The 241,043-nt window shown below is 44.7% G+C and overlaps 15 protein-coding genes, 1 non-coding gene and 1 pseudogene across 21 annotated transcripts; 9 read left to right on the forward strand and 8 right to left on the reverse strand.

Annotated features, from left to right (window-relative positions):
- The first annotated feature begins 3,944 nt into the window (after positions 1-3,944).
- On the forward strand, positions 3,945-17,058 carry csrnp1b (cysteine-serine-rich nuclear protein 1b). Its single transcript, XM_076138071.1, has 5 exons — positions 3,945-4,277; positions 10,815-11,016; positions 12,898-13,157; positions 13,269-13,565; positions 13,683-17,058. Exons 2-5 carry the CDS (start codon positions 10,833-10,835, stop codon positions 14,691-14,693), a joined length of 1,752 nt encoding a protein of 583 aa, XP_075994186.1. The 5' UTR covers positions 3,945-4,277; positions 10,815-10,832; the 3' UTR covers positions 14,694-17,058.
- Positions 17,059-17,931: 873 nt separating this feature from the next.
- Positions 17,932-19,712, reverse strand: LOC142988773 (chymotrypsin-like elastase family member 2A). Its single transcript, XM_076138028.1, has 8 exons — positions 19,679-19,712; positions 19,496-19,590; positions 19,255-19,364; positions 19,014-19,142; positions 18,522-18,658; positions 18,297-18,439; positions 18,037-18,183; positions 17,932-17,955 (listed from the first exon to the last, which is right to left on the reverse strand). The coding sequence occupies exons 1-8, from the start codon at positions 19,710-19,712 to the stop codon at positions 17,932-17,934; spliced, it is 819 nt and encodes a 272-aa protein (XP_075994143.1).
- Positions 19,713-20,612: 900 nt separating this feature from the next.
- Positions 20,613-22,380, reverse strand: LOC142988828 (elastase-1-like). The gene is made up of 8 exons (XM_076138115.1): positions 22,347-22,380; positions 22,169-22,263; positions 21,913-22,019; positions 21,661-21,789; positions 21,286-21,422; positions 21,028-21,173; positions 20,768-20,914; positions 20,613-20,686 (listed from the first exon to the last, which is right to left on the reverse strand). The coding sequence occupies exons 1-8, from the start codon at positions 22,378-22,380 to the stop codon at positions 20,666-20,668; spliced, it is 816 nt and encodes a 271-aa protein (XP_075994230.1). The 3' UTR covers positions 20,613-20,665.
- A 764-nt stretch (positions 22,381-23,144) lies between these two features.
- On the forward strand, positions 23,145-26,912 carry LOC142988754 (Golgi reassembly-stacking protein 1-like). Its single transcript, XM_076137991.1, has 9 exons — positions 23,145-23,358; positions 23,863-23,943; positions 24,109-24,312; positions 24,530-24,616; positions 24,713-24,843; positions 24,924-25,059; positions 25,157-25,274; positions 25,367-25,498; positions 25,849-26,912. Exons 1-9 carry the CDS (start codon positions 23,293-23,295, stop codon positions 26,136-26,138), a joined length of 1,245 nt encoding a protein of 414 aa, XP_075994106.1. The 5' UTR covers positions 23,145-23,292; the 3' UTR covers positions 26,139-26,912.
- Positions 26,913-43,894: 16,982 nt separating this feature from the next.
- Positions 43,895-48,867, forward strand: slc35g2b (solute carrier family 35 member G2b). Its single transcript, XM_076138121.1, has 2 exons — positions 43,895-44,186; positions 46,237-48,867. The coding sequence occupies exon 2, from the start codon at positions 46,264-46,266 to the stop codon at positions 47,512-47,514; it is 1,251 nt and encodes a 416-aa protein (XP_075994236.1). The 5' UTR covers positions 43,895-44,186; positions 46,237-46,263; the 3' UTR covers positions 47,515-48,867.
- On the reverse strand, positions 45,372-45,445 carry trnan-guu (transfer RNA asparagine (anticodon GUU)). Its single transcript has one exon. It is a non-coding gene; the product is annotated as a tRNA-Asn (tRNA).
- A 610-nt stretch (positions 48,868-49,477) lies between the features above and the next one.
- LOC142988792 (SH2/SH3 adapter protein Nck1-like) lies at positions 49,478-72,065 on the forward strand. Of its 3 annotated transcripts, XM_076138057.1 has the most exons (6): positions 49,478-49,581; positions 50,244-50,283; positions 58,470-58,522; positions 59,016-59,256; positions 67,837-68,594; positions 68,682-72,065. In XM_076138057.1, the coding sequence occupies exons 4-6, from the start codon at positions 59,031-59,033 to the stop codon at positions 68,880-68,882; spliced, it is 1,185 nt and encodes a 394-aa protein (XP_075994172.1). In that variant the 5' UTR covers positions 49,478-49,581; positions 50,244-50,283; positions 58,470-58,522; positions 59,016-59,030; the 3' UTR covers positions 68,883-72,065. The 3 variants fall into 3 exon arrangements, with proteins under 3 accessions (XP_075994172.1, XP_075994171.1, XP_075994173.1); XM_076138056.1 differs by lacking the exon at positions 49,478-49,581 and having other exon boundaries at positions 50,058-50,283; XM_076138058.1 differs by lacking the exons at positions 49,478-49,581; positions 50,244-50,283; positions 58,470-58,522; positions 59,016-59,256 and adding an exon at positions 61,748-61,929.
- Positions 72,066-73,409: 1,344 nt separating this feature from the next.
- Positions 73,410-75,929, reverse strand: bdh1 (3-hydroxybutyrate dehydrogenase, type 1). Its single transcript, XM_076138084.1, has 5 exons — positions 75,331-75,929; positions 74,802-74,912; positions 74,557-74,698; positions 74,327-74,479; positions 73,410-74,022 (listed from the first exon to the last, which is right to left on the reverse strand). Exons 1-5 carry the CDS (start codon positions 75,541-75,543, stop codon positions 73,556-73,558), a joined length of 1,086 nt encoding a protein of 361 aa, XP_075994199.1. The 5' UTR covers positions 75,544-75,929; the 3' UTR covers positions 73,410-73,555.
- arl8 (ADP-ribosylation factor-like 8) lies at positions 74,663-81,388 on the forward strand. Of its 2 annotated transcripts, none has more exons than XM_076138086.1 (6): positions 74,663-74,748; positions 77,837-77,897; positions 77,986-78,133; positions 78,961-79,044; positions 79,195-79,346; positions 79,753-81,388. In XM_076138086.1, exons 1-6 carry the CDS (start codon positions 74,718-74,720, stop codon positions 79,799-79,801), a joined length of 525 nt encoding a protein of 174 aa, XP_075994201.1. In that variant the 5' UTR covers positions 74,663-74,717; the 3' UTR covers positions 79,802-81,388. The 2 variants fall into 2 exon arrangements, with proteins under 2 accessions (XP_075994201.1, XP_075994200.1); XM_076138085.1 differs by lacking the exon at positions 74,663-74,748 and adding an exon at positions 76,230-76,753.
- Positions 81,389-82,070: 682 nt separating this feature from the next.
- On the reverse strand, positions 82,071-86,405 carry ncf2 (neutrophil cytosolic factor 2). Its single transcript, XM_076138082.1, has 15 exons — positions 85,512-86,405; positions 85,218-85,300; positions 84,992-85,100; positions 84,765-84,899; positions 84,490-84,597; positions 84,291-84,350; positions 84,037-84,080; positions 83,727-83,868; positions 83,501-83,566; positions 83,330-83,405; positions 83,030-83,073; positions 82,794-82,945; positions 82,594-82,705; positions 82,397-82,514; positions 82,071-82,310 (listed from the first exon to the last, which is right to left on the reverse strand). Exons 1-15 carry the CDS (start codon positions 85,785-85,787, stop codon positions 82,219-82,221), a joined length of 1,617 nt encoding a protein of 538 aa, XP_075994197.1. The 5' UTR covers positions 85,788-86,405; the 3' UTR covers positions 82,071-82,218.
- A 10-nt stretch (positions 86,406-86,415) lies between these two features.
- Positions 86,416-91,730, forward strand: garem (GRB2 associated, regulator of MAPK1). Its single transcript, XM_076138079.1, has 6 exons — positions 86,416-86,781; positions 88,132-88,272; positions 88,373-88,503; positions 88,870-90,072; positions 90,181-90,335; positions 90,425-91,730. The coding sequence occupies exons 1-6, from the start codon at positions 86,661-86,663 to the stop codon at positions 91,272-91,274; spliced, it is 2,601 nt and encodes an 866-aa protein (XP_075994194.1). The 5' UTR covers positions 86,416-86,660; the 3' UTR covers positions 91,275-91,730.
- A 2,203-nt stretch (positions 91,731-93,933) lies between these two features.
- LOC142988804 (uncharacterized) lies at positions 93,934-97,468 on the forward strand. Of its 2 annotated transcripts, none has more exons than XM_076138081.1 (2): positions 93,934-94,435; positions 94,867-97,468. In XM_076138081.1, the coding sequence occupies exon 2, from the start codon at positions 95,012-95,014 to the stop codon at positions 96,707-96,709; it is 1,698 nt and encodes a 565-aa protein (XP_075994196.1). In that variant the 5' UTR covers positions 93,934-94,435; positions 94,867-95,011; the 3' UTR covers positions 96,710-97,468. The 2 variants fall into 2 exon arrangements, with proteins under 2 accessions (XP_075994196.1, XP_075994195.1); XM_076138080.1 differs by having other exon boundaries at positions 93,935-94,435; positions 95,010-97,468.
- Positions 97,469-103,850: 6,382 nt separating this feature from the next.
- prkdc (protein kinase, DNA-activated, catalytic subunit) lies at positions 103,851-131,515 on the reverse strand. Of its 2 annotated transcripts, none has more exons than XM_076138054.1 (86): positions 131,288-131,515; positions 130,667-130,743; positions 130,478-130,582; positions 130,286-130,360; positions 130,014-130,122; positions 129,801-129,913; positions 129,547-129,646; positions 129,321-129,376; positions 129,179-129,209; positions 128,943-129,100; positions 128,659-128,805; positions 128,356-128,520; positions 128,075-128,243; positions 127,821-127,870; positions 127,566-127,685; positions 127,177-127,326; positions 126,909-127,021; positions 126,599-126,758; positions 126,361-126,447; positions 126,117-126,236; positions 125,763-125,916; positions 125,436-125,545; positions 125,191-125,278; positions 124,938-125,101; positions 124,632-124,784; positions 124,383-124,490; positions 123,918-124,144; positions 123,714-123,808; positions 123,255-123,357; positions 122,991-123,124; positions 122,524-122,754; positions 122,116-122,357; positions 121,820-122,028; positions 121,612-121,744; positions 121,253-121,411; positions 120,941-121,144; positions 120,637-120,825; positions 120,389-120,493; positions 120,121-120,288; positions 119,731-119,858; positions 119,421-119,628; positions 119,023-119,201; positions 118,754-118,922; positions 118,518-118,583; positions 118,368-118,431; positions 118,120-118,268; positions 117,873-118,013; positions 117,607-117,726; positions 117,336-117,479; positions 117,038-117,189; positions 116,613-116,744; positions 116,414-116,525; positions 116,073-116,194; positions 115,767-115,916; positions 115,291-115,464; positions 115,074-115,172; positions 114,672-114,882; positions 114,318-114,492; positions 114,029-114,232; positions 113,607-113,719; positions 113,309-113,440; positions 112,665-112,844; positions 112,138-112,346; positions 111,845-111,983; positions 111,524-111,712; positions 111,214-111,438; positions 110,987-111,095; positions 110,691-110,793; positions 110,441-110,603; positions 110,153-110,327; positions 109,671-109,864; positions 109,227-109,410; positions 108,812-108,963; positions 108,020-108,231; positions 107,697-107,784; positions 107,468-107,611; positions 107,129-107,333; positions 106,977-107,044; positions 106,655-106,875; positions 106,418-106,510; positions 106,039-106,122; positions 105,865-105,936; positions 105,586-105,787; positions 105,254-105,442; positions 104,946-105,085; positions 103,851-104,727 (listed from the first exon to the last, which is right to left on the reverse strand). In XM_076138054.1, the coding sequence occupies exons 1-86, from the start codon at positions 131,451-131,453 to the stop codon at positions 104,523-104,525; spliced, it is 12,336 nt and encodes a 4,111-aa protein (XP_075994169.1). In that variant the 5' UTR covers positions 131,454-131,515; the 3' UTR covers positions 103,851-104,522. The 2 variants fall into 2 exon arrangements, with proteins under 2 accessions (XP_075994169.1, XP_075994168.1); XM_076138053.1 differs by having other exon boundaries at positions 113,607-113,722.
- A 934-nt stretch (positions 131,516-132,449) lies between these two features.
- nrros (negative regulator of reactive oxygen species) lies at positions 132,450-140,420 on the forward strand. Its single transcript, XM_076138119.1, has 4 exons — positions 132,450-132,771; positions 133,334-133,484; positions 135,233-135,347; positions 136,003-140,420. The coding sequence occupies exons 3-4, from the start codon at positions 135,246-135,248 to the stop codon at positions 137,959-137,961; spliced, it is 2,061 nt and encodes a 686-aa protein (XP_075994234.1). The 5' UTR covers positions 132,450-132,771; positions 133,334-133,484; positions 135,233-135,245; the 3' UTR covers positions 137,962-140,420.
- A 1,353-nt stretch (positions 140,421-141,773) lies between these two features.
- Positions 141,774-150,155, reverse strand: sh3glb1a (SH3-domain GRB2-like endophilin B1a). Its single transcript, XM_076138118.1, has 9 exons — positions 149,971-150,155; positions 149,362-149,503; positions 147,319-147,447; positions 146,733-146,866; positions 145,719-145,811; positions 143,789-143,878; positions 143,588-143,688; positions 143,236-143,470; positions 141,774-143,019 (listed from the first exon to the last, which is right to left on the reverse strand). The coding sequence occupies exons 1-9, from the start codon at positions 150,031-150,033 to the stop codon at positions 142,912-142,914; spliced, it is 1,095 nt and encodes a 364-aa protein (XP_075994233.1). The 5' UTR covers positions 150,034-150,155; the 3' UTR covers positions 141,774-142,911.
- Positions 150,156-150,949: 794 nt separating this feature from the next.
- On the reverse strand, positions 150,950-157,312 carry LOC142988844 (crystallin J1B-like; annotated as a pseudogene).
- Positions 157,313-161,890: 4,578 nt separating this feature from the next.
- vav3a (vav 3 guanine nucleotide exchange factor a) lies at positions 161,891-226,390 on the forward strand. Its single transcript, XM_076138019.1, has 27 exons — positions 161,891-162,355; positions 173,895-174,011; positions 190,931-190,989; positions 191,099-191,164; positions 192,392-192,500; positions 193,000-193,101; positions 193,812-193,880; positions 194,091-194,194; positions 194,670-194,769; positions 195,026-195,121; positions 197,320-197,388; positions 197,724-197,810; positions 197,925-198,010; positions 198,555-198,687; positions 201,599-201,708; positions 204,382-204,483; positions 205,144-205,235; positions 207,641-207,663; positions 208,505-208,523; positions 210,573-210,703; positions 211,984-212,049; positions 212,764-212,798; positions 213,121-213,237; positions 215,466-215,553; positions 216,151-216,280; positions 221,742-221,893; positions 222,051-226,390. The coding sequence occupies exons 1-27, from the start codon at positions 162,149-162,151 to the stop codon at positions 222,093-222,095; spliced, it is 2,514 nt and encodes an 837-aa protein (XP_075994134.1). The 5' UTR covers positions 161,891-162,148; the 3' UTR covers positions 222,096-226,390.
- Positions 226,391-241,043: the final 14,653 nt, after the last annotated feature.

The raw sequence follows: 241,043 nt of genomic DNA on the forward strand, positions 1-241,043 counted from the left end.
CTTTGTGAGAAATGGTGCTAAACTGTCTTTGATACACAGGGTTTTTATTTGACAAGCAAAGTTTAAATTGAAGCGTAGTCCACAGATGGAAATCTCAGGCAAATGTCGTTCAAATGTAGTTCAGTGTGCCTACAACCAGTCACCAAGCAGTGTAGTAGAAGTGAGATGAGGCCTGTTATCGACTCCAGTCGCCATATTAAGAGAAGACTGAAGTGTACTTTGTTGATTTCCACCTCTAAATTAGCTACAGATAGGTGTTAAACTGTTACTTCAGCCCAAAATCTGCTTAATGAGCCCTAGCAACATCAGATGCTTCTACTCTGCTATGCATTCTTCTCCCTGGCTGCCTGTCTGGGTGTCATCCTGACTCTGTCCCCCTCCTCCTCCCCGCCGGGCTGTGATGAACAGCGGCCTGAACCCTGCGCTGCACTGGTTGCCCTCTGCAGTGAAACACAATGCCATAGGCCTCTATCACAGTCGTGTCTGGGGCTACAGGTGACCAGCTGTCTGCCTGCGCGCGTCTCCTCTGGGACAGCTGGAGCCATCAATCAGACCCCTCCTCCCAGGGCCCCCCCCCCCCTCCCCCACCCGCGCCAGTCTGCACCACGGCAACAACAACGCCGGACGTCCTCATCTGGTCCGTCCGATTTAAGATACTTTAGGAATCTTTGGCGACAGAGGAGGAGAGAAAAGCTCTTCAGGTTTCACAGAGATTCTACACAATTCTCTGATGATCCCTCTTTAATTCCCTTCCTCATTGTTTCCATTTACTTCCTTCTTCCATCCCTCCCTCTCAACTCTCTCTCTCCTTGATTGATTTCCTTCCTCCTTATCAAAAAGTATCAACAATTACTGGCCCTTTTACTACAGATTTTACAGCTAATGCACCTTTACTTTTGCACTTTGGACTATTTTTCCACTTTTACTGTGATGACTTTGTCCGCCTCTGATGTCCTCTGATGGCCATAGATTGAAACATTGTCGAGCCTCTCCACACAGCACGTGCAGTCACAGGCCTTTTTCCCTCTGCAGATGGAAAGCATTGAAGCCCATTATTGTGCTCTTGGAGGGGCGTCTTCCACCATGAACTCTTTGGCACACTTTTAAAGAGAGTAGCCTTAATGTATTCAGGCCTGATTCAGTGGCTTTGGCACCAGAGCTCCCATCCCCCTATCCTGCACACGGACACACACACACACATGCACACAGCTCTTTTTCTTAGAAGAGAGGGTAAACATGTGTGAGTCGCACTGTTCCCTGGAACTTTTCCTTGTTTATCAAAAAAAAAAGAGAATTGATGGGCCTGACGGAGAACTTCAAAGAGCAACATGAAAAGCACAAATTCCACCACCAAGACATTTCCTGTTTACCACCGACTGATTCATGAAGGACGGTTCATCAAAGACCTGAAAACAAAGCAGGACTCGCAAATACCAAAAGCCTCAAGTTTTCATGGTACCTGGATTGGCCTCTTACATAATGTGTGTCTGTCTGAGAGAACATTGTTTTATGTAAACCTGTGTCAGTGATCTGGTGTTTGCCAACGCAGCTGCTATAATTAGGCGTTCTACTGAAACCAACCGTGGCAGCGGCGGGGGCTGCATGTGTTGAGGCTCACAGGGACTTGTCAAACAGAGAGGTAATTGTTGATGTTGGTGGTTATTAGGTATTTATTGTGAATAGAGCAGAATTCCTCAGTAATGGCTAGTGGTGCTGTTGCTCATGTGACCGTCGGTTTGCTCCTCGGGGCCTGTGGATGGCTAATTGTTGTGTGTTAAGAGTAGCAGGGCGACAGGGAAGCTAATTGGGTGGAGTCTGTCTGGACGCACAGACTCCCAGGCTCTCGCTGGAGCATTACAGCGCTGTTCACATACTCACACACACACACGCCCTCACCTACTGTATTACACACCTTGCACATGAAAACAAAAACAATCACGCAGACGGTATCGCTGTTACAACACGTGCTGTGTGTAGAGACGAGCGAGAGATTCTCTACATGCGGCCGCCTTCCTGCTGAAAGTCATTTATTTATTTACGTATTTGTTCTGTGACTGCAATTGCTCCACTTGCAAAGGCTACATTGTTAAAGCTACACTTTAGATTACACTCTAAATTATGTATCTGCTCGCTGCTGTAATTGCAGTGCAAAGCGGCTCTGGCAGTGTGTCGTGATTTTCAAAAGTAAACTGATGAAAACATTAAAAATAGATCACTTTTATTGATTTTTCTTTGCTATGAACTAATTGACTTCTCTCTTTCATTTATCACAACTATGTTTCATAAGAAAGAAGGAAAGATTTAAAGTTTGTTATCTAAAGTACTTTGTAAATGATTCAGTCCACACCGACTTCAATAAGCATGTCGGCATCAATTTTAACTTTCATTTGATCTCAACTTTGACGATCCGGTTTTTCGCATTTTCTCTGTCGTTTAAATGAGATCCTTTCGGTTTCATTTCAGATTGTCTTGCATAATGAAACTGAAGTGTTGCTGTTGGTAAACGCCTGTTCCTCTATGCCACTACATCAAACCATTGTGTCAATCTGAACATTGCTGCACTCTGTGTGTTGTGAGCTATCAAACATGGTTGAATGTGAAAGGAGAGTAATGGCAGCAGTACCTCTGTACCGCTCCTGCTCTCATTTACTTGGATGTGCTTGTTTAGGGTTAACGCCCCAAATGAGGCCCCCGACACACTGGTGAGAATGGCCCTCTATTACCACCAGACAATTAGCATGGCTCTATGTACACAGCTTTGGCGGGGGACCTCTCCCCAAAATCTGTGCAACCGAGGGAGCACCTGTATTGACATTGGCGGAACACTTTGCTTCAGTGATCTGGTCCAGCTGAGAGGGAAAGCAAAGTATCTCGGTGCATTTCCCATGGCCGACCCCCTGACTGTAAATACCTGTGTGTGTGTGTGTGTGTGTGTGTGTGTGTGTGTGTGTGTGTGTACGTGTGTGTGCGTGTGTGTGTGTGTGTGTGTATGTGTGGGTGTAGGGGAGGGGGGGGGGGGGGGGTTGCTGCTACTGCTGCTACTTCTGAGGTCAGAACAGGGTTTGGATTGATTAGATCAATGATTACAAAAGAAGTGCTGACATGGCTGAATTGTATGCAACATGAGTATTTACATTAATCACATGTGAGTATTGTTGCTGTTTAATCTTTTACAGCCTCTAATCAGAGTATAAACATAGTGACTCTCTGCTATGAACCCCTGTAGGAATGAATATCGTACCAACACTACATGGATTGTTTGTTATGTTTAGAAGCTGTTGCCTGTGAGTTTGCCGTTTACTTTTCTGTTCCACCAAAAAGACACTGAGTCATATTGTTGCACAGCTTAGTCAGTGTTTTCCTTTAACTGGAAATTCGCCACAATACACACATACACACACACATACACACATCACAGCGCCTCCCACGTCATTACTGGGGATGATACACTATCATCCAGTGACGGTAATATGACAGCAGATTCAAAATGAGAACTGTGGAGAACCCCAGGGCGCCTTAGTGGGGCTCATTTGGGGTTCCCATGGACACAAGCAACCATTCATTTAAACAGGGAAAAATTTGTTTGGGGAATTTGTTATGCTGTAAGTGAAATTCCACTGGTTTCCACCAAACAAATTGTGTTTATTGCGTTTTGGTAGCACTCTATAAACTTGTAGTCTTCAGCAGTGTTCAGTGTCCAAACTTCAATATTTGTAGTTTCACTGTATATTGTTGTATTTGGTTGTTCTCTAATTTCGGCTCCCTTATGACCAATGTCATGCCTGAATGAAGTCACATCCCACAAACTAAAGGATGTGTCCCACCCATCATCACCCCTCACACACCCCGTGACATCACGAGGTGTTCTGGGCCGAATATTCATCCTCATTCCGCAAACAATAAGGGGCCGGGCGACGTGATGTGCGCAGACACACACACACACACACGGTGGAAGAGGAGGAAGGCAGGAAGCGGCGTGGGCAGCCTCCCTGTGTCACCGCCTGCGTCACTGCACAGACGCCAGGAGGGAGTTTTCCACTGACGGAAAAGGCTGCGCTTCTCGGCAGGCTGCTACAGACAAGGGGAGCGCTTGAGCCGGCACGGAGCTCCGCACGGCACGGCAGGGCAGCACAATAGCTGGAGGTCTCTACGCGGGGATACGGCGCCTTTATTCGGGACAATTTTCTGGATTACTCTTCCCCCCTTCACACACACATCGGCTCTTTTACCCCCGGCGTCCTTCTGTCACTAATGCTGATCGGATACTTGAATTGGTGGTGAGTAAACGGAGATGTAAATGGAGTTCGCTGCTGGGTTGAATTGGGGGATAATATGTGTTTAACCTCCGAGTCAGGTAGTTTAAATGCTCTTTTCCTCTGCGCTGCTCTGTGTTTGAACGGGATCGTCGCCGTCGCTGTATTGTTTCTGTGAGGATTTATTGTTGCGGGTGAATCTTTGCTGGTTCTCCTTCTTAGAGCACTTTACGGTTAAGCGTCTTTCTGTGCCATGTTCGCGTTTAACTTATCAATAACCGACGCCGGTTTTGAGGCTTTTTTGCTACTCGCTGACTTTTAAATTGGATTTAAACACACTCGGGTGATCGCTTTGTGTGAAATAGTTGATTTGTTTATTTGAAAACAACAAAAAGACAAGAGAAGCGAAGAGCAGCGGCAGCAAGCAGCGGCACAAGATCCGGTTCATTCACCTTCTATCGATTTTTGACGAGGTTGTCACGTTGATCGGTGAGAGGAACCGGAGCGATTCTTCCAAACTTCACCGGCCGGGGTCAGATGAGGAGTGTGCGGGATTAATGTGGATCCATCGGGATTGAACTGTTGATGAGGTCGGCTTTGTGTGTGTGTGTGTCTGTGTGTGCTCAGTCCTTGTTCACCTCAGCGGTGTTGGTGCGCCTCTTGTAACTAGAGCGACTCCTGAAGGCAACTACATCTGAGCACAGCTGATAGCGCCGCTGTCACCATAATTAGCATTAATCATGAGGAATGATCGACTCATCGGGGGCGAAAAAAACACGACTGCACTTTCCACTATTACGCTGATGTGCGTAATGGTTTAGTTTTTAATTATTTAATGCGTAAAGATGAGAATTAACGCGCCGGTGTATGTTCTTTTCTCTCTGTGGAATGTCCCAGCGTTCATTGTTGCCTTTACGATCTAAAACACACACATTAACGATCCCATAGCAACACATCATTCAATTAAAAGCGACATTTCTTTATTATCATAGCGTCTGTAGCCGAACAGTAAAGGTGAAACTCAATCCTCCTCATCGTTTCATTTAGGAAAAACCAGCGCTATCAAAGTGCTTGTTTATTTATTGATGAGATTATCATCTTTGTGATCGAGAAGACCACATTGTTGTGCAGGCAGTGAGGGATTCACGGGCTATAGATAGACCGAGACTGTATCTGTTTAATCGTCTCTAGTGCGACCTCACTCGGATCATTTTTGGAATCATGTTTTCTGGAATTAGGCTACACAGAGCTGAATGATCCTTTGTTTACAGGAATGGCACATATCACTCCTTGCTGTACTCCTCACGTGCACCAGCTTCCCCAGGAATGCACAGCAGGGACAAATGAGTCATTTACAACCAGACAATGTTCCATTTTAGCCCTAATTCTTAATAATCAATAACAAAGATACATGGGGGGAAATTCCACAGATTTTTTCAATTCCTTATGAAACAAACATCTTGGTCACTTTAGAGGAATTCCAACTATGACAGATGTTATTGATGCCTCCCGTGTCCCTCATCTTCCTCTATACTGTCCCTGGACTGAAGTAACCTTGTCGTCCCTGAGCCTGCAGATGTCAGACAGCAGAGATAATCCGGATGGCCACTTCCTGTTCACTGCAGTGTGCGTTTCACAACCTCAGGAAGCACTCTGTCTTACTCACGTTCCTATTTAAATTGCGGTTCGAGCAGGTCCTCTGTCTGTCCTCAGCTGGCTTCACACAAGGTTGTCTCCGGGTAATTTTGGTCATGCAGGATGTCCCCTGCTCCTTGTGCCTGCTGGAGACCTGAGAGGGGGGGTAGGCAGGCAGGGAGAGAGGGGGGGGGGAGGCAGGGGAGTGTGCTTACTCCACACAGCAGCAGAGAGCTCCCATCTGCTTTGTCCTTTCCCAGCATTCCATACAGCTTGCAAGTGTCCCAGACTGGAGCGTAACCTCTGAACCTTCACCCACCTCCCCCACCTCTTCCACTTCACCCCCTTCCTCCACACACACATACACACACAAACACATAACTGGCTGCATGTTTGACAAACACATTGAGCTGTACAGTTATGCAAAGGCATAGTTCCTAATCCCTGCAGGCTGATGATGATGAAAGAGGAAAGAAAATGCACAAATACACATTTTGGCTTCTGTCATTTGTTTTTGATGTAAATGCACAGCAGCTGTGTTTGCTATCAGACTCTCTTCAGAAGGAGTGTCAGATATCGTAATGGAAAGTGAAACAATTACCAGAATGTCACTGCTGTGGAGCTGTTTCTTTGTTTTGGGTGGAGTGAAAAGAGTGTACAGTATCCAAATGTGTATGTGCAAGTGTGCAGACCGACTCCTGCAGGCATCACCTTGCCATACAAGTTTGTCCAGCAGATTAATGACAGCTGAGAGCATGTGGGGTCCACATGCAAGCTAATACCCTGTCAGGTGTGTCTTGTAAGGTAGTCTTTGCTCACTCTGCTGCCCCATGGGAGTAGAAGTTTCCAGTGGTTAGCAGTAGAAAACACATCTGGGTTAGATAGAGCCTGTGTTCTTCTCCCACTATTACAGCGAGAGCAGTGCTGCCAGAATGGAATTCCTGTGGCTTGGAGACATGACATTATTTATTTGTTTTGAACGATCCTCCCTCCTCGCTTCCCACTACCTCTCCTTTTTGGAATCAGTGTGTGCACGGGTCGAGGCAGAGGAACAGAATGTTTCTGTGGCACAAGAGAACAACAGGCTCACAGAGACCAGGAGGGGACGCGCTCACCGCTATGTTCCAGCAGGTGGAGTGCTTCTCAGTCGTGAAACCCTCCCAGCTGTGTAGACGCAGGAGTTCAGGCCTGCCATCACCTTGATACCGCCGATCGGTTACCTTTGTGTTCGCTGTGACAGAGCTGGAAGTGAGAGGTGCAATACCTGCCGCCTGGAGGGACGGCTTGCCCAGACACGCTTCCACACACGCAGGAAGACTCCCAGGCTCATCATTATCACATTTTATGAGCAGGCGACTCAGTCAGTCATGCAGACACGGCGCAGGGTTGTCAGTGTGCCATGTAAATGCTCTCCGCTGGCCAAGATTAGTGCAACTAGACGCACCCGCCCAGAGTCTTATCAGCTGCAAAGGGCCCAGACAGGCAGAGCAAAGGGGGCAAAGTCAACTCTGACTCGTCCTGCTGTGTGTGCGTGTCTGTGTGTGTGTGTCTGTAGGGGCAGATGGGGGCAGTTTGAACAAGCTTGAAGTGTGTGTTTAAAACTTAAAGTGTCAGGATTCCAGATTGATCCGGCCTCCTTCGTAGATTGTGGTTTTCCCAGTTTTCGGGGACTCGTCACCACATCTCCCTGTACAAACTAAATGTGTTCAGTCAGCTCCTCTCAGCTGAAACAGAACTGGGAAAACTTGATATGGAGGCCCGGGATCAATCCGGTCATAAATCTCTCCGGCACAGTCGCCTGAAGGGAAGTGAGGGAGCAGGTGTGTTGCATTTTTAGTGTGTGTCTTAACATTTTATCGAGCATTTTTAGGAAGCTTGTTGATGGAGTAACACTCCATTTCACACATCATATACATCCTCTCTTCAAACAATTCCCACAAAAGGAGCTGATGGAGTTTTCTCTAGATAAAAGAGACATTAATTGAGATTGTGAGCTGAAGTTATTAACGGCCTGTAGGTGCTCGTATCCGGATAATCTTATTCGTCTGACGAGGTTATGGATCTTACAGGAGCTGTGTTGTGCTTCCGGTGACAAATCTCCCGCCTGGAGATTTATCTTAGCAACTCTGTGACAACTGGCTGGGGAGCACCTGTGCGGATGCATCCTTTATTTGCCTGCCTGTGTGTGTGTGTGTGTGTGTGTGTGTGTGTGTGTGTGTGTATGTGTAGTTGATGGAATGACAGTGATGCATAATTTAGCGCACGCTGAAAAACGCGACGTGCTGCCTCTCCGGCTCCGGCTCGGCTGTCCGATCGCATCCATTCTCCATTTAGTAGCGGGGCACAGACGTGGCTTTCTTCAGGAGCTGGCTCTGAATTCTTTCCTCTGTCTCTGTCTTCTTCTCTTTTCTTTCCCCTCCACCCTTTTTTCTCTCAAATGAGTCATTGCACGATTGTTGTCTTTTCCCCCTCGGCCCCTGGTTCCGTCCGCTCTCTCTCCTCGCACTCCTGGCCCTGTGCGTCCTGTAGCTGAGCAGGCCGAGAAGCTCCAGATTGACTACAAGCCGTCCCCTTGCCAGGATTAACCTCTCACCATTGTTTCTGCCCGTTGAACAGGATTAACAAATCAATGTGTCAGGTAGACTGCAGTCAAGAGACAATGACCCAGTTCTGACACCACTGCCTCTCCCCCCAATCTCGTTCCTTCTCCTCCCTCTTCTGCCTCACTGCAGCTTTTAATTAAAAAGACTTTGCTTAGCTGGCGCTCCGTGTTCCCTGGAGGATGCCTCACAGCTTTGTTTTCTTTTCTTTTTTTAAGGGAATCGCTTGTGGGAGTGATGGCGAAAATGTAAGGCGAACCCACAAACGTGCCCCTTTTATTTTGTGCATGGAATGGCGCCGTGTGATGTGGCTTTTGGGACACGGGCGTTGCTTGATACGCGCCATAGATAAGCAACAGATGCTGCACCCAGGTGTTCACGTCGCTCCTAGCCAAGTCGCACACTGTGAGGACATTATCAAAGCATTTGGAGATTAAATCTCAGTCAGATGACTTGATGGATGGGGATTAGGTGATTTCTTCCCTTTGGATTGGTAATGTCAAAACATGCTGAACCAGAAGGTTGTCGGCGTGGAAGCGGCGCTCTTGTTTGTTGCAGGGGGGGAGAGTAAGAGCGTATGAGCCAGCTTGACCTATGGCAAGGTGATTCATTCATCATATGTGCACTGGGGGCAACAATATCTGACTGCAGCAATAACAATAACCCCCTATACATCTCTGAAGCTGCCTATAGAAGAGGTGTCAGCCCTCTTGCCCTTGACTCTGACTTCTCCTTTATACGTGTCACAGGGCGAGACCCATTTTGCATAATTACCCCTGTTGCACTTTGTAAATGACCCCCTTCCTTGCACGTTTGTGTTTTTTCCCTTTGTGTGCTGACACTTGCATAACATCCTGATAAGCCGAGGCAGGCGCCCGGGCCGCACGCGGGCTCAGATTGGCGTAGAGTGAGGCGTCCCTCCTCCGCAGTGTAATCCATAATTCAAACAAGTGTAGTAGCAACAACGTCTAGGCTCCTTGTAAATGTTTACTTCCAAGTTATTAGCACTCACATATTCGCGCAAACACAAATAAGCAAACGTTAACGGCGATGTAACCTGTTCAAGCTGCGCCAGCTGCAAATGATTTGCCCGCGACCCTGAAGTCGGTAAACAGTTTTATTGTGAAATGATCTCTTTATGGGTAAAGTAAAAGCCCTTTCCTGCTTCCCCGCTGTACATCATCCTAGGGAGTGTCCATGTTGGAGCCGAGCCCAGCGGAGACCTCCTCCTCCTCCCTCCCTTGTTTTAGACTTAGCAGGAGTTGGGCCCGTGGGCTGTGATGGTGACCCGTCGCCATCGCCGTCGCCTCCAGCTTCCAAGAAGTTGTGAAACTGAGCGTCTGTTAGTGTCGTCTGTGAAAGTCAGAGCTCTGCCATACATTCATGCCCCATAACCATAAAATACACCAGCAGCAACTTCACTCATACAAGATACTGTTTGTTTATGGGATCTTCTCTCTTTTAGAGTTTGGTTCAGTCGATCGCTTAAGTTCACTGTCATGAATTGGTTAAAATAATGGGAAATGTAGTTAAAGAATTCTCTCTCTCTCTCTCCATCTCTCTATCCCTCTCTCTCTCTCTCTTCCTCTCTCTCTCTAAAAGGATTGATTGTTCATATTGCTGAACCAGCAGCCCCTCTCGCTGCTCTGAAAGAATGCATTCAGGACTTGCGTAACAAAAAATCTCGACATTGTCAAGCTGTACATATTTACTGTACTTCCAGGGCCGTGTGTGTGTGTGCATTAACAAAAATACATACAGTATATAAACAGATCTAGTAGCAAACTGCTTTGGCGTTGGCTCACACGTTTGCCTTGCTGAATTATCTGCGACCACATGACTCGGTCGCCCCTCCTCTCCCGTCTGCTCGGCCTTAATTCTCTGATCAATGCATCGGCCGATCTGATGGGATGTGGTCGAGGGTGAAGGGTCTAGTAATTGTTGACTTATGCGAATAGGGCTGATTGATTGCTTCCTGTGCCACGGCTACCTCCTCCCCTCCTCTCTCCGCTGAGTGCAGCGTGAGACGGGATGCATATGGTCTCACATGGCTAAACACCAGAGCGGCTCGCACCAATAACCCCGTCCATTACAGGCAGACGCGTCGCCGTGGGCTACAAAAGGCCTCTGTGTAGCCTCAGATCATAATTACATATCGGCTTTATTTGTGTTATATTACAAGACATGATTCATAACATGAAAACATTTGGATTTGCTCTCCTTTGTTAAACAGTTGTGGTCATTTGGGCGATAAAGGATGTTTAAAAATAAGCATTTGTGCCAGCGTTGCTCATGTTAACAACCTCTTCCCTCCTGTGTTTGGCAGATCACTCGCACTGACACCATGAGTGGGGTTCTCAAGAGGAAGTTCGAGGAGGTGGATGAGGACCCGTGCTACTCCTCGCCCTCGCCCTCCTCCCTCTCCTCCTCCGCCTGCTCCGGCTGGGACTCGGAAGGCGAGAGCTGCTACTCGGACACCCTGGATTCCACTCCCAGCAACCCGAGCTCCCCGGCAACAAATTTCAACAGTGAGTGTCCTGTTCTAGCTGCAATAATTCACAGCAGCACTCTGGGGTACATGCTTTTTAATGTTCTATTGCCTTGTCTTCTCCTGAGCTGCGGTGGCTCTGATAACAAACCTATAAAATGGGATAGAGGTTAAGGAATTTAGTCAGTTGGCAGCCCATGAAACACTTCACAGAAATGATTTCAGACCTCTGCAATGAATACCCCCTTTGATTTCATGCCCTGAAGCTGCAGAATGGCTAATCGCATTATGCGCCGGGTGCTCACCTTGGCTCCGTCTCCACCATCTTCCCAGAGACTCGGAGACGGAGCCTCGCCTCACCTCTCCTCCAGAGATGCGGGTCGAGCGGCTTCAGGGTGTTTCTGTCTGGACCTCGGTCCGTCCGCCGGCCTTTTAGGGGACGGCGATGGGGGGGTTTAAAGGGGGAGAAGGGGGCAAACAGTTGTGAGGTTTTCCAGGATGGAGGGGCGGGAAGCCAGGCGGAGAAAGGGTGGCATGTTGCCAAAGCCTGGGAACACACAGAGCCTTGTCTGAAGTCTGGGCAAGCACCCAGCACAGGTGCTGAAAGAGGCTGGGTGAGGGAGGTGGGGTTACAGTAAGTGTATCCAGAGAAGAAGGTATGTAGATGCAGCTAAGAGGGGAGATTGTGTGCAGCATTATAATCCATTGTTTGTGTTGGAAGAAGCCAGATTGTTTTCTATTGTGGAGTGAGTGGGGGGGGCAGAGATGCGGGAGGAGAGGAAGAAGAAGGTGTCATTTGTCTCCTGCAAGTGTCATAAGCCTGACTGGATTTGAAGGATGTGAGGCTCAAACTGTTTGTTTCATCTCAATCGCCCCTAGCAACCGATTTTTCAGGACATAGTAACGCTATTGTCTTCAGTGACCACATCCAAGCCCCCTCCAAGGCCTGAAACGTTTGCTTTCTTTATTTTGTTGTCGTCCCTCTTGACTTGTGTGACTCCGGAGAGAAGAGTTATACAGTATGTGTGTGTTAGTGTGTGTGTGTCTCTGCGGCGGAGAGATTCCCACTGGAGAGTGACGGTAATGCCCAACACATGTGGAATATTGTCTTGCCTTCCCTTTTCTGTTCTCGCACACTAATAAGACAAACATTGGATGTGACAGCTTAAGCAGAGGAAAAAGTTGCCTGTCTTCAAACGGGGTGAATATTCCCGAGTGGAGGAAGTGGAATTTATAATAAAACTAGAATAAATTGTTAGGGGGCTTTTGCTTGCACATGTGGCTCTACTTTCATTCCCACATGGTTTGATTGTGTTTGTCGATGTTAAGAGAGGACGGCTCGTCACTGTGGCCCTGAATGGTTTTAACAGAGTGACGACCTTTGACTCCTGACAGTTACTGGGCCATTAGTGAGGATTGTCAGCGAGCAGGGAGACAAGGGTGGGCAGCTTTTATCCTTGTCCTGAGAACTGTGACACCCCTCCCCTTGTTCCGGAAGCCTCCAGCATTTACTCGCCAGTTCGGGATCCTGGCAGATCTGCTTCCTGCGCTCTGTTGGCGACGGAGGGGAATTTCCTGGGCAGGGTGTTTTGTCACACAGGAGGACAAGAAACGAGACTGAATAGATTCTGGTAGTTTGAGTTTCACTGGACAGGATGTAACTGTGTTGGAGTCCTGTTTATGGTGTCTTTTAATTGGGTACATGATAAGGGTTGGTTGAGGACACGGGCCAGTGAATCAGAGAGGTGTCCTTTTTCAGTCCGTTCAGCAGCCTCCACACATCACAATTCACATCACATTCTGCAAAGTGTTAGCTGAGGCACTGTGCCATCTAGTGGCACAACATGGCAATTGTGTCTATTCAACAGAATTCATTGTTCTGCTTGTATTGGAACTTACGTTTCTTTGCTTCCATCCACAGCCACATCCATTCTTAAGAAGGCCAAGAGAGCACGGCGGGGGAATGTGACCTTTGACCAGGTGACGGTGTTCTTCTTCCCGCGGTGCCAGGGCTTCACCAGTGTTCCCAGTCGAGGAGGATGCACCCTGGGCATGATGCAGCGCCACAGCGCGCTCCGCACGTACACACTTGCCGAGTTTGCGGTGGAGCAGCGGCTCCTGCGCCGGGAAAAACTCTTCAACAGACTCAGGGAGGAGAAGTTGGAGGCCCTCAAATTTAAGGTGAGCAAATTTGCACAAGTGTGTGTTGGCGATGGATCTATATAAGCTTCAGTCACTTCAATGACCACAAACGCAACGCAACATCACATTTGACGCCTGTGTTCTCTCCAGCTAACTAAGAACGGAACCCAGGAGTGTGAAGAGGCGGAGCGGCTGACGGTGGATGACATCCCCGAGCAGGACATCGACATCAGTGGGGCCAACGTGGAGGAGGTCTCCTTCCTCCAGCCATACGCTTCTAAACGGCGTTACGCACTGCTCAAAGCCGCCGGCGTGAAGAAGATCGACAAAGAGGAGAAGAGGCAGCTGCACGAGCTGAGGATTTCCAGGGAGAACTGTGGCTGTGACTGTCAGGGCTTCTGTGAACCAGAAACCTGCAGCTGCAGCCTGGCTGGCATCAAATGTCAGGTTTGTGAAACAACCGCCTCAATCTGCATGCTCAGATGGATTTAGTGATTCAATAGACTGAGCACCCAATCACAATATTTGATTAGTGAACTCACTTGTTTGTTGTTTTCCTCACAGATGGACCATTCCTCTTTCCCATGTGGCTGTACCAAGGACGGCTGCGGGAACACTGAGGGTCGTATCGAGTTCAACTCCACAAGGGTACAAACGCATTACATCCACACGATCATGAAGCTGGAGCTGGAGAAGAGGCTGGAGGAGCAGTCCAGCACGGAGGAGGAGGAGGATACATCCCAGACGGCGCCGCCCGGCCACTCACACAAGCACCAACCCATGCCGGTGCCCTCCTTCCCCTTCAGCACAGGGCTGATGGCAGTTGCGGAAAACAGCTGCAGCAGCGACATGACGGACTTGTCCGACTCTTCGGGTCAGAGCGACTCGGAGGGGGGCGAGTGCCGGGGCGGGACGCGCACACCGCTGGATGTGGACGAGAAAGGCCTGAGCCGCATCCTCAGCTTCAGCGACGCAGAGGGCCCGAGAATCGGCAGGGATGGCGAGGAGAAGAACGATTTGCGCTTCCCGGATCACCGGCAGGAGCAGCAGCATCATCAATCCACGGTGACATTTGGTAGCTTTAGCATGTTGGACTTCTCCAGCGAAAATGACAACATTGGTGTGGCGCTCTTAGACTCTGCCTGCGATCACACAGACAATCGACCAACAGCCATCTCAGAACTTTTGGATGAGAACGCCAACCAGGGTAACGCCCTCTTCCACAGCAGTAGCGTGCCACGCACGCCCTCCCCGACTATCGACCGCTCGGCGAGCTATAACATGGATCTGAGCCTCTCGTCTGAGTCCGACCTGGAATTCTTTGACGGATTCCCCTGCCTGGGGCCCAGCTCGCTCTACAACTCCCTCAAGGAGTACGAACACATGGACAACTTTTTTCAGTTTCAGTTGCCTAGTTACCCGAGTTTCCCTGCAGCCAGCGACCCTGGTACCTGCCTCCTGGAGTCGCTGATGGGCCTGTCGGAATCGGTCCCTGAGCCCCCCGCCACTTTTACAGACAATCAGCTGCTGGAGGAAGCCATGAAGCTGTCAGTGATGGAGTCTGTGAAGGTTTGACGCGACGTCAACGTTTGCAGACCTGTGCGAGGGGTGGGGGGTGAGGGGGCGGGGCTTGAGGGGTGGACTATACATGCACATAAGATGTCAGTGTGAACACGTTTGATTTAGGAGGAAGCTGTGATTTCCCCTTTTTTTGCCTAATGTTGAAACTCCAGACATGCCTTCAAAATGTTAGCAGAGCAGTTTGGGGGTGGGGGGGAGAAACGCTGTGTGAGATGGCAGCTAGTGTTTTAAAGTGAAAGGAGACAAATATCGGATCAATTAGACCACGCAAACCAATGACGGCTCTCAATTCCTAAGAAAGCTCTCTAAACCAAACTACGTTCACCAACCGTATGCTAAACAGGAATCAAGCTGACCGGGGCCATGTTGGGACTCTCAACACAGCTGAATGTGCACCTCAGGGATCTTTTTCTAGCTTTCTAGCGTTTGGAGGCAATGTGTGGTGACCATTGCTGTGATGGGCACGCTTTCTTTTGTTATTTTGCCTTTTTATCTGAAGCCTGAGTCAAATTTCAACATAGTCCAATCCACAACCACAACCTTCCCTCCCGGGCTCTCACACACTACCCGGGTGGGGAGGGGGGGGCTGGGTTTGAATCTACAGTGGACACTTTCTCCTCGAAGGGTTTATCCCAAGGATGTTATGGTACAAAAATGAATATGGGGAAAAAAAACAAAAACGCCCTCGAAAAAGCTCCTCGATCAGCACTTTATCTGTGAAAATAGTGATGTATGAATAGGCAGTGCTGATGGTCGCGTGGGGGTCGATTCAGCAGTTTCAACGCTAAATTATGGAGTTTCTTTATTTATGAGCCAGGTAACCAGAAGATAATGCTCATACCATTAGAAGCTGTCGCTGTATTGTCTTTGTTACTTTGGTTTTAAATTATTTCCTTTATGATTTTTATCATTTATTTTTTATTTATTTCAGATTAAGCCTACTTTCACTCGAGAAGCACTGTGGTTTGATGTTTTTCACCTGAAAGTGCAATCTTTCCTTTTTTCCATACCACACTTTGCTATGGGAAACGGGACCATAAAGTCCATCAGAAAGTATTTAATTTCTATTCTCTCATACCTTTAACATTTTTTTGGTAACTTATTATGTCATTATTTCAATAGTTATTTAATTTAATTTTTTTAACTTTAATTTCTTTTTTTGGTAATACAATGGGCTGTCGTGAAGTTTACTGGATGTGCCTGCTTATCCGGGGAGCCGTGCATGCCGGAGGCGTGTGTGTGTGTGTGTGTGTGTGCACCGTGCTTCCATTTAAGCTTTGGGACTGAAAACTGTGGAATCTCCCTAATCACTGAAAACTAAAAATGTGGGTCTGTCGCTGCCTAATGTAACCATAGAAAATTACACTAATATTTTGTAACTAATTTATGTAGGTTGGGAAAAAAAGAATTCTAATTACTGACAAATTGATTATTTTATTAAGAAAGTGAAATGAGTAATTTTCAATCTGGGGAAACCTTTGTAATATATGGATCATAGAGAATTGTGTACTTATGAAGGTTATCGCTCTCTAGCATTCTGAAGTATTTTTCAAAGGCAGTGGTTAGATGTCTTAGCGAAATAAAAAAATGCCACTAAAAGTAAGTAAATCGCAATTTGATTGTACTCAGAATTTTTGGGAAGTCTATGACTTGGGTTACATTGTTATGAATTACACATGTGAAGGGTTTTTGCGGATAAAAACTGCATATATTATACATTTTTTATTCACAAAACCTGAAAGTTGAAAGAGTTGCCTGATTACAGAACAAGACCTTTGGAGGGCGATTCTGCTGTCAGCAGTGTGAACAGTTGAGGGACACTACAGATGTTAATGTACATATCTCACCTTTCTACAGCTGTTTGAGCAGCTTTTCTGGACCCTTTACAAATTATGCATGCAGGTCCCGTTTGTTAAAACTTGTTCTGATTCATTGTATACTTTTGAAAAGTGCAGCCTGCACAATGGAAATGTATTATTCGCTTTTTTGCCTTTTTGATTACTTTCAAATCCATCCAATGTATGTTCTGATGCCATGAAGAGGGCACTGATTTTTGCAAGTCGACATTTTGTTTCTCTTGTATAAAAACATCAATTCTCATGAAGCAATGGCAACAGTGAGTATTTATCAATGTAATGTATTACAGTACAGCTTTTTTTTTTAATTTTCAAAGAACGTGTCTTACATTTTGCCTTTTGTGTTGTACATACTTCTGCTTGAATGGTCCTGCAGAGCAAACAAAGCTGCTTTATTTTTTACATATTCACACTTTAACCTGCTGTTCAAAAACTGTTTCTTTCATCTAAGCCATTTTGACAGCCTGTCCCTCCAAATAATAATAAAAAAACACTTTCTTAAATACTTGATTTTGTTTGCATATCTTTGTTTTGTCATATTTGAACAAATGTCTGCTTCTTGCCATCCAGACACAGAGGCAGAGGATAAAAATCTGTTAACTTCCAATTATAGTTTCATCCATTTGTTTTATTGTGTATAGTTTTTGTGGTCCTAAAACCAAAGTTTAGCTATTAAACCTGTTCTTACACTGGATGCACTGAAGTGACATTCTTTCAGCTTTTTTGTGTAAACCACTGGAATTCATCTCTGGTTTCCTGTCTCCATGGCTAAGAGAAAAAACATTTACTTTACATGATGTCATCCTGTAGCCTCCTGAATCCCGCCATAAACATATGGCCCGAGATCCAAGGCGGGAATGAAACCTTCAGCCTGTAACTGCAGTTGCCACAGTTGGACACAATTTGGAAAATGTGGCGTGTGCTAAGAGAAACACATTAGGTGGATTTCTGAGAGAGTTTCGAGGCAAAGCTGTTTATTTACTTTTTTATTACATCAGTCTCAGATTCCCACTTTGGCTCAGTAAAACCTTTTTGCCTAACAGAGGCCTGGTCCCAGTGGCCTTTCATATAAAAGGCTCTGGAATTTTCCATCCTCAGGGGTTGTTGCTTGAGAGGTCAGAGGATCAATGATGGTCTTCCTGATTCCTTCTTGTTTGCAACTACAAAATATAGTCAGATGGAATTGTCATTAATCCACTGAACAATACATTTCTGAGATAGTGAGAAATTCCTGTAAATGCGTTAGTTTTGCAATTGATCCTACACATGATATACTTCTGCCACACTCTGACTCATTTAAAGAACTACCGCTAAATCTAGACTGCTGGATCCATTCAGCACAGAGTAGGACAAACAGTGTCCTCTGTATGCTTCTTTTAAGGACGGAACTCCAGTAAAACCTGAAAAAAACAGAAGTAAATAAATATTAGACATCTTTTATATGGTGAAATGTTCTGAGTCAATGAAATTCAAGGACTTACCGTGTATATCCAGTCCATGAAGGAAGAAACTTTGGTGAAGACTGTTGGTTTATTCTTCATGTTGCAGTTGTATGGGCCGTAACTGACGATGCCGTGGACCCTCCAGGCTCCGTCAGTGAAGCAGTTCAAGGGCCCACCGGAGTCACCCTGGGACAGGAGACACACACAGAAAGACAATGTCCAGTTTGAAGACAACAGATCTCAGGCGTCGCCATCTACAGCCCTACATGTGAGTATATGAACTGAAAGGTCACTGTCACCTGGCAGCCTGATATGATTCCGTCCCCTCCAGCACACACCATGGTGTCAGCAATGCTGCCCCACCAGTCAGGCTGGGAGCAGACTGAATGCTCCACCACGTTGATAGCAGCCACCTGCAGGATGGCAGGAACGCTTCCATCCACTGTGACACATTGACAGTTTACACAAGTGAGTGAAGTGGTTTGTTGAATATGCTGTATATGAGTAGAGCTGTACACACTCACTGTCCATAAGCCCCCATCCTGTGATGTGACACTGGAAGCCATGAGGCATCGTCTCGTCAAGTGCAGGTAGGTCGGCCAGAGACACAAATCCATTGTCATAGATAGGATCAGCCAGTCTCAAGATAGCAATATCATTTCTGACAGAAACAAAGAATCTTAATACATATCACATTTTCCTCCATGTATATGCTTTGTATCATTTATGTTTCAATTTTTACAAACTGTAGGACTGGAGGCTTAAGTCATTGTAGCACAGGAAATGTATAGATTAATGAAAAAAATGATTAAGCATAGAAAATTCTAAAGCTGAAGAAAAAAAAATTAATCCAGGAAAACATTTTAGCAATCAGACTAAAATATTCCAGAAATGAATTTTATTTTGGACAAAGCTTTGATGTGTGATTCTTATCTGACCCTTTTCTATTAAATCTATCAAACCAAAATGATGCTAGACTCCAGAAGGTTATAAGATCCAGCTCATTGTTACTTTACCCTCTGGCCACATTTCCAGTCCAGCTAGGATGGACAATAATCTTGTTCACTCTGAGGAACTCCTCACTGCCGTCGTTCTCAAACAGGTCGTACTCGCCCACCACCACACGGTACTGACTGGCATCCATGCTGAGGACACAGAGGAGCAATGATCAATCATCCAGATAGAGAGCAGGATTACTGTCCAAAACCTATTTGACATTTTATGCTTCTATGTAAATTAAGAAGCCATAGTATCAACCTGTTAACACAGTGAGCTGCAGTCATAATGTGGAAACCGTCAAGGATGGTGCCGCCACAGATGTGATAAAATGAGTTTTCGTCATGAGATGTCACTCTCTGGAAAGAGACCTGAGAAGAACCACAGACCAATCATGTTACAGGTCAGCCAGCACTGTGATGAATGTAAAATATATATTATATTATTATTTAGTATGTAGACATGACTTCTTACAATTGAGCAAAGTCACCACATAGTTTACCTGCCATTTCCAGGTGTTTGGCTCAGCATCGTGGCCTCCTATCACCCTCTGATTGTGCACGTTATGGTTGAAGGGTGCCTCAGCACAAATCAAGCCTTCAGCAAATAGATGGATAACATATATTCAAATGAACTTGTAATTTTCATAATATTAAAATCGATGTATTTATTTTGGCAAACTTACCGAAGCAGGATAGGAAAGCCACAAGTCGGATCATGTTGAGACACTGAGCCGTCAACAGATGGAATTCACGTTTTTATATCAGCTACAGACTGGCAGACCTTCACTAAGTGTTATACAAACATTACGTGGCCAGAAACAGCTGATACAGGAACCTAAATTACGATGTATTCAATGTGTACAAAGGAATAGACAGTATAGTTTTTTAGTAGATTGTCAGCTATTGTTTACTCCCCTCAAACTCCAAATCCAAAAACTATTAAGCTGAAATATAAAGTATTTATGTTATAATAGCTCACATTTCATTTCACTGGGAAAGGAGCAGGTGGGAAAGGAGCAGGTGGTGTCCCTATCAAGGCACAGAACAGTCTGACTTTATTCACACCATGGACACCAAATACAGTCTCCTATCAGTGGGGAATGAAGATAAAATGTTCAAATTAAAATTAATCCAAGTATGGCCAATCAATATATGTATGGAGGATATCATGGGTTTGATTTAAGTGAGTGCGAGTGAGAGAAGACCTCTGGAATTCATCTCTGGTTTCCTGTCTTCACTGGCTAAGAGAAAATACATCACATTCCCACTTTGGCTCAGTAAAACCTTTTTGCCCTAACAGAGGCCCGGTCCCAGAGGCCTTTCATCTAAAAGGCTTTGGAATGTTCCATCCTCGGGGGTTGTCGCTTAAGAGGTCAGAGGATCAAAGATGGTCTCCATGATCCTTCTTGCTTTCAACTCAAACATGTAGTCACATGGAATTGTCATGAATCCACTGAACAAGACATTTGTGAGATTGTGAGAAATTACAGAAATGTCTGTGAACGCATGAGAGCCTTAGGAATGATTCTAAACATGAAACACTTCTGCCACCCTTTGACTCATTTAAGAACTTCAACTGAATCCAGACCATTTTTATAATCACATCAGCTTTATTTCACTGGTTCTCGTCAGCACAGTGTAGGATAAACACTGCCATCTGTACGCTTCTTTTACTGATGGTAGTTCAAAACCTGAAGAAAACACAGTAATAAATAAATATTAGACATCTATTATGCTGAAATATTCTGAGTCAATGAAATTCTGAAACTTACCGTGTATATCCAGTCCACGAAGGAAGAGACTCTGGTGAAGACTGTTGGTTTGGTCGCCATGTTGCAGTTGTATGGGCCGTAACTGACGACACCGTGGACCCTCCAGGCTCCGTCAGTGAAGCAGCTCAAGGGCCCACCGGAGTCACCCTGCGACAGGAGACACACACAGAAAGACAATGTCCAGTTTGAAGACAACAGATCTCATGCGACGACATCAACAGCCCTACATGTGAGTATATGAACTGAAAGGTCACTGTTACCATGCAGCCTGATATGATTCCGTCCCCTCCAACACACACCATGGTGTCCAGAGCAACGCTGCCCCACCAGTCAGGCTGGGAGCAGACTGAATGCTCCACCACGTTGATAGCAGCCTCCTGGAGGATGGCAGGAACGGTTCCTACCACTGTCAATCGAGCGGCAGTGACATTATTCAGAAATGTGTGAACTGGTTTGGTTGAATGTACTGTGCAGAGCTGTACATTATGTGATCATATTGGGCAGGAGTGTTTACTTACAGTCCATAAGCCCCCATCCTGTGATGTGACACTCGAAGCCATGAGGCATCGTCTGGCCAAATGCGGGTAGTTCGGCCACAGCAACAGATCCATTGTCATAAACAGGATCAGCCAGTCTCAAGATAGCAATATCATTTCTAACAGAAACAAAGGATCGTTATATATTGTATAATTTACACTTCAATGTTTACATACTGCAGGTCAGGAGCCTTAAGTCTTTTTCGTGCAGTAATAGAAACAGTTAAAATTAAAAAAAGTTGATTAAAGAAAATTCTAACACTGAAGACAATTAAAATGAAACGTGACTGTTATTTGACCCATTTTTGCTGGGTCCATCAAACAAAAAGGATGCGAGCCAGCCCACTGTTACTTTACCCAATTGCAAGATCTCCAGTCCAGCCAGGATGGACAACAATCAAGTCCACGTTACGGAACTGCTCACTGCCGTCGTACTCAAACAGGTCGTACTCGCCCACCACCACACGGTACTGTCTGGCATCCATGCTGAGGATGTAGGGGGACAATGTTCAGTCATCCAGACAGAGAGCAGGATCATTGTCCAGAAGTTATTGGCATTATCAGTTTCAACATTTTATGCTTCAGTATAAAATCAACTGTACTATCAACCTGTCAATACAGTGAGCTGCAGTCATAACGTAGAAAGCGTCGATGATGGTGCCTCCACAGATGTGATAGAAGTAACCATCGTTGTATGCATTTTTCTGGAAAGAGACCTGAGAGGAACCACAGACCAAACAGAGACACAAAGCCAATCATGTTACAGGTCAGCCGGCATTGTGACGAATGTAAAATATACCTTCTGTTATTATTTAGTATGTAGACATGACTTTTCACAATTGAGCAAAGTCACCACATAGTTTACCTGCCATTTCCAGGTGTTTGGCTCAGCATCGTGGCCTCCTATCACCCTCTGATTGTGCACATTATGGTTGAAGGGTGCCTCAGCACAAATCACACCTTCAGCACACAGATGGACAAAGTTTATTAGAATGAACTTGTAACTTTCACAAAATCTAAATCGATGTATTTGGTAAACTTACCAACGCAGGATAGGAAAGCCACAAGCCAGATCATGTTGAGACACTGATATCAACGGATGGAATTGGCGTTTTTATATAGCCTGGAGGACCTTCAATACGTGTAATACAAACATTACGTTGCCAGAAACAGCTGATACTGGAAATAACAGCTTAAAAAAACAAAAAACTCTCTCTCTATGTTTCCTCCAGGCTCTGCCTCCTGGCACCAAAGTCCTGTGGTTCAACCAGAACTCAGGTTCTTGGCACTTTCTCTTGTTGTTCTAACCAGACTAGATGTTTGCTTGTGTCGTATTCAAATCTCATATAAACGTTTCTTTGGATGAAACGTGTCAAGTGACTGAATGTAAATGAATAAATGTGTAGTGAGGCGTCAACAGTAAAGAATCTACAAACTATAAAGCTGTCATTATATAATAATAGGTCACATTTCTTATCACTGATTGGAAAAGGAACAGGTGGGAAAGGAGCAGGTGGTGTCCCTATCAAGGCACAGAACAGTCTGACTTTAATCAGACTATGCACACCAAATACAGTCTCCTATCAGTGGAGGACGAAGATAAAATGTGAAAATCAGGAGGTTAATCTACACTTTAATAATGCAATACTGATATTCATCATTTATTTATTGAGACGCTCCAATCAATATATTTTCTGGATGAGAGAGAGAGAGAGAGAGAGAGAGAGAGAGAGAGAGAGAGAGAGAGAGAGAGAGAGAGAGAGAGAGAGAGAGAGAGAGAGAGAGAGAGAGAGAGAGCTCACATGATCGATTTATCTGGCATCTTTATTTACTAGCTTTGCCTTTGCTCACAAGTGCCTGGCTGTCACCCTACCTGCGCTGTTAGCGCTAGCTAGCTATAATTAGCGACGGAACACTTCCACCACTTAGTAATGACTTTAAATCTACCTCGGTGACATTGTTTCTTAGTGTTAGTCACGTCTGAAGCCAATGGGTTTGCCGCAGAGTTCATTTTTAGGCGACGGGGGAGAGAACAGTGGCTACCATGTCCACGGGGTACGTTCCGACAACCTTGTGCCGGTTTGCGGATCTCTGTTTCCGATTAATCCCGTTCTAAGTTACTCATGCATGTTGCCATTAGTTTGCCGACGAGCTGTGCTAAGTAACCCTGAGCAGAGATTGTTGTCGCCCGTGGAAACAACCCCTTGTCATTCAGGTTCTTCTCGCTGATGTCGCTCTTTAAATCGCGGTCATCTTCGCCGCGCGCTGTCCTGCGGTGATGAGGTGGCATGTTGACACGTATCCAAGCTAACTAGCTTAGCTTCTGACTGCCATTGCTTAACCCGCGTAGTCGCCATTGATAAGTTACAAAGATATCTGATAGACGTTCGTGTGTAAACTGTCCTCAGCCATGTGGTGAACGCCGGCTGTGCGCATTTGCTTGCGAGGAACCCCAAACTCTCATCACTGCAATACCCAGAGCTGACACACGGGGGCGACTGTCACACTGAGATCTTTGTGTTCCCAATCAAATTCTCACTTTTCCTCCTCACATTCCAGATCCAAGCAGACTCTCCTGCCCAGAAGGCCGGACTGGAGCCATTCTTCGACTTCATTCTCTCAGTGGGACACACCAGACTGGTAAGTAGAGTCATGACATCACCTAACTGTTCACACAACCTATTTTTCTTTCCAAAAAGCAATATACTAGTAACCAAACCTGCACTCATAATTCAGAATCTCATGGTATGTTCTTCTCAAAATGATCATTACTACAACAGTCCATATTCCCCCTTTTCCCTCCAGAATAAAGAGAGCGACTTGCTGAAAGACCTGCTAAAGGCCAATGTGGAGAAACCGATCAAACTCGAGGTGTTCAACACCAAAACACAGAGGGTGAAGGAGCTGGAGGTGACTCCCAGTAACATGTGGGGCGGTCAGGGTCTGCTGGGCGCCAGCGTCCGCTTCTGCAGCTTCGAGGGAGCTAACGAGAACGTCTGGCATGTGCTGGTAAGTCAAGCCGAGACCCTGATTGGGGTGCTGCTCCTTTTACACAGAATTATCTAGAGGATCCTCATGTTTTACAGAAGGCTGAGTCATGTAGGCAAGCTTCTAGACACTGAATGATATAACTTCTTACTTGCTGAGGCCGTTGTGTGATAATGTGTTGTCTATTTCCTTGTGTTTGAACATAGAAAGCTTCAGTAATCTTCTTTTCCCCTGTCAGGATGTAGAAACGAGCTCTCCCGCGGCGTTGGCAGGCCTCCGCGCCCACTATGACTTCATTGTGGGAGCTGACCAGGTCTTACAAGATGTAAGATTATACCTATTTGTCCCTTGTGTTCACTGCAAATGTGTGAATTAAAGAACCGTACGTCAGAGTAACACACTGCACTGTTTCTTGTCACAGTCGGAGGATTTCTTCTCCCTGATCGAAGCGAGCGAGGGGAAACCTCTGAGGCTGCTGGTGTACAACACGCTGAGCGAGCAATGCAGAGAGGTGGTGGTGACTCCCAACGGAGCCTGGGGAGGAGAAGGAAGGTGGGAAGGAAATGAATGTATCTTATCAAAATTACCCGATGCCTGTGACTTACCAATGCCTGTGTGTGTGTTTATCCTAGCTTAGGCTGTGGTATCGGCTACGGCTACTTGCACAGGATCCCAACTCGTCCAGCCGAGTCAGACACTCCGGAGACTAAAAGTGAGCTTCAATCCAGCAACAGCACTCAAGACCTGCTGGCAAACGGGCAAACGGAGGTACAGGGGATCGTATTGTACTGTATCATATTGTTTGTCAGGCTTTTGTGTGGTGATGATGTCGTCCCCCAATCTGAAACCTAAACTCTTTCCTCAGGTGGCGCCGGTTGCAGAGTTTAGCCCCTCTGATGTCAGCGAAACAGTTTTGAACCAAGCAGAACAAGCTGTGCACGACCTCTGCGACGCCTCGCCCACACAGACCGCCATCACCCCGGGTAACCACAACTCCTGTCAGCATGCAGTATGATTTCAGATTTGCATTTTCGGACGACTTGAAACTGACTTTGATCCTTTTTGCAAATGGCAGACGTGTCCGACACAGACGAAGTGGCGGAGGCGGCGGCTCCAGACGAGTCCGACGTGCTTTCCACCGACCAGACGGGCCACAGCTCCATGTTCGTTCATTACGGCGACGACTCTCGCGATCATTTCAGCCTCGGTAAGTACAAGAGATGGAACTGTGCAGCTGAACGGCTCGAGTTTACGTGATTAACGTCGTCCTGCTTGAAAAGAGAAATCGGCATAATTAAATCCAGCTGCTGGCGTTCCTTAGTTCAGACGACTGCAACTGAATCCACACACAGCAAATATGTGTGAATAGATTTAAACTAGAAATGATGTCCTTCAGTGGGTTAATGAAACAGTTTTAGACAAATAACATTACCAAGGATTTAATAAAGACTTAACACAGCTGATTGATGATTGTTAACTGATGAAAGTACATTAGACACTCAAACAAATGTATTTGATGGAGTAATTTTCCTTTTAACTGGTTTTGGTTTGGTACAGACGATTCCTCCGTCTGCCAGAGGCCTTCGTCTCCAGAGCAGGAGGAGGAATCTGACGGCCAGGAAGACGAGCGGGAACGAGTCGAAGACCCGATCGCAAACCCCTCCCCGCTGCCGGAGGAGCTGGAGGACATCGCCGGCCTTAAAGTCGACAATGCGGACGACCCGCTCGAAGACCCGCTCGAAGACCCGCTCGAAGACCCGCGTGACGACGGTACGCCACAGGTGCTAGATACGGAGGTTAGGCCCTCAGACTCTGTGGGAGAAGAGACGAGCGCGTTAGACGAATAAGCGAGAGTCGAGCTGACTGATAGTGTCCCACACTGGAATTGTTTTAATTTAGAGATTTATTTATGTAGAATCAACATTGCTGCATGCAAGATTGCACTTCTAGACAAGAGTTTGACCGGCAAACTGGTCCGAAGTTTTAACGCAATATGAATGTGAACACTGTAATCACCTTAATCCGCACTGTGTGTTTCCTCATCAGACAGGAAAGAGGCCTTAGTGGAGGCCGAGCCGCTGTTAAAAGCCACTTTTACCCTCGTTTGCATCAAAAGCAACATAAGACAAAGGTGCAAAGAAGTTAGAATATGAAACAGAATAAGAATGTTTCAGCTAAAGAACCTACAGGGTTTCTCTTTGTAGCTCTTGGAATGTAAGTAGTTTACGTTTGGATGCTGCTTCTCCTCTCTGATTGGCCCGATATCATCGCCGTAGCAACATCCTTCCATCTCCTCAGTAGGATTCTGCATACTATACGTACGCAACAGGCTACTATAAAGAACTCAGGCCTTTACTCTATCATTTAATCATGGAGTTGCCGTAGCGATGGGTGACTTCTCCTCTATCGCCCCCCCCCCCCCCTGATTTCCCCCTGTTTATACTTTGAATGAATGAAACTAATGGGCTGTGGTTTATGTGACAGAAGCTACTCAGGATAAAGTTGATTTCCTTTTTTGATTGTTTTTGGGTGTAATCGCAAACGGGAGGGTCCACTTTGGCAAACAATCTTTTGAGTTTTGAGTCTGAACGGCTCACACAATAATAAACGTCTGCTCATGTCAAAGCTCAGTGACTTATGGAGGAGTGAGTTCATGCTTTGGGACAGCAGGTGTCAGCAAACGCCTCGCTATAAATCTGCACCGCTTCATCTTTCTGCCACTGCAGCAACAATAACGCTCAAGCTTCCAGCCTGCTGGGTCGTATTTTTAAAAGATGAAGGGAGACGTGGAGCGCCGCCGTGGAGAACGCAGCCCAGACTGTGAGGGGGGGGAAACCATGGGATTCATTTCAAAGTGAGCTGTTCTGTCGGATCCAGCAGAACGGGAGAAGAGGTTTGGATTGAGGAGAAACTGAAGGGAAATTGAAGCCACATCATTTGTCATTGATACTACTTATACATGTGAATCCTGCATGTATTGCTCGTGTGTGTAACTCTTTTTTAAAGTAATCCTAGAAACTGAAATCTAAATAATTCAAGTGCTTAGAGGAAATTACAGCTCCTTCACCGAGAAGCTACAGGCCACAGCTCCTGTCTCAGGGGTTTTCCTCCTCCTCTTCTTCTTCTGGGATAATAGACGGGGCGGCAGATGTTGGCACGCTTTGATCCGGATTCTTAAATGAGAATAACCGAGCGTCCGTGAGGCGCAGATAGCAGGAAACCCAAAGCAGGGCGGCTGCAGCGCGAAGCCGTGGAGAAATATGCCTTAATTATTTACCAGGGTGCTCCTCTGTGGAAAGGGAGGGGGGGATGGGCAGCAGTAAAGAGAGAGAGAAAAGCCTGTGTGTGTGGGGGTGGCTTTGTCTTTAGCTGACAGTGTGTGTGTGTGTATGTGTGTGTGTGTGTGAGAGAGAGAGAGAGAGAGAGGCTTCCTTAAGCAGGCACCAGTTTTGACAGCTTTCCTCTGGCACATCTGTATCTGTAGAAAGGAGGATTACGCAAGATGTGCGAAGCAGCTCGGCACCTCAGGCTCTCCTCACAACACACACACATTTAAACCATAGCAACACACACACACACACACACACACACATACATTTAAACAGCAGTGTTGACAAAATTCACAAATACACAGTCGACGAAGATGTGATTTGAGGGTTTTTCACCTCTGCACCTGTTGGAGGCGTTTTGTATGGGGAAGGTAGCAGCTGGGATGAGCCGAGAGGTGAAGGTGTCAAGTGGAGAGACCGCCTGTGGAAGAACCCGGAAGTGACGAGGCCCAACCCGCATGTCAGCTCCGCTTTTCCTCAAGCTACAACCGGAGAGAGTCATGGCGTCAGAGAGAGAGAGAGAGAGAGAGAGAGAGAGAGAGAGAAACCTGGTACTTCTCCACAGAAACATGCAGCATCCATCTATGTTTTCCTTCTTTTCTGCAGGGCTGTCAGGAGGAACGGCTTAGATTCCGCTCACACACTTCTGTTTTCCCTGTCACCTTCCCTCCCCAGCAGGTTCCGTCGGCAGCGTGTTCCTATATTTGGACGTGCCGGGGGCCGTGTTTGCGTACGAGCTCTCACGCCGCTCTGGCACCAAAAGCCCAGGGAATAATGTCAGTAAGTGCCCCCCCCCACCTTCCCCCCCCTTCCCCTCCTCCTCCTCCTCCCCCCCGCCTGCGTCCAGACCCCCGGTGTACACGACATAATTACATTCATTCATGCAACAGAGGCTGTCGCTCTGAGGGGCTTGACTTCATCTGGAACATCCAGCCGGATACACGTCCAGTTCCATCCGTCCGTCCGCTGAATCAGCTTTTTCTTCAATGCAATTTGTGTTGACGTCCCTATCGTGAAAAACACAAATTAGGCTGCAAGGGGTTAAGTGAGGGTCTTCCTTTATTGCCTGCTTTATTTTCCAGCACTAATTGCTACTCAGCAGGGAGGGAGGGAGGAGGAGGAGGAGCCAACGCGTTCTTCCTCTGTCAGCCTGACCCCCTGTGCCCATCTGTCCGGAAGATTCCACTCCGACATCTTCCTCTCTCCCAAACCCTCAATGGAGGGCGACCACATTTGTCAAAATCTAATTGCTTCTTTAATCCAATATCTGCTAATTGCTTCCCTCCAATATCTGCAGCTTCCCTCAGGCGCGCTCGCTAATTTATTCTCAAGACCGACGTAGAGATTGAACGGATTTGGCCTTTGAAGTGGATCGACAATACGTTTGCCGTCCGTTCTCGTTCCTTGGAGCAATACGCTGAAAGAACACTCCAGTATCTTATCTTTTTTGTGAGAAGCCGTAGATGAGGCTCAGCTCTCAAGTCGGCGTGTCCAACTCCCCCCCCCGCCCCGCCCCCCCGCTGTTTCCCTGTGACTGTGACATACTTGATATGACATCCACATCACCACACCGGGCATAGTTCTGACCCGATGGGGAGCCGTCTCTCCGAGTTAACCTCATTTTCAGTTAACCGTCACCCCCACAGGGCAGCGCACGCATAGCCGCCGCCGCCGCCGCCGCGCTCCTCGCTCCACATTTACACTTACTTACAGTTAAACCTTCACAGGCGCACAGCATCGCATGCAAGGCCGCTAAAGCATGAAAAGGCTTCGGTCTTCACGTTGCAGGAACAGCCTGAGTGTCAGAGGTCTCGTTGTCATTTGTGTCCGAATGTGATGTACGCCGATCAATAAGGTCGAGAAACGGGTTTGAATGTAAGAAAAGCTTGAATAGGAGAGAACAGATTCTCCTCTGCTGATGAATGAATGCGTCCCGGGTCGCTTGATTTATTAGACTCAAACGGCGCCGGCACTTATTTCCAATTGTAGCTCCTTCAATCAGCTCTGGTTGTGCTTGTGTGTGTGTGTGTGGAGTGTGTTAGTGTGAAGAGGTGAAAAATGGGCCAGCCGATCTGTACCTGATGGCAGAGGAGGGTAATAAACGGGGTCGGGGGGTTCTCGGGAGCAAAATGGCGGCACCACCTCGGGGCGAGAGGGATTAGACTGAGAATACGTGGAATTACCCAGAGTGCAACTCTCAGGGAAGTGTGCAGACCGGCAGGGAAGAGAAGAGGGAAGATGTGTGATGTGTTTCCTGCAAATCTTAAATATTTGAAGCTGTCCCGCGTAATTCTGGTTAATTAATCAGAAAGATGAGCTCATTACAGGCCCAGAATCAAAGAAAACTTAAGTAACGATGTAAGAAGAGAGATTTAGAAGGTTTGGTTTCAATCCACGACTTGTTGTTCTTCTTGCTGCTGTTGTTGCTCGACCTCAAAAACCAGCCAGATGTAAAAAAGGATCAAAGAGCTGAATGTATCAAACAGCGTATTTCCAGGGCAGTAATGATCGTGTAAACACCTGGGGGCTGTCAGAAAGCTGTGTGAGTCGACTCGCCGCTGCATTATTTGGACCAAAGCGAGAGACGGTGAGGGCTCTAATATTCAGAGCACAGCCAGGCAGGTTAATGAAAGCGAGGGCAAAATGGCAGCCGCTCGATGAAAAGTAAGTGTGTGTGTGTGTGTGTGTGTGTGTGTGTGTGTGCGCGCGCTGCCTTTGCCTGTGTATTAAAGTGAAAAGGCGCTGTTATCAGGTCAGAGCAGAGCCACGTTCTCCAAACACTCGGCACCCCCGCCCCTCTTCCTTTTTGTGTGTTTGCAGAGAAGGAGGAGAGACGTTGCCGCTGACGTTAGCGCTCTCTCCTTTTCCACCCAGTTCTTTCCAATTCCGCTTTCCTCCACATGCTGCTATTGCCTCATCAAATCAGGGCCCATTTTTTTATGCAAGTCATTAATTGGCTATCAGAGTTTACATGAACAACCATCACTCTGTGGCATTAATCATAATTACGATGCGTTGAATGAATGGTGAATGATTTTGTGCCGCCGCTCTCCTGAGTCCGAGGGGACGAGCGGAGATGGAAATGTCAGGGTTTGTTTTCCTAAGCCAACACGGCCGCCGCATGAAAAGGAAGACTTTATTTACCTAGGTTGAGGTAAACAGAAGCGGGCAGGTGGACTCACGCCATCGCCGCCTCCACCTGACAGCGGTTAGAGACGTGAACACCCGCACGGGCCTCAGCTTATCTGCCTGTGAGTCATCGGCGGCTCCTACTGTCAACACAGGAGTGAGAAAGAGCCGGGATGTTGCGTATGTGCATGCATCTGGGCCTGTGTGTGTGTGTGTGTGTGGGGCGAGGGTCCGCCTGGTCATCTACCGACGCCTCCCGGCTCGGCCCCGAGACACGTGCGTCACACACACGCATTAGAGGAGGAGACGCTGCGTGGGAAGGAGCGGCTCACTGATTTAGAGCCTAATTTCCCCACAGTACATTATGTTCCCTGCATGCGCCGCCACAATGCTCCTTCACATGCGGGAGGCTTAGCGGCACAGAAGAGGTTAATCAGGCGTAGTAGAACTTTAAAGGGGATGAGACGTTTTGCAAGAATTTGTGGTTCAGCTTCGTTTGGTGTCTTTTATGCATCAAGGCTAAATAAACTGAATCTAATCCCAACTCAGCTTGTAAGACTCTTTCACCGCCGCTTGTGACCCGACTGCACCCCCTAGTGGCAGGGATCTTCATTAATACCCCAGCGATTAAACAAAATTTCCGGATTTGCAGGAAATTCATGGCTTTGTTGTTGTTGTTGTTTGTGTTGCGTTCACTTTCCATGTCTTCAGTCCGTGTTGCGAGTTCCTCTGCAGCGCAAAGATTGAATTTGAGTGAATGATTTGTTACGGTTGCGCTCATAAATGCCAGATTACTCTTGAAGCATTCCGGTTAGCAAGACGTCGCCTCAGCACTCCAATGGCTCGTGACAAGCAGCAATAATGGGACCGACCTTTAATTAACAAAATAATTAACAAATCATATCTGGCCCCTGCAGGCCACCGCATCCACTTTCATCGATTGCATTCTCTGCGTCACTATAGCAACTGCGTGTTACCGCCAAGGACTCAATTATAGGCTGCTGAAGTATTTGAGACATCTGATTTCTATGCATTTCTTGCCCTTTATAGTGGAGATAGAAATGATCGGGTCGTGTTGAATGTGATCCCTGGAACAGAACAGTGATGAATCTGTAGCTTCACCATCCAGGCTCTCTCTCTGTAAAACCATTATGGCAGGAGCTGTGTGTTATTATTAAGGCGTGACTGCAGTGTGTTGTGTGTGTTCTGTGTGTGTGCCCTGAAGTTAGCCAGCTGGCAGCTGCTGTATCTTCCCGTTCCCATCTCTGTTCCCCACCCAGCCTCTGCTTAGCCTCCTGACAATTCTGGCGTTCTTCTACTTTCCCTGCTGGAGGGGTGAAGACCGTGTAGGAAACTGTAGCCGAATCATTCTAAACCTCCTGCAAACTATGATACGATGCGAGGAAACTGTGTTCAGACGCCATCTGTTCAATTATTCATCGCTGTGGAGCAAATTCTGACACCTTAAAATGATGTCGCTGGCAGAATATCAGAGAATGTCTTAATGTCTCACATAGAACTACTTATCTTTCGTGCAAATCCAGCCCATCTCTATATATATCAGAGCTCAACCATTGAAAAACACCAAGAATGGATATTTGTGGCGTAGAAAACGTCCTTTTTTCCCCGTTTGCCTCAGCTTCCTCTTTTCTGTGCCGACCCTCTGATAACCTCTCCAGGGGGACGGACCGACTCTCTCGCTCTCGTCTGAAACAATCAATTGATCGAAGAGGCTCAGGAAGGATCCATTTGCATCTAAGTGGTGGCTTCAGGCGGATTCCGGTGGTCTCAGATCTGCGTGCTGCTTGGCGGTGAGACGCTTGAGGGACCTCCAGTGCTGCGACTGCATTAAGGTTAGAAAAATGGAGCAGCTGGGTCGAGCCCTCAAGAGCCCCACTTAAGTACACAAGCTAACACCACAGTGGAAATCTGCTCTAATACAAGATCAGATTTGCGAGTAACTAAAGGTAGAAATGAAGTTAAGAAGGCAGATTTAGAGTATCGATTGATCCATCATCATGTAGTAGTAAATGGAAATCCCCATGTTAAGCACATTTACTGCTGTCGTAACTTCATTCTAAAGTTTACAGACGTCTTTCAAAAGCCGTTATTGAACTATTGCACCCTTACATCACACACAAACACACGTACACACACACACTCTCATGTTGGCAATTTAATACACTCCTTTCGCCGCCTTCGTCTTTACACGGTAAACCATAAGGAGACATGAAACCGCGAGCGTACATTCTGGCACGTTGAGCAGAGCGACCTCCCGCTGATGTCAGAAGCTTTTATCTCCTTCCTCCACTCAGTGTGCACAGAGGGGCATTTTATCTTTCCTGCTGATTTAATAAGGAAAAGACTGACAGCCCACACACACACACACACACCCAAACACACATGCGTGCACATGTAAACACAGACATGGGGGAGTAAATAAGCTTTGTGATGTAAAATGATAAAGACAAAATGAAGAGACGATGCAATATCACATTTTATTGCTTTATTGCTTGAGGTTCATCTGTTATCGTTTCCCTCCTCCTCGCCATCTGAGGCGTAACAACATCAACAGCATTAACCTGCTCACTTTGCTAAAGCGTGAACACACACACACACACACACACACACACACTGCTGCATGTTGGCACGTGATAACATAGGCCTGTGCATTTTTTGTTTGTAGTCGTAGCGTTGGCGCTGAAACCACCTACACAATTCTGACCTAATCTTGTTTCTAACTTCCTGTATATTCTGTTGAGAGTTTGGAACATAGCTATAATTGCTCCCCTGAGGAATATGCAGCCATAAGCCTCTTATTTTTTAGGCTGTATACGTGTGTGTGTGTGTGTGTGTGTGTGTGTGAGTCAGCCGCTTTAAAATCTCCTTCTACCTCGCCACCTCTTGCTGCCTTAATCCGTAAAGAACTCGGCTAAGGAGAAACGAAAAACTCCATTAAAATTCATAAATTGATGGAAACTGAGCCGAGAATATATTATCCTCCTTACATTGTTTCATTTTGGTACCTTTACCCGCCTCGTCTACACGTTCTGCTGCAGTTCAGAGGGAAGGAGAGGGAATATTCTACTTCTTAAATATTATGTCTCAGCATATTTTAAAGGATTTCAGACTCTTTTGAATCCAAGTTGTGTCATTTGTTCCCAAATTATTCATAGTTTATTCTAAAGTAAACTAGAAGTGTTACTTTTTAATTCCCTTCTTGTCCACCATAAATACAGTATTTGCTTTCTTCTCAGTCAGTCCTCACTATCATTCTGAATGCATAACTCGTATTTATGTTGTTTCTCTTTGTTGTGTTCAGTGTTACTGCAACGCAAAACGACATCATGACTGCACATAAATTCTGGTTAAGGGGACTAATGTCACATCAAACCCCCGACAAATCGCACCGTAAAAGTCTTATCAAGGAGTTATCGATCGTGCAGTCTGGGCTCGTTTGGTCGGTCTGGTTGTGCGACTTGTTCCCATTGGTTCTCCGCGGCGGGTCAGCGCCCCCATGACCCGGGTGCTGCGGCGCTAAACCGTCCGTCTGTGGCAACGTGACTCATGTCTGCGTTTGTCGTGGCCATCAATCTCTCTCTCTCTCTCTCTCTCTCTCTCACCCACCCTTCATCTCCTCTCATGGCCTCCCTTCCTCTCTCTGGAACACACCGTCTTCTTCTTCTCTGCTTCGGCGCTTGTCAGAGGACGAGGTCACTGGATTCTGACGGGAGCAGCAAAAAGCCGGCGTGACCTGACATCCTTTCGCTGCTCGGTACAACATAACTTATTCAGCACAGAACCCCATCTCCCTGTTTTCTGTGAAAGTCCTGGAAACAGCAAGAAACGTTTCCGAGCTACTTTGCAGTCTGCCGGTGAGATCCAGCTGACAGATGCCCGGCCATATAAATAGGAGCCTTCAGGTCAGAGCCGCAGAGAGGTGTAGAGGAACATGAGAGATGAGTCGACAAAGGAACAGGATGAGAGCGGTGGCTGGGTTCAGATCTTGTCTTGTCTTGTCTTGTCTCACATGTGCTCAGGTCGCTGTGTGATACAAAGAGATGGCGTGACAGGCAGGCGACTCTTCAGACGCCTCTTTAGTAACGTCTGACACTTTATTGTGCTGGGAGTCGTTGCGGGGATAAAAAGTCTCCGCCGAGCAAGAATCCTCTCTAATGAGGCCATTTTAGTGTGAAGTGGGGGATAAATCAAACATCCCCCTTCTTCACAAGCTGCTGTTTCTTCCCCCTCGGAATAACAGCAGTAATGGTGTCTCTCTCTCTTCAGTGTAGGATCTCCTTCTTCAAGCTTCCTCCCTCCTTTAAAAGAGCTGGATTATGGAGGAATCGCGTCTTGTTGTGATAACGGCGTCGGCTCCGGTGCTCCAGTCGCGATTCCCCCCACCCCCCTGTCTCCCCCCCCCCCTGTGAGTAATGGTTCCCATCGCAGCCAGATTTGATGTTACTGAGTGGGAGGGGAGCTAATCCACACGTTTGGCAACACGGCGTCACAGCCTGTGGAAAGAAGAAGCTAGAAAGCGGTCGCAGTCAATCACACAGAGGGGAGGGAAGCTCATTTATTTGTTCCTTCCACCATATAAGCACGAGCGACAGGCCGGCCTACCTGCTCAGAGTGAGATCTGGGCTAATAAGAAGGTGGGGGGGGGCTGAATAGGTAATAGCCCCCTGACGTCTGCGCTCTCCTGCCGTCTTTGTCCCGCCTCGTCAGACATGGGCAGTGAACCTCTGCAATTTGCGCTTCCTCCCTCCATATGATATCGCTGATCTCATCACGGGTCCATCTGCACAAAAGGAGGCGTGTGAGGTTGTTAGGGGTTTTGTGATTTGTGTGTGTGTGTGTGTGTGTGTGTGCTGACTAGCCCCATCTGGTAACAAGGCAGTAAAGATAATGACCAACGAGTGAGCGAGCTGATCGATCAGGGCTGTATCGTATGGCGTTCTGTGGGGTCGATGAGGTTTTCCTTTCTCCCTCTGAGGCCCGAAGGCTCCGAAGGCTCGACAGGCACAGCAGGCACAACAGGCATGGGAACAATAAATAACAAAGTGGCTGCAGTGGTCAAGCAGCAGTAGATGAAGCTCTCTAATCCATCAATCACAATCAATCTCTTCCTGGATTCCTTGAGTCAGTGGGGCGGCGGTCCATACAGGCCACGCCCACTTGTGACCCAACAAGGGCAATTACAATTTTTGGGCAAATTTTCCAAAAAATCTATTGAAATCGAATTTAGTGGACGACGGCGGCGAAATAACAACATTTACAGTTAGTAAGTTCATCTTCATCCACTGTCAGCAGAATCTGATGTGACTCAGACCTGCTGCACTTTAGATTCATATTCCGGGCTTCCCATGCCTACCAGAGGTGAAAGCCTGATAGTTAAATTATAGATTTTCGACTGGAACGCTGCTTTGCTTTCCAGCAGCAGAGGCCTGACGGTGAAGGCACAGATTCCTATCCTGATCTTTGTCTCCCTGCACTCCACTCCATCTTGAAATTCACACAATTCTCAGCACATCCTGCAGTGAACTCATTAGACGCGGTGATGCCGCTGAAATGATCCAAATCCTCCCTATTTTTAGTTCTGTTAAAACGCTCTGGCACATATGCTCTCCCTGGAGCTTTATGTAACATGTTGACGCATTCTCTTCAATGGTCGGAGCTGGTTCTGTTGTGCTGTGTCTCCTGCTTTCTATGTCGTTCTTAGCCTACTAACCGCTAATGTGATGTATTGTGTCATGTACATCTGTTTCTCATAATCTTAAGCCATTTTAGCTCATTTCAGTTTGATGCTGATGACATTGGGCTGTGTTTCACAGCGTCCCTGACGACACGGACGTCACACGTCTACGCACGCTTGGTCAGCCGCGTCACCTTCCTGATGCTTATCCACCTTTTGGATCTGGTCGTGCGCAGCATTAGCTCAGCAACATGTTTTAGAGTCACAGAGATAAATCTTAATGGGCTGACCCGACCGCCTCAGATCAATACTGTCTGTCAGCAAGGAACCTTTTGAAGAAAACGTCCCCGAGCAGCAAGCCGCCTCGATTGAATTCACTTTGCGCAAACGTGGCAATGAGTATTTTAATGGAAGCAGCAGGGGCAGGAGGGCATGGTGGCAAAAGCAAGAATTTAAAAGCAGATTTTAAGAAACGCCTTCTCAAGGGAGATGATGAAAGTGCTGGCTTCAGCTCTCCCTGTGTACGCCGACCTGAATGACAAATAGCCTGGGAAATCCTTTTGATGGTGTCGACACATTAAAGGGAAAACTAAAGAGGAAGATGGATTTGTTGCGATTGCAGGAACACACATAGATTACTGACCGTCGCTAAAGTAAAAATGCAACATGGTCACATTTTTTACATTTTTAGTAGTGAACAATTTGCAGCAACAGCAGAACTTCCAACTTTCTCAATCGCTGCAGAAATGGTTATGCAACACACCACTAGGAGGCGCCTCAGTTACCACCGGTGTTCCTCAAGGCACAGTTTGAGAGCCACTGATTTATCTATCATCAGTTACAAATACTGTGTATCCAGTTTGTTGACTGTCTGTTTGTTTATGTGTGCTTCCATTAGGGCTTCCCTCACTCCCATAAAACATCTTGACTTTAAACGATGTCATTAATCAACATACATTATTATTTCATGGAAAGGTAACACTGGTAGGAGAACATCGCGGTGATGAATAGGAGCTGAATCCATAACCTCCTGTGATAAATCACTTGGCTCTCTGACCTTCTCTCTCTCTCTTCCCCGACTCTGTTCGCATGCAGATGACAGTTAATTCCATATCAAATAATGGATCGAGCCCCTCTGATAATCGGATAATGTAATTGCCGGCGTCCATCAGCGCTGCCACGTGTGATGAACATCCTCCTTCCCTCCTCCCGGCAGGCGGCGAACGCATCAGGTGTTGGATATGACGAACGCGTCAATCTGCAGTCAGCTTGTTTTGCGGCGCATCAGCGACTCTCCCGATGCCTCGGAGGGTTCGCGTTTGTCCTCCGTGCCGCAGTCGATCCCATCTCCATCTGTTGTAGTCGCAGATTGATTTTATTCCGACACGCTGTCATTGTGGTCACCTCCGCAGACGCACAGGGAGACGGCTAGTAAACCGTACTACAGAATAGTATTGATCGCAACCGCTTCACCGAACTCTTTCTGTGTCTTTTGTGCAGAACCCACCAGGTGAACGTTTGCCTCCTGATACCTTCTCCTCGCCGTAATTAGGCCAAACCTCCGCCTTTCTTCTTGCCCTGTCTTTGTTAACTTTTGTTGTGCCACATTTGCTGCTTCTTCAGTCTCATTCTGCTGGACCCTCCCAGCATGGAGTGGCACCAAAAGAGCTCAAGTGATGTCTAAGACGGCGTTATGTGCCGCTGTGGTCTTTCATTGCATCATCCTTCGTCCTTTCACGGGGCTTTCGCTCCCTCGCTCCCTCGCCTGCTCGCTCGCTCGCTGACCTCTCTGCTTCCACTGAACCGCAAAGAACGAGTCCACGTTCAGACATAAAAATGCAAACGAAGGCGATTAAAGTTAACATAAATTGAAAGAATAATAGAATGAATAGATGAAGCAGTAAAGGAGGAAGAGTTAAATTGCTGTGTGTGCCGGGTGTCTGCAGTGTGTGTGCAGTGTGAGACGGCTTCACCACATCTGTGTCACCGCTTTGTTTCGACGCCGAGCAGCAGAGTCAGTAAAGAGAACATGAAAGGGCTGAGATGTATTCGTTCCAATTAGAGGGAGCTAATGGCCGCTGTAGTTAGAGGAGCTGCAGCGAGTCACTTTGCCGCCGCCGCCGCCGCCGCCGCCGCATTAAGTACACGATCTGGTTTCGTAGGGTTTCTTACTCTCGCCGTTCTGAGCTGCAAAACCACAAAATCTGGAGTGTGTTCGGCCTAAAGAGACTTGATCTGTGTTTGGGGAATTTTTTTAGGGATTAGATCTAACAACCACTGCTGACTTTAGACACTTAGCATGCATCTACTAGTGCAGGACAGATTCCCACAGGTATGAAACTGCGTCAGGAAAATGCAATAAGAGAGTAGCAAGTAGCACAAAATAGAAACACGCAAATGTACAAGTACCTGGAAATTACACAGTGCTACAGTTAATGTCAGTGTTTGTGGAGACGGACGTCGGGATTTGAACAGCTGGTGTGTGTGTCGCTGACGGACAACATCACACTTCAGCCTTTGCAGCACCTGCCGGCGCAAACCACTTTCATCGCTGTTATTGTTCAGTGTTTCTACAGCAACTACAGGCTGCAGTGCTCGACCGGACACACACACACACACACACAGAGGGAGAGAGAGGGAGAGGGAGGTAGAGTGTGATTTATTATGCCGTCCACAGTTTTGCTCATTTTGCACCTCATAATTTGGCTGAAGAGTCCCTTTCTCTCAGTCCATCAAGATTGTGACGGGTAAGCGAGGATGACGAGGTTGTTGAATGTGGAAAATGACACACACACACACACACACACAGACACACACGAACACGCTGTACCTGACAAACACAACACCCTCTCCTTTCACGGTTTGCACGTTGGGTCTCTGCAGCATTGTCCTCCCTCCTCTTTTGAATGAGAGAGCACTCCCGGGCGCCATAACGACCCAGAGACACATTTGCATAATTGTAATGCTAATAAGTTGAGCGGAACATCTATTTGTGATTTGCGATGAGAGGTGATGTGATGGTTTAATGGGCGGACAGTCGCAAAGGAAAAAGAGCTTTTTCATCCAAAGGGGGCTTCTAGTCAAGAAGCATCACATGCATTATGGATCAGCACACACAGACACATACACATACACACACACACACACACACACACACACACACACACACACACACACACACACACACACACACACACAGAGAGAGAGAGAAAGGCTGCTGTATTAATCCTCCCTGGGCGGGTCTGTGGCAGTAGTCTGAGTGGGTTGAGGCTCAGGCTAATCAAAACCAGAAATGGCCGCATCTTAATCACAGCCTCTGACGTAAGGTTACAGCACCTAGGGCAAGACGAGACGGTCTCTCTCTAAATTAGACCATCTCCCTTAAGATGAGGAAGAGGAAGAGCCCTTGTGTTGTGCCCAGGATGATGAGCTAATTGAAATTTTATCCCTCTGAAAAACAAAGATGCAGATCTAAATAGGAAAGTTCAGTTGTGTAGTGTGTGTGTGTGTGTGTGTGTGTGTGTGTGTGTGTGTGTGTGTGTGTGTGTGTGTGTGTGTGTGTGTGTGTGTGTGTGTGTGTGTGTGTGTGTGTGTGTGTGTGTGTGTGTGTGTGTGTGTGTGTGTGTGTGTGTGTGTGTGTGTGTGTGTGTGTGTGTGTGTGTGTGTGTGCGCGCGCGTGTGTGTGCGCGTGTGTGTGCGCGTGTGTGTCCTGTGATGGTCTGCCAAGAGATTTGGTTCAGCACAGATTTTGCAGATATTGATCCAGATTTGGTGGATTGATGCTCAGGCAGAGGGATCACATTGATGTTGTTGCCATCCGCTGTAACCAAGACGATGCAGAAGCAGTGTGGAGCAGTGTGGAGCAGTTCAGGCGTATTTTCAACCTTGATTGCTTTGGATAAAGAAGAAAATGTCGTTCACTGTGCTGCTGTGCATTGAAGTACATTTCAAGGCTTGAAATCCAGCTCTTTGGCCTTGGTGGAGGTTTTCTATGTGAGGCTTTTGTACCTGAGAGTAAGCCTCCAGTATCTCCACATATCTGCCTCTCGGTCCCTTGCGTCCTCTCAGGCAACACTTCAATCTGCAGGGATCATTTGCGAAGGCGTAGCTCGCCGTATCTTCAGAGCTCAAGGTGCCGTCCAGCCCTCAGGCATCACCACTTCATCTGGAGTGTCAGTCAAACACGGCGCTAAAGGAAACGTGCCAGACGAGCTCGCACGCAGCCTCACCTCAGAGACTGACGTGTCCCCATATAAGGTTCCCATATACACACTGTTTGTATCCGTGTGTAAGTGTGTCTGCTGAAGGTAACGGCTCTTTACTGGAGCGTCAGGCTGATAAATGGAGGCCATAGTTTGGGTCACGGTGACCTGCTGGAATAATCTGAACAGTAATATCTCATTACGATTCTCTCTCTGGACCACTAATGAGTGATCAGTATTGGAACACATTCACACATGAGGATCTATGTCGGCACAAACTGTTTCTTCAGCTCAAACACTTCTGTAAAGGTAAATGATGGAGCGACCCGTAAGCTGAAGCCTCACAAACACAAGCAAAATAATACTAAAACACATTCACAGGCACAAAAAGATCACACGTGAAGCCGACAGCTGCTGAAGTCACGGGGTCCAATTACATTCAGGCTCTCTGCTGTGAAGAGCAGAAAATATCACTGGTAGTGAAAACGAAGTGTGAGATCTCATCACCAGTGGAGGCAAGTTTGAGCACCAGACTTTGCATATGTCAGTCACCTCCAAAGCTACTTCCTGCTTTATTAGCCCAGACTAGAGTTAAGAGAATCTCATAATCTATAGGGTCAAGAGATGTGTGAGCATCGATGCATGTAGTGATGCATCATATTGATTAAGACAATACAAGACAATACACAGAGCTTTTGCATTCTTTATTTGCTTGTGTGCGTCTTACTTAGCCTTGAAAGTGTAGATAGCACACACACACTCACACACACACACATTTACCCACACAAATTGTTTACCTCAGTCGCCGTCTTCCATTTATTGCCTATTTTGGATCCATGCCAGTGAAGAGACACCTCTCACGTTGTTTATCCTCCAAATCCTCCACACCGCCACTTCAGCCTGTCAGTCAGTCAACCTGGAGAGGCGACAGTGACTCGTGGTGTTCTCCTCTCCTGCCAATAAAAAACGGCGATATCTACTAAATCAAACCACAGACAGGAGATGAACGAGCCACACTTCAATCCTGAAAGACTATTCCAAGAGTCAGAACCAGGCCGTGAATACAGAAACACACCTCAAGGCTGTAATCTTTCCCTCCAATATGTTCAACAAATGGCCAACGGAGAGATGAACAGAATTCCATTTCCAAGTACAGCATAAGGCAACAAAAGAGAATAAATCACAGTCAGAGTCAACGAGTGTGCGGCCGTGACAACCAGGACACAGAAAATAAAACTAATTTGATCCAAAAATATGAAAAGAATGACCAAAAATGTTGTATATTGGCCTTTTTAAACTTGAGTTTTTCAGCCAATTTTCCTCATTTAGACAGTATGAAGAATCCAAACCAGTCACCGAATAATAACAACAACAACAACAAGAACAAGAGTCGTTATCTTTATTTATTTATTAGATTATTATTAGATTAGTCACATGTCAGAAGAAACCAGGGCAATACTCCCATAGCTGCTTTACATTTATTTACAAGTGAGGAGTTAATTTGCTTGTTGGAGGTATAATTAGTGTAGTGTGCTGTTAGTAAAAGCTGTAAAAGCTCCATTTTATTTTGTTGCAGCTCCTCAGTGGTTCTATAAATCATAGCTCTTCATGAATCCCTGATGGGGAGATGATTCGTCACCCTGCTTTATAAAATGAGACGATATTGCTCAGTTGCTTTATGGATTTAAAGTGGTTCACTGGTCTGAGGAGGCGCTTTAAAGTTTAACATGGCTTTTCATTCCTTTGACTCATTTCCAGTGGACACTCAGGCAGTCACAGCCTCCTGCACACGCTTTCAAAGCCCCCCTGTTTCTGAATATTGCTTTTCCGCTATTCTCTCTGAAATTAAAGCCTCAGAGCACAGTCAATATCACATCCAAAGCTTTTTAAATTCACATTGTTGGCCTTTTTCAGCCAGAAAGTTTACAGAATATTGCTCTTACATGGAGCTGTCATGATATAGAGACATCCTATGTGGATAAAGATTGCTTATATGAAGTAATGTTCCGTTGTGGCTGTGTTATATTTGTTCATGAGTGAATATTGGGTGTAATAGACCTAAACCTCGTTATTTGTCTGCCCTTAACAGGTCACAGTATGGGAGGAAATCATTATATGCCCTCAGGTTTCTTACTACACAGTGTGAGGTGATTCGAAGGAGCCAGATGTTAACATTAAGACAGGGTTGATTACCACGGCAGCCAAATAAATGTCGCTCATCTCTTTGCTCTGAATGTCCCCCTCTCATCTGACGAGCGTGCACAGGCAGCGGGGAGTGACGGCTGGTGTAGCAGAATGATCTACACCCGGTGAGGTTCCTGTTGTGTTGCCTTGGGGGTAAAATCAACAATCTAATTTCATTGCTTTCAACATCCTCGTCTTGGAGTGACTATAAATCTCCGCCCGCCCTTCCTCCTCCTGCTCCCAGCGTACGGGCCCCTTTGATTTTCATCGTTTAACATTAACACTGTCGTCAATACATTTGTCTCCCAACATGAGGTAGTGACGTGCGAATCGATTCAGCGCACGGCAGCGCAGTGGAAAGGTAGAAAGGAATTTGTTTTCTCCTGGAAAGAAGGTGAAAGTGCCCACAAGAGAGATTCACTGCTCCCTGGAGATTCATCCGGCACCACGGGAGGGACCTGGAAGACTTATTGGAATTTCATGTGATGCATGCTGTCTGACCAGATAAGGGGAAACATCCAGAAATGCATTCATCCAGTGTTATTTTGTAGGGTTAGCACAAACAAAGATGTTGTAAATAAGCGTGTAAGAGCCTCCCTGTGTTCCATGATGACATAACATGGGTCAGGTGTTGCGCAACCTTTTTTGATGCCTCTGAGCTAATCAAAATATCCAATAAAAAAATCAGCTGGGCTGAAACTGGAAACTTTGGACGTACACACACACACACACACACACACACACACACACACACACACACACACTGCAGATTGGAGTCAGAGGGCACGTCAAGTACCACTAGTGGTACCCATGCCACAGTTTGAGAACCACTGTTATTGCTTTTTATATTGCATGCTTTTTATTTACTTTCTAACACCCCAGATAAATAAATCAACCTCCCCTGAACAATTTATGGTGATGAGGATGATGATGATGATGATGATGATGGTTATGATGACTGACCGACGCACATCCCCCCCCCCCCTCCCCCCTCCCCTCCATTGAGAGATGACGAATGTAATGGGCTGCTTTAAGTGGGAAGCAGTCACAGGGAGGAGGGCAAACCGCTGGCTGTGACAGTGACAGTTGCTTCTCCCCTCGGCTTTCTTTTTACTCCCTTCAACATCATCCTCATCACCCTCATCATCCTCACCAGCAGCTTCAGTTTCGGCAGCAGGCGGCGTGGAGAGCGGACAAGCCCCACGCATCTTTGAAGAGGCGCCTCCACTCCGAGAGGAAGATGGGGAAATGGCATTTGCAGTTGACCAAATGTGAGGATCATGAAACCAAGCGACATCTTCATTTATGACACAGAATCGCCTTTATGCTCCCGCAGGAACTATTAAAGATTAAAAGGTAAGACGTATGATGCGTATTGTATTTTCCTTCATCTACTCAATTAATGCTGCCTGGTGAAGCCTAATTACACAGAGGATAGTTAAAGCCACTGATATCGATTTGACGGATTGGTTGGCTATAAATAAAATCGCGTCCTCAGTCAAATTTGTTAATTTACAATCAGAGAATCAACATATTACAGAAGTGAAGCATATTTGTAAGAAAATCCACGAGCACTTGCTACAAAAGAATTCTAATTGCCGCACATTTTCCTGAAAATTTGCGTTATTGTCTGCTAAAAATATCATTCATAAAGGCTGTGAATGCTCGGAGCGTCGATATAAGCTTGTGGTCTAATTCATACCATGTTGAGGCGTCACTCTTTAATATTTGTACCTCGATTTAGTGTTTCTGCCGTTTATGATGTCATTTTTCAGATAGTACTGATTTTAAGCATGCTGTTATATACTGTATATGTTCGGTTTTTTTAAATCGGAGCGAGAGAGCGAGAGAAACGAGAGTATTATTCCGCCCCCTTGTGGTTGTGAGTGGCGCTGCGCTTTCCTCGATCTACAGAGAGACTGTGACGGTATCATGCATGTTAATAATATGAAACGTAAAATAATAAGTACCTCAAATTACCTTCTAAACATTTCTGAGTTTTTACAATTCAAAGATACATCATTAGCAGGTGTATTTGTTATTAATAAGACACCAAGCATTGGTGTACATTCTGCTTAAGGAAATATATAGAGTATTTATTTACCACAATTTAACCCCTATGATCCTAAATGTATGGTTCGCCAAAGTGCCCGGGCCTCAGTCATCCATCTTCCCTCTGTGGTTTGCCATTATGTAATTTCATCCCCATCAGACTGCATCAGCCTCAGAATGTTCGCTGCTGGGCTTACACGGACTCACATGGGCAAAACTGTACACACAATTAGAACGTGCACGTGTGTAGGAGATGGCCGACTGAGAGGCTAATTAGTGATATAGTGGAGCACATACTGTGTATACTGTGTGTCCGAGTTGGGTGGGATGTGGAAGGACAGCGAGATCACATTAGAGGAAGCAAGAAAGAGCAACTTTTGGTTCAGATTTAGTTAAAAAAAAACAAAAAAACAGGACTATTTCTTCGATTATAGTCTTGTACTACTGACGGTAAAGTGTACGTTTCCTATTTTAGGAAAAAGTAGATGTCGTCCCTGGGTGGGCTTGAACCACCAACCTTTCGGTTAACAGCCGAACGCGCTAACCAATTGCGCCACAGAGACCTGAGAACCTCCCGTAAGTCCGTTCCGACTTGATTGTCCAATCGCTGTATACGCTGTCTGACGTCGGGTGTTGGCAAATCACGTTGCGGGATGGCGTCGGACGTCGCCAATCATGGCAATTGATGGCAAATAAGGCCAGGAAATATCCGGATTAGCCCGTGGAAGCTAGTTCGTTCAGAATCAAAACATTAAATCTACAGAAAAAATATTGTTAGTGGAAAAAGTGGGTTCAATAAAAGTAGAAACGCAAAAGTAGAAACTCATTTGTAAATTAAATGTCATTCCTTTCCATTTCTCGCCGGAAATGGTTGCACGTTATTACAAATTACGAATAATTATTAAGAATTACGATGCACGTATGAATGAGGTTAATATACCTGCAAGATACTGCAAGATACTAGTTTAATTATATGCAGTTCACTTCTCCCCAACGCTGCTGCTAAATACACAAACTTGAACACTTAAAGTTCTAGCAACGGTGGGAATCGAACCGCAACCCTTGGGATCAACAGCTCTCTTATAAAAATGTACTGTATGTAAAAAGAAGAAAGGATTTATTTATTTTTATTATGCTATACATCAACATTAGACACACTTATTCAAAATTCTAAACAAATTGGAAAACCAATCCTCCCACTAAATTATGCAATGTAAATGAAACGCACAGTACTCTGATGTTTTTGGGGACTTAAACCTGAGTGTATAAAATGACTGCTGTTGCAAATGTAGAATATTAAGTTATTCTATTCCTCCATTTTAACTATTTTGACATTTCCATTTCTTTTGATCAGATTTCCGTTTGTGAAGCCTAAAGAATCATGGATCCACCATCATCCTCAACACAGTATGGATCCAAAAAGAGGGTCAAGATCCACCCCAACACAGTGACGGTGAAATATGCCACTCACTTCCCACAGCCCGGTGATGAAGGCTATGACGACGCTCCCTCTTTCGAAGACTTCGGCTCCTTTGCGGAGGCCAGTGTGGGGAAGAGGCTGGTGTCTGAAGGCAAAGGTGGAAGGACTTTCTTTGGAACCATGGAAACGCAACCTAAGCCGCCAAGCGTACCGAGGGACAAGGGGGTCGGGGGTCAGCTGGCCAGTTTTGGTGAGGCGAACGTGTTGGCCTCTCGGGTGACCTGGATGGCCTTGTTCGGGGCGGCGGTGGCTCACGGTTGCGTGGCGCTGATCACTCGTTTAGCCGCTGACCGCTCTAAAGTGCCCTCGCTCGAGCTGCTCTTCATCCGCTCCGTGATCCAAGTGCTGTCCATCCTAGTGGTCTTCTACTACCAAGAGGCCCCATTTGGCCCCAAGGGCTACCGGTTGCGTCTCTTCTTCTACGGTGTGTGCAATGTAATCTCAATCACCTGCGCCTACACCTCTTTTGCCATAGTACCACCCAGTAACGGCACCATCATGTGGCGAGCCTCCACCACAGTCTTTAGTGCAGTGCTGGCATTCCTGCTGCTGGATGAGAGGCTGGGCTACACAGATGTGGTCACCGTGGTGGGAAGCGTGTTCGGTCTGTGCCTGGTCATGGTTCCAAATGTCGCAGACGAGGAAAAGTCCAGGCTGGGGTTTTGGAAGGAGGCCTTTGGCTACACGATGACTGTGATGGCCGGATTGACTGCCGCCCTCTCCATGATCGTCTACAGAGCCATTAAGGAGCGCGTCAGCATGTGGACGGCGCTCTTTACGTTCGGCTGGACGGGCACGGTGTGGGGGGCCTCCACCATGTTTGTCATGCAGGAGCCAATCATTCCACTGGACGGGGAGACGTGGGGGTATTTAATCGGGATCTGTATCTGCTCCACAGTGGCATTCCTGGGGGTCTACTATGCTCTAAACAAGTTCCATCCAGCGTTAGTCAGCACAGTGCAGCACCTAGAGATCGTAGTGGCAATGTTTCTCCAGCTCATTGTTCTGAGGATGATCCCATCCGTGTACGACGTCATCGGAGGCCTGGTGATCATGATCAGTGTATTCACCCTGACAGGAGTGAAGCTTTACAGGGTGAGCAGGGCCGTTCGGCAGGATTACCAAGAAATCCTCGACTCGCCCATCAAATGAGTTTAGATATGTACGGATCTATTTGTTTACAATGTTGCTCGGTTTATGTGCAATTTAATGAATGTCTGGATCTTTATTCGATGATTTGGTATTGTTGTGTTGTTGGAAGAGTGCCAGTTGTGTCACTAATGTCTTAATATTTGTGCGTGAAATAAAATGTTACATGGTGATTTTTTTCCCCCATATAATTATTGCTTTAATGTCAGATTGTGTAAAAGATTCAAAGTGTCAGCAAAACAATAACAATCAGTTAGATTTGTGTGAGACGTCTTGATGAAACCATGCAACCGGTCTTGTAAGTGGCAGTGTGGAACCATTTTAACGGCATTAAATCCTTCATATTCGTGACATGGGGGCGAGGTGTGGCGAACCATCTGTTGTCACATTACTACACATTGTTTCGCTGTGTGATTGTCAACCCAGAAATCATTCATCTTACAAGGAATGCAAGAGTTAAAGTAAACAGTTCACAGCTTTCATATGAGGGTAGCATCTATGGCTGTTATGTAAAGGAGATTATGTCCAATCATACATACGATGATGTATTTTATTCTCTTGGACTTGTGTGTTTTTCGTTTAGGATTAAGATCATTTGTCCATATTGTGCATAGGAATCACAGCATTTTTCCTTATGTCACATTTTCTGCACCTTTTAGTGCTTTATTTCTGCCTCTCTCTCTTGTTTGTTCTTTACCCAGCAGCTGGTTGATATTTAACATGACTTATGACATCCCTGGACATTGCTCCTGTTCACTATCAGACTCATATCATGCTAATGCCCAGAGGCGGGTACACTGTATTGAATTAAACTCCCCATTAACGACAAAAGGCCATCTGCTTTTTCTGTCAAAAACAAGATTCGGCAGCTCAACATCAAGGTTTCCGTTAGATGTGCTGAAAACCCAGCTGAGGCAATCAACCGCTGTGATTTCCCCTTCGGCAATGCAACTGTAATGGCATGAAGTAAAGATATAATTATGATGCAGAGTGGATGAAAGAGGACGAGAATGCTGCGGTCAGAAACTGATACATCATGGATCTTTCACAAAAAGCCCAGCAGGTGGCAATCACAAGCCACTTTCATAGACAATATCAGTAAAATAACTATTAATCCAGTGGCTATTTGAACACATAACAAACCACATCTATGTCCATTCCCTTCCATCTACGCAAACAAAAAAGCAAATGCACAATTATACTGTATGTCCAGTTGTACGTGTTTGTCACCAGATAAGCTGTTGATAATTATGGTTTCTCTTTTTAATATTTCCCCATTCCAACGTCAAGGATGATCAACCACCGATGGTTGCCAAACATGACAATAATAGATATATCAGCCACTTGAGGGATTATTCCTGGCATTCCACTTTGCTATGATGACCAAAGTTGAACAATAAACTGCAAGTGGGTTCACCCTTCATCATTCTGCTGTGTGTATTCTGTGTTGTTTTCAGATCTGTGGGTACACAGTGTAGAGTACATGTAGGGGAGACCCATCTGTTAGAGCAGGAAACAGATTGCATCCTGCAGTGAGCTGCTCAACCTTCCAAATTACCCTGCGACTCTCCACAGCGCAGACATGTTTATTAGAAGAAGCATCATTTCCCTGGAGGGACCTGAATGGAATTTCGGAGTTATTGTATCTTTAGTGTGTGTGTGTGTGTGTGTGTGTGTGTGTGTGTGTGTGTGTGCGTGTGTAGGAGATGCTGCAGCTGGAGGCAGAGAAAGGAAATTTGTTTTTCTGTGAAAAGCTCACAAACACTCGACTAACTAGATACACCCTTGGACTGATGAGATTCCACAACATGTCTGCGAGCCAACGTAAATGAAAAATGCAGAGAAAAGATTAGGAATGCCTCACAATGTGTTTGTGTTGGCGTAACATTGATATTTTATACTCTATTTTCTTTATTTTTTTTACTGGTACAAATAATGAAGCTGCCTAAATTGCAATAGCAGTTTGACTACATGACACGATCCCTATCGTCGAGCCCCCCCAGTACGCCAGAGGCCTGCAGAATATGCCTCCATCCATGCAACAGACCACTGGGACTGACAAGTAATAAGGTAATACAATTGACAACACAATTTAACTGCAATTGCAATAAAACAAATCACAAGAGACAATCACATTAAAAAGGTGCATAAACAGTAAGGTAAACATCAATTTTGCTTTAATGCTGAAATGTGATACAAATGATTACATAGATGCCAGATAGATGCACTGCAGTATTCTAATATGCATTCCATTGGGGGTATTTGTAAGGCAATAACTAAGCCGTTTTCCCTATTTAATGACCTACAATAAAACAAACGTACATCGTGAAATGTTATTCTTATTGTTATTCTTAAAATGTTACGATTGATCTCACTGTTACTGTCGAATGCTGCTGTGGGACGCAACATTTTGTCTCCTTCAAACTAAAACGCCAAGCAGCTGCAGTGCATTGATTGACACCGCCTTTGTCCAATCAAAACACAGATGCTTCTCGAGCAGCCAATTGAATGGGACTGGGAGGAGCTAAAGAGAGACGCTTGTGTTGCAGCAGTTAGCTTTAGCTTAGCGGAGCAATGACATGCTTTGATACAGAAATGCCATTCCAACGGGGCACTGTGTATCATTAGCTAGGCTAGCTCCCTAACTGGCTGCTGGTGAGGTTTTTTTTTTTTGGGATATAACCATTATCATTTTATCTTTCCATTTGTGTGACGCCACGGCACATTTACAGCTTCCGGAAGGAGATAAGACAACTGGCCGTCAATAACCAGGTAAGATAAGAGTGGGAGCGGTGTGTGCTGTGCTATCTGGTCCAGGCTAACACACCGCAGCTACGCTAGCGCCTCTCACCGCAGCTACAGGCTCGCGCTGGCTCTCGCTGAGTTTTCACTAACCGCAGCTAGCAGCTAACGCGAGCTAAATCACTGCCTCTCCCTGGCGACATGGCCAGCGTGTTGTCACAAAGCTGCCTTCTTCGCCCACGCTCGCATTTCAGACCGTCACCTTTTAATATTAACCAACAAGTTAACCAATTGTCAACGTTTAAACTTGAAACAGACGTTCAGGAAAGCCGTTCGTGTCGCCAGAACTGCTGCTAACACTAAACGGTTACTGCACCACTGTAGCCTTACTTTTACATCCAGTCATTTGCATCTTCAATCAGTGCATTTCTCTGCCTTTTAATATAAAGATGGGGTTTAAGTTGGGGTGTTGTGTGCACTCATTGGAACCCGGTTAGCGCATTTCCACTCAAATGGTCACGATGGATGCATTCCCTGACATTAGAGATTGGAGTTTGCAATCTTGGATTGTTTTCTCAGTGAATTACCTATTGTTTGCCTGTGGCTGTTTGTCGATGCATTTACAACCAATCTACGTATCGAGATCAGTAAGTAAAGGTGCGTTCGAGTAGTGAAACAGATTTATGTGCTGCTGGCAGGATTATATGCAAATGCTCCCCCCTCTCCCCCTCAGCACTGCTTTTACCATTACACGAACAGACTACATGTCATGCTTGATAAAGCTGTTTGACTGCTGTTAAGGTCTTAGGGATTGGATGTGTGTGTGTGTGGCCTTAAAGCAATACACCCTGGATGTCTTTATTTCACGTCTATCCATTTCAAGATATGCAGTCATCTGAATGTGAATGATTGTGGGGGAAGCAAATGTGTGTGTGTTTCCATATGGCAAAGGGAGAGGGGGGTCCTCTGCAGCTGGCGAATCGTATAGTTTCTGTAATTATTGTCACACTGACAGACCTTTTCACAGTCTCTCATTAAGGTTTAAGGGAGGTGAGAGGGGGAGAGAGAGACATTTGGTCTGCTGTAGGTCCTGTGTTCAGAGAAAGGGGGGGTTAACCACAGTTTAGTAGGGAGAAGGATGGTTGAGGCCTGCTCAGCGCTGCAATATGCTCCAAGACGAACGTTACATTTCCCTCCGTTTGCGAGACTGTGAAAAGGGACATTAGTAGTCCAATGTAGATATGATTGATCACTCTTTGGCCCTCTGCCATGTCTGTCAGCTGCAGAGCCTCCACTCTGAGCTCTTTAAGTGCAGAATTGCCAGTCATGATTGAAGCATCTCGCCACCCAACTGCATAGATAAACATGTTGACATTCTAGAGATTTGGCCTTTTTTGCTTCATCTGTGTCGCAGTCGCAAGTTCCTTTTACCTCAGATACACCAAAAGTGCACACGCAAATGTTATGACTGATAACTAGAGTGATATTCTTTGTCGAAGGAAATGAAATGAGCTTTTAAGTTAGATCTCGCCCTCGCCTCTGTCTTAATGCTTGGCTGTCTGTTTCCAGTGGCCTCCAGCAGCCAAGTCTCTCCGCACAGCCCAGAGGAAAATACCAACTGTGCATTTTCGTGATACCCAGAAAACTAATGTGGCTGAAAATTTCCCTCGTCTAATAACAACCTCGGGGATCTGGTCTGTTAAGTGGCTTTCAGCTCGTATTGAAGCTCTAGAAAAAGGGGAAAATCTGTTTTCCGCAATCGTGTCTCCTCTGTCTTGTTATCGCCCTAATCTGAGTTATTGCATAAGCTCTCTTCCATTTCCTCATTTTCTTTTACAAATTCTTTTTTTTCTGTCTGAAATGTTTCCCGTGACTACTCATGCATGTAGGAATGTTTGAACCGTCTGCAGCAAAGATACTTTCGCGACTCAATCTGAGGTCACCAGCTGCAAAGGAGCTTGTGCAAAAGTCAATAAAGTTGCAAAAATAGATGAAAGAATGATAAGTACACAGTATAATCGTGGTGTTTGGTGTGAAGACAATGTTGACAATCCTTTTATTAGCTATGTTTTAACTGAAGGCTGTATTTGGCCAAGGTATTTGCCATGGTTTCTCATTTGGATGAAGTCAACGAGCATCATCATATACTAAAGGGAAGATGTGGTCTGCAGTTTCACTATTATTTCTCTCAATCAGCTCATGATCGTTTTGGAGGCTCTTGCAATGTGTTTGGTGGGCAGGAAAAGAGGATGTGTGCACTTGACACTGCGGCTGTTATTGTGAAGACAATTGTCTCTCTGTGCCCATGAAAAGTACATTATTGCCCAAATGTGTTCATGGAAATTGACATTTCTTTCCTGCTGAACACAGCTGCGGTTCACTGTGATACACTGAAGCTGTATGCAGCCTAACTCGGAGTGTCAAATGCCGTTGTTGCTCACCAGTTAAGCTAAAGGAAATATTCAGTGAGTCAATACTGAAAAAATGCAATTGAAAAAAAAGCAATAAAAACTCCTAATGTGCACATTGTATACATTTAAGGCTTTATCTTAGAGGTCAGAAGTGGAAAATACTACCAGATGGTAAATTGAAAAATGTCCTAAAAAGTCAATATCAAGTTGTTTTTTACGACAAAGCCTTACAGGACACACTGCTATCTCTTGTAGTAATGATGGTATTCTAAACACAGTGACGATAGAGAAAATGTAGTTGAATCAAGCACAACATCCCCAATGTGTGTGTTTCAAATGTGAAAGTGTGAAGCATATGGGAGCCCCGGCAGCAAAGGTGCAGGGTTTTCTGCAGAGCGTTTCCGTCCTCGCCTGTGTCCTTTCAGACGTTGCCGTTGATCTCGTTGTTGTGTGTCGGTCAAGATTTCAGTGGCATCGCCGTGCAATCTGGAATGCCTTCTGCTCTGGAGATGCTCTTGCGCAAGTTCCAACACGTGCCTCGCCCCAGACTCCTGTCCCAAGTGGCTTGTTTAGCCCTATTGTGACAGCACCCTAGGGCTCATACCTGTCAGGATGTGCGAAGACTAAGAGGAAGCCAGTGTATCCATTTCAGCTCTCTCACACAGGCTGTCTGGGATTATTATCTTGTGGTTTACAAACAATCTGCTATTTTGACTTTAACAATGGCTTTTTACAGAGAGCTGCAATTGCAACGAAGTACACAGCTTCAATACATTGCATGTTTTAATTGTTTTTGTGGATCATCTCTTCTGGTAATTCTTGTAGTAGCTTTAAGTAGCCTGACATCACACACAACCAGACAGCAAGCAGGTTTAATGTTCTGTAACATTTGGGATTAGGAATCCTTTTGCTTTGTAAACTTGGATTAGTTGTTGGGGAAATCCCCTGCAGCCTTCAGGGTTGTAGAGATAACCGGCAGATTTATTTTATTGTTGCCTTGATCTGGGATTTTTTTTGGGACGCGGCCATTATTGAGCCTGGCAGTGAGCAAATAAGGGCACTTGGAACAACACCTGGCCACTCCAGCAGCTTGCGGGACGCAGACGGGAGATGTGTGTGTGCTTTGCTGATCCAGGGTGGAGTCTGGAGAGATGGATGCCCACATATTGCTCTATGCTATTATGTTCTGGTGGTCGTCTGCCTTGAGAGAGGAATAGGTGCGAGTATTTTCATGCAGTTGGGTAAGGATAAGACTACATGACTCTAATGTAGAAATGTAAATGTACTCAAACATCAGAATCTGGCCTGCGTGAGGAATCTTTTAGTATTTCTAGCATGTGTGTGAAAGTGGGAAGTGAAACCACAGATTCTTCTTTATGTACTTGCCTCACAATATTGTAGAGGGGAAACTTTGAAGCCGTAGATTTGAGGAAGTATAGTTGGCTTTTTGGTCATACGCGATTGAAAATTCTTGTGCACTTATTCCCCTCGTCCCTTTCTAAGGACTGTTTCACAGAATCGACACAGCTACAAACCCCTTGCACATCCTATCGCATCCGGTCGTTGGCTTTCTGTTTTGTAGCTCACAGCAAGGTATACCCATAGTTCATGTCTTGAAAATGTGTCTCAGTTCAAGAGACGGCACTTGGTGTACACAGATTTGTTTTGACCGCAGAAAGAGGCCTCAGATGTGACATTGACCTCAAGACATCTTAGAAGTATTGGTTTTTGTTGTCACAGTGAGAGTAAATCTCTGGCTATTCTCAAAGGACATAGGCCGCGGTCTATTTTAGGCCATTCCCAACTGCTGAGGGTGATCCCGAGGGGCGGATAACCAACTGCTTTCACACAGTCATGAGTGTAGCCTAAAGCTCGACTTAGCCCAAATATACAAGAGGCCCCCATGGCTTTAATTATGTTTTAATGTGCTGCAGGAGTAATGATATTTTCAAAGAGTCACCAACTGAAAGGATTGAATTGGTCCCGAACGTCATCTCTCATCTCTTACATTAAGATAGAATCAGGTTCATTACGTGCATCAATGGAAAGTAAAGACAGGGCCTTTGAAGTTATGAATGCACAGGGAAGTTCTGCGCCCCTGTCAAATTGCATCATTTTCCCACCATCCCTTCACTCTTGTGTCCCCATTTCCTGTCTCACAGCTGGCCTGCCAAGTCTCCCATGACCCTTTGCTGCTCACGATTTGTTTTTGAGATGATTTAAGACAGCTGGGGATGAGATTCAGCCTCCACGGGTTGTAGTTGTTGTCGCTCCATCCGAGCCCCAAGCCTGTTCCCCTGTGCCGTCCCCGCGCTGTCCGTTTGGGAAACGTACCGCCGCCATGGCTGAAATGTTAGTGCTGCTGTAAGTCGGAGGAAGTGCAGCAGTGGCAGCAGGGCCGAGCATACAGAGCACATTCCAGAAGGCAGCAGAGCCCTGTGATTTTAGCAGGCTGTCACAGGGATTAGGTTACTCTGTCTGCCTCTGACCTCGCGCTGTTGCCGTCCGGGCCCGGGCGTGCTCTATGCTTTTTCGCCATCACCTCCCCATAGCAAAGAAGCGAGACCAGGCTCCACGTGTTTTTATCTTACACACTATCCCCGTGTTGTGACTTCATTTCAACCTTTCACTCTGTTGTCAGGCTGCGGTTAATGAAGTCTGAAGCCCAGAAATCCACGCTGGTCACAAACCGAGCTCCAGTTCTTTTGAAGAGAACACTGCTGCTTTTCCATGCCCCCCCTCAGTAGATCCCTCCTTTTATGAGCTGCATTACCTCAGAGGCCACTGGGTGTGCTCTCTGACAACATCTCAACCCTCCTCTGCTTGAGCTTTTTCCAGTGGAGACACAAGGGTTTTCTGCAGCAGCTGTTGACTGGCAGGATGTGGTGCGCTCGCGTCACTGCTGCTTCATAGTAACTCAAAGATAACTCGCACAAGTTGCACCCTGCATCTCAGCAGTTGTTGTGGTTTGCGGCTCACACAGTAATATTTCAACCTTCTCACGTTTTAGCAGAAAGATAAAAATGTCTAAACTAGCACAGCTTTCCTTTCAATGCTTTTGTGTTTCGTGAAGATAACTTCACGGAGCAGGTCCTCTGCTGATGGGGCGCAGCTCAGACCTGCGTGAGCTCGAGTGGATTACTCATAATGACACTGTGTGAACTGTCACTGACCCACACCTGCTATCATGGCAGCAGATAGGGCAGGGAGACACACTCTGTCAGCTGGGTAATGAGTAGTACAAGTCATATTTGTTGACACACGCAGGCTTACCTCTATTTTGTTAATGTACTCGCCACATGTACGTTTAATTTGACGTTCTTGGCGTCTCTACTGTGGACATATACATCCAAAATGTCACTTTTAAAACAACATTCTTAAATGTCCCTGTGGCTCTTGTGATCCCACTGAGGTAAACAGCAAACAACATATTACATTTATTTGGACATGCACAGGAACCTAAATTACCATGAGCACCTGAGCTGAAAGAGCATCAAACCATGGAAACGCATCAATCATAAATGTCTCGCCCCCCCTCCAGTCTCTTTCTCCTCAACACAGGTGTGTCACAGAAACCGTAGATGTTTTGTAACCATATCACAATACTGCAGTGAAAACGGGTTTCACTGTACTGTTACTAATTTGTTTAAGCCTGTATTTTGGTTGCCAGTAAAGAAAGAAAGAAAAAAACAAAAGACTGAACGGAAGCAGAGAAACCGTTTTCCTGCCAACAGCAGAAGAAGCAACAATGTGAGCCAGGCGTGCTGAACTCTGCTCTTATTTCATGGGTGCTGGGGGGGAGGCGGGGTACCTGTTAGTTTCGCCAGGCTGCAGGGTAAATCGAGATCCCCCGTGGCTGTGAATGTGACACCATCTGAGCGGTTTGACCCGTCTGACCCGCTGTTTTAGTGCTCCGCAGTGTCAAAGTGGCCTCGGCTCAGTCCGCAGCTGCGCCATCAGCGGCGAGCATCTGTTGTCTTAACGTCTTGATCCTCCCTCACATCTGCACTGTCATAAGTCACTGTGGTGTTAATGTCCTCTCAGTGCTCCTACGTGTGTGTGTGTGTGTGTGTGTGTGTGTGTGTGTGTGTGTGTGTGTGTGTGTGTGTGTGTGTGTGTGTGTGTGTGTGTGTGTGTGTGTGTGTGTGTGTGTGTGTGTGTGTGTGTGTGTGTGTGTGTGTGTGTGTGTGTGTGTGTGTGTGTGTGTGTGTGTGTGTGTGTGTGTGTGTGTGTGTGTGTGTGATTGGATATACAGGGGATATGAGGGAATAGATGGGTATGATTGATGTTTCCGTGGTGTGTTTGGGAGAATAAAGAGTGTGGGGGGGGGGGGTTAAAAGAATAAAATGGAGGTCTGTTGTCAGTGGAGGAGGGTGCGCATATATATATATACACACACTCGTCAACCTCTCTGGCAGACGGCTGCAGCCCAGCCCAGGGAGTGGAGGGATTGTTGCCTTTGTCTCGGTGAAAGAGGCTGTGCAGGAGGAGAGTAAATCAGCTCTTTGTTTTTCTGTGCCGCTCCCTAAGTCGTCTCCCAGTGTTCATTAATTTAATTGAAAATGGAAAAGCGGGGGGTGCAGGCTGCCACATGCCATCACATGAAACCACAGCATACACCCTAATGTGTTTGGTAAAGGAAAGCAACCTGTGGTCTGGGTTAGATTTCCCCAGACCACAGGTGTTCCCCTTTAAAATTGAGTTTGGAGCACTTTGAGAGCTTGATCTTACACATGGCAGCCACAGTACACACTTGGGCTTCTCCTGGTCATATATATACAACCCTAACCCCCCTCCCCTATTATTTTAAACTGTAGGGGAATGAGATGTGGCGTGGTTTTACCCGATGGCTTTCCTTAGGAGAATGAGGCATCTCGACTTTTACCTTCTTCTTAGCTCTCAGCCTTTGCTTATTTATAATTCCTCTCAGCTAATCATACTAAAACCTAGCTTCGCTTTCTACGCCCCCCTTCCCCACCCTCCCGTGTTTGCCTAAGATCAAGTTCTGGGCCTGTCCAAAGACCAGCTGCAGCTGAAACTCAGACGCTCCTACTTCAAATCAGAAAAAAAACCCCAAGCGGTCTCAATCTGCAAGGTCAGTGTCTGGGTCCCTGAACAGGACCGAGAGGGGAAAGGTCAAACTGCATCGACTCCCATGACATCAGTGGAGGGAGGAGGAGGGGGAATCCAAGTGTCTGCTCACCTAAACATAGTCCAGTTGTGCCGATTGCTGACGCGGTCATGAGACCTGCCTGTGTGAATGGGATCATTGTTTCGACCTGGACACGTTTTCGTCACGGCTCCTGCGTGACCTGGGGCTGCTGTCATCCCCTCCTAGCTGCAGATTCACACCTCCTGATTTCCATACCGTGCGTTTGCTCAGACACGGTCGCGTTAATCTGTCCTTTCGCCCGTCCTTCCTGGCTCGGCCTCGTTTGATGCGCAGCACAATAGACAATCGCTGGACGGCTCCTGAGAGGAAATCATCCCCCTTTGTAAATGAGGAATTTGAATGCTGACAGATTAGCTGTAAATTCTCTGGCAGCTTTCCTCGCTAAGGGCTGAAAAGAACAGTCGCCTCTTGGATCTGAAGCTGAAGTGTGTAAATTACAGCTGGCATGTTCCACCTCGGGCGCAGTTTAAAATGCAGCTTGTATCGCGGCGGTGTCGAGCGACCCAGACACACGGCCTCGGTCTTGCTGGAATAACGATGAATCAGCAAAAGTTTTGGGGGGAAATTCACGACGCCTTTAAAGTTTCTTAACTCTCCCGTGTCGTTTCCGTTCTTTCTTTTTTTTTTTCTAGGTCAACAAAGAGGCGTCGGAGTCCTTGGAGTTGTCAGCTTTGATGCAGCACAGGTACATATCCATTTGCAAACACTGATTCTAAATTTACCTCCGCCGCAGCTCCTGCATATTCATTCTGTCTGGAGCAGGGATTTATTTTAGGATTAAAAGTCAATGGATGCTGGCAGACATGGAGGAAACCGACAATGCACATGTAGGTTAGAAGACTCAGTGGATGAAGTATTCACCCAAATACAACTTGAAACAAAATAATAGCACACTGATATTTTAATGATAGGTAACAAAGTAACAAATTTACATAGACAACAAAGGACTTTAGTTGAATTTTTAAGGCTTATTAAACCCTCACTTTTCTTAAACCCCTCAAAAGCATCAAAACAAGCCACAGCAACACAATTATAGAGTGTTGTCATGGCAGTCAGAGTTCTTTACCTAACAACAAACTGTGCCGTCATGCTTCTGTCATCATAATTAGTAGAAATTGAAGGCAAAATGTGTCATTATCTCTTTCTCTCTCTCTCTCTCGCTCGCTCTCTCTCATCAGTGTACCGGGTGCAAGATGACGGAAGAGGTGATTGTCGTCGCCAAGTTCGACTACATGGCCCAGCAGGACCAGGAGCTGGACATCAAGAAAAACGAGCGCCTCTGGCTCCTCGACGACTCCAAGTCCTGGTGGCGGGTCCGAAATGCCACCAACAAAACGGGCTTCGTGCCGTCCAACTACGTGGAGAGGAAGAACAGTGCCAGGAAAGCCTCGATCGTCAAGAACCTCAAAGACACACTCGGTAAAAAAAAACTAAAGACAAATTCTTTTCAGTTTACAAGTCAGAAACCACGTCTAAGTTGACGCTCGCTCAAGTTCTTGTTTGTTTTTATTTGAGCACCTCCTCCGTGAACGTGCGTAGCTATTTGCACCGTAAACATTTTTATTGCCTCATCCAATCGCAACATCTTTTTGTTCTGCCTTCAACCTGGTTTGATCTGATTGAACAAAGGAGAACTGAGCTGTACAAAGTAGCGGCGAACACGTCTTCTTTTATGTAGGTCAGCTCCGCCTCAGGTTGGTTGTTGCCCACAACTCTGCGGCGCATCTGCATGTCAGAAAGCACCACAGGAAGACGGCTCCACTCTCCCGTCTCATTAGTCAAAACGCAGGGCTGCTTCTCGCTCTTTCGCAGTGAAGCTTAAACCGTATGTGATTGTAGCATCTGTCCGTCGTGTCACGGCCGACCCAAAGGCCATAGTTGTCCAATTTGAAACGAGGCAGGTAAGTCGACAACGCACTTTCTATGTATGACATAGTTAACGACTGAAACCAAACGTGTCTGCACTTTGTATTGATAAATTAGCAATCGCAGCAGAGCACTTCCTGTTTGGCCCCTCTTTATGAACTCGCACAGGTGTTTTCCGCGCTGTCATCGTGGCTGCAATCACAGTCTGGGCAGCGCCGTTTGCCAAGGCCCCATAGACAAATATGCCTACAGGCCGGCGCCAAGGTTACCATTCGTCTTGGCTTAGTTCTTCTTGACGACAGACATTCTTGATAATTTGGGGGATACAGACAATATGACCGCTGGCATCCGGTGGAAACCCAGCACGCCTGGCAGCCGTTTGGCCTCTGATTGAACTATTTGATCGTTTCTCTTACAACATCTCTGACCTTACAACGGGTCACAGAGGCAGCATTTTATACGTGGTTGTCGTTGTATCGTGGAGTCGACGGTGTTGTGGTGTAGCATTATCATGATTGTGGAGGTAAAGAGGGTGCCCGACGCTCTGTGTTTGGCTTTGATGCGGGCACGATGCACCACTGTGTGGGGCGACCAGCGCCAGGAATCCCTGAGCCCTCAAACTGGTTGTTGTCTGCCCGGGGGGCTGAAGGCGCAATCGAGACGCGTCATCGTTTTATAAGCTTTCCACACGGTGCAACCGTTTGCACAGTACTTGTCTGTCGAGCACGCCGACGGGGACTTCCTGCTTGCTGCACAGTTTTATGTATATAACTGTTGTGGTTGGAAGGAAGTGGTGCCTTAGGGGCCAGGCTATGTACTGGAACGCTCCAGGCTACAGTGTTTTATCTTTGCATATGCAGTTAATTAATTTCTTTGCCCTCGTGCTAAAATCTGCGATGAAACTTAAGTTGTAGCCAAACCGTAACTCCTTATCTGTCAGTCTGTTAGGTGGCGTGTGTTAGGTGGCGTGTGAGTGAGTCAGTCAGTCAGTCATCTGGCCAGCTGCTCACCTGAGGTTATTTGATCAGTGGCTGCAGCGACAGGCGAGGATGTGTCTGGAGCCTCACACAGCTGTGGTCAATGACGTCACACTCCTTTCCCAAAGAAACACACACACACTTACACTTTGGGGCTGTCAAAGACCCGGCTCCTCAGTCAGTTCTCGGCATTCGCCCGCACACCCAATAAAAGGCGGCGTAATGTAAAACACAAGCTTAACACGGCGCCCGGCCCGGTCAGATCCTGCACTCTAATAAGTGTTAATATACCAAAACCTGCAGTGCTTGTAAATACTTCACCTTCGTGTGTTTGAGTTTGCCGTCTCTCTGGAATCATCTGGAACCGGAGAGGAGCAGCGGGATGAGCATGTTTACTGGAGCCCCCCCGCTCTGCCACAACATTTACCAGTTGCCGGGTGGGGAATGGTGTCATGGTTTCAAAAGGTGTGTGTGTGTGTGTGTGTGTGTGTGTGTGTGTGTGTGTGTGTGTGTGTGTGTGTGTGTGTGTGTGTGTGTGTGTGTGTGTGTGTGTGTGTGTGTGTGTGTGTGTGTGTGTGTGTGTGTGTGTGTGTGTGTGTGTGTGTGTGTGTGTGTGTGTGTGTGTGTGTGTGTGTGTGTGTGTGCACTCTGTTTTGAGACTTTTTGCGCTTCTTGGCTTTGTGGTAAAGTAGTCATGAGCCCCACACACACACACAGCTGCAATCATGTGACGTCGTTTACTCGCTGACTCACTCGGACGTTTGCCGCCCGCCACACACACTCCCCAGAGTCGAGTGTGTTTGTTTGGAAAATGGATCTCTCAACTCTCTCAGGGTTCCTTCTCCTCCTCCTCCTCCTCTCTTTCCCCCTCGTTCCTCTTTTCTCTCATCTCCTTCTCTGTTTCTGCCCTCCCTCTCTCTCTCAGTTTGTGCTTCACCCCCTCCTTCCTCCTCCCTCCCTCACTTCCTTCTCTGTGAGGCCTCTACTCCAACTGGAGGCCTCCCTCTCTCTCTCTCTCTCGCCCTCTCTTGCTCTATCTCTCTCTCTCCCCCCGTGCTCCCATTGGCTGAGCCAGGCCACATGGTCAGACGGTGGGCCGCCTATCCGCCCAGCTCTCTGGGTGTTCACATGGAATAACTCCACAGCTGCAGTGGGAAGAGAGCAGGGGCCGGGAAAGAGAGAGAGGGAGAGAGAGAGGGAGACGGCGAGCACAAAATGGACATGGCTAACCTATTCAAACATTTCTTCCGTGAGTTTTTCAGCTTTTCTCCTCTTCTCTAGCTCCTCTGTGTTAAGTCGGCGTCGCCTGTGTGTCGCTTCTCAAAGCGGTGTGGAGTTCTTTTGTTTGAAGTTTGAGCCCTACTTCTTCCTCTTTTTTTTTCTCTCTGGTTTTGCAGGACGGCTTGTCATTTGGTCTCCACCTTCCTTCTCTGATTTTTCACTGTCGCTCGCGTGGTCTCGGCTTGAGGTGTTTGCAAATGTGTGTCATATTCAGCTTAAGCGCAAACTGATTTTTGCACTAACATGTTGTGCTGGTAGGGCGAGAGAGAGACAGAGAGGGTGTCTGAACAGCTTTTGAGGCTCTGTCTGTCTGACTGACTGGGTGGATATGCTTTTGAAAAGCCTTCTGCTGGGCTGAAGCCTGTAATTGCCTCAGCAATCCCTCTCTGTCTCTTTCTTTTAAACACGCACACACACACACACACACACACACACACACACACACACACACACACACACAGTAATCCTACTCCATTTTTTGTACTAGTGAGTAGGCTGCAACTCGGTGGATTACATTATCATGCTTGAAGCCTCCTCTCCCTCCACCCTGTTTAGGCAAGGCTAGTTTATTTGTATAGCACATTATCACACACAGAGGTCAGTCAAAGTGCTTCACAGAAAATAAGAGAAGCATCTTAACCGACTAAAGAACTAAAAAGAAGAGAGCTAACAGTATTAAAGTGCAAGATTAAAGCTTTCAGCTTCTTTTTAAAGCTTCAGTTACAGTTTGGGGGTTTTAGGAATAACTCAAGATGCAGCCAGTCTGTTTTCTCTCTGCTACCCTCAGGGCGAGCTCGCCCACTCTAGGAGGCCCCCCACCCCCGCCCCCACCCGCCAGTCATGAGCTACAGTGGAAGGGACGCGGGGTGCTCATGTAGAACAGTGTAGTCATTGTGCTGAGAGGAGGAAAGGGGTCTTTCTGCTGACTGATGGGGGCTCGGGCTCCCATCTTCCTGCACCTCGGCCGCTTATCAGAGGAATGTCACTACCCAGGCGCTTCTGTGGGCCGCCGCGACTTCACAGCCACGCTCACACACTTTTTCAAAAGGCCCTGGCACACACCCGCGCTGTAATCTCACCGTGTAGCTGTTGAGTGGAGCCCTCTGTCTCTCTGTCCCTTCTCAAGTGTGTGTGTGTGTGTGTGTGTGTTTGTGTGTTTTTGTGTGTGTGTGTCAGAGACAATGATCGGCCTAAAGACTGTCCGTAGTTAAAGGATCTAGAGAGTCTTATGGGATGAGAAGCCACTTCTTCAAAAAAAGTAGTGATGAGCTAACAAACCTTTTGCTTGTGTAAACTGTGAGCCCGCTGTGCGTCTCCTGTTCTCTCTCTCTCTCTCTCTCTCTCTCTCGCTCTCTCCCCTCCCTCTGTTTTCCTGTTTCTCAGCCTCCCCGGCGAGCGGAAACTCTAATTTGAGCCACATTTCTCTCCGAGCTTCGGAGAAGCGAGAGGCTAAGAGGAAGTTGAATCATTGTGCAGCGTCTTGTCTGCCTGGACTCCCTGGCAGCCTGTGTCCGAGCACTCCCTCCCTCTCTCCCTCTCTCCCTCTCTCCCGACTCCCACTCGCAGCAGCCACTCCTCCGCCCAATTAGCAAACGCTCGTCTTAATCAAGAGGTCGACGGGACATTCGCCAATTTAATTTACGCCTAAAATGTTTATTGAGTTCCTCTTTGAAGCCATGGGCCCTGGTTGGCTCGGCTCGTCTGTAGGAGTTGCTCAAGAGGAAATGAGCAATGGCCGGCTTTGTTGAGGAGCTTCAGACATTTACTGAAACATGAAACATTTCTCAGAATTAAGTGGATTTGTTTTTTATCCTGACCGATTGTTTTCAAAGTCTGGCCGGTCCAAAGCGCTCACAGTTAAACAGAGATGTTTACCTGTCACCTGTTCTGCTGTCTACACATCTCAAGTCCTCCTTTCTGTGCCGTGTTTATGGTAAAATAAGTCGTTCAGCATGAAGTTGTGAAAACAGTCGTCCCGTTCTGTGGGCTTGTTTGATCAGTAAGCGTGATTTGTTTGCATTAATAACACGTGCTGCCACTTTAATATGCAGCCATCGTCTTCATTGGAGGTGTAAGTGTGTAGATATGCTGCAGCAGTTTGATGGTTGGTGTGTTACTGCAGTGTAGCACCAGTGTCGCCTGATTCGTCCCCAGCAGGATTTAACAAACAAAAGTTAATATATGTCGAAATGAATGCGGCCACATATTTGTTTTGCTATCGGGACAAGTTGATGTTTGTGGCCCCTGAGCACCGCGCTCTCTCTCTCTCCCCCTCGCTCTCTCTTTCTCTCTCTGCGTCACACACACTGATGGTTCACTGCTTTTCACGTCCCGGCCGGCTGGAGTTGAAAGAGCCCGCGTGCGTTTCCTGCGCATCTTATCAGTCGGCCATGTTGGCTTCATTGGTTTTGGATTAGAAACCTCTGGGTCTTTGACAGAAACCTCAACCAGCTTCGCCGCGTCCCCTTCGCCCTCTTCTTCCTCCAGCACTGGGGGTCACACTTCACATTGACTTTCTCAGCGTTGTAGTGGAGCGTTTGGCCGAGAGTCTCTGTGTTAAATCACATGTTGGGGTCTTGCGTGTGTGTGAGACGTGACTGTACTTACATTGATGACGCAACTGTTGCTATGTGCTCATTTGGCCGAGTCTGATAAAATGGCAGTCGGGTTGTGTGTGTGTGTGTGTGTGTGTGTGTGTGTGTGTGTGTGTGTGTGTGTGTGTGTGTGTGTGTGTGTGTGTGTGTGTGTGTGTGTGTGTGTGTGTGTGTGTGTGTGTGTGTGTGTGTGTGTGTGTGTGTGTGTGTGTGTGTGTGTGTGTGTGTGTGTGTGTGTGTGTGTGTGTGTGAGAGCGTGTGAGCGTGTGTGTGTGAGCTGACTAATATGGACCGCTTCTCTTTTGTCATGGAGCTGTTTTAATTCAGTGGAACTGGTTGGCGTTGTGCTCAAGCGCGGGGGGTGGGGGGGGGATGTCCAGCCGCTGTCAGACAGCCTGACGCGGGGTGTTGTCGTCCACAGAGGAAGAGCCCTGGAATGGAGGGAAGCGAAGGGGTCGAGAGGGTCCTGACAGACAATGGGACAGCCAGCCAGCGCTAAAAACAACAAAAGTACCTCCTGACTGTCACTGGCAGAGCCACAAAATGCCTCTCTGCACTTTCTTCTTCTCCTGCTGCCGCCGGCCCGTCTGTAAACAAACGGTGGAGTTACTCTGAGGGTTTCTTACCATAAACACGTTGAGGCCTTTTTTCTCTTTGTTTTTTTCGCTGATTTATTTCCATTTGACGCGCGGTCGCCATTTCCTTCCTCGCCATCCCTCTGTCAGGAAATGCACAGGAAAGCCCGTCTGACGTTAAGAAGGAGAAATTCTTTCCGAGCGCACAATGCCCTCGCTGCTTTCTCCCTCCATTTTGAAGCAGCGGGACGGCTTTGGAGGTTTCAGGGTCAAGTGTGTGGCGACCACCCGTGCTTTACACACACACACACACACACACACACACACAAGTCCCAAGCAGGTATTAGGTAGAGGTGGAGAAGATCAAACACAGACAATCGGGATGGAAAGCTAGTTTCGTAGTAAGTGATTCATTAATGTGTGTCGAGTGAGGCAGCAGGCCATGGTGTTTGAGCGTTAAGGAGTCCAGTCTGGCATTGGAGACTTGAGACTCGTAGCTGTCATGGCGGACACATCACTGGTTGTTAGGAGGGCTGAAGACGGTAACCCTTTAATTACGGGACCAGTCTGTCATTGCGGCCCTGCTTTCACACCGTGCGAGGCAGAGGAAGAGACGCAGCCCGGCGTGTCACGACAAAGAACCAGGAAGCAGGAACCTGGAATCAGTTAATATAAAACTCTAAATATAGCCCGGGCCCCTGTACGCACGCCGATCCTTACCTGGAATTCCCGTCCTAAGTAGTGTTTTTCAATCCTAATCAGTGTTAAGCCGGTCGTGGAAGTTTCTTTAACATACTTGACGTTTGTATTATGCTTTTATATAGTCTATATAGACTATATATATAGTCATCTCTCTTTGTGATCAAATGTGGCGCGGAGGAGCGTTTGGCACCGCGTCGGACAGAACAACGAGGAGGCTCAGGTCGGAGTCGCCCGATTAACAAGCCGCAATATCAGATGGCCATTTACAGGACGCAGACGCTCTGTAACGACTCCTTATCTGCTGCCCAGCCCCCCGCACGAGCTGCACTTTGATTGTTTAGGTAAATGCAGCGGTATTAGGTATTTTTTGAGGTATTGTTTTGTATTGATGCAAAGCGTCCGTGTGCCTGCAGCAGGAAGTGAAGCCGGCCTGATAGCGAGCGTGACAAAGAGCCCGTTAACCAGACCAGGAAGATCACATACAGGCTGGAGCTCTACAACATGCTGTGTTTGTCCAGAGCTGACCCTTGACCTTTGCTCAGAGCTGAACTGGGTCATATCCAACCGCGACTCCACACACACACACACACATATCCTGGGGTTTGCACCTGCACAGTCACGTTTGTTTTTACTCGATTCTGCCTTTGACTTTAGGACTTTGTTGGGTGTTTTGTGCACATGAGGGTTGAGTGGACGTTACCTGGTCAGGCAGGGAGCGTCTGCAGTCTGTAGTTATGTGCAGCGGTGCGTCTTAATGATAGAGTCTCCCCTGGAAGCAATTTGGCTCCGGACTCGCTAAACTAATTTCTCATTTGTTTTGCTTTCTTCCTGTTTCAGGAGAATCTGTCCGCTCAGAAGAATCTGTCGGCCAGCAACGACAGTCTGTCTGACAACAAAGTGAGCAGCAGCTTTGAGCAAACGCTTTTAATAATGTTAATAATATTTTAATATGTTTACCATAACGTCATGTTGGGCCATGAGGAAATACTCTGTGTGTGTGTGTGTGTGTGTGTGTGTGTGTGTGTGTGTGTGTGTGTGTGTGTGTGTGTGTGTGTGTGTGTGTGTGTGTGTGTGTGTGTGTGTGTGTGTGTGTGTGTGTGTGTGTGTGTGTGTGTGTGTGTGTGTGTGTGTGTGTGTGTGTGTGTGTGTGTGTGTGTGTGTGTGTGTGTGTGTGTGTGTGTGTGTGTGTGTGTGTGTGTGTGTGTGTGTGTGTGTGTGTGTGTGTGTGTGTGTGTGTGTGTGTGTGTGTGTGTGTGTGTGTGTGTGTGTGTGTGTGTGTGTGTGTGTGTGTGTGTGTGTGTGTGTGTGTGTGTGTGTGTGTGTGTGTGTGTGTGTGTGTGTGTGTGTGTGTGAAGAGTGGTGCGAGGAGTTTGGAGGACGAAGTGCAGAGTGACATGAAAGCCGAGGGAGTTGCCGAGGTGATGGCGGTGTAAACGTGTGTGAGGTCGTGGTCGTCCCGCGTGTGTGTGAAGCGGCTCTATGTTGGGTTCTGTCAGCCGCTCTGCAAGAACAGGTTTGCATCTCTTGTAGACGCATAACCAGAGCAGCGTTTGCTTTGTTTCCTCAGGACGTAGGCTTTAATCCCCAAGAATGTGTTTGGCTGAGGAGTGTGGGGGTGAAGGCAGTGTAATGTGGAATGATGCCCCCCCCCTCCCCTACACACACACACACACACACACCACAACCACTAATGCTTATTATGGCTGCCTGGTATTTGTCTGGGATTTTTTCCCCCCCTTTAACTTTTCAAAGGTGTATACATACTTGCTTATGTGTGTGTGTTCAGACTTGTCTTACATCAGTAAGCATGGCTGGATGGCTTCAGGATTTACAGTATATTCCTGTGGCTCGAGATTTCATAAAATGCTGTCTTGATGGGCCTCATTGTGAACCCTTCACACCATTGCATTGCTACGTGTTGTGTGTGTGTGTCTGTGTGTTGACCTAATTCCCTGGAGTTTGTTTCAGTGTTGATGTAAACCCTCACACCTTCCCTTTGTCCAGGAATTGGAAAGGTGAAGAGCAGGAAGGGGGGGATGAGAGACACAGCCTCCAACGCCGACACAGACATGCAGTATGCCGATAACGGCGAGCGGCTGTACGACCTGAACCTGCCCGCCCTGGTCAAGTTCAGCTATGCGGCGGAGCGGGAGGACGAGCTGTCGCTGGTCAAAGGCACGCGGGTGGTGGTGATGGAGAAGTGCAGCGACGGCTGGTGGCGCGGCAGCTACAACGGACGCTCCGGCTGGTTTCCGTCCAACTACGTGACGGAAGATGTGGACGGGACGGCGGGGGGAGGGGGCATGGGCGGGCTGGGGGACCCGGCCGGATCGCTAACAGAGAAGCTGGCGGCTGTGGTGAGCAGCACCACAAACGGCAACCGCGTGCTGCACACCGTGCAGGCGCTCTACCCTTTCAGCTCGCCCAATGACGAGGAGCTGAACTTTGAGAAAGGCGAGGTGATGGAGGTGGTGGAGAAGCCCGAGAACGACCCGGAGTGGTGGAAGTGCCGCAAAGCAGATGGACAGGTGGGCTTGGTACCCAAGAACTACGTCACTGTGCTGGACTCCATCTCGCACAAAGCCACAGCGGGGCCTGCGGGGCCGCCCACGCCCGACTGCGACTACATCTCGCCCTCGGTCACCGGGCGCTTCGCGGGGAAGGAGTGGTACTACGGCAAGGTGACGCGCCACCAGGCAGAGGTGGCGCTCAACCAGAGAGGCATGGAGGGCGACTTCCTCATCCGAGACAGCGAGTCATCGGTCAGTAGCCTCGTGTCCCCGCTGATCTGACGCCATGACGCTCTGTCGTGACAGACACTAACCCTGCGTTTGCTTTTGTCTTTGCAGCCAAACGACTTCTCCATCTCCCTGAAGGCGCAGAGCAAGAACAAGCATTTCAAAGTGCAGCTGAAGGAAAACCTTTACTGCATCGGACAGCGCAAGTTCAACTCCATGGAGGAGCTTGTGGAACACTACAAAAAGGCCCCAATCTTCACCAGCGAGCAGGGAGACAAACTGTACCTGATCAAGGCCCTGGCTGCCTCCTGATCTCCTTCACACACACATGCACACACATATATATATACACACACACACACGCTCATTCTTAACTGCGTCCATACGTTTCTACATTCGCTGACGATGCACACAAACGCACCAAAACACACACTAACATTTCAAACTCCAAGCCTGAGGACTCGACACATCGTCAGGACTTTAAAATGCCGCGTTTGTGAGCATTCCAAGAGGAGGACAGGAAGCAGCCTGGGAGACGCAGAGAGGGGAGAGAGACTATGGACTCCTGAGAGACCGTCCACCTCTTGGTCCACTATTTTAAATTATCCAGATGTTGTTAGGTCATAGGCGACGCCATGTATTTCCACCTTGACATCTATTAGATTTACATTTAGTTTTCTTATTTGTTGTTGATAATATATATATATATATATATACATATATATGTATATATAAAATCTTTTTAACAGTTTCTTTTAAAATGTGATCATTTAAAAAAACAAAACAAACCTTTTTGATGGATACACAGGAGAGAAACACCCACGAGAGGAATCTTCACAAATTCATCCTCGCCTACATTTCAAACTTGTCTGTCTTAACTCGTTCCCCGTGGGCCAGGATGTTGTCGACACGGCGATCCACGACTTTCGCTTACTGCTAATCATGAATAAAAATCTTAAGTGACCAAAATATATTTATTAATACACTTCTGTTAGGATTCAATGCGGTCAGAACTAGACCTTATCTTCTCTTGTTTGTACAGCAGAACTTGCTTGTCTGGACATATGGCTGTATCCTCATCATGTGAATGTTTCAAAGCTAAGCCCCGCACACCCCACGACCCCCCCACCCCCAATAACAATCCCATGACTGGCATGTGTGCGACCATCGTGTGAAACGTTCATTGCCTCTCCTCAAGAGATGACGTGGAGGGATTGGCTGATAGGAATTCATCCCAGTCTGTGCTGAATCCATGAGTCCCTGTCTCTTTAAGAGCCTGGAGACACTTCCACTGCCCATGCCCCTCCCCTCCCCTCTCACGCCGGAGTGTGACTGACAGCTGACACGTCCTCCCTGTCTTTGCTCGACGGCTGGTTTTCTGTTTGGAGATAAGGAAGGAGAGAGAGCGTGAAGAGGGGGAGCGGACGTGTGCGTGTGCGTGTGTGCGTGTGTGTGTGTGTGTGTGTGTGTGGGGGGGTGGGGGGGGGAGCTCGCCTGTCCGGGCAGAGCAATGATGTCACTGCTCCTGAATTAGAGATCGTGGAAGGGAGCGAAGGAGGGAAGGGGTTCACCCAAGGGCCGCGACGTACGTATAACGTCCAAACCTCGGAGACGCCCTCTTCCTCCCGCAGGCACAAAGGGTTCGCAGACAATGATGAAGGTGCTTTTCTGAGCTGAGCAACCTCTCCTGGTTTGACGTTTGGACCTGGAATGTTTGGGTGAAAATGGACCAAGTGGTGTTTGGAGTCTGAATGTGAGAAGCAGCCGGTGCCCTAGCGCCTGCAGTTGAGCTGCAGAGGTGTTGGCAGGAAAGCTGCTCCAGTGGGCTCAGGAAGAGGAGGAGGAGGAGGAGGATGATGATGATGATGCAGAGATGATGAGTTCTGCAGCTGTGGTGATTTGGGAAAGAGAGAGAGAGAGAGAGGATGAGGGATTTCAGAGAGGAATAATGGAAAATCGACCCCGGAGAAACAAAAGCAGTCGAGTTAAGATTTAGGGAGGAGACTTGGGAGGAAATCTCACTGGCTGCAGTATCTGGAATACAGATCCCAGTTATACGGGCGGGGGAGATGGAACAAAGGCCAACACAGATGCATCATGGGGGAATTAAAGGAGATGGGAGTATTTTAGGAGAGCCGTATGGTTTCTCTTTCTAACACAGATGCTGTGAAGAATGCAGAAAGTTTTAGCGACAGTAGTGTTGATACTTAGGACCGTGCGTCGACCTGGATGCGTCTTGTCCTACTTCCAAACAGCATTCCATAAAGAACGTCTCTGTCTGACACGTTTGCCGTACTGCAGCGGATTCCCGACCTCCCGCTGTGATGTCATTTCCAGTGTTGCTCCTCAATCAAAATATCAGTTTACAAACCACCTCTAGTCATTCTGAAGTCATCATCCAGTCACTTGCTGGTTCCTGGCTCTGTGTTACAACTCACTCTATTAGTAATTGGGTCACAGGAAGTCTGTTACGTGCCATTTTACTTCCCAGCATCCTTAGCTGTAGCGTGTCGCTGCCAGTCTCCAAATCCTTCTCCAGCGTCTGCAGTGTCGCACGCCAACGCATCGCGCCCCAGTTTGAGGGATTTATGGAGAGATTTCTAAATGTGCCTTCACAGCTTCATGTCAACCAAAGGTTTATGTCACTTACTGCACCCTCTTCCTCCTCTTCCTCCTCCTCGCCACTGCAGCGCGGTTCAAGCTTTGCATGTGCGTCAGTCGCATCTGATTAGCGAGTGATGTTTGGGGGGCGATGCAGCTTCTGCAAACATCCCCGTAGGGATTTCCTTATCGGTGACAGAGAGCTGAAAATGTCATTTGTGCCGCATAAAATGCCCGTTTGATGATATGGTGTCGTATCAAGTGACCTTAATGTAGCTGATTTGCAAAATGCCTAAATGTATAGAATGTGTGTTGGTGTTCCTTTGCATCATTATCCCGAAGTGTGATGTACAGCACCATCAGTAGCACTGTCACAGTTTCCAAGGAGATGGGTTTGTATGTCTGTATGTATTCCATATGAGACCCTCATGTAAGACATTCACATTGCAGTTTAGCCATTTAAATATGTAAAGGCTCCTCAGTACTTCAACGTTTTACTTGGATGTTCAAACGCCAAACTCGCGGCATCTTCCTCGCACGGACCCCCCGAGACAAACTGGGATCGCATGAGCAGAGCCTTACAGCTGTACAGAAACGGTTTGAAAATTCCGCTTGAGACAATATATCCAAGTCATTTGTGTGAAATATCATCAGGGAAATTGTTACAATCAACTACGTTTTCATTCACGACCCCGGGCAGCATCTTCAAACTACGTTCGATTTCCTGGATGATATTCCCTGAGCAAGTGACCCCGCGTTTGACCCCCGGTGCTTTTCGTGCTGCTTGCGTTTCCCGCCGCCTTCCCCTCGCTTCGCCGAGGAGAATGGCGGGATTCACGCCGTGGAATGATTCAAGGCGGTGCTGTGAAACTTGTGATGCTCTTTATTTACTGTTCTGTGGAGGGGAGATCATCTTACATGTGTAATACTTTTAGAAGAGTTTATTAGACTGTTCAAAGGAAGTAATAAACCACGTAAAAAACCTAAACAGTGTGTTCTTTTTATCTTCCAGAGAAGATTTAAAGGGTGAGTGTGAATGCTGACGGTGTGATTTGATTTTCTTACTTTCTTTGATGTAATTTGTGTGCTGCCAAGTTAGTTTATGCATCTGACGAACTGGGCCTTTGTATATTAATTTGTTTATGCGGTCCGTTTCCTGTTCCGGTAAGCGTACTGTCTCATTTTCGGTTACCGGCTGTTGTTGGCTGTTACTATATTCAAGTTAATTTTGCATAATTGCCGTGATTGCTTCGAGGGATGTTGCTTTTAGCGACTTAATCTCAGTTGTTCCCACCTCCAGCTCTGTAGTTAGCCTAACAGCTACCTTAGCAGTTAGCAATGGCTTCTTCTCTCCCTCCCTTTCCTGCCCTCTCCTCCTCCGTGTGTCATGTTCAGCCATTCCTCTGCTCTTAGTGATAACGGTACGAGTATTGAATTAAGTTTATCTGTAGTGCTGGAGGCGAGACTCCGCACCATGGAAACCCCAGCATTAGCTCGGTAGTTAGCCAGCCGGTGCGAGCTGACCCGGCGCAGCTCTGCACCTCCGGTAGCGCCCCGGTATTCGGTTCGGTTCTGCTTGAGGTGTCCTCCTGTTAGAGGGGAGTATTATTCCCTGCCGCTGTCACCGAGTTCTGTCCCATGGCGGAATGCTGGGGCTCTATAACTACAATTAAAGAGTTCGGTCTGGACCTGTTGTGTGAAAGGTGGCTTGAGATAACTTTTGTTGCGATTTGGCGCTTTATACATTTGTTTGTTTACATCGTCTATTGTCTTGAGGTGTGTTTACGCTCCTCTGGTCTTCTGAACGCGATTTCAATGCAGCTCAGATGAGGACAGTGTGTTTGTGTTGTGTGATGCTTGTGTACCACCTGGTGGCCATTCGTGTCATTGCATGTAATGGCACCACACCAGCCCCAGATTTCACCATTTTTGGTCACTTTATTTAAAATCACTCCCAATAGGGGGAAAATGCCGCTGTGGTTGTACTGCATCCAAAAAATAAATCAAATCTCTATTCATTCACATTCTTTGACGTCTGGAGACAAAAGTGAACTTGTGCTCGTTGCGCCAGATCTCGCCGTCCTCTCAGCAGCGGCTGACCTCGGCTTGGTCCGGCGTTGACCACAACAAAACAGCGGGAGGCTCCTCTTGGATGCCAGTTTGAGGCCCCTCAAGATTTCCCATAAGTGGAATTGTTAAAAGACTTTTCAAGACACAAGACGGGGAAAGGCAAAGTGCAATTATTCACAAAGTAAGGTTTATAAAGTGAACAAGTGTTGAGCAATGCTGTAGCAGAGTCTATTGATCAGAGTCAGTTGAGAAATGCTCTGCTTTCTGATTTTAGGGGTGAAACGGAGGGAGCTGGTGCAGAAATTGGTTCACGTTCAGAAGTAGAGGCGGTCCGATATGGCGGAGGGCAGGTGGGTGACCAGTTGCACCCTGACCCACCAGTTGGGGTCCGCCGGGCTGTACCGCGTGTACGGACGCTGGGACGTGATGGCATCAGTGATGTCATCCAGCACTGGGGTCACGTCCTTCTGCCCGCCACTGCAACTGGAGCGGAGCTGAGCCATGGCACGCTCAAAGTGGGTAATCCCGTAGTCCTCCTTCACGTCAGGAGGCGCCTCGTTCCACAGCTTGTTGGCCGTGCTGGCAATGAAGTCTCGGGTCATGATGTTGGTGGCGGCAACAAAGTTTCCTGGTTCCAATATGGACACTTTCACGCCCCAGGCCTTCATCTCATAGCGAAGACAATCGGAAAACGCTTCCACCCCGTACTTGGAAACACAGTAAGGCGACCAGGAGTTGTTGCCTGTCCTCCCGAACGTGCTGGCTATGTTCACAACGCGGCCTGCAATTAGAGACAAGACATCAAAGAGCATAAGTGAAAGCATTTTGTAACTTGAGCCAATTTTTTGCGACTAACTCAACCACATTAGTTCTTTCAGCGTTATTGGCATTCCTTGCAGGAATCACGAGACACGACTAATGCTTCGGCTGAGATCGTTTGTCTTACCACGAGGAATGCCAACAATGCTAATCCATGTTAGACGGGAGAAATAAAGCAGTAGAAGTAAAACAATCTGGCATCGGAGAGAATCATCATGTTTATATGCCACAATGCAATGATAATAGATGCTTTTCCAGGTGCTGACCTTTGGCCCTGCGGATTAATGGCAGAACAGCTTTGGTGACCCTGATGGTGCCCCACAGGTTGACCTCTGACACCTGCTTGTACGTTTCCATAGAGGTGAACTCCACTTCGCCAAATGCTCCCACGCCGGCGTTGTTCACCACAGCCCAAAGACCTGAAGGGTGGAACGGTGGCAGAGCTTAACAGAGGACAAAGACCTCTTATCTGAGTGTGTGACCGTCGGATTGTTACCTCTCTCTGAGTCTTCCAGGTTGTCTTTGATGAATTCCACAGCCTGGTTCACCTGCTTGTCGCTGCAGACATCCAGCTGGACCACCTTCATGCGATCCGAGTGAAACTCCTCCAGCTCCTTTGCACCTTCTCCATCGTTATCCTGCAAGTATTCATCATGCATGCTGAATGAGAGGAGCTATGCAGTAACAGGTATGAAACCATGAAAACGTGTTCTGACACAATGCCACTGCTGCCGTCCTTACTTTAAGAAAACATCCAGCAAAGACTGTGAAGCCGATCTTGTGCAGATGTTTGGCGAGTGCATGACCAAATCCACTGTCGCATCCCGTAATAAACACAGCTTTCCCCTCTACCTGCAAAACAAGGAAGCAATACAGTACATGCATGTGAACCCTTTCAGATCGCCACGGGAATTTCAAAACAAAGTTCTGTGTCTCGGATCAGGCTAGGAGCAGATAGTTAAAGGTTAAAGGTTCCACATGAGTTTTACGAGTTAATATTCTCAGCTGACGTGCAGTGACATGCTTGGTATTCATCTCCACAGATTGTGCAACGTCTATAGGAAGAGAAAGTTATTTAGAGAAGTATGACACTTGATGATGAGGCGCTTTCAGACATTTACGCAGTAGGAATGTGAAGTTTTCATGGATATTTACAGGCGAGCAAGTGCATGAAAACTGTCAATTCACTGCTGTTATGGTGGCTTCATATAATAGTTTTAGCATTGTAATTATTAGTTTTCGTGCGCGTTAATAGTATTAGTGACATTACCTCAACCAGTCCTCGGGGTATCCGCGGCGTCGCCATGTACAGAACAAAAGCTAAGTACAGCAGCACTATGCACTCGGTCACGCTCGTCTCTGGCAACCCCAGAATCCTCATGACCGCGTTCAGTAGCGCAGGGAGCCCGAAGCCCAACACGACCGTGAGAAAGACGGAGAAAGACACCAGCAGCGCCACTCTGAACACAGGCAGCGGGGCCATTTTGGAGGGATGGTGTGTTTACTTTCCTGAACCCAGGGGCTGCGTCACAGCGCGGACACGACACGGCACGACACGCCCCCTGAGCTGCGGTCTGTGGGTAACTGAAGCTGAGGCACGATGACTTATCCAAAACACATTTAATAACTTTAAGCAAACAACTAACTTGGTAGCAGTCTGTCCATTGACATACGGCCTGCACACATCTTCCAGTTTCGTTGATCCCCTGTCCTTTCTGTTGCTGTCACCTACTTCCTTTGTCAACCTCGTTGGTGGTTTTGATTATTCTTCACCACCTTGGTCCTCACCTCAATGTTATTATATTTACCATCATACATTTCACTCTGTCATGAGGTCTGAGTGTGGCGAGCTGCCTTCAACTTCCGTGGTTTCTTCTCTGTTCCTCTCTCTGAGTGACACTGTTGTTTTCTTGTGACTGTTGCTTTCTTGTGTTTCTAACAGTGCTGGTAGTTCGTAGCCACATCTGTCTTTTATGTATTTATTTATTTCTGTATGTATTTATTTATTTAGCACTCATGCAGGCCATCACTTTTGGTAATTTTATAGAATACATGATTACTTACTTAATCAAAAGGAAATTCCGAATATATTAACAATTGATTAAAATATATGATCATTGTCAATTGCAGTTGTAATACTAATCATTTCAACAGAATTGTAGTCAAAATTCGGAAAGTGTGAATAATTTAAAGGATTCTCAAAATGCAGGCCGGGAAAGTCCTTGGCGCTTCTCCCCATCTGCTCCATTTGAACGACGTCATCGCGTAACCGGAAGTGGAGTTAAAGAGTTGGAGCTGTTTTTCCAGTACCAGCAGCTAACGGGACGCATTGGTGGAAAAGGCAAAGAGCAACGGAGAACGCGTCGCATCCCCGCGTTAACAGCTTCTCATTCCTCAGCGAAAAGGAGCGCTTAGCGACCGTAGCCGCCCCGCAAAAAGAGGCCGCCACGTATGTTACCGTGACCAGCTCTTCTCCCCGCGGCGGCAGCGGTGCTTTGGATGCGGTCGGCGCGTATGGATTCAGCCTGGAAAAGGTCGGAGAGGCTCGAGGTGTCGTCCAGCTAATGTTAGCTAGCCGCAGACGGAGCGCGCGGTGCGGATTGTGAGCGACTTGAAGCTCGGTTGGACTCTGGTAGCTTTTGTAAACATGGGCCTCATATTCGCCAAACTGTGGAGCTTCTTCTGCAACCAAGGTGGGTGTTTGTTTTTGTTTTTACGTTGCGCTATGTCGACGAAAGAGACTCGCTTTCAGCTCATTACGCTTGATGTCATCGGCTCAACGGAGGATAAAGTGAACGATTAGCGCGTTAGCACGAAATGAGCAACAAAGCAGAGTTAACACACATTTAAGTCTCTTTGCGAGTCTTTGTAGTTGTCTTGCAAAGCAGGAGCAACTAACAGGTCAAAAATAGTCATCTTTTGTTGACCTGTTGGTCGCTCGATGGAATTTGAGACCAAACAAAAGACAGTGAGGACAGATAGAACATTAGGAAAAGTAAGTACACAAAGAGTACAGGTGGTATGGAAAGTACTCAAGCGTTAATAATACGTTTCTGCTCCGTAACGCGGCCGTGGTGTCAACTTTCACTCGCTCAAAGAGGTTCTCCAAGCCGCAGACGAGTAGACGTGTAATCGGATTTCAACAGTCGACGTCTTAAGTAATTACTTAAGACTAATTGTACGTTGCGTTTCGGCACAACAGTAACAAAGACGGCCCACTTCTGAAACAATGAGAAGGCTGCAGGGTTCGGTTTAGACATGTTGTTGTTTTTCGACTATTCTTCCAAGAGTTTTGTGCACATCCAACTTAATCCAGTGTAAATAAGAGTCAGATTAAGAGCCAATACGTCATCGGGTTCATACTATTCAGCTTCACCACAGGATAGCTGCTGTTTAAGATGAGCTGAAGATGTGCAGCATCCTCCAAATCACTGTCTGAACTCTGATCCCTCTGTCCACACTTCCTTCCCCAAAAATGAGAAGGTGCAGAAGTCAAAACACTCAACTCTGGAAGTCCTGACACGTACGGGTCAGCTCTGGTTCTGACTCTGGCCTCACATGTTTTCATGATTGACAGTTTGTGCTGCTTTTATGAATGGGTACAAGCTCCTGTAGTTTTGGCTTTGCTTTGGCTAGGAAGTGATTCCCAGTGCGCTGCAGTGAATGGCAGGAAGGGATTGCACAGAACTGGAGCCCAAATATGGAAGCAGAAATGCCTAAATATTGTGTGACTGCTGCTGATAGTCCTTGTTGTGTTGTTTTTGCTTGATTTCCAGAGCACAAGGTGATAATTGTAGGACTGGACAATGCAGGGAAAACCACTATACTCTACCAATTGTAAGTATTTATCTTTTTTGCTTGACTAACTTCAATCCTCCTGCTTCTAAACTTTCCAGTATTGACTTTGTTCTCTTGTTTTATGAAGTCTGATGAACGAGGTGGTCCACACGTCACCCACCATCGGCAGCAACGTGGAGGAAATAGTGGTGAAGAACACACACTTCCTGATGTGGGACATTGGAGGGCAGGAGTCCCTGAGGTCCTCCTGGAACACCTACTACTCCAACACAGAGGTGAGCCGCACAACATCCTCGCCCAGATGAGCAGATGTGTCGTCCGGCTGCTGTGCCCCCCCCCAACACACACACACACCAGAGCGTGGCAGCTGGTCTGTTTGTTGAGAGCACAAACGGCAGCCTGGGCCGCTCAGGTCAGAGGTCACCGCCCCCGCGCACACACACATACACCACAAAGGGGCCCGCCTGACAGGCCACCGACATTCAGACAAAACCTGTCTCCAAAACTGTTGCCTCTGTTTACTCAGGAAGTTGTGGGATTACGACAGCAGCCACATCCATGTTCCCACACATACGATACGTCCACACGACTGAAACGGTCTGCCCACTCTCACACACCCCACAGCATGATGGAGAGAGAGACGCGCTCTCAGACGTGTCGGTGTGTGGACGGGGGCCTTCTCCATAGTAACCACCGGGCGTTCACCCTTTCATGCCAGACGGTTGGTTTACGAGCGAGGGTCCTAAACCCGAGTTGTTCTCAGGTCGTTGCCTCGTCACACCTCTCCACACTTTGCTCTTTTATCATGTGTGTCGTCCTCCCATTAGCATAGCAGTCACTAGGGCCCATTGTTAGGCTTGGCCAGGAAGTCTCTCTCTCTCTCTCTCTCTCTCTCTCTCTCTCTCTCTCTCTCTCTCTCTCTCTCTCTCTCTCTCTCTCTCTCTCTCTCTCTCTCTCTCTCTCTCTCTCTCTCTCTCTCTCTCTCTCTCTCTCTCCCTCCCCCCCCCCCCTGCTTACTGTGAAGTGCTTTTGTAAAGGTTGCTTAGTGTGGTGTCTCTCTCTCTCTCTCTCTCTCTCTCTGCCTCTGCCTCCCCTGCTCCAGTTCATTATCCTGGTGGTGGACAGCACAGACAGGGAGCGGCTGGTCATCTCTAAGGAGGAGCTCTACAGGATGCTGGCTCATGAGGTAAAACACAAAAGACACTTATATCAAAGAGTGATGTGCCGTTGGGCCACAAATGGATTCTTAACTTGTGAAGTTTTCCCTCCTCGCGTCGTGCTCACGGCTTCATCAGTCTCCGTTCTCTCTCTCTCTCCCTCTGTCTCTCTCTCTAAGGACCTGCGGAAAGCAGCTGTGTTGATATTTGCCAATAAGCAGGATATGAAGGACTGCATGTCTGCCGCCGAGATCTCCAAATACCTCAGCCTGAGCTCCATCAAAGACCACCCCTGGCACATACAGTCCTGCTGCGCGCTCACAGGAGAGGGGTAAGGGGACCCAACAACCATCTGCTCCTCCATTCACTCATTCCCTACAGAGGGATCGGCATTAAATCTTAAACCGAGGAGCCTGGGAGCGTCAGACAGCCGGGTTTTAGTTGCTTCAAGTACCTGACCTTGGGACAGATCTCCAGTCACACAGAGTATTCAGACGTTTTCTCCAGAACTCCGTGTGCAGACACTTTAATATTGTGTTGTTGTTAAAGGGATCATGATGTTGATCCTCAGCTCCTAGGACAGAATGTTCGGGTAACGCGTTTTAGTTTTGTATTTTGTACTCCTGTGTATTTGCTCTAATCACATATTTAGAGTTTTGGAAGTAGATTGAACTTCTTTCCACGGTCCCTGGTTTGGCCCTGAAGTGTTTGTTTGACACGTCTTTGTCATCTCCCAGGTTGTGCCAAGGCCTTGAGTGGATGACCTCGCGGGCCGGACTGAGATAGCACCCTGAGCCTCCGGACGGACTGACTGACTCCCCCACACGCACACACACCGCTTAGAAGGTGCCACAAGCCTCGTGTTTCCAGGCTTGTTTTTTTTTTGCTTTTATCTTTTAATCCAGTGACGAAACGTAGACTTTGACCTGCCGAAGCTGCAGAGCACAGCCGCCGCTTCTCCCTCTTCAAAGGAGAGTGGACGGGAACTATTTCACCCGTCTGGCTACACGGGACGAGCAGCTGGAGGTGAAGTCCTCCGTTTTTTTTCCGGTGGGAATCTTGTCGCGACAGCGTGTCGCACCGGACACGGATCATCGACGCTACATACATATCATGTGACATATCGGAATCTTTAACATAAACATCACAGGGATCTGAGGACGATGCGGTGCAGCTCAAGGGCATTTTTTTTTTTAAAGTTATAATGAGTTTAGATTTAACAGGACACACAAAGGGATTGTTACTAGCCAGCAGTATTGTCACCTGGATGGGTCATGGTGTTACACTCACTACAGTCTCACACACACAGGTACATATGTCTGTTACACGCCTCTTCATCTCATAAGCTACACTGACTGACGGTGGTCGTTCTCACACTTGAACTTGCTGGTGCCGAATCCAAACGTGGGCTAAAACAAAAACAAAAGGACAAAGTTGAAGCCTAAAGCCTGGACATGTTTACTCTTCAGCCAAATGCTCCAGATTGTTGTCATTTTAACCGTGAGCTTTATTTTTACTTAAACTTAAATCTCCTGGAACAAACGCTCAAGTTAACTCGCCCTGTTTTTGTTTAGCTGTCACTCGTCACTCGCGTTTTTTATTTTTGCAACACTATTAAAAATGCAGCAAAGCCTGCTTATTTTGTTTTGTAACAGTATTTTAATTTACTGTGTTAAATCGATGGTGCATTATTGTTTTTTATTTAAATTTTGTTCATTTTATTTACAATTTTTTATGCTTTCAGTGTCGGGCGGCGCAGGGCGGAGTAGTTAGAACCTCGACCTGATTTGTATTAAACAAACGATCACTGATGCAGGTGAGTTGCATCTTAGTGTAAAATTGTTATTTTGCTATGCTGACATTTTTCTCTTAGACTGTAAGTATGCGTACGTTTTAAGTAAAGGGAGGAGAATAAGCTCCTGCAGAAGTGATGAAAGTTCAGGATCGGCTTGTTTCTCCTCACACTTCTGGCCGGCTCCGCGTTTTGTCTTCCTCATCTCGACCGGGTAGTTTGGACGTGATCTGAGTCGGCGTAAGAGTTGCTTGAACTTCAGAACAGATCTATGCACTCTGAAACCTTGTATGTCCTCTGCAAGATCATTAAGACACATACGGGTGCGAGACAGAGGAGGTGCACAAGTTTCATGGTTTAACTTGGTCTGGGATTCACTAGAATATAGTGTTTGCTGTTGTGTGAGAAGCTATTTTTTACACAGATGGAATGAGGGACCTCAGTGCAGCATTGTGGTTTACACAGATTGTTTTCACCTTGATCTCACAACACATCTAAACTGATCACACTTTCACTCAGCGTGATGTCCACTCTGGGTCATGTTTTTTTCCTCTTGTTTTCAATAAAAGTTTGGTTTTGAACCTGAATTGAGCCCCTTTGTTCACTGTGGCTTATTTTATACCACTTAAAGGTTCATTTCTGTTCTGTATGATGTAAATTTTACGTTATAGTTTTGGCCATAAGTCTTTCTCACAGTGGCCTTCACCTAAAATTGCGAACGTGTGCTAGAATTTCAAACAAAGCAATGTAGATGACCCTGGGAACATTTCCTGTAAATTTGTGGAAGGTTTAAAATTTTGGTCAAATTTTTGAAAAATTTCAATGTAAGCATGTTCCAAATTGGTCATTTTCCTCCAACCCCCATATCTTGGCTCAGGAAAGTGCTGAAGTGCTAGAATTCCAAATACAGCCTCTAGAGAGCATGGGGATTATTTGCTGCCAAGGACCAAATCGTTTGATTTAGAAATTTCCGAAATCTGAAATTCCTTCAATTCACCAAGATATGGGCTTTTAAAAAAAGCATTTTTTTAAGCTCTAGCTCTTAAATTCTCCAAGATATGGGCTTTTTAGAAAATCCAACAATTTGGTCCATGTATACACTGTCGTTTTGGGAAATTGGACCAAAACTATAATTTGCACCAAACTTACAGAATATGATCCTCTTGGCGTGTAGATGCTGTCTTTTTAAAATTTAGAGCTCTAGCTCTTAAATTCTCCAAGATATGGGCTTTTTAGAAATAAAGAGCTTCCTCTATAAACTCATTGATCAATTTTTATTTGCACAAAAGTTTGTATACATTTCATTGAAAAAGTATTTGTCTCAACAAAAGTTGCACATGACTGTAACATGTCCTGTGACACAACAGAGTAGCTGTATCATGTAACGCCCTGGTGTGAACTTTCACAGATGTCACTGGTCATTCACAGGAACTTCTTCCACAAAGGATGCAGGAAATATACCAGTATTCCCACTGCACTGCCCTTCCAGCCAGTCTTGGTTAACTACGGGGGGGATGATGTCATACATTAAAACCCCATGTGTTGAATGAAAGATTGATAAATATTGCTTAGTTTTGTCAGCGTCTCACCTCTGGAGAGGAATATGATTGTGTCTCCTTGATGGAAACTGAGATCCTCTGGATTTGCTGAATCGTAAGAATGAAGAGCCACCAAGTGAACCTGCTCCTGTGGCTTTCCGTCTGCTTGCTTAAAATGACAAAAGATGCAACAAATAAATCCCAGATATATTAAACATTCAAATGTTTTTGTGAAGATGACAACTTACATCTTTGATTTGACACCACAGGGTGAGGCGGCCACCATTGGCTCTACTCCACACACTGTCCATCTCTGTGTTGGCGCCGATTGTCGTTTCCTCCGTTGCCTGGGGTGCAGAGCTGGAACCAGGAAATGAAGGAGTGGGTTTGGGATCTTTAACATCTAAGACTATGGTATGGCTATGGCTTAGTAAACAATGTAACATACCTCAGCATGATGGAGGGAGCTGGGACGCTGAGTTTCTTACTGATACTCTCAGCCAGTGTTGTGTAGGGGGTCCCCAGTGTCACACAGAGTGCAAAGTTGTAGGCGAAACGCACTTTGACAACACACAATGAACTGTCTGTCGTCTCTGAAGCCTGCGATTAACAAAAGGACAAGGCAGACAAATTAAATTAACATAGGAAATAAATAGAACTGATTTGCGATTTGACTCGGCATACCTTAGATTTGGTGTTGTCACTGCTGTTACCTTTGGGAATGAGATCTATGATGCAGCCACCCCAAAAATAGAGAAAAGAAGTGTTTCAAATATTAGTTGAGGTTTTGTAGTGTTTGTATTGTATTAAAGGGCCAGATAAGTAGAGATGATCATGTAATCTATCTTTTAAAACAAAGATTGTTACATGAGGTTTACAATGTTTTGTTGTTGCCATGATGGAGTTGAGTTTGGAGAAAACCCCCATAAATGTTAAAAAGGTGAATCATTCAGCTGTAGTCAATGTATCGATAAACAAGTGTACCTCTTTTCCTCTTTGGTCTGATTGGTGGCGTCTGATTTGGAGGTTCAGATTCTACCAATTCCTGGTTATTGCCGTCCTTATTACAAAGTGCCACACAAAAAACACAGCATGTTATAGGCTGTTACATCTTTACTCTGAAGCCCAGAAAGAAAGGTAAAGAAAGTTCCTCACCTTGTTCTGTTTGGAAGCCAGTGATATTTCCAAACGCTCCAGGTAGTTATAAGGAACAAGTCCCCTCTGCAAGTGACAATGATAAATCTGTGAGCTCACTTCACGTCATTAAGACAGGCAGCTACAAACTGATCACATACTGATACAAATGATCACGGGAGGCCCAAAGCCAGGTGATGAGCTCGGAGCTGTTTTTCAGATTCCCAGCAGCTGAGAGGACTCTTACTCTCTCGTTGAAGATCACAGACGCCCAGTTGTCGGCACCTTTCTGCAGCACAAACACAATATTGCCAGGGACCACAGCCAACTCATCGCTGGTCTCAGGAACAAACTCAAACAGGACGGTGTGAGGTTCACCTTCCAAAGCCCTGCAGAGACAGCAGTTAGACCCTTCAACTGATTTTTCTACGCCTCATTGGCCGATGGGTTTGACCTCAACAGACATAAAACTCAAATTTTGCTTATGTAAAATTATAAGAAAATGCAGGGGAGCTAATTTAAATCACTACATGTCTGTTCATAGTGGAGAGTTCTACCTGAGAACCTCGGGTGCTTTTGGAGTAGCAGGACCCTCATCGACCTATCAGAGTGCAGCAAAAACACAAAGCATCAAATCAGCACTTGAGATGATTCAACTGAATGAAAATGAGCACAGCAACAATTCTTACAGGGAAATACAGTATATTACAGGACATCAAACTATAGATCCTGACATGGTCAACTCAGATTCCTAACATAGAGCAATGTTATATATTATTATGTAATGCGTGCGTCCGAGCTCATCTATTACCTGTGGCTGTAAGGGGCTAAACCCAGAGAATTCATCCTGAGGAACAACAGAGGCAACAACCTGCAGACAGGAACAACGATTATGCAAAAAAAGTACAAACTATTTAACTTAAACATGACATAACATAGACTGACATGAAATTAAAGTTAAATCATGCATGACTTGATTGGCTGATTGGTTCCTCCTGTCCCTGTGTTACCTTGGCCTTTCCCAGGTAATCCTTCTTCTCCAGCTCAGCAACATAGTTCTTATTTGGTTTAAACAGCACGTTTGCTGGGAACTGTACTGGCTTAAAAAGTTTCTGTTTCTGTTGGCGAGATCACATAATTATCATCTCATATATATGTGATAAGCTTTTGTACTCAAAGTTACAAATAAAAGCTTCTGCTGAAAAATTGCAAACTTTTGATGTCCAGAAAACAGGAAAACTTCACAGATGAGAACAAGTAGCTTTTGGCCCATCGGGTGACTGACCAGGGTGGACTGCAGGGCTCTGTCAATAAGACTGAGCTTAGCCTCCGTCTTGTAGTCAAGAGCCTTCACAAGGTGTTCTTGGGCCTTTTCCCAGTTACCCAGCTGAGCCTGAGCCAGGGCCATGTTGTGGAGAACCTGGGGCAACATGTGGAAAGCCATGTGAGGAACTTGTATTGGTGTCAGTAATACTTCAAACATGTCAGACAGGGATGGTTTTAAAAACATACCTCACATGCGTATAATATGTATCTGAGACCAAGAGCTTTGTAATCTATCAGCTGGTTGCCTCTTAGTGCTTTGAAGGCATGTTGGAAATCAGCCAAACTCTCCTCGTACCTTTGAACAGGAAGGATCAAAAGTGATACAATTGTTCCCGTAATAAGCAGTAATGACGGTACAGTTTGAGGTCAAATTGACTTTGGCGTGATGAGTCTGAGGTGATAGATGCCTTGCCTCTCCTTTTTGTAAAAAGTGATCCCTCTTTGAAAGAAGGCAATAGCCAAGTGTTCATCTTTGCCAATGCTGCGATCGAACGCCTGAGAGAAAGCATTAGAAAAGACATCAACTTCCTCCAGAAAACATGAGAAACTTGCTACTTCTCCTTTCTTAGTGACTTGCACTTTTAGACAGAAAAAGACTTCTGAGTTTAACAGCTACAAACAAACCATGTGTGATATTTAAAGAAAACATTTCAGGTTCATGTGTGTAGCGTTTCTAGAGTACATCTTGTCCACAAAGGTCACATACCTTCTCAGCAGCATCCAGATCTTGGTTAAAGAGATGAAGACAACCAATGTCAAAGTAAATTTTGGAGTTTGGCTCTTGGATCGCCAGAAGAATCTGCAGTGCTTCTGACAAGTTCTGTTTGTCAGCACAAGTAATGGCCTCATCCCACTGACGCAGAGTGTTTACAAAGGACATGGTGCCTACCTGGAGCTGTGCTGAGCTACTAAACAAATAGAGGAAACTGCTCTGATTTGTACCAACGAGAGAGGAAGTGTGATAACACCCACAGTGTTGCATGTAAATCAAACCCACCTCCACAAATTCTCTGGCATGTGTGGAGCATTTTTAAATCGACTGTGTTAAAATCATCCTCCCAACTCACTTTCCCCCTTTGAGTATCTCAAGTAAAATATTCTGATCATTAATCACTTTTGAGACGAAGCAATTAGAAGCCTAATACTGCAGTTTTGTGCTACAATACAATATTCTAAGCTTTGTCATGAATGCAATATGGATAGGATTTAAGTGTAATAGTGCCTTTAGACACGCCTTTCTGTGAGAAGTCCATGGAAATGAATTTAGCAACGCAACTGTGTTTTCTTAATTATAAACGGCTTACAAATCATTTACTCTCTCGCTCTAACTTGACTTAACTTTGTGTTGTAAAGTGACCAAAGAGAGGGATACACGCTTCCGGCAAATACTTTCAAAATAAACAACACAACTTTATTTTTATTCTGTAGCATTCAGTGGATCATTGGTGTACCACGTCAAAATTCACTATTAGCTCTATTTTATTGGTCGGGGCAATCGAATAATTTCATCGAAAGAGTGTCACACAAGCAGTTTTTCTCAACGGACTTTGCTGCTCTTATTTCAAAAGATTCACTCAATTCCGGTATTCATCTGTCCGACGCGGTACATGCACTCTAACTTGACGCAGATGTCGCTTGCTAAACAAACATGGCTCTGCAACATTTTGACACTACAGACTTCAATGATACGTAGGCAGAGGATAAGGAAACTATGCTACGATCAACAAGAAACGCACCGAATATGAGGCTGTAGATGGAGAGGAGACGTATTCCCCTGTCGGTTAGGTTTTTGTAGTCTTTTGTGACCGTGTTTACACCTAGCTAGCTTTTTAGTTAGCTCATATAAGCTAGCAACATGGACCTTGGAACAATGTTGTACAACAATTTAAAAGATGTTACATGGAGCACGACGTCTTTGCCATTGGATCAACTCGTCAGCGCGTACAGGTTGCCACAAATCGTCAAGCTGGATAACGGTGAGTAACCTTTGGGGCCGCTGCCCAGAGTTCGGTAGCTGCTAAATGTGCTAGCTCGGGATTTAACGCAAACACACAGCCGCAGTTAATAAAACAACGCAGCTTTGTTGTTGTTGTCGTGAAAGAAGAATTTCCCCCCTAAAATGGACTTTAACTCCTGGTGACGCTGCCGTGAGCTGTTGTTGTTCTCCTGCGTCTCTCCTCTCTCTTATCTTCTCCTATATGAACATTAAACAAACTCCTCCTTTACTTAACTTAAACTCTTTCAGCCATTTACGTAATTTAATGTCATTTACAACAGCTACCTTTAGAACATAATGTAGTTTGTATGCAATTTCACAATACACAGTAGTCTGGATTGTTAAAGTACAACAACCTATGTCACACACGCACACTCACTCTCTCTCACACACACTCACTACCTCTCTCACACACACACACCTGCTATGTTGCGGAGGTGGCGTCATCATAGGAGCCCCATGATGAATGGCTCCTCTCCTGATAGATCCAGAGGTCACAGGGGTCACAGATCTCGACCCAGCTGACAAACATCTGTGGGAGAATTTGCACCCTGGTGTTAAAACAGCAGCTCCTTCCATTCCCACCATCACAACCCTTCAGCAGAGCACCACAGACTCAGACCAGCTCCACTTAAACACCTAAAACACTTTATAGTTCTGTTTCCTTGTCTGTTTACGTTGTAGTCATCTTTTAAACTTAATCACAAATGTCTAAACTGGAGATTGTAACTGGACCTAAGTTGTTTTGAGCAGCACTGTTGCCTCAGTGTCTTACTGGCATGTCAGACGTTACGCAACATCTGCCTGTTGAGTGCATTTAGAGCTCCAAACCCCCAACTAACTGGAGGACAATGAGGAAGTCTTCTCTTAGCCTTGACTTTTTGTTTTCGCCTCTCGCAAAATCAGAAATGAAATGAAATCCATGGGCCAAATGAAGAGAATGTTCAGATTGGTTTTCACTCAGTGAGCTCTATTCCGTCCAAGGTACAAGACGGGATTAAATCCCGTCCTGAACTCGACGCCAGTAACAACAGAGAGAGAGAGAGACACCAGTAACAACAGAGAGAGAGAGAGAGACACCAGTAACAACAGAGAGAGAGAGAGACACCAGTAACAACAGAGAGAGAGAGACACCAGTAACAACAGAGAGAGAGAGACACCAGTAACAACAGAGAGAGAGAGACACCAGTAACAACAGAGAGAGAGAGACACCAGTAACAACAGAGAGAGAGAGAGACACCAGTAACAACAGAGATAAGGGGAAGCAGCCCAGAGAATAACGTTCATGTTTAGAGTTTCTAAGTGGTTTCTGTTGTCTTTGCCCTCGCAGGTCAGTTGGTCGAAGGCCTCCGAGACAACGACTACCTCTTGATTCATTCCTGCCGTCAGTGGACAACTATAACTGCTCACAGTCTGGAGGAGGGCCACTACGTCATCGGGCCCAAAATCGAGATCCCAGTGCACTATGAAGGTGAGCAACCGCCACCGCCACCTGGGAGCTGTGTGTGTGTGTGTGTGTGTGTGAACCTGACTCTTTGGTTGACTGGTATTTCTGTCTTCTACTCCTCCAGGTCAGTTTAAGTTACTGGAGCAGGACAGGGACGTGAAGGAGTCTGTGCAGTACTTCAACAGCGTGGAGGAGGTGGCCAAAGCCTTTCCTGAGAGGGTTTACGTCATGGAGGAAATCACCTTCAATGTGAAGGTATGTGGTTTACGCTGGGCTGAAGGATCGGTGGCTGTGGTCAGAGCCGTGTGAGCAGGCGTTCATCCAGGGACACTGCTGAAACAGTTTGAGTGTGTGGGCCGGAGAGGTAAACTCCACACGGGAGTAACATCCTGGAAACCGCTTTGTTTGTCTGCGAGGGAATTCAAACAAGTTAAATGTCACTTGAAGGGTTTTGTTCCGGCCTGATGTGTAAACAGAACTTAAACTGTGGCGTATGACCAAAGCAAAGGAAATGTTAATTGTAAAATAAAGATTATAACCAAGAAATGAAATTTGTCTGGCTTTTACTATTTCATAATAATTCAGGTGGAGAACATTTTAAAGCGTGTCATCTTTCCACAGATGGCTTCGGGGGACTGCAATGAAGACACTGAAGTATACAACATTACACTGAGCACGGGCGACGAGCTGACGCTGATGGGACAGGCGGAGATCCTCTACGCCAAGACGTCCAAGGAGAAATCCAGATTCAACACCATCTTCAAGAAGATCGGCAAGCTGAACTCCATCAGCAAGATCGGCCGCGGGAAGATGCCGTGTCTGATCTGCATGAACCACCGCACCAACGAGAGCATCAGCCTGCCGTTCCAGTGCAAAGGCCGCTTCAGCACCTGCAGTCCGCTGGAGCTGCAGATGCAGGACGGCGAGCACACCATCAGGAACATCGTGGAGAAAACCAGGCTGCCGGTCAACGTCACGGTGCCCGGCAGCCCGCCGCGCAACCAGCACGACGTCCATCTCATCCGCGAGGGCCACCGCTACAAACTGGTCAACGTTCAGACCAAGACGGTGGTCGTCTGCTGTGTTCTGCGAAGCAACAAAATCATCCCCACCCATTTCCCCTTTCATATGGCCATGCCCAGGTTCATCATCCCTGAAGAGCTGCTGCAGGGCGAACTGTGGCTCGACACCATGGTGCACCGCTGGTTCTCCTTCTGCCAGGAGCAGTTTGACATCGACGACTACTCCCGCGCCGTCCGGGACGTGAGGACCGACTGGAACGAGGACGGCAAGAGTCCTAAGAAAAGCAGCGGGAACGGCAGTTGCGGCAGCGGCGGGAGCAGCAGCGGCAGCGGCTCCAACGGGTGTTCGGCCCACATGCAGATCCCCAGCTCCTTGACGTACGCCAGGGAGGAGCTCACCCAGTCCTTCCACCGACTCTCCGTGTGCGTGTACGGCAGCAACCTGCACGGGAACAGCGAGGTCAACTTGCAGGGCTGCATGACTCTGTGCGGCGACTGGGCCCTCCTGCCCTCTGACAGCGTGAGCTCCGACGCCGGAGAGAGCGAACACTTTTTCCCCGAGCTGTTGGACAATTCGAGCCCACAACCGTCTCTTAAGTCGGACGTTCCGTACGAGGAGCTGTGGTTGGATCACCTGAGGCGCCAGATCCCCAAACCGTCTTCAAGCGAGGGAATCCGAGGCGTCAACAACGGAGTGGCTACACCGGCGGCTCTGTCCTACCCCGTCTCTTGTCCTCTCGGGGCAGGAAGTAGCTCCAACGCGTCTCCCACTCCGCCGCCGGTCCCGCCCAAATCCGAAGCTGTGAGTATTTAAACGTTTCCGCTCGCACACCGTTTGTTTTCAGTTGTCAAAACTGGACGAGTCTGACCGGAGTCAAACTGTCCTGCTGGTGGTTCTTGTCTTCTCCAGGTGAAGGAAGAGTGTCGTCTTTTGAACGCCCCGCCGATTCCACCTCGAAGTCTGAAGCAGATGCCGTCCGTGCCCATCCTGTCCAAGCCGCGGCAGCAAGAGACTCGTTCTCCGAGTCCGACCCTCTCTTACTACTCCTCGGGTCTCCACAACATGTGAGAATCAGGGGGGAGAAGCGTGACTCATAAGAGCATTTCTATGTAATACAGATGAATAATAATAAGCTTTTATTTCTCCATTGTAGCGGAGGATGTGAGAGTGAGACGGCAGACCCACAAGAGCAAAGCCATGTGTGCTACCCCTGCAGCTGGACTCAATCCAACAACACTGAACCAAATGCCAGTTTGCCCGGTGGGAGTCTGCCCTTGGACGGGATGTCCTTCAGGCTGTCTTGGCCGAATAACTTCAGCGGAGGCGAATCGCAAGGCGCAGAGGAATTCCTGCCTGCCAGCTGTCGGAGTTACTACAGTTACCCCCGAAAAAGATCCCCCAACACCCCCAAGACCTGCACGTCCAGCCTGGTGGACTTTGACGGGCGGGAGCACACGCACGCCGCCGATGACTTCAGACTGCAGAAAGCCTCCCTCAATCAGTTCTGCACCAAGTCCTCAAGTTACACTTCAGAAATGTACAGAGACAAGCCAATAGAAGAATGTAACACCAAACAGTCTGTGTCCTGCCCCATCCTCCCGCCCAGAACACCAAAAACCAGCGCGGGGAACAGGGCCGCAGATGTACTGTCTCTGCCGTCGGGCCGCGACAGTAAGCAGGAAACGGCCGCACGTCCCCTCAGTCAACACCAGCAGGGCCCGACAGAGATAGATCCCGACTGTAACACACTAACTCCTAACTCTCCGCCCGCACAGTGGCAGCCTCCGTCCAGCCTGGCCGGCCTCTCCATCGAAGAGGTGTCCAAATCTCTAAAGTTTATCGGACTGCCTGACGATCTAGTTTCTCTTTTCGTGTCGGAGAAGATCGACGGGAATCTGCTCCTGCAGCTCACGGAGGAGATTCTGTCGGAGGACTTCAAGCTAACGAAGCTGCAGGTGAAGAAGCTCGTGCAGTTCATGAACGGGTGGAGACCTAAAATCTAAAACTAACAGTATGTGACACTAAATGTTCTAAAGCAGAGTCATGCCTTCAGTACATATGCTATGCACACAAAGTGTTTTGTATCCACTTTGTTTTCTTGTTACTACATTGTGGGAGAAGGAGGTCGAGCAAAATTTCTCAGCCCACTGAATGGTTGGGCACTTTCACGTCAGCTCCTTAGTACTCATCATGCACAGCCTTTTCAATCCCAACTCAAACGTCTCCACCAAAGGTTATTATTCAACCACAATGACCGACGACTGAGGCGCTACAATCTCAAAGGCCAAATCCTTCAGATATGGAAGTAATGGAGTTAGTGAACCGTGACTTTCTGCAGAGAGAAAAAACTATTTACGCATCAAGCACTTTGGCAATTTTCAGTCTCTTAGTTAATCTCAGTTACGGTTGTTAAAAGTATAAACCTATAAAAGACGAGTGAATGCACTACATGGGGGGGGGGGGGGGAACAAAACGGTACGTCTCCTTTGTCCATGTTTTATATATGAAGTGTCCTATAATGCAAGAAACAACTGAAGTGTTTCTACGCCTTCACCCAGAGACCTTAAAATAATATTAGACTTCAGTCCAGGAGAAGAATCTGCTTTTCTTTAGGGCCATCCAGCTGAAAATGTTAAATACTGGTACCAAACACCTGTGTCTTAAGTCTTGATTCAGAGTTAACCGACTTGTGCAAATTGTAGGCACTTGTTGAGATTAATGTAAAAGATACAGATGAATTCTCAGACATTGATTGTGTCTGACAATCCCCCCCCCCCCCCCTCTCTACCGTGTGTTGTTACATGTTTTACTTGATATTTACTTTTTTTAATGTAAGTGCAAATACTAATTTGTTTTTAAAGGAAACGATTAATGTTGAAGTTTGTTTTGTTTAGAAGGAAAAGGACTTTGTTCAATGATCTGTTTTTGAATGATTTAACAATTCATGCAGCCTCAGTCACACTACAGAGGCCAGTGACCCAGAGTAAGATTCATAATAATAATAAGTGTTATGTCCCCCGTATTAAATGGAGATCAGTGTCCTATGCAAGCGCCATGGCACCACAGAGACACCATGGAGCGAGAGAAACGACAAAGCTACGTTATATTAGAAGGAGCATTAGAGGTAATTGGAGCATTACGCATCAATTCTGTTTGGTCTACACTTAAATCCTGCATGCCAAAGTCAACCAGCAACTGTACTTGAATCATTTTGAGTTGTAAACTGTGAACAAATCCCACCCCCATTTATACATCAGTACTTAAATCGAGGCCTACATGAATCGCTGTGGGACTAAAAATGAGGTCACTGGGTTGATGAAGTGTTTGCAGTCGTATTTGTCAACGTGAAAGCATTGGCGATGTATGGATAACTGGCATCTTACTGTAACTCTTCCTTTCTTTGGTTGTAATATCTATTAAAATGGATTAACTGATGCCTGTGGTTTCTAGAACTGCTCATATGAAATGTCAAACTCGTGTTGAGCTTTACAAATATCTTAAGCATAACTTCACCTTGCAAATAGGGACAGTATTTGTTGCGAGGCACACAATTCTTTCATCTAATCGCACAAAACCTGGCGTGTCACTGCACCGTCACTTCTGCCTGGCTGTGGCTAATTGCAGCTACTGCTTCCTGTGTTACAGTTTGATACAGAGATAAACAGGATGAAATTATAATCAATCTTTAATTTGAGAAAAATATGCATTTGGGAATAATCGTCAAAAATAGTTCCATAGTAAATGGAAAAGTAGCTGTCCAGGCATCATCTGAATCCTGTGTGTGATCTTCACCTTTAAGGACAAAACCGATGATCTGCTGAATCCAACTCCACTACAAACATGGATCATCTCAAATGCTCCAGGAAATCATATTTACCAAGCAATGTCTTATTTCTGTTGGACGCCTTTTCCATCACAAGGAGGATCCAACTCAAATGTCTCCACCAAAGCTTATTATTGATTGACAATGACTGAGGCCCTTAATTTCAAACGTCAAATACTCCAAATATGGAAGTAATGGAGTTAGTGAACCATGACTTGCTGCAGAAAAAAACTATTTATGCATCATGCACTGTTCTCTGGAACCACTTACTGCACCCTCACTTCTGCCTTGTGGCTGATTGCAGCAACTGCTTCCTGTGTTACAGCAAGCAGGTGAACATTTCAACAACAACAACAACTCACTTCTGCTTTTGTGGTTCCCCCGCTCGAAACACACCCAGGGTAGATCATTGGGCAAATAGATCAGGCTGAGAATGTTGTTGTGTACGCGTGTACTACACCTCTTGCACAATACATACCCTGGCATGAGTTCCTGCTTCAGCAATGGCATCGGATGAATGGGCATAGAAGATGGATGGATCTGATAATACTAAATAAACAAAGAATTTCTGTTTAGTTGATATCAATTGAAATACATTTTCAAAAATCTGAACAATCAAACCGTTTCTTATTTCCAATCACACACTTTCCTCAACCACTTTATTGTACACTACATACATGCATTCCTATAAAGGTTGCATGAAGTTATAGAGTGGCCCCTAAACTAAATATAGTTTTATATATGAAGGATTGTAGATCTATGAAAATATGATGACATACAAACAAGTTAGTGACAATACAAGAGCAATGTCGGACACTGCGACTTGTCAAGGTTCAATTACCATCTCACCACATCAAACTCTGTACTGGGAGGAAAACGTTCAACAAAGGGTGAGGCCAAAACATCAACATAACCTTAATATTGGTGAAAAATCTGCTATTGGTGAATTATTGTCATAGACAGACATTGAGAGAAAGGGAGCAAACAAGAGAGGTCAGGCCTTGAGAAACCTTCAGATCCTTCTAATTCTGACTTTAGATGATCCCAAAGGATGCCTTTACGTCAGGATCCACCTCCTTTTGTCTAACTGTAGAAGGCTTCACTCCCCCTCTCTGACTCTACAAGGCCAAATTTGGATGCAAATGGTTTGATCTTGAAGTATAGGAGGGGCTGAGAGCTTCCTTTAAAATCAGGCGGCTGTGGGTGATGAGCTTACAGAGGAGATAATCTCTCCAGGGCCCCAGCCAGCTCCTGATCAGCATCCCAACCCAACACATCTGCTGACCGCCAAGCCAACCTGCCAAGCTTCTGACCCTCTATATGAAAACGCCTCTGCCTCAGGTAAGCTGCCTCCACATGCTTTATTGTCTAAGTGTGATTGTTCTGATATGACAGAAAACTCTCACTGACCCGCAAAGCAGAAGCAGATTCTAGATGCATCATCTGTGTGATCTTGCCCAACTGTCCGTGCTGCAAAGTAACCAAACAAGTTTTTTTTTCACGGCAACATTGATGAATCATACCAGGGATTTGGCATCGATGGTGGGAAATTCTGACATCCAAAATTTGATGAGCACATGCCGAATAGTCATGCAAGTAGCACCGAAACCTCCCAGCATCCTTTCTGACCTAATGAAAGAAACGCAGAAGTTTAAAGGGAAGAGTGCATCAAAACAAAAGCGTTGATGCTCAATCCTGTTCCCTGTGGGCTATAGCTATGCTTATTTTCCATGTCTTCCTGTTCTAACCCTAACCCACACCCTCTTTTACAGTAAATACAGGTGCCTCCAAGATATCAATTGTCCCAAGACAGGGATAGAAGGGAGAGATGGAAAGAGGCAGTGTGACCGCAACATTCAGTAATTGACAATGACTGGACTGAAGTGATTGTGATGATCATGTGCTGTTTTGTTAGACATGGCATCTCTGCGCCTGCTGATCCTGCTGTTGGCGTCCTGCTGCCTCCCCGTCTTCAGCGTTAACGACAACAATCCCACGTCTGAAGAACAGGAGAAGCAAAAAAAGGCAGCTGATACATGCAAAGCATTCGGTCAAGCATGTGGACGCTGCTTGAGCACCGGTTTAACAAGTGTGCCATTTGCAGGGGGAGCCCTTTCTGGAGGCATCAATGCTATACAGGAAGCGTATCCCGTAAAAGACAAGGTGGATGGAGTGAGCAGCGATGTTCAACTCGCCAATGTTAAGCTTGACACCCTTAAAATTGGTACAAGATGGGAAACCTGGGCTGCTGGTGCCTACCAAAAACCAGTGAGCAACATTGAAATATCCTGGTTGAAATACATTGAGCTAGAGCGCGGCCTCAAAACAAGCAGCACAGAAAAGGAGAGCCTGAAAAACAAATTCTTCACCTATTACAGCCAGTGTGAAGATAGCACCTTGCTTCTGCACCGATTCCTGACAGCTAAACCAACATCTATCACTGAAAACCTAGGAGACCTTCTGGCTAATAAATTAGGATGTGATGAAAAGGAAATTACAGAACATTTTTTGTATTTGAATCAACTGATGTTCAAGGGAAATTACCTCAATGAAATGTACGACAAACTCAAGGGTGCAAACACTGATGCCAGAGTTGTCAGTGGACGTAATATTGCATCCCAGTCTGCCTTGGCTTTGGCCAAATCACACCAGCGCTGCGTATCTCACAATGCTGCTCACATAGAAAGAGACATTATTGAGTTAATTGATGACGACAACGTACGCTCTGAAATAGAAAAAAAAGTTTTGGCATTTTTGACAGAAAAATATAACCGCTATGATTGGCTGGTTGCTGCATTTACAACTTTCTTCTCAAAGCAGAGACCAAAATCTCTAAAAAAGCATGTGGTGAGAGGGTTTATCAAGGTGGAGAGAGGAATAGTTACAGTGGCTGTAGCCAAACAGCCCAAAGGGACTCACACTATGGCTGCAGCTGTTAAAAAAGCCATTGAAAGTTGTTCACTGAGAGAGAAATCATTTTGTTCTGATGTAGAACCAAAACTTATGGAATGTCAGGAAAGCGTTCATGGCAAAAGACTATCTGAGACATACACAGCAGTGCATACCTTTGTGAAGAAAAATAGGCAAGGTGCCACCAACGCTAAGGAAGCACCAAAAGAGGAGCCTGACAATGTGGAACCACCTCAAACCCCAAATGTTTATGTAGGGAAATGTGGAAAGGTGGAGGGCATTGGGCGCAGATATTTTATTGTCTTAATCAAAAGTGATGAGGAGATTATGGGAGTGAATCCCTGCACCAAAACAAACTGTGGGAGTGGCAAGTGCGTTGAGCCGACTAAATTCATAGCGATGTGTGAGTGCAAGTACCCACAATATGGAGAGCGCTGCGAGAAGACCTTAGAGACTTATGGGACGGAGCTGAAGAGGGAAGTTGGGAGTAGCCAAGAGTTACCCCCTAACCCTGATGTGTCCCGGTCAAACAACCAAAACAAGCAGCCTCAACCTAGTACATCTAGATCAAACCATCCTCAACCCAGAGAGACAAATTTAAACAACCCAAATCCTCATGGAACTCTTAAAATCGCGGACAACCGTCGAAAACATGGACGTAGGTTCAGCAGCCAAAGAGATTGGTTCGATCTCAGAGCTGAGTAATTGAATGTCAGTGATCGGCACTCTTTGCATTCGTTTAAGCTCTCATACAGCTTTGTCTCATTATATTCACGAAATCAACCTGAAATTGCAAAATATTGAATGTGCAAGAAGTCTGTGGTTAGGATGAGGAGGTTTGGTCAGATTGTGAGGTTTTCTACTGTAAAGAACCAAACGTAATGCAGGATTATGACATGAGTAAATGTAACGTAATGTCCCTTTAAGAGATGAAATGCTTTACAAATATGTACACTATTTGGCAATTTGTGAACTATGCTATTGCATGAAGTGAGTTCTAATTCTACCATCAGTTGCTAAAGTGAGTTTGGAAGGAATTGGATCTGATTTAATTACATTCTTAAATGTTTATAATGTGTGGTAGCATTAAGTATAACTCTGTAAGCAAAATGCACTATTGGATATGAGAAATATAAACATGCTTTGGACCTAAGAAACATATATGCAACTATCACTATTCTAACCATGTGATCTAATCTGCAATGTGAGTACATGAGAATCTACTGACTCAAATGTATTGATACAGATTGACTTACTTATTGATGTAATGTAACCTCGGCTTTGTGTTTTCTGTCATCATTGCTTAACTGATACAGATTTAAAACATTTAGATGCTTTGCTGCTTTGAGCTTCTGTGCTATTTTGAGAGTGGCTTAAGTTAATAAAATTCCCATTTTAATGGCAGTGCTGTCCATGTCTCCTTACAAACAAAGGCAATAAAAAAGGACATTAATCTGATATATGAACTTACATACGTTCACTGGATCCACTTTGACATCAGGGTAGCGGTCAGTTCTTAATCTGATCAGCATCTTGAGGGAGGTCAGAGACACTGATGAATAAAAGAGGCAGGACGGAGTGGGTGATACAACATCATACAATATTCTTACCTACCTACACCAAATGCTCTAAGATCAAGGAAAGCATGGAATTATAATCACAACATAACAATTTACAAGTCAAAACAAAGCAGGAGAAGGCAGTATTCCTTATTTTTAATGGCAACATACTGTATAATCTCGTCACTTCACATTTCTAATGCATCTAAGGCCTAATATACAAGCTGACTCATATTGTGAGATTACGACCGGAACTTTGTCTGAGCTGTGAGCTCTGTGTAGCATGGAGCTGCTTCACTCACCCTCTACTTTGATGAACAGTAGGAAGTCTTGGATCTCAGTCAAGGCCTGGACTGACAGTTGCAACTCCACACAAACACACCCATGCACGTCCAATGTTAGTAAAAAGATAAGATAAAACATTTGCATCGTGCCGAAAAACAGAGGTAACTATCAGTGTGTGCAAGCTGCAATGCAAAGTGCTCGATTGACTCAATCAAATAGATGTACAGTCAGTAAATTACCTATAGTGTTATCCCCATTCCTTTACAAAGAGAAAACATTTGCATCATGTAAAAGACGAAGCAACTGTAACTGTCTGCAAGGCAATTCAATAGTTCACCCTAGTCCATGTACAACATACTGTATTGTTCAGTTAAGATAGCAGTTACATAGCTTATCTAACTTTATTACGGACAGGCTGTCGTGTGTTATATAATTGTAATAGTAATAAGGTAAGACAGCCTATTAGCTCCAAGTTAGCCTGTTTGTTGCCAGATTCATGGCCCTGTCTAGGTAGAGGCATGTCTTTAATTTTTGAACTATCTCCGTTTCGTTTTTGTCTGAGAATAGATGCATTGATATTTCAATGAACGACTCATGTATTCACCGTCCCCGAAAGGCTTTCAACACATCTCCCGAGTCCTGAGCATCAAGCAGCAGCAGTAGTGTGTAGTGTTTGGAGATCCAATTTGTTAAAGTACATTTTCTCTGCTCTCTTTCTCTCATCCCCAGAGGAAAAGGCACCGAGCAGTAGATGTAGGCTATGACGCACATTTTAGCTGCGGCAATTTTAAATTTTCTTTTTAAAATGTTGTGTATAAGCTATAAATTTCCAAACATTTCCATACAATTCTTTGTCAAAGCCCCAGGGAGCCACTGGAGATGAACAGAAGAGCTGCAAACGAAGGATTGTACAAAATATGATACAAACCATACGGGTTAGTGACAATGCAAGAGATACTGTATGTCAGACACCGATACTTAGTACTTAGTACTACTTGGTTCATTAGTCAAAGTTCTATTACCATTTCTTTTCATCACATCAAACTCTGTACTGGGAGCAAAATGTTAAACAAAGAGTGAGGCCAAAAGTTGAACATAACCTTAACATCGGGTGACAAACTTTGACTACAAAAGGTGAAATATCTGCTATTGGTGAATTATTCTCATTTACAGAAACACTGCAAATGAGAAGCCTCAAATAACCATAGAAGGCCATGTAGAAGGCCATGCTCCGCCTCTCTGACTTACCTGGCAAAAAACTAATGGAAAGGTTTTGACTATCAAGTACAGGAGGGGCTGAAACCTTCCTATAAAATCAGGTGCCTGTGAGTGATGAGCCTACAGATGAGATAGTCTCTCCTAGAAAACCAGCACGCTCCTGACCAACCTGCCAGGCTTCCGACCCACTAATACAAGAACATCTCTGTCTTCAGGTAAGCAGCCTCTACATGCTATATTTGGGGCTTTAGGAAATGGGACTAAAGCGTTGATGCTCAGTCCTGTTCCTTGTGGGCTATGACAAAGCATATTTTTCCTTTCTTCCTTAAGTGTCTCAACACATCAGATCGCAATAATTGGGTGTAGGGAGAGCAGGAAGAGATGGAAAGAGGCAGTGCTGTGGCCGCAATGTTCAGGATGGACAATGACTGGACTGAAGTGATTGCGATGATCATGTGTTGTTTTGTTAGACATGGCATCTCTGCGCCTGCTGATCCTGCTGTTGGCGTCCTGCTGCCTCCCCGTCTTCAGCGTTAACGACAACAATCCCACGTCTGAAGAACAGGAGAAGCAAAAAAAGGCAGCTGATACATGCAAAGCATTAGGTCACGGATGTGGCCACTTCTTGAGCACCGGTTTAACAAGTGTGCCATTTGCAGGGGGAGCCCTTTCTGGAGGCATCAATGCTATACTGGAAGCGTTTCCCGTAAAAGACAAGGTGGATGGAGTGATCAGCGATGTTCAACTCGCCAATGTTAAGCTTGACACCCTTAAAATTGGTACAAGATGGGAAACCTGGGCTGCTGGTGCCTACCAAAAACCAGTGAGCAACATTGAAATATCCTGGTTGAAATACATTGAGCTAGAGCGTGGCCTCAAAACAAGCAGCACAGAAAAGGAGAGCCTGAAAAACAAATTCTTCACCTATTACAGCCAGTGTGAAGATAGCACCTTGCTTCTGCACCGATTCCTGACAGCTAAACCAACATCTATCACTGAAAACCTAGGAGACCTTCTGGCTAATAAATTAGGATGTGATGAAAAGGAAATTACAGAACATTTTTTGTATTTGAATCAACTGATGTTCAAGGGAAATTACCTCAATGAAATGTACGACAAACTCAAGGGTGCAAACACTGATGCCAGAGTTGTCAGTGGACGTAATATTGCAAATCAGTCTGCCTTGGCTTTGGCCAAATCACACCAGCGCTGCGTATCTCACAATGCTGCTCACATAGAAAGAGACATTATTGAGTTAATTGATGATGACGACAACGTACGCTCTGAAATAGAAAAAAAAGTTTTGGAATTTTTGACAGAAAAATATAACCGCTATGATTGGCTGGTTGTTGCATATACAACTTTCTTCTCAGAGCAGAGACCAACATTTCAAAAGAGTCATGTGTTGAGAGGGTTTATCAAGGTGGAGAGAGGAATAGTTACAGTGGCTGTAGCCAAACAGCCCAAAGGGACTCACACTATGGCTGCAGCTGTTAAAAAAGCCATTGAAAGTTGTTCACTGAACCGCAAATGGGTTTGTTCTGATGTAGAACAGAAACTTATGGAATGTCAGGAAACTGTTAATGAGAAAAGACTATCTCAGACATACACAGCAGTGCATTCCTTTAAGCATGAAGGTAGGCAAGGTACCACTGAGGAGCCTGACAATGTGGAAGCAATTCAAACCTCAAGCGTTTATGTAGGGAAATGCGGAAGGAGGGGAAGCATTGGTCACAAATCCTTTATTGTCTTAATTAAAAGTGATGAGGAGATTATGGGAGTGGATCCCTGCATCAAAACAAACTGTGGGAATGGCAAGTGCATTGTGCCGACTGAATTCATAGCGATGTGTGAGTGCAATTACCCACAATATGGAGAGCGCTGCGAGAAGACCTTAGAGACTTATGGGACGGAGCTGAAGAGGGAAGTTGGGAGCCAAGAGAACAACCCAAATCCTAATGGACCTCCTAAAATCCTGGACCGCCGTCGACCTCATAGAAGTAGGTCCAGCACCCAAGAGATTGGTTCGATCTCAGAGCTGAGTAATTGAATGTCAGTGATCGGCACTCTTAGCATTCGTTTAAGCTCTCATACAGCTTTGTCTCATTATATTCAGGAAATCAACCTGAAATTGCAAAATATTGAATGTGCAAGAAGTCTGTGGTTAGGATGAGGAGGTTTGGTCAGATTGTGAGGTTTTCTACTGTAAAGAACCAAACGTAATACAGGATTATGACATGAGTAAATGTAACATAATGTCCCTTTAAGAGATGAAATGCTTCTTGCAAATATGTACACTATTTGGCAATTTGTGAACTATGCTATTGCATGAAGTGAGTTCTAATTCTACCATCAGTTGCTAAAGTGAGTTTGGAAGGAATTGGATCTGATTTAATTACATTCTTAAATGTTTATAATGTGTGGTAGCATTAAGTATAACTCTGTAAGCAAAATGCACTATTGGATATGAGAAATATAAACATGCTTTGGACCTAAGAAACATACAGTATATGCAACTATCACTATTCTAACCATGTGATCTAATCTGCAATGTGAGTACATGAGAATCTACTGACTCAAATGTATTGATAAAGATTGACTTACTTATTGATGTAATGTAACCTCGGCTTTGTGTTTTCTGTCATCATTGCTTAACTGATACAGATTTAAAACATTTAGATGCTTTGCTGCTTTGAGCTTCTGTGCTATTTTGAGAGTGGCTTAAGTTAATAAAAATTCCCATTTTAATGGCAGTGCTGTCCATGTCTCCTTACAAACAAAGGCAATAAAAAAGGACATTAATCTGATATATGAACTTACATACGTTCACTGGATCCACTTTGACATCAGGGTAGCGGTCAGTTCTTAATCTGATCAGCATCTTGAGGGAGGTCAGAGACACTGATGAATAAAAGAGGCAGGACGGAGTGGGTGATACAACATCATACAATATTCTTACCTACCTACACCAAATGCTCTAAGATCAAGGAAAGCATGGAATTATAATCACAACATAACAATTTACAAGTCAAAACAAAGCAGGAGAAGGCAGTATTCCTTATTTTTAATGGCAACATACTGTATAATCTCGTCACTTCACATTTCTAATGCATCCAATGCATCTAAGGCATCTAAGGCCTAATATACAAGCTGACTCATATTGTGAGAATACGACCGGAACTTTGTCTGAGCTGTGAGCTCTGTGTAGCATGGAGCTGCTTCACTCACCCTCTACTTTGATGAACAGTAGGAAGTCTTGGATCTCAGTCAAGGCCTGGACTGACTGTTGCAACTTCACACAAACACACCCACGCACGTCCAATGTTAGTAAAAAGATAAGATAAAACATTTGCATCGTGCCGAAAAACAGAGGTAACTATCAGTGTGTGCAAGCTGCAATGCAAAGTGCTCGATTGACTCAATCAAATAGATGTACAGTCAGTAAATTACCTATAGTGTTATCCCCATTCCTTTACAAAGAGAAAACATTTGCATCATGTAAAAGACGAAGCAACTGTAACTGTCTGCAAGTCAATTCAATAGTTCACGCTAGTTCATGTACAACATACTGTATTGTTCAGGTAAGATAGCAGTTACATAGCTTATCTAACTTTATGACGGACAGGCTGTCGTGTGTTATATAATTGTAATAGTAGGCAGTAGTCGAGTGGGCAGAGCTTCCGCTTAAGAACCGGAGGGTTGCCGGTTCGAGTCCCTGCCGAGGTGCCCCTGAGCAAGGCACCGAACCCTCAATTGCTCCCCCCTCTGCGAAGGGTGGTAATAAATGTAATGTAAGTCGCTTTGGATAAAAGCGTCTGCCAAATGATCGTAATGTAGTAATAAGGTAACACAGCCTATTGGCTCCAAGTTAGCCTGTTTGTTGCCAGATTCATGGCCCTGTCTAGGTAGAGGCATGTCTTTAATTTTTGAACTATCTCTGTTTTGTTTTTGTCTGAGAATAGATGCATTGATATTTCAATGAACGACTCTCATGTATTCACCGTCCCCGAAAGGCTTTCAACACATCTCCTGAGCATCAAGCAGCAGCAGTAGTGTGTAGTGTTTGGAGATCCAATTTGTTAAAGTACATTTTCTCTGCTCTCTTTCTCTCATCCCCAGAGGAAAGAGAGCAAAAGGCGGGAAGCATTGGTCACAAATCCTTTATTGTCTTAATTAAAAGTGATGAGGAGATTATGGGAGTGAATCCCTGCGCCAAAACAAACTGTAGGAGTGGCAGGTGCGTTGTGCCGACTGAATTCATAGCGATGTGTGAGTGCAAGTACCCACAATATGGAGAGCGCTGCGAGAAGACCTTAGAGACTTATGGGACGGAGCTGAAGAGGGAAATTCTAGGACGGTCCTAGGATTTAAAAGGCATCCTCAACCTAGTAGGCCTAGGTCAAACAGCTCAAAACCTCTGTTAAATCGCAGAGCTGCATTATTAGATGTCAGTGCTTGTCATGCTTTGTCTTATTATATTGTTGAAGTGAGCGTCAAATTGCCAAAAAATATTGAATGTGCAAGAATTCTGTAGTAGATAAGGATGTGGAGGTTTGGTCGTTATATCTGAGGCAAAGAGCAGCAAGTGATGTAATGCAGGATTATAACATGAGTAAATGTAAAGTCAATAGATGAGTCCCTTAAATAGATGAGATGCTTGAAAATATGACATGTACAATATTTCTTGCTAATATTACCACACTATGTGTCAATTTATGAACTATGTTATTGTATTAAGTGAGTTCTAACTCCACCATCAGTTGCTACAAAGAGTTTGGGAGAAATTGGATCTTATTACTAAATCTAAGGCTGTAATTGAATGTGTAGTAACATTAAGTTAAGTTAACTCTGTAAGCAAAAATGCACTATTGAATGAGAAATACATACATGCTTTGAATCTTACAAAATATCTCCCAAAATATGTATGCAAACTATTCTAACCATATTATCTAATCAGCAATGTGTGGGAATATATCGACTGACTAACGATTGACCTCCTTATTGATGTAATGTAACCACAGCTTTGTGTTTCCTGATACAGATTTCCTGCATTGAGCTTCTGTGCTATTTTGAGAGTGGCTAAAGTTAATAAAATTCCAATTTCAATGGCAATGCTGTCCCTGTCTTTTGTGCATCACCCACACACTTGTTGATACTTTAACCTTTTTTTAATGTCAAATTGAACTCACAACACATTGGTAAATGACTGTAAACAATCGTTTCAAATGCAGAGTAGCAGTGCAAGAATCATCCTAATTGAACATGGAGACGAGACATATAGTGGAACAAACATATCTCAACAGAAGATTATTCCTCAGGGTAACAGATGAACGTGCAAAACCCAATACGCTTTTTTTTGATCAAAGAATTCTTCCTGTCACTGATATAATTTCACATATTTTTAGAAGATGTCCAATTATATGGAATGACAATTTAGTGACGATTACTGAGTTTCCTTATACCCAGGGTTCCCAGCCAGCCCAAACTCTGCCCAGCACATTTGGGTCCATTGCTTGGTCGAGCAGACAGTCCACCTGCTTCTCCACTGACAAACCTGCAGCTGGAAGTTTGGCCCGGATGTTGTGCTCCTCGGACCCCAGCACCACCGTCTGCATCCCTGCGAAGGCCGGGACCTTCTCAAAGCCCAGCTTCAGCTCCTCGCTGATAACAGCCACAAAAGACAAATCAACAATAACGTTTGGTACTGATAACTGGAAAACCTTGAAATGAGAATGACAGATTACATTACCTGAAAAATAGCAATATATAATTAATCCACAATTTCTTTCACACTTGAGGATCACAACACAGTATTATAATGTCTTCTGTAAGTGGATTATTTATGTATTATTCTGCTATATTGCCCTCTGATGTCATACCTGGTTATAGCAGCAGGATTTGCTCCTTCTAACTTTCTTCTGGCAAGGTTCACCTTCTGTAAGGGATACCAGTTGATTTCTTTCGTGTTGACGCACTCCGTCCACGTTCCTCCCTTCTTCAGCTGTTTCAGCTCAAAGTTCTGCAGAATAATATTAAAAGCTTAATTTGGGTTATGCAGTTTTCAAACACATCAGGAGCTTTGAAGCATAGGAGAAGCGTATAGAAACAAAACCAAAGATAATATAAGACACACGCAGTTCGATGTATCTATAGAACCTGAAAGGCAAACTAGATGGGTGGTTGGTACCTTCCAGTCAAGCGAGGGTTCTTTAACGAACACATCCATGGTGTTGAGCAGAAGGTCTGGCTCTGCCCTGTAAGCTCGGAGGGAGTGAACCATGATGCTCTGGATCAAGCCCGACTCCTTCAGAGGCTGCATCAGGTTCACAAACTGTCGGGTCAGCCGAAAAGGCATTAGCTCTGGCACAGGCAGGAACTAAGGAGAAAGGCAAAGAGAAAAGCTATCAGAAATTGCAGATAAAACCGTCATACAGTTAGAATGCCAGTATAATTTGGTTGGTTGGTTTTGGGTACAAACAAACATTCCTTGTTGCACATACAATCAAGCACGTGACTAACCTGCGTGGCTGAACCGAAGGCGTGGCCAAAATCGATGCCAATCATTCCACCTGTTTCCATGTTGATCATGAAGTTGGAAAGGTGGCGATCTCCGATACCTAAAATCCAGTGACTCACACAAAGGAGAGCGTGCGAGCTGATGAAGTGGGAGCGTAAGGAAAGGAAGGCCTCTGGACTGTTGCACATCTTTAGAAAAGCTCTCCTAAAGAAAAAAGGGCTATGTTATTCATGAACAAAAATAGACAGTCTTGTTACTGTATATGTAGAGAGTTAACATACTTAAGCAGATCCCCAGGAACAAGATGTGACACTTTACTAAAGTTGCTGACTGTATCGGCACGGCTCGCGTTCCTGGAAAAGAAAATGTTAAAAAATGCTCCAGGCTGAGTGAAAATGCAAAACCGAGACTAGGAAACAGGTTATGAACATTAAACAAACGTTCAGCGGACTTACTTGTAAGCCTCAACATATGCTGCAATCCCTTGAACATTCCTTGATGCAAATTTTGAGACCCAGTTACCGTAGACTTCAGCAGGCCTTAAAGAGAGCAAAATATCATTTGATGTTGTAAAAGTAATGATTTAAAAGGATAACTGAAGTATTTACAAACTGCCTTTACAAATAATCAAAATCAATCAATAAAATCACAGATAATACTTGCACATGCAATTATTTAATCACTGCTCCAATATTTTAGGCTTCTCAGTCAAGTCAAGTTGCACATAAGAGTACCTGTACATCTATTAACATCAAAGTAAATTTCAGAGGGAATAAAGTTTTTCAAAGCTGGACATTGAGTTTCCATTCGAGTCTTTCAGTAAAATTCCTGTACCTTGCTGCCACTTTCCGTTCCTCCGCTGTCATGCTGCCAAACAGGAACTCTTTGAGAGTGCAGGTATTCTCCATCCATTCAATCAGACCAAGCCTGTGATAAGAGAGAGTGTTAAGAGTTTTACAGAGTGAAAGGTAAAACAAGTTGCAATAATATATATTTGCACATCATTATCATCATTTACTTCAACATGTAAACCATCATCCTCCCAAGCTTAAGTGGAAGCTCAGACCGTACCTGGTGTTTATGGGAATGACTTCATAGGTGCGGAGCTGCAGGCCTCTGCGGGTGCAGACCGTGTCGTGACCCAGCAAAATGTTCATGACGCCAAAGAGCTGCTCGATGCGTTGGTCCTGCCGAAGGTCCTCCCCACCCTTCACCAGGAAGGGGTGATCTCGCTCATCATCCCCGCGGATGATCAGGCATTTAGGACGGCGAATGGAGGACATAACCTTCACCTGTAGGGAGCAAGCACAGGTCACTGGCTGACTCATGGAGACGGAAGTAAAGCTGATCTGTTATTCAATCTGAGTTGATCTATTTCATATATGTAGCATACCCTCTCATCAAACCCTGTTATCTTTGCATGATACTCTGGCAAAGGTTTGGATCTACCGTCATACTGTCCTGAAAAAAGAAGGGGAAAACATCTGATGAACAGAATAGATTAAAAGGCTAGAACATTTCCAACAGGCATGTTTGTGGACTGACCTGGGATCTCCAGCTCACCGAAGACATCCGCTTTAAATCCACTCAGCCAGGGGGAATATTCCTTCAGGTTCCCAGGTGCCTTCTGAAAGTCACGCATGGATTTGACCAACTCCTCCACTTCCTGCAAAAAACGCTTTTGCTTCTTATTCCTAAACAGTTTGCTGCCTTTAGGTCCCAGCAGCTTTTCCACATCGTTAGCAAATTTCTGTTGAATAAAGAAAAATGGCATCTATATTAGAGAACAGCTGCATCTGGATAAGGCCATATGTGCGTCTTCAGAAACACAGAAATCTAAAATAGGTACATCATCACTTAGAATTAAGTAAGTAAACTACTAGCCTTGATAAATTTCTTGCGGAATGCTCCATGGCCCTGTTTGCTTTGATCTCCCAGCAAACTGCGCATCTCATCGTAAATGCAGCCCATCCTCTTCTCGTCAAAAGTGGGCTTTTCCAATTCATTTTTCACATCATCCCACCAATCCTGTGCGGGGAAAAAAAACAAATCAAAACTGTAATCAAAGACGTTCACAAAAAAAGGAGACCATGTCTGAAAATGTGAACACTACCTTAAACATCATGTCAGGGTTTGTAAGTTGCTGCAGTGCATCCACAAACTTCTTCACAACTCCGTCACTGTCCAGCATGCTGATGAGTCTGTTAACGCAAACAATATGTGTAAACCTTATGCCTGAAAATGTTACTTTGTTTTGAGATCGGTGTATTACTTTGGGAAGACATTGACAAAAGTATTGATAAGTGCCATCTGCTCCATGCTCAAGTTGGATTCTTCCCTCTGCCAAGCCTTAAACCTTTTGAGTGAAATACCGGAAGGTTCTGGTTTGAGCTCATTAAAGATCAAGCAACTGTGAAGACTGAAGAGGACATAGACCTGTTGACAAATTCCTCCTGCTCCTGTCCAGTAGTTGAGTCTTCAAACTGGTAACTCTCGCTGCTGATCATGACGGCATAAACCAGTGCTTGAGGGTAATACGTTGCGATGTTACGAATGCAGGGCTGCACTGCCACGGCTTCCGGTTTGTCCAAAAGGGCGGCCATTTGACTGATCCAGCCAATCAGCATCCAGCATGGGATTGTCGTCATCTACGCATAGACAGACACCAGTGTCAACATTTACAAGGAAAAGCAGAGATACGCATTCCAGTGCATTACATCAAAACGCATCTCTCCACCTTTTCAGTGAATTGATGACTTTATAAACTAAGGAGTGTGTCGCGGCTTCAAAGGGTAAATGTAATCTCATGATGTCAACAGGCTGGCAAATGTTGTCCAGCGGTTCACCAGAGCAAAGTAATATCAGTGACTGAAAAATGTGTTCCATGTTATCAAATTCCCTGTGGGGACTTTCCAAATTTCCTCCTCGACCAGAGTGAAGATATAAAGCTGAATACAACAAAAAGGCACTTATTGTAGGCAGAAATGTGGCACTGAACCAAAAATGACTAAATTTCCATGTATGCTGAATTCCATTAGTAATTCTGTCTATTCCATTGGCAATTGTCATAGGACAAAGAGACATTTCTATTTACTACCTTATAATCATGTATACTGTAAATTAACTACAGAAAGTACGGAAGCAAATTGACGACAAAACTTAACAGTTGTTTTATGGCCTTCTGGCACCCAGCACTATTGGACACACTGTGTGTTTTAGAACACTGACCTCTTTTGTCATGATGTCCAGTGTCTCAGACGGGTACAGCTCAATTATCTGCAGCAGACGAGGGAACCTCAGACGAGCTTCCTCAGAGTTCATCTTCAGTGCTTTGAACATGCTCTCCACTACATGAACAGGCAGATCCGCAGCTTCGCTTACTGGAAGAAAACACAAACCGGCATTGACTCACTGACAAAGTTGTTCAGTAATTTGTATCCTATGTATTTGTTGGTGTGAATAATTATTTCATCATCATTTCTTCATTTCTAATACATGGTGGAGTATGGTGGAGTATTAGTAATGTAATGTAGATGCACGAGATGGAAACGGTTTGAAGAGGTAGGATCGGAACAGCAGGGTCATAGGTCAAAAGCAGGCCCAAGAAAGCAAATTCATGTCATTCATTGCAAAGACTATTCACCTTTATCACATTGTTCCTCTTCCCGTAGTCGTTTATCACAGAAATTAGCCAAAGCCATGTACGTCTCTATGATGCTGCTGGCTTCCACACAGTCTGGAGTGTAAGACTGAAGCTCTTGGTCGGCCTTTCTGCCAGCTTCGCTCAGCAACTTGAGAGCTCGTAACTGCAACCCCATTTCCACTTCCTATGGGATAGATGGCTAATCGTGAGTGGCAAAATGCTTTAAGCTCTGTCTGTTGATCTTGCAAGTACAGCGCTTTCTGATTTAAAAATATCAATCCCAGAGGTCAGGTTAACTGCTGTGATGTGCAGCACTATCACCCACTTTAAATCCACTGCACAGCCATTAGGCAGTTAAACAAAACCCTTACCACCTGCTCAACTCAGACAGCAGGTTGAATAAACAAGCATATTAGCGTAAAGATTAAACGGCAAGTAGAGTACCTTTGGATTTGCAGCTGGCCAAGGAGCTCCTGAAAGATTTACAAGTCTTTCTGCTTTCTCAGCTCCAATGCTTCCCAGCAGTGAGGGGCTTCTGCTTACAGCTGCGGCCAGGATGTGGAATGATGTACCCTGGAGTATCTTCTGGGATCTGAATATTTTGGCCGAGGCAGTCTGACAATCAGCCTGAAAATCCTCTGCAGAGAGGAAAGGAAGAGCAGCTGCTGTCACATTTGCGCTCAGAACGTCTCACTATCAATTCTGGAGGTTCGAGGGGAAAATATCTTTTTGTTATTTGAGTAAAAATGCTCTCAGGGGTTTCATTTGTTAGAAATAAATACAAACATATAACACAACAATGAAAAAAATGGCATTATGCAGGCAACCACTGGGCTGATCAATGCTCCCCGAGGCCAATAAACTTAATTTGATGTTTGCAGTGTGTGGAGTCCTCCTCTTAATGTACTGCTGAAGTCCTCGCTTACCAAGAAGCGGGATTGTCTTCAGCATTGCACCGATCTGCTCCACAGGACCCTGGCTCTGGCATCGCTTATGGCTGAATCGGCTAAAACTGTGGACCCACTGCTGCAACAAGTGCCTCTGTGGTTTGACTTCTCTGTGTAATTCCTTCAGTAGCTTGGTGGCAACAGGAAAGTTATTCTGAAAGAAATCAAATCAAATCTTATTCACTGCATAAAGTCAACGTTGTGGTAAATGTGTGAGAAATCGCAAAAGCAGGATCAAAACAACGACAGCTTGTATTGTTATCTCACCTGCTTCCATGCGCTGTCAGCCATCTGAAGCTTCATGTTGAACTTGCATTCATTTACTAATGTATCCACTTCCTTCATCGGGTCATCTGAACCATCCACCTCCATACCGTCACTGGAAGCATGGCTCCTCAGCTTGTCCCTGATCTTGTCCAGGAAAAAACATCTGAAACGCAGTGGTCAAATCAGAGTCTGCGTCACAGTGGATGAATTTGACCTTTTTAAAGATGAGCGAGCAAAATGTCCCTCTTACCGGGATGTGACGATATCGTCCCATACATTCACCGGATCCACTTTCGCGTCAGGGTAGCTGTCAGTCCATAACCTGATTAGCCTCTTGAGGGAGGTCAGAGACACTAAAGAATAAAAGACAATAAAAAAAGAAGCAGGACTGAGAGTGAGACAACAGTAAGGGTGATACAGTGAGGACAGTGTGTGATCATAAACAACTAAATTCATTCATAAATCAAACAAAAGCAAGCAAAGGCAGTAAATATACAATATGATCTCTTCACTTCGCTCCATGTAGCGTGGAGCTGCTTCACCCACCCTCTCCTTTGATGAACAGCAGGAAGTCCTGGATCTCAGTCAAGGCCTGGACAGATTGTAGGATGGTAAGGCGACTTTGAGTCAATAGCGTATCCACACTGGAGTAATTCTGCATTAGGTGGAGAGATTAAGGAGTGATTATGACTGGCCCACTTAAATCAATCAAAAACTATACTTAGTCCTGATGTTCAGGTATTGCAAAAAACAATGAAAGCTTGATATTGCACCCGCATAAAGAGCTCCATGGCGTAGTTGGTGTAGTATTTTGCACGGTCGTAATCCTCCTGCAGGATGTAGAGCAAGCTGAGCTCCTGGCTGTATTGACTTTCTAGCAGTGTTTTACGCTCCTCCACCCTCATGGCTTTGTCGATGAAGCTGAGAAGAGTCTGGTCCCGCTCCCCCAGCTGTAGCTGCTTCAACATGCTGCGAATCATGTGCGGCAGGTACATTGTCTGGCATAAACAAACATGATTCGTGTTAGCAATGCCCCCGTACATTTTCCTGTTCCATGGTTTTGTCAAAGGTCATTTCTATTACCTGGTACAAGGGCTCTGACCACATCCTCTCTAGGTTGGGTGGGGCGTTCTCATCAATATTGAGAGTCGAACAGTACTGCAGAGACTTCCACTCGGTCAACTGATTGTAAGCATCCATAGAAGCAATTTCCCAGAAGTCCTTCTCAGCGTCAGTGGGCTCCCCATCATCCCAATCATCAGCATTCAGAGCCTGCCAGGTTAGAAAACATAAAGCATGTGTCTCATCCTCGTCAGTCCTACACACACAGCCTCACTAATCCATGTATAGCATGATTTCATCTTGTGCTAATAAATCATAGGAATGACCAGAGCCTGTTTATACCTCATCGTAAAGTTTCACAGCCTCTGCAAAGTCAGTGTTGGCTTCAGCTTGAAGTGCTGCACAGGTTATCAATTTGGTCCCAACTTTACCACCAAAGATGCCACGAACGACATCATAATCCTCCAAAGATCTGTAAAGGCTGAGGAAACATAACGTGCAGCACAATACTTAATAAAACAGTTACAGTAAAGTGACTTGATTGGACATTTGTAACATTTTGTTAATGTCTACATTATGACAGAAACCAGTAAACCAGTTGTATTCCATTTGGCAGATGAGTTACACTGAAATACCTTGCAAGTTGGATCCATTTATTAGTGTCTGGGGGGATTTCCTTACGCCCTCGCGATCGTTTGGCTGCCGGTTCATCGTGGCCACTTGCATGCAGCAAACTCTCCTCAAGCAGCAGGATGCCTGATGGCTGTTGCAGACTCATCTGGCAACTGGAGCTGACAAATGCTGGGTTGAGATGCAGCAGCTCCTTATGTTGGAAGCACATGTCCTAACAAAGAAACCAGCAAATTACTACTCAAATCTTCAGGTTTCTACCTTTTGTCATTACTTTTTACAATAATTATGGTATAAAACTAAGCAGGATTCTACAGACTAACGTTGATTATCACAGAAAGTTTGTATTTGATTGCTGGAGGGAAACTCTGACAGTCAAAGATGAAGCAGGTGTTGTCAGCTATAAATCAGACTGTGCTCTCAAACATGGACACATGAATACAGATGCATGCAGTTTAGTTTGTACAGACACTCCTTTTTACTGAATTTCTGCCAATGCAAGACCTTGCCAAATGTATTTTGTGGATCTTACCTGCACACATGCCACAAATGGAGGGAAAAAGAGTGTACTCTTGCTCATGAATGTATTCATATTGCCTCGGAGCTCTTCTTTAACCCTCTGGCTCTCTGTAGCTGATCTGTGACTTTCCATTTCTTGGAGGATTCCAGCAAACAGAGAGCTGAACAGCTGTTTGGCTAGAATTGGGTCTCTCTGAGGGATCACATACAGAAAAAAACCTGTTTACTAGATTAAATACAACACTCTGCTTTGTATATTTACAAGGTCAACATCGTTTTGGAAGTAAATAATGCCAGACTTTGAAATAAATCAGAATCTATTGTCAGCCAGACAAGCTGTACTATATTAGAGTCTGACGCACATATTTGAAGGCCAACAGCCAGGAAAATGACCAAACAGCAACAGTTGGCCACACAGTGTTTTTGCCAGAACTATAGGAGGCAAAGGGATGTTTTAACATTTTCAATCCCAGAGAAAAAGCTACAATACACAGCTATAAGTAAAACATAATGTCAGGACAGTTTATGGGCTTCACATACAGTATATAGCCAGTTTAATTGAACAATTCTATAATGTATATAACAAATATTATCAGCATAAAGATTGACTGGCCAAGTTGGTCAACATGTAGAGCATACGGAGGGTGGCACTCCAACCTGAGCCAGAGCCTGCAGAGGAGTGATGAGGCTGCTGTATGGAATCTGGATGTCTGGAAAGTCTCCAACTCGATAACTACGGTACAAAGTCACCTGAGCCTCCTTCCTCAACCTCTGATCTGCTTTTTCTTCCTGTGGGACACCAAAGAAAAAAGATACATATTTAACATCAAGAGACACTGCTGTTAAAATCAACCCATATGTCAAACACCTGAATGTACACTGATCAATACGAAACCTATATATATATATATATATATATAATAAACTGCAGCTGAGGTACTGAAGACTTGGATACCTTTTTGTGTCTCTGCTGTTGGATCTCCATTTTTGCAAAACCCAAGCTGACTTTCTCTTGATCCTTGAGGAATCTGCGCCTCAGTCTTAGGATGTTAGCACGTTGCTCATTTTCTGCTGTTGACATATGGACAAAGAAGATATCATCACATTACCACAAGCTTTCTAATTCTAAGTGGCTGTACAGAACATGTTACAAATATGAGGGACGGACAAGAACTTAGAAATTGTTGTGTCGGGGATTTTACAGACAGAATTTCAGATTGAAGAGAATTGGAATTGTAAATATGCAGCAACTGGGATAAATGGAGCACTGCAGCAGAACTGTCACCTTATCCTTTATCACCTGGAACATTTATTAACAATCAGATAACCATTAAATGACAGTAAACAAGCTTGGTGTGTGCGTCCTCTGAGACTGACCTCTACTGCGACTGTCCACCTCATCGTTACTGGCAGTGAGACGCCTCATACCAAAGCCCTCTCCCATCGGCCTCCTCGCTGTGACTTTCCTCTCGGCTTTCTTATCAAATACCAACAGGGAGGACATAGATTCAGAGCCAGGTGTGTATTCTGCTAGTGTGTCCACACTGCTGCCTGTCAGCCAGTTGTATGCTGTGCGTCGACCTGTAGAAAAACATGGTTAATATATCTGAACAAATTAGATTTCTATTATTTCCACTGGTACCAGGACATCGGATTTGAATGGTACCTGTTGTCTGGGTTTGGGTGAACTCGAGGGTAGTCTGAGTGGCCCGGAGCTTCCCCTTTATGGTTCCTGGCTGGGTTGCAGCCAGGCTTCCTGGGACTTGAGAGCTTTGGGTTTCCACAAACATAGGCGTCATCACTGTACTTCTAAAGCGCCAGTTAGAATCGATGACGTAGTCCTAGAAAATTAACCAGGCAAAAAGCATTGTTACATTTACATTACATAAAAGTTTTGTGAGCAAGTTGTTGTTTTGTTGTTGCCAGTCTGCTCGTTCTGTTAATACATTCTCAGATTGTTTAATTGACACGTGGAGAAGAGGGCGGCAAGAGAAAAGAGCTGCTTCAGACATGTACTGACCTGGAAGGTACACTCGGATAGTGGATACTCAAACACGTTCCTTTTGAAGTCTGGACTCTGGCTGGTCATTTCCAGCAGCAGATTGGTAGCCAAACTTAAGAAACACCTTTCTATTTGACACGAGTAAAGAGAGCCAAGAACCATCAACATTCGCTCCAGAGTTGCGGTGGGAAGACGTTTTTCCTGACTCCAGAAGTTGCGCACATAAAGCCTGAAAACAGGAACAGAATAGTGAATACAACTTCATACAGACTGATCATTCTGCATGGGAGAAAGGGTTTATCTAAAAAATAACATCTCAAACTTTCCTTACAATGGTACTTGTTTAGTTTTCAGATTAATAGTGAATGAAACAACAGAGGTTTGATTTAATTGGGAAGACGGACCTCCTTGTGTACTTACTGCAAGCCTTGGTTTTCGTCAGACAATCCCTGAAGTAGAGTTTCTTTAGCTGCATTCAAAACCTCTAGTGAGGTGTTGTCAGCCATGCTCTCTGCATCACTGGAAGAAAGACACACATCATGTAGCCCTGAACAATACTGACAACAAAATGTTTGAACAATACAGTCCAGTGACCCTAACCAGCAATGTAAATGTGAAACAGTCAGGATGGACTCACCTGTAGTTATCCTGGATCCACATGAGGATATCATACATCCTCTCTTTACACACTGGTGAAGGATGGGAGACGAATGCAGTCACAGCTCCCAGGAGCTCCTGGAGCTGAGGTGGCGTCAGGTGGGCGATAATCTTGTGGATGATATCTAAACACACTCTCTGTCTTGATTCGTCCCTGAGTGCAGAGAAATGATAGCGTCTTAAATAAATGTATTTAACTGTTATTTTACATTTACATATTTAGGCCACAACAATATTTGTAACCTAAATTGGAAATGCCCATCACATGAAATCTCTTTTAATTTATTATATTTGAAGTTCTACAATCAAATTAAGTCAAACATAGCAATCCAGCAGATTGGAATGCTATGTGAAATTAGTGAATTCAAGTACAAATCAATGAGGAGGCAGATCTACACAATCCAAACAGATTACACCATGACCCGAGTATCACAGGGAAGGCTAAGTAGAGGTTACCGATGGCTCATCGTCTGGATGAATCCTTTGGTTATCAGCTGCAAAAATATGTCCGGAATGACATCAGCTCGGCTCAGAACACACTCCAGACAGTGAGTCTTCAACATGCCATGCAACTTTGGCAGGAGATGGAACACATGGTTGACAAACCTAAGAAAACAGAAATATTTAAATAAAAATGCAGATGTGCGAATACTAGACAAGTTTAGGTTAAACCTTAAGCTTAGATGTATTTAGCTGATTATTATTTCTACTGCAGGAGAAAAACAAACACCAAATGTAAATGGGGAAAAACTATTAACTTACCGATCCATAAATGGAGGAAAGTGCTTAGACACTTTGCTCAAGCAAATAATGAATTTGTCATCCATGTCTTTTTTCTTCAAATTTGTTATCTTACTTGCAGCAAGATTGAAAAGTTCACTATGCTGAAACGACAATGAAAGACAGAAGAAGAAAATTACATGAGACCGAATTACTCCAATAACATGAAACACAATAATACTTCAGAATAAGCATTTGGAGAAAATGGAATTGAAACAAGTTTAAAATCATGTTCTTCTCTAAACTCCTTCCTTTGAGTTCGAGTCAAACACATGGATCTGAAGTGTAACTTTAAAGCAGGCAAACTGGGGAGAGGCTCATACATTGTCCACTTCAGTCATGTTCTTCAGGATGAGGCCAATGATCTCAGCAGCGGCAGCATAGATCTCTTTGTACCTTACGAAGGAGAGGTTGTTGGCAAGAGCCTGTATGTACCTAAACACACATACCAACACAAAGAAATGGTGAATCCTTTCGTAGCAAGAATGAGGTGCAGCATCACTCAAACAGAACAAAGTTTACCTCTCATATTCAATGTCGCATGAGCCATCGTATGCAGGGAGGCTGTTGGCAAGGATGATTCCTAACAGCTGAAGTCCCACAGAGTTGTCTTTACTGTTTGGGTCGCTGCTACGGAAGCGCTCGTATATCAGACTACAAGGACAAGAACACAGATGAAGTTTCAACCATAAAACTTAAGATTTCTTCATAAAGTCTGAATGGCCATGACAAATGTTTTACCACAAATTTAAATTCATTCTTTGGTTAAATTTGATCGTGGCTAAATAGATAAATATAATTGGAGAATATCCATAACATCCGCATCTACTGGAACTGTGAAAAGGAGATTTTCCCCAAGAAAATGGACAGCAGACATATAAACTTATGTCTTACACCGACATTCAAGTGAAATCCCTCCTGTGCTACATTTAGGGAGAAACACAAACCTGTAAGGCACATGCAGACAGTCTTTCCAACACTCCACCATAGTGCGAATGATTTCCAGGTTGTGGCGGAAAACAGCTCTCTTGGGGTGGAAGCTGTTCTTCATCAGGAACTCCAACAGCCGGTTGGCAAGCACTTCATCTCTGGGGTTACCCTGAGAGGAGAAATACAGCCGAGCGGTGACAGTCCACTCGTGCTCCATTTATGTTTTCATGTGCTTATATATTTCATTTGTAATTGGTCAAACCAAAAGCATGGATATAGGAGAGTAAAATACATGAAATACTTGATATTAGCAACCTTTGGATTGGCCAAATTTGTCCAGGAGAGAACAGTGACCACAATGTCCACCACCATAAAGTGGATGCCGTGTCCTCCGTTGTTCTCACAGACGACGAGCTGCAGCAGTGGTCCAAGCCAATGTTTGGCATAGGGCTGGAAAACCTGGAACGAAACAGCACATAGTCAAACGCCATCAAAAATATCACTGCATGTATTTAATCTTAAAGACAATAATAGCATGTCGTGGTATAAATAGTTGGACAGGAATGGATGAGAGGAAAGTATTCACCTCCTCTGTGTTGATAATCAGCTTTGAAATGAACAATCGAATATTCAAAGGTGTTGCTGGGTTCATTAGTTTTCCATGAAGAAACTTCATCCATGGAGGAAGTTCACTCGGCACATTTCCCTGTTTAGACGAGATGGGAGAAAGGATTTTGAGGGCCAATCAAGGGACTAAATCACTGACATATCAATCTATGCAGGTCTCACAGACAACATACAGTATGTCTGCATCCAGACACGATGGTGATGAATGACATCAGCACTACCTACCTTCTCTATGTTGGGCGTTATATTGTTCCTTTGCATGTGTCCGATGAGAGCAGTCATCGTTACCATGCATTCATGTTGATTCAGCTCATCCATTTCCAGATCCACCATTGCATCCTGGGAGAGAACCGTCTCCTCCGTCTCCTGCAAACACAACAAGAGGCTCTCTCTTAAAACAAAACACAACAAACCCCAGTGCGGATGATATTGTATCTAGTTTATAAATGTATTTGAAGATGACACGACTAACTCTTTTTGCCACAGTACGTCTGTGTCCCTCTGGGTTTTGGGAGCTGAAGGAGAAGCTCTGGACGCCAGTGGAGAAATCAAACTGACTCATCTCCTCACTCAGGCTGCTGTCGGCCATATAAGACTGGGAGGACAGGTAGACTGGCAGCTCTGCAGAACACATCACACAAATCTCATCAACAAAACATCATCAACACTAACAAATAGGGTCAAATCCCAAAACTAAAAGGATGACTGAGCAGCTAATACCTCCACTCTCCCCGCTCACTTCTTGTCGTATCATGATGTATTTCTTCTTTCTCTCAAGAGCAACCTCCATTAATAAAAATAACATAGATCAATGAGCGACGATTGTAAATAACAGTTAAACAACACACACTTAAACAATCAAAAACCTACCTCAATTTCAACTGGGAAGTTGTAAGTCCTTTCAGCATTGATGAGATTCTCCAAAATGAACTGATTCTGTACAAGAAAACACAATTTGTAATGTTTTGCTGTTAAGTTCTCCAGTTACCAAATACAGCCCCACCGCTCTTTTTATTGATTGGAAAACTTGAAACCCGTAAGAATAAACTCCTGATATCTGCAGTTCTGGAATAGATTATATGAATTCTTGGATGTCGCCAACGCACCTTCTCCGGTTTCTCACTGAAGAGGAAGCCCTGGTAGAATTTGGGCTCATTGAAGCTGCAGCTGATGACAGCAATGGCACAGTTGTATGCGGCGCAGTGGAACAGCCTCCTCAATTCAATGAGCTGATTCTCACCCGCCATGTTCTCTGTGAAGGCCTCATGACAAGACCTAAGGGAGGGCGGGGGGGGCGGGGACACTTGAATGAAGAAAAGTTCCCGCCACTGCAATGCTACTACCTCTCGACTTTTACAGGGTTGTGGAGTCGTACTTGATTAAGGTCTTAGACAACTCGTTCCCCTCTGTTTTCTCTGAACGACAGTAAGCCTGGTTAATGCAGGACTCCTTGGAATAAACCTCCTCTTTGGGAAGCCGGGAATAAAGGAGCTCCATCAGCTTGTAGCAACCGTTTTTCTTCATCAACTGGATCTCAAATGTGGCTTCACTGGACTGAAAATGGTAAGAACAAGATCTAATTTGTACCAATGCATTTATATTACATATCTCCATGACAGTTTCACAACTTTATCAATACCAAGCAACTCATTTATAAATCATTTATCTGATTTTAAGGGTAAACAGGAACAAGGATTTGATAGCTACATAAATGTGCATAACATAAACACAAGATAAACTGATTTATGTCAAAATAGAAGTTTCAAATTTCACCTTGGTGAAGCGAGAGAGCAGTAAAGTGACTATGTCTGAGATATTAGCAACAAAGAAGTCATTCAGGGCTTTGGGGCTGCAGTGAGAGGCAAGAGGCAGCAGAACTCTCTCCATCATGGCCTGCAGCATGGAGCTCACTGGTCTGTCGCCGTGCTGAATCGCCCCGTACACCGCACACAGTAGCTGCTGCTGTCGCTCATTGCTTGATCTAATCAGACATTGACAAACACAACAATAAGCAGCTCTTAAAGCAATCAATAGCTATAACTGACCCACTCCAGTGAAGGATGAGCATGAAGGCTTTACTAACCGTTTGGCAATTCTTTGGAAACAGGTTTGGAAGTGCTCCTCCATGATGTGCTTTTTATCTCGACACAGAATCCCTGCCAGTAGTTTGAGCAGCAGTGGACTCTGGGAAAGCTCAAGCGCATCAAGGAGCTGAAAGAAAGATGGGTAGCTTTGATTGTCATTGTAAGGTACAACTCACGCAACACCAAACCTGGTAACAATGTTTTTACATCAAATCCAAGCCTCTCATTGGCCGGTTACATTACCTGTACCTGGAAGACCAAAGCGGTACATCTACTTGTTCTATCAAATAATAATTTCCTTTTATTTGTGGGTTTCACTGGTTGCAGCTGTGGTTCAATCTACAAAGCATGTCTGATGTGATTTTGTCATCCTGAAATGCTGATATCACCTTTCGGATACAGTCCATGTAGTTGTTGCGTTGAAGCGAACCCTTAGCGAACTCATCAGACTGCATGGGGAAGTGGGAGGCGACCAGGGACTCAAGGGCCGACTGCAGCTCAGCCAGCGGTTCCTCTGGGAGAGTGGTGAAGAAGGGCAACACCAACAGAGCCTGACTCTGAACAGACAAGATCATTTGATTAGAGAACTCTCCACCGCTCAACAACAACAGGATTACAAAATATGTGTATACATCTTGCTGTAACTCTCAAACCTACCTTCAGATTCAATGGTAACTTCATGTCAACCAGCAGTGTAGTGAAAGTAGAAAACACATGTCTGAAAGCTTCGTGGCTGACATTGGAGCACACAGTGGAGTCAATCTGCAGAGAGAAGGCAAACATGGGATAAAGCGAAATTATAGAACTTGAAATTTGATCACCATTAAACGTAAACCACGCCAACCTGCAGTCAGAGCTTGTAGTTACTGAAATTAACAGAAGTTGCTGTGGTAACTTCAATATACCTGTAAGAGTTTGGAGAGCAGCAGAAGAATTGCAGTTTTGCTCTCTGGAGTGGAAGAGAGTCCTTCCCACCATGACTGCAGACACTTCCACCTTTTTAGCACCTCTTCCACCAGCTGACTTCCCTGAGTCTTTCTTATAGAGCGCTCTCTAAAGCTGTGGTCCAGCATGCCATTCAGCAACACACTGACCTGAGGGAAAATAAGAAGAAGAAAAAAAGACATTTACAACTTATACACCTGCAGATCTTAAACAATACTTTAATTTCTTTAAGGGAAAGAGAGAGAGAGAGATAGAAGCATCTACCATGCTGGGGTTGTGAGATGCAGCCGTCATGAGGCATGGCACTGTGATGTCCAGACTTTTGAGCAGCTCAGTGTTGACAGTTGCTTGGAAGAGGCTGTAGAAGTACTCTCCATGGGAGAAACTCAATAGGTTTTGGCTGTGACTCCCAGATATTGGTACAGAAAGCATGATGGTGTTCAACAGCAAATCCACTAGCTGCTCACTCTGTGACAAACAATGACATACAAGAGAAGAGGTCAATCAAAAATAACCACAGGGACAGTTCAAGTTTCATCTGATTTCATCCAATCTAAATTGAAAGGCAACACTGACTTGTTGACTGAGCGAAAAGGCGAGCTGAAGCAGGCCGTCTGCTAGCCTCTTTCTATTTATGTCCAAGGATGGAAGTGCCTTCCTGTCCTCTCCGGGTGCAATGCCTTTATACACTGTCATGAGAAGCCTGGACCCAAGGGCTTTGGCATAGATTGAATCCTTCATCATAAAGACATTAATGAAAAGAAAAAATCAAGATGAGTTTGACATGGAAATTGTATTATTGCATCCTTTATTGAAGGCCAGACATCTTGATAGAAATGTGTCTATATTTCCAGTTCATTACAAGCTGTCTTACAGTGCATATTTGGGCAAGTAGATGCAGAGTCAAGCTGTTAATGTGGACCTGTTACAAATACCTGGCTGTCCAGAATTGAGCTCAGGAAACCAGCTTTATGGATCTGCTTACAGGCAGACAGAACCATTTCCATCTGGTTATGACTGCTCAGGGTGCCAGAATGGTAGAGGTCCAGAGAACACAACTCCTCGACACTTAGGGTCAATAAATAAACAAATATAAGCACAGTAATGCCATTGAAAATAAACGTATCCAGATGATCAACATACCATCTGCGTGAAATCCGTGTCCGCAGGCTGCTTTCAAGACGAGTGCGGTAAGGTGAGGCCAGCAGGGCCTTTAGTAGAGGAACACACACCTCTGGTAGATTCTTCATCACCTCTAGATCTGCCATGTTGAAGCCCACAGCTGATGGTTCACACACCACCAGTGTTGTCAACTCAAAAAACACTGAGTCAAAAACATCTTCTTCCAGATACTATTAAAACAAAAAAGTTGGAAATGGTGAGGGGAGAACAACTTTGATTGAGAAGAGCCCTGATTTATTGTCAATACTCCAAATTACCTTGCAAAATTCTTGGTCTCCTTTGACAAGAATCATGGTCACAAACTCCAGCAGGCGAACAACGATGGTGCACTTGCTGTAGTTGTACTGCTCCACCTCTCTCGGGCTGAAGTGGGAGCTGTTCTCAGGCGAGTTGGCCTCACTGAGAAGGAAACTGCTTTCTGCTGCTTTCAGCCCGTGCATTGCCAGCTTTGTCAAAAAGAAACTTGTGGCCTTCAGAAACTTTGACTGCTCTTTGGTGCCTAGGAAACGGAAAGAAAAAACAATAAAGCAATCAATAGCAATATTACATTTTGAACTGCAGAATGGTATGATGTCAGCTGTTAAACCTGGGCCTGCTATGGGAAACAGTGAACAGTATATCTACAAATAAAATAATACAGTAGTAACTTTATACATAGGACTTACTAAGCATGTGATGGATCTTGATTATGTGTAAGCCAATGAAAGTGTTGTAGCTGTCCAAGGCTGCCAGCAGCAGGTCCATCCACTGCAGAGTGGCAGTGACACTGAAACGGCACCCCACATCCCTGAGAGTGGGCTGGGTATGGAGGCCTCCGCCCTCAATCCGTGACACCAAGAAGCATGAACCATGATCCTTCAGCATCCCATCCAACCACTGGGTCGGAGATTTCTTTCCTATGTTTAGTTTATGCACAGGAACAGGTCAACATTTTTATTTCACTTATTGATGATTTCATGGATTTGATTCTGTTGAGTTTCAAATGAACATAAATATTGGATACACAGACACAAACTCAAAATATAGTTTGAGTACTTTACATAGTTTTTAAGCACCCCCCTTAGTTTAACAGTGTAATAAGTATGAACAGTTTCACAAGGCTTTTATACTGTGTATAAATCTGACTGCTCACCTGGTAGGAGAGGAAGGAACTCATAGAAGAGTTCCAAGCATTTGTGGCGGCACTCAGTCTGTGGTCGGCCACATTGTTCCAGAAGCCATGAAGCCACATCTGACAGACACAGCTTTTCACCAGGAGGAAATCCCCTTTAAGAAAAGAAAATGTGAAACACTTAAAAATGATGACGTCTTACCAACTTCCAAACTATAAGAGTTGAGTAACAAAATGTGCAATCACAAACCTTTTCACATGCATGTACTAAGATCAGGTACCAACCTTGGGATGCGCGTCTTGGCATTGTGCTGATTGAGGCTCGGGGCTTTGTGCTTTATGATTCTCTTCAGGTGATCAATAGCACTGCCACTCTGCTGTACTGTGCCTGACGACGTAAACAAAATCAACAATATAAGAAGGTGACAAACTGTACGCACAAAGAAAAAATTGTAAAACCTTCATTTCCTTTGAAAAAGACATTATTTGGCTTTAATGTAAAGAGAAACATAAATGTATACATGTACATTCATATATTCCCTAGTGGTTATACCAATTAATGTCCCTGAAGAATCAATACAAAAAACACATGTAATAAATGATGCTCTTTAACTGTAATGACCCATCTACCTGTAGGGCTTATTGATCATATTAATTCTGTCCCCTTCCATTTGTGTGATATGAAGACACAGATAATATGAAGATCAGTCAATGCAATCCATCAAGTTAAAACAGAACAATTACCCAAAGATCTCTCATCCGAGTGTGCAAGAGCCAGACTTTCAACAAATACCACAAGCAACTCAAACACAAATTGTTCCACCAAGGAATTCTCCTCCCTGCAAAGACAACCACAACACAAACAGAACTGTCACACACACATATACTGTATATTGTGTCATGAAACTACTGTGGCACATGGATACAGTGGGAAATCAAGACTCATACCTGAATTGTCTGTAGATACTATTGAATGCCAGGGCAGCACCCAATCTTTTGAAGCCATTAGGGTGGAGAGCCAAGCTGTAAATGCGCTTAAACAATGACTTCATATTAGTGGGGCTCTTCTCTTGTTGTTTTGGGGTGGTTTGTTTGATCGACCATTTAACAAACTCTTCAATGCAACGGCCACAGAAGTCTCTGAGCGTGCAATCCGTGGGGTCAACCACACCATCCTGGGGAGAAACAACCCAACCGAATGACGGAAAGGGAATAAGGTCATTTCTGCATATCCGTAATGCAGAATAATGAGATCTGAATGCCAGGAACTGCATTATAAGAGGTTCTTCACTGAGGTCTGGTGTGTGGTTTTCAGTGTATGTGCATGATCTCAATAGCATAGTCTGTTCTTTCACTCATCTTCATGCAGAATTTGTGTTTATGAGAGAGCCCCTCATAAACAGGGAAACTTACCAGAATGGCCTCTAAAACAGCGACTGTATCCTGGCTCTCAAACCTCTTGTTGCTTGTGAACCAGTGGATCAGCTGCATCACCAGTGGTTCAAAGAGCTGTCTGGTCACCTGGACATTTCAAAACAATGCAGAGATGACATTTTCCTGCTGCTATAATTCTGTTCTTATGGCCCTGTGCAGCCTAATAAGCTTCTTTTCTAGAAATAAATAAGAAATAATAACAAATGATTCTTTTCAGTCTGCACTGACCTGATCAACATCACAGGCCAGACGCAGTAGGACAGGAAATAGCCTCTTGTGCAGCTTGTACATAGGCGGTAAGGTCTTCTCCCCCTCTACCATCTGAGCACTCTTCCCAACCATGTAGATCACTAAGCTGTGGAGCAGCTCACAGGCTGCTACCTGTATCAAGACAATTACAAGATTTAGATTTTCCTTGAAAGATTATTAAGGGGCATTTAGAACAAACCGATAATATGCACCATCATGTTATTAATTCTGTGTGAAAGGCAAGGAAGGAAACTTTGACTTGGTGGTAAACGTGTCATGGCGTACTTTGGTTTGTCTGTCACTTGTAGACAGAGCGAGTTCACTGATGCGAGGCAGAAACGGGTCCAGGTAGATGACTGGCTTCATATCGGTGAAAGGCACAGGAAAGCTGAGTCTTTTCTCAGAATCCCAGGCAACAAATTTCTTCATCATCTCCTCTGGTGAGACAACTAATCCAAAACACAATCAGGTGAGAGCAGCTATAGGTACAAATACCCCAAATGTCCAGATAAACAGAAAAAACACGGCAGGTCCTTACCAGTTACCAGGTTTCTGTTCAGCTTTCCTCCCAGATGACCTAGGAGCTTCACAACCCTGAGTCTCACCAGGACAACAGGAGAATCTTCCTGTAATCAGATTGAGATATTGCATGTAGAAGGCTTAACTATAGGAACTCATGATGTTAGTAGTATGAACACTACTCTCTACTCAGATCTCAGATGTCCAGACTGAATGCCACTGACTGAACTGGAGCCAATACATTAACCTCCTTTCATCCGTTACCATGGTAAGCTGTTTGGATTGCTTCAAGAGCCTCTTCATCACTCGGCCGTATCCTTTTGCATTTCCTGAAGATGTAGAAGCCATCACTTCCCAGCTGCTGTCATCCTTGTCTAAATCAAAACACAGTCATAATAATAAATAAGTGATGCCATCGTGGGAAAGTTCAGCACAATGACAAATTGCAACAAATTGAGAATTGTATACAGTAAACCATGGGGTACCATTTGTAACGTACTAGTCCATAACAGGTACTCACAAATGGGCCTGAAATCATTCACCAGTTTGCCAAATGATGTTTAGTGATAATTAAGTCATATTGAAGCTTACTGGAGGGAGCTTTAAGGAATCCATCCAGCAGAGGAAGGATGGACTTGTAGCAGGGCTGCATAGTCTCCGAAGCAATGTTGGAGGACCAGTCCTCCAGAGCATCCAGGGCTATGTTGGCCAGAGGAACATGGCTCAGACCCAACTTCAGAGCCGCCTAGATGCCCATTTGTACACAGACACATATTAGGAGAAAGGTCAAACGTTAAACAATCAAACACAAAAGCAATTCACTAAAGAAGCTATGTTTTTAAATTCAGTTTGAGCTTTAAAACGTTATCATCCATGAAAATCTGACAAACATTGATGTGTTTCTGAATCAAAAATACTGTGATGAAACAAATGAAAATGTCAAACCTCAAGAGCAGGACAGTAGGCTTTGATATCCAGAGCGACTATGTTATGGTGCAGAGAGAGGACAAATGCCAAGCACGATGCTAGCAGCTCATCTTTGTACTGCTTCATTCTCACACAGACCTAAACACAAACACCATTGAGATCCCCTTCATATTACATGCATCAATAATGCTCTGTATTTCAGCACATTATTATAGCACAAATAAGTGCAGCATTTCGAGCAAATACAGTAAAGAGCCGTTACCTCTTTTCCAAACTTGCAGAATAGCGCAAAACAGGCATTCTTCATCGTGTCACTCTCAGGGGATTTAGAGCTTCTGAGACCAACTCCCTGTCCAGAACAACAGATTGTATTTTATATTCATTCATTCAGTATGAATCTTGCACTCTATGCCAGTCAGTCAACTCATTCTGTGACTTCCCACACCCAAATTACAGGATTTTACAAACACAAGAGTGTGTGAATGGTGGTGGGATATTACCTGGAAGTACTTGATCTTCTTGCCAATTTTCATGGTGACAGAAAGCAGCTTGTAAAAGCCACTGACCAGTGGATTCCTTATGGAGTGGAGGATCAGCTCGTGACTTAAAGGATACATCCAAGGCTGAAGACACTCCACATGTTTATTCAGCAACAGCTCACTGCAGTGACAGGAAAGGATGAAAGAATAAAGATGACATTATAAAGCTGCCTGATGAGGTTGATGTGGGACTCGAACAAGTATGACAGATAGGAGGAATCTTAGAGTTTTGTTTAAGGCTAGGAGGGTGTGAGTGCTACGGCTCCATTACCTGCAAAAGTCAACCAGGTTGATAAAGGCGGTGAAATCTTTGATCTTATTGGGCACTAGATGAGCTGTGGGATCCGACGACGGCAGGACAACATCTGGCACATTATCTGGAGCCTGAAACAAGCGAGTGAGAGCAAAAAAGCAAGTGTGCTGGGTTACGGTTCAACGGAAAGAAAGAAATTTGAATTTGACCAGACTGAAACTGCCAATTACATCATTTCTATGCCCAAACCTGTTGTAGTCAGGCGAACAGACACCTGAGACCTTACCTCCTCTGCAGGTGTGACTTTCTCCACAGACAGGTCCAACTTTTCCACAATCTTGAGAATTGATTTCACCACCTCATCGTAAAGAAGACGACTCAAAGACACCAGAGCAGAGTTCTGACTTTTAAAAGCCCCATCCAAAAATCCTGAATCCTGGAAGAGTGTGGGAACGGTGGCACAAAAACAAAGGAAAGTAACTTAAAGTGCCCACTTAAATGTCTTACATCTGAAATTGCCTGTACGCTAAGGTAAATTGTTCTCTTGTTGAACTAAACTGAACACTGAAGCAATCTCAGCTCTACCCTACTCTTTTATGACGTCACACCGTCACACCCTTACTCAGAGATCAAGCATCCCTATGTGTGAGGGTTTAAACAACAACATACTTGTACCTTCAACATATCACAGTCAAGAAGGCTTTTGTACAGGGCCAGGTAGTCCTGACTAGACGGAACCTTCCACTTCCCAGTGCGAACTTGTGAGGAACCCTCACCATTCCCAGTTCTTTTGTCCTGGGGAAAGAAACACAGCAAACCTGAGATGCTATTCTGTCCATTGCCACAATAAAAAACAAACATTTCTGACTTAAAAAGGTGGGAGTCAGACTCAATAATAAGATTTTAAAAAAGAGAGCAAGAGAGTCTGACCTCAGGAAGCACGATGGGTTTTGAACAGACACGAATCAAGCCCTGGTGCACTGAAAGAGTAACATAACAAGAAACATAATCTCATTTTACTCAGAGCCAGTACTGGGATGTCACCCTTTCTCCATTTCTTTGACAATGCCACTGAACTTCAGGTTTAGTATTTTCACATATTCTGCCTGTATTGCAGAACAAACACAAGTTGGGAAAACACAGTAAGTCAAATTTTTAGACAACTGTTTCCATGCTGAACTTACCCACAGAGCTAATAAAGCTCCACAGCACAGGTCCCTTAGAGGCAACGGCCACCAGCACTTTAAGGATGGACCGACAACAAGTGCCCTGCACTTTCTCACTGTACTGAGGGAATCTGTCAATCTGCACAACCAGGAGACGCTCCAGGAGTGGCGTGTACACTTCTGGGATCTGAGGGCGGTCAATACAAAGCAGTTGTTAAAATTGCCTTTCAGATAACTATCAAACATGGCAATTCTACAGACACCTCACCACTACGTCCTCTCTCAGATCTCTCCTTTACCTTATCCAGGTGAATGATGACACTGGCTATAGCGTCCAAGAAGCTGGGCAGCTGGTAGAAACTGTCATCCTCCCCATCAGACTCGGTCAGGTACATCTGTTTACAGCGCTGCATCAGCTCTGTATACATTAAGTCCACATCTTGGGGGCGAACCTTCTTGCATGGCTTGAAAGAAACAACAAAAATTGCAACTTGACACATGAAACACATCATTAGTCCAGATATCATGTGGCTAAAGATGTAGTTCAATAAGCTTTTGACTTGGAAACTGCAATTAAAGCAGATAAATAAACACAAACATACAGCTGCAAAGAATCCATATCCTCGAATTGCAATGGATAGTTCCTTGTGTGTCGAGTCCATGGTCTTAATAATGGCATAGAACTTTTGCATGAAGAACTTCAGCTTGTCTTTGTGCTCCTCAATATTCTCTGCCACCAGCACTGCAACCTGTGAATGATCATCAATGGCATGATGGTTCAATCTCCATGAACACAAATGAATCACAAGCAGGTTCATTGGGTGATAAACACTCCTAACTGATCTGTATGGTTGCCTGCATGGTCGGAAAGCCTTGAAATGATTACCTGTTTGAGGAAGGCCTCAAGAGCGTAGTAGCTTGTCCTCTTCATCTCTGCATTGATGTGTCCACAGAGCCTGGACATGACGTCAAACAGACCTCTGTGGTGGTCCATGAGGCAGTTGCTGAACTGGCTTGCATGTTTGCCAATTAATCTGAGTCCAGCTGTTAAAGGAAAGAGAGAGAAAATTAATTTACTCGAAGCTTTCCTTTTCAGTTTTCGATGTAAATGTCAAAACGTACCATATGTGACAGCATAGCGGCTCATTTCCATCTACACCAAAAACAAAAAACAAGACATTACATGAGTAATATGGATAAGGTATAGATCATGGTGTTTGTAAGTGTTTGGGGTCTTTCACTGCAAGCTTGTAAGGATGTTTACCTGGGGACTAACTGCCTTCAGTGCATACTGGAATATTTCCTTACATGTTGCTGGATCTGCCCAAGTGGGAGACACAAGCCAGTCATGCAGTCATACATCAAAAATTAAGAATGTACGTAATACACAGAAGTACACGTTTGAAATATGAAGATACATCACATTCATCACAAAAGTACACACACACACACACACACACACACACACACACACACACACACACACACACCTTCTTCCATTGTTTTAGTGAAGTTGACCATAAGAGAAGTGATTCCTCTCAAACATCCAGCCACAACAAAGAGTTTTGGTTCCCTTGTTAAAGAGGTCATCTAAAGCAGCAATGGAGTACACACCACAAGTGAACACATTTTCATATCCAGTATCTATCCATGTCTAAACAATTAAAAAAACAACAAAAAAATCATCACATTCGTCTGAGTCAGATGTATCTATCTTCCATGTCTTATCATCTGTAGAACATACCTGCTCCTTCAGCTCTCCAAGATAGGCTCTGTACAGTTTGTCAGAGTTGTTGACCATCTCACTGGGATGGACCTCTGCAAGAACTCCCAGTAACTCGTAGATTTTACCAAGGACTATTATGAGAGTAACAAACAAAAAAAAAGAGATGTTAGATGCTTCAGTAGAGTTTGTATAATTCGAATGTGGAGCCAAACCTCGATTTGGAGAACTCACCGGAATCTGGTAACTTGCTCTTCTGACACAGCTCACTGTAAAATTTGTTGAACAGCTCACAGATTCTCAAGTCTGCCGTAACACTGGATGCTTTTGTGACTTGAAGAACCTAGAGAAATCATTTCATTAGAATGAGGTGCAAGCAACAGAAATAGCTGTAGGAATTTCTGAAATTGTGCAGTTGCTTTAGTTTAAGATTTATGATTTAAACAATTTCATGGGAATTCTCGAGTACAGCTAATTTGCCAATGGTGATGAAAGTAAAACCCAACCTTAATAAGGAGCTCCAGCACTGGGGTCCTGCATTTGGCTCCTTTTTCCTTTGTATACACCGCCATGCATGTGTTCTGCATAAAAAGAGAACTATCAAGTAAGTCAAGTAAGTCAAGCAAGGTTGAGGTTCAGGTTTAACTTGATCCAGGCTCAAGTGTTCAATGTGGCAGCAACACCCAGACTTAACTTACCCGTATATCAATGGCATAAGACTTCTCCCAACCTTTGACTTTCGGAGAAACCCTATCCAAGAATTTTTCCAAGAAACACAAGATCTCAGCTCGAGTGTCCCGGAGCTGGAACAAACACACATTTGGCACATTAACAGCTTTTCAGATTATTACATTATTGTTCTTTATTTTTTGTTCCTTTGTACAAACCTCTTCTGATGGCAGGGATTTCCTAAGGAAGCTGAGCAGTCCATATTCATTGGAGAACAAGAGTGATGTCTGTAAAGCTATAAGATGGAAGATGCAGAGATACAATTAGAAGGAAATGATCATACTACATAAACAGTATGCAGTATTTAACATTGTTATTTTTGTAGCCGTTGAAACAATGAAATGGAACAATTCCAACCATAAAACGCGAAGTTACAATATACGAACTTGTTGCTGTTTATTTACAACCCTCCACTCAAATGGAATTCACGCCTTTTCTCTCTATTATGACACCAATGACCGATATTGATTCATTCGGACTCACATGGTTAAAATGTCAGATTTTGTTGTTCTGACTGCGTCCCGCCCACTAAAACATTCAGGCGGAAGAGATAAGAAGTCAACAACAGTTGAAAATGCTATTATAATGAGTAATGTTTGTTATTTAACGCACGCCGAATTGATAAACAGCTCATTTAGATTGATAAGCTATTTTAAGTTAACTTTTAGGAGATTTAAAATACAATACTAAGACGTATTGAAGCATAAATGTCGAAGTCTTAATGGTCACTTTGGACCCATAGAGTGTGACGCTTGGCGGGCGTTCTTATAAAGTCTTACCAAGCTCATTCTCGGTTGGTGTCAGCAAGCATTCCTGTGCCAAATCACCGATAATGTCGTGACATCTCAGCGCTGCACCGCGGCTGTCTGCGTCTGAAAGCGACTCGTGCAGTTTCAGAAGAAGCCCGTGAATTCCTCCCACAGTGTTGCTGCTGGAGGAAGCCATAGCTGCAGACTTAGCTTCAGCTAAACTAGCATCACAGACACCGCCGTACTTTCCCTCCTCTGGTAAACTCACAACATTTAGCCACTTAGCATACTTCAGGATGTAGCGGTGACGGCTCTATCAAAATAAAAGCCCGGATGAAAGTCCCGGAATGACTTCAGCTGTTCCCTCTTGATGTTTCCGCTACATCAGAAGAAGAAACCAATCACACTAATCACACTCGTCTTCGTCTTCTTATTCGTATTATTATTATTGCATGCCTCCTTTTCCGCTCACCCAACTCAACAGTCGTACAGGTTATAATATATAATGAATATATTTCACATTAACCTTAGACATTCAATGTGTTGCGTTATACATATAATTCATAACACTAAAGAAGCTCATATGAACATCATGTTGTTATCCATAAAATACTACAAGAGCAGTCTCTATCTATCTAACCTGCTTTAAAGGTGCAATATGTCCCATCTCCACAAGAGGGTGGTATTCATCTTCTGCACGGTATGTAAATAGCGCAACAGTAGATCATAGAGACCCTCAAATGAGACCCTCAAAGGACTTACAGCACCACCCCAACTGCCCTCTCTCAAGCTCCTGCATAATTTGCCCAAACGCGTGATCACAACCCTATTCACAACAAGTTTCTCCAAAATATTCTCTGCAGTTTACAGCATTGAGTCTAGAGTAGGTATGGTCCCAATATTTTTTGTTGAATTGAATTGTTCAACAGATACGAGTCCATATGAGACCAAACTCCACCAACTAAGAACAAACGGACTTCAGCTGTATCACTATGCGTTGTCTTGGTGGATATATTGCCACTATGTGGTCATTGGTTGTTACTGACATAAGTGTGAGTGCGCCTACTCTAACAAATTGGATTAAGGTTACAGAAATCCATCCAATCAAACTAAACTTTCAAAAGGGGGTGTGGCTTAAACTTTGCTGCTGCTTTACTCTTGGCACTGACCTTCGATCACAGTCAAATAATATGTCCAAAGGTTTTGATCATTACACAAAGAAGTCATATTTAATGTAAGTAACATGTTAATAATAACCATAGTGGTGAGCTTGTTACACTGGGACGGCCTTATGGACTGTGAATGTCTCTTTGCCAACTCTGCCTACACCAGAATCAGAAGTGATAGCTATAGTCATGTGTGAAAACAGGAAGGATCCAAGATATAACTTCTCTAAGGACGACACCATCACTTCCTGAGAGCCAATTCCTTATTCTTGCACCCATGGATGACTGCTGTGAAGGAACAAATGAGACTCAAGACGAAGTTAAGACAAAGAAGAAAGAGAGCTCAGGGTGAGAAACACATGCACAGAGTTGGGAGAAGATGCTTGTTTAGTGGAAAAAGTAGTCAAATCACATTCTGAGGTTATTCTGTATTGAACGTTAATTAAAAACATGCTGAAGGAAATGTGGTTTATGATGTCATGTGTGCTTCAATTGCATCTTCTTCTAGTAATCTCCCCAATTCAGTATATTAATCCTAAAGCAGTTGGAGTAGCAGCCTTGACTATTGGATATGTGTGTGTTTTGTGTTGGTTATTGCAGTGACAGGCTGAGAAATAAGGCAGGAAGGGCGTGTGAGTGTTGAGTGGTTTCCTCTCTAGTGCGTTGACTGATCAAAACCAAGAGTAGAGCAAAGGGTGTCAAGGGTGTGTTTTCTCCCTGGGTTTTTGCGGTAGCTCTTGTACTACCTAAATTGTGTATGACAACAAGAACAAAAGAAGACGTCTATTGGTGAAGAGCTGCAGCGCCTGTACTCTCCTTCCTGTGGCCTTCCTGCAGCTTGAGAACCTCTTTCAGATTGCAGTTTGTACATGTGACTTGGTTTCCGTTGGTTGCCTGCTTCCGTGAATAGTAAAAGAAGAGGCATCAGACCTTCAGTCAGAGCAGACGGAGGCAGCTGAACTTCACACACGCCAAAAAGCTCTGCAACCAGCGAGTCAACCAGCGATATGGTCAGGGGATCAACCGTCAGTGGCTTGGGAAATCCACACCTAACCACCAGTGTAAGTAAATGCACAGTGCACTAATGTTGCACTGCAGCATATGATTAGTATGATATTATATTGCTTAATTTGTTGATGCAACTCTACATTATAGTAATTCTGCTTTTGAAAGGTGTACAAACAAATGTTGCATATTAAAACAGTGTTCATCCAATGCAAAATCTCCTCATTATTACAGCTTGGTGCAGTATTTGGATGTACAAATGCTCTAGATAGGATAGAGAGGGTAACAAATAAAAAAATAACAACTAAAAAAAACAACTTGTATCAGGTAAGTAAAAAAACATCAATGTGGATTATGTTTTATTTTAGAGTAATTTATTTTAATTAAAGTAACATAGCCCATGATTTTATTTATCTGGAGATAATGGTTATAATAGTGGTTTTGCAACTGAGTAACACTAAGACAAGAAAGTAAATAATTTGGAAAAATGTGTTGTCTTTGGAGACGCTATAGGAAGTGACTGAACATTTAGAATAGTAATAATTAATTAATTAATATAAATTAAGATGATAAATTATACCTGAAAATTTTGATCACAAAAAAGAAAGCCTGTTCAGAGGAATGATAACAAAATGAAAATATAGCTAACAGGGCGAGGGGATCATTTAAATAGACGCGTATGGAAACAAGGCATAAAAACAAGGCTTTGATCATTTCATTTGTATTTATGCCTCGACTATTTATAATTACGTGCTCATAATTGTTTTCTTTCAGCTTTTATTATATGTGGATGTATACTGGAATAGAATAGACTTTATCGTACCTGGGGGGAGATTTGTCTTCTTCTCCAGTGGGTCTGCCAATCCTACATGTAGACGGACAGACAGACTTACATTACATACAATACCTGCATAGCTACACACATACACATGCATTACTCTGATAACCTAACTTGTTAAACAGTTCAAAACAGTGTAGTTATTAGTATTAACAAGTAAAAAATAGAAATAAATAAATAATAATGGTAAAGAAGGTAATAATATTAATAATAATAAATGGGTGTGTCTTAATCCTATTTCACAACCCCAATTCCGAGCAGCCGTATTGCTCAAGGCTCATTCAAAAGCCTTATCGAGGTGGCACAAATGAATTTCTTCACCAGTTCAGCCTACAAGAGGGTCCCTCTGTACTGAAGGGTAGCAGCTCACATTCACAAAATAAAATATAGGTTTGATCAGCTACCATCAATTGTAATGTATTAAAGTATTTGTATAATTCCTTTCGGGGTTTTGAAGACCAATATCATTCATTTAACATTAGTGAATCTAATTGAGAGAGAAGACAAAGCAAAGGGTGTGTGAGTCGTAACGGACGGACGAACAGATGAAGTAAACCTGCGTACACACACAGTACATCAACTATCACAGCAGCTGATATTCATTGGCTTAGAGAAAATTCAGCATCCACGCTACTCACTTGATTTGCCCACCTATGACACATGAAATGGGCCTTAGCTGGAACCCATTTGATGACTTCTTATCCACTGTGGTGGCAAAACCATTTCTTTTTGGCTTAGAATAAATTACCTCTATCACTGATGACAGATTAGGTTAAAATGTAAGAAGATTAGAAAATAATAAATGCCCTTCCAGAGTCATGTTAACATATGATTCATCTGTCTTCAGTTAATTCCTATCTAGAGCCATCAGTAACATAAATGTTTGATAAGCATCAGTGTAAGAGTCAACAAACCCTCACACAGCCAGGCTTCATCTCTCTCTTTCTCACATCTTTGTCTCCACAGTGAGGATGTTAAGATGCCAGTCCACGGACTCACTCCCATCCTGCTTTGCTTCTTCTCCATGTGGAGAATCTCAATGCTGGTGTCAAGTCACCCACAACACATCCGATGCCAACTGGTAAGGGGATAGGAAATGATACTGCCATTCTAACAGATTTACAATAACAAATAAAAGAAGATCATTGAAGATATTTTGCCTGTGGGATTAGTTTTCCTAATTTCCCCCAAGAATAAGACGTTTTAGTACGCTGATGCCAAATTAAATGATTATAGATGTTTTTGTTACAAGGAAAATGCTGATCTTAACCTCCTATATATGTGTGTGTGTGAGTGTGTGTGTGTGTGTGTGTGTGTGTGTGTGTGTGTGTGTGTGTGTGTGTGTGTGTGTGTGTGTGTGAGAGAGAGAGAGAGTTTTTGTTTTGCTTCTACTGCTACAATCAACCCAATGTTCCACCTTTTCTGACCTGACAGTGATCTGAGATGATCACAGCTCTACGTTCAAACAGCATCAATTATTGTTCATTTTTTGTTTCAAACTAAAGGACAGAAAAGCTCAGACTTGGTTGGACTTAAAAGAGGAAGCAGTTCTCCTTAATCAAACAAAGAATATAAGATACTGTCGCCTGGCACTTCTTCCTTTTTGAATCTTGCAAAAAATAAAACAGCTGCTCCACAATACCAGGATGTGACTGATGAGCTTCTCATCCTGTTGCAAGATGTTATATATTTTTATTCCCACTAACACATTTGAAATATTCTGCTTTTCTCCACAGATACAAAGAACGGCTCTGTGCAACAATGGCAAGCTGTCCTCTGTGCCTTCAGGCCTGGTGGACGACCTGGAGGAGCTTCAGCTCAACCACAACCACATTCAAACACTACAGGATGATTCAATTCTCCATTATCCCTCATTAAGAACCTTGAGTTTAGTACGCAACAACCTGGAGCGTATTGAATCAAACACTTTCCAAGACTCCAAAATGTTAGAAAACCTGAATTTAGCAGAGAACAGCCTTCACGTCGACTACCAAGAAAGCAGCCATGCACTAAAGAAGCTGCCGTTGCTCAAAGCTTTAGATCTCTCAGAGAATAAGCTTGATGACGATATGGCTGCCGTTCTTCTGCAGAATATGACATCGTTGGAGTACCTCAATCTCTCTGGAAACCTCCTTTCCAGACTGGATGAGAGCTCATTTGAAAACCTCCACCAGCTGAAGGAACTGGACCTGCAGCGGAACACATTGTTTGAGATCGATTGCGCCTTCGACAGCAATCCCAAGCTCCAGCGACTCAACTTGGCCTTCAACTTTCTGCCCTGCCTAACTGACTTCCACATGACCCAGCTGGTGGTCCTTAACGCCAGCCACAACTCCATCGAGTGGTTTGTCACCAGACAAGACCTCAATGATACTTTCTGTCTGGAAACACTGGATCTAACAGACAACAAACTGTTCTTCTTCCCTTTTTTGCCCAACCGAAGCCACTTGCGGAACCTTCACCTTTCCCACAACAGTGTCAGTTTTTACGAACACTTGGGAGACAACGACACATTCCCAAACGCAACCACAACTGTTCAGTTCTACAATCTGAAGGACAAGGAGACTAACGTGTCGGCTCAGCTATGGGACGAAAGTCTTCACGGTGACATCTCCTTTCTTGAGACTTTAGATCTGAGAGGAAACCTGGTGGAGTATTTCCCGAAAGGATTTATCAGTCAGATGCCAAATCTTTCCAGACTTCAGATGTGCACCAACTGTTTGGAAGCCTTGAATCTCACTTCCGAACAATTCCCCAGTAGTCTGTATGAGCTGGATGTTAGCAACAACAGGCTGAACATGATTGTCGCAGATGCTGACACACTGACCGTCCTTAGCAATCTGACATATCTTAACTTAAGCACGAATGCTCTTCACTGGTTACCTTCTACATTGCTTTCCTCACTGCCAAGCCTTCGATCAGTGGATATCAGTTACAACAACATAGACATCTGCCTATCAGAAGACTCTGATGCCCGTATAGACACTAACTCCTCCTGTGTGGTTTGGAAAAATGTTGCATCCCTAAGACAACTCTACCTTAAGGGATGCGAACTTAAAACAATCCCACCATCTGCATTTTCCGGGATGTCTTTAACACACTTAGAACTGTCCGACAACCCAGGACTCATTGTCCAAAAATCAATACAAAGCGTAAGTGGAACATTACAGCATCTAGGTTTAGGAAACACTCAAATTCAATCCATTGACTTTTCCCAACTTCAAAGGTTGAAGTCTTTAAACATTTCACAAAACGCCCTTACACATCTTCCCGTCACACTTCTAAGTCTTGACCTGAAACTGCTCGACTTAAGGGATAACAGACTCCCCACTATTCCCTGGGGCCAAGCTAAAGCATTAGCCCCAAAACTTAACACAGTTTTCCTCACAGGAAACCCTTTCAACTGCTGCCAAACGGAATGGTACAGGGAATTCGAGACAACAAAGACAATCGATATGGTTGGTCGGTCAGATCTTGTATGTGAGGATCTGACCAAAAGAACCCACAGAATGGAGCTTTCCCACTCAGCGCTGTGTGGGAACGAGGATGGGGAGTCCATATTCTGGTACCTTCTACTTTTTGTACCTTTCTGTCTTTTTTTTGTGGGAGCTTCAATAATTGTCCTCCTCACCTTCAGACCCGAACTGCTAAAAAAATCAGTCAAAAAGAAATGCTTGAAGCCCACGTCCTACTGATACTTTATAAACCCTTAGACCTTGTCTTGTACAGTGTCATATTGAGTAATATAACTCTATGTACGAGGGGAATAAAAATGATTATAATGTAAAACTGTCTGTGATAACTAATAAGCAACTTTGTAACATTTTTCTTTCAATATTTGTGTGTATTGTTCACTGGAATGAGAAAAGTCTGGTTCAAATCCAGACCACAGTCCTGTTATCCTGATATAAAGATGTGGCTAAGCTTTTAAAGGAAACTATATTTGCGTGTGTGTAAGCATGTGCGTGTTTGTGCATGTGCGCGTGTGCGTGTGCGTGTGCGTGCACGCGTGCGTGCAGGTGTGTAGGGAGGCAGTAGCTCAGTGGGTAGAGCTTCCGCTTGGGAACCGGGGGGTCGCCGGTTCAAGTCCCTGCCGAGGTGCCCCTGAGCTAGGGATCGACCCTCAATTGCTCTGTGAAGGGTGGTAATGTAATGTAATGTAAGTCGCTTTGGATAAAGACCATAATGTAATGTGTGTGTGTGTGTGTGGAAGTAGTGTGATGCAAGCTGTTGCTATAAGTGGCAAAGGAAACGTGAAATTTCCTGTTTTGCAAAGATGTGCAGCAACTGCCCAGTTCTGTATCTCAGATTGGAGGGGGTTGAGATTTCCTTCCCATCAGAGACAAACAGATGCGTGTTTGGACGCATTGTTAACATCAGCATGAAATCCCAATGGTTTCATACTGATGCAGCCCAGGTATAGACCCATATATTAAGAAGAGCCGATTCCCTCAAGGGGCCCCTATGTTTAATCAATATTGTCAATATGTTTATCAAGCAACAGCGTTCCATTTGTTAAGGCTGAAAAGTGACCAAGTGGGGTAGAATACTGCATTTGGCTGCATTGCTGTGCAGAGAGCTGTAGGTGTAACCAAAAGGTAACCAAAATACCACTGTGGTGATAGTTTAGGTCACGGTGGTTGAGCAGAGAAAGAGAAACCAGAGGAGTGAAGACTTGAAAATGCAAACACTTTTTAACACTTTGACATTGAAAAGTAACAAGCCAGTTGAGACCATTGGGGTTGTTTGTTTTCAAAGACCTGTACAGTTAAAGTCTAAAGTCTAAATAGGCGGATCAAATTGATATTGGGACAAACCTGGATCCAACAAGGCATTTGTGAAAGAGTGGGACTTTTTCTTTACTTTAAAATTCTCAAAAAAGAGGAAATGCTTTTTGATTACTCAGTGAATCAGGTCAGAGGGTTTCTCAGCTGTAGGGTGTGGACAGTGACACATTCATCTTTCTTTGCTCTGCTCGCCATTTTTACCCCCATAAAAGGACAACTTCAACAGAAACTTAGAATGTTCATATTTGTTGTTCAGATCCTTTTAACTCAAAGACCTTCTCATTTGATGGGACCCATCATTTGAAGACTGCTAGTGTCATACTCGGATCTTAGGATCATTTAGGACCAAGAAGGAGGAGGTGGAGGACACAACCGATATATAAATGCTCCTCCATCACTAATTCCTATTTGTCTCTTCCATCCATAGCATTTCTTTCAGAACTCTACAGGTTTCTCACTGTAACATTTTGTAAATTGTAACCTGACGTTCCGGTTCTTGAGGCTTACCAGAGCAGAGTGTGGTGAAGCCTCTGAGGTTATGCTTGATTTGTTTTCTCTTTAAGTACCTGTCTTGTGTCGTCCATCAGTTAGTTCACAGTTTCACAGTGCACATTCTGACCTGCCATAAGGAGGAAACAACCTGGAAATAAAAGCTTTAATCAACATTATTAGTCACATATGTCTCTGTTATACGTCTCCTGATGGCCTGGTTTAATGCACCTACCATGTTTCTATTCAAGTTTCAATTCAATTTCAAGTGAACATTTAGAATAATATAAAAAGAAGATGCAAATTGAATAAAAGTGCCTAAAACTGTAGCAACATCACTTCTGAGAAAATGACACAAAACTCATTTATGTCAGTTCCCATCAAGGAAATAAGATAATACCTCTCACCACATGATATAGTTTGTTTCAGCGCCACCAAATCATCTTTAAACGAGATTTTAGACTACATATTAGTTTACAGCCCAGCCACAGCATGTCCTCAAACTTTCCTCAAGCAAGCTTAACATCCAACACAGTCATTTACTTGCAAATGCATAAGGGAATGTACTATCAGCCCCCAAATCTGCTTGATAGAAAGGTCAACGAGTGTTTTAAGTGAAACACTTTAAAGAGGAAGTGAGTTTTCTCAGGCATGCTATCGTTGGCTTTATCTCATCTGCTTAGTGCTCTTATTTATAAAGATAAAGGTGTGATGGAGAAGAAAATGTGCCTGTGGTGAAACGGCAGGCGGCTATATTTACCGTTGTGTATTCACACACACACACACACACACACACCCACACACACACACAGCAGTTCACCTCAGATATTACTGTCATTTAGCATGAAGCTTTAAGTTTGTGCCTAAAAAGAATATTTAAATTTTTTATGGGATATATTCTCAAAATTATAAGTTTTTGGAGCATCACAATTCAACTAGTAAGAAAGATGGCAAATATAATTTTAAAATAAATAAGTATGGCAATTTAAGCATGCTTATATATAGTATACAGTGTCCATTTCCTGTGGTTGAACATGTTAGTGGATGAAAAAATGGATCCTCATCTGGTGGTGAGAACATAGAGGCAGTAACAAAGTCATGTACTTCAGGCTTCTGGCTGCTTGTTTGGTACATAATGGCAGTCCGGGTGTTAAACAGATATTTTTAGACAGGAACTCACGTGGCCCCATAAGCCCGTGTACCAGGCAGCAGGCCATTCTCAAAAGTCAACTTCCTCATTAGCTTTCCTGTTTTTATGACTGGAGAGGACGCCATTTGTACTGGACCGAGTGTTTATTGTGCCAGGCTGTCCTTAATACTGAACAGGTTTACTAGTGACCAGTGTTACATTTCAGGCCAGAGAGAAGTCAAGGATGTAGTAGACAGTGAGAAGGATGGCCAATAATGACTGATAAATTCTAACTGGGAAAAACGAACTGGGTCAGTTTGCACTCCTGCTGCATGGAAATGTGGAAGCCACCTGGGAATGGTTCACGATAAACCCTAAAATAACACAGCGGGTAAAGGTGTTGGCTGTTTGCGCTTTTGTATTTCCTCAATCGTTGTGAATCAGATGGCATTCTATCAGCCAGAAAGAGCAAGAGTGAATCAAAATATGAAGGACAACACTTCATGCATAAGTTCATAAATGATACTCACCTGACAGGCAGAGCTGTGGCATCAGTTAGACCTTGGTTTACTGTAACTAGATGCAAATGGGAGTATGACAAATTAAGACATTACAAACATTAAAATCATACATTTAGATTAAAATTTGGCTCACATAGAAAATCAACAGCAAGTCTTTGCCATTTCCCATGTCTGCACCATTAGAGGTCCTTTAAAACACCACAGGGTTAAAAAAGAAAAAGAAAAAAGGCAAGTTGGTATGACACAACACAATATCGAGATGTGAAGTTAACAATTCTGAATCTGCCTCCGTTTGTGAAACTCAGCATCCATTTGTGCTGAGCGTGAACATATTTCACATTTAGGTCACATAGCAGACAAATTACTATATCATATGATCCATCATAGCAGCACTCACAGGGGAGGAAAACAAGAGCAAACACACACGCACACACACGCACAAAGCTTTGCTGCCCTCTAGTGGTTTCAAATATTTTCAACAAAAATAATAAACAAAAAAGGGCCAATCAATCAAAAAGACTAATTTTCCTCTAACCGACTAGAAAACTGCATCATTTAGAAATAAAAACATGACTACAGAGTGTTTTTGTCACTTTAATGCACTATATTGTATATTTATTTCACAATTGAATGCAATCATATCAGTTGCACAAAAACCAAAAGCAGAAGACATTTTTTTAAAAATTTGGATGTGTTTGGAGTTGCGCTTTGAGTGTGAGAGGAAATGAGACATGTTAGTAAAGTCTACTTATTTATTTTACTTTAAGCCTTTTTTTCTTTAAACATTAGTTCTACAAAAACCAAAAGCAATAAGCGCTATTTTATATGTATGAACAACAACCCTGGTGATACAAAAATCAGAAATATTCTGGTAGATACAATTTCAGAAAGGCTGTTCCTCACTTCTTAATAATTTAAATTGAAAAAAAAGAGAGCGTTCAATACTAAAAGAGGAGGCTGAAATGACTTCAATACTGTTGGGTGTCGCTACAAAAAAAAAACGTTTAGTTGTAGAAAAGATTGAGTAAGTGGGGTCGGCACTTTAAATGACTTAAATTCATAAATGCTTGTTATCTCTGCAGTTTCAAACTTGCTTCGCTCAGTCAGGCTCCAGTCAGGCTCAACTTGAACACAGCTGGCACGCATAGTTAAATATCACGCTGTTAAAACAGTTCAAGCTTTAACAGCCGATACACCGTAAACAGTATCAATCATAAAATAAAACTTGAAGTATTCAGCATTGTTGTTCACTTCCACATCGTTGCAATTATTTAAAAAATAAAAAGGAGCATCTAGTGTGACACTAGTTGCAAAAAGCTGGAATATTATTAGCAGTAAGGGAAGGAAGAAGATCACATTAAAGGCATCAGGGTCACTATCTGAGTTACAAACTTTTAACAGAGGATTGTTTTCAAAAGAACACAGAGTTTTGGATATGTTCTGGCATGTAATGTGGCCTGCAGGGCAAACAGAAAGGCACGGGAGCAGGTTTTAGAAATGTGCTGCGGTTGAATATGCATGAGGCGGTGGGTCCATTTCCTTTCCCTTCACTCAAATCAGTTCTTTCCAACATCAATAACCAGAGCGAAAAGGCTCGGCTAGACTTCACTAACCCACTAACACGCTGAAGTTAAAGTGAGGCCCTGCAACATAATATAAATATGAGATCCCAGCTGGGTCACTGAGGGGCTGGAGGCTGCTCTTCCATCTGCAGAGGGCTCAGTTAAGCAGCTCCAGGTAGGTGATTGGCACTTTACCCTTCTGGTTTCCTCGCTCACCCATCAGCCAGTCCGAGTCCATGCCTGGGACGCTGCTGACTGTGATCACCTGGAAACACACGAGGCGTGATTTTCAGGCTTGCAGAGTTAATCGACTTTTGAAGAGCTTCTGCTGCTTATCAGACATCTTTAACATCGTTATGAAAGAGATCCCCGACTGCTTGTTCCATCATTGTGACATGTGAGTGACACAATGGCCGCTCAGACTGCAGGGTTGCAGAGGAAAGTTTCACAAGAAAGGGAGTAAGAAGGGAGTAGGCCTCACCTCGTCAGCTAACAGCGAGAGTTCACTGCTGCTGGCGGCGTCGTAGTCGTAAAGGACTCGGGCTTTGCGGCTGCCGCTGGAGCTGCGCAGTTCACTGAAGCCGCCCGACGTAGCCGAGCTGCTGCGGCCCGCGGACGGGCTGGGCAGGGAGGCCGACACGGGGATGGTGGGCACCGAGATGCTGGCCGCGCCCGACAACGGCGACTGGTTGTTGTTGGAGAATGAAGAGGGGAAGCTGCAGTGAAGAGGGGAAGGTGGGGGGGCAGAGGAATTACTTTGACGTAAACTGCCACTGCTTGATAGTGAAGTTAGACACGACAGCTGCACACAACAAAGGCGGCTGATATCTTACCTTCCCAGCTGCTTCTGGAGATCCACCATGTACTGGTAACACTGTGCGTAGTATGTAGTCTGGGCCTCCACAAAGTCGTTCAAGCAGCGTAGGTGGTGTGCCTGTAAACATGCAGGTAGGACAGGTGAGACCTCTGTATGGATCACAGGGTTACAGGTCCCTACATCTCTCAGGGACCTGGAGCCACGTTGGTCTACGTACATGAGTGCTGCTGACGCCCTCCAGGAGCAGTCGGGTGATCTCTGCCTGCCGGTCAAACTCGCTCTGGGTCATCCTCAGCTCCTGCTCTGCCTGAGAATAAAGTTATGAAGTTAAAGCGCAACATAATATCCTGTGTGTCTTGGTTGAAGAAATGGTTTTCGATGCACAAATGTCAGCACATGTTCAATGGCAGCTTCATGCATTATAAGGCAGTAAACACACACACACACACACACACACCTGTTCAGGACTAAATAAAAGCCAGTTCAAGAAGGATCTGTGAGGTGGGAGGTCAAGGAAGGATGCGACAGGATTGAATATGCTGGAACAATGGCTGGTGGAGTATTGCTAAAAAGCCCCGTAAACATATGGTCTGGAGCGGAGACTGACGAGGACAATGGCTGCATTGTCCGGGGCTCGCCACAGTTTACATTAAAGCCAAGCAGGACAGGAGGACAGGAGGACAGGAGGGCAGGAGGACAGGAGGGCATTCACTGATTCTTGGGGTTTTCTTCTACAAGGACTCAAGGTTTTCCATGATGACATGAAATGGATGAGACACGGAGATAGACACCAGCTGTGGACATTCCTACCAGGGGGCTGCTTGTGCATGTGTGTGTGTGTGTGTGTGTGTGTGTGTGTGTGTGTGTGTGTGTGTGTGTGTGTGTGTGTGTGTGTGTGTGTGTTTCCAAAGATGGCCCCAACATTCCACTCACCTCTGTCACTTCCTTTGCTCACATCTGCTGCTTTTGCGTTGTGAAAACAGTGACACAGTAGTTAGAGCTACAGCTGCCGCACAGCCACAGCCAACACACCCCATCACAACACCCCCCCCCCGTGTGTGTGTGTGTGTGTGTGTGTTTGTGTGTGTGTGTGAGAGAGCAGGACAACAGCAGGCTTCCACAAAAACCACACTGACCCACACAGTGATAATGCAGCAGGTTCCATATTCCTCATCCTTTGCTTCCACACGGCCTCAGATGAAAGGAAGGAACGCTCACAATCTATCGTTCAAAACAAAGATCAGAGTGTAGGAAGGGTGTACTCAAGGGCCTGAATTTGAATCTCCTTGCTCTGAAACCTACAGCCAAATAGCTCTGCTGGGTTCCAGCCCAGTTTATGACACTCACACATCACTCAGTTTGGTTTAGTGATGCAGCTTCTGGGTGTTTTACAGAAATAACAGCAGCTTAGTAAAAGAATTCAAGGATCAATTTAGTGTCGTGGCACTCTCACTGCTTGTGTCACACTCTTGCTTGAACAAATTCTCCAAACCAGGACAAAAGTAAGACACTGCATAAGATCACATTCATGAATCCAAACGTCTACGCTGCTCTGCGCTCATGATTCCCTTCAAATGAGACGATTCTCCACGCTGATAACGATCATCATGCTCCGTTAGGCCCCTGGTTCGTCATGCAACACATGTAGAAACACTGTGCCAGGGGAAGAGGCGCTACATTTACCAAAAGGCTTTCAAACCCAAAGGAACACGATGTGGGATAAAGACAAACATAAATGAGGGGATGTTGCTGGAAGAGCCGGGGACAGCAGAGCAAGACAGAAGTGTGCAGAGAAGAGGAAGTCTGGACTTCCCAAAGCAGCTCATGTGACTCATGTCAGTCACATGAGATAAAATGGTTAGTGTCTCATTGTGTAACTCGACGACGGCTGATGTGACTACAGGCCAGCGGCGGCAGGAAACGCCCTGATGGCTCTGCTTCCTGTGACAGGAAATTGGCTAATGGTTATGTAGAAACTAGAACTGACCAACGTCATTATGCAGCATTAAAATGATCAACAAACATGGAGATGAAGCACCTACATATTGTGTGTGTGTGTGTGTGTGTGTGTGTGTGTGTGTGTGTGTGTGTGTGTGTGTGTGTGTGTGTGTGTGTGTGTGTGTGTGTGTGTGTGTGTGCGTACTCACCGCAGCTCTAGCGTCGGTCATCCGGGCTTTCTTTAGTCTGGTCTTGGCTGCATCCAGGTCCAGGCGTTTGACCTGCAGTAACTTCCGCTCTTTCTGGACCCAAAATGGGAGAAAAAACCCTAAAATGAGTCTAAATTCTTCAGCTTGGGCTCCATAAGTTCTCACTGATGCGTTTATTTGCTTTGTGTTATGTGCTGTTGTCATTTCAGAGGCTGGACTGTAAGGTTGGTGTTTTTTACAGGACACCGTTTCTCCTGAAGGGTTCACAGAAGCTAATGACAGCTTCAGGAGAAAGGTGTTATAAAGACTGACTGCTACAGAATCCCACTGAAACATGTTGACGTTAACATTTCTCTCATTGCAAGAAACTACCAGCAGGTGTTGCACAAGAATTTGCCATTTTCTGCTCTCACCCACAAACCGCCTGTGTGTGTCTGTGGTATTTGCTACCGTTCACACACACACATCACATTCACAGGCGACAGAACAGAAACACTGTTACCCTAACACACCTCTGACATAAACGGTTGAACCGGATCTCCGCAACTTAGTCGTATGTTCTCCGTATCCGGACCACACTTACTCAAACACAATTAGTGGGTCTGACAGCTTGCATCATCTTAAACCAACTAGATAACTCCCTCCTGTTCTTTACTTTCACGCCATCGCTAAACTGAGCCTCCTTTCCTTTCTGATCCTGTTAGACGGGTTTGAAGCCTTTGGCATCAACCTAAAGGTCAAAACACACATTTGAACTTCATTGACATTTCTTCTGGAGACACAAATGACCTTCATCTTTTCCTATCAAAACATTTTCTGGATGTTCTTCATGTTTTAGAAGCATTGTGGAAAGGTTTGGAGATAAGTGTGATGAGTATGATGTCATATAAAGATACGGACGGTCCAGAAGGCCATCCTGATCTACAACACTGATATGGTTATGTCACAGATAAATGGTCAAAGTCCAGTGAAAAGTGAAACTGTTCTGAGACCGATGTGTGGCATCCAACTCACCAGGATGGTTTTGAAGTCGCCCTCTAAAAAGTTCCTGAAAGGTGTCAGGAAGTTGATGGCTGCACTTTGGATGAGTTCCCGCTCTGCTCCGCCAATCTGCTTCTCTGTTTCTCCACACTTTATCAAAGCATTTCCTGCAAACATCCATGTTATACAGACAAAAAAAATCACATCATTTCCACACTCCAACACCAGTGAGCTCTACACAGGTGGGTGCATATCTATCTAGTTTATAGGCGGTCAGGGAACATGGTTGCTACGGGAGAAGGACACGGTCGTCTGAACACCAGAGGCCGTGGCAGAAGATGATTATTCACACTGACGGAGCAAATCTAGAACACAAGACCGGTCTGGTGATCGTGCAGAGACGAATGGTGTCAAAGTCACGGCAAAAAAGGTCAGAAGGCCCGGTTTATGTCTGAGGTAAAACACATTTATTTGTTCAATAAATGGAGAAATGTGTGGACGTTTAATATACTGTACATACTGTAGAGGCTGACCTGAGTGACAGCCAAACCTTTCCAGAAACTGAACAGTGACTTAATGTTAGTTCCACTTGGTTCCTGTGTGTCGGTGCGTGGCTCACCGTAGGCAGCTCCGGGACCAAACTCATTTCCTGATTCGATCATGGACTGGCCCAGCAGCTCGTGGTTGTTCAGTCGTGTGGGGACTTTCTTCTCCAGTTTCTCGTACAGAAATTCCTCCAGCCGGACATCTGCAAATTTCAAGGGGAGAACTCAATTACAAAGTCACAGGACTGCATTAAGAGAGGTGTAAGCAGCCAGATTGGGACTGAGGGTCAAAGTGAACTACAAGAGATCTGGCTTAAAGTAGGAAAACGAAAAGAGCAGCAACAAACTATGAAATGGAAAAATGAACAACCTCTGTGTCAAAACTAATTTGGTTAGTTTCATATCAATACATCACAAGATGAACATCACTACTGTGCCAAACGTCTATGGCGCATTTTACGTAAACACAGAGTAGAACAACAGTGGTTAACCAAGCACAACCTGCAATCTACGGCGTATGGGGAGATTGTCTGATTGTTTATCCAGCTTGTGCTGTGGTCAAACTACAGCCGGAGTGTGAGCAGCACTGTGGCATCAAGGTGTGAGCTGAGGAGGACGGACAGCTGAGCTTACAGACACCACAAACACTCTTACACTGTGGCTCTAAATCCTGCTGCTGGAGACCCATAATTAGGTTTTCCATCCCTCCCTGCTCTTCCCACACATAATCAGCTCCTGTATATCAGGACTGTGAGGCACCAACATCTGATCAAGTGACTCTAACAGGCAAACATGCACAGACCCTTCTCTGACTCACTGGGCCCCACTTTGAGTACAGCTTCAAGCACAAAACGTAAATTATTCTATATCTTATACTACTGTAATTGGAGAGCGTGTGTGTGTGTGTGTCCGACAATCCAATTTTCATTTCTCTAATCCTCCAAAATTGCCGAAAACCTTGTCCAGAGGTTTAACGTTTGCGTAGGGTGCTTTTCCTTTCATTTACATTTTTTATTGCATGACAAATTATAGAAGTGGTAGACATGAGTGGATCCACCCTGGCGTGCCACAGTTGTCAATGACATCATGACTTTTAGGGGGTGGGGAGGAGGGGCAGGGGGAGGCTGGGGAGAGAGAGGGGGTGAAATATCAGGAGGAAGACTTTACGAGAAGAGGAGCACTTGTGTGTGTGTTTGTGTGGAGTTGCCCTGAGTACTAATTCTCCAGCCTCCTCCACTTGCCTCAGCCTGTGTGTGCTCATGGTGGTTGTTGTTAGTGTAACGCCAGAATCTACACCAACACAATATCAGGGGAATGTAGTTACGATCGCTCCATTACGTTTATTTGGATTGGATTTTAATTGTCTCATAGTTTAAGTGTCTCATCGGAACATTCTGCAAATGATCCAGAGCAGCTGTTCCATTCAGCAAATCACTGATAGGGCCAATTAAAACATTTGATTGTGTGTTCTCTTTTACTGCAAAACAAACGCAGCTTTACATGAGGGAAGAAGAAACGGCAGTCCTACATTAACTCCAGTCAATCAGATACTGTACATCTCCTAATTACCTGCTGTTCCCTGTAGGTCGGACTTTGAGAATGAGCGATCCTCCTTTTACACTTTCAGATATAATATTGTTATTTTAAAGCTCTCTATAAAGTTCAACCACAGCATCCTGGTTGGTTTTATTGTCATTATTATTATTTTCCTGAAATAGGGCCACAAAACTTGACAACAAGGCTGTGTACGACTCTGATAACACACTTATATTAGACACTGGATGAAGCTACACTGTGTTTCCGAAGCTGAAAGATGGATCGTAGCCGTAAAACTCCTTTACTGTTTGAATAAACTGCTTGCTTTAATTGTGCTTCTTGCAGCAATTTCCATCCTGTATACGCTTTATGGTTTGATCCTGCTGCTCACTGTCCGGGGTTTAAAGAGACACACACAAAGAGAAAGAGAGAGAGGAGGCCTTGATGTCTCCTGTTGTCTCATATCAGTACAGTTAACATTTAAAGTGTCCGGTTTATGAATGACTTTTTCCCTGAAGGAAGGATCCAGCTATCTGATCTGGAGCCCAGTTCACCAGTGGGTCCACACAGTGTGATCTTACTCGGGTTGGGCTGTAGTAACACCTCTGTCTGCTTCATGATCCTCTCTGCCCACAGCTTGGTGCTCTCAGCTCGGATGAGTAGATTCTCCAGATGGGCGTCCAGCTCCGTCTTTTCCGCCTGGCCCAGCTTCTCCTCCGTGAACTGTGACACAAACGGTGGATTAAAGCGACACATTCCGCCCGGATAATGTGGCGACACGCTAAGTTAAAGCGAAAACTTCACGGAACTGACGGTGTCACGCAACACATCTATGTTGAAAAAGCGCCCAGGGAATGCTGTTGTGACAGGAAGTAGTTTGATTATAATTAGCCACCTGGGCAGCTAATGCTAACAGCGTAATTAATCAAATAAGTGTTTTGAGGCCTGCTTTGCTGGTTAAGTTTTATATCTTTAGGTGTTAACTCTAAAATACAAGTGAGATGTGAAGAATGTCATTATAAAAACACAAACAATTCTAACTCGTGAAAATAACGACAATTTCCTGAGTTGCAAACACAAACAACAACATAGTTTAGCATGCAAGCTAAGGCTAACAGACCAGCTAAGCTAGCGGCTAGTTTATCAGAATCCACCAACGCCTTCAAACGAACAAGTCGGGGGAAACTTACTTGTACCGCGCGGCTCAGGAAAGTACCGGCGTCCGCTGCTAATCTCTTGACATTGAAATCCATCTTTATTATCCTCTTATAGCCAAACTTAGGTCCTGTAACACTCAAGCTACCATCTCTGCAGAAAATGTCATTGAGGCAACTTTTTGTTGTTGCGGTTCCACCCAGCTGTTGAATCCGGACAAAGATAGTATGTCAACAAGAAAAGTCACTGCTCCGCCCTTCATGCAGCTGTGTAAAGCTCAGCCTGTGACGTGTAGAGAGCAATTGTCGACAGTCGAAAAGGAACCCAAATCATAAACTATATACTTATACTTTATATCAGTAGTTCCTAAACTTTTTCTGCACCCTTTTATACCTTTTATAGTTTTTTCACGACGTAAAACACGTGACACGATATAAAACAATACGGGTCGGCTGATCGGTCTGACGGGTGTTATTTCAATTCAATTTCATGTAATGTATCGCATTTGAAATAAAACCCTAATTGTATTAAAGTACAGAGATGCTTAACTCAATATACTAAATTAAATATAAAATATCCGCTCTGATAGCGATATTAGAGTGTCTACACTGTTAGGACATTTTGGGTGAATAGAAGAGGAAGAGGAAGACGCAGAAAGATATGTACCAAAGAGTGTCAAGTGGGGCAGACATACATAACTAAATACATATTATTAAACCTGAAACTGATTGTGATCTATATGGGTGGTGTGTGTGCACTTCTGTCCGTCTGCTCTGTGAAATAAAACGCCACAGAATATAGCAGAGGCCAAACCCCTTCATATTATTTATCACCCTCCTTGACCTCTTGACCTCACAGCTTCTCCCGTCATCACTCACTGACCTTGGTCCACCTCTCTTCCTGAGTTATTACCCAAACTCCCGGCTCTTGTAATCTCTTCACAACTTTCTTCTAAGTTGTGTTATTTTCTAATATAGAGACAAATGCGTGAACATGGCACAGGGCCAACAAGTGAACGTGGCAACAGTTCATTTATTCATAGTAGTAGTGCAGTGTGTGTGTGTTTTGATTAGGGGAGGAAAAGATGCAGGCTCATCTGTTCACCTCAGACTTGCATCAAGGCCAGACCTCAGAAGTTTGCAATTCTAATGAAGGTGACACACAAGTCAACGTGTACTGTAAGACCGATTATCTTGGGTAAAGGAGGTCAAATATTTAGTTTTTAATGGATCGGATTGGAATGGAATGAACTGTAGCTATAACTTCCATGCTGCGGTTGACTCAGTTTATTTACTTGTGATCTACCTTGTAGTGTATGCAGATTAAAGCGATAAAGATTCAACCCTGAACTAAAATATCCTGCAGAATAAAAAGGCAGATGAACTGAGTCAGCTCTGGGATGAATAACACATCAATATTATTGCAGAGCACAATACTTTACGGGAACTCTTTCTTTATTGAAAAAGTTGTGCTTGAAGACCTTGGCAGATTCGGAAAACAAAACTCCTCTCAGGTCTGGATGTAATTATGCCAGATAGAGGTCGCTACCTGCTGTGTGGGAGGAAGTCAGGCAGAGGGAGAAATCCAATGACTTCCCCTCTGCAAACCACAAACACACGCCAGGCACAATCTTTCTCCTCGGTTAAATAATAGTTTGTTCATCTTCACATTTTGATGCTGTGCTGTATTCTTAGCCTGGACAAAACAAACACAGGCTGTTGTGTGTGTCCTCTCCATCGCACAGACATGATATCAAGCAGCCCGTACTCATCATGTTACTTCAAAATGACATGTAATAAGAGGTTATGTAATACATGTTTACAACAAAGCATTAAAACATTTCAAATGAGCCTCATGTATCGATAATACAGAACCTTGGCTTCAACAAATATTCATTTATCATAAGCAAATCAAACACTAGCCTGCACACACGTTTTCACAATCACACTATGTCAAAGACATTAAGACTTTGGCTTTCCTTTACGCTTGGATACCTCTCAGAAGTGTAGGAGAAGGTGCTTAAGATGCACGAATAAGGCAGTCAGCAGTTTTCAGAAGGCAGTACAGCTCCTGGGAGGGATGAATAGGTTGGAGTTTCTAGTTGTTCCTGTAGTAAATCTGTGTCTATCTGTTCTTTCACTTCACAACAGTGTGCTCTTGGGAATAAGAGGACCCTAAACTCGGTGAAAACCTCTCTCTTCTCAATGCAGGTTTCCTAAGATTAAAAAATTTCTGTTGACAAATGGAATGGTTGGTGATCCTGAAGTAGTTTATTTGCGATGAATGCCACCGCTGAGGAGCTCTGGATTTTATGTCCTCTCCCATGAGCAGGACACAGCTGGAATACTTTGCACGAAGACAATTCACATTGGTGCATGATGCAGCTTTGACAGAGCAAAGAGATTCAAGTTTCATTCAGTGCAAGACTTTAGAATGTAACTGTCATGGACTGCCCTGCCAAAGTGCAAATACAAGTGAAGAGTTTTCTCCTAAAACCCGAATCAGAATTACTGAATTTTGACCACATTTGTGGCCAACTCCAACAGCATAGGATATCTGAATGTCCTGCTCCTCCAAGACTCTGGAATCCCCTGGAGACCGGTCTGAAAAACACACCGAGATGACAGCTGAAAGTATCTGAGAAGCACAAAGCTCTAACACCATTTGAGTACATGTTCATTCCCATCAGTATGTGAGCTTTCAATTTGATGACCTATGTTCAGTCTGACATGTAAATCTTGTTCCTATTCATGTTGGTTTCCAAGAGTAAATATACAAAACCATTAGTGAGTTATGTCTGTACTAGTTAAATACATCACAGAAAGCCACACTTCCTTCCATACCTGTGCCCCAAAGCAGGCTCCTATGAAGGAGGCTCGGCTGGAAGTGCATCCCCCACAGCGCATGGTGGCCCTGACGGCTTCGTCCAAATGATTCAGAGTCAGGACTCCATGAAGCGCTGCCTGGAATGCATCAGGCAAAGCTGGACACCAAAAATTAAAAAGGGTTAAAAAAAACAATGGGTAACAGATGCTGACAATCTGGAGCAACTGCAGTGTTTTGATCTATGGTGGATCCTGATATGAAAATAATACACATTAAAATATCTAGAAATATGTCACGTTTCTTTATGATTGATCTGGGTTTATACAGCGTTTTATTGTATTTTCCTCTTTAGTTCTGCAATATCCTTTTATAATCACCCCACTTAGACAGAAGGCAAAGGGTAATCTTCATATGTTCATTAAGAGCCCAAATCTGTCAGCCTAGTAAAACCTGAGACACTCAACTCAGTGGGGAAGGGGAAAATTAAAGAAGGAGGGGAGGAGGGGAACCATTAGAAGGGAGATCAAAGGCAGGAAAGCCTACTGTCAGGAGGGGTCAGATAGGAATGCCAAGTCAACAGACCTGGATCCCGCTGGCTTCGTACCTCATGTGTTTGTGAACACTGCAGGTGTGAGCTGTTCGGATGCCTTGGCCAGGTTTCCCTTCACCTGGTGGATTTGAGCTGCAGCAGAGACGCAGGAGGAGATTTAAAACATATTGTGTAAATATTGGAAGCCCTCTTTGGCTGATACTGGTAGATACTACATCACTTTTATGTAGCATGTGTTACATTGTCTTTCTGAAATACAGATGTGTGATGCACAGTAGATCAAGAACAGATTTACTGTGACACGTGGCACACATTTGATATTCCTTTTGAAGACGTAAACAGGGGAAAACCACATGGAATTGGAGCCACACTCGTATGTGGGTACATTTGATCTGCCTGACTCTTATCGCAACACACAGAGAAATACTTTGTCATTCCAGCTCCCAAATCGTGAAATTTGACACTTCTCTACTTTGTCCACATAAGAATACTTTACACCGATCACTGACCAAACTTTAAACCGTCTAGTGAGTCCTTGCTTGCGCCTCAGACAGGATAGCAGCAGTGATCATCGCTGCTCACGGCAAACCTCAGAATACAATTAAATCTTTGCAAAGCATGAAAGATGCTTCAGACAGCAACAGCCTGGATAATTGCTGCTCTCTCTTCCGTGTCCATCCCATTATTTTTGATTAACTGTGTCTCGGAAACTGCAGGTTTACACATTTTGGCTGTATACTTTAACAAATGAATATGCAGCTGATTGGGTCGTTCCTTTAACCTCTAACCTCACCTATGACAGCCTTGTCCAGTTCCTGAGGGTTCTGTCGCTTTGGGTCATTCAGCTGGGCCAGTACTACATCCAGGGCTTGGGGATTGGGACCATTCAGGATAAAATGCTCCAAAAACCTGACATTACATAGAGATTAACATTGAAAGATGGACTGATGCAAACATTATTCACTTCTTAAAAGCGTCTTTTTGCAATTTCTCCTCGCAGAATGTCAGCAGTTGTGTTATACTGCATATATGTGCTGCTCAGTGCTGATGTGCGTCATTTCTTGAGATATGAAATATGATTTTAACATACACAGCAATTTTATCTAACCTCATTATTCTTGACATTATTCCTCCAAAGCTATGTCACTAAATAATGTTCACTGTTCAATGTTTCCGTCATTTAGTGGCTTTACCTCGCTGCAGCCAGTGTCACAGCCACGCACATGTCATCATTCTGGGTGACCCGTATGGCTTCCTCCACTTTCTGCAGCATCTCTGCCCGTCCAGCAAACTTGGCCACAACTGGAGCCAGCTTAGTGACGCCATCTATCTGACAGTCCACAGCACAACCTACAACACACACACACACAGCGAGAGTGTGTGTGAGAGAGAGAGAGAGATTAACCAGGTAACCATGCATACACACACACACCAGTTTAAGCTTACATGTACACATGCTTTAATCATGGTTCAGTGTGTGTGTTTGTTTGTGAGCTCCACCAGTTTCTGCTTTGCCAGCGTCCACATTTCTGATGAAAGCTTTCAGGCTTGCATGTCTCCACGGTCCATCGATTGGGAGGATGGCTTTTGGTCCTATAAACACACAGAACACACGGTTCTCTTCTCAGAATCTTTTATTCTGTACAATGATACTTCTCATCTGCCATAAAGCTGCTAACCGCCCAACTCCAGTCTACATCTTTGACATTTTAATCTATTATGGATCAGGCTTCACCCTTAGATCTGTCAGAGAGTGACTGCTCCCATAAAAGACTTATTTCAAAGGGAGACAGTGAAACCCACAGATTATGGAACAATCTGGCCCGCTGAGTAAACTTTCCCCAAACTTTCCTTTCAAAAAGTGCCTTAACTCTCCTCATCCTTGCCCCATTTATTTAATTTTGAGTGCTTTTTCTCTTCAGTCATGATGGCACAGCTGACAGTATTTATCCAAAGAAAAAAGACTTAAAGAGGCGGGCAGCAGCAGTTTACGGTTTACAGGATCCCAGTGCACCTTTTGTTATTATGATGACTTATAGCACTGTAGATAAATGTTACCATGACAACAGTGGCAGCAAGTATCAAAAGTACTGGACAAAAACACAAACAGGAAAGTCTAAATGGAACAGTTGTATTATGGATAGTGAATCTCCTGGGAAACGATTATGCGTGGTGTTATCAGGCAGTAACAAGTGTGATCCTTTAAAGCTGTTAAGTAGAGGATTAATGTCGGATGTGTCACAGTGTTGACTTGTTATTCTGTGAGATGAACCGTTACAGAACCATACCTCCACTCTTCCGGTAAGGATCATTGAGGGGCAGGTCGTACACTGTTCCCGGGCCAAAGAACTTATAGGTGCGCTTGGTCAAGTCTTCCACATTGACATCTATGGGTACATCATACACATTTGCAGGAACTATGAGTTTCATGAGAGTTCATATGACAGATGCTGCCTGATTGGTTCATTTCTTTACCTCCACATTCACTCAGGGATTCCAGCAGGATGTAAGCTTGGTCTCCGTAGCAGGTCTGCTCACCCGTCGTCCTGCGGTAAAAAGGATTTGCTGATTGGGGCCGAAACTCCGGACAGGGCTCCAGATCAGACAGGACTTCTTTAAGCCTGTCTGGGTTGTAGATCCAGTGCATCGGCTGGGCTGCACGGGTGGAGAAAAACAGTGAGGAGAGAAAAACAGTGGAACATTTAATGAAAAATATTATTGTTAGGTTTTTTTAGGACCTATGTACAGTATATACATTCAGCCTGTCATAACAAATAGCCCAGTGACACAATGAGGAGCTTGTGTTGGGGTTTAACTGTAGAATGGTCACAAGCATCCATTGTTGGAGACTGTTTCCTGTTGGTATGCATCATTAAACTTTATCATCCACCCATTCTCCGCAATCTATGTTGGGTTGCATGGGACTGGAGCCTATTGTGTTTGTGTATCAATGTGTTCTTCAGTGGCAAAGAGTCTGTATTCGGACGCAAACATGACTGGATCCACCCATATCCTGTACACATGTCTCTTATGGATATTGATGCTAATGATGGGGAAATTTGAGAAACATATAAGGAATTACATAGTTTATCACAGCTACTCCGCCTCTAACATTTCTTAAAACATATAGGGAAATGATAAAAAGACTTCTATCCAATATGAAGTATGGAAAGTGAATGCAGTATGTAGATCTATGAATGACAGGAATAAGGGCAGTAAAGGAAACAGATAGTGTATAGTTTGGCATAGGAGCAGCTGCTATAATTAACAGTCCCAGCATCAGAGTCCCGTGGTGTTTATCTTACCTGCTGCATCTGCTACTGCCGCCCCAATAATGGCCCCAATGCCTCTGTCAGCCACAGTCAAGGCCATCTGCTTTCATTACAAACAGAGCTTCAGTATAAACAACTCAGCACCCATGTGTCAAAATGAGATTATATTATATCATAACTCAAACTAATTTACGTGAAGAGCTTATAATACAATTAAGGTTAGAGGCAGATATCATTTTCTTTTCTCAACAAGATTCCCATTTAGGACTCAAGCTGAGTGAATGTTCCAGTTATGCATTTAATTTCAGCTTAAAAACGATTACGATGTCAAGTTATACACTGCAACGTTCTGTCTGATGACATTACATCAAGAAAATAAAGAACAAAAATCTGTCTCCTCCATGTCTGCTCTTTATAAGCACACGCTGCAAATGAGCTCACAAAACACTCCATGCTTAGAATATTAAGGCTTTAAATTATGTATGAAGTCCTTGGAGTGATAGAGTGAATAATTATGAGGCGTTGAATTGTGTATCATAGCATTAACAAGAACAGAGAGGTTTATCCTTACCTTAGAGCGTCTTCTTCACAGTTAACATGACACTTGTTGTTGTAAGATGTCGTCTCAGTGTCAGCGTTCTGACAAGTGGAGGGTGCGTTCACTGTCTGCACCGTCTGATAAGCAACCGTGCACACCAGTGACACATGATACAAATGAAGGAGGCCCAGGAGATGGTGGTGAGCAGGTTATGGCTATATGGCTTATTTGGCTCCTCAGGAAGATCTCACACCTTCATGTATCTAACTTGGAAGACATCAGTCTGCATGTTGACCCCCATCCCACCAGTGTTCCTGCGCCGGTGCAGAGCCGGGCCGCTCTCTGCTCTCCGCTTATCCCTAAACTCTCCTGGGTATCCAAGGTTATTGATTTTTCTTCTGGACTCATAGACCAGCAAAATGGACTGTTAAATCCCAGGTCAGCCGATCAATACCAGATTTAGAAAATAATGCACAGAAGCTGCATTGTTTTGGATGTTGAGTGGTGTGTTGTTCCAAATGTAAACCTTTAGGAATTAAAATGACTGATGTTTAAATAGCTCAACTGAAAGAACAAACTAAAACAAATCAATATTTAAGACATTGTGATGAAACAATCATTTTCTTACTGCCACGGTGTGTTCAACTTCTATTACAGGTCATGGCAGCATCACACACACACACACTGCAGAAGCAAGTGTCACATTCTGAATCTGAGGTCTGTGCCAAACAAGATTTACAGCCTGTTGTGCTTATGAAGCTTAGAATTACTAACAACTGACTCATGAAGTACTTAAATATAGTAACAGCGTAATGCATTACTTCTGCCTGTGTAAGTAGGTGCATGATTGTACATACAGCTGGAACAGCAGAGAGGCAAATCTGCAGGAAATGGTACGCATTTTCCTTTTGCTCTGGCTGGGAGGTAACATGTCCTTCACAGAGGGGATAAGAGAGCTGCACAAATAGATCAGCCACCAGATCAAGTGACACAATGGGCAGGGTGAAGCTCAATAAATTACAGCCTGGCAGGATAGCAGGAAGATATCGATGGAGTGTGGACAATGTGGCAGTACCCGCATGTTCAGGAGCTGCTGGGCTTTGGAGGCCTTGATCATCTGGCATGTTCAGGAGCTGCTGGGCTTTGGAGGCCTGGATCATCTTGTGTGATGTATGTGGGGGTTGTGTGCCTCATGCCAAGTGTTGCAAATAAACACAACGTGCAAGGCAGTGGGGTTTGTTTATTGACCTGCACACAACACTTTACTGTATGTTTCTGTCTGTGCTGTAACTTCTCAACATGATTTGGAATTTCCAGCAATTTGGAATCCAGCAAAAGATTTCAAATATTGATTTATGTTTCGATTTTGGCCAGAAACATCACTTTTCCAATCCCTTCTTACAACTTTGAAACATAAAACTAAACTAATTCTAAACCTGACTGGCTGTTAAACTTCTAGAGTAGTTTGTTTTATCTTGTATTGATAGATTTACATTTATGTAATATATGATGTTGGTTGTTCAATTAAAAACAAAGGATTATTTTTTTTCCAAAGACAAAATCATAGCAAAACCTAAACTAGGAAACTTCCAAAGTCATCTAGGAACCACCAGGGGGCGTTTCAAGTTTTAAAGGTGGTCCACATACCACCATTTGAGAACCACTGTTAAATGTGATATCTTCTATGTGTACTGTTACATCATTAACCCTTTGACCTCTGGTATCTTATTGCTTTATTGTTATGTTTTTGCATAGTAAATGCTTTAATCAATATGTTTGCGTGATTGTTGGGGCATTGTGTACTTCACACACTGGGAACCCACATGAAAAAACACATCTTGGCTCATACTGCGTCTGCCATATGTGTCGGGGCATAATTACACCCACAGTCTTGGAAACCAACCCTGAGTCATTACCTTTGATTATTTTAGGAGCCAGAAATAAAAAGAAGCCATAAAATGCCACTTTGCTCACTTTTGCAACAATGGACAATCACAAACATAAACCACGCTGTGATGAAAACGCCAGAGCGATACTAAAAACATCATAAACTGTTCAGATCAAATGAAGGTAATTTTTGTCAGACTGCAATTTGAGATAGAATCCAGAACGTTGCAATTTGCCCAACGTCTGATTTCTATCAATACTGACTTATAACACAATGTTTTCAATCCTTTTAAAGTGCCATTTTTTATTGCACTTATTTATGCAATCATTTCCCTCGGCTATCTAAACATCAGCATAGTCATATTTTTTAAATATTCCATTACTATCCACTCCACTGATATACAATAAAATCTATTTGCTGGCCAAAGCAGAAACAAGCTGACAGTATACTGACTGATCAGCAGCATTTTCTGTGATAGCATCATTCCTGAAAACATCGTACACATCAAAGCTGAAGAATTCATGCACGTTTTGTAGAATAAAAACGGCAACATTGTTAATCAACTAATTAAAAGGGAGCAGACATTGTGTCACCTGTAAGTGTCTTTCCTCTTAGTGCAGCATTAATCAGAGGAATGCTGATAATTGTCAGGCTGCATCGCCGTCCTTTCAGCCTGGCAGAGGGAGCTGAAACAGGAGAAGGCTGCTGATGTCCGACTGTAAGCCAGGATCCGGCTGCCAGCCACCTCTCCTGTCATCTGTGCTATGCCAGCCCAGGCAGCCAGCGACCTCTCAGGGCAAGACAAAGCTGGATGCCAGCTGACCCACAAACACACACATACACACACACGCACATGCTCCGTCTTCTTCATCATTCTTAATCTGAATAGACAGTGTGAGTGTGTGAGTGCTGGAGAAACTAAAAAATAGACATTGTATTGTTTCTCTATATTGACATATACATTTTTCTTGTAAATATGAAGAAGCAAAGACGAGTGGAGGAAGGAGACATGGAGAGAGCGACGCATTAAGGTCACAGGAGTATTAACAACATTGCCAACTTCACTCTTGTGTGTTGAGTCTGTGTGTATAAATCAGCTGAAAGAGTGAGACAGGAATTGACACATTCTTCTCACAGTGTCGTTTTCTATCCTTCCAGTTTATGTTCACTCTGTACTGTGTCATAAATTACATTAAAGTATATCATAAACAAACCCAGCAGACAATATTAACATTGTTATCCATCTAAATGTCACTGCACTGCGTATGCCCACTGCAGTCTGTGCTTTGAATCTCCACTGAAACAGTTGGGGGTTCACTTTGCTCAAGGGCATATTGACATTAGTTACTGAGGGGAGAGTTGCCAGATTTTCCTCATTCAGTCTGGATATTTAGCCAGAGGCTTTGCTCACTAACTTTAAAGCTGCTGCCAAACCTCATGTTGCCTTGTCCGGAATATTTCTCTCCATACTGTGGGGGTTTGCACGTTTAATTAAGATGATGGGCAAATCATCCAGTGCTTTGATTCTATTTTTAAAAAACAGACAAAGGAGGTTCGGTTAGAGACTTGCTGTCATAAGGGTCAACACGTTTATGAATTTGCAGAGTGAACGGTCGAGGAATTAAATTAAATTAAATAAAGATTTGTATTTGGCTGTTTGAGGTTTACTCTAACAAATATAAAATTGAAAGGGAAACATTAATGCACATTAAACAAATTAAATTAAACACATTTCAACCCACACAGTGCATAATTTGGACTATGCACTATTCCTTTTAATAACAAATAACCATAATGGGAAATGGAGAGCTGAGATGATGATCCACTTTCTACATAAAGAGATGATAGAAAAAGGGAAATTAAGTCATTTGAGTAATTTGTCAACCTCAGTCGAATAGACCTCTGCTTATGTGGGATGTATTGTGGACAGAAATGTTATAGACACGTATTCTTCCAGCATTTATATGTGGGAAAGCCATGGAGGTCAAACAGAAGCGGTGGTTTCTACTCTCTCCAAACAGAATGTGAATTACAACTGAAAATTGCTTTTCTACGTGAGAAGGAAAACCTAATTTGCCCTTCATTTTTGAAAATGATAACAGGAGGAGAAGAATCTGTAAGTGCTGGACAGGGGGACGTGGGACAAAACTGCAGGGAACGACTCCCTGGTGATCTTATATATTCCTGCATTATCAACAGATGCATTTTGGAGGGGTGCAAGTGAAGCTGTACCGACATCGGAAATAAGACTTCACAGCTAAATATGTGTGTAGAGACTAATGTCAATAAAGCCTAACATCCTGTGAACTAAAAAGAGAAGCATTCCATTTCATTGTGACTAAATGCCACTTGTACATGATTGTGCTTTATGTGTGTAATTCAGTTTTCAGGCCTGACTCAGCATTCTGAATATTTCAGGAGACATTTCAGTTTAGTCTGAGTTGAACCATAGAAGCAGTCAATTGTGCAACATGTTTTCACAACCACAGCTGAAAGATTTGCCATTTAAAATAATGTACAAAGTGACTGAGGTTAGATGTGAGCACTTCAAATTCCAAATAAATGAGGTCTTTATTGAGGAAAAACAGACTGCCTCATCTAGTTTAGTTGGAAAAGCACCTTATTATTATACAGCTTGGATATTTCGTATCGATACTGCTCAGTTCAATCTATGCAAAGTGCACATTACTTCCCTAGAGGATAATTAATGAACATTTTCCTATGTTTAACTGCAATTGCATAGAGAGAACAGGGAGCCTATGGTGGCAGGCGGAAGAGCTGGGCGAGAGAGAGAGGGGGAGGGAAGAGAGAGAGAGAGAGAGAGAGAGAGAGAGAGAGAGAGAGAGAGAGAGAGAGAGAGAGAAAAAGAGAAAAAGAGAAAGAGAGAGAGAGAGAGAGCAGGGTGCGCTCCGCTCCATCCTCGGCCTCAGTCAGTCAGTAGACCGGACTGTCATCCTTGGTGCGGCTGCCTGCCTGCCTGCCTGCATCTCTCTCCCCCCTCAGTTTCGGCTTTTACTGTTGCGGATGTAGCATGGAGACGTTTCATTGACGCGCTTTAACATCAGTCAGCAGTTTCACTTTCCCAAAAAGCCCACATTAATTCTCTTTGAGTTTGTCCGGCTGAAGTAACAGAATAACAATGATGGAGTATTGGAGGCAATGCGCGCTGTGGTTGATCAACTGCAAGGTGCTTCCAGCTAACCACCGGGTGACATGGGAGTCGGCGCAGGTATTCGACTTGGCCCAAACCCTCCGGGATGGAGTTCTTCTCTGCCACCTTCTCAACAACATGAAACACCAATCGATCAATCTAAAGGAGATCAACCTCAGGCCGCAGATGTCACAGGTAAGAAGCCGGATCGGAGCCCGGAGTCACCGCTTACTGCACCGCCAAACTCAGGCGGAGCCCCGGCGGAGAGCGCGTAATGCCAGACTGCTTTAACGAAACCCCCGCTTGTTGTCATCTCCTTTCCCCCGAAGAACACACAGATGCTCGATCAATGCCGATGAATCGTTTCTGCCACACAACTTTATATTAAACATTCGGCATCATTTTATGCACAAATTGATGCTGAATTATAAGAAAATTTCAACTTTTTCAAATGTGGGTGACGCCGCTCGTAACCGCCCCCACGGTTAATTTAGACGGCGGAAAAGAAGCCAAGAAATGGGGAAAGTTGCATTGTTATTCGCTTGAGTGTGTGTTTGCTTATTTGCTCCATGCCGAAGGTGAAGCAGCAGCCTCCCCGATGTAGTAAAGTGTAAATTCTTGTCCTAGGACGCGAATACTTCGCCACGGAGCAAGGCAAATGTGAAGTATAACGGCATTGGGATAGGGATTGGTAGCTGTATTTCGCTGTGTAAAAGTTAAGCCGTGCGTGACGATGACACCGCTGCCTTCCCCTCAGTGATTGACATCATCAGGGACCATTTGTTGTTACTGCTGCTCATATTTTGGTGAAGCCCAGAACCGTTATGAACCCAGAGCTCCTAAACCGGCCTGATGTGGCAGCGGAACAGTTAATTAAGATCAGGTTTTAGATTGTTGTGTGCGTGTTTTGATCAGAAAAGTAAATTTTTTAGTTCAGCTTCTAGAATTGATTCACTGCTACTGCAATTACAACAGCTTCTATACTTCTTGAATCAGATAGATAGATAGATAGATAGATAGATAGATAGATAGATAGATAGATAGATAGATAATATTATTAGACAGACACACAGAGAGTCATGGCCACGTGCCTCTCCTGTTTATTAGATACCATCTGCTTCAATAACAGGACAGCCGGAGCCAAGGCCAGATTAAAACTCACTTTCATATCAGGGAATCTGGGTGTCTGGCTTGTTGTCAACACACAGTGATGTCGGCATCCACCTCCTGGCCCTGCAGCCCAGGACCAGTACCAATAACACACACACACACACACACACACACACACACACTATTAGTTTTGAATGAGCCACTCGGGTCATACAAAACATAGGAATCAGGTTTAAATATCAATACTGTGGTTGCAATGTACAGTTGATGGGCAGGGACATACGGCTTCTTTCCTGGAAAAAGCACTTCAAACACAATGTCACAGTGGCACAGTCAATATAATGTGCAGTCACAGTTATTTCACAATTGAATTTGGCCTCGGTTGTTCAATGCAGGCATATAGCTCAAGTGGACAGTTCAGATGAGAACATAGCATAATAATATAATCACTGAAATGTTCATTGTGTAGAATATCAAGGAAACCAACAATGGAAGGATCTATTTGCTCTGAGATTTCACTGGAAACTAGATTGGAACGTAACGGGAGAAGCTGATTGGACTGTTTGCTGTTGGGGGTTTGTGCTGGAAGCAAATTGTGGTCAATTACTACAATAAAGGGAACATTAGAATTCAGTGTTTGCTGTCATTCATGACATAATGACATACAGAGGGTCAGCCAAGCGTAGGAGGGTTGTGTACCATATTCATGCCCAGTGCCCAGCCTGGCCTGGCCGGGCTCAGACTGGGTTATTTTTAGGCAGAGCTTGTTATATGCATGGCCAGATGCCTTACACACATTCAGGCAGTGATGATGCTTCATTCAGAAGGTGAAGCTGAAGCATAGTTACACATATACGCCGTGTGCTTGCTGGAATGTTTTGCACTCGAGGTCATTTGTACTGTATCAGTTTTTCATGATACATTTTTAATTTCCTGGTGTGGCACTGAGGTCTGTCCCTCGCCACAGTTTGCCTTTGTATGTTAAACACATCACAGCTGTAAAGTCCACCGCTGTCTGTTCACTAAGGGATTTTTCCACTGAGACCTCCCCAGGCACTAGGTGTTTACAGCAGTAAATATAAATCCTTCATGACCTGGGTGGAGTAAAAGTAAAGTAATAGCATACAGAATCATTGTAATAGAGTATTTTGTATTATTACTTTGTCAGAGTGTTGTTCTGTTACCCACAGTTCAGTGTCAGTAGGCCAGGAGTACACCCATTTTCCCCTTTCACACACATTCACACCATGTGACGCTGAATACCAAGTCCCACTGTGTGTATATCACTGTCCAACAAAAATGGGTGTAGTAAAAAACACAACTTTCTTCCCTCTGTCTGCTCAAATTGGAATTTACATAGCTGAGGGTGGAGTCGCTTCCCCGTCCAGCTGCATAATTCATGAGTGCCATGGCAGCTACTTTATCATTGGCCAATAACAACACATGGGACGCCACTGTGGCCCCACCCGAGGGACCACTGAGAAGGAAAGACAAAGGCAGTGAGGGGACAGGCCTACAAAGAGCCTGTCTGGCGTCCATAGCCGCATCTCCAAGGACATAAAGGGGCCTGAAGGGCTAACCCACTGGGCTAGTGTGTTAGCTGCTTAATTAAAGCACAATGCAGTAGGAGCCATCCGTTGGCATCAGGATCGAAAAACTCATTCTGCAACATTAATTGCGACGGAGGGATTTGTTCGGGCTGCATACTGAGTTTGTTGTTTAAAAATGCATGGACTCCAGAAAATATGCAGTAAAAAAATAACAGGAAAATGATTAGATGAGATACTGAAGCTTGGACTCTACTGAGGAAACGAGTCGGCCCCTGCTGTAGCCTCATTCATGGTTTAAAGATGAAGACCGATGCAAGCAAGGACCATATGTTGTGTGTGTACTCTGCACTGGTTTATGGTTTGCAATATCTGTTTGAGATGAAGATCTTGCACTGTGATGAAGGTTTAAGGTCAACGTAAATCAAAGAAATCCAACCCGCTCTTTGATCTTTGTTTTACAGTGCAGTAATGACCCAATTACATTGTCTAGACAAAGCTCAACCACAACAACTGCTGGATTTTGCTTTATTGCTAGAGAAAACACCAAATAATCCCGTTTGTGTTTTGGTCTTATTCATGGGAATGGAGGATTTAGTGTTATGGGGAACTGCGAATTGCTCTCAGGATGCAATGAACAGACCGTAAACAGATAGAGCCCCGGTGTTGAATGGTGGACGGATGCTGCTGATTCTCACATTTTGCAATAGGCAATGGGAATATCCTCCATATGAAGCTCAGAGCAGCAGTCAGCAGGATTCAGAGTAGGGATTTGTGATTATGGAGAAGCACTATAGAGTCTGTGGTGTCAAGATGATGATAAATAATGGAAAATGTGATGCTTTTGGCTAGGTTAGGGTTCAAAATAAGTATGATTCAGCTCTCATTCATTTACTGACATTTGTTCTGATACTTTGAACACACAGGATTATTAATAAAATGAGTATTCAACTTATAAATAGTTCCAAACCCACCTGCAGCAGCTCTCAGACACACAGAGCGGGCCTGAGCGTCAACATGCAGAGAAAATCAGGAAATGGACTAGAGGAAGGAAGTGAAACTAAACATGCCCTCGACCAGGCACAAACCAAAGCCCAGACGTGTCAAATAAGAATGAAGAGAAAAGCTGCCCCTTCACACGGCCAATAACCCTCACCTTGGTCTTCACATGCTCACAAGCTTGCCTTTCCTCTGCAGAAAGAGAAAGTGAGAAATAGACGAGGGTGAAGCGAAAAGTTAAACAAGACGCTTTGTCACTGAAGGCAAATGCGAAATCAGATCAGAGAGCAATCACATAAATGTACAGATTTATGTATACAAAGACAGATTATTGATTAGGTACTCAAATTAATTGAGTTTCCCCCTAGAATGCAGTATTTGTCAGCCTACTTTACTAACAGTAGCTGAACATTAATAGAATTGCTGTTTAGACCAGCCATCAGTGTTGTGACATGTACTTTCACAACATGACATGTCAAAAGGTCATATTTCAAAGAATACTGTCACACATAATATGCCCTACATATTTCATGATTACATATCTGATCAAGCTGAGACAGAGGTACTGTGATTTAATACGAGAGAAAAAAAAGCCACTTCTTCTACATACAGCAAGCATCAAAGGCTCCGAGACTCGCTTGTCATGCTGACAAAGACAGAAAAAAGCGTGTGTGTGAGAGAGAGAGACAGAGTGTTCCTCCTCTAATTCCGATTGATCCCATGTGCATCGTGCTGAATTGTTAGATGGACTCAGGACAACTTTCAGTCAAAGTTGTGGTTTAAACTTTCATCCTCACATCAGCTCACACACACACACACACAAACCCAGCCACACCCACCCACCAGTCAACTGCGACGCCTCTTATGCATGAATTATGTCGGAGTCTTATGCATGAGTTACACCTTCAGTCGAACACACGAGGGAATCAAAGTCATTCTGAAGGCAACAGCCCTTACTAATGTTGGAGGAACAGAACCTTACATTACATTACACTACATTACAATCATTTGGCAGACGCTTTTATCCAAAGCGACTTACATTACATTATATTACCACCCTTCGCAGAGGGGGGAGCAATTGAGGGTTCGGTGCCTTGCTCAGGGGCACCTCGGCAGGGACTCGAACTGGCAACCCTCCGGTTCTTGAGCGGAAGCTCTACCCACTCGACTACTGCCACCTTTAAAAGGTGAAGTTCAGACTCTCATGTTTGTAGGTTTCACAGAGTAATGACACATTACCACAACCACTGCATCATGTGTGAGTCTACAGAACTCCAACAATAGACTGAAACATGGTTTAAAATGTGATTAAAGCGGTTATTAATACTATTTGTGTGTGTGTGTGAGTAGACACTTACTTTAAACTGACACATGTCCATCAACATTTCTCTTTCTCTCTCTCTCCATCTATTCCAAACCCCCTTCACCTCCTTGAATGGCGTGAATTAACATATTTCTCAGCAGATTCAATCAAACAATTTGCTAATCAGCCACCTAATTACATCCACCTGGTGTTTCAGGTGTAAATGACTCCATGATTAGAATTAGTTCCATTAGAATGAAACAAAGCGGGTCCCTCAGTCAAGAGATCCACACTAACACACTCATTACTGCAACCTGGAAATGTCTCCAAATTGCACAGTTATTGCAAATCTCTCAAATCACCGACATTGAGTCATGCTTTACTTTCCAAGATCAAACTAAAAGTAACTAACTGTTTCTTACAATTGACATCACACACAACATTTAAATATAATTCCATATCCAAGATCAGGGCACCTAAACCAGTGATTTAGGTCTTAAAATTGGTATAAATAGGGAAATTGCACTTGCTGGCGTGTCGCTGCTCCTCCCACATATTACATTCAAATTGCCGCGACTGGGCTGTTTCTATGGGAACGACAAGGTACAAAGAATTAAGTGGTTTGATCATCTCGTGACCATACTTCCTGCTTGACATTTCTGTTGTTTTTGGCTCCGTCTGCACATTAAACATGTAACAGTGAGAGCATGCACACGGTGAAAGAAAGCGCCGGTGCACAGCTTGCGGTTCCTGTGATGACTGACCTTGAGCTGCAGAAGCTTTCTATGTTGATTTACTTTGAAGAATGGATTGCACCTGTCAGTATCTTAACACCGCTTTATCGCAGCCATGCATGCTACAAAGGCACCGCAGCCTCACGCTTCCATTTCCAGTGCAGCGTAATGCAATCACACGGTTTTGTTCTGCAGTGTCATCGTGATTCCATGCATATTCATGCACTGCTTCATGTAAAGTGACACTGGCACAGATCTGTGCAACAACAACATTGTGTTGCTCCACACCAGAGCACGTACACACGCACACACACATGTACAGTAGACTGACCTTTTTATACCGTCACCAAGGTAACAAGCCTGCGCCGCAGCCTGCCGGTAATGTATAGGGCACATTAAAGTATAGATAACGTATATGCTGATTTTATTAGGAGATATTCACTGGTGGAGGATGTACCTGCAATCAATGATTATTATATTACGGAATTTTGCTCTATACATTTGAGTTAATCACTGCTGAGTGCTCTGAAAGCTCTGCCTGAGTCAATACTGTCTATTGTCTTTACTGGCAAACAATCTTCATTAGAGGTGACATCTTCATCGTACATCTCATTCACGTCAGAGGATCTCTCTCAGCATACAGTATTACAGCGCAAACGCAAAGGGTACCTTGATCTTTCCTTGGAAACCAGAATACCTGAGATGGTTTCACACCAATCTGGTTGATACGTGTTAGAGTGATGGGTCAGATGTTGTAGATCCAGATCGGGACCATACCAAACCGAAAACATGGTCACTACACATGAGCTGTGTGTGCAACCTCTACTGTCATATTCTTTCAAGTGGAAACTAGGAGCCACATATCAAAGCTCAGAACAGATGTAACAGCAGTATGGGCTGTGTGTGTGTGTGTGTGTGTGTGTGTGTGTGTGTGTGTGTGTGTGTGTGCATATTATGCAATAACCGTAGCTGCATGTGTCAGACAGAGAATTGTAAGACCTAGACTGCTGAAACCTTCATATGCCATCTAAAACAGATAACATGTATGGACTTGTGTGTACATGCATGTGAGCTGAGTATGGGTATGATTTTATTTTTATTTTTCTGGACACTGTTGACCCTGTTGTCTTTTGGAGCAGGAACAGATATGTATCATACAACCTGTGCTGGGTGACTCAGGGTGAGAGTGATGGATGCTGTTGTCTGTAGGAAACGGGAGCGTCCTGATTTGTATAATGAATACAGAGAGGGTTAGGGTGAAGAAAACCTGCTGGAACTAATATAGATACATGCATCCACACACGCCTGAGTGGGGACTGACCAAGGACCAGGCTCTCAGTGTTTACAATGTTTTCAACAGAATTAGAAATCAAATTCTTTATGTTTGGACACTGCTTGGTTATATGGATTTATATGTGGCACAGGATTTCTAAGTGATGAAGTCAGTGGATTTTAGCCCGGAACTCTGGCAGCAATTTACATCCAAATATATTGGTATTGAACCAGCTTTCAAAAACCCATGTCAGTCAAATTGCACACCACACACACACACACACACACACTGAGCAGTTCACTCAAGTCTGTCAAGTAGCACTGCAGAGCATTATTCACCCCCTTTTGGTTTTACTACAGCTTGAATATCAAGAGCAGTGTGAGGAGGAGGAGGAGGAGGCAAAGGGGGGGGGGGAGGGGGGTAGCTGTCTGTCCACCACTCACGCATCACTGTACTGAATGTGTGTGTTTTAGTTTGTTTGCCCTACAGTTTATAAAGGTTTACATGACATTCAACCTTCTAAACTCCAGGACTCTCCAGCACCTCATCCCCTCATAAACCTCATCCTGAGCCATTCCTATTGTATTTACGGCCAAAACGACTCAACCTGTGTTGCCACGGGCGAGGCGACGGTGGATTCATACCTCGAGCTGCAACACTAATTCAATTCCTTCATCTGGTGGGGGGTTGGCGCGAGCTTTGTGTAAAGGTCACAAGGTTAAAACCTGAATTTAATGGAAAATGGCTGAAGGAGACACTTACTCCTCTTTTGGGGGGGTGCAGAGAGGCGGGGGGTTGGGAGTTGCGGGTGTCCCAGTCCCACATCTCATTGCCTTATAGCCATACATTAAAGCAAAGGAGAATGGGAAGCTTTACGCCGTTATCTATCATTAATAATGTAAAGGGACTAGGATGCTCGTTTAGATGAATCTCTTGCGTGTAATTAAAGGATAATTGAGAGTAACTAGGTCTAATTTCATCTCGCTCTCATTCCTGTGACGTAACACAGAAAAATAGCAAAATACATTCACCCTGTGTGTCTTGGTGCCTGAGCCCAAACTCAGCCTGAGAGAGAGGGCGGCGGTTTGTTCTCTGTCAGCAGATCTTCGCCTACTTTCCACCTCCCATTTCCTGCCAGCACAGCTGACATAATCTCCTACACGTCCTGGATGTGACCTGCTACTCCGCTTGTCATCAGTGCGTCCCAAGCTGTTATCACCGACCCGTTACGTCTTCAAGTCTAGACCGCAGAGATCCAACACCAACAGACCTGCCCTGTGCTCACATGATGTCATTTGTGGCGGACACAAGATCTCAGCTGCGTGATCTGATAGGTGTTGGGAGCTTTATCCTCCTTGTCTTTCTCCCTTTGTCTTTGCCGTCGCTCCCAGCAAGCGCAGCGACGTGAGAAAGACAGAGATTGCTCTAACTCGCAAATTAGATTCATTCAAAGGCCTGCATTTCCTCCGCAAGAGCTATTTGATTGGTATTAGTTGATGCTCAGCACGCATTAAGCCAGGCGATAGCCAAACCCCGACTGTCTTTCGTTGTTGCGTATGTATGAGAGAACAAGACAGGATTTCATTAAGCTGAACAATGCGCATGGGGACCATAAAAGGCTCCAGCTTGTTGCTATGGAGCTTTGACTTGTGTCAAGGAATACATAAGCAGAAAGTGGATACTGATTGTGGATACAGAACGTGCCTGGCTCATAGGAGAAGTGCAACAGCGAGGTGGCTCGGGCTTTCCGGAATATTTTGCCATGTATTCCAGATGGTTGGTCTCCTGAAAGGGAACGGGGCTGATGGGATTTTCAGCCTCGCTTACGCCGTCCACAACTGTGCCGTTCTCTATCCACACAGAGTCAACACACACACATATCTGGAGCCTCCCGCTGAGATGTTACAACACAATCTGTGTCATGAACAGCTCCATGCACGCCTTTAGGCCATTTGTATGATTCATTCACTTAGATATGCAAAAGTTGTGTGTATTTGTCTTGGTGAATTTGGGGCCGTTTCAATTAGAACACACACTCACTCAGGCTCACACACACACACACACACGAGGTCATTCCCTGCTTCACGTGTCACTAACACAGAAGAAAAGCTGCCAGCTGAACAGTTAGCCTGTTACTCATGTTCCTACACCCTTGATAATAGAATTCCTCCTGTAGTGAGACAGTGGAGCTGCTTCCCTCAGATAATATGCTGAGGTCCTTCCGGACGCCGCAGAGGCAGAGGCTGACAAGATGCACTTGTCTGATAAAAGAAAGCGATGCGTACAAGTGTAAACATTCAGTGTGATTCACTCGCGGCTCGCTTTGCCTTGTTGCCGCGTCGCGTTGCTTCATACATCAAGCTCTCTGGCTGCGGGCTGTTCTTCCTCTCGCCAAGCCGCCTCCAAAGCCTAATTCAATTGGAGTTGGAGAGCATTTCATATTTGATGCATGGACATGCACCGTGCTCTCGCCACCACGGGGGTGAAGGTTGTCTGAATGTGTCATGAATAACAGAATACATTTGGTGTCTTCTCTTCGCCTCCCCAGCCCTTTTGTTTTCCAAGAACGCGGCGACAGAATCGTCTTATCGCCGCTCGTCCAAACACGGTTCCTGACTCCGGTCCGTGAATATTAACAGGACAGGCGTTCTAAGGAACAGGAAGTATCTAATGACAGTTGCTTCCTGTGCAATCCTGGGTCTTACCAAGAAGAAACAGAAGGCGATAATGATGAAAGTGTTATTAAATATCCTACATTATCACCGTCTGTCCAGCTAGTTGTTATGTTATTGCGCTTGTAGAGGCGATGAGCACGGCGCCATGCTACAGACATGCTGATTTGTGATTTTATAGTTAATTGTTTAAAGATGTTTAGCAATACTACTTAGTGGCTTTTGGTGAGGCTTCGACTTCCAACCGTTGTTCCTCTTGGCAGATATAGATTGAGTGCGATTGCAAAGACTGTGAGGATTTTCCCAGACTATTTCTCATGTCACGCTTGGGAATTTTGTAACTTAATGGCTCGGTTTTGGAATTGTGGGATAGCTCTGAAATGCTGGGAATGAGGAATTTAGTCTGGAAAGTCAGGACTCAGTCTTTAGTTGGATGTGAAAGGCAAGTTCGGTAAAAAGAAATGTGAACAGGCAGTGCAAGAACATAAACCTTTGTGTTGCTGCATGCATGTTATGGTGGCTGCAGCCTTCTGTGGACATTTTTAGGGTTTTTCTTGTGGTTATGTCTGCCTGAATCCAACTCAGCTTCCTCTCTCCCCCCTTTAGTACAGTTTGCGTTTGAGCACAGCAGTAGATCCTGGGACTGGACCAAAACTACTACACTCGCACCCCATTTGAGGAAGTGGTGCTGGTTTGCTTACCGACTCATTCTGGATCAGTTTGGTGGCGTGAATACGATCCAAATTCGCTTGGAACCAACTGGGAAGTAATCAAGCGACCTTAGCCAGAGGAGTGGATCTTAATTAAACTTTTACACATTGCAGATAAGATGGATTTGGGTTCCCTTAAATGTCTCTCTGCTCACATTGATTCAAGGACACAGATGGTGTTGTAATGGGCCTCTGTAATGGGTCGTCCTTGCACCATGCATGACAATATTCACAATTTCTTCTTCAGTTCGTCACACACAAGCGCGCCACTTTGCACACCATGTTAAATGTGATCCACTGACAATTTAACTTGTGTCTTCTAAGCACACATGCACAACTTTCCTCTCAATACCGGTGACTCCTGCAACAATGCAATCCATTTTCAGTTGAGCGTTTAAGTTGCGGGCAAACGCGCCTTTCCTACATGAGGTCATTTGCTTTAGCACTGCGGTGGGCCGTGATGCGACAGACGCATCACTTCCTGAAACCCTTTCTTTCAGCAGCATCCTCTTTTTCCATCCTGTGTCAGCTACAGGAAGGCCAACGGACGTCACTGTGTGATACTTTATATCGGTTAACCATGTTGACAGCGTCCCCCTGCATTCCCGACGCGGTTGCTCCTCGTTCATCGTAAAACAGAGTTAACAGGCTGTTAACACACATCAGAATCTCTTAGTAAATGCTGTGTCAGTGGTTTGTTTAAAGTTTTCTCAGCTTTATAGTGCCGGGGCTCTCTGGCAGCCTCCCACGCCGACTCTGTGTGACAGCCTAATTTGGATAAATAGTTTTTTGATGAAACCCCATTAGGATCATTAACTTAAGCACTGGGATTCAAATGAGAATAAATGAGGCCCTTATTTATTAGAGGAGCTACTTATTGATAGTTGCATTCAGTATTCTGGGGTCATATTGCACCCTGAGCTGCACTCAAGGTCATTCAAGTTTCTTGGCAAGTTTTCCCTCTGAGGTCTTTGCAGAAATTTGATTGTTTATTCGTTATCAGCAACATCCGTATTTCCCTTCCATCGGTTATTTTCCATGTCAAATACACAAACACACAACCTACAAACAAATGTAAGTGTGCTTTATCTCAATAACATCTTTAGAACTCCTCTCCAGCTGTACTTCTGAATGACCCCTTTTTAATTTTCCTCCACTCTACCGTCCAGTTTCAACAGGAAGTATATCATATTAATGAACCACGGTGCTCTCATGGCGGCTGTAAAGAGTCGCCCGTATACCTTTTAGTGCACTGGAAGGAAATGAAAATGCAGCTCTTTGCAAATGAAAATGAAGAACACAATGTTATTTCTGCATATCAAACTGTCGGTACGTTACATGGAGGATTGGGTCGCAACATGAAGCAATTCTGTTCTCTCCCTGCAGTTCCTGTGCCTGAAGAACATCAGGACTTTCTTGGCGGCATGCGGCGAGACGTTCGGCATGAGGAGGAGCGAACTGTTCGAGGCCTTCGACCTGTTTGACGTCAGGGACTTTGGAAAGGTAAGAGGCTTGTCAACATCCACCTTTGGATTTGTATACACCTTCATCTCTCTGGTCTTCACATTAAGCATGATATTGACCTTCAGTATGAGATCAATATCCAGTGAGGAGCTGAGGAATATCGCCAAGATCTGTGCGACTGCTCCGCATAACACGACTGATCTTTTGTGAGGTGTTACTTCACACTCAGACTCATCGCATGTGTCGCGCCAAAATTTTGCAGAAGACAGTTCCCGTTGAAGAGGAATGAGGACACACACGAGTCTCGTTTCATAATGCATGTGTGCTGCAAAGAGAAATGTCTTCTTATAATAACTTTTTATGACTTCAGAGTAAGATTCATATTTCCGTGAAAGTGAATAGGAAAGTGTGATAGGAAATTCCCTCTAATGTGGGAGGACTCGCAACCAAAACACTGCTGAGAATAGGACAAAGACTCCTACGAGATCTAGGAGTGAAACTGTAAGAAAGACACGTCGGTGATAGAGATTGAGAGACTGCAGAGATGCCAGCAAACACACAAGTCTCAAGTTCCTGCACACTCACACTCAAATCTGAAGCAAGCTGAAGTAAGCACCATGACCTGGCAGTTTAATCGCTTCCTCTCATTAGAGTGAAAATGCCTCTGCCTGCAGACTTTACAAGAGGTTAAAAGTCTGGCCTCGGGTTCATTACTTTGATGGGACGCATAGTCTTTGCTGGTTAATGCTGTGAAAGTGTCTGCTGCTCTTTGACAGCCCCTGCAGTGGTTCTCCTCAAGTCCCCGGGAGGTTTAATTAGACATCATAGCCTGGAGCAGAGACGGAGCGCTGCCACGAGAGGAGAGAGGAGAGCGGACAGCCGTATGGATGATATAAGGCGTTAATGAGACAGCAAGGTCACGTGACGCGTGTCATCTGTGTGTCTGTATGTGTGTGTGTGTGTGTGTGTGTGGGGGGGGGGTTAAGTGGGTGTGTGTACGTGTCAGAGCGGGGGGACAGTGACATATTGATTAGCTGTCATTCTCAATTGAGCATCATTCACATCAACATGGGGCAGGAAGATTATAAAGCATTATGACTTGATGTGATGATTGAAACACTATGATCACTTCATATTAAAGGCTGGACAGGGTCGGCTTAACCAGTTCTACAGTAAATGTTGTATTTAATTAACTTAATGGTATCAACAGAAGTGGAGCATACTGAAATGTATGAAATAAATGATGATGCAATGAGAGAGAGAGCGAGAGAGAGAGAGAGAGAGAGAGAGAGAGAGAGAGAGAGAGAGAGAGAAGAGAGAGCGAGCATTGCAAAACTGCCAAAAATATATCCCTAAATTAAAATCAGAAACCTGTATGTGTCTATGTTCAGTGTTCACTTCCAAACTTTGTTATCGTGTCAACAAATCCTAAAATTGCACTGTTGACATTTTAAAACAGTCTGCTGTGTTACACTTTCCCTCCAAACACATTCATCATAAACACACCAACCTTTGGGGGATTGAACATCAGTCAATCTCTTACCAAATAGCGCCTATTATCATTCATAACTGAGTCCGTCAGTCATGCAGTAATTACGGTGCAATGAGTTTCTCTGGTTCAGCTCCAGGTTTTAGCCCAGACCAGCATCAGACGGGGCCGTCCACGTTGGTTTCGACCTCTGAACACAGACTCATTTTCACGTATTGTGATGTCCAATTTCACCCTCATTTTCTCCCAGCGATTTCATTTGGCTCCCACTGAACTCTTTCACCGCTCTCTCTCTCTCTCTCTCTCTCTCTCTCTCTCTCTCTCTCTCTCTCTCTCTCTCTCTGTCCGGTGAATCTCACTTTGCCCAGGGAGAAATTAGACAGCGACTCAGCCTCGTAATCCTCGCTTGACTGGCTCTGCGGCGGCGGCGGCGGCTAATGGAGTGAGGAGAGCAGAGAGAGTGGGACAAACTGCCACTCACCTGCAATTACATTTCATTTTTCTGGCTTTTAAAAATAGCTGATGGACTCCCGACTGAATAATACATCAACTCCTGCCTGTTTACTTATGAGTGTGTGCGGTAGGAAACACATGTTGGCCGTGTCTCTTTCTGTGAAAACCCAGAACCTGAAAATTCACCTCCACTGCTCAGCGGGGAAGAAATCTGCTCTCGTAACTTGTAAATACAACGATAAAAAGGACAGCTGGAGTTCCTGATGAGATTAAAGCTTTCTGAAACACAGCGAGGCTCAGCTGGAGCAGTAAAAGTGAAAGCTGGCGTGTGAAAGAGTTTGCGATGAGCGTATATTGCCGCGGCTCTGCTCGGGCCTCTTGTATCGTCCGATCCAAGCGTCGGGCCGCACGGACACAGGGACAAATGCAAACAAACAGCGGGTCTGTGTGTTGCTCTTTCGCCTCGGTGCAGGAACATCTGTTGTGCACATCTGTGTTGCGGACGCACGGAGGGTCTGGGGCTCTGCAGGGAGAGGAGGAACTTGGCTGTGCGGGGCAGAGAACGTACACACCTGGGGGAGAGGGAGAGCGGGTGAGAGAGCGCAAGGGAGAACAGTGGGAGGCATAGGAGGGAGCTTTGATTTAAGTATGGATTGTTGGGCCGTTTGTTTTAGGGGAGGATTCACAGTATCATGTTAAGAATCACGATCTGCCTCTCTGGGTGAAATCATCATGGAGCCTTGGGCGTCGTGTGAAAGGACACAAAGCTGCTGTCATCAGCTTTTTGAATAATGACTCAAGTATCACACTTCTGTTTTACTGCTAATTACAAGTGGATAGATCAGCTCATTTTAAAAATAGAATCAAGGTTGTGACAGGAAATTTCCGTGCTCACATGATGGACTTTTGCTCAGCTCTCGGAAAAAATGGTGTCATGGACTGTAAACCAAGCAAACTCTACATTTAGATTGAGATGATAATCTTTGGCCACAGTTCCATTTGATCATAATTTCCATCACAATTCCATTGGAGACAATAAGTTAAAATTCAAAACCTTGCTGAATTTACAAGCAAAACTATGGAAATTTAATTACACACACATTATTAGTGAAGAAAAGAGAATAGAGGATCAATCTAGTAGTACTGGTTGTATAAAGGAGGAAGATACTTTAAGGAAACTGATTTCTATTAAAAGCCTAACACCCGTATTAGTTCCTCATCTGATTTTAAAGTACAACATCTTTGAACATAAAAGAATAATGGATTCAGTCAAATTGAGGATGGTTGTGTTGATGTAAAGTCCATAATGGCTGGGAAATTACCGTGGAAAGTCTGAAAAATAGCCGACTCAAATGTGGAGGAAGCCGGTTTGAAGAAGTGACGAAAAGCCGAGCAGTTGCAGAGCAGATTGGCCTCATGTGGGCCAATTATGCAGCCTTGTATGTTTCTGTTACCTTCTCAGCTGCACTTCTATGGAAATATGGAAATGTTCCTGTGATATCCTTTGACGAGGCCAGCAGTTGGCACATCTACAGTTTGGTGTCATGTAATATGTAAATATACGTTGCTAAGGGACTGATGCAGCAACGGAATCCCCTGTAGTTCAGCACCGCCGTGCAAAAGTTTCATAATTGAAAACAGAGTGTTTTGTACGGCCTTGAATGACAGGGACAGTGTGTGTTTATGTTTCAGTAAACTCCATCGCCACGTCTTTGATGGCTTTGTGCTGTAAACAAGTGGGGAGTGCTGAAAACACACACGCGCTCATTTACTGTTGGCTTAACTCCACTACGGCGCGATGACGGCTGAGTTTTAGAGGCTGAAATGGAGCGTGGCTCCGCTGGGATCTAATCTACCAGAACCGGCCGCTCCGTTATTCTGTTTTGGAGGCAGGACGGAGCCGCAGAGCGCGGTTGGGGTTTCGGAGGGTTGGGGGTGGGGCCAGACAGAGAAACACAGACAGGGGGATGGGAGAGCAACCAGGGAAAGGAAGACAGAGAGACAGAGTGACGGGTTATTGATTATTGTCTTCCTCCTCACTTGACTATGATAAATTTAACTCTGGAAATCCACTAAGGGCAGATGGAGCTCCCAACCCCCCTCACACGCCTCTCTCTCTCTCTCCCTCTCTCTCTCTCTCGCTCGCTCGCTCGCTCTCTCTTTCCACTGTCCTTCAGTTGTGCTCTCTCTAGCAGATCTGTGTGGTCAGATATCATATGACCGCTATGTGCTAATGGATCCTTGGTTTATCTTTGTCCTGCGTTGGCTTTGTAGGCATTTCCTCACGCCAGCTTTAGACCCACACACTGAGTTGGCGGTATGGCGCTGATATCGGCCTGAGGGAGGTTCCGACCTGATCACAGCTACGACACCAATATGGTTTCATATATATTTTTTGTCTTTCCTGTGCGGTGTGGGAGGATTTACACGACAACGTCATAGGTGTGAGGCTGTAAAACCTGTAATTAAACGTTCCCCACCAGCCAGATAGAGCTGATAAGCCACAGAGAACACTTTTAATACAGATCTTTACTCTCCCTTTTTGTTCTAAATGCTCGGTCAGAGGCCTTTCTACCCTAAAAAGACCGTAATTAGTAATTTCATATCGATTTATGCGAAATAATAAAACACGCCATATATAATGTATTTGTATAAATATCAATAGCAGCCTTCAAAGATGCAAATTGTGGAAAGCCATAATTCTGCATATTTATGTGTGTGCACCTGTGTGTGAGTCATGTTTATTAGTTTGGCTGAACAGATGCACAGTCAGAGCCATTTTGTTGGCAGAGAGCTGCACGTGTCATGTCATGTTTATTTATGTAGCTCAATATCATACAACACAGAGTCTCAAAGGCCTTACAGTCCCACAGCAATAAAGGCAGAAGTGACAGGATACGCCATCATGACCCATCAACTGCCTCCCTGTTGTAAGAACCTGAAATGGCAGAACAATTTAGTTTTGTGTGAATATGGCACCAAAGCGTAGTCGAGCCACAAAAGTCATATTTGGCTTTGGAGTCACAGCTGAAATCGTGTTTTTTTGGGGGGGAATACATCCAGTAGCTTCCACTTTGAAACAGCACACTCCTGGTGACGCACATCCTAGCCACAGGGAAAGAGTGGATTGATCAAACTTGGAGTATCTATTACACTAAGAAGCAACAAATATATGTCTGCAATATAGAACTAAACTTCCAAACAAGCTTTGCCTGATGAAACCACATGTGCATCATTTCTTTTTGTGAAATCCCAAATGTTTCGTGAGGGACTGAAATGTTTGCACTGATCATTTTCTTAGAGTCCCCGTGTTTGCACTCTGGCTTCAGTGCAGCAGAACCTCTCAGTTACGCATTTAGATGGAGCATCTCAAAAACAATTGGAGCTCTCTAGGTCATTCATAGACTTCCTCCCGGTGACTGACGCTGCAACGTCGGCTTCCACTTCCAATCCCTCATCTCACATCTACTTGCTTTCTCTGACCGCAAACCAACGCACGAGGGCCTGAAATACACACACGGATCAGTAAATCAATGATTCTGGGGCCAGTAAGTTCTCTGCCTCTTTGCTTGCCAGCTGGAGAGCTGCGTTTGTCCTTGATTGTTTCAAGGATTCTGAGAGAGAATTCTTTGACGGTGGCGGGACATCTGCCTGATGGATGTTGGATGTCTTCGGGATTGAAACCATCACCTGATTTAGACTGAGACGAGCACATGGATATTTCATCTGGAAACCAGGGGGCCTTCTGTTTCCCGTGTACACACACACACCCACACACACACTTATACCTACAAATGCAGAAAAACAAGCATGCTGTGGTGATTGTTTCAGATTTAAATGATTCATGGTAGCAAAGCAAAACATGGGATTCCAGTCCAAAACACTGATCTGCACAGCCAAAATTGTGTTTTAACACGAAAAGATTTAGATAATATAAATCCTGAGACGGTTGAACAATGAACCAAAGTTACACAGGCTCACACAGATACTGCAGCTGCTACACATCTTCATCCTGCATTTCACACTGCAAACTGCTGGATCCACATTGGGGGAAATCTGGTTGACCTATATACTGCAAGGTTTCCTGATCTCACACAAAAAGGGGACAACACGCACCAAAAATTATCTGGAATCATTCATTTACTGCCATCGAGCCAAGACACCAAATTGTACAAAGTAGTTGCTGATGACTTAAAAACGTCACATGTGCGTTTAAATTGAGTGCGGAGGAATGAAGCAGTTTGCATGAGTATACCGTATGTGTGTGTGGGTGAGTGCCTACGTGTTAGTGTTTGCATGTGTGTGTGTGTGTGTGTGTGTGTGAGTGTGTGTGTGCTGGGGGCGATTCCCCTGAGAACTGACTCATCTCAAGTCAGTATGCAGCAGGAAACAGGAAGAGGATATGGTCACCACAGAGCCCCTCTGGAGTCACACAAGCGTACTGAAGCGCTGGAAACCTTTCTTAACTTACGTGTAAGTGTGTGTGCGTGTGTGTGCATAGGTGGTTCTACTCAGATATAGCATCATGTGTAACGATGCATTCATGGCAGTTTGATCAGTGTAGATTTGCATGTGTGTGTATGAAGGTGTACTTTTTCTCCTTATGCTTTCAGAAACACGTGCATCCCCCCCTGGTATATTGTGTTTCTTACCATAACCTCATGGGGCCAAGCTTATCGACATCTGTAGTGTGTGTGTGTGTGTGTGTGTGTGTGCGTGTGTGTGTGTGTGTGTGTGTGTGTGTGTGTGTGTGTGTGTGTGTGTTTCCTGAGCTTGTCTCCATGTTGTCCTGTTGGGGGCTTGATCAAGTCCTAACACTTCCTGTGACCGGGCCGCATCCCTTGATATGGAACTGTGTGTGAGCGTCAGTGTGTGTATGCAGAGTGCATACAGAGAGAGAGAGAGAGAGAGAGAGAGAGAGAGAGAGAGAGAGAGAGAGAGAGAGAGAGAGAGAGAGAGAGAGAGAGAGAGAGAGAGAGAGAGAGAGAGAGAGAGAGAGAGGTGAGGTGAGAGGTGATATGTGTGTGTTTTGCCATGTTTGTTTTTGTGTGTGTGTGTGTGTGTGTGTGTGTGTGTGATACCTCCGTACCCTATCCCAGTTCAAAGGGAGCCTCCCATTGAGTATGGAACACATAAACACTGCAGGTCGTCCTACTGTAGTGAAACAAAACCTCATAAAGAAGATTATTTTCTATTGTTTGATAAAATTCGGGGTCTTTCTCATTTGCTGCTACACACACCTTTGTCCTTTTACCCCTGCTTCCTCTCACCACTGACTGTGTGTGTGTGTGTGCGTGTGCGTGTGTGTGTGCAAGCCTACCTGGCTGTGAAGACACGTCAGGTATTTATAGGCCACTGCTGGAGCCTGGCACGGTCACAGAGCACTGAGGGGAAGAAAGCAAGCGGTGGTCAGGATCAAAGATGACAAAGACCTTTACAAACAAACTCCCCCAACCCCCCCGCCGTGTTGCCCTACTTTCAGAGGTGCTTTCTCTCTCCGACGCTGCGGTGTTGCTGCCTGGAACTGTAGGTGTGGACTTTACCGTCAGTGTAACCAATTAGTCTGTACAGAATCGGGTTAGACTGATGTATCGGTTTGGGTTTGACATAGGAATTGTGTTTAAACAATGTGATTTCGCTCAGTGTTACCTCTCTGTGGAATAATAGATATAAGGTTTGTGCATCAAGAACTACATAAGAACTATAGCTGCTGTCTCTTGATGGATTAGATTCTGCCCAAGTATGTTAGTTACACAAGTTTCCAGCCATTTCCCAATGGTTAGCAGTCAAATATAGGTCTATATGCTGTATATCTATATATAAGCTGTAGTTGTGTGACATATTTAAGTCTCCAAAGCATCGCAGCCAAACTCTACTGCACAGTTTGGAAACACAGCATCTTAAAGTTTCCTCCTGCGTACAGATGAGCGCAGGATGGGACTTAAGATTCCGTCCATGGCTTGCCCACACACATCGTTTTCCTCCAGATGGGCAGCCATGGAGAGATGTTTACATGCTGCTTACATTCATTTCACCTCCTCAGTTCACTTTCCCTTTCAGCTCTGGGCCCGTTTCCCTCAGGCGGCAGTCCATTTTAGCTAAAAGGTGCAATGAAACTCCTTTTAAAAGTTTCCTCTAAATCTTTGATGAAGTTGCCGGAGGCAGATATACCATTTCTCCAACGTATCTGAGCGGCAAATGTGATTTCACGGGGACGTTAATGTCTGTCCGATGCTTTAGAGTCCGTTATTGTGCACCATAAAGAGCCACGCGGAGGGCCCGATGTATGTCAGAGATGCCTTTTCCAGATGCTTAAGGCTTTCTGCAACGAGGGGGAGTTGTGTTTTCTCTCTGTATTGCTTCCCAGAGGTGTAGGTGGAGTGGGCGGACACGCTGTCATTCAGCATGGCCGTGATTCCAAAAGCTAATCTCCAGCCACCGCACTACAAAAGCTCAGAACCTCTGATCGGTGATTTGATGTTGGCGAAATCACACGAGAAAACTGTTTGAATTCATGTAATATAGGGTTTAGTGATACACAGCGGAGGAGAGCCTTATGATTCATCTCTCATGTTGAGCTGCGGTTTGGTTTCAGCTTCTCTGAATGAATAGAACAGAGGATATTGGTAGCAGGGATTATTACTTTCTGGATTTATTATTGAGAGGTAATAACGGCCAGATCATCGACCAATACGAGCCAGGCGTTCATGACCTACCTTCAGGCTCAGAAACCTGTTGCAAAAGCATCAGAGGACGGAAAAGTTAGCAATATGGGTAAACAGGTTTTATAATGAACTCAGCAGCTTCACTATCTTCAATACTCAGGGTGGTATTAACCTTTGAATTGACTTCTAATGACTCTCCTCGGACAGCAGCTGTAATGGATGGCGATGATGTGTGTGTTATCTGTTACAGCTGTGGAGCAGAGTCTATAGGGACGCGTTCTTCAATGGGTAATCTCTGTGTACAGTTTATCAAGCAGCGTTTGAAGTCTGTGTTCATTTCATTTTCACATCATCTTAAACCTAAGATAAATATTCAGCAGAAGGAAGAGAAGGAATGCCTGTGCTGGAAGTCCAAACATGGAGTCTGTGATCAGATCAGACCCAAATACAGTCAAGTATCTTCAAAGTTGAGCCTAAAAGTCTATTCATCTTTTAGTCAGGGGGTTCGTTGCTGCGATGGTTCCAAACTGCCATCTTTGCCGTGGGTAAATCGGTCAAGCCAAAGTGAGTGAGGAATTGTAGTCAGTCAGGTGACTAATGTGCAGAATGTGCAGAGTGAGATTGAAACAGCACGAATAAAATGCTTCATGATTTTAATGGAAACTCCTCGGGGTGAAAGTGCTGCTAACCCATTTAAGCCGTACAGAAGTGACAAGCTATTTGTAGTTAGTGCTGCTGCAGCACAAAGTCAGATTTGCTATTGTTCGTCACAGAGGGACTGAATCAAAACACAAGAATTAATTACCCATGTGTATCATTTAAGATTTTAACTTTATCACATAGTAAGAATACTGCACTGATGATGTAATTTTAGGAACCGTTGATGCTACACTAGTGTCTGTGTGCAGCAAGTGGTCTTTGCTGCAATGCTTTGTTGAAAGAAAGTCATATTATCCATAAACCGTTTTAATTAGAATCATTTCTATCTGATTTTATTTAGCTGACAGTCAGATTTTAATGTGGAGTTGCATGTACAATACTTTAATGTACAAAAACAGATTGATCCCCTCTGGTGTTCCCTTAGTGCATACTTGATGTTTACATGTTATGGAAGTTAAGCAGTAATGAATGAAATGAAACCCTCAGTGTCGCTGAGGAGCCATGGGTTTGGACTTAAAGCTCAATAAATCCTCCTTTAAGGGATTTGGATGTTTTCAGACTATAATACAGATGTCACTGCGTTGCATTTCTCCTGTGGCGATGTGGATTTATGGCGCCTCAGTGAGGGTTTGTCTGTTACGGCTCCGGCCAACACTATAACCCAACATTGATAGAAGAAGACTGTAAAATGGTGGACATGTAAGCTACTGTGATAAAGTGTGGCAGGATGTGTGAGAAGACAGATGTGCCTGCTTGGACCTTTGTTTACCTTCAACCAGTATAGAAGGTTTTAAATCAAGCAGACAGGCAACCGATTATGCATGGCAAAGACATTGTGTGCGTGTGTGTGTGTGTGCGTGCGTGTGTGTGCGTGTGTGTGTGTGTGTGTGTGTGTGTGTGTGTGTGTGTGTGTGTGTGTGTGTGTGTGTGTGTGTGTCCTGTGTTGGTCAGAAAACTATCCTGTTGGAGGTGATAAAGTGCTGTGACAGGTCAGTTTAACAGGAGAGAGATGTTGCTGTATAACTTTACAGGTTTGAACTGATATATTGGATATCGAACACTAATAACGTTATATATAACAGATATATTCTTTATTAATGGACCTATGAGCATGACAACAGTACAAAATAAGATAAAAAGCTTATTATCCAGAGGGGAATTACAGTATAAGCAACTTATACTGTTCAAAACTGATGCCAATACAATATTTGATATGAAAGAAATGTTATTATGATATTATTCCAAGTAGTTCTATGGTATAGTTTAGTATAGTATAGTACAGTATGTGCTGCTGCAGGATATAATATGGCATTAAACTTGATATAGCACAGTAGAACATAAGGACTCACTTAACTTAATTATTTTTCTTCCTATAGTAAGTGCAAGTAGAGCATTATATAGTGGATTAAGCCAATTCAGATGCTCTCATTTCTTCTCTCTCTGCCGCATGCGTCAAAGCTTTTGGAGTTTATCTGCGGACGAGTTGCTTTCCTGTCCTGCCAGCGGGTTAATTACATTCACCCAGTGTCTCAGGTGCATATCAGTCGCTTGAATAGCCGACTAGAATGAAAAGCAGCACGACTTTCAGATGGTACTGATGGAGGCGGATATGTGCTTGTCTCTCCTCCGCTCCTCTGAAAGCATTTATATTTTAAACAGCCTGTATTGATCTGACAGCAGGACACTAATGAAACACATTTCACACTAAAATGACTCACTGTTAGGGGGTGCGTCTGGTAACATTTGCATTATTTGGCTGTGGAGAATCTGCAGTTGATGGCGAGGCAGTGTGGCCATCCCTCAGCTTGATGCCGCCACTATATTGCTTTCCACTGTCATCGTGGTGAAGAATGGTAAATGGAAGCCTCAGAACTTACTTCAACACTTGGCTGTGGCCTTCTTTGAATTCTAAAGGCCCACAGGGGGGCTAAGATGGGACCAGGTTAAACGGGAATTGTAGGGGTCCACACACACACAAACGCACACAGACACACAAGCACACACACACACACACACACACACTACAGGATCAAAGGCTCAGAGAGGAAAAATCCCCAGGAACAGCCATATGGATTTTCACTGCCTGCCTTTAGGACATCGTTTACAGACAGCCCACTCAAAGTTGCTCATACACTCAGTTACAGTTTTGGCAAATCCTTCAAGTCTTGGCTCCCCCAAATGAGTCTTCAAGGAGCAGAATTATGCAGCCTCCAAACAGCACCATGGCAACTTAACTGCCGCAGTTATCTGAAGTTTACTTTAAAATGAAGGTTTATATTTTCAGCTTAAGGACCCTTAAGGGGGAATATTTTCTTCATTTTACTCTCAGTTAACTGCAGGGATGTGTTTCAGTGGCGAGGGAACGAGATTGTCGCGTCAACGTGATGAAACAATGGAGATTGCGTTACAGGTTTGCTCAAGAGTACGTGGGTAGATGAGCTTATGTCTGCAGCATGACGGGACTTTCAATGGTATTAGCAGCAGTGCAGACAATAGAGAGGAGCGGTGGGAGGCTGATGAAGCTCCAAGCGGAGGATTCTCTGAGGTCAGGAGGCTAAATGTATACACACTATCATGAATCATGAATCATTAATCTTTATCATCATTAATGTGATGATTGATGGATTCCATGAGCGTCTTTGAGAGATGCTATAATTTTACGTGTCGCCTGATTCACCTCCCCTAAAGCTTTTTTAACTGCTGCTTCTGTTACATTTTTATGTGGAAAATCTGGCCATACGTTGTAAAACTAAACTGCCAGTGACGTCTTGGGTCGCTTTGGAATGTTTGGGAGCTGTAGAGTTATGAAACAGGAGCATGGATCAGATTGTTCCAGCCAATCAGCTGTGATCAGACACACCTGTGGCTGGTTAGGCACACCTGCAGGTCATCAGGACAGCAGGTCTGTGGGAGGTCTGAGGGTTGTGGACTGTAATGTCCTGAGTCAGGGTGAGGTTTGTGTTGATTGGTTGTTTCGTCGCCGAGTTAGTTTCTGGAACACATACATAATCAAACTTCTTTGTATAGATTCCCCCAGATCTTTGGAAGGAAGGTTTAAATTATTTCACTACACTTGCTGCGTTTCTCTTATCTTTGCTTTAGACCTGATTGTTTTGGGTTTTCTGCAAATCCAGAGCAAATCATCTGTAGTTTGTGTTTACTTGTAATTGCTATAAGTGGTTATATAAGATATACAGTTCGCAAATTTGACACATACTTCCTACTATTTTAAACTATAAAATAAGGAGCACAATGCCCCTTTAATGTCTCGCTCTCTCGCTCTCGCTCTCTCGCTCTCGCGCTCTCTCTGGCTAATGAGCTGCATTTTCAGAATACTTCTCACAAGATAATAGTGTTTGTGTCTACTAGATGGCAAATTATCTACCAATAGTTTGTCACTGTTGTAGCAACAATTTAAGAAGCAGGGCCTTTAGTGGTGGTGCAGTTAATGATTTGCCACAAGTAACACAGGAAAATGTTAGGGAACTGTTAATTGCTAGACGAATTCCAATTAATATGCTGAGGTGCAAATGAGTCATTTCTATTGTTTGGGCACAGAGTAAAAGCTGGAGCAGACATTATGTTTTAAAGCACTTTCTGATGAGAAGACCAAACTAAGTGATTCAGGAAATTAAAACGGAGGAGAAACGGTAAATGTGAGCAACTTCCCAATCAGCTGTACGTCTGTATATGCAAACACACACTAATTATGCATTACGGCTGTTAATGAGCCATGGCAACATTAGCCAGTCTCTCTCTCTCTCTGAGCCAATCAGGGTTTTACTGGGCTTCTCTATGTGGGCGCAATTTTATACTGCATCTGAAACACGGATATGCTCACACACACACACACACACACACACACACACGAATGTTCACATCCATATACACACTATGCAACCGCCAACATGTGGTGGTTGTGCTTATGTGTGATTATGTAAACTGTAGGCGGAAAGCATGGAAAGTGAATGAAAAACAATAATCAATTGCACACACAGCAACAGAACGCCCAACACACACACATGTGTACACACAACACGGAAAAAGAGAAAAAACAAGAGTCAATTAGTCTATTTATAACACACACACACACACACACACACACACACACACACACACACACACACACACTAATAGTAATTGCATAAACAGGCCGCAGCATAGATTTTGCAGCAACACACACACACACACACACACACACACACACACACACTCACACACACACACAGAGTGAATCACATTGTCTCCACTTCATATTTGTATGTAAATCCTGGATCAGAGAATAAACCGTCTATTGTTTGTCATCGGGCACGTGGATATGAAAACAAAGGAGGGTGCGAAATAGTCACATCTTGTTGACATCCAAATTCTGTGGCACAGCCGTGTTCCATTTGAAGAGCGTGTGTGTGAAATAGGAGGCATTAGGGTTTTGGTTGTCCTGAAATACAAATCACACATAAATCAAACGTGACCTGCAAAAGCCAGAGGCAGCGGCTTTAATAGGTTAGAGAGGAAAAAGTAACGACTTGTCATGTAGAATTTGTAGGACAAAGATGTTTACAGACTGTGAACATTTCTGAACTTGTGCTGCTTTGTTTGATTCATTCTGATGGTGATGCAATATGTTATTAACGATACCAAGTTTGGAGCCATGAGTGCATTGAGGGTTTCATTTTAACAAGGGACAGACAGTAAATGAGTGTGTGTGTGAGTAGAGGCATGGGGATCTTTGGTGCCGTATGAATTTCCTCTCATTGACGTTGACGGTTTTGAGTAAACGGCTGCAGATATTCTCTAAAACAGAAACTAGTGTGAGTTTTAAAGAAACAGCTGTAATAAGGGAAACCCCAAAGTAACAGCCGCCGAGGGCTCTAGGTGACGGAGACGCTCTCTGACGGTGCCTGCACACCTGCCATGTTCGCTGTGGTTGAATTATGCCGCAAGCGTTTCCCTCCCGTGCTGAAATATACGCTGTGCATGGTGGAGGACACAAGAACACACACAAGACAGGGAAGTGTTCATCACACACCTGCTCAGTCTCTGGATTGGTGTGTGGCAAAAACAAACCAAACCAAACCAGTCGTTTCCTATCCTAATTAGCGTCCAATTCCTATTATGCAGCAACGTTTCAATAAAGAAAATCCATAAATGGTCCTTGTACATCTACTTTGAGTCATTTAAGAAGTAGATACTTGTCCTGTAGACTGACTCGCCCTTTTTAAAAAGCTACTCCGTAAATCACTAAGACCTGATTGATCACTACTGACGCGTGGCTGCGTCTACACACAGATCTCGCACACCCACCCACCCACACACACACACATACACACACACACGCACACACACCATGCACAGCCTGCTCGTATCCCTTTCATCTTGGCAGACAGATTCCTCCTGCTGCTTTAATTGCTCTGGTGTGAATGGTTAGAGCCAGTGGTGCAACTTCATTAGCATCAAAGAGCCACTGGTTCCCTTCTACTACTGTATTTTCTTTATGTTAAGGCTATTATAGATATAGATACAGTACTTTTTGGGCATATTTCATCCCATAAATTCATTTTGGGAATGGGAATGAAGCAACATTCTTGTTTTACATCCGACTGCTGAGTCAACTTGTATTTTAATAGACAAAAGTTGCATAATGCGGCTTCAAGATGTTGCCTTTTTTTACCAAGCACTGACATTACTAAGGATGTAATCATTTTTATTTCTGTTCTGCTGACTGATGAGTTTTTGGAATTAAAACCTCTCATTTCCTCCTGCCTGAAATACACAGAGAGAGTTCTGGATGTTTCACTGGCGAATGAAACACTGGCCTTACGTATTGAACCTCGTCCAGATGGTCAGTTTTGTTTTGAACGTGTATGACTCATGTATTCACAGAGGCCAAAAAGCACACTACACTACAGGAATCATCCCCAAAATGGGGCCCGCCAGCTCAAACTGGAGAGCCTCCAAAACTCAGCTCAGCGCTCAGTGAATCTTCAGCCTTTGAGACACGTTGTACCTGCCAGCTGGCCGCCAAATGTAAAGCCCTTCATCCATTATTAGAGACACAGTACTGTAAACTCTGTCTAATATCAGTCTGAGGAACACACCGCATGCATGGAGGCTGGGGTTTCCTCTGCAACACGCTGTTGTCCTCCACAACGCTGACACGCATTTACACGAGGAGATGCCAGACTTCTGAAATTGATACTGGCAAAACCTCGCGTCAGGATTTAGAACAACAACTCAGGTTTGTGTCCGATCACAGGAAGGTTTATGTGGATCGTGCGGTCTGGTGTTGACATTATTCAACGGATGCCAGGCTGATATATGACAGCTGAGCAGTGTTGACTGTAGGATCTCCTGTTGGATCACCATGAATCCTACAGCCTGCATGAATGACTGGGAACTGAAAGAACGTCATGTATTATTTTTATCAGTTAAGGTAGGATGATGCATTATTACTACGTTACTGCCACCTACTCACATGACGTGTAATCACACAGTAGCCTCCTCTCCAGAGCAGCAGTAGCTCGCTCACCACACTGAGTCCTCCCACTGCTCAGCTGCTCATGACTAATATCTCTCTTTGATCGCAGCGGCACGTAATGAACTCAGCTTTGATTCAGCTGTTGCGTGGTGTCTTTAATGTTCTGATGCTTCCTCTATGTGTGTGAGGATTCAGAGACACTGGTAAAAACATCACAACATCAGTGGTCAGGCTGTAATTCCACTGAAGTGACGCATTGCTCATATCACCTAATTTGTCCTCATGGGATGTCCACAGGAAGAAAATGTCTCTTCCTCTCTGTCCTCTGTGTTTCATCGTTACTGGGGGAAGGGGAAAGGCCAGTATTGATCTTTAAGGCTTATGCCTGGGGGCAACTGTATCTACATGGATCTTTGATGTGTGTGTGAGTGCAACACATGCTCCCCCCCCCAACAACTGTGTGTTTGTTGATAGGTAGAGGAAGCAGAAAAAGCTGTTTCCTGACTCAGTTGCCGGAGTCGACAGAGAAATGCAAAACGCAAACTTAAGATGACGAAACCTTCATCATTCATTCATGAGGCGGGTTCAGTGGTGATTAGTCAAGCAGGTCACACACACACACACAGGGTCAAGGGCATTGCCAGGAGTGATCACAGCAGCGTGAAATGATGTGCCATAGTAATGACAATCACGTCTCCCCATGAGGCTGCTGAACATCCAGAGGCACGATCAATGACTGAACTTTACATCTGAATCTGCCCTGCCTCTACTGTTACAGCAGACGTTTACTGTCTTACTCCTAACATCTGTGTGTTTCGGAATTATGTTCTAAGTCAGTTTGTGGGCGATGACGTCACACACCAAATTAAGAAGACAACTTTAAGACAATGATCATATAATGTAATGTTGTTTTTTATGTAATTTATATCTCTCTCTTGATGATATACGGAATTATACACAATGATTATTACGATATTTGTATCCTACAAGCATATGTATTCTAATGTTAGTCTATTCAACAATCTATACCTCATCTAATGTTTGAGAATGCTGCCCTCATGTGTCTGATGTTAACAATACAGCAACACAGAGACTCAATGCTCAGTCACAAACATTACAATAGTCATTTATTCTATTCTATTCTATTCATGGTTTTAGTGTTGTAAACATTTTGACATGAACATTTCCTCACACCCTTTCATCTCTGTTACAGGTTATGGACACGTTGTCTAAACTTTCCCACACAGCGATTGCGCAACAAACTGGGAACAGGTAAGAGTTCAGGTTTCAGCCAAAACATTTAAATGCAAATATTGGATTTTTGATTTTTGGCTAGGTTAGGTGAGGCTAACAGAAAATGTGTTGTGTTTTCCCTTTAAAGGCCGTTTCCAACAGAGGAGAGTGTTGAAGATGAGGACATCTACAACCACCTGGAAGATCTCATAGAGTATGTGCTCTCCTCTCTTCTCTTCTCTTCTCTTCTCTTCTCTTCTCTTCTCTTCTCTTCTCTTCTCTTCTCTTCTCTTCTCTTCTCTTCTCTCAACTCTCCCACACATAATTTAGGTTGAACTCTCTGAACTCTCTGAACTCTCTAAACTCCCACCTCTGTGTGTGAAGTATAATTCCGTATCATATTCATCTTTGTAACAGAAACCGTATCAAACTGTTGCAGTGATCAGATTAAGGGCTTCCCATCCTCAGCCAGTGTAGTACTGATCAATACTCTAGTAGTCTACTTTTGACTGGACCTTATCAAACATCAAATCCGCTGATATCCGTGTATTGCGAGCCTTGGCGGAGTCAAATGTCACTCCTTGGATTCAAGCCAAGTAATGTTTGATATCCTTCCAGTGTGAGGAAACGGAGAGAGAGATTATTTTGCAGTGGAAATGATTTTGGGAGGCCTCGCTGCGACACGGCGCTCTGGTTCATGTTTAGCTGTGACAGCTCCTCGTGTAGGAGGCAGACAGCCACTCAGCAGTGTCACAGGAAACTACCGCCTGACAGCAGCCAGGATGTGGATGGGAGGAGGAAGTGGCAACCTGGATCACACTGAACAGAGCCACACTCTCAATCCAAAAAGGCCAAAAGATGCAAACTATTTTCTTTTTTCTACAGCCTGAATGAGGACACTAAACATGCTTCTCTTTTGGTCTGTGATCATGATGGTGGAGCAGTTGCCTTGTGAGGCCTACACAGCATGTTCACAGTGGAGATTTGCTACAAAGTATTACCAGCATGTGGCAAAGTTTGGATCTTGTATGATACACTTCAAATTTGCTTTGAGTGCATTTCTGCCTTATCTCTAAGCTTCACCTGTCCTACAAACACACACACACACACACACACACACACACAAACACACACACACACACACCCTGTTAGTCATGCCATCTTAGTCCATCATTGGCTCAGATGTGGACGGTCAGAACAGGCCTGTGGTTTCACACATGAGAGTCTTAACTGATCTTCTTGTTGTGTGCGTTTATGCACTGCAGCTGCTTACACAGACATGGAATAAGCTTGGTGCCAGAACAACAAGATTTGTTAAAATGAATCAGAAATGTTCAACAGATTTCTCCATTCAGCAAAAGAGATTCAGAAAAGCAGTGATAAAACATTTTTTAAACATTTAACTTGTCTAATTGTGTGCGTATGTTTGTTTTTGTTGCAGCGAGAACGGAGTGGAGGACGAGGAGGATCTGTATGACTGTGTGTATGACGATGAAGACGGCGGAGAGATCTATGAGGACCTGATGAAGACGGAGGCCATCCCTCCTCCGGTCAGCATCTGTATTCATGTCAAATATGACCTACAGAGGCTGAATAAATGCACTGAAAGGGTTAAACACGTGTACTTCATAGGATATCTGCATATTAAAATCCATAAAATTCTCTTTTAGTGGCGTTTGGAGCTGCTAGTGTGTGAAATTGCCTCGTGCAGCGTTAAACTGCAGACATTGTATTTTAGACGTCACACACATTGATGTGAACTTCCTCCAACCCATTTAAATTTCACGGCTTTATGCAGGACTATAAAATGTCTGATGAAGTCGTGACATTACTCTGTTCAGTGATAAACGTGTCTCTCTCTCCCTAAATGATTCTTTCACATAAATATTAGCTCCAAACTAAACAATCTGTGATATCTGATACACCTCCAGTTTATTCCTGCAGACGCTACATCTGGTTGAAGACTCAACACTTAGTCAGCCCACGACACTGACGTATGTGAATGGACTGTGTGTGCGTGTGTGTGTGTGTGTGTGTGTGTGTGTGTAGGCGCTCCACAAGCAGGCAGAGACTGACATCAGGAGCTGCTGTCTCACAGAGATCAAGCAGACGGAGGAGAAATACACTGAGACCCTGGAATCTATAGAGAAGGTATCAAACTCACAAAGACAATCAGCTGTTATTCTGCACTGATGTACATTAAAGCAGCAATGTTAGAAAGGATAAGTGCTTCATTAAAGTTCCATCTTTTGTCATAGATAATTCCAACTACACCTGATTTTACAACAAGGAAACCTAATCACCATTGCAAAGTCAGAAGTCACCTCTGCAATGAAAAAGCTCAGAACTCGTGAGAAGAAAATGCATCAAAAGAGCAAAACTATGAGAAAAGTCTTTTTCCCGTGCATGTTTTCCACCTAGCAGGCACTTTCACAGCCCCACCTTCTCACCGACACAATCACGGCTACTCGTCTTCCCGTCTCGCTCGCTCGCTCACTCGCCTGTGTGCGTGTGTGTGTGTGCGCGCTCACGTCTGGAAAAAGAGCCCGGCCTGATTTCCCAGCGGAGTATCTCAGTAGATGACTTTCGATATGAAGTAGATGGTGGAATTTTAGTTTGTGCTTGCCTGCTCTTTTCAGATGTAGAGGTGACTATGCGGCGGGAGTTTCTGAGAGGAAATCATTAAATTGCAAACTCTGAAAATGAGATTATTCTCGTGACCCAGACAGTCCTCTTGTTTTCGCTGACAGCAGCTGTTTGGAACTTGGGCCCTATAATATAATAGCTCCTCGCAAAATGACTTTCCCACTCTTATTCTACAGGGAAGAGCTTCATTCTCTCTCTCTCTCTCTCCTCTGCAGCACTTTATGATACCCCTCACCACATATTTATCCATGGCGGAGATGGAGAGGGTGTTCGTCAATATCCCGGTAAGCCGGCGGTCAAACTGGGGTCATAAAACTATTGATGGCATCTGAATACATCTGTTTTCAATACAGAATGCTGTTACAGGAGCTTTAAATATGCCTATTAATGCATTCAAATTAATAACTATTTGTACATTGTAAGAGTTAATAAGCCTAAAAACCAAAGATTACCTAAGATTAAGAGAGAATCAATGCTTTTATGTCATCTTCCAGGACCTGGTCAAAGTTCACAAATGTCTATTGGTGGAAGTGAAAGACTCGATCCATTTCAAATGTGCCCAGAACCTTTACCACATCTTCATCACATTCAAAGAGAGGTATGCACTCTGCACTCTGCACTTCATCTCACTCTGCTCTGTCTCTGCGAACTACAAGGCCTTAAGAAGTTTGATAAGATCTCAGAATAATACTGTATTATCTGTATTTGTGTCTTCAGTTATTGTACTAGTTTCACACATTTGGCTGTGTAAAGTTGTACTACAGCTTTGTCTGATGTCCAATTGTTGCAGAGGACACAGTGTATTGGAAGGTGTCTTTGTTCCCTCTTAGATTAATACAGAACAGGTTTAAAAATCGAACATGCTCCCAATTTACTTGGACAAAATGCCCAATTTAATACCAATTCAGTTTAACTCTGCGGCTCTATCACCTCTGTCTCCTCATTGTAGTCGCTAAATTGGTCTTAATATAGTTAAACTCGCTTTAACAAGGCCTTTTGGATTGCTTCAATATGGCTCTCTGAACTGTGTCGTCTGTCTTCTTCTTTCCCTTCATGCGCCTCGTCTGTTCCAGGTTACTGATGTACGGGAAATACTGCAGCCATGTAGAAACAGCCATCGCCACTCTGGATGACATTTGCCGAGAGAAAGACGACGTACGCATGAAGCTCGAGGTAACGTTTGGTTTGATTTGGTGCCAGTAAACGTATCTCTGTGTTACAGTAGGTGTCCATTTCTCACCGTCAGCGTGGTCACACAGTGCCCCCAAGTGGACACCTGAAGAATTACAAGTGAAGTCACCACAGCAGACAGATACTGGGTTTCCATAGGGACTAATACATGCATAATTCTGCATTCTTATAATATAGATGTATAGAATACATGCCAATAAATCTAAAATGTTTTCTTCTCTTATCTTTGTTTGTACAGGAATGTGCCAACAGAGCAAACTATGGCAAGTTCACACTAAGGGATCTGCTGGTGGTTCCTATGCAGAGAGTTCTGAAGTACCCCCTCCTCCTGCAGGTAGACTCCATCCTCATCCTCTCTACATCTCAGACATAAGAATATAGGCATTTTTACACGTGCATCATGAAGCCACAGCTCTCTATTTAGCTCTATGAATGCTGGGAAATCAGGCAAACTCCGGTGTCTCACTCACATTAAAGGGATTGTGTGTTGGCAGGTGGTTAACAGAGGTTGCAGATTCATTTGCAGCACATTTTCGGTCACAACTCACCACTCCATTAACTCTGTTCACTCTCCTAATGAGTGGCTGTGGCTTTACGTTGCGCTGATGTGGTCATCTGCTGATCCTGCGTCTTTTCCCCGTTGTTAACATAAGGAGCAGCATGTGGTGGCGTCTCTTCTATGATATCATATCTCCTGCTCAAAGCATTGCTGAAATTGATTTAATATGTAAGATTTGTATTTAATTGAGTGCCAGTGTGTAATCGGATGTAAAAGCTCGGTCTTATTTTTATATCCCACCGTATAATCCAATTGAAAGTCCCGTGTTGAGCTTCCTGTGATGTCAGTCACTGTCACCGCATCATCATGAGAGGACAAAGCCGTCACTGACTCACTTAGTTGAGTGACAGTAAATGAAACGGCCACACGAGGGAGTTTGTGATTCATCAAAAGAGCCATCTATTGCCACACACGCACACACACACACACACACACACACACACACACACACACACACACACACACACACACACACACACACAGAGCCACAGTATGAGCAAGGACCCGTCATTGCTCAGTACAGCCACCAGAGGCGCTCTTGACCACGTTATATTCCTCTCTTCCAGCTTCCCTCAAGCTTCAAGACTCCACTCGTTTGTGTTTGAAAGAGAGAGAGAGAGAGAGAGAGAGAGAGAGAGAGAGAGAGAGAGAGAGAGAGAGAGAGAGAGAGAGAGAGAGAGAGAGAGATTTGAATTTGAGGCTGTAGGACCTGAAAGAAAATATGATTTGATGTGTTTTTAGATATATTAATGAGTAAATATTTGTATTTGAACTTTGAAAAATTCCTGAGCCACATGAAGGGGAGCAGTAATTATTCAATCACAGAGTCAGATTGTAGCCAGTTTTGTTTCCCTGCTTGTCCGTTCTTTGATTCACTCTTTTAAAGAGCAGCTTTCACCAGGTTGCCAGAAAACGCAGCATTTATCTTTCCCCACCAAACTCTGGACTCTAACCTCTGTGAAACCTGCAGATCCACTCAGATCTTCACTCGGCTTCACTTTTTTCCTCTCTCTACAATATAAATGTGCTACCCGAAACAAATCTGCAGGAACAAAGTGATACTGTTGTGTCAACATGGGCCAGAATCCCGGCGGAACGGCCCGGTAATAGGTAGCTGCAGCGAATAAAGCGTCCGCCGGGTTACTCTCCTACATGGTGACAGCCAGAATCTCTACAACTAATGTCTTGTCACTTCCTCTCACCGCCCGAGTTTCTCTCTGGTGGTGTTTCTTTCCCTTCTTTCTCTCTTTTACGCCATCAATCTTTCTCTCCTTCTTTCCCGCCACCTACCCTCATCATTTCTCTCTCCCTCCCTCCTCTTCTCCCACTCCTCCCCCTCTCCCCTTCCCCGTGAGTCCATCATGTATGGTCCCAGCTATCGGCCTGACCGCTCCCTTCCTCAGTATCTCCTCGTGTGTGTGTGTGTGTGTGGATGTGGGAGCCTGGGCTTGATAAATAGGACACTGTCGTCTAGCGAGTGATAATAATGCCCAGGTTGAGCTTGACTGACACCAGGGATTTGAGCTGTGCAGCGCAGACACATATATCTCCCTCAGTGCCTCAGTGTGTGTGTGTGTGGCTGTGTGTGTGTGTGTTTGAATGGGCCAGTACGGAGGACATGCATGGCATCCTCTCTTATCCTGCAGCTGCTAAGGTCTAGATGTCTTGTTTATGCTGCAGCCAGGCACAGGAAAGCAATTTCAGACACACACACACACACACATATGCTCTCACACACATTATCAGATTTATGGCAAGACAGGATTTTTATTTTATTTCTTGCCGTATCTGTTTTCATTTCATATCTCCGGCTCTCACATATGTGGGATGTTGTTGCTGTGTGTGTTTGCAGTGGAGGTTTCAGTGTTCATCAGTGTTTGTGTATCATTTTGTTAGCCAATATGCTTCTGTTGTGTGTGTGTGGACAGATTGGCCATAGCACAGATGGTAACATGTGCATTTCTGTCCAATAGGAGCTGGTCAAACATACTCAAGACTCCACCGACAAGGGCAATCTGAGGACGGCACTGGATGCCATGAAGGTACTTTGAATCATCTTGTGCTTCTTTTAAAAAGCTTATTATCAGGGTTTTTGTTAAACTAACAAAGAGGCCACAGAGTATTAAACATCACCGCTTGTCATTCTGTGTTTACAACTTGTGACTGCACATAAATACAAGTTGTAATTGAAGCTGGCAGCCTTTACTTTAAACTCACTTAACATTTCAGAGCTAAAGTAATGACGACAATTAAGAATAATGACGCATTACAATAAGACACTCAGTCTGCAGATCACAGCTTTCAGGCTAAAGGAGTTTGCTTTGAGCGCCAGAGAGGAATGCATTCATTTAAGGATTGTTTTCTGGTTGGTGTGCAGGATTTGGCTCAGTACATCAACGAAGTCAAGAGAGACAACGAGACGTTACGGGAAATCGATCAGTATCAGAGATCCATCGAGAATCTGGTAAGCCAGCTGCCGCGGCCTCCTTCCACCTGGTGCGAGACAGAGAAGACGCTCCCGGGCTTGTTTTCATATTTTTCATTCTACCTTCCCTCTCGTCTTCTCCCTCCTCTCTAGAATCAGCCTCTGTGTAAGTACGGCAGACCTAAAGGAGACGGGGAGGTACGGGTGGCCTCGGTGGACAAACGAGCCAAACAGGACAGGTGAGACGGCCGGGGCTGACAGGCTCGCTGACTGACTGACTGATTGCAACTTAAGTGGAATCAGGTGCTGCGGCTGGAAAGCAGCCAGCAGCAGGCTCTGTTTCAAGCCAAACGTTATCGGAGGCTAATCCACTGTGTCTTTTAGCTCAAGCAGTAAAGTAAAAAGGCTTTGGTTATTATAGCAAGGACGACATCTATGAGCACCATAAGCATTCTGCAGAGTGGAGTTCTCCTCATTTAATTGTTGAAACTGCTACAGCCGCTAAAGTCTAACGTGATCTTATAGGGAAAGGGAGCAGAATGCAATTACACAGCGAGAGACGGCAGGAGAGGAATGATACTCTTAGCCCCGCCTCCTTTATTTATATTTAGGATTACGCTTAACAAATGCTTGTCACTCAATCTGATGAGGCCAGAAGTCAGGCGTGTGTAAAGTCAACACAGCAGACAGGGAGCCAGCACATAAAGCTCTCTCTTTACTTTGGAGGAGAGTCAATCAGATCAAATTGGTGACCGTGAGGTCATTGTCCCCTGAACCCTTCAGGCACATTTTCCTGTTCGACGCCGCCGTGATCGTCTGCAAGCGGCGAGGAGACAACTACGAGATGAAGGAGGTGATCGACCTGCACCTATTCAAGATCACCAACAACCCCACGTCAGATAAGGAGAACAGAAAGGTTTGCATACACACACACACACGCCCACACACACACCACTTCAGCGTCACGTGATGCTGAATGGATTTCTGAACCGTCTGAATGATTTTCAACAGTATTTGTTGAAAAGCACACTTTCCCAGCTTGGTGGAGCAGTTTGGCATTTACTGAAGTGGAAATGAATGTTTTAACCCTGTCATTTTTAGTTTTTAGACGTGTGTGATTATTACACCTTACAAGCAGGTAGTTTGAGCTGCAGCACTTCTGTCAAAGCTGAGAGGAAAAGTATGATTTATACCTTCTAGTATTACTATGTTCACCTCTATGGAGGCAAGGCTTCCAGTCCTCAGGTCGAATTAGTCGAGTGGCTTTAAAGGAAACAGATTATGCTTTTTGATCTTTCCTGCGTCCTTTTTATAGTTTAACATCTAAAAAAACCCACCTTGTTGGAAATGCATGCTTCACTCTGCACCGTCGTCACTCAATAGGCACAGTAATGCTGCAGCAAGGGCCAGTAGAAAAGGGATTTGATCGCTCTGCTAACGCACGAAAACAACCACACCACACGGCCCTCTCATAACCTCCCACTGCTGATGTGTAACGTTTCATTACAATATGACCGCTATGACCATAAAGTCTGCAAACACAAACGCACAGCTGTGAGCACAAGAAATAACTCCACAATATGAATACATTTACATGAACTAATACGATTCCAAATACCCATATTGATGAATTATTTAGTTTCAGTTTATCCTAGTTAAGATGTTTTTTAATGGCACATGAGCTAATGCATTGTTTTGAAGAATACAGGCTAATTTATGGCATCACACTCTATATTTGAGCAATATTCTGCTTTATAGTTTAACTGTACGCTCTGTAGAATCATCCTTCAGCTCGTGTGACTCGTGGCATCTGAAGCTAATGTGAAAACAGCAATGTAATAGTGATAAAATAATAATAACAGCAGAATGAACTATTAAAGTGCCGTAAAATAGAAGGAGCAAAACAAGCAGATCATATAACAACCAATCAGCTATAATGGAGGGGAAGTCTTGCACTGCTGAGTCCATTATTGCCTCGTTATGGCCGACTCAGCAAAACTCCCGAGCCATATTGGACTCCTGACAAACCAATTAACAGTGCTACTTCAGCATAATGAGAGACCGTAACAATGTATCAGTTAAATGCAGGTTCATAAAATGGAGCCAAAGTTGAGTTTACTTACCGGCTCCTTGACAATGTTTTATAAGCAGCAACCTGCCGAGCTCGCCGCCGCCGCCGTCCAAAGCGAACCGGGCCGCTGTTCTATACGTCGACGATGAGCCTCCGTTTACGTGCTCGCAAACATTTCCCCGGCTCTGATGAAGAGAGTACAGAAACGGCAGAATTAGAATCTATCTCATATTTTACACTTTCCCGTTCATTTTGACTGATTCTCAAACTGAAACAGTCTGCCTTGGCCCAGATGGTGTTATCGTTAAACCTCACTTTGAGCCTCACACACTCACACACCACACAAACAACACTTGAGTGCCAAGCGATGAAGAATATTGCCAATCATTATGAGGAATTATATACACGGCGTGCCAGGAAACAATGATTCTGGTAATAATGAAGTTGTAAATAGCCGACATTAAGCAGGCTCGCAGTCGTACTGGGTGATGTAATCAACTCGGCATCGTTCTCGTCCGTCTTGATGGATACGAGAGTTAGTTTGATCGCAGATTGATGATGAGGAATACAGAATATGACCACAGCAGCTTCAACCACACACAGAGTCACACACAGCCTGATCCTGTTACTGCTGAACTAAACAGCGCCCACCGCCTTACGCAAGGAGTCCCTGATGGATATTAATGGTGGTGCAGCTACCTGTGACTGCAGCAGCACCATCCTTCAGATAGAAGCTATAACCTTCGTCTTCAATCTTCACTCTTCAACCCTGTTTGCCAGATCGTGCTTGGTTTAAAAAAAGAAAAATCAAAGATGGAAAGCTTGAATCAGCATCGAGAAGCTGGAGAGTTGAGTCATTCATCTGTGTGTGTGTGTGTGTGAGTGTGTGTGTGAGACTATATGAATGAAGGATCTGATGTCCAACCCTTCCAGTCAAATATGCTCTGTGATGATGTAATGCTGGGTTTTCGAGGCGGCTGACATATTATCCTGTATCGCCTCTCAGCCTAACTCCACACATTTCCTCCTCCAATGAACTGAAGCATTGGACATCCTCATGTTTATGTCAGAAAACACAACAATATATATTATCATTCTGATTGCACCATCTTCAATCCCGGCGATAAACTGAAGGCAAAACAGAATAGCCGGAAGCCATCAAACACTTCTTCTGACTCTTCACAAATTAGTAGGTAGACCACGAGACTCTGCGTCCACTGGGAACGCTTCCGTCGCTCGATTTTTCAGCGGAGGAGACGAGTCATCGCTCTTGTTTCGACGCCGCCGCGAGCGTGGCAGGCGTGCGAGCGGTTCGAAATGTTTGAACCGCGACCGAGGCCGTGAAAAAAAAAGGCGGCTTCTCAAGCATCTGCTTAGCGACACCGACTACAAGCAGACACAGAGGTTAACGGAGTAAGGGCCTCGGGAGCGCTTGGTGGGAGATGATTTATGCTCGGTTTGTGCTTCTAGTCGTGCTGTCAGACGCACAATGTGCCACTTTGACTTTGTTCTCTCGTGTTCTTCTTCTGTCTGGTCTCTGTTGGTCCTGCAGCTCTCCGTCTCCCCCTCAGCCCTGGTGTTTGCTCTCTCCCAGACGTCTCCCCCTTTCATTCTCCATCCCTCGCTCTCCATCTGTCTCTCTCCGCGTCCCCGTCTCTACCTCCTCCTCACACTCCTCGTCTCCCTTTCAACTCCAAACCCCCTCGTTCGGGGTTTCTGTCAACTCAAATTTGTGTTTCTCCTCTCTTTCTCTCAGTGGTCCCACGGATTCTACCTCACTCACAACCAGGGCCAGAGCGGCTTCGAGTTCTTCTTCAAGACCAAAGAGCTGAAAAAGAAGTGGCTGGAGCAGTTCGGCATGGCCATGTGAGTGCGTTCGTCTGTGTGTGTGTGTGTGTGTTTGTGAGAGAGAGTATGTGTCTGTGCCGCCTGAGCCATATTTTGCCTCAGCATCGCATCACGCGGCGTTTGGGTTAGGGGGGTTGCCCGTCCTGTTCTTCAGGTTAAGCCAGGGGATGATTGATGGGACACAGATGACACACACACACACGCCAGCGTTCCATTCGACACACTCCTAACCTCCTAAACCACAAGCCGACTGATAATTCATTCGATGGCATCGTGACAAAAACGGCTCTCGCGCACGCTTCAGGACTAATTGCCAAACGGGCCTAATACCAATTTAGTGTGGCATTTAGAAAACAGTGCTTAGTTGTGTTCGGAAGGTTTAAATTGCATCTCCACATGATCTGTCTGGATTAGAAGGATTAAAGGAGAGAAGAAGAGTAAGAAGGAGAGACGGGCCGGCCCGACTCGCAGCCCGGTGGAGTGCAGCAGTTTTTTGTAGTCAAACAGCATCAACCAGTTCATCGCATTGAACCCGATTCAAGTTCACCTGCGGTAAAGTGTCAGAGCTCGTTCAGGGGTGACACATGAAACCATAGCATTCAGGCTGCGGGGGCCAGGAAGATGTCAAGCTGACTGATTGTTCCGCAGATCGCACCCGTCGCCCTGCCTCTCAAACGGCAGACAGACGGGCCAAAGTATCATGGGTAATAACTGATTTTTCGCAGAGTGGGGACATCGGGGTTGCCGTGTTCAGAGCAGGGTTTTGAAGGACTCCTGTCGTGTTTACCCTTCGTTTTGTTGCCAAATATGGTGGCCAAAGTTCAAAGGACACTGGTAACAACAAGCACACCACTGTATGTCCTCTTTAACATGCAGAGAGATTGCGAGAAGCACAGAAAGAAGTGTAAAATTCGTAAAAACAGCTGAATCCACCTGAGGGAAGTTTGTACGGATGAGTAGAATTGTTATAATGAATGTTGTGTTTGATCGCAGTGAGGGGGAGAAGAGTCGGGGCAGGGAATCAATTCACTCGTTCCAAAGCGTGAAATAAAGCAGCAGCTCAATACAATTAGAACGGCTTCATTCGCTACGGGCAAGAAATTTACAGGAATTAGTCTTGGGGGGGGCGTCGGCATGGAAACATATTGACGACTTGCGTAATATGGCGTTTCAGCGAGCGTCATGGTACAGTAGAGAAGTGGTGGACGTTGGAGTGAAGCCGCTGATCGCCGCTCTTTCACTGCGTCTGGTCTTCCAACATCAGAAACATAATAAGAACGAGCTGCAAAGACCTGAACCAAGGTGAAAATGAGGATTTAGCAGGAGCGGGGCGTGATATGAGATGGAGAAAACAAGTTTCGCTCCATTAATTTAGCGCTGCCACACAATCACAAGCTCCTCGCTGATGCTTGATATCTGATCTATGAAGAGTTGGATGCATCTCTCACAGCGGCCCACTGTTTGCCTGCAACAATCGACCAATCAAAACTTAACACTAAATAAATAATGATGTTATATTTCTGGGTTTTGAAGTGAAATCGGCGACTAAGTGGCTTTGATTTGGACCTGTGAGTGAAGTTACTGTGCCAATGGTGGAGTATTAATCTCTGCACAGCTCGTGTTCCAAGTTGCTGTCATCGTTTGGCCCATATGTGAAGTTAAACTATGCCAGCAGAGCGCCAGGTCGGAATGCAATTGAAGATGATGTTTTGATCTGCGTGCATGGCCTCACAATATGCAAAGAAGATGCTGCTACAGGAGCTGCCGGCTCTGTCATCGGTCCAGAACTGGTTCAGATCATCTTCCTCCCCACAAACAAAGCACTCGGCTGACTTTCAAGTGCCTACACACACACACACACACACTACACACCTGGTAAGTGAGTGCCAAGACCTGAAAATCTTCACCTGACACTTTAAACCAAATATCATCACTCTGCTTGGTTTGCGTCAAAACAGATTCTTGATCTCATCATTGGAGTTTGAAAACAATCTTCAGTTAAAAGCTTTGTTAAAATCAAATACGGAGAAGAAAGGAAGGAGAGGAAGAAGACAGCATTGATGTCCTCTTCCTCTTCCTCCCTGTAACACTTCACTTTGTACCGTCTTGTGAATAGAACATCAGAAATAGCAAACGTGTGTATTAAGGAAAAGGCTCACGAAAAACAAGAAGCAGCAACATCACCACATGGAGCTGTTGGATCATTAAAAACTGTTAATAACCTACAGGCACGCACACACACACACACACACACACACACACACACACTAAGATGCAATGAAACTGATGTTTTTAACCCAATCCAATCGTGTACACACCTGAAATTAGAGCAACAACAAGCAGAAGATCTTTGTGATTCGTACATGATCTTATCTACAGTGGTGCTCAGTGTGCACGGTAGTCCTGTGTTCAGCCATCGCTATGCAAAACATTGATAGCTCCCCTTTTATTATTGTTTGTTTTCTGGCTTTCATTTTCTGACATCACGCTCAGGAACGCAACATTTCTCTGCGTCTGACAGTCGAATATGGAAGCGCTCACGACTCGGCAACGGAATGAAATGCTCCTTTCATATATTTAAGTGTGTGTCAACACTCGTCACACACGTATCTCTGAGGTTTCAGTGCTTTAAATGCCGTGCGTTCATTCCACGCTCCCCCACGGATCTGAACCTGTGCTGTATCTGTGCAGATCAAACATTCAGCCGGAGAACGCCACTAACAACCTCCACGAGTTCCACATGCACACCTTTGAAAGGATCACCTCCTGCAACTCCTGCCACATGCTGTTAAGGTAAGAGGTCCAGTCTTATTCTCACACACACAGAGAGAGACACACACACACACACACACATGCAGCATAAGGATCTCAAGGTTGTTTCTAAACATAAAGACAGAGGACGAGATGTGTGCCCTTTCCCTTCAAACAGCTGTCAGGACAGTTTGGAGAGACGTCCCTTCCTCCCATTCCTCTCCAGTGTACCCTAACAATCTATTCATCGCTTTTCCCTTTACTCCAATTCCTCCTCTCTGCATATGTGCCTCACTTCCACAAAAGGTTTCTTTTGAATTGGCTGAATTTTGTAGCCACTCTCGGAGGACTGTGCCTCTTCCGCGCTTCCTCGCAGCCGGAACGACTGAGTGGTTTCACCTACCGAGGATGGCGAGGAGGAAGAAAAAAACACGTCTGTCACACCTCAGCACTTCTTGGAGCGAAAGGACGGGGGGCAGGGGGGAGGGTGGGGAGGGTGGAGCGAACAAGATTATTGCCCTGCGAAAAATGAGGCACCAATTTTGAGAAAAACACCAAAAGAAAGCAGGGAAGAGCTGAAGATCGCCCCCTAGTGGAGACACGTTACCTGCAACTCAGCGTAACATGAAGCTGATTGTACTTGTTACCGCTTTGTGTACTATGAAAGAACTGATGTGATGTCATTCATGTGTGTGTTTGCAGAGGAGTCTTCAACCAGGGCTACCAGTGCTCCAAGTGTGGCTTAGGCGCCCATAAAGAATGCCTTGGCCGCTTTGGCTGCTGTGGAAAAACAGGTGAGGACTCTGAGCCTTTGCATGTACAAACAAAGACGGCGTTACTATTTTTATTTCCCCACTCCTGATCTGACAACATGGCGTGTAGTCGCAGGCTTAGGATAAGTTCAAGTAGCCTGAGTTTACCTGAATAAGACCGAGCATTCTGTGTGTCACATTCACGTGACATTGTTGCTGTCGGACTGTGGTTATATAACACACACACACACACACACACACACACACACACACACGGTGACACGTGCACACAAAACCCATTTAGTGTTTATTAAACAGGTGTCACGGAAGGAAAGACGGTGCAGGCAGATATCACATTTAATTGCACACGTGAGCGTCACAGAGCATAATTAAGGGTGTAGATGCGTGACTGAGATCAGTTACAGCGCCTTTGCAAAGTTCCACCGCCACATGCCAGCCACGTACTAAAGAAGAATAGTGGAGACACGGCTGGTTTGACTCATATTTTGCCTTTTTTTGCTCGCCATGGTTACCCGTCGGATTATTATTCCAGGGATTCACTCAGAGAACTCCATTGACACCTTCAGGCCAATTTACCCCACATCTTTGTACAGATGTTCAGAAGGGAGGGGGGGGGGGGAGGGGGGCCGCAGAGTTTTAGAGAAAAGTTCTGACACTTTTTTTTGCCCATGCCCTTGTTGTGCCTCTGTCAGTGAGCTCCCGGTACATGAGGACTGACAGCGCTGAAAGAATTGGAGGGAAAACTTCACAGCCAGATTGAATGACAGAGAAAAGAAGTCCTCCTGTGTAGAAACCAGCTTAGCATGTCCTGCCTGTGTGTGTGTCTGTGTGTGTGTGTGAGAGTGTCTGTTGGACTTTGAGAGAGCAGGTACCTCCACACTTTTTGTTGATGGAACTTTCCTTTTTATTAAGGTATTGAATGTGCATGCTTGTGTTCCAAAAGCAACAAACTGAATCCCTGCAAAAATGTTTTCATAACCAGGCAAGCATGCAAGATTTACTGATCCAGTGTGCACACATTGTAATGGTGTGTGTGTGTGTGTGTGTGTGTGTGTGTGTGTGTGTGTGTGTGTGTGTGTGTGTGTGTGTGTGTGTGTGTGTGCGTGCATGTGTGTGTATGTATTCCCCGTGGCAAGCTGCCAGCTCATGTTGGACTTGGCATCCGTCACGGTGCTATCAGGTCACAGAGGCAATAACGCCACTGCCAGCTCCACCTGGGCACAGTGTGTACCTGAGTAGATTTGGGCGACACCACCGGGGGGGCGCGAGCAGGGAACTGTGATGGCAGGGGTGTCGGTTTGAATTCCCCCTCTCATTACTCCGCACGGTATTCGTCCTGCGTGGAAGTGGAGAGGTGAGGACCGGAGAGCCGCGCTGCTCCAGAAGGAACACAGGAAGACCGGTCCGAAGTTTAACCTGAGTTTAAGTTAAAAAAAAAGGACATTTAAAGGGTTTCCAGTTGAAAAGTTACTTCCAAAAAGAATTTTCTGAGCATATGAAAATTGGAACTTACCTATCATTTGCTTTACTCAAACGATATGTAGTTAAACCTGAGAAGAGGAAGATAATGAAGAAGAAACAGAACATTTGTGCAGTTTGGAGCAAATTAAGGTGAAATCTCTTACTCAAGTAATTACTATGAAACATGCAGAAGTAAATGTGCACCAAACTCCTGTTCCCCTGGGTGAAGTGGAGCTTTGAGCACCAGGGCAGATTTATGATCCTTTAGTGTCTTAAAGCTCCTCTTGTTTGCAACACTTAGCTTTTGTTGCAGTCACAAAGATTGGATTTATTGTATCTTGTCAGGCTAAACCTGAAACAAAATGTGTGTGTGTGTGCGTGGGTATGCATGTATATGTGTGTGTGTGTGTGTGTGTGTGTGTGTGAGATAAGCCATTGTTTACACGCATTTGTCTCTGTTATCAGCTCGCCCTAGGTCTGTGTAACAGGTCAAAGTTTGCTTGAAGAACAACAGGCCTGCTGTGTGTGTATCTGTGTGTGTGTGTGTGTGTGTGTGCCTATATGTACATAAAGCATGCATATGTCTGTTAGCTTTTGTGTGTGTGCGTGTGTGTGTGGAGGTATGTGTGGTGGAGGTGTTTGCGCAAGCTTGTGCTGCACAGGTACAGTATGTGTTTCTCTGTGTGTGTGTGTGTGTGTAAGTGTCGGGGGTGTAGCCCGTCCCTTAGAGAGCCAATGAAAGAAACCGGTGGAGCACAAACCTCCCCCCCTCCTCCCCCTCCCTCCCTCGCCTTGTTACCTCCTCCACCCCGGCTGTCAGGTTGTGTGTCAGTGCGGTCGGACCGGAGCGTGGGCCTGCTCCTCTAATGAGGGAGTGTTGCCTCGTACGGACGAGCGCGCCTTTAAGTGTTTGTGCGCACACACTAACCTGTCACTCACTATGCCTGTTCTCAAACTTATTTCAGATACCGGATCCATCAGAACTCAGGTGAGGTTGCACTGTGTGTGTGTGTGTGTGTTCTGCCTGTTGTTTGCCTCTTCTCCAAAGTGTTGCTGCTCTTTGAAGGCTGCTCTCTCCTGCAGCTATTTGCAGAGGAGACTACAATTGACTTCATGCTGTTGCAGCCTGTCGCCGGTGGAATCTCAGATTGTTTTGGGAGATTTACCCCAAGCGTCTCCGAACTGCAGCACGCCCCCCAAAACAGCAGATATATAAGTGATTTACCAATATACGCCGCTCATGGTGCTGATTTATTCTGGCTGCATTGTTTGGGAAACATTTCTTATCAGGCCTAATCATAAAGAGTCCTGTCCCTATAAATGAGCAACCTCATTTCATGGGGTTGGGGCTACGACGCCACATCAGCCCTAACATTTCTCTGCCGCAGCTGTGACATACGCACGCGCTGCAGCGGGACGTTGTTTGGCCCGCGGCTTCGGCACATGCATTAGCTGTTTTGATATGTTGTGCGTTTCTCAGCCACGACAGGTTGGTGGCTGCATGCGGCCTGTGCGGGCGAGATAGCAAGTCGGGGGTTAAAATATTCATATTGTGTCAGCGTCAGGCGGGCGGGAGCGTTCCTGGCTGTGTGTCCAAACGTATCCACGCACAATTAGAGCCCGGGCAATTATTCATGTTAGCGTGTCAGATGATTAGATGGGAGAGAGGTCGCTTTGAATCGTGTGTGTGTGAGCCGTGAACTTGAGATTCATGTTTACATCTGGAGAAGAACACTGTCATAGTCTGTGTGTGTGTGTGTGTGTGTGTGTGTGTGTGTGTGTGTGTGTAAATGTGTTTCTGAGTTAACTGTGTGTGTTTTTTTTTACAGGTTAAAGATAGAGATCCAGGTGAGACACCCAACTCACACACACCTCACACACACCTCACACACACCTCCAGATTCGCTTTGAAAATAAATATGTGGTATCTGTGAAACATGATTCAAATTTTTGCCATTTTAGAAAGTGACACTTGTGTTATTCCTGTGTGTTTTCCCGCCCTGTGTCACTGTCAGCCAATCCCCTCAGCACATGAACTTAGCAAAGGGTCAATCCCCCCAAAAATAACTTTCAGAATGGACTGTTACTTTTCATTCTCTGCACAATCACTGACTCGCACGTAATTATCAACTCAATTAGATGTTATTAATCATTTGTGACATCGGGGCTGTTTCCCGGGATCGTCAAGGGGTTCCAATTTGCATCCGGAAGGGGGTGTGTGGGGGGGGGGGGGGGGGGGGGGGGGGGGGGGGGGGGGGGGATTGGGGTGGTTGATTACTTCTGTCCCGGGTCTCACAAGTATCTAGTTTAGTCTAAGAACGAAGAGACGAACCCAGGCCGCCGGGGGATAACTGCTTTAATGGAAGACGGCAACGAGGCTCAGTCTGAATTGCTCATCGGTTCGACTTATGTGTGTGTCAGCGTGTGTGTGTGTGTGTGTGTGTGTGCATACCAATATTTTACAGCGAGCCTGTCTGTTAATCAGTCATAAACCTGCTTCAGCACTCATTTTTCCACCCCTCTATCCATTACGCCGCATAAAATCGCTTCTGACTGAAGACGCATTAAAATCAATACGCACTTGATTGCCCCGCCGTCCTCTGGCGTTTGGTAATATTCCATTGCTGTTCCTTTTTTTCTTCTTCTTCTTGGGTTTTTCAAAGGTGCGCTAACACGTGGCTCGTCCTTGTGCGGCTAGGAATGCAATTCATGCCCCCGAGACTCAATTCTCCATGGCCGTGTGTCTTCAGAAGTCCTATTCAGGCGAGCTAGCACATGTCATCCTGCTATTCTGCCATCCTGGGCGCCGTAACACACCCTGAAAGAGAAGAAAGAGCAGATGGAGACGTATTAGCTTTCAATATGTTGTTTACTTGTTTCTATTATTTGCCTGCGGCGTTATATTTCCTACATCCTCTCATTTGAATTCCCTTTCTCTCATCTACTTTATTGTATTGTTGTGTTGTGCATGTGAGATGTGGCGCGTGTGTGTGTGTGCGTGTGTGTGTGTGTGTGTGTGTGGCATGGACGGATGCTTTCACACGAGGCTCACGCTTTCATTTCTGTCTTATTTTGTGTATGAGGGAATCTAATTCAGCCATGGACGGGATTACAACAGAGGTCACTCCCGCTGTTTTCAAACGCGTCCTGACTGAAATGTACTCCATAGATGTAGACACAATAGATCAGCACTCCTGTAGTTTGCTTCTTTAGTGCAGCAGATGGATTTCTGCAAGGAGGATTGAGTGATTATGCACACAAAATGTAAAGTAAAACACAGAATTCTGTCTCGTGACGCTTGGTTGTGGTCTATTCTGATTTTTGACACAGAAGGATAAATGTTGATTGAGCAGAAATAAACAATCTTGGCAATTTAATACAATAAGAATGATATGAAAAAGGCCTTCTTAGCTTTTGTCTAAGATCTCGATCACGATTATGAGTTCAAATAATTTCCAAGGAAAAATCATTGCTCGGGAGGCGTGTGTGTGTGTGTGTGTCTGTGTTGGCCCACACACACGCACACACACACACACACACACGCATACTCCCTCTCATTACCGACGGTAATGGGGCCATGAATAGTTTAGTAGAGCATAGACACATCTTTTGAATGACAAACATGCCCTTTAGACCTGAGGTCACACACACGCACAGACACACACACACACACACACGGATCAGCAGAACATGAATATTAGAGGAGCACTTTGATCACAGAGCGTCAGTCTGATCCAAACTCTACTTTTCTCTCACATTTATTATCTCCAATAAAGCTCCTATCCACAAGAAGATGATGTATTTGTCAAAAGGCAGTGAGGCAAATTATCCAAGTTTTGTTTCCGTACTGATGTTAGTTCATGTTTCTCTTTAATCCTGCTCTTCTTCTTTCTCCAGGCCTGCCTAAGATGGTGGTCATCAGGAACTACTTTGGTGCGCCGAGCCCGACGTCCGGTCAGGCACTCAGCATCAAAACCGGCGACGTCATCGAATTAATCTGCGCCGACCTTCACAGCCCCTGGTGGCAGGTCAGAGGTCACGCCATCTATTCTTCACACACAGTATTCTACAAGGGCCCAAAATAGGATTCGTACACATTTCTCCCTTCATCCTGACCTCAGCTTCGACTTTTACTATACAGATGTGGTCCAATCAGTGAGCTCCACTCTAATTAACCAATCAGTAGATAACAGAAATGGAATGCCACCCTGTAGAGACACACCTCCTGTCAGGTTAGATTTATGACTGTAGACAGTATATTGTATAGGAGTTGATTACATATCAGCAGCGGTCCCTGATGTGTAATTTTCATACATAATAGCGGTGAAGCAACGCCGCTGTTGCTATCAGCCCAGCGTTCATATCAGGCCCTGGACCTGCTGCTCGGGCCTGATAGCTGCTTATCACCATCACTAGTTCTGCAGTTTGCTGAGGTGTGTACAGATTTATCACAATGTTACGAGCTCAAAAACAGGCCCAGCACCTTTGAGCACTTAGAGCTCCTCAGATAGACCAGAAATATCAGAGAATTAACTTTAGTCAGAGGTTTGTTTGACTAAAAATCTTGAATTTGCACAAACTCAACTAGATGCCAGACAACAAACACACATTTCGAGAAGAAAAAGGCCTAGAAAGGGTAGTTGTTGGTGAACTGTATTATAGTTGGGATGTGCTGAACATTGTAAAAGTTTGCCTCAACCTAAATCAGCCTCTCTTCACTCAGTGTGCACAGCAGTGCTGCGAGGGAGGAAGCGGATCAATGTGTTTTTTTGCTCATTAACGGGAATCTGTATGCTAACACGTTCCCTTTAATGAGTCTGGAACTTTATATTGAGTCGAGAAGCAGAAGAGCCAAGTATTTATTTTTTTATTTTTTAAACCAAAGTCAGTTTTGGACATTATTTTTGTGAGTCATCCTTTTTTTTGAGAGCAGAATTATTGTCCCACATAAATCAAAGGTGTTGTCAGAGCGAGACACAGCATCAACCCTCCCTCCAGGCCCAGCCAGGAGGAAGTAAGCTCACCGGGGCCGAGGGGAAAACTCTTATTTACGCCTACTCCGACTTCCCCCTGTGTTTCTAAATCAAGGCATCGAGCCGAAAGAGTCATCGCCACGGGAACCCAAGAGGAACTCATCCTCCCTCTCTCTCTCTCTCTCTCTCTCTCTCTTCCCGTCAGCCATTATTTCAACAATGGTTAACTAGGACTGTAAATTTGCACTGCTCCATGTTGCAAGCTAATTGTTCCTGAATTATGGAGACGGAGTCAGCCAGATGTACATAACACAATTATCTCTCCATGGTTTCAGGGCAAAATCCTGTCGACAAAAGAGGTTGGCTTCTTTCCAAGCGACGCTGTGAAGCCTTGCCCATGTGTGAGCAGCCTTTCCTTTCTTCTTCTCTACGTTCAGACCTGTTGCACCTCATATGTGTTTATGTTGCCTGTATTTATCTACACGCTGTGCAGTGACAGGAGTGTGTGTAGGGTATGTTGAGCAGTGCTAAGCAATTTTACCTGGCATGGAAAGAAAGACAGACAGACAGAAAGAGCCCATGTTGTAAGAAACAGGGGTTTTGAAGATGAAGGTGTTTCGCTGTCTAATCTGCTTTGTTAGTGAGAAGCAAACAACAAACGCATTTCTTAAACAACAACATGAAATATTTCCAATATTGCAAAGGAGAGTTGAAAGCCAGAGAGGAGCGGAGTTGCTGGGCGTCGGCTTCACAGGCAAAGTTTGAGTGTCGATAGCTTATTTCTCGTCTCCGCCTCTATAAATCTTCTCCCTCCCCTGAATTGTCATGTTGCATTTGACGAAATGAAATTCAAACTCCATCCAGCTGCTGCTTCAACTGTACCAGTCTTCCAGTAGATAATAAACTGCTATCACTGTTTCTGCGCCGCTGTAAAGATATGAGGGACATTATGGGGCTTTATTGGAGTTATATAAAGCCACCTGTTGTAGACCAGACCAAAACATCAGCTAAGTGCGAGACTGGAGCCAAAACACAACGTCACACTGATGAGATTGCTCTACATGAAAAACAAAAACAGCTTCACGTGACTATTTTTTCCGTCTTTTCTGCTGCAGGTCCCCAAGCCTGTGGATTACTCCTCCCATCCCTGGTATGTTCCCTGATGCGTGTGTGTACGCAGGTGTAAACGCTGCCAGTGTCTATTGAAGATTAGATCAGATACATCGTGTACGCATTCAAATCAGGAAGTGTATGCAACAACCTTGTCAGAAGTCGACTATCAGAATGAGGAACAAGTCAGATGAGGCGTTTACTGTCAACCTGTGGTTTGGACAGGGAAGCAGAGGGCAGATTAGTGCACTAAGATCACGTGGAAAGGAGGCTGAACTGAAAGTATCGTTGAGTGTTTGTTTATGCACAACAATACATCATGAATCATTTTAACTCTCTCTCTTTATCCTGCTGCCTCTCAGGTTCGCAGGGCCCATGGAGAGGCTCCAAGCAGAGGCCGAGCTCATCAACAGGGTCAACAGCACCTATCTGGTCCGCCATCGCAGCCGAGAGTACACCGAATACGCCGTCAGCATCAAGTAAGTCCTGCCAAGTCTATAACAAGAGCCCAGGATCATACATGTGATTGAACATGAGGAGGATTACTCTCAAATTCAAGCAGAACCTTTTAGTTTTTTGAGCAGCAACTTCAATTTCAATGAGATATATTTGACTTAATGACATAAATATGATTGAATGTGGCTCATGTCCTGAAATACAGTTTTTGTGGTGTAAAGGAATGAACATTTTCAAATGAAACCCAAATTAAATGTGATGGACGACTCGGTCTGCATCGTGTCCCTCCTCCTCTGCCACATGCTGGATTCATCCGATCACTTATCCTAACCACAGTATTGACCAGATGCAATTCCCAGCTTTACTGTACAATTTGAGGAAAGTGATTTATGGTTGTTTGGAGGGACGATGCGGTCTTCCTCCGAGGCTCAGGCTGCAGTTTGCTCCTAACCACCATGAAATGTGTGAAACTGAGCGAAACAGATGAAAAACACAGAGGAGACTTCGCTCCGCTTTCTCCTCTCACATTGTCGGCGGTCAACTCTAATTAACGTGGCACATTTTGTAGGAATCAGTGTGATATGTACACACACACACAGCGGCACACGCCAGGATTCTGTTTCCTCCCTGTAATCTGGTGATCATTAGTTACTCTGCTACTTAAATATGGTGATCAACATCTCAAAGCTCCACTAATTATGAGCTACTTGTGTCTAAAGCTACCTACCAACTACCTAACACTGCTAAATATTGGCGTCATGACACACATCAGGTTTCAGAACATGCTGGAGTAAAAGAGGGTAACTTGGGGTAAAGTGGCCCTAACAATCTTTACCTGTATGCTGACGGTAAACGATGTCGGTGTAAACACACTGTCTGAGCCCAAAGCTTTCCTCCACACACACACACACACACACACACACACACACACACACACGACAGGCTGCTGTGTAAGCAATAGAGAGATTCCTTTGAACTAAATTCATCTATTTTAGCTCCCCCCCTCTTCTCCGTTAAACCGTCCCCCTTTCAGCGCCTTGAAGTTCCTTCTGTGCTGAAGTCTTAATTGCTTGTGTGCGCACAGACGCGGCGCTCTGAACAGGAGACTGACTAGAAGACTCTTCAAGGTTATTAAAACCCTCTCCATGAACGAGGGGAAACAGGGTGGAGACTGAAGCCTGCGTGGCTGTGGGAATCGTATTTTAAAACGTATTACTGACAAATGGAAATGCCCTCCTCTCCTTCTTCCTTCCTCTGACGGAGGAGCAGGGAGAGGACATTTGATGATCGTGTCAAAATAGCTAAGAGACCCCAGGCCGGCACAAATTCAGCGTTTTTAAAGTCCTTTACACGACCATAAGGGAGGCAGCGTCTATCTGTGACTCTGGGAAGTTAGAGAAAGTCGTGTCATCACAATTAAATAAATAAATAATTTCAAATGTGAGATAAATTCTGTATTAATTATTGCAGTATCTGGAATTCCGAATGTTCCCACTACATAATACAATTTCTTTTAGTTAAATTTGAATAAGGAAATTAAAAGCTTTTCACTTTTCATATTTGATTAAATTCTGTTACTTCATTTCTATGTCCTTATTTTCATTTAGTGGCCTACTTTTGATATCTTTGAAATGTAATGCTCATCAGTCAATTCCCCCTGTCGCAGCACCAACGTACACACTGAGTGGAAACTGATTGCATAATTGTAAAACATAACACAAAATGAAGCTGAGCAGGTCAGGACCGATAGCTTCGTCTTCCTGAACACAGAGCTGCAGGAAACTTTACACTATTAAAATGGTGGAAAATAACAAAAACAACACGTCCTTCCTTCAGATTTAGTCTTCTCAAAGCTGCTGAGACACTTTGACGTAGCTCACAACATTATAGACAGAAATGATGACATGAACAAAGGGTCATTGTCAGTCATTGTTAAATCAGCAGCCTGAGTGACAACACATCCTGCACATCGTCTTTAGACCTCCAAGCCTCAAAACCACCAGCAGACCATGCAACCACAAGTAGCTGGGTGGGGGGGAGCGAGGGGTTAACACACCCACGCACACACACGCACATATTTCCCCCTGACTGCCCATCATTCACGTGTCAGAAACCTTGGGGACCGTATGCATTACAGCAACAAGCACGCTCTCCTCCCCCCTTACCCCCGGGGGGCAAAGGGGCCGAGCGCCGATCGATGGCGGTGATCAGAGAGGGAAATTACACTCATAACTTATTCAATGGCCCACAGGTACAACAACGACGTGAAGCACATAAAGATCCTGACTAAAGACGGCTGCTTCCACATCGCAGAGAACAAGAAGTTCAGGAGCATATTTGTAAGTCTTTGCCGCCCGTGTTTATTCTCTAAATTCCAGCACTGCAGTTCATAAATAAATCATTACGTCGACTTAATGAAGTGTCAAAGCCTGAATTTTATTTTAGCAATGTGTATAAAAAAGAACCATTATTAGAGATGTGTTTATACTTGCCTCAGGGTTTGAGCATTTTAGATAAGTCCAGCTCGTATCAGAAAGGTGCCGCTGCTGCCGGGCCTGTGCAGAATTCAATGTTTCATATATGAGTATCAGTCAAAACAGTGTATTGATCACTATGAAGAAGCTGTGAATGGTGAAAAAGTCTCTCTGGTGCTGTTTGAGCAGTTTTTCCAACATTTTCCCCCGGATGCTTGCATGTTAGATTTTGAAATGCGTGACATAGAAATCTACCTGGGCAGCTGGAGAAATATTGCTCAGGTTGTTGCAAGCGATGCGTTCAGGTACCTGCAGATATTCTGGTTTAAATTGACAGATATGTAAATGATAAAGTTACTATCAAGGGGAATTTGACATGTAGTAAAAATGAGTGCAAGTAACTGCATATATTTTCCTTCTGGCTTGCTTCATTTGTGTGTGTGTGTGTGTGTGTGTGTGCAGGAGCTGATTGAGTACTACAAACACCATTCCCTGAGAGAAGGTTTTCGGAGTCTGGACACCACTTTGCAGTATCCGTACCGGGAAGCAGAGAACGCAGCTATGCTCCGTCTCAACCGATCCGGAGGCAACAGTGAGTAAAAGAATTTGCAGCTTAAAAACCAAATGTTGTGGCTTCCTCTGAGGCGAGCAGAGATTTGATCCTAAAAGTCAACGGGGCGTCATGTAGGTCATGTACATCCGCACTGAGATCTCACACAATCTCACTCACAATCTTGTCTAAAGTGGGTTAACATAGTTTGAAAGTAAACAATATAAAGAATGTGATAGAATTTGAAATACAGGCTCTGAATTCTTCACGTTTCAACTCAGTTCTGATTTCCGCCGTGCTGACTTTGCTGGCTGGGCTGATGTAACAGAGCGCTGGTACAGGTAGTGCTGCTCTGCCGGCTTATTAATCATACATGGCTGTTTGGATCGCACACACACTGTCTCCTCTCCTTCTCTCACAGAGCATCTTTATATAGCCCTAATACAGCCACAACACAGCTTTACTGTATAAACACAGCGCTGTTAAAGCTGATATGAGCGGTTTGTGACAGATTGCTTGATTACTTGATATCAAACAAAATGAAATATGGAGGAGAAGGATATGAGGTTTTGGTATCTGATATTCTGGTCCATCAAAACGTTTTGTCACAAGCATTTTAGTCATTTAACCTCATAGCATCATTCACAATGAGGAACAAACATACTTTTAGTACCTTTAAAAACATAAAACACCACTTTTTCACTGTTATTAATTTTATCTATTAATTTTTTTAAACATGGCTGACTACTTACAACTTTACAATCCTGCCCTGATGAAACAATAGCACACATACGTTAGCGGTGTCCTGTGTAACGTAACGTAAGGTGTTGTCTCATAAATAGACGCTCACTCAGCTCCATCCAGCTGTCGGCTCACCTTGGCACAGGCGGCGGTAAACTTACACTTCAGACAGCCAAAAATTAGTCAGCAGCGGCTCTGCAGGAAGTTGGCAGGCGGTTTGCTGCTGGATGTTAAGGCGTGCTGTCTGGCGGATATTTGGGGGTGAAGATTCGAGCTGTGTGACTTTCTTCCCTCAGTGCAATGAAATGAACTGTTTGTTCTGTTATGAACAATACCTGGCAACTTCTCCAGACCAAGCAGCTGTTTCCGCCACGTCTGACACTTCTGATGAGCGCCGTTTTTCTCAAATGCAGCGCAGGACGATTGTGGTTATTTATGCATGCAGCTGATGCGCCTTAGTTTAGCTTCTTTGTCATTAGCCTCACTGACCTGAGTCCTTTCAGCATTCACACATTCCATCCTCTATTTACCAGGGCCCAATGAAAGCCAGCACATACGTCCAGTGAGATGGGTCAAAATTCGTAAATGCAGAATTCGGGTCATATCCAGTAAAGCCACAGCAGCACTACAGCTGGGTGATGAAGATGAGCACAGCCACAGTTCAGCTAATTGGACGTTTTAGCAATGACTGTGCTGGTTTGCTCTCTTGAAGTAGAGGAAGTCCAGGTCTGCAGCCGCTAGTGCCTTGGTCAAGGGCAATGGCAGGATCGACCAGAAGTGTTTATGACGGTTAGGGAAACAGACAAATGTCCCACATATGCCTTGTTTCCATCAACCAATCATTCTGGTTTGTGAAGAAAATAGGAGGATCTGAAGTGGAAACTATGACATCATCATCATATTATGATACCCTCAACCAGAAATTAAATCATCTAGAAAGGACCAAGGCTGGCATGAGATCCAAACTAGAGACCTTCTTGTTGTGGAGCAATAGGGGATTTGAACCCATGATGCATACCACCCTCTATATTTCACCATAGAAGTGAGAGGAAATAACTGAAAGCCTTTAACCCTCACGTTTCCTTTGTCGCCGTCTTTATTCTGAACCAAAGCCAGAACACAGATCCACACTGAAGCCTCCATGTTGACCGCACACCATGCTGTTGGTTGAGTAATGGAAAGTGCATGATTCATTGCTGTCAGCGGCGAAATGAGACTTCATTTGAGCACCATATGTCGGGACGCGGGGAGGAGAATAAAAATAAAAATATCGGCGGTTTGCCTGCGCTCACGTTTCGCAGGGGAGATGTGAACAGATTGCACGGAGCTGTTTGGTGGTTTTTAGAGGAGCGCCTGTTGTTTAAACTGCTCTTCAAAGACACACACCACAGCGGCGCCGCTCTCAATTTGTTTTCTTCTGGTGTTGTCTCCCGTCTCTCGTAGGCTTCCTCCCGGTGCTCGGAATTCATTTTCCTCTTTTACTTTTGAATGAGTCGTTTGTTTTGATTCCCATCCTTCCTCAAGCGTGCCTCCAAGACGGCTAATTAATGTTTATCCTTCATTTTATGTTGTTGGATGGCGTTCCAGAAGGCAAAACTGTCAAGGAGGGGAGGAGGGGGTGGGAGAAAGAAAACACACCCTGGATTCACCTATCAATTTCAAACAATACAGCAAAAGCACTTTAGCATGATTCTTCTGTGTAACGTCTGAGACACAAATCTTAAGCATTGTGTGGAAAAAAAAACAGTTAACAGTTAGTTGTGTGTGTGTGTGTGTGTGTGTGTGTGTGTGTGTGTGTGTGTGTGTGTGTGTGTGTGTGTGTGTGTGTGTGTGTGTGTGTGTGTGTGTGTGTGTGTGTGTGTGTGTGTGTGTGTGTGTGTGTGCGTGCGTGCGTGCGTGCGTGCGTGTTGTAGGGGTCTATTCTGTCAGTCAGCCAGACTCTTATTGTGTATTCCACTGCAAAACACATTTGGCAAAGATGAAGCGTGTAAAGTGCAGCAGCTCGTGTTTGGGGCGGCCTCACTCCAAACTGAAGAGCTACCACCCTCCTCTTCATATTCCTCCTATCTCCACACCATTAGAAGCCGCTGAGTCGTCTCTCCCGACGCTGATTAGTATTCATTTTAAAAAGCAGCACTCTCTCCTCACTAACCAGGAAACAGTGTATATCTCACTGTATTCAGGCGTTCATCTGCCATTGCGAGACTTTAATTTGCAATTTTCCAATGGCCGAATGCAAGTTTGTGTGTCATAATGTGGAGTAATGTGATCCTGTAGCCAGAGGTAACTGTGTCACCCGGATGAGTTGTGTCTGTTTGTTTAATCTATTGTCTCTTATTGCTGCCGATTGTCAGAATAAGGCTGACGTCTCATCCATCTGTGTCAGATTTCCATATGTTTGCTCGCAACCCAGGTAAACCTTTACGGACAAACTCATCCATCAACATCCGTTTAGCTAAGTGGAGGCGTTCTTCAAGTTTGTTTTGGGAGTTTGTTTTCCGTGAGCACCTGAGACGTAAAGCTATAAACACTATCCCAGCCTTTTAGGACTCATCAGCAGAGGAAAGTGTGTGTTCCAGGCGTCTCTCTTCTCTTCTCTAAGCAGCCAGTCAGTGTGTTGACGATCCAAAATAACACAACTGTCTATCAAGCCATGAGACTAGTTAGAGGTTAGAGAGACGTGGCTGGAATTTTGCCCATTTCCACATTTTTGCTCCTCCACACTGGATCATAATGACACTGTGTGACCTCATGTGACCTTGTGTACCTCGTGTGACCCTATGCAGTGATGTCATAGCTGCTGTAGGCGAGGCTCGGAGAGAGTTGTGTCACCGGAGACATTCTTTTTGCAGATCTGCATCTTCATTTGTGGCTGTGTTAGAGCCGGATGATTGCCTTTATAAATATGCTAATAGAAATTAATTCCCTGTGCTGTAACTGTGAGCATGCGGCACATTCCTCACATTCCTCACATTCACACACACACAATTGAAAATGTCATCCATTATAAATGATGCAGGCATACTTTTGGGGAAGTTTGAACATTTCTTTAGTCGGTGTTTTGGACCTTCAAAGTTAGAATATTTGACCGTCGTTATTTTATTCTCTGCTTCCCTCGGGTCGTCTTTATTAGCAGAACAAAAGGGCCGGATTGTGTCTCTGCCTCCTCAAAGTGAGACAAAAGTTGAAAGATTGCAACAGATACAAATTCCTCCCCGTAGACGCAGCGCCCCCTGGAGGCTCAGACAGGCAACGCGAGGCAATTTAGGGGCCGCCGCAGGTGAAAGCTAACGATGAGAGTCGACGTCCGGTTACTCAGACAAAATGCGTCATCTGGAGTCAAAGTGTCCCTCAAACTGAATCGGCGGCGTCCGGCGTCTGAGACGGTGCGGTCGGCGGTTGAACCTGATGAGCAGAGCGGTTGTACCTCACCTCAGCCCGCCTGCCTGCCTGTCTGTCTGCGCCTGTCATCGTTTAATTTCGTATCCGAAGTTGCAACTGTGTTCTTCCTTTCAGAGCTGTGATTTTTAAAAACCTTGTTTCTTCTCTCTCCTTCCTCCTCCTCCTCCACCTCCCTCATCGCTGACCTCCTCTCCCCCTCTCGCGTCTCTCCGCCCCCTGCCTGGCCTGCCCTGTTATAGCCCCATTGCTCTGCGGCCTCTCTTTTGTAACTCCTGCCGGCTACAGCTTTGTACCTCCTTCCTCTGCTCCCTTCTGGTCAGGTACAGGTATCGCTTCACTCTCTGCCTCTTCCTCTCTCTTGTCTCCTCCATCCTTCTCCTTCTTCTTCTCTCCTTTTGCCCGTGCATGTTCCATGCTGCTTAGCATGCCCGGCCACAGCTGGTTTGCCTGAGCGTCTCTCCCCTTCCCTCCCATTGCAGCATCTCACCCTCTCTTACTCCTTCTCTATCATCCTGTGTGGAGAGTGTTTGTTCTTAGTCGTACATGCATGCAATCTGTGTGTACGTGTGTGTGTTTTGTACGTCCGTGCAATCGTGTGAGGGAGAAACAGTGATAAGACAGAGATAGTATTGATTTCAGGGTTTAGGCACAGTAGCAGGATTTGGTCTGTGCATGTCAAACTAAAGGTGGATGTGTCCAAACACACACACACAGCTCCGTAGCCTCCATGTTAGGTTGTTCCACGCCCCTGGCCGGGGTTGCAGAGGTCTGACATTCCATTTCCAGCTGTCAGTTCAGTGCAGTCGGCCCCACACACACAGTCAGTGTCAGCAACTGGAGGAGAGCCAGCAGAGTGGGAGAGAGCCGGGGTAACTAGCTAACCTGCTCCATATCTGCCTCTCATCCCCATGTCTCCGCCTCGGCAGGCCTAATGCGCTGGCTGTCACACACACACACACACACACACACACTTAAACGCACCTTCCTGTCAGAACACCGTAGCTGGACTATCTGTAGCCCCAAGACAGAAGTGGGATTTTAATGCTGGGCTCAAGCTGTAGACGCTACAATAACAAGTACAGTAGTGTGTGTGTGTGTGTGTGTGTGTGTGTGTGTGTGTGTGTGTGTGTGTGTGTGTGTGTGTGTTTGTGTCTGTGTGAATGTGGGAATTAGTCACAGTCCCATTGTGCAACTTAGGAGTCGACTGGCTTTAAGTTTTACAACCAAGTGAGCCGTCTAAGCTGTCTCCATCTCAGTGTGTGTGTGTGTGTGTGTGTGTGTGTGTGTGTGCTGTCGCTGAAGCTGATGCCTCAATAATCTAAACACACATAAACTAATCTCTCTCTCTCTCTCTCTCCAGTGTTAACGCCCAAAGTGATCGGCGTGGCGATAGCGCGGTACGACTTCAGCTCGCGGGACACACGGGAGCTCTCACTGCAGGAGGGCGACGTGGTCAAGATCTACACCAAGACCGGGGCCAACGGCTGGTGGAGGGGCGAGGTCAACGCCAGGGTAAGTGACCCCCACCCAACACACACACGCCCCCATCCTTTCAGGTTCTCAATCAAAGAGGGAAAATGGAAAAAGCCAAATCACTTGGATAGGAAGGTAAAAAGTGACCACATGACAAATGGTTGCATTGATCAGTTCCATCTCTTCTTCCTGGCAGGTGGGCTGGTTTCCGTCCACGTACGTGGAGGAGGGCGAGGAGTGAAAGGTCGTGCACGAGCAGAGAAAAGGAAGAGGAGGACGCCGACTGAAAACTGTACAGAGCTCCTACGTTTCTGCTGCTGCTTGCTTGCTCGTCGGAGCGCCGGCAGCCTGCTGCGACTCCCAGAGGCCTTCAGGAGAGAACGGGGCCAACACAACACAAAGAAGTGGACAATGGTTTCCGAGCCCCGGTTGACTCTGTGTAGCTAAGTGACTCCGGCAACTAGCAGCTTGCCTGTTGGCGGGAGGGGGAGGGGGGCGGACGAGCCCTCGCCAGAAACCCTCCCTCCCCTAACTTCATCCATGCATCCATAATACATCCCTCACTCCCCTTCCTTCCTCTGCAGCCGCCCCTCCCCTGCTCCCACCTGTTCCTGCTTGCCAAGTCGGCCGTCTCCAGTCTGTCAGAAGTACACACTTACATGCCGCTCTTCCATTCATGCGCTCATCCATCCGCCCCGGGCGCCCAAAGCACCATTCCTCCCTGTGCTCCCTGGGGGAATACGGTCCTGTCTGCCCTCCATGGATCTGGAGGAGACCTGGAGTGTAAAGGTTTCTCCTCTGCTTCATCCTCTGCTGGGATCTCAGTCTGTTTTGACCTTGCCTGTGTGTTTGTTCCACTAATGCAGGTGGTTATTGATGACCCACATTCACACACACACCCCACACCACCCGCCTCTCCTCCAGATTATGATCGCGATGTAAGGGAGTCGCGGCGTCAGATAGCATCGCCGCACCGTGCCAGCAATTGCCGCTGTTCCTATTTTCCCTCCACCTCCCGCATTCTTTATCTCCCGCCCAGCCTCTCGTGTTTTCAGTTGTCTCGGCCGTTAGCGATCCCCCGCTCTTATCGCTGGCAGCTCTGTCGACAGGAGCCCATTTGCAGAGGGGGTTTATCTTATTGGAGGCATTACCTGCTCGCCTGGGAACAAGCCACACTGCCCGGGTACCCATGAGCCACAATACAAAACAAAACAACCCAAAACACCAAAATATAGTTTCTCTTCCTCTCCAGCCTGTTAGGAGATAAAATTCCTTTTATGAAACTTGGATCAGATCCAGTTTCATCTTCCTCCGATATGACGGATTTGATGCGGCTTGATTGATTGCGTCACGGTGGAGCTGATCAATACCTCATCGCTTGTCCGCGGGAAGCTAATAAGTCATTTATTCTAATGCAACGCTTTCATCAGCCTCTGCACAAGCATGCGGCACTAACATCGCTCATCATCATCATCATCATCATCAGCATCGTCTTGGTGCTGAGGAATGTTTCACGTTTCATACTTTGGCACAAACTAAGCGATATTCCAGAGGTGCTGCCACTCGACAACACTGAGTCCTTTTTTGTTTTGGTGACGTGTTTTGGCAGGAAAACGTCAAATTTCAAGAAAGGGAAGATCAAAAAATATCAGAAGCTTTGGAGTTTGGATCAGCGTTCATAAACCATTATGAGATCAATCCTTTTTGTCAACCTTCTCCTTCCCCCGCTTTGTACACGTACACACACACACACACACACACACACACACACACACACACACACACACACCCCATCTCCTTAATCCGCCTTTACACTCATTTCCCACGTACGTCTAAAATACCCACCAACTCGCTCTACGTGTGATTGACAGGAAGAACAGCGCCCCCTGCTGTTGGCTTTGAGCAGCGACCTTTTAATCTCCGCCAATGTTTTTCAGGCATGTGTCAAAACATCCCGCGACTATCATTTCAATCATTTTCAAACCTTAAAAACACTTAATGACCTCAGCTGACTACGGGCTGTGACGACACACACCTCACAGACACACACACACACACACACACCTCACACAGTCGTCTCACACACAACACTAGACCCAACTAACAATGTAGTTTCTGGAGTTTGAAGTTAAACTTCTGCGGCACTTGTTCTTCTAATGTTTCACCTCACTCCTCGCACACACACTGACTTCACACACACACCTACACACGCCATCCCCCACTGTTAAGAGAGTCTGTGTAATAATTTATCATGTCTCCAAACACATGCAATGTACATAAAGTATAATATACAGTATAAATATATATCTATCTATCTCACTGAAGCACTTGGAGGCAGTTTGTTAGGAGGCGTTTCTTTCTCATTTGCCAGTTGAGGTGGGAAGTGAAGCTAATATTCCACTTTAACCACTTCGGATCGGATGGAGCAGTGACTCCATGTCTCCTTCCTCCTGCCTCCTCTGTCCTCAGCCCTCACACACACACACACACACACACACACACACACAAACACACACACACACATGTCCTCACCACAGGGACGAGCTGTCACAATCCAGTTTGTAAATCTAAAGTAATTGACTGTAAATCTCTGCTTTTGTATTCTGTATTTGTTTGCAACATGCCAGTCTGTGAGATGAAGACACGGCGGCACCATGAAGTATTTTTCTTTTCCAGTCATATTATGTTTAAACTACTGTAGTGAAGAAAGTGTATTGGTTTATATTAATATATTTTGTCTGTTGCATTGTGACATGTTAGAGGATCAACACTGTCATTTAGTGACCACTAGATGGAAGCATCCTAAACTCATCTCTCGCCTTCCAAATTGTCACCTCCACTCGATGACATCATCCGATTAGGACTTAAAAAAGCATCAGTGTCAAAGTATTTCCACCCTAAATGCAAAGTTCCCCCTGTGTCCATGATGGAGATCAGGATTTGATGATCTCATCTCTTAAACATGCAGAAGCTCTTGCCTGGTTTGTCACGTAGATTTTTAAAGGGCTTTTGTAAAGAGTCTAGTTTTAAATGAGCATAAAAGTGTAATTTGACAGACGAGGACTTAAATTTCATCACTTTTGGGAACAGCAGAAACAATATTCCTCCTCCTCCTCCTCTTCCTCCTCCTCCTCTCGCTTCCTCAAATGTCTTCAGGCTCTCAACTCTCAAACTTGATTTTTTTTTTCTTCTGACGACTTTTCTGCCGAGATCTTTGTGCGCTCTGACGCGGCGGCGGCAGCACAAATGTGATCCAGCCCCAGCCTCTCTTGTCCTGGGAGGAGTGCCGGCTCTCTAATCTCAGACTCCCGTAATCCACTCCTGTGCTCCTCCTTTGCCCAGATGAACCCTGACAGCTGAGCCATTTACAAACTGCGGGCCTCCTTCCCTCTGAACGAGCTCCCAGATTTTTGTTGGTGTGTGTGTATGTGTGTGTGTGTGTGTGTGTGTGTGTGTGTGTGTGTGTGTGTGTGTGTGTGTGTGTGTGTGTGCAGAAGAGGGACGGGAGGAAGGCTCAAGGGTATCTGTGATCTAATCATTACACCATCTCCTCACCTCAGCGACCCCACCGCATCCATCTCTCTGTCGGCTTCTCTCCCCCTCGCTCTCTCTCACGGTGTCACTTCCCTCCTCTCTCTCCCTCCCTCCCTCTCCCTCTCTCTCTCTCTCTCTCATCTCTTTACCGCTCTCTTTCCCCATCTATCTTTCATCCAATCTCTGTCTTCTGGGTTTCTCTCTGTATTCCGTCCCTCACCCCGGTGCTCCGCTGGTTGTAACTGCGGCTGCTGTATGTTGGCAGGGAGGAGAATAGCAAATTCGGGAGAGGAGGTAGAGGAGGGAAAGCGGGGAGAGGAGGGAGAGAGGTGGTTCCATTCACTCTAAACATCCCCACCCCAGCAGAATGAGGACTAATTCCATTTTTCCCCTCGCATTAACACAACGATGCCAGGTACAGAACGTCTGTCCCTCTCTTGTTCTCCACCGTCTCTCTGTACAAATGACGTCCGTGCTATGCGTGATCACACACGTGTACGTGTGCACAAACATGACAGAAGGATTCAGCCACGCAATGCTGCATGTCTTCCCAGCAGGGATTTTTTTTTTTTTTTAGGATCCAATCTCCTTGGCCGTCTCCGTGAGTCCTCATTCTATTGTAAGCCTATAGGAGGACATGACTCCGCTGCACTAACTTGAATAGACTTGTCCCCTCTCTCTACGTGTCACGCTCAAATCTAATGTGACCTTGAAGGAGGCATCATCCTGCTTTCTCAAGGTTCTCCAGACGACAGAATCTGCGGCTGAAAATGCAAATCCTCCTCCCCGTCGTGTGTTTGTGAGCTGTGTGTATTAACTCTGAAGCCAAAGATGCTGTATGATGTTGTGTGATGTTGTTGTGTGTCTCTCACCACGGTACCCCACCGCTGTGGCCTAATGAAAACTGTGCAATCCTGACTGTGTAGCATTTCCATGTATTGTCGCTGTACCATACTGTAAAATATGTACATAGCTTATAATAAAAATATACATTGCTTCTTCTCACGTGTTGTTGTGATTCAGCACACACACGCATACACACACACATACAGTAACACACCAGGCATGGATGCACTTAGTGGCAAAGTGTGGAACAAATCACTTTCTATGAATAGATCAAGTATAGGGACCATACTGAGGACATTTAACATTGAATATTGTCTTTTCTTCTACTTAATAATGATCATTTATGCTTTATTTTGAAATTCACAGAGAGAATAAGGAGTTTTTAATCTAAATAAATTGATTTCTTACAAGATTTTCAATAGATCCTCACTGTAAACAAACAGAAACAAACTAAAGTCTTTCCTCTTGCTCTCCTCTGTCCCCACTCAGCTTATCATGGAGGTCAAGTCCTACATTTTGTCTAATTAGGGTTTGATCTTTAGAGTCTGACGGCGTTCTCCTCTGTGATTTGTTGCTGTTCCCACCACAGGATCTAAATAACCTGCGGCCAGCGGGGTGCTGTTTCTCACCGCTTTATTGGGTAATAGGTGTGAATGAATGCAGGGATAAATGCTAGCTCCTGTTGCTATTATCACGCTGGTGATAATGAATCAAATTAAACAACTTCTAAATATAGCGCCTCAAAATACATGAAGACTGCAGTGCTGTGGATGTGAGGAAACATGCGATGAAGAGTTGTACTGGCCTGCGTGAGACACAGACCATATGTCCATGCTTACCTAGCTTCTCTGTGAAAAGGACTGTGTATGCATGTGTGTGTGTGTGTGTGTGCGTGTGTGCGTGTGTGCGGGTGGTGGTCTCCTTGGCCATCTGGCGGCTCGTTACCTGCCGTTCCTGAGATGAGACCGTGGCGAGGACACCAAAAGGTTCGCAGCCGCCAGTCTGCGGCGGCCCAGGCCGGTCCTGGCTCTGCAGGGGCGCCCGTACTAAATGCCCACCAGGTGGGTTTCGCCCTGGCCGGGGCCAGACTGGATCACGCCAGTCCACTTCCAGCTGAGCCTGGACCTCTGTCACGGCAGATGGCCGGTGAAAGGGTGACATCGGCTTTTCTCACAACACAGAGAAGAAAGGTTGTTAAGCCGAACTTTCCTGGCTGCTGCTCTCCTGCCTGATATGAAAGGAATGTTGCAGATGGGTGAAGCTTTACTCTGGGCTCTGTGTGTTGACACTGATAGAACACTGCCAACGGGAACTGATCTCAGTGGTAATTAAGAGCTGGATTGCCAGGTAGATGGAGTGCTTTATACTGAAGTTACTCCCAAATCAGTCTCTACTTCAGTGTGGCTCTACCTGGCAGAGCCACACGTGTTCATGTCATCCGGCTTCAGAGGCTCATGTGTTTGAAACCCAAAGCAGCTTTTAATCCCTGATCACAGACTGACAGGACAAGTTAATGTGGTGATTATCTGTGATTCAAAGCACAAACACAAAGGTCAAACTCTCATCAATCTATTGGTTTCAGAGCTAAAAGCTTTGAGTTCATGTTGATGAAATGAAATGAGCTATATAAGCGACTTTTCATGCTGAGGGGAAATAAATGCAGGTCAGCAGCTGCAGAGGTAGGAAATGAATCCATAACATGAAGGTATCCATGATGTCATGTATATGTGATATGTACTTAATGGGCTAAACATCGATGAAACATGTTCCGGAGCGTGTAGCACACTTTAGCTCACTTCCAGTCTACCTTCCCTCTGTCTCTCTCTCCAAATCCTCAGATCTCATCAAACCTTCTGTGTTTGGACTTTGTACCCTACACTCCATATAAACCAGTCTACTTCTCACTCCCTCTCTCTCCCTCTCTCTCCCTCTCTCTGGGTTTATTGCTGTCTTTTGGGGCCATGAGGGAACCATCATCATTGCCAGACTCTATGGCAACTGTGTGTAAATATCAAGCAGCACTCTTTTCCCCCTGTTTTCCCGGAGACCCGAGCACTGCATAAACACTGAGCCGCTGTCTACCAAACACACTCAGACAGCTCATCACCATAACACACGCACACACACGCACGCGCACGCACACACACGCACACATTCTTCCCCATACTCAGAAACACACAGGCATTGTAAGGAGCATCTTTCTTTACAGGCTGCATTCACTTGCACACAAGCCTTTCAGCGTTACATTCCCATAAAATAGTTATGTATTTGTGCTGTGCTGATTGTAAAGCAACACGTCATCTATAGACCTGTGTGCATGTTGTATTCAAACACAAAGTGTGTGTGTGGGGGCTGACTGCATTCATAGCAGCAGGCACCAGGCAGCAGAAAGTCAAAGGCTCAATACAGCACCAGCCGCATCTAATCTGTACACACACACACACACACACACACACACACACACAATCAATACGCTGCACAATATTGTTCTCCCAAATTTCCCCTCAAGGTCAACAAGTGCAGTAAACACACATGGTTACTGCATCATATATGTTTGATATGTGGAGCTCCTGTATTCAGACTTTGCTTTAGAAAATAAAAAAAAACACTTTTGGGTGTGATGACACCTTTTTCTTGAGGCTGACTTAATGCATTTGTGGTTGCATCTCTCCATCTCTCCATCTCTCTCTCTCTCTCTCTCTCTCTCTCTCTCTCTCTCTCTCATTAAATACTACTGTTACAGATTTTAAACCAAGCTGTCCTTTCAGTCACCTAAATAAATAAATAAATACATGGATGAATTCATCACAGTTTCAAAGAATTGGCATCGATTGGTGATCTTCTTCATTTGGAATTGAAAGATGCTAGTTTGACCTCAGAAAGCCTTTGCTGTACAAATTAAAGAAGAAAGTTGGAACTCTTTTTGGTTGAGTACTTTGACTTTGAAATGACAGCCGAGTGCAGCACTCCCACAGTCCAGGACATGCAGGCATTACCGCCCCACGCTGTGGTTTCTATGGGAGCCTGGATCTAACACTGGTCCACTTCAATTTACAGAGGAAGGAGATGAGAGGAAATGTCACTTCTGTCTGGGTTATATTTGGTTTGCACCCTTCTTAAAGCTCCAGCAGCTCATGCATTTTATTACTGAGGCTGAACTGGAAAGATTCCGGAAGAACCTTGTGATGCAGGAGCGTCTCAGCTTGAACGTGCGAGTGTTAACAATGTGCTGTACCTGTGTGTTGTGTGACATTTCCATTGTCTACATACGACAATAGCGCAGCTTTGTTGCAGCGAGGCAAAGCAGATTCCTCTAATACCTGAACGGCTGCTATTTGATTTGCCCGGCAGTAATATTTGGTTTTGTTCTGCGAGTGTGTGAGTCTTAGAGATTCAACACATTTCCTACATAAGAGCTTATTTTAGCTGCACCCATTTCTCATCTGGGCTGTTGCGTGACGCATAGGAAAATTGCATGCTGTGGTATGTTTTGTTTCATTACAGACACACAGCACAGGGGAGAGAGTAATTGGCTTACTTTGTCTGCTTTGATAATATATAATCTCATGATGGCTGTTATTTGACACAGCTGCAGCCATATCTGGTTTTACTGCACGTTGTAGCTCTCAGTTCCATGTAGATGTGGCTGAGGAGCTTTATTGATGGTGCACTCCTTCACCCTCGCCGCTCTGCTCTGTATGCAGACCCCTATTTCCTTGGGCATGACAGAGGCATGAAGGAGATGTGGGAGGCAGAGCTTCTATTTTGGGCTCTTTGACTTGAGCAGACTCTTTCTTTTCCTTTCGCTCTTTTTCTCTTCTAACCTCAACTGGCACTAGTGCCATTCGCAATGTGCCCATTCCCCAGCGTCCCCCGGAGCACCTCCATGTGTATTCAGCACCCATTTGTCATTCCTGGGAATGTGGTGGCGTCAGCACTTATGTCCCAACCTCCACCGATGGCACCACACCACCACTATGAGGAGTTTCAGCCTCGCCTGAGGTCACCCCGCTCCCTTATTACAGTTTTATATCTCCAGTGTGATGGATAATGTTGATGTTGTTGGCCTATTTAAATTGCAGTGGCAAACACATTTAAACATCAATTGCTCATGCGGTTGTAGTTATTTCATATGCAGGTTTGCTCTTTATGGATCTGTTTGTTGCAGTGGTGCATTCAGAGGAACATGACCGGGACGTTACCAAGACACAGAGCCACAGGTTGAACCCCAAAACATGAAACACATCAGATTCTGATTTTCAAGGTTTTTGTGATGCGTTTCGGAAAAATGAGTCAAAATCTCCTGTATGTGCTCACGCATAGCTCTACTTTATTAGCTTGTGAGTGCTGCAAGGCAAATGTGAATACAGATCTAAATCTTTCTGCGATAAGAAGGCGAGAGAGGCTGTGACTGTGAGCAACACGAGTGGGTTTAACAGCAAAATGCAGTAATAAAACATGCACATATACTGAATATACAGAAAGACAGACTATGACTCTTCCACCGAGCTGTATGTGGGGCAAAACTTTGAACAAATAAACCAATAAATAAATACACAAGGAGAATACTACTGTGTCATTTCCACAAATTGTTATGAATTATATATTCTGAACACAATAATAGATTCCTGAGACGCACAAACATAAAGGATCACAGTTGGAGCAGGTTGAATGTTTTTTGTGACTCCTCTGCTAACTTGTTGAGCAGCTGCACCGGCCCTCATTCTATTAAACAGAACTGACAACTCTGCTTTCATCCCTCGTAGGTACAAGCATCACCTACAGAAACATAAAGGCCCGCTGGCAGCGCTCACTGACAATCTAATAAATTAAACTCAATTAATTACCATGTTTAGCATAATTCTGGAGTTTAACAAAGGTCTTTGCAGTAGATGCAAGCATTACAACAATTAGTCATTTTGATGAGCGGGGATTATAAATGAGGCAATTAACATGCTGTCAGATTGGAGCGCTAACAGCCTCCATGCTCATTCTCTGGATCCTATTTTCTGCATGTAAAACTTCAGATTTGTGTGTAGTAGCAGTTGTTGGGTGTCTGGCTGTCAGATAGTGGGAGAGGAAACTGAGGGTCATCAGAGAGGAGAGGGATTGGGACAGCGGTGTCTCCACAGTGGACAGCTGACCCCCATCAAAACACAGAGGGGAGGAGTTAAAGAGGAGACGCTTTGTCCTTCCATAGTCTCAGGTTAACCTGATTCAACTCAACCTTACACACAAACGCATCCACACAGGATACTAAACCCATTACATCACACACACATATACACACACATGCATATACTGGCTGCCAGCGAGCACAGTCCCCAGGCGAAAGCTGGGGCTGCAGAGAGGGGGAACACATTAGCCTAATAAGGGCCATCTGGTGGCCATTCATTAACTTGACCATCCTTGAAGTCCCCGACCCAAAATGTCATTTTTCACTTTCCACAGGAATCCGTTAGGTGACAAGATGAACTTGGGCCAAATTGCCAAAGATGGAAAACGCGAGTGAAACAGAGAGACAACAAGAGAGTGAGCGAGCATAGGGAGGGAGGATGGAGGGGAATGGGGGAGGAGGGGCAGAGAGAGAGAGAGAGAGAGAGAGGGGGCGGGCGGGCGGGTGAATGCAGGAGAGGAAGTTAATTAGCTGGTTCTGTGTACAAAGTGGGCCGACACAATGAGATAAAAACACCTTGTTAACAAATTTCTTCAAACTACAAATACATCGATTTCACAATAAGAGCCGAAAACTGATAAACACCCAAAATACTAACAAAACCTGACAGGTGCATGAGTGAAAACCACAGACTGGGAATTCAGAAATATGGAACTACATTCAATTTTCGATTCTGACAGCCACCGATTTACCATCATACGCAATCACAAACACACACACACACACACAGGTCCACCATGGGTTCAATCAAGCCGTCTCATTAGATGCGTACAACCAAACCCCTACAAGGGCAAATGCAAATATTCACATTATATTCCACCGTGTTTAAACCTTTTAAATGATAATGTGTGTGATATACTGTGTGTGTGTGTTTGTGTGTGTGTTATACTATGTGTGTTCTGTTGACGTTTCCAGTTGCTTTGAGCTTGTTGTGAGTTTATGGAAATGTTGTGCGCCCTCTCCAGCGTTCAGGCAGACATGTGTTCTAAATGAGGCGATGTTACTTTCACATGCGTTTCTCCATCTGCAGCAGGATAATAACGCTCATCTCGTCTCATCTTGTTCCTGCTGCTCTGTACTCTGTGTTTGTGTGTTTGGGGCGCAGCTTCTTGCCACTTTGTTTATCGTCTCAGTAGACCTTTTCTCTTTTAATATCTTTGTTGTTCTGCCTGTTTCCTGTTTTCCTCGCCGCAGATCAGGCCTGACTTTTCCTGGAATCTGAACCTCGGTGTTTGTGTTTGTTTTGCCTTTCAAAGTCACGCTGCCTGCCGATATCGTCTCTGACAGAGGTTCTTCCTCGCTGCTACGGGGCTACGACGCTGCATATTCTCCTCCTCCTCCTCTTCCTCCTCCTCGTCTATCTGCACCTGATTAGCTAAATCCGGTGTGCTCACTCGATCAAGAGTCGTCGCCTCGCAGATTTTGATTAATCGCACCTAATTTAGCAAAGCAGGTGTGGGTGGAGCGGGAGAGAGTCACAAAAAACACAAAGAAATGAGTGGAATCTGTAGTTTGCTCCTCTTGAAGAGGGCAGTACGATCCTGAAATGAAATCCCAGTAAAGCTGAACTCCTGCAGGCTTCTTTTACTAAAACATGAGCGTAAGAAGCAGAACACATTTTTTGTAGTGAGGCAATTTACAGGGTTAAACAAAAACAGATTATTTCAGATTTATTTCAAAATGTGAGTAAATACCTTGAGCTGCTGGAGGGAGTCTAGAGAGGTGGAATGCGACTACTAATGACTCCAACATTCATTATTAAATACTCACTTAGTGGTCGAGTGTGTGGCCAGAATTCAGATCTTTTTCCATTACATTGATTTACAAACAATTTTTTAAACCGCAGATGATCTAACTTTATTTTGACAGGGCTTCAAAACAGGAAACAACACCCGTCATCGTTATCATATCAGGAGTTAGTGAAGCAGAGCAGTGCACAACATTTGAGAACAAACACGCCATGAATATGTTTTTTCCTCCCTCACACACCTGTTTAAGTCCTCAGGGACGGGAAAAAGCAAAAACGTCTTATTTTGTTGTTTTGTTGTGTTTTTTTTGTCTGCCTGATGATGATGAATGATGAAGATCTTCCCTGGTAACGATCTGGGTTACTGCCTGCACGTGTTCGTCAGCTGAAAGCCAGACAGACTAAAGAGACGAAGAGGAATTCTCAGTGGGATGCTGAGTGGTGTGACGTAATGACGTAATGTCTCACGCTCCTTTTTTCCCGGTGTCATTCCCGTCTCGCTGCGTCTGCTCACATTCCGGCTGCGTGTTTCCTTTAATCCTTATTTATACTTTTTGCTGAGCACTGGCGCCTCCTTTTTAGCATTGGCCTACTTTGCATTTGGTTGCGCATGAGCTGCCCAGGAGTCCGGCGCCTGTGCTTGGGTAATGATCAGAGGCAAACTGCAGCAGCTGGGGTATGCCTTGCTCAAGGGCATCCTCATCCCAGTTGCTGGGAAGTGAAGTGTGCTGCGTTACATTTTTTTTACATTCCCTGGTTGTGAAGTTAAGCTCTGTGTGTGTGCGCAGCTGCATACACACACACACACACCCTGGAGGTTGCCCTGCCGGTCCGGCTCCCAAGTGAGGGGAGTTTGGAGCCATGTTTGTCTCTTTACCGTCCAATAAAAGGCTTTTGTTTGATTCCTTGCCAGAGCCTTTGCGGAGATATTCCCATAAGTAGGGTTTGACCACAATAGAGCTGATTATCCCGTCCTTAGTCAGCCCTTATTAGAGCTGCGGGCCTGTCAGCAGCCCAGCAAATAGTAGGTATAGTGCCAGGGATGCTCTTTTGTTCTCCCAACAGAGAGGGGATGCAGGAATGTTGGCTAATGACGGCACAGACGACCATCTTGGCCCTCATTTGTAGTTAGCAGGCAGCATGAGGAATTGTTGTCTCCCTCCAAGCGGCACCCTTTTACTCCCCCTCTCCCACTACACCGTGTACCTGCTGGGACATCAAAGATCGGGGGAATTAGCCCGTCGGTCTGAAGGAAGAACAATGCAGCCGCGGCTCTAATTGTCTCACCTCCGTCACCCCGCTCATCCGCTTTAAAGCCGACGGAAGCTTCAAATAAAAACGTCACAATCTGTCAAAGCGCGGCCTCGTTTGATGGAACTTGGCACCAAGACACGACTGCAGATGTGGCCTTTCATCACTGATTGATTGATTGAGGGACTGATTGATTGAGTGATTACAACAACTAGTCACACGGCGTCTGTGTTTTCCCAGAGTGCTTCACAGCGACCCGAGCTGCCAGAATCACACGTGTGAAACGGCTTCGTACATCAGCTGCTTTGCCGTCGGCGCGGCTCATAATCACCGCCTATTTCTGGTGAGACAGTCAACTCTGGACTTGTTAGTGTGACGCTCAGGGGCGCACAGATGTACAGGAGCTTATGTAAAGTACACACAACCATGACATAACTCATGTGAGCACATACATTCATGTGTTAGTCACTACTGGAAACAAAGTGCCGAAGCAAACAAGGTGAACTGTGAAGGGCTGCAGCTATCATAGGACTGTTTAGATTTCAAAGGGAGGCATCATGGTTTGTGGTTCATGAGGGAATAGAAGTTAGTTGGTTTTAGGTTTGAGTCGTTCATAGCAGTGAATTCAAAGCACAGGAAAGGATCAATCACATGTCACACACACTGCAAAAGCCATTATCAAAAGGGAAAGACAAGAGTGAAGGAAGCGTCCACACCAACCAGGGCAGGACCTGGGGTTGGGTCTCACACACACACACACACACACACACACACACTAATGTTACCGGCTCATTCCGTGTCTTCTTTAAGCAGCTGAAGTGGATTTGCAACTTGGCAACCTTAGATATGAGTTCAACCACCAAAATACTGTCAAAAGAAACAGAACAGAACAGAAATGATGACATCAATATTATCACATTAACTTGTAATTAAGTAACTTTGATGACATCAGTGGTATTGGACCAACCAGGTGAGTTTTCCACAGCGTGCGCTCTCTGTCTCTTGTGTTTGTGCGTGCGTTTGTTCAGTCTATCAGTATATATCACAGTGTTGATGTTGTGTTTACACGCTGCTGTTTGTCCACAGCACATACTGCATGTGTGGGAGCGGCCAGTGTGTACTCAGGTTGATAATATACACACTGAAGGCAAGAGCATGACACAGGGAGCAAACACAGCCTTTCGCTTTATTTCTGTATTGACATGAGAATAGGAGCGAGCGAGCGAGCGAGCGAGCGAGGCGTGAATTCCTCCACCTGCCCTGCAGCTCCACTGTGAATACAACACACAGTCGCTCTTCATCACATGCATTTATCTAACGCTTGTAAACCGCAGAAATGTACTCAAAGCAAGATTAATCTTTGTATTGGTGTTTGTATCAAGATGATCTGGATGGGCAGTGAACAATGTGAGAGGAGTTCAAGTAGATTCAATGGAAATGTGTCTGTAATAATAGAAAAATAGTACTTTACTGATACATATGCATGAAGAATGTGCTCAGTATCATCTTAGGCAATAACAAGGAGGCACACAGATGACCTTCATTTAATCCGGTGGTAGAAAATGCAATCCTTAGAAACAGTAATTAAATGTACTTGACTATCTTTGTTATTGATGATTGACCAACAAAGCAAAGGTGAGAAGAGCCTGTCAAACTGCACACACACGTTTCATGCGAGACTAAGCAAAATCTCTCGTCTCTCGTCTCTCTGCTCCGTTTCTTTAATACATAATTGTGATATACATTTTTATCCAATTTAGAATCTTTGGTGGTAAATTGGAAACTCTCATCCAGCGGTTCTCAAACTGTAGCACTACTGGCGTTACTTGAAGTGGCCCCCTGTTGTGTGCCAGATGGCTTTGAAAATGTCTGCAGAGAATCAAAAGAATTGAGATAAATGGGAGTTCCTTTTTTGGCGCATGGCACCGTTCCAAACCCTTCTTGTATCTGAATGCATCGGACTGCAGTCGCTCTGATCTCACATCATGATATCACATTCTCCAGCCTTCAACGACATTTATTAAATATTTAGCAGTAGCACGCTCAGTCCGGTTTGTCTGTGTGTTTATCATGCAGCACAACAGCCAAAGCATCACAGCCGGGATTGTCATATTGAATAGAATGTAAATATTAGTTTTAAATGTCTATAATATGTAACAAATCCTTCTCCTGAGGGGAATGGATTTGCCTGACGTTGACAGCTCCGTATTCCCCCTTCACTCCTAATTCTCCTGAGAACAAGAACCGCGTTTGACATCCGTCAGCCATGTTGAGCCACTCTGGGATTTGGCTCCTTTTTAGTCATTTGCAGCACACAGCTGGAAGAATTGTCAGGAATGTCAAGTGTTTAAAAGCACTGGGAAAAAAAGGGAACAAAGCTCGAATCCCAATAGTTTAACTCTGCATAACATTTCCTCTTCCAACAAGACGTCAAGCCTCAGTCTCCATTCTCAGTGTCTTTGTCTCGCCTGTGTGTCGTCTCACTTTTTGGCACAGCGGGGCCCGGTGGAGAGCAAACACCTGAATCAGAACTCTTCCGGCTTTTCGCGTCTGCAAAGTTAAAATTTGTGTTGAAGCTGAATCAGCGAGGGATCGACTCATCGGTGTGAAACTCGACAACATCTGTGTGGCATCGGATTGGAACCCAAAGGTTACATGTCAACCTGACAGAGAGAGACCTGAGAATATTATTAGAAGGCATTTGTGAATACTTCCTCTGTAATCACGCCAATAAAAGATTCTTCTGCTTTTGACGAATAACCTGTGATCCCAAACAGCCGAGGAGCAGACTGACATTTCCCTCTAGAAATAGGATGCAGCCGCAATATGTTGGAGCCGGGGTTTAAAACAAATCTGAGTCGTGCACAAGTTAATCACAGGCATATTGCCCCGGTAACATCACCGTGGATACTCTCAGGCGTCCCGGTCTCCAAAGGAATCTGTACCTTTGAAAAATGGAGCCTTGAAAGTATTCATTAGTTAACCAAGCATTGAGATTACTCCGTTAATGCCAGTGTGATTTAAAAAGGAAAGATGTGGGCCACCAGACGGAAACTAAAGCATCCCTTTCTCAAAAGAACTGGAAAAAAGAGGCAGACTAAGAGTTTTACTTAAGCTCCATGAAGGCGATACAGCCCAGGGCCTCTTAATGGATCTACTGGTGGTCTGGTTTCAGGCAATGGAAGAAAAAAAAATAAAAACCCAAACACTGATCACTCAGCAAGCACTGTTGGGAAAAAGAAACACTGATCAATAAACGCAGCGCACGGTTCAATAAGTCCATTGATCATCACACAAACAAACACATCAGGACCATGGAGGGAATAAGAGCGCCGGTGCAAGGTCAATACCTCTCAACCCGGCCTAATGTAAGACTCAGCTTAGGCTTGTTTTGCCCTCCTAAGTGGGATCCATAACGTCTGCAGCAGAGACGCAGAAAGATCAGATTTAATCGTCCAGCATGCGAGGCTGGCCCGCGATGCCTTCAGGTTCACTTCTTCAGCGAATCCTTGAGAGACGCCGCCGTACGTTTGCGTGTCAAATTGTTAAGAATTGCGGAACGAAAGCATTTTGGCAGTCAAGGATCCTCTTTCTTCAGAGAATTGAAAATAATTTAACTGATTCCTGCTCACATGAAAGGCGATACCATTATGGATCACTGCTAACATCCCCAGCCATCTTAAATAGATTTGAACAATGGGAATAATGACTTTTCTACATAGAAGCCTAAACCTCTTTGTCCGTCTGAGCCGTGAGGAACAGATGATAAACCTGCAGATGTGTTGTTTGTCTTACAGTCCATTCTGAGGCTGCGGCTCCGGCTGGAGAGTGATGAATTGTGCCCTCCGGTTGTGGCGTTGAAGGAGTTCCAGTGTCTTAGGGTCCTGTTCAGTTAGGGAGGACAAAGCATGAGATCAATATGCAGATTGGTGCAGTGATGCAGATGCAAGGAGCTGAGCCTGAACATGAACACGAAGCTCTCTGGGAAACACTTTACATTTACAGGGTTATTTTCTAATCACTTGTAAATCATAAAGGGAACTCATGATGCTTTCAAGTCTTATTGGAAACATGAACGCATGTTTATGAGAGAAAATACTCAAATCGAGAGGAGTCTAAGCACAAATGACATCATGGCTGAAGTGGTATTCAGTTAGTTAGTTCCTTTTTAGCATTGAATGTATTTGTCACATTCTGATAGTCCTGATAAGAAAACCTTTCTTTCTTTCCCTCCTTTATTTGCCTTAGTTGGGCTTTTTGTTAGCCACCTAGCAGGATCTCTGCCTATTCTCGTCCTTCAGTTCGAGAGATAAACATACATTGTGTGCAGCTATTTGATTGAAATCAGTTGAAATGATGTTCTTGTGATCTCACTGAACGATGCAAGGACAGCGAAGAGATAGAAACCAACCAGCTGACAGACAATAACACATTAGAGGAGACACAGGGCCGACTGGAAGCTCGGGAAGTCTCCAAAAGTTTGCGAGAAAACTTCTGAAAGGATGTTGTCTAGGAGGACAGGAGATTTGACTTTCGCTGTTGGATTTGACACTCACCTTTTATCTCCTCAGCTCTGACGACAAGACTGGAGCTCCGGCGGCCTGTAATTGGCACAAACATGTAATTTGACATCAAAAGGAGCTAATTACTGCAGAGATCTGAGAGACATTCAGTGCCTTTGTGGCTGTTGTCCCCGTTGAGTCGCTGATTACCTGCGGATATATTCCAGGTACTCTTTTTTGCTACAGGGCAGAAAGAAAAGACACGATTTATCCCTTTATTAGCATGTAGCTGTTCACACACGGTGGATAATCCTGTGGCGGTGCAGCGTTTGCTTGGAGGTGCCTCAGTGATGCCTGGTGCTCAGGTCAGCTAACAGCTGTTGGAGGTGAGCTATCTAGGATGAAGTTGTCTCCCCAAACGACAGCGACACTATTTTAATTCTCCACACAGCACGGAGCGCTGACACCTGGGCCCAACACACATGGTTAAAATTCGGGCCACTGTAGGGGACAAACAAGTGACTTTGACTCAATCTACACGTTTGCTGCATTAGTGTATAACAGTTTAAGAATGTGATGTCGTGGTTAAACCAAGAGAAATGACTTTATTGCTTAGACTGGTTGATTAATTCTAATAAATTCTAATATTGACATTAATTATAGTAGATTGTACTTTTTTAAACATTTTGTAAAATAAAAAAAATTCAGCTTTTGAATTTTTCACATTTCACATTTTGCTTTTTTTAAATCCTCTGAATTTTAAAGCAAATATTAATTCATTTTCAGAAAATAAGGTTTTGAAATGCTATAAACAATAGAGCACTAATAAAATACTGCTACAGCCTCTGTGCTACTTTAACACAATGAATCCACACAGTTAAGCACACACACAACACAATTAATTCAACAGAAGTTATAAAAATAAACAAAAGGTTTCCGCTCTGATGGCGGCGTTCCTTTAATTAAAGCAGTCGGTGGATTTTAGTGCCCTTGCTGCTGAAAAGAAAAAGTCAGTAAAAATGGTTAAGAAGATCCATATTATATTTTCAATTTTCTAAAGAAGGTACTTTACATGGAGACGATGTTTCCAAGCAACTGGGAAGATTTCAGACACAATATGAAGCTCTGAACTTAATTAAGTGGAAGGATTTGGTGGCTGAGGCTGAGACACGAGCTCTGTGGAGAGAATATGAAAACTCTGAATGAGCTCATTTGCAAGAGACATTAGACTGGGAAACTAAAAATACGTTTCTCACACTCGCCTCGTCTCAACACACTGATTTCCACAAGATATCACAGCAGAAACCCAAAAGGGGGAAAACATTTGCAACAGAAATGTGACGATTTTGTCACTTCAATTTCTGCTCCTAATGTCTAAAGCTTTTACATGCACACACACACACTCACAAACACTCATGAACAACCCTAACTGTATTTAATTTGCATATTTCCTCACATACTCAACCAGCTTTTCCAAAATAAACATGTTTTAAGGCACTGCAGCCTCTACGACAAACTAGTAAAAAATAACCCCAAAAGGAGAGAGAGAGAGAGAATGAGAGAGAGAGAGAGAGAGGCTGAGGCTTGAATTTTTCAGGTTATGGATGATCTGTCTCGTATCTGACACGACCCACTATATAAACTTTGAACACAGGCTGTGCAGGAGACATCGATAGTTGTAAATATTTAATTCAGTGCCTCCGACAATGCATGCCACTGAAACAAATCTTTACCAGATTGAATTCTAGATAAATAGCACGGAAATATCACCAACGCTGATATGCACATTTTTCTGCCAACAGTTCCTGTCAACACTTGGTAATCAGCACGCAATGATGAATACGATCTACGCTCAATTATAAGGATGGAAGATTTGGATACACGGAGTTTAGCGACCTCAGAATGCTGCGTAAACACAAATTATAATCTACTATTGAATCTTAAAGCCACTTATGATTGCATGAGACCATCTGGAAACAATATCACAACATTAATGTGAAATAGAAAGGCATTAACGAGAGCGCATACCTCTGCCAAGGCCGGAAGACGTTGACTTGTCTTGTTCTGACTGTGAAATCGTCACAAAAGAAGCAGAATTGTTGCAGATTGTTCAAGATCTGGACCAGATACATA

This window comes from Genypterus blacodes, unplaced genomic scaffold, assembly GCF_046128005.1.
Source record: "Genypterus blacodes isolate CSIRO-AG114 ecotype Tasmania unplaced genomic scaffold, CSIRO-AGI_Gbla_v1 ptg000348l_1, whole genome shotgun sequence".
Classification (NCBI taxonomy): Eukaryota; Metazoa; Chordata; class Actinopteri; order Ophidiiformes; family Ophidiidae; genus Genypterus; species Genypterus blacodes.

Bases quoted from the DNA above. Each gene is read 5' to 3' on its own strand.
- csrnp1b (XM_076138071.1), top strand. From the start codon at position 10,833: ATGAGTGGGGTTCTCAAGAGGAAGTTCGAGGAGGTGGATGAGGACCCG. The intron at 11,017-12,897 runs GTGAGTGTCCTG...TTCCATCCACAG, and splicing joins CCCGGCAACAAATTTCAACA to CCACATCCATTCTTAAGAAG. The intron at 13,566-13,682 runs GTTTGTGAAACA...TTTTCCTCACAG, and splicing joins TGGCTGGCATCAAATGTCAG to ATGGACCATTCCTCTTTCCC.
- LOC142988773 (XM_076138028.1), bottom strand. From the start codon at position 19,712: ATGATCCGACTTGTGGCTTTCCTATCCTGCTTCG. The intron at 19,365-19,495 runs GTAAACTATGTG...GGTTCTTCTCAG, and splicing joins CAAACACCTGGAAATGGCAG to GTCTCTTTCCAGAGAGTGAC. The intron at 18,659-19,013 runs GTAAAGTAACAA...TGTTTCTGTCAG, and splicing joins ACTGGAAATGTGGCCAGAGG to AAATGATATTGCTATCTTGA.
- LOC142988828 (XM_076138115.1), bottom strand. From the start codon at position 22,380: ATGATCTGGCTTGTGGCTTTCCTATCCTGCGTTG. The intron at 22,264-22,346 runs GTAAGTTTACCA...TGTGTGCTGAAG, and splicing joins GGCTTTCCTATCCTGCGTTG to GTGTGATTTGTGCTGAGGCA. The intron at 21,423-21,660 runs GTAAAGTAACAG...TGTTTCTGTTAG, and splicing joins ACTGGAGATCTTGCAATTGG to AAATGATATTGCTATCTTGA.
- LOC142988754 (XM_076137991.1), top strand. From the start codon at position 23,293: ATGGGTTTGCCGCAGAGTTCATTTTTAGGCGACGGGGGAGAGAACAGT. The intron at 23,944-24,108 runs GTAAGTAGAGTC...TTTTCCCTCCAG, and splicing joins CAGTGGGACACACCAGACTG to AATAAAGAGAGCGACTTGCT. The intron at 24,844-24,923 runs GTGGGAAGGAAA...TGTTTATCCTAG, and splicing joins GCCTGGGGAGGAGAAGGAAG to CTTAGGCTGTGGTATCGGCT.
- slc35g2b (XM_076138121.1), top strand. From the start codon at position 46,264: ATGGATCCACCATCATCCTCAACACAGTATGGATCCAAAAAGAGGGTC.
- LOC142988792 (XM_076138057.1), top strand. From the start codon at position 59,031: ATGACGGAAGAGGTGATTGTCGTCGCCAAGTTCGACTACATGGCCCAG. The intron at 59,257-67,836 runs GTAAAAAAAAAC...CCCTTTGTCCAG, and splicing joins GAACCTCAAAGACACACTCG to GAATTGGAAAGGTGAAGAGC. The intron at 68,595-68,681 runs GTCAGTAGCCTC...TTGTCTTTGCAG, and splicing joins TCCGAGACAGCGAGTCATCG to CCAAACGACTTCTCCATCTC.
- bdh1 (XM_076138084.1), bottom strand. From the start codon at position 75,543: ATGGCCCCGCTGCCTGTGTTCAGAGTGGCGCTGCTGGTGTCTTTCTCC. The intron at 74,699-74,801 runs GTAAGGACGGCA...GAATACTTGCAG, and splicing joins TTGCTGGATGTTTTCTTAAA to GATAACGATGGAGAAGGTGC. The intron at 74,480-74,556 runs GTAACAATCCGA...TCCACCCTTCAG, and splicing joins CCTGGAAGACTCAGAGAGAG to GTCTTTGGGCTGTGGTGAAC.
- arl8 (XM_076138085.1), top strand. From the start codon at position 76,708: ATGGGCCTCATATTCGCCAAACTGTGGAGCTTCTTCTGCAACCAAG. The intron at 76,754-77,836 runs GTGGGTGTTTGT...CTTGATTTCCAG, and splicing joins GAGCTTCTTCTGCAACCAAG to AGCACAAGGTGATAATTGTA. The intron at 79,045-79,194 runs GTAAAACACAAA...TCTCTCTCTAAG, and splicing joins ACAGGATGCTGGCTCATGAG to GACCTGCGGAAAGCAGCTGT.
- ncf2 (XM_076138082.1), bottom strand. From the start codon at position 85,787: ATGCAACACTGTGGGTGTTATCACACTTCCTCTCTCGTTGGTACAAAT. The intron at 85,301-85,511 runs GTATGTGACCTT...GCTTTCTCTCAG, and splicing joins ATCTGGATGCTGCTGAGAAG to GCGTTCGATCGCAGCATTGG. The intron at 84,081-84,290 runs GTAATAGATGAG...GCACTCTGATAG, and splicing joins TTAGCCCCTTACAGCCACAG to GTCGATGAGGGTCCTGCTAC.
- garem (XM_076138079.1), top strand. From the start codon at position 86,661: ATGGACCTTGGAACAATGTTGTACAACAATTTAAAAGATGTTACATGG. The intron at 88,273-88,372 runs GTGAGCAACCGC...CTACTCCTCCAG, and splicing joins GATCCCAGTGCACTATGAAG to GTCAGTTTAAGTTACTGGAG. The intron at 90,336-90,424 runs GTGAGAATCAGG...TCTCCATTGTAG, and splicing joins TCCTCGGGTCTCCACAACAT to CGGAGGATGTGAGAGTGAGA.
- LOC142988804 (XM_076138081.1), top strand. From the start codon at position 95,012: ATGGCATCTCTGCGCCTGCTGATCCTGCTGTTGGCGTCCTGCTGCCTC.
- prkdc (XM_076138053.1), bottom strand. From the start codon at position 131,453: ATGGCTTCCTCCAGCAGCAACACTGTGGGAGGAATTCACGGGCTTCTT. The intron at 118,014-118,119 runs GTTAGTCGTGTC...TTGTGTTTGCAG, and splicing joins GACGTACTGTGGCAAAAAGA to GAGACGGAGGAGACGGTTCT. The intron at 107,334-107,467 runs GCTAGTAGTTTA...TTTATTCAACAG, and splicing joins TCCGCAAGAAATTTATCAAG to AAATTTGCTAACGATGTGGA.
- nrros (XM_076138119.1), top strand. From the start codon at position 135,246: ATGCCAGTCCACGGACTCACTCCCATCCTGCTTTGCTTCTTCTCCATG. The intron at 135,348-136,002 runs GTAAGGGGATAG...TTTTCTCCACAG, and splicing joins AACACATCCGATGCCAACTG to ATACAAAGAACGGCTCTGTG.
- sh3glb1a (XM_076138118.1), bottom strand. From the start codon at position 150,033: ATGGATTTCAATGTCAAGAGATTAGCAGCGGACGCCGGTACTTTCCTG. The intron at 146,867-147,318 runs GTGAGCCACGCA...GGATGTTTGCAG, and splicing joins TGGTCCCGGAGCTGCCTACG to GAAATGCTTTGATAAAGTGT. The intron at 145,812-146,732 runs GTGAGTTGGATG...TTTTGGGTCCAG, and splicing joins GCGACTTCAAAACCATCCTG to AAAGAGCGGAAGTTACTGCA.
- vav3a (XM_076138019.1), top strand. From the start codon at position 162,149: ATGATGGAGTATTGGAGGCAATGCGCGCTGTGGTTGATCAACTGCAAG. The intron at 194,195-194,669 runs GTATGCACTCTG...CGTCTGTTCCAG, and splicing joins TTCATCACATTCAAAGAGAG to GTTACTGATGTACGGGAAAT. The intron at 204,484-205,143 runs GTAAGAGGTCCA...GTGTGTTTGCAG, and splicing joins TCCTGCCACATGCTGTTAAG to AGGAGTCTTCAACCAGGGCT.